Here is a 288358-nt window from a genome sequence, read left to right as displayed (position 1 = left end):
GCTGCCACTGTCACAGTCTGTTCCTTACACAGATACACACAAGTAAGCGACGAAACCCTACACCAGTATCTCTGAGTCAGGCTTGGCTACCAAACACCAGAGAGCATGCAGGGCTGTTGCAGGGCAGGGTAGGAGAGGAACAAATCCAAAGTGCAAGTTGGCAGACAGATCAAACGCACTGCCCTGAACCATGATACTCAATGTTGCATTCTACTTGTTAAAAATAAATGGAGGGAATGCAGATTGGAATGTAATGATAACATTAATCAGAACACTAAATATAGTGTCTTGGAGATATACAAACACATAAAACATACAGGAAATTTGAGTTTTTGTACTGAGAAAAAGGGCACTTTCTTCTCTGCCCAGAGCTGTGTGTTGTGTGCCCGACATGAAGGATTATAATATGTATAATACTACTTTTTAATACATTTTTTGTTTTTAATGAACAAGGTTTATGTTTGTAGAAAACTCAGAAGTAATAAAAAAAATAAAACTTGAGTGATAAAAAATTAAATATACCCAAAACACCAATCTTAGCTCTAAGCTCCTATTATATGTTGTAATAGTAGTAGTATTCAGGCTCTTGGCAAGATGTGGAATTCTGTCACCTTATTTGCTTTTGGATGGGTAAACATTCAGCTAGCAGTCAAACCGTTTTGTTTCAGTGAAATATGTTTGAAATTCAGTATTTATTATCCAAATATACTCAATTTTATACCCGAGTTTTCACACCTAGTCAAATGAATTTATTTTTTACAGGCCAAAAAGATCACTACTAAAGACCCTGTGAGTAGGAATTCTGTTTATTTCTTTTCAGAGCGGAGGATGTTCACCAACCTGAAGAGTACTTTTCCCTGCCCTCACATCTTATTACGACACCATTAAATTCAGATTGTGTCTCTTTTAGAAGTGCCAGGGGTAATGACCTTGCTGGGCCAAGACATATGCCCACTCTCGTTCTGTAATGAGGGGAGCTGGCAGGACGATCAAAGGCTTTCCACAGAGCCCTGATACTAAATGTTGCTGATGAGCTGTCCAAGGGGGGAGCTAACCGGTCATACCAAACAAGCAGAGAGTTCAGGCTGTGTCAGTCAGATCTGAAAGTGAGGCTGGAGTGTAGTTATTAAAAAAATAATAATAATAACAATCCCTTGATCGGAGGTGAACTTGATTGTTTTTTAATCCATGTAAAACTAGAGGTTGCTCTTTGTCACGTCTACATCAGCTCTTGCTGGCTGATGCATTATAGTGTCTGCAACGTTTACTGTTCCTACTGCTGATAATGATGCAGTCTGTAAGATGAAAATATACATATCAGACTTACAGGAAATGCCACAGCAAATCTTTTCTACCTTGAACTGAGTGAAATTGATCTGGCTGAAATGGAAAGGAGACACAACGCAAGGCTGAACCGCAAGAGTGCAAGAGGTGGCCGACCAAAGGAGGAGGGCAGGAATTAAGGAGAGGGGTTGAGAAGACTCAAAAACGTGTTTTAACCTGTTGGAATGACTTTGTCAGCAAACTGGCCTAATACCAAATACCACCTCCCACCTCCCCAACACACACATTCTTTCTTCATTTTTCCTGGATGTGCCCAATCGTAATTCAAATTCAGATTTATCATACCACAGAGCAGTTTCTTTGCCTCTGACATCTCAATCTTTCTCATCAGACTTTTAATTTTCTGTTTTATTTTTATTTATCGATGCATCTTAATATGTGTTTTTGTATTTTATTGCCTTCTTTTAACTGATCTACTTTGTTAAACTTCCCTATAATTAAAGTTGGATTGGATTGCATTAAACTAATTTGGGTCCAGAGAATGCAGCAGCACTTGAATCTTATTTATAAATAATATTGAGGGAGGCTTAAGTTTTAACATGTATTTGTCCAGCAATATGATGTGTTCACCAGCATCAGTTTTCAGCCCATGAAGTGACCTCCATTGCAGAAGTGTATTTTAAATGCAGTGAAACCCGTTCAGTCTTCTGCTTCTGGATGGATTTTTTTGGAGGTGCAATATCATATGAAAAGAGCACAGAGTATAATTAAAGCTAATCTGTTTTTCCACAGTCCTAACAAGATCTTTGGAGAGTGATTGACATTTCAGAGCACTCACTGCCTATTAAGCTGACACAAAGCTTGGCTACAGGGACGCTACAAAAACGAAAGGAAGCAGATAAATTAGCTTTTTTCCTCCAGGTGAGGAGAAGCTGATTTAGATCATTTGTGTTATTCTTTACAGAAGTCATTATCAGCTCTCAGTGACTGATGTGTATCTTTTGTGAAATTGACCATTTGTGTTCCCTGGAAAAGAACAGGTTTTAATTTTTGTTTAAAAAAAAAATGACACAGATAGCGCGCAATAAAACAGGACGCCCCACCTTCTGCGACTGCATGCTCAAAATCTCATCTTCTTTTTTCCCCCTTTTTGTGCCAATCTCCCTTCCCTGTCTGTCTGTGAAAAGACACGGGGGAGAGAGGCACTCCGATATGCTGGTAGACTCTCGCAAACAAAGGCTCTGCGCTATCACCGCTGTGTTGACGCCACAAGGTCCCGAGTTGTCAAAAGTATCTGACCTCCATCTCTGCGAGATTACAGAGCAGAACAAAAAAAAACTGGAGAAGAGAAAGAAGTAAAAACCGGATATAGATCAAATGCGTGTTCAAACAAACTCGGCTGGCGTCAGGCTCAGCATACAATAAAGAACAATGTCGCCTAGGCAACACTGGCAGCCTCCCAGTCAACCTTTTGGTGAGCATTTCCCATATCCCCTCAGTCTGCTGGTGTGATGAAATGATACTGTGTGAAATATTGAACCGCGTGCTGTGTGATCAATATTTATACAGTCATAATGTCAGAATGGCAACATGTATTCCATCTGAAGAACTACAAAGCTTATCAAATGCTGATAAATATTTAAAGCACATTGCATTTAGTCTTTGGTGAAAAAAAAGGAGTAGATAAATATTAAGTTGTTTATGAAAGTCTTTGTGCTTTAACTGTCTCCTTGACAAACAACCAGCTTCACCTGGTGCTCTATTTCTGAGCAGCAGCACCTTGTTTAGACCCTAAACAGCCCTGTGAGAGCACCAGAGAAATCAGCCAGGGACATCTGCACTGCAAGTTAAAAATCAGAGCATCGAGTAAGGAATGGGCACAAGTTCAACAAGCACTTGAGTTTTTCATTGGCTTTGTTTTATGTCTGTATTGTGTATTTCTTCTGAGGATAAAGACAATAAAGCGTGACTGATGAAAGACAGTCCAGACAGAGTGGTTCAGTAGATTTTTATGGCACTACTGACATGGGATGATAAAAAAAGAAAACACTTTTTCAAAGTATGCATGGTGCAAGATGTAATTAGCCCAGAATGGAAATACAAATATGGTATTGTAGCACATATACATATCTTTTAGCTTTACTTTTTTCAATAGATAAAATATAGTAAAATAACTTTTCATGGAAATAAAAAACACAAACACTGTGATTTTACTCTATAGAAATAGTTTTTAAAAAAATCTCTCACTTTTGGCACTTTACAGAATAGCGTTTCCAAACCTGTACCATAAAATCAATTTTTGTAATTATATTCAGACAGTTCAGGTTGGGTTGTGCATAATAAAGTATGCACTATACTCTGCTTGCAGTTGTCTGTCAGGCCCTCAGCAAAGCCTCTACAGAAAAAGGTAATGGCCTCACAGCCGGAGTCCTGATTGAGCCGCCGTGAGGGCTCTTAACAGAGTCGGCATGAGGAGCTGCCTGGGCGGCAGGAGTGTCTGAGCTCCAGCTCTTAGCTGTCAAAGGTCTGGGATCAAAAGTCCTGCTGGGTGCGCTGATGTCTGGCTGACCCAGGACACTCTGATCTGATGCAGAAATAGCAAGTGTGACTGTTGAAGAGCCATTTGAGTCCATTATTTCTGCTCGTTTTGAAGGGGATTTGACAGGAATAGCACATGACATGGCCTTGCCATCATTTCGGAGTCTTTGTATGGATGTCGAAGGAATGACCTCTGCTTGTTTTGTCTTCTCGCTGTCTTTCCATCCATTCTGCACCTCCTTCTCCTGCCTGCTTTGCTGGGAGCTCTGACATAACAAGAAGTCATTATAGTCATTTCCTGTGGAGTACCTGCTCTTCAGGGGTAAAAACTGATAAAGCTGGAAGTCACACTCATAAAAGGGCTTGTATCTGCACAGGGGCACATAGCTAGATTGCCCTTCAGTTGTGGGATCCTTGCTGGGTGGGCAGCAGTGGAGACCAGGGGAGATGGGCAAGGGGGGAGGGTGAAGCATAGGAAGGAGGGCCGAGGGGGGGAAAAGGTCGTTCTGCAGCTCCCTCTGTCTCAGTTCATGCTCCAGCATCACATTTTCCAGCTCTTTGTCTGCAAACGCTCGTCTCTTCCTCATCCGGGCGCTGATGGAGGGGCACATAAAGTGTGTTTGGTCACGTTGCGTCTGCTTCGACCAGCAAGGGGTGTCGTCCTCTGGAGGCACAGCAGGTTTGATCCCTGAACGTGGGAGCAAAGCCACATATTGCCATTACACATTTGTTTATGCAGTCAATTTATGGATAATGATATTGTTCCGACCAATTAATTGCTGTGTTTATGTCTGAGCACTTTGTTGTTTATTATTTTAATAATGCAGTTGGTTAGCCGCGTCACTGTTGCTTTACTGAGAGCGCAGGGAAGACAGAGAGGGCTATAAAGAAGACAAAGCCTCCAGCAAGTCTTGACTGCAAGCCAGCAGGTAATAATGCACACAGTGTATTACAATAATGGCCTGTTGTTATGAAATAGTGACGTCTCGATGATGGGGGGTTTGTTTGGATAAATGAAGTGTGTCTAGCCAAACTAAGAAGGAATACCCGTGGCACACTGACTACAAAAGGACCTGCAAATGCTAATGCAATTACACGTTTCTACACAGGGGCTGCAAATGTCACTGAGAAGGTCACTGTCACCATTTGGGGACAAATATACATTTATTTGGGGGAAAAAGCTGTTTCCCACAATGCCAGTTAGAGTTAAAATTGAGTTTCTACTGGTTAAAGCTGGAGGAAACCTACAGGGAAACTACGTCTGCACAATTTTATTTCTCTTCCAGCTTTGACAGGACGTTCAAAAGCTTTACCATGTCAGCACAGAGCAGGTGAATGATGATATGCTCCATGGAAAGCTTAATTTATGATGTTGCATGAACCTAAATATCATTAAATCAAAAGCAGAAGTTGTCTACACGTAAAGATTCATTCATGTACAGAACATGAAAAGCTGGGAATAAAGCAAGACGCGATAAAGGAGACGCTAATTAAACTTCACCCTGCAGGATGCTCTTGGCCACGATGCTCGACTCGGCCGCTCTGGTGTAACACTGATATGCCGTTCTGCGCAGTGGAGCTGCACACCTGACCCCCTTCTTGCCCTGAGAGAAACATATGAATGGGAATAAGACATTTGGACACAATTATCTTACAGTCAGACGTTCACAAGGTAATTAAAGGAAAATAGTACATGATGTAAGAGGCAAGGAGAATCTCTGGGATTAAAACTAAAGACAGAGAGAATTTGCCCTTTTAACTCCAGCATTACTGCTATTACTAGGATTGCTAACTATGTGGAATTGGTATGCTATTTTGCGCAAAGAAGCACTCAAGTACCCAGTTGTATCTATAGCTGCTATTTATAAAATCCATTATTATACCATATGTATATAATTAGTTTAAACTGATTTTTTTAAGGAGGATTTAGAATTTTGTCTGCAGTAATAAAATCAACATAATTTTCCCTATAAATGCCAAATTAGCAAAGTAAGGCACTCATTATTCTATGGGATTTTATTATTATTATCATTATATTACCTCATTTGCTTCTTTTCATTTCTGCACTTTTCTTTTTATTTGTGATATAACCCACTGAGCTGGTTTCTTATATTTCTTTTCTGTCATCCTAATGAGCACTTGACGCTCTCTCTTTAAAGCTCAAACCACTCATTCAAATTAGAAACAAAACAGGGCTTAAATGTTTCAAATTTGAGCATATAAATGCTGTTACATGAAAACAATGTAAGCATTTAAAATATAAAAGATATAGTTCTGCACGTTCATCGAGATTTTAAAAAGTTGTCCCTTGCTCGATATATAATTATTGTATCGAGTGAAAAAGTAAGCAGTAGTGCTATCTCTACAACACAGACTGTGAACTGTTTTTTTCTAAACGACTTAATAAAATGTATTATATGCCCCTTGTGTTTCTATAGAAACAGATACAGGGACGCTTATCCAAAGGTGATATTAAAACGTGTTGTCACCCTCACTGCCTCAGACTCATCCTCAGCTTTTCTAGTCCAGACGATCAGAACCAATTTTTGGGGAGCTTTCCTACTGATTTTGCCCTTTCATCAACCATACACTGTGCGTACTTGCTCCATAATAATCATCTACAGGATGCCATGGATACGTTTTTGTTTGTTTGTTTTATTTGTTTTTGGTTGCCCCCCCTATCTTTCTTCTTTCACTGACCTGCCCCTGTGCTCGTCTCACCTCCGCAGCCTGCTGCCGTCTGAGAGCGACCTGCGCCGCCATGACGCGCTGGCGCTCCACCACCAGCAGGCAGCAGGCACAGCGGCAGTCCCTCCAGCGGCAAAAGCGTTTGTGGCCTTTCAGACAAGAAACGACGCCGTGGTTTCGACAGCGGGCGCATTTTGGACTGCGAGTCATCTTGCGCGGCTTCATCTGGGGCTGCTGCTGCTGCTGTCCCTCCGGGAACAGAACCACTTTATTTTCTCCTCTATCCCTGGGACATCCGTCAGGCCTTGTCACATCAAAAACTTCTTCAGATTTTAGTTCCTCAAGTTTTACTGTGGTCTCCGGCTGCAGGCCTCCTCCCAGCTGAGCGGACATCTATGACTAATACTGAGGGAGTTCCGCTGCGAATCTGCTTTCCTGGTGCTTGACTGAGTTAACCTTTACGCAAATGGTTAAACAGGATTCTCGAGGCACAATACAATGCAGCTCAGTTTCAACAGGATGGTGTTTAAATAGAAATCTTCCAATATATATGTAACAATTCAATCAGGATAATTACACGTAAACAGAAACAGAACAGCTCCTTCCTAAACGAGCAAACAAAAAAGAGAGAGAGAAAAAAAACGAGGCCCCTGGTTTGGAGTGGCTGTGCGCAAAGCTTTACAGAAAACTCATTCCTACAGCACCAAGGCATGTGCCGAGGTGTCCTGCACCAACCCTACTGCTACTGCCGCATGACACTGTTTTCGGGGTGGAAACTTTACAGCCTACCGCCAGACGTTTGAAATGTTAAGCCTTTGCTCAGCTGCTCTCTGACGCCGTTTCCAAGAAGAAGCAGAGAGGAGACCGGGCCACAATGCCGAGCTCCTGGCGCGGGACTCATCCGCAAAGATTTCGGGGAAGCCCAATCTACAGCAAAAGCGTTTCCCTCTCCCTATAAACGCCTATACCTGCCCTGCCCTGCCCACCTTCCAAGCTGTTCTCATCTTTCAGGAGAGATTTTGGCAACTTGCCTGATCATCTTGAGCATCTTGCCGCTCGGCGCAAGATCTCAGTTTATGTCCGGAAAATATGTTTTTTAGCATAAATGTCCGACGCCTTTCATTAGTAAATTCTAACATATAGATGGGTTAGGTGGTGGATTTAATATAAAATATACAATAAGGTCACGTGCAGTTAGTGGTGCATGTGGAAGCTGTTATGTTTCACCAGACTTCTACAATATGGGCTAATTGCGCACGCGCCTCCGGGAGAGTAGGCTGAGAGAGTGAAACAAGAAGAATGACATTTTCATATTACCAAGGAGTCATCTTCATATTCACATTTATTCATAAAAATAATTCAATGATTTAATGGTTCTCTTGATGTTAGGCTCATTTACCATTTCTGACTCTAAATCAGAATAATCTAAAATTAAAAAAAATTTAATGCAAAAATATTCCCTCTCAGTAAGGGTTGAGTAAATGTGTAGATAAGTGTTTTAACATTGGTTTAACGAGGGGAAATTAATCTCATTGTCATATTTTTGAGAATTAATATGGTTTCGTATATTTTATTATGATGTCAACATCAGTAAATGCTGTTGCATTTGCCAATGAGTTGTCACGAATAGTGCATGATTTAAATGAAAGCTGGAGAGCCTCCTTCCTCTGATTTAGCGCTCAGTTTGAAAAGAGCTCCTTGTCTGCATGGGTACCACACACTCTGCTAAAATGCTATGAAAAGCCTGCTCCCTACTGGAGGCGCTCTGCAATTACACCCGGGGCAATTTTGGAATTTCTTGGTCATTTGACATCTTTGTTGTCTCTGCATCAGCTGACAATGACAATTTTTAAATTCTCTTAAAAATCTCTCTCTCTCTCAGATAGATAGATAGATAGATAGATAGATAGATAGATAGATAGATAGATAGATAGATAGATAGATAGATAGATAGATAGATAGATAGATAGATATTCAAAAATTCAAAATATAAGTAGATTTTTTTTTCCATGCCATGTCTTAGTCTCAGCGTTTCAGATGGGAAAGGGCCAGTCATCTTTGGTCTTGATTCTAGATTTAGACAAAGCCAGATGTGCTCAGTCAGGAGATTGTAGTTGTGAGCTCATAAAGGGCCAAAAGATCAGATGATAAAGCTACTGGTAAGAGCCACCTGAGCCCAACATAGGAAAATCAAATATTTAATAACAAAAATGTAGGACTGCAGCAGACATTGTGATGATCTAACATTTTGTCGTGTCAATAAGCAGCAATCTGGAGCTCAGCCACAGTGGACAAATGTGTTACAGTAAGTCATAAACATATTTTTCAGTCCATCAGCACCTTTTAAAAGACATGTTGTTCCCAAAATAGTGAAATATTTGACAATAATTGACATTTGACTATGCACAATACATCAATAAGCAATAAATCACTTTACATTTATTAAAAAACAAAAATATAAGATGTACATAAGTCACAACTTTTACCATGACACTCAAAATTGAGCTCAGGTGCATCCTGTTTCCAACGATCACTTGACACATGTTTTTACAATTTGACTGAAATCCACCTGTGATAAAATCAGTGTATTGGAGATGGTTTGGAAAGCCACACAGCTGTCTATATAAGTACCATAGCTGACAGTGCATGTCAGAGCCCAAACCAAGCCATAAAATCCAAGGAATGGGCCGCAGATTTCCAAGCTAGCATTGTATCAAGGCACAGATCTGGGGAAAGGCGCAGAAAAATATATGCAGTATTGTAAAGTTCCCAACAAATACAGTGACTGACCTCCATCATCTGTAAAAATGTTAGGAATCATTTGGACTTTTCCCCAGAGATGGTCAACCGACCATACTGAACAAACATGATAGAAGGGTGACCGAGAACATGATGGTCACTCTGACAGCTCCAACATTGTCTGGTGGAGAGGAGAACCTTCCAGCAGGACAACTGTTTCTGCAGCACTCGGCCAATCAGGCCTGTATGGTAGAGTGGGCAGACGGAAGCCACTCCTCAGCAAAAAGCACACGACATCCCACCTGGAGTTTGCCAAAAGGCACCTGAAGGACTCTCAGACCATAAGAAACGAAATTCTCTGGTGTGATGAAACAAAAATTGAACTCTTTGGCTTGAATGCCAAACATCACATCTCAAGGAAACAAGGCACCACACATCACCTGGCCAATACCATCCCTACAGTGAAGCATGGTGGTGGCAGCATCGTGCTGTGGGGATGTTTTTGGGAGCAGGAACTCAGAGACCAGTGAGGGCTGAGGGAAAGATGTATGTACAGAAACATCCTTGATGATAACCTGCTCCAGAGCATTCTGGAACTTGGGCTCTGGTAAAGGGTCATCTTCCAACAGGACAACAGCCCTAAGCACACAGCCCAGATAACAAAGGAGTGACTTTAAGACCACTCTGTGAATGTTCTTGAGTGGACCAGCCAGATTTGAATCTAACTGAAGATCTTTGGAAATGTCTGTGCATTGATGCTCCCTATCCAACCTGATGTAGCTCGAGAGGTTCTGCGTAGGAGAAATTGGCCAAAAATAGACGTGCCAAGCTTGTAGGGTGTCTACAACTGAGCTCAGTTTATAAATACTTGTGTAAATGTTATATTTCAGTTTTTTATTTTTAATAAATTTGCGAGAATTTCAAGCAATTTTTTCACTTTGTCATTATGGGCTTTTGTGTGAAAAGGGTTGAGGTAAAAAATGAATTGAATTCATTTCAGAATAAGGCCGTAAAATGATGCACTGTGCATCAAGTGATTATACACATCTATGTGAGATAAAAAGCATCAGCCATGGTGACCCCATGTGTATCAAAGAAAGCTCACAAAGAACAAAAGGAAGGTCATATCAAAGAAAGCTGGTCCCTAGAGGCCGCAGCACTCGGGGGAACTGCTGGTGTCCAAGTGGCTTTCAAAATACTGAAGTAGGTTTCTTCAAAAGGAAAATAAATGAAAACTGTGAAAACTGCATAAATGTTTCATGTGATGTGCCACTTAATTGATAAGTCTAAGAAAAAGATCAAGCAAATAAGATAAAATGTCAAAACAATACAGGGGAATACATTACAATAAGCCCTTTGGTTCTTCTGAATGTTGCACAAAATTCAGCAAGTATTCTTCTGATATATTCTTTTTTTCCCCTGACTTCACCATCATGTGAATACACATACTAGCTGCTACACCTTTGACAAGAATGACATATTTTACATATCTGAAAATGAAGGAATAACAAAAACAGCAGCAGTTATAGAACATCCCCCAAAAATGGGCAATTTTTTACATATTTGAAATGTTCGCTCTTACAGTGAGAGCAGCAGACCATATGAATCAGATGGACAACCATTTTTTTCAACTTAAGTCACTTTGCCAACCTACTTAAAAATAAATAAACAATGCTAGACTAATACACTCAGATAAATGTAGCTTCAGTGATTAAAGTACAAAACCATACTCTTAGACTGCAGAGGCAAAGCAAGAGAGACGTTTTCTCTAGGTACAGAAGTTAATCAGTGAACTGACAATGCATTTGAACAGCTACAATATGCTCAAAACTTTTCCATTTGTTTTGCAATTTTTGAGTAGCTGTCTAATGACCTCTTTTTAGTTTCTAAGATAGACAAGGGGTACTTCCCAAAGTCTGACCTGCACAGACCCAACCGCTCTGTGTCCTCCTCAGTCATGTTGGTTACTCTCATTGCTGCAGAAGCACTAAAATACTGTGAACTGAATAAACTGAGCTCATACTGCAATAACCTACTGGTGATATGGGCGATTACATTTTTTATTATCAAACTGTGTAAATTAGTGTAACTTATGGTTAAAATGCATCACAATAAGCTGAGGAATCACAGTGACTTTATTGGTCAGGCCTGGACCACAGAGATCCGCCCATAAAGTTTAATATAACATTTCAGCACAGAGATTTCTTTGAATAGAAATCTCTAAAAGCACCAAATGATGCATATGAGCATGGATCATACATAATATTTTAAATGTTTTGTGTTCAAAGCAGGAAGAGACTGTCTTCATGTATTGAATGAAACCAAATCTTGAGAGCAGAAGAAGAAGAAGGACGCTGCAACAACTTCTTTGAAATCTTAGTACCATATATCGAACTCACAAAATGTTATACTGTAGCACAAACCTTCTAATTTATTTCTTTTTTAAATTTTTTTCCATGGATAAAACACAACATTGCTACCTCTGCTACACAAAAGCTCTAAATTTTCTGGGAGATGAGAACAGACCAGAAATGGATAGATGGGTTAAAGGGCACAGTTGCTTGGTAGATAATTGGTGGGACATGCACGCTGTGGTACGGTATGTCCCTGGAAAACAGGTAAGTGCTCCCCTTATTAATATCATCAGCTCTGCTGCTGCCTGCAATGGAGTGCGCTTCTCAAAGCCCCTTGACTTTCAGAAAAATTGACTGTCATCAGCTGTGACATGGTGCTCTGGCATTCCAGTCACATGCCCTCCTCCTCCTCCATGCACTCTCTAAAGTGTCCTGCGGTTGTACTGAGAGTTGTGCTCTTCTGGTTCCATTTTCATAGCAGCAATGGAGTTTGACAGACTCCTTGGCTCCCACCATTCGACCTGCCAGCCTGTCCTCTCCCTCTATGACTGACACCCTCAATCAGCTTGTAGAGGGAATTCAAACGAAACGCGAAAGACAGACGACCTGTAAGTCGCTTTCAAGGACGAGAGGGCGGCTCCGACTTTAAATAACGTGCTGAAGTTTAAAGAAGGAAAATTTTAAAAACAGAGGAGTTTGGGAGGGAATGTGCATGCTCAAACAAAATCCTGAGCTGAATGTCAATTCACTTCAAAGAACAAAATAAAAAAAGACACTGGGCTATGTTTCACGGTGCCTTTACACAAAGGCTTTAGCTGTTTTATCCACCTGCTTCCAAAGAGCAGGAGACGCCTCAGCGGTTATCAGCAAAAGGCAGGGGCCATTAAGCCGACAGTTTTTTTCAAGGGAGGTTTAACCTGCACCTCAGAGAGTATTTGAGTTTGTCAAGCCTGTTAAGATGAAACAAACACCTGCTTAAATAAAAGTACTTCGAACGTCACCTTATTAGACACAATGAGGTCATTTAGAGACTTTTTTTTAATATTCAGTCCACGATAACAGGAGCATTTATTAACAAGAACCAGAATGAGAAGTTTCCCATGACAGCGCTGTTTAAATCACCTCCTTTAACCTGGCCCAAAGTGGTTTTTATTCAAGTCTTAAACTTTGGCAACAGATGAAAAGGATATAATCTATGCCTCGGGCTTTACTCTCTGCAAGAGCCGCCTGGCATGGCTGGCAAGACTGAGAAAGGATTAGATTTATTCCTTCCCTTCGAAAAGGTTGAACCGTGGTCAAGAAGCAGCATCACTCGGAAGCACAAACACCAAGATGAGTGATGGCTTGCCTTCATACTCACCTTCAGTCATATTATAGAACACTTCCAAAGGGTAGCATGGTGGTGTGGTGGTCAGCACTGTTGCCTCACAGCGAGAAGGTTGTGGGTTTGAATCCACCATCTGTGTGGAGTTTGCATGTTCTCTCCCCATTTGCGTGGGTTCTCTAGTGCCCTCCCCCAGTCCAAAGACATGCGGTTAGGTGAATTGGTGCTTATAAAAATGGCCCCCTAAGTGTGAATGATTCCTGGTGACCTGTCCAGGGTGTACCTCATGACCCTGAATTGGATAAGAGAAAAAGAATCGAGGTATTGATGGACTTAAAAAGCTATTTGAGGACTGATGGGCCAGTCTATGATGTTATGTCCACCCTATTTCTCTTATCAATAGATTAGTCAGGGGTGGGTAACTCTAGGCCTCGTGTCCTGCAGGTTTTAGATGTGTCCTTGATCCAATACAACTGATTCAAATGGCTAAATGATCACCTCAACATATCCTGAAGTTCTCCAGAGGCCTGGTAATGAATATGTGATTCAGGTGTGTTGACCCAGGGTGATCTAAAAACTGCAGGACACCAGCCCTTGAGGCCTGGAGTTGCCTGGAGGTTTAGGGGGTTTACAAAATGGAAACATCTGCAATTGTAAGTCATGATTATATCCAGGTGTCAAAAGGGCAAAAACATTGCAGCATCAGCACCAGTGACAGAACAGTGACAGTATCGGGCTTTATCTAAAGCACAGAGTGTACCTGACTTATATTTCTAGGGTATGCTGATATTTTTGCTCTGGTGTGGGCGAGAGAGATCTGAAGAGACACTGCGGATGGAGTCAGACAGTGGAGCAGAAAATCTATCTGGGCCAGAAATATTCAGATGTTTTAATGGGGGCACAATTGAGGTTCCATATATTTCATGCTTCTCTAAGTCAAGCCAGAGTGTGGTCACAGTTTACTGTTTAGCCCAGTCACACAAAGAAAATGAAGGAGAGAATGAAGAAGAAGACTTTCGGTTTAGGATGAGTCATGAATGTGGAAATAACAGAGCAGGGTTTTGGCTTCGCCCGTGCTTCCGTGGCTATAGCCGTGACCATGGCTGCGTTCGCCTCTCCATGATGTGATGCTTGATGACCTGAAGAAAATCCTCTAGGAGCCAGAAGTTGCCCCCTCATGGTCCATTTGAGCCGACACTATGTGCTGTTGGCTTCAACATCTCCATCTGCCCTTGAGTTTATCCTGCCCTTTATTCTATTCTTATTCCTCTTTTTTCCCCTCATTTTTTCTGTTTTTCCCCGTCACTTTCGATTCAAACTTTTCTTTCTGAAGCCTCCATATTGTATCTGTGAATACAATTACAGCAGCCCCGCTGTGTTTCAAAGAAAGTAGATGCTGGCAGACTATGAACAAAATGAAAGAAATGAAACAAACATGGAGTGTAATCTAAAAGTCGATATTTGCCCTCAGACAATTAGTTTTACAGCTTCACGTAAGCGCTAAATGTGTTTGCTTTTATTTGAAGAAGAACCATGAATTTGAAATTGATTAAATTGATTTACCATTTCATTTTATTCCCTGACTTTGTGTAGCAGAGATACGCTTCACCTTATGTCTTGACAGCACTGAAAAACTCTTCCTTCGTCAGCGATGTCACAGTGCAAAGCTGCCATCGTATTTTAGGCACTTGGTGGATTGCAGTGGCGCAGGTGTTGGATACAGTGCTCAAACCGAAGGTAAAAATGACACTAATGCTATGTGACAAGTTTGTCATGATCTCGTGAACACAAATGAAGACCAATGATGCTATTAGAGTGACGCTCAAACAAAATGGCCCAGAGGATAATGGGTTTTTTTTATGGAACTTCTACTGTCAACCCACCAACATTTCACTTAAGCTCGAATAAGTGAGATGCTGACCAATACCACAGCTATTAGTTGTCTGACTGAAAACACGAGTCGTTCGTTAATGGTGCATTGTTTCAGAACAACTTGGGCCGAAGGTCTGTGTCAGTGATCTGAGACTATATGTTTTAGTGCCAACTTGTCAGTCAGTCTCCTTTTGGTGATGTATAAGAACAGACTGCCAGACAGAACAGGTAGATCCAATCAAGCAGTTGCCATCCACTGAGAAAAACTGGAAAAGGATTCCTTTTCAGGAAGAACTGAAAGGAAAGACTAGGTGGCAGAGTGTAGTTCAGAGCATTCAGCCAGTGCACCTAAAACAGCAATTTTATTTATTTCATTTCAGCTCCTACTGCACATAGATACACACCTGCACACAGACAAACAGGAAAAACAAAGCAGGACTCTCGTCACAAGGGTAACCAGTCGCACCAGATGGCTGCCCTTCCAAAGACCCTGTTTCTTCCTGTTAAAAGGGAGTTTTTCCTTTCCGCTGTTGCCATGCACTTGCTAATAGGGTTCATTTTCTTGCTGGGGTTTAAAACGCCTTAAGGCGACTGTTGTTGTGATTTGGTGCTATGTTAGTTTCTAGCTATCGAGATGCTCGAGCTGTAGAGCAGCTGAGATGACTTTCCTCACACAAATAAAGCAGACTGTGGATGTTCAAGATCAAGGTGACCCAGTGTCATTGCACAAATTCAGAATCCTTGATCAGTGTGTGTTTCAGGCCAAGTCAATAGAAGACGGGTGACCCCTGACCTAGACAGCCTCTGTGTTATCTCTGTTCAATGAATTTAACCCCACTTCTCATCATGAACCTGAGGACTAAAAACGGAACATTTATAGTTCTTTGAAATGCTTTCTATTCCTGCACTGACTATTGATTTTGTTGCTTTCATGATCAGGTTAATGAGATCTTTTAAATAATGCTGACACAGCAGAGCACCATGTTCACACGGCCCCCTTTTTTCAATACATTTTTCTTCCTCCCAGCATTTTCTCACCTGTCCTTTCACCCACATCATTTTCTCCTTATAGACAACATCTGAGCATCCGTAGAGGAAGGTTGACGAAGAGCACTGTCGCCACACTCCCCTTACTTTTAGTTTTACTACAGTTTTACAACCTCGCCCATTGTCTTCCTGGCTGGCATGAGATTCAAAGGCACCTCTTACAGCCAAAGATGGGATACTAGAGTTGTGATATCAAGAGAACAAGAGGATCTCAAATTAGTCGCTTCTTTTTCTTCCGTTATCAGATTGGATGTGTTTCTGCTGGTTTATTGGCTCTTTTGTCTTTTAGCTTGTCTCAGGTATCTCCCTGAAAGCATGGCTTAATGAATGGCCTGCAATATCCCTTCAGACACAAAGCCAAACGCTCTCCATTGTCCAGCTATGAAAGTGTAATAAGCTTCTAGTTGAATAAGCTTTCAGTTAAGCAGCACTTCCTGCACCAAAATTCAGCATAAGCAAAAATTTATCTGAATGCATTTCAAATAATTGAAAATAACAACCAGTCTTTCATTCTTTTGGCTTACGTTGCACTTTTCCTGCAAGAGAAGCACCTCGGTAGTGGAAGAGAAAAAGATTTCCTGGACTCTAATAAATATATTACTCAAATTTATTGATGACAGGGTCTGAAAAACATAAAGCTGTATTTGACGGTTTAAAATAGCATGTGGCAAATCTCAACTCCTCTGTGCTCGTTATAAGTCGAGCTATTTGTAAGTCAGAAACTCCAAATTGTGCTTACAGTAGAGGTGATGAGGTCTCTGGCAGATTCAGCAGAGGCCTCCGACAGATGCTTTGCAATGCAAATCGCATCATTATGACAAAATGTGAGATAATTCTCGGATGCCTTTTGGCACCAGGGCGGCGTTTTAAATGGCTTCTAATGTTATTTTATTCCAGCAGGATGCAAAACTACACAAATACACGGAAACTAATAAAGACAATCACAGCTGTGCAGGGTACAAAAAAAATGAAAACATCAAAGCTCTGTGGTATCTCATGTTCCTGGAAGTGTCGTCTGATACCAATCAGACAGCATTAATTGACACATGGTTTTAAATTGCTTTTGACACGAAATAAAAAGACAGCAGGCAGCAGAAAGAGCACTTCTAATGACGAGCTCGGTCTTCACATTCATGCGTTTGATCATCATAGTTGCGTCGGAGGTAGACACAGGTTGAACTTCCCTCTGCAGCCTATGTTACACTTGGTATCTCCCCTGTCTGCTCCTTTAGGCTTGAAAACTAGATCGTCTTCCCGTGTCTGCTCTCCATTCAGCGCCTGTGACAGCAGGGGGAGAGCGTATAGGGAACAGTCGCTGGGGGTACATTATAGATGCTCTCACGCTTCACTGTTTCTTCCATTAAATCTACTCATGAATCAAATTAGCTTTCTTTCCTCGTCTGTCACTTCTTTTTCAAAGCCCACCAATATGCACTAAGGGCCCCCGTATCATGGTCCTGATAAACACTACAATGAAATAAATAAATTGGGTTTTACATAAATGGAATAAGTAACAGTAATAGTAACGTCTGCAAAGTGGTGGGGCCTAATCAGAATCTACTGCGGCTGCTGGGAAACTCATTAGCATAGAGAATATGCTTTTCCACTTTATTGCTTCCTAATTGTCGATTTCTCTGACTGGATGGTTGCCTCCCTCTTGATAATGATGCCATACCACCCTCCATATGGGAAGAAAGGCGAGAGGAGACACAGGAAGAAGGCTCAGAGGAAACGGACACTGTAAGCTGTTCTCTTACAGCCCACCCCCCACCACCTTTCCTCAGACAGTTGAAAAGCAGCGTATCCTGCACGGCTCTGTACTGTGGAAAAGAGAGGGACGGGAAAAAAATTGAATAAATATGATGCAAGACGCAGAAGCCTGGACATCACAGGTCGATACTTTGAAGTCGACAACAGACGAGACTCAACCAGAGCAGCTTGAATTCTTCCACCTTCAAAAGAAATGAAGTAATTAATATTTGATAGGTGTCAACTGAACCAAAACAACTCTGCGCACAGCGAATACAAAGGCAGAGACTGCGACTTTAATGCATCTTTTATACGTTTGAGAATAAAGATTGTCTTTACATTGTGCTTTGAGCCCCCATCTCTGTCAAAATATTTAGACCCCCTGTTAACCCTCTGAAGTCTACGTTGTGATTGGTGATGATCACAACCCTGGGCAATCAGAATGTGTCATTTTTGTTTTTATGAAATTCTTCTCTGTGGTAAAAAAAAAAAAAAAAATCAAAAAAATTCTAGTATCTTTCTATGTTTCTCCAAAACACAAAGTTAGGGTTACCTAACCTACCATGGCTTCTTAGACTGCTGAGAGTTAAAGTCAGTTAATTTTTTCATATTATCACTGAGCCTGTAAGCATATCATAATTGTATATGGGCTTTTGGAACTTCCACATCAGGGTGATTTTTATGTCTTTTTATGTCTAAAACATGTTCCAAGTCCATATTGTCCCTTTATGATTACTGACAATGATGTCTTGCGATGAACATCTGTAATTGTCAGGAGCTGTGGCCCAGCATTTTCAGTTTGTCTGTTTTGTTCTTATGTTATATTTTGATATAATGGTAGGTTCTAGGATTATTATTAGTTTGCCTTAAGTTTTAGTTTAGGTTATGTTTCACCCACTTCCTCTGTGTTAGTTGAATGCATTTCTTGTCTGTGTTCCATATTGTCAAGCTTGTGTTGTCATGTCTACATCTCAGTGTTTCCTGTTTTATTTTGAAAGTCTTGTGTTTCTATGTTAAATGTGCTTAGTTTTACTTTTCCCCTGTGGAGTCATTATGTTCATTCCAGTCAGCTGTTTCCCCATGTGTTTCCACTTCCCCCGATCACATCCTGTGTGTATTTAGTCTGGGTGTTTCATTCAGTCTTTGTCAGGTCATCTGTGTTTAGTGTTAGTCATAGTTATCATGAATAACAGCCATACAGATACGTGGCTGGTTTTCCAGCCATAATAAACGGCTCGGTTTTTGTTTGAACCTTTTGTCTCCTTCCATGTCCACACTTGGGTCCTCCTTTTCACTCTCACACAGTCAGTGGGAGACAGTAATGCACCCCTTTGCTTTCTTATAAAATCTATCCTATAAATCAAATCAAATCAAATCACTTTTATTGTCACATCACATGTGCAGGTACATTGGTACAGCACATGCGAGTGAAATTCTTGTGTGCGAGCTTCACAAGCAACAGAGTTGTGCAAAATACAATAATGTAAACAGGCAAAATATACGAATGGCTAAATCTGAAACTAATAAATATATATGTACAATATATAATAGTATATGCAAAAATAAATAAATAAATAAATACATTTCTGGATGTGTATACTAAATGTTTTTCTACGTGTGTGTGTGTGTGTGTGTGTGTGTGTGCGTGTGTGTATACACATATTTTACAAATTACAGTAAATAGAGTCAATAAATAAAATATATAAAAATATACAGAGTTGAGACATGTGCAAAACAGTGGCATTACTGTACAGTATGGAGTGCATAATGTTAAAGTTCCAGTAGTGAAGCTGAGGTGTCTATGACGTGTTCAGCAGTCTGATGGCCTGGTGGAAGAAGCTGTCTCTCAGTCTGCTGGTACGGGACCGGATGCTGCAGAACCTCCTTCCTGATGGAAGTAGTCTGAACAGTTTATGGCTGGGGTGACTGGAGTCCTTGATGATCCTCCCCGCTTTGCTTTCTTATAAAATCTATCCTATATGTATGTCTGTAAACTGTGTTGCTTCTAAGGTGGATGTACGGTGGCCCTGAGAGGCCTGCAACTTAAGGAAGCTGCAGGAACCAAACTTGCAGGGTCAACTTACAGGAACCAAAGCATGCTAGATAAGTGTGTTTTAATCTCATGATTCATATAATACTGATGACGGATTTTTAGGCTAATAGTCAGGCTAACACACTCTCATCTTTTCTTTCTTCACAAAACCGATAAATTCTCCACTTCTTTTAAGTGTCTGCCAGTGCAATTCTTAGCATATTTTGGTTCCACCAACTGATCCATCGAGTTATTGTCTCCCCAGAAACACTTCCCTTGTGCTTTTGGAAATCCGTTTTTTCCCATTTCCGTTGTGTTTTGTCTGCTTTTGCAGCGTTTTTCTTATTGCTAGTTTTTTCTTAAGTTGCAGTCCGTTTGGCCTCTCAGGGCCACCGTAGGGATGGCTTTGTAAAAGAAATTCTTAATGTCAAATAGTAGTAAAATAATAATAAGAATAGTAATAGCACTTAAAATAAATGATAATTCCCATGGCCCAAGGTCATAACCTAGTGCCTCCGTTTAATCATTGTTTCTATTTATATTTTCATTAATATCTTTATTTTCATTTATTTTTCCTACTTTCTTCTGTCAGTAGTGTTGTTGTGCTGTTGTTATTTATTTATCATGTAGACACATGATGTGCATAATCTGAAATACACAACACATTCATACATGTGTAACTCACAGTTTTAATATGGAAAAATGTACAAATATTTCATTATTGTTTGTGTCAGTGCACAAGAAGAATAAGAATGATAATAAAGCTGTGTAGAGAAAGCAGTTATACAAGCAGCAGTGATCAAATCTGGGCTGATAGTGAGGCCACATTCAAACAGGAAGCAGAGTGTTGGTTGCTTATCAGGAGAAAATACTACAGGAAGAACAGCAGTGGTGGAAAGTAAGTGCACAGATTTCTTTGCTCGATCTGACAACAAAGACCCCATGGGGAAGTGAACAAGTGTGTCTGCGATATTGTCGCCAAAACTGTCTTCACAAACCCAACTGTTTTAAAACCAAAACACGTCCCATCCTTCCAAAATGTGGTTGTTTTAACGATGCTAAGACACCGTAGAGTTGTGTGGATCCTGGACATCAGGCAGATTTATCAGTGGGCCGATATTATCAGCTGATAGTAACTTTATCCAAATCTATTTGTAAACACCCATAAATGAAAAGTTAAAAAGTAAAGAAGAGATGGAAGAAACAGCTTTCATCTTTGTTATGTGTTATTGTTGCATAGATTATCCACTGCAGGGCACTTAACTTACCTGTTGGGAACGCACATTTTTAGAGCGTCACAAACAACAACATCAGGCAACATGTAGAAGAGTTAATAAATCACTACATGCAAATATGTTATTTTCGTGTGTCTGAGAGGGAAAAAAAATCAGTTGCTATATCTGATTTTTAAAATCACCAAATATCATGATTGCTCTAATACAGGACATAGCCTGAAGCACTTGCTAAACTGGCACTGAGCCATTGCTTTTACTCCCTCCACTTCTACCCTCCTGTGAGCCACGGTGCATGCCTGGCTGTAAAAACCTTACCTTCGGTACTTGGCAGGGTGATGCGGTCCTTTGATGAATACTGATTAAAAAACTTCAAATGCTCTGTGAGTGTGAGATAATGTGGGATGACTGAGAATCCGGCAAATAAAGAAAAATGTAATTTCATCATGATTTCATAATATTTCAAGGAATTAAGGTGAGTTTATTGATCTTTCATGACTGTTCTGCTGCCTTAAAAGTGAGTACTTCAGCTAGAACTCGAGATCAAATGCTTCTCATCCGTTTTTGAAGCTCTATCTATATTCCAAACTTGTTCAACAGATAATTCATCAGCATTTCAGCTGTGTCTCAATCCCGGCTCGTGACATACGGATAAAAGAAAAAATGAATACATGAAGTACTTCTATATGTAGTTGAAGCATTTGCTCTCGGCATCTAATTTTTGCCTCAGCTGGTGCATCACAGCACCAAAGGACATCCTATGCGTATCTCAGAGACACAAGCAGCTTTGACAGAACTGCGGTATTTGATGCCCTGCGAGGGGAAATGCATTGAACACATTACAAACTTGTGCACATACACATTTCCCCACAAACTATTTCAACCTGGAGTGACAGATTTATCCCATACCTCTGTATTTAGATTGTAAAACAATTTGGTTTTGTTCTTCTATAAGATTTTACTGTTCATTTGATGTTGCCACCATTACTGCACATAGATATTATGGAAGATTTGATTAGAGACTGTCAACCAGTCATCAAACATCAAATTCCTGCAACTTGAACCTGCCCTCTGCTCTTCTCAGTGACGGGAAAGGTTGAATAGAATTCCCGGGCAAACAGTAATATATCGTCACACAAGAAATTTTGAGCCAGAACGGGAAACAAAAACAAACAACAGAAGACACAGGAGCACATGACCACAGTCCAAATAAAGTTCAGGGGGCCGACCCAGAGCCCACAGGCACAAGAGTTCACGGGTCACACGGTCGGGGGGCCGACCAGGTGGGTGGCACAGGTGACAGAGCTGGTCCGGAGGCCGGCCGTGCCCAAGGCAACGGCGGCGACGAAGGAGACGACGGAGCAGTTCAGGGGGCCGACCGCGCGGAAGGCAGCGGCGGCGGCGAAGGAGACGACGGAGCAGTTCAGGGGGCCGACCGCGCGGAAGGCTGGCGGCCCTCCAGTCTCAGGCGTGCTGGCCATGGCCTGGTGGGCACAGGACCAGTCGAGGCAGGACCAGACGAGGCAGGACCAGACGGTGGCGATGCGGGGGCCGGACCAGGCGGAGCACAGGCTGAGGCTGGACCAGACGAGGACGAAGACTCGGAGGCTGGACCAGACGAGGACGAAGACTCGGAGGCCGGACCAGACGAGGACGAAGACTCGGAGGCCGGACCAGACGAGGACGAAGACTCGGAGGCCGGACCAGACGAGGACGAAGACTCGGAGGCCGGACCAGACGAGGTTGCAGAGGCTGAGGCTGGACCAGGCGGAGCTGCAGAGGCTGAGGCTGGACCAGGCGGAGCTGCAGAGGCTGAGGCTGGACCAGGGGGAGCACAGGCTGAAGCCGAAGCTGGGCCAGGCGGAGCAGAAGCAGAAGCCAAAGCTGGACCAGAAGCAGAGGCTGAGACCGGACCAGGCGTAGCAGAAGCAGAGGCAGAGTCTGGCCCAGGCGTAGCAGAAGCACAGGCAGAGGCCGGCCCAGGCGTAGCAGAAGCACAGGCAGAGGCCGGCCCAGGCGTAACAGAAGCACAGGCAGAGGCTGGACCAGGCGTAGCAGAAGCACAGGCGGAAGCAGCCGGACCAGGCGATGACGAAGACTCGGATGCAGCCGGACCAGGCGACGACGAGGCGGTCGCAGGTGGCAGCTGGACAGGCTCCTCGGGCCCTCCAGCTGATGCGGCGTGAGGCTGAACGGGCCCCTCGGACCCTCCAGCGGAGACAGGAGGCTGAACGGGCCCCTCGGACCCTCCAGCTGACGAGGCGTGAGGCTGAACGGGCCCCTCGGACCCTCCAGCGGAGACAGGAGGCTGAACGGGCCCCTCGGACCCTCCAGCTGACGAGGCGTGAGGCTGAACGGGCCCCTCGGACCCTCCAGCGGAGACAGGAGGCTGAACGGGCCCCTCGGACCCTCCAGCTGACGAGGCGTGAGGCTGAACGGGCCCCTCGGACCCTCCAGCGGAGACAGGAGGCTGAACGGGCCCCTCGGACCCTCCAGCTGACGAGGCGTGAGGCTGGATGGGCCCCTCGGACCCTCCAGCGGAGACAGGTGGCTGAACGGGCCCCTCGGACCCTCCAGCGGAGACAGGAGGCTGAACGGGCCCCTCGGACCCTCCAGCGGAGACGAGGAGGTGCTGGCTGGGCTCACTGGAACCCCCAGCGGACGAGGTAGATGGCGGCACGGGAGCCGCGGAGTGCTGGATGAGCTCATCCGAGCTTCCAGCAGGAGCCGATGTAGAGCCAGAGAGAATTGGGACCCCGGGCTCAACGTTAAGCTGGCTAGAAAACTGCACTGCTACGGGGAACTGGGCCAAAGGTTCAGGTGCGAGCTGAGCTGCTGGACACACGGGGACCTGAGCTGCTGGACACACGGGGACCTGAGCTGCTGGACACACGGGGACCTGAGCTGCTGGACACACGGGGACCTGAGCTGCTAACGGTGGAGAAGTAAATGACTGCACAGGGGACTGAACTGATGTCTGTAGTAACGGTGGTGGTGAGAGTGGAGTAGGTGGTGGAGTTAATGACTTCACAGGGGAATGAACTAGAGGTAGTGACGGTTGTGGTGCTGGTGGTTGAGTGGGTGACTGTGCTAAAGGAGGCTGCACTTGGGACACTGGAGACTGCACTGGGGAAAGCAGGGCTGCAGGAGGCTGCACTGGGGACACTGGAGACTGCACTGGGGACACTGGAGACTGCACTGGGGACACTGGAGACTGCACTGGGGAAAGCAGAGCTGCAGGAGACTGCGCTAGAGACTGCAGTGATGGTTGTAGTGGAGGTGTGACGGGTGGAGGAGTGGCTGAAGTGGCTGCGGGTCGGGCGGCTAGTGGCTCAGCTACAGAGCATATTAACGGCAGGGCTATGGGTTGAATGTCTGACTGAGTAGCAGCCTGAATGGCTGGGTGTAGTGATGGTGGTGGTGGAAGGGAAACAGGTGGTAGTGTGGATGACGGAACTAAGGGCGACTGAGTGGCAGACCGAACTGATGACTGAAGCGATGGTAGAGGTGAAAATGGAGCGTGTGGTGGAGTTAATGGCTGTGCTAGCGGGGACACAGGAGACGCAGCTTGTAGCTGGGCAGCTAAGAGAGCTTCAGGAGGCTGGGCAGCTGATAAACTGTTCACATTACCGTCCGTAGCACAAAACACAGCCCCTGAACGAATAGTTCCACGGTTCGACACAAAAAAAGAGTCCTTACTCACCACAGCCGGCGATGTACAAGTCTGAATGTCCGGCTGTGGGGTGGCGCGCTGGCGGCGTGGTCGTCGTTTCTTTTTAGATGATGGCTCTGACGGGCCGAGCGGCTCCACATCCGGCCCTTCAGGCAGGTGGGCAGTAGCAGCTGGGGGATGAAAGTGGAGCTCATTTTGGATTAAATCCTGTTCGAGTGGGTGGAGCGCACTGAGTAGCCAGGGAAGACCAGAGATTAAACGCTGTAGTTTGGTTTCCACAGCACGGCGAAATTCCTTCCCCTCATGTTCGAGTGCTGCTGGGTCCATATCTGGTGACGTCGTACTGTCATGAATCGCTGTGCGGCAGGCGGGAGTTGGACCCAAAATGCAGGACTCACAGACTCGAGGGAATGAACTCAAAACACAGCTTTATTTGCCGGTAGAACAAACATACAAACTAAACTACACTGGGAAGCCACAAACTAAGAACTTACAGCTAGACACAGGGAGATCCACACACAGCATGAGGGACGACGTCACGCCGAACAGAGGGAGACGCAGACAGAAATACACAGAGGGTTAACGAGGAAAGTGGGAACACACGGGGAACACAGGTGACACTGATAATCATAACGAGACAGGGCGGGGTGAACTGAACATGACATGTACAGGCGTGAGAGTCACAAAGTAAACAGGAAGTGCACAGAGGTTCAGACAGGAGGAGAGAGAGCACGGGGAAAACACAGACATAACGGGCTGGGGAAACATGAAACAACCACAAAGGGAGACGAGGGCTCATAAATACACAGGGCACGCAGGGGGGGGAGAGAGAGCACGGGGAGAACTTAGACATAATGGGCAGGGGAAACATGGAATAAGACATAAGGAGAGACGAGGGCTCACAGATACACAGAGGGGCACACAGGGGGTAAAAGCCATGAAGGGAAAACACTTAGGGAACAACACAACAGGGCAACTCAGAAAACATGGCCTAAATAAGGAACAAAACACAAACATACAAGAAAACTAAGAACACTGGGCCAACATGGCCCAGGACCATGTCAGATACAAACGGTCTTCTGTTTACTCTTTGCTATTGGGCCCAGTATGTATATATAGTCCCCCCGCCTCTTGCCTTTTATTTTAGCCAATAAAGGCTCCTCCTTTGTGTATTTTCAACCTGCCTATGTGTACTGCATTTGGATCCTTCCCATCTCTCCACTGATGGCTATTAATTCCAGTAACAGGTTAAAAAAAAAAACTAACATACATTGTAAATCTGTAATACCATGATGTGAAACTGCTAATGTTCTTTGAGCAGTGAAATAATATTAATAGATTTGAAACCATCACTGGGTGTCAGTGTTAATATAAAGAGGATAAAAATAACAAAATATAATAAAAATAATACAACTTAAAGCTGATCAGTGCCTGAGTTGGGCCACTTGCTTGGGTAGAATGAAAATGATAAGAATGGAAAGAACTGCCCGTATTACGAAATAGGATTTGGGCCTATCCAGGTAACTTCAGAGGTGTCCCTGGGTTTTTCACTACTGCAAAGGTGTTTTGCTTCTTACAGAGGTACGTTCCCATCGTAATTTGTATTGCAGATCTAACCTGTTTCAGAGCAGATGTGAAGTACAAGGGTTAGGGTATGTTTGAGATTAGTGTTTACCAGGTAAAAAATCATCACTCACTGAAGAATATATTCTTTGGAAAATAGTGTCACCATTTCTGGAAGATGCCTTCGACCTAAGTGACCTAGTATGAGGGTTTAAATTTTCTCAGTAGTATCTAATGTCTTTGTTTATCCCTGATGAGCATCAGTTGTAACCAGATCCTTAGACAGTTTTATTCATTACCATTCTCTTGTTGGCAACAAACAGGTTTACAATAATTATACTGTTCTATAAACATTAATATATAACCAAAACCCAGGAAACCTATATTTACTTGCTGGTAACTACTGTACAGTGCCTTTCTACACAGCTGCTGTGTTGCATTCAGTATGTATTATGTGTTTAACCTCCTCATATATTTCCCACAGCATAGTTTTATCTCCCTTTATAAAACCAACTACCTGCTAGCAGCAGACTTATATGTGACTGCCACTGGTCATTGTTTCCAGTGATACCCCTTTTATGTAGAACACACTTATGCTGGGTGAATTTAGCAAGATGCTGATGTTAGGCTAAGTGAATATAATAATGCCAAGACGTGTAATGTATGTGAAAAATCTGTCAATTAAGATTTTTTGAGTGGCAGACTAAAACAGTCTGCCATTTGCAGCAAGCCTTTAATTCAGGCTAAGAACAAAATCCAAAATGTAAATCTTAGCAGACATCCAAAAACATCAGGAAGCAAGGGAAACCAGGAGATCATGGAAAGTAATACAAAGGATGGCAGAACAGCGGTGAGAATGAATCAGGGGATTCAGGGGAAGAAAGAAAACCAACCTTCAAAGTAAAACAGGGAACAGCCCAAAATTCACATTAAATATTAAGACAGGAAACGCTGGAGGACAAAGATATAAACACAGGAGACATCACAGAGGAAGAACCGACAAGGGAAGAACTGTGTACCCAAACACAAATACGACACAAATTCAATGTTGGAGCTATAGCTTAATACAAAACAAAAATTGGAAACTAAAATCTAAGTCAAAGGTTGTTCACTTGTTAGCTACTACATCTATTAAACTAAAGAACCTTCATATTAGATTTCCATCAGAAACATTAATCATGAAACATTAAACTAAGCTAATTAAATTAGTTTTCATGTTAGAAAATCCATCTTACAAATTACTATAAAAGACTACAAATTGTGATAAAAAAAAAAAACAATATGTTTTCTATTAAAATTTGTCTCCTGTTATGTACTTTGAATATAAAAATTACCTTGTTAATAGAAGTAGCTTTTTAAGAAAATAAATCTTTTGGATAAAAAAAGTTTGTCCTATTTTGAAATACAATTTGAAATAAAATTGCATTTGCTTGTTTTCAATCTGTGAAACAATAAGGCAATCTTAATTGGTACCCACATTTCAATGCAAGAATTAATACCTCAAATTATTAAAATGAACACAGGTAGCAAGTCAAAATTATCAAAACACTCTAAATTCAAAACTTGACAACAACAAAAGATGCTGCCTGATTTGTTCCTTTTTTTCCTGCCATTAACACAGCAACACTTCTATCACTGGAAGAAAAGGTGAGGATGTGAGGCAAACTGAAGAAACTGTGCTTATATGAGCATGTCTGGGGGAAAAGGTAGCGGGATACACAATAAATCATTTAAGTTACAGGGACATCCCTGACCCGGTCTACTTAACTACATGTTTACAATGACTAATTTTCCACTTCAGTGGCACTTCTTGTTCATCTTGGCAGCCTAACACATTCATATTCACACACAACCATACAGATACATATACAAAGTGCACACAGCCACAAATATATGCAATAATAAAAGTTTCATACAAATGTCACACATATTTGTTGAAAAAATCTGAATTAGTGCAGGAAGAAAGGAAAATGAGTCGTTTTCAAGAAAGCTATTATTTCAGTGCTGAGCGTGAGATTGCATCTGACTGTGATCTATGAGACAAAGTCCTGAGTCTTTTCCTTTGAGATGCGATATCCCACGGGACATTTATTACCAGTGTGCTGTCAGTCCTATATTACTTCAGTTGTTGCCTTTTGATTGTTCTAAAGCTTTTATATTTTCACACATATTCCATATATTCTTTTAGGATGAGCAGATCCATCACTTTGATGCCACCTACCACAGATTTTAAAAACAGTACTTTTGTCTACCTTTTGCTGGTGAAAGAACACATGAAACCATTGGTGAGTTGGGTTATAAGAGTAGTGGTTATAAGCAACAGTACAATAAAGCAGCAGAAATGGAGAAGAGCCAAAAGAAACCCAATAATGCTGAATAAACTGTTATAGAGTAATACTGCAAGCAGAGAAAGTAACAAACATTATTAAATTAACCTTTGCAGCCAACTTTCATCATCCAGGACCTGCCTGTGTACTCTCATCACATGAGGTTGGGCATTGTTGAGCACAAGGAGTTACCCAGAACCCACTGCACCAGAGTAGGGTCTGACAATGGGTCCTAGGATTTCATTCTAATACCTGATGCCGATGCCTAGCCTGTAGAGTTCTGCGTGTCACTCCATGGATATGCCTCCCAGACCATCACTGACCCACCTCCAAACCAGTCAGGCTGAACAATTTTACAGGCAACATAACATTCTCCACAGCTCCTCAGGGTAAACCTGCTCTCATCTATGGAAAGCACAGAGCACCAGTGCCAGACCTGCCACTTCTGCTACTCTATGGCAAATGTCAATCAGACTCCACGGTGTCAGGCAGTGAGCAGAGGGTCAACTGGCCCTCAGGCCACCCTCATGAAGTTTGTTTCTGATTTTTTTTTTTTTTTGGTCAGAGATATTCACACGAGTGGCCTACTGGAGGTCATTTTGTAGCTTTGACGGTGGGCATCTTGTTCCTCCTTGCACAAAGGTCCAGATATTGGTTATGATGGGTGAAGCATTTTCTACATCCCTGTCCAGCTCTCCTGGAGTAACTGCCGGTCTCCTGGAATCTCCTCCATGCTTCAAGACTGTACTGAGAGACACAGCAAACCTTCTAGTAATGGCACGTACTGATGTGGAGTTTATCTACCTATGCAACTTGTGCAACCTCTGTAGGGTATCGCCACAAGAAAGAAAAGACAAAGAGGGGAAAATGTCAGTGTTCTTAAGCAGTAAAAACCAATCCTGTTTTGGGGGTTGTCTCATTGTTGCCCCACTGGTAGACCTGCTGGTAACCTCATTAACACCAAAGCAATTGAAACTGATTGCCAACCCCTCTTCTAGTTAACTGGGCAAGTCAATATCCCAAAAGGTTAACTGATTTGATGCTGCACTGTAATAAAAAAAAAATATATATATATATATATATATATACACACACACACACAACACAAACAACAGCAACAGCCTCACTCTTCTTTAACCGTTTGACTGTGTTTACAAGTCAAAAAAATCTAATTTAACTGGGAAGGTTGAAGAAAAAAATCTCTAATAATGGCTCTCCCTTACACCCCCATCTCCCCACGCTGCCACCCAAGTCCATTTAGACTTGGATTGGTGCAGTCCACCCATCCCATCACAGTAAGCCATTGGTGGATGTCTAAATAAACATTTGTTATGGTCTGAGTGACAGTGATGTTGCAGGTTGGAGGTCACGAGGGAAGAATGAGGTGCCATTATTTGATCGACACAGAAGGAGCTACGGGGACAGATGCTTTTGTTGCAGTTGTCAGATCAAAAAATTAGCATAGGGCACATTTGCATCTGCAGTCGTCTGCCACAAATTTCGACGACATCTGAATTATAATTCAAAAGCATGCACACAGTCACATCGAGACGTGTTTAAGCACACTCACACATAACATGCCCAGAGTCAATTTGTTCACCCAGTTTGTTCATTTCCTCAGTTTCCTCCTTTCATCACTCTCTCTTACTGCCTTCTGCTGTGATGACAACCCAGAATAGGATGTGTATGAGTGTCTGTGCTGAGTGTGTGCATGTTTTGCCCAGTGTTTAGCCTGTGAAACAAGATATTAATAATGAAGTCTCCTCAGTCCAGCCTGACACCATTGTTATTAGCCCCCTCCTTGCAATTACCAGCCACAAATCACTGGGGTGTATACACTGCGATGCAAACTGACACACACACACACACGCATGATCATGCACGTACAAATGCAAAAAAAAGAAGAAAAAGGCATACAGACGCAAGAAGATTAGAATATTTCAAGCAAGGATTTTTGGATGGGAGCGTAATGGCTATTCACTGTAGTCAAATGTGACAACAAAAACTCAGCCACAGCTTTGGCCGTTGAGTGTCATCCCGTGCCGGCTGTGCCAGACTTTTAGGAAATTACGGTATGCAAATTTGATTCAGGAGGCATTTCCAGATGACTGACAGGCTGCCTAACTGGCAATTAGCATGTGTTGGTTTCTCATTGGCTGGAACGGTGTGACTGTCTGGTGACAAGTGGAATGGATATACCCTTCTGGCTGCAGGCATTTAATCACATCTCTGTATTTGTCTCTGTCTCTCTCTGTTTGTTTAATCCCTCCCCCTCTCTCTCCCCTTTTCACACTCTTAGTTATTAGAATTTTCAATTTTTTGTCACTTGTATGATTGAGATGCGGTGTTTCTAAATATGCGGCCAACAGCACTTGCCTATAATTTTCAATCTTATATGCATTCCCCAAATGGTGTCATCTGATTTCTGCTAAAAATCACCTACATCAAATCCTAAACAAAGGCTTTGATGTTGTTTAGGACATCATTAGATGTTTATTTTCTTAGACAGCAAAAAGCTCATCAAAACCCTCAAGACATTACAGTTTTTCTCAGTCGCTTTGGTGCGTTCCTCAGAACACCATTAACATTTGCACAGCAGTTAGTGCATTTCCCAAAACAATTAGTGCAAACTACAAAACCTAGTGGATAGCCTGCAAAAGCACGTCACATGCACAGAATTGATTATCCATACCTCAAAAGCAAGTATCCATGTCAATGAAACTGTCAGTGCCATCAAAATGAAAAGTCTTGACACCATCTTTATGAACAAGATAGTCAAATGGCATTGTCATGTTTCCACTATGACAGTTTATAATTTCAGTGTTTCCCATTGCAAAAACAATTGGTGACACCTGAAAATGCTGACGACAGCACTATGGCCTACCTGTACAGCCATCTGAAATGTGCAGTAAAGTCACTGTAGATGTTATGGGAGTCTTGGGAGTAACTGAGACACTGAATACGTACGTTTCACATTTCCATTGTGTAGAAGTGTTTGTAATCCTACAGAATTGTGCAAAAGAAAAATATGCTACAGTCACTTGTTCACTGTAGAATACATGTAAACATAAAATCACCCATTTGGTAGAGCTGTGCACTAATGTGAACAATAAACAGCACATGTAACAGTACAGTAAATCATTCTGGCACATCCAGACGTTCCTGTCTGTCTGGCCACATATTTTCATCTACATCACAACAGATGTTATCCCTCGCAATGCAGCGAGGAAAGTATCTCCTGGAGTGGCGAATCCATCCTCTGCAGGACCCTGCTGTGATGTCGTCACATGCTGCATCCATGGCTGCTAGCAGGGCCATTTGCTCATGTGGATGCCGGTCATAAACTTTCCACCTCCAGGCAGAGAAAAACTCCTCTATTGGATTAAGGAATGGGGAATATGGAGGGAGATATTCAACCAGAATTCTGTCATGTGCTGCAAACCACTCTCTGACCTGATGGGAGTGGTGAAAACGGACATTATCCCAGACAACAACATACTTGCTGAGTTGGCCTCCACCTCTCTCATTCTCAGGGACTAGGTCCCTGTAAAGAGTGTCTAAAAGTGTCAGGAGATGTTGGGTATTGTATGGACCAAGAAGGGGGATATGGGTGAGGACGCCGTTGTCTGAGATGGCTGCACACGGTAATATTCCCTCCGCGCTGACCAGGGACTTCAGTGGTTGCCCTCTGTCCAATGCAATTTCTTCCACGTCTTCTGCCTTTGGCCAGATTGAAACCTGCCTCATCAACATATATGAATGTGTGCAGTGTTTCCCTGGCTTCCAGCTCCAGTACACGCTTTAGAGAGAGACAGAAATGCAATGTCACAATATGCCTGTGTACAGTAACAAACAGTAATGCATGCATTTGGTAAAACACATTGTAGAGTATGTGCTGTGGAATTGCAAGTGTACTGCATGAAACTACGAAGTACTGTAAAACAGTTTGCAGTGCAGAACATAGAAGACCAGCTTTACCTGCACATACTGGTGACGGATCTCCTTCACCCTGTCACTGTTTCGTTCAAATGGCACTTTATACAATTGCTTCTGTCAATTGTTGAAATTGAAACAGATTCAATATTGCCAAATACCATGTAATTCTCTATGACAGCGCTTTGTATTTCTCTCAGCTTTATTGCATTGTTTGCAATGACCATTGCAGAAATGGCTTCTTCTTGCAGTAAACAAGTTGTTTGTCATTGGTTACAACTAAACTTTCACACGCCTCCTCATGAGTGACAGCTGTAATTCACCTGAGATCAATTGTTCAATTTCGGAGACATTTCCAGGAAAAATGATACAGAAAGGTATAGGATTTGCTTGACAGATGGCCAATATTTGGCATGTGATAACTAGTTCAACAATTTTGTGTGTGATGACTCAAGCAATGGATGTATGACTATTAGTTTTATTGGGAACGACTATTCAGCATCTATAGGTATGATTACTTTTGACTGACATGACATAAGCAAATGGAAATGTCAGAAAGCAGCAGGGAAATGTATGGAAGCAACTGGTTCATGTCCAAAATCATTTGCAGTTTGTTCAGAGAGAGGAGAAATTGCTACTATAATGTGCACAAATGACTGAGTGTTGTGGAGGTTGAACTAATAGTTATGAGAATTTCAATTCTGATCTGAGAAACGCACCAAAGCGACTGAGAAAAACTGTAAATGGGTATAGCCATCATAACCAGTAGCCAATGTACTGCAGCAAGGATGAGAGTGGTATGGTCTTGTTCCCAGTCCGGCACCCTGAGCTTTGAATAAGCTGGAGATAGGAAGTGGACATCTGATACTTAAAACAGGGTTTTCAGGGTTTGTTTTGTTTGTTTTGATCCAAAATTAAATTAAAGAAATTTTTATGACACACAGCATTTAACATCAGAGAGACAAGCCACACGATCTGAGACTGCACTTAGATTATTACCTGTCACTGGAACACATAGTGGCATGTCATCCACATAACTGTGGAAATTAACCCTGTATTTATGGATTATCCAACCCAACAGAAGCATATGGACATAGAATGAGAGAGAGGATGAGGACAATTTTCCCTTCACATCAGAACAGAATCTGTTAGATTGGCAGGAACAAAACTGGCAATCATAAGCTTTTGTAGCATACTGTATGCTTATATGGACAGATGATAAATTGCTATTACATGCAGATATCAGCATCCCAGTTCATTAGGTTAAACATAATGCTTGTGTATCATAGATAGATAGATAGATAGATAGATAGATAGATAGATAGATAGATAGATAGATAGATAGATAGATAGATAGATAGATAGATAGATAGATAGATAGATAGATAGATAGATAGATAGATAGATAGATAGATAGATTAGATTAGATTAGATTAGATTATTCACTGGAACATCAAATAAGTGCAGATGATTTAATTCCCTTTCGAAACAGTGAAGGGACAAATGAGAAAAGAGGAGGACACAACACGACCATAGGAAGATATGAAAAGGTGCTTAAAGACATCCAGATGCGTTTCTTTCTCAGCAGTGAAAGCAGATTGGAGGATTAGGCCTGCCTATGGAACACTGGATTTTATCAGTGCCATCTAACGAGTCACAATTTTAATGAGCAAACCAAATAATGTGCTTAGGGTTAGTAATCACTTATTCTTATGGCTGTACTTGCTGGTACAGTGTTGCTGTGAGCAAACATCTTAATGAAGGGAACAACAGTGTTCTCTGTTTCTGACAATGGAGCTATATCGCTATGGCCCCAGGTTAGATTGCAACGCACTGAATTTGATCGTTTCCAAGTGGAAAATACAAATTAACATAATTAGTAATAATCTGAGTTAAAGTCGCACTCATTATAAATGTAGCGCCTTTTATGTGTTTTAATGACATTAACCAGTGTATCTGACATGCACCCGCCGCCCCCATAACATAACCAAGGACACAGTAAACTTTTCATTATAGATACAGGCGTAATTGGAATGGGAAGTTTGCAGATGTGTTTAATGGATAATTTCATGGGCATATTAATGAAAAACTATAACTCTTAAAGAACCTTTTCTATTTGTGATGCTCTTTCATCTTGCGCCTGCATCATTTTTTTTCTTTCCCTTCTACCTCACGCTCTAACTCTCTAAACCAACACACTGTTACACAACCCTGCCGCGTATCGCTTTTGAAGAAGAAAATGTTTTAATTTTTGCTTTCCATCTGCCTCGTGGGGAATGGGGAGCATGAATTTCACACCAAAGTCTGTGTGCTTAAACTTCCACTTTTATTAAATACACTGGATCTCCTCAGGCGTTTCAGTCAAATCCCCCAATATTCAGAGCAAATGTTTGCGTTGATATGCAGTTCCAGCCGCAGTATACTCTAAATCTAAGCCTGCACCCTGTCATTTTATTTTATCATCATTGCAATGTAGAAGAAAAAACCCTAACACTATACCTCAGTGGAAATGGTTGTTATTGAGGGAAGTTAAATGTTTACTGGAGAGAAAGCAATGGCGGTACACATTACACTACATTCCACATATATATAACTATCATTGGCACTATTTTATTTGGCACAATTTTAAATTAAATACAGAAGTGCTTTCTGACCCAAACATTACATAATTGGTCACTTTTGATCAACAAGGCTTCAGATTCTCCCCCCTAAAGGAGTAAGTATGTAATCAGTTCTGTTTGCTTGTCTGTCTGTCTGTTTATTAGCAGTACAGCATCCACATTTTCAAATTTTGTGTGATGGTTGATACCAGTAATAGCTTGAGCTGAGTAAAGTCTGCTGAAAATCAATGAAAACTTTATATTACTCACAATTATTTATGGATTATGTTACAACTTCACAATAACATACTAGGTCTTGGGGGGCATGAGTAGCTAGTTTAGCTAAACATCTGACCTAGACCTTCACTGTTAGTGACAAGGTCAAAGTTGACTGTGGAAACAAAAGTTTTAAGAAACCATATCGAGTAACATAGCATATGAAAGGCTGTGACGATGTCACAATGATGTCATAAAGTTTAGCAAAATCACACACTGCATTAATGCATCTTAAAATCTCAAGTTTTTACGGCTTACAGAAGCCAAAGATTTCAGCTGATTCCTGTGGTGTAATTGCATTGTACAGTAGATGTTAATGCAGCCGGTCAGTGTAGTTAGGCTGATGGCAGCTAGAGGGCGAGACCGGTGTGTTTCTGTATAGAATGTTATGTTATGCGGGCAGAGCAAGAACAAGTAAATAAAGTGTGGTTATGAATCGTACAGTGAATAATTGAATAACACGACATGGTGTCAGAAGTCCTGTACTGATCCATATAACCTCGACTGAACGAACCTGTGTCTGGCGGAGCTCGCGGAATAACGAGGGGAGAATATGGCGGATGAGACTGCACAGAGAGCACCGGCGGGGCCGAGCGCGACATTCAGCATCCAGCCACCGGAATCCTTCGACTTTTCAAAACCGCAGGAGTGGTCCAAATGGATACGGAGGTTCGAGAGATTCCGTCTCGCCAGTAATTTGAACGTCAGCTCGGAGGAAAACCAAGTCAACACGTTGATTTACTGCATGGGAGATGAGGCGGACGATGTGCTTCGCGGTCTGAGTTTAACAGCGGAGCAAAGGACAACGTACGAGGGGGTACGTGATGGTTTCCAGTAGTAGTAGTATTTATTTATTGTCATTGTCAAGAACAATGAAATTGCGTTTGGGGCTTCCATACAACCCAAAAAAAGAAGAAAATAATAAATACCCCTTATCCCAAGTGTACATATTTAACCCAGTGTGACTCCAATGCAATAAGACAATCCTTAGCAATAATGTTCGTAGAAATTCAGACAAAGACCTGAGAAACATGACAGAAATACAACAATGCAACCCATTCAGTATTATTGTACTGTGAGATATGATATCAGATATGATAGTTATCTATTTAAGAAAGAGGGGGGGGGGGGGCAGGAGGGGGAAGAGAATAAAGATATGATGCACCAATGCAGACCAGTTCATTGCTATTAAGAAGTTGGATATGGTTATTGTCCGTGAGAGGGGGGCAGAGAGTTCAGGAGCCTCACAGCCTGTGGATACAGGCTGTTGGCCAGTCTGGATGTTCTGGCCTGTATAGACCTGTACCTTCTCCCTGAGGGCAGCAGATGGAAAAGGTGGCGCGCAGGGTGATGTTGGTCCCGCAGGATACTGTGCACCCTCCTCAGACAGCGAGTGGGGAAGATATTACTGATCTCTGGCAGACTTGTTCCAATAATTCTGCCAGCTTCTTTCACCACCCGCTGGAGTGCTTGCTGATCGGCCTTGGTGCAGCTGGGGAACCACACTAGAAATCCATACGTCAGAACGCTGCTGATGGCACAGTTGTAGAAGTTCAACATCAGAGATCTGGGAATGTGTGCGCTCCGCAGTCTCCTCAGGTAGTAGAGGCGCTGTTGGGCCTTCCGTGCAACTGAGGTGATATGGTTGCCCCAGGACAGGTCCTCGGTCACAGTTACCCCCAAGAATTTAAAACTGCTCACCCTCTCCACCGCCTCACTGCCAATGAAGAGAGGCAGATGGTTGTTATGACCCCTCTTCCGGAAATCTACAATGATCTCCTTGGTCTTTTTGGTGTTTAAGACCAAGTTATTGTCGTGGCACCATGACTCTAGTTGTTGCACCTCTGTCCTATAGTTTGTCTCATCATTGTTGGATATAAGTCCGAGCACTGTAGTGTCATCTGCAAACTTAACAATGAGATTGGACGCGCAGGAGGAAATACAGTCATGGGTGAAGAGAGTGTATAGCAGAGGGCTCAGAACACACCCCTGAGGGGCACCGGTGTTGACCACAAGGGTGGAAGAGGTGTTCTTACCCACTCTGACACTCTGTCTACGGTTAGTGAGGAAGTCCACAATCCAGTTGCACAGAGAGGAGTTAAGTCCCAGTTGGTGGAGTTTGGGACGGAGTTTGTATGGCCGGATGGTATTAAAAGCCGAGCTGTAGTCTACAAAGAGGAGCCGTGCATAGGTGTTCCTGTGTTCCAAGTGCTTCAGTAATGTGTGCAGCACTGTGGCGATCGCATCCTCGGTTGACCGGTTCTCCCTGTATGCAAACTGGTGCGAGTCCAGGGATGGTGGAAAAGCAGCTCTGATGTGTTTAATGACCAGTCTCTCCAGGCATTTGGCGGGAATGGGGGTGAGTGCCACAGGTCTGAAATCGTTCAGACATGTGACATTTGACTGTTTTGGGATGGGAACGATGGTTGCTGCTTTGAAACAGGATGGTACCAGTGAACAGGACAACGAGGTGTTATATATAGAGGTGAAGACGTCCGCCAGGTCCGCAGCACAGTCTTTTAGCACCCGGCCCAGCACTCCATCTGGCCCGGTCGCCTTCCTGGTGTTAATGCTCTGGAACACACGCCTCAGCTCATGAGTGCTCAGGACTGGAGCAGGATCGGTTGAGGGGAGAGGGGACAGGACAGGGTCGGTGTTCTCCCTGTCAAAACGGGCATAAAAGAAATTTAGATCCTCAGCCAGAGTAGAACTGTCGGCTGAGGGTGATGGTGTTCTTCTTTTGTAGTCCGTGATAGCCCTGATGCCCTCCCAGACCTGCCTTGGGTTTGTGTTGTTCTCAAACCTGGCCTCGATACGCCTCCTGTGCTGCTGCTTGGCAGTCTTGATGCCTCTTCTCAGGTTGGCCCTGGCAGCACTGTATGCCTCCTGGTCCCCGGATTTGAAAGCGTTGTTCCTTGTTCGAATAAGTTGTTGAACTCCGTGTGTCATCCAGGGTGGATTATTAGGGAACACACGGAATCGTTTCCAAGTTGTTACATTGTCCACACAGAAACAGATGTAGTCCAAGACAGTGGAGGTGTAACTATCCAATGCGACACGATTGTCAGTGTCCTGCACCTTGAATACATCCCAGTCTGTGCAGTGGAAACAGTCCTGAAGCATCGGAATAGCATCCTGCGGCCATGTTCTCACGGTTTTGGTTGTAATCCCAGTGCTCTTGATCTTTTGTGTGTATATTGGGTGTAGCAGAAGGGAGAGATGGTCTGACAGACCCAGGTGGGGATAAGCCTGGGCTCTGTACGCATTCGCCATGTTGGTGTACACCTGGTCCAACGTTCTATCTCCTCTGGTAGCACACTTCACATTACGGTGGAAATTGTGAAGTACAGATTTCAGGTCCGCGTGGTTAAAATCCCCAGCCGCAATAAAGACACTGTCCGGGTGTGCTACCAGGCTGTTATTGATGCTGCTGCTCAATTGTGCTAACGCTAGCTTAGCATTAGCATCTGGTGGAATGTAAACAGCGCAGATGTAAACGGCAGAAAATTCCCGAGGGAGATAGAATGGACGGCACTTTAACACCAACAGTTCTACCTCTGTACTGCACAGTCTTTCCGTTACCGTGACGTTTGTGCACCAAAAGTTGTTAATATAGATGCACAGCCCCCCGCCAGTCTTCTTACCCGAGTCCGCAGACCTGTCGGCTCGATAGGCGGTGCGGCCTGCTAGATCAATAGCCACATCGGGAATGGCGCTGTCCAGCCAGGTTTCAGTGAAAATCATGCACGAACAGTTATTAAAAGTCCGTCGAGTGGCGATCTGCAGTCGTATTTCATCCAGTTTGTAACGGATTGAACGGGCGTTGGAGAGGAATATGATCGGGAGTGGTGGTTTAAACGGACTAGTCTTTAGCCGTGCCCACAGGCCTCCCCGCCTGCCTCTCTTCTGCCTCCGCTCGCAACGTCTCCTCCTGCGGCTTGCTGTTGCGGGTAGCCCCGGGGGTTGCTTAACGATCTCCGGGGGGATGAGATACTCGGATGTTAGTTGAAGATCTCCATGGCTTAGTTGTAGTAGATCATCTCTGTTGTATTGAAGTAACCCCAGACTGTGTGAAATAATACACAGTACCACCAAAAGTGCAAAAGTGTAGGAGCTCCGGGCCGCTGCGTCTGTGCGCGCCGCCATCTTACAACAAGCGCTGTTCCAGGCTTTTTTCATTGTGAAGAAAAATGTGATCTATGAGCGCGCCAAATTCAATATGCGCCGACAGGGAGACAATGAGACAGTGGATGCTTTTGTGACAGCACTGTATGCGCTAGCAGAACATTGCAACTATGGAGTGCTACATGATGAGCTGATACGTGATAGGCTCGTTGTCGGTCTCACGGACAAACGGCTGTCAGAACGCATGCAGCTTGACCCAGATTTGACTTTGCAGAGGGCTATCAACATGGCGAGGCAAAGTGAAGAGGTAAAGCGACAACAATCCTCCTTGCGAGGTGACTCTAGAGGTGAGGCTAGCGATGCTAAGTCAGTAGACAGAGTGCATAAAATCAGTCGTAAGCCTGTTAGAACCAAACTGCTCCAGACTGATAGTCATCAAGCTAAAACACGTGGATTCCGAGAAGACGGCAGAAAAGGGCCAACCTGTCAGAAATGTGGTGGCGCTCCATCCCATTCAAAGCAGGATTGTCCAGCGAATGAAGTGAAATGCCATGCATGTGGAAAAAAAGGACATTACAGGCGTGTATGCAGGGCACCAAAAACAGTGCATGAGGTTGAAGAGGATGAACATGGTTTGTTCCTGGGCAGTGTTAAGTGTGAGGGTGAGCCGTGGACTGTCGACTTAAGCATAAACAACAAAAACGTGTCATTTAAAATTGATACAGGAGCCGATGTGACAGTCCTACCCCTTAAGGTGTTTAAGGAGCTCTACAGACACAACCACCCCCCCAGTCTCCATAGATCAACCAAGGCTCTGCTGGGTCCCGGGAGGAGTCGTTTGGATGTCGTTGGTGTCAGTGAGCTTGCACTGAGGAAGGGAGACAAAGAAATACTTGAGGATGTCTTTGTCATCAGACACCTGCACACTGCTTTGCTGGGGAGACCTGCTATTAGCAAGCTGGAGCTTGTGGCTCGTCTGGAGAGCATAACTATAGAGACGCTTAAAAAGTGCTACCCAAAGCTGTGCAGTGGTCTCGGTGAAGTACGTCAGCCGTACGACATCAAACTGAAACCTGGAGCTCAACCTTTTTCCTTGAAGACGCCACGGAGAATCCCGTTGCCTCTGATGGACAAAGTTAAGCAGGAGCTGGCCCGTATGGAAGAACTAGGGGTGATCAGCAGGATTGAGGAGCCAACTGATTGGTGCTCAGGCATGGTGGTGGTACCGAAGAAGACAGAAGATGTACGCATATGTGTCGACCTTACACACCTCAATGAGTCTGTGTGTCGAGAGAAGTACATACTGCCATCGGTGGAGGAAACATTGGGCAGATTGGCTGGTGCCAGCATATTCAGCAAGCTGGACGCTAACATGGGGTTTTGGCAGATACCTCTGACGGAAAACTCAGCCAAATACACCACTTTCATCACACCGTTTGGGCGTTATTACTTCAAGAGACTGCCCTTCGGGATTGCTTCAGCACCGGAACATTTCCAGAACAGGATGGTCACAGAGGTCACAGATGGTATGGAAGGGGTGGTTTGCCACATGGATGACGTGCTGGTCTGGGGCAGAACGCAGGAAGAGCATGACTCTCGCCTACACGCTGTGCTGGGCAGGATCCAAAAAGCTGGCATCACCCTAAACATTAACAAGTGCGTCATCGCGAAACAGCAGGTGACGTTTTTAGGGCATGTTCTCTCAGCCAGCAGTATCAGCCCTGACCCAAGCAAGACCCAGGCTGTGAGGGAGATGAAGGAGCCACAAAGTGTGAGTGAGTTAAGGAGCTTTCTGGGAATGGTTAACCAGCTTGGAAAGTTTATCCCACAGCTCGCAGAGAAGGACAAACCTCTAAGAGACTTACTGTCTAAGAAAAACTGCTGGAGATGGGACATTGACCAGGCTAGAGCATTTCAGAACCTGAAAGATGCGCTCACATCACCGCCAGTGTTGGCCATGTATGACCCAAGCCGTGACTGCAAGGTGTCAGCGGACGCATCATCGTATGGCTTAGGGGGTGTGCTGCTTCAAAGATGGGACGAGGAGTGGAGACCCGTTGCCTACGCGTCACGCTCCCTCACTGCAACAGAACAGAGATACGCTCAGGTTGAAAAGGAGGCTTTAGGTCTGACCTGGGCTTGTGAGCGGTTCCGCAACTTTCTTATTGGCAAACACTTTCAAATGGAGACAGACCATAAGCCGCTGCTAAGTCTGCTGGGGGCACAAACTCTGGATGCGCTCCCTCCCAGAATTCAACGCTTTAGGATGCGCCTCATGCGATATTCCTACTCGATTTCGCATGTACCAGGCAAACACCTGTGGACAGCTGACATGCTCTCACGATCTCCAGTGAAAGCAAAAGAAACACTTCAAGACAAGGAGTTGTTGGAGAGCACAAATATTTACGTGGACATGTTGATGGACAATCTGCCAGCTAGCAACAATTTCTTGGAGCAGCTGAGAGAAGAGCTGAAGAGGGACAGCGTATGTGCTCGCGTGATGCAGCTGTGCGAGGAAGGATGGCCCACACATTTCAACAGCGAACCAGCGCTAAGACTGTACTGGGCAGAACGGGCGTTCCTCACCGTACATGATGGTCTGCTAATCAAAGGGGACAGGTTGGTTATACCTGCAACTATGAGAAATTATGTGCTCACCAGACTGCACGAAGGTCACCAGGGAGTGGTTAAGTGCAGACAGCGAGCACGACAGTCGGTTTGGTGGCCAGGGCTAAGCCAGCAGATAAATGAGCTTGTCCTTAACTGTCGGACATGTTGCCAAGTGAGAGAAAACCACACAGAACCGCTGATGCCATCACAGTATCCGGGGCGGCCGTGGCAAAAGCTAGGAGCCGATTTGTTTATGCTGAGAGGGAAAACCTACCTTCTTGTCGTGGATTATGCCTCAAGATTTGTTGAGATTGCCCCTCTCACACCTTCAAGGTCAGAGGACGCGATCCATCATCTCAAAGGGATTTTTGCACGACATGGGATCCCCGAGCAGCTGGTAACAGATAATGGGCCACAGTTTTCAGGGGCAGCTTTTGAGACATTTGCAAAAGTGTATGGCTTCTGTCACATTACAAGCAGCCCGAAATATCCCCAAAGCAATGGCGAAGCCGAACGAGCAGTTAAGACTGTCAAGAATCTATTGCGGAAAGCTGTTGATCCACACTTGGCTCTGCTCGCTTACAGAGCCACCCCACTGCAGAATGGCTATAGTCCAGCCCAACTCTTGATGGGGAGACGGCTTCGCACCACAGTGCCAATACTGCCATCTCTGCTAGACCCCGCACTTCCTGATAGTGTGGTTGTCACCCGGAGGGAAAAGGAGAGGAGGACTAAAGAGGCACAGTCATATAACCTTCGTCATCGCGCACGCAGCCTCGACAGGCTCACTCCAGGCCAAGAAGTGTGGATAACAGACCAGAGAGCCAGCGGCACCGTTATTGGCAGCCACTCCACACCACGATCATATCTCGTGGAGGGACCTCGTGGGACAATTAGGCAGAATCGTCGGCATCTTGTTCCCATGAAACACTCTCCAGACCAAACTGAGAGCAATAATGGGGAGCCAGAATCTGCAGAAGCCGGGGAGCAGTGCTCCACGGACATGCCAGAGACAGTTTCTCCAGAGCTTCCATCTACACCCAGAACCAGATCCGGAAGAGTGGTTGTGAGACCAACCAGATTGGACTTATAATGGATAAGATGGAAAGGACTGTTTTATACAAGAATACCCCTCTTTCGTAGTATTGTTTGCACAATATGGGTAAAAGTGTAAAAGCTAAAAGGTTGTCATTTTCAAATATGCATGTTCAGAAGTTGGGAAATGCAGGGGGTGTGACAAGTTAGCATGTAAGAATTTGTATTACTTAACGGGTTAATTAGAGTTAAGATTTTCATTATATGGTATTCCTTACAGGTAAGCGCAGGACCAGACTTTCCAGCCACAGAGGCAGAATAACCCTCTAAGGTCTGGTGAGTCAATGGTAGTCTACCCATTGATTCTAGAAAGGGGAGATGTGGTGTAATTGCATTGTACAGTAGATGTTAATGCAGCCGGTCAGTGTAGTTAGGCTGATGGCAGCTAGAGGCCGAGACCGGTGTGTTTCTGTATAGAATGTTATGTTATGGGGGCAGAGCAAGAACAAGTAAATAAAGTGTGGTTATGAATCGTACAGTGGACCTGCGTATAATTGAATAACACGACAATTCCAGTCATATGAGTAATCAGAATAAAATGCACAATTTTCAGATGCAATGCTTCAGAGTCATAGGTCAAAGGTCAGGGTCACACAAATTAGAAAATACTGACATCAGAGTGTAATAAAAGCAGGTTGATGTCAGTATGTGGTATTAAAAACATCATTAAACATCACTAGTATAGCCCTTGCCTATTTGGGAGGAGTGCTCATGTTTTATACAACTACTCTGCAAAATCAGTCCTGTGTTGCAATAAATCAGATACAAGTCATCTGTCTGGTGCTGGATTAGCTCTGCTATGAACTATATTCGAATTTGCAAACACAAGACAAAGAATGAACATGAGTGAGCGAATGACACTGTGTCTGGCAAAGACAGAGAAACGCCGGATTGCGAGCTACATCAGCCAAAGATTCAGCTCATTTAGGACTTCTTGAGGTTGGAGATGGACCGGAGGCACTGGTGCATACATATCAGAGAGGGCAGTGCCAGAACAGATGGAGAAATAAAATGAGAAAATCAATTCTATCAGACAGTGGTGGTGATGGCCATGTCATTTTAAATAACTATCATATAGGGTGCTCTGCTCTCCGCCCTGAGCCTATTTTATTTCTAGTTAGTTATGTGTCCTACTCTTCTCCACATTGCTCTCTTACACACTCAAGGGAGATGGGAAACAAAACTTTTTTTAAAACTGATTCCTAATCATTTTCAATATATCTCAGCAAAGATCACTTCATTATCCCATTACCTATATCTCACCAGTTTACAATTTTTAGTGCCTCTACATGTTACGTCAATCCGCACTTAACAGAAAAGTATTACTGCTCCTCTTAGAAGTTTTGGCAGTAAGGTTTTCTTAATGGTAAAAATATACCGCTGCTCTTTTAGTTAGTCTGCTTTCCACTTGTTCAGCCTGACTTGCTGATGCCAGAGGAGCAACCGGGACAAAGATCTGTTTAAGATGCAAAAACAAATGTCACCCACACTTCAGAAAGAAGCACTGAGTGGCTAATTAAGAAAACATCTACTAATCTCTCATAGTGTTTGACAGATTAACACAGTGCACTGTTTGCTGTTTGACTGTGCATGTGCGCAACAACATGTTGTTCTATGACGGGATTTGACTGCATAGAGATGACTCAGTATGTCTTTGTTGCCGCTGTTATTCCCTGAATGACAAATACATCCTTTGTTACTGACACTGAATTTAATTTTATCATGTAGATGACGGATTATCACCTTTTTTTTAACACACATGCTACAGAAATGCTGCTGTAGCACATCTGTGCTGTACCAATTTCTTGGAAAAGAAAACATGAGAAAAAAATAACAGACAAAGAAATTGAAAAAAATATTTGTTCTCTCATGGTGTATAATACATATCTATCATAAATGTCTATTTTTATCCATTATGTATATAATGGATATTTTTAAAAAAAATGCATCCAAACACCTCTGATTGTGATGAAGGCTGTCAGTATTTTTCAAATTTGTCCGAATGTCCCCTCACAGTAAATCTGATCTCTTCCTGCTCAAACGCTATTGCATTTCTTATCCAGTGAACGGAGGGGAGTGGCATTTCTTATCGTCTTTAGACGGATCGAACCCCTGGAAGGCAAGAGTATGAAAGGTAGCGGGATTTAATTATACTTTGAAGATTGGTTTCTGCTATTGCCAGTTCTATTGGATTTAGAGAAATCTCAAAAGATATGTTTTTTGGGATTCTCAGAGTCCAAATCATGGTGATGAGGGCTGCTGTAAAATACTGTACATATTAGCAAGAAGCATAGTTTGAAGAAGTATACGTGCAATAGAGTTTGATCTGTTTCTTCTTTCTTGTCAAATATAATGTCAAATGTAAACATGCTGTTGTTATCACTTTATTACTCATTGCATCCTTTCATGATTTTTGATATGTTTCCTTCTTTTGATTGTTTTGTCAGAAAACTGTTGCCACTTTATAACATGCTTCCTTGCCTCTATCAACCCAAGTAATCACCTTTTGGCTTCTGGTTCAGTGCTTTAGAAATTAGAATTATGCCAGTTGTCTCTCTTGATTGGATGTTTGGTTTCCAAGTGCCTCATCATGCTTAGCACTTTAGCCAGCTCCTCCAAACAGATGACGCGATCGGACTGTTGCCTGAAGATCATAAGGCAGGTAGCTTTTACAGCACTACCCATTGAAAATGATGATAATACTAGGTTGTTGTTGTTTTTTATCAACTTATCTCATTTTCATAAGATAATAAATTGTGGCGAACAGGATAAAGAAAGTACAAATGAGATAAAATAAGGCATCCTTGAAAAAGAGTGGGAAACTAATTTAAGATGTATCGTCTCCATTTAATATCTAGCAGGGGTTTAAGGGAATATTACGCTGTAATGCACTCAGCCCAATATTATTTAATGAGCAGGTTTTATTAATGGAAAGAAAATCCTATGAAATTATGAAAACAGATAGACATAACACCAGCAAGTGTGGAAATCCCAGAATTTATAACAGCCATGTTTAAAGCTGGTAAGTGCATGAACTCTGGTGTAAAATGCTTGTGGTCCTTCATATTTATAGATGAAGCAGGTTTCTCATCCTGCTCGCTCCACAATCGAGAACAATTCTAACAAATGTGAAGGTTACAAAGATATTGGAGAAGGTGGCATAGCAGTTTTGATTGACTGATTTTACTTCTCACACACATAGGACAACACTGTTAAGCCACAAACACATATGTGGTTAAAGCAACAAAAGCAGAGACTAGAGCTATCAAATGAGAAAAAGAAACTAGAATTTAGGGGCTGATGGAGGAAGAAAATGTAAAGTCTAGAGAAACACCAGAAGACACTGGATGCATCATAGTGCTGTATGATCCCAGTGGAGTACTTCGCCCTCAGGCTTCTGTTTTACTTGTGGTTCCTATAGTATTTAAAAGTAGGACGAGAGGTATAGCCTTCAGCTTTTAGGCCATCTTCTGTGGAGCCAGCTCCAAGTTTGGATTCAGGAGACAGACACCTTCTCTTCTTTCAAGATTATACTTAAAATGCTCCTTTTTGACAAGGCTTATAGTTAGGGCTGGATCAGGTGACCCCAAATCCTCCCTAAGTTATGTTGCAATAGGTGTAGGCTGCTGGGGGCTTCCCATGATGCACTGAGAGTTTCTTTTTCACTCACCTTTTTAAACTCTCCATGTGTTTATACACAACTCTGATTTTTAATCATTAGTTATTATAAATCTCTGGCTCTCTTCCACGCCGTATCTCTTGTCCCATCACCCCCAACTGATCACAGCACATGGCTGCCCCTCCTTGATGCTGGTTCTGCCACAGGTTTCTTCCTGTTATAGGGATTTTTTCCTTCCCACTGTTGCCAAGTCCTTGTTCAAAGTGGGTCATTTGATTGTTGGGTTTTGTCTGTTTCCGTTGCATTATTGTGCGGTTTTTAACTTACAACATAATGCGGCTTGAGGCAATTTGACACAAAATAAATAAAACAGAATGAAAAATAAATAGTTGAGGTTAGACGCATTTCACACCACCTGTCTTCTCTTCAAATATTTTATGTGCATGTTTACAGAGACAATTAAGACACAGAAAGGCTGGAATTATGGTTTAAATAAAGGTTGGTGTTAAATGAAAAAAACAAAAAATATGATACCAGGATGATGAATGTGTGAATATAATTAGTTTCAAAGCTGTGTATGTTAAATTGGGGGTCATCTCATTCCTACTCATTTAAAGGTCAATCATTGACAAGTCCAGGCACTATGTCCTCTGTGATTGTCGCTCAGTTGTGACATAGAAACATCACAATCTTTACTCATTGCACCATACCTGCCCAGCAACATGTACGTGTTTGACTGAATTTTGTGTGTTTAAATGTGACTCTTTCTTCCACAAGCACTTGTATTTTGTTGTGAAGCCAACAGAGAAAACAGTAAAAACAGAAACAAACATGTATTACTTTTATTATTCTGCCAGCTGAAAGTGCACGCTGGCAAAGTCCCTGAACATTTTTGTGCAGCTTGTTTGAAACAAAGTGAAGGGGAGTCATGTTCCCAGCTGTACACAGAGACACCGGGGCATTTCATACATGTGAATGCACACAAACAAGCACGCTGCCGGGGACAACAAAGATGTGAGGAAAGACAAGGTCGTACCGCTAACCTCGGGCTCTTACTACATATGTCAGTCACACGTTTAAGCTGTCAAGATGAACACCATCATGTGTGTGTGTGTGTGTGTGTGTGTTTCCTGCCCACTTTACATTATATAAAATGTCTGCAAAAGAGATTTTGTTGTCAAATGATTTGTCAATGTGACCTCCACAATGTTTTGTGCTGCATAGAAATGTAATTATTAGGTTTCATACATATATTGTTAACATCTATGCCCTCATAAGTGCATTTCTTTGTGTCAGGGGAAAAACACACATGCTGCAAAAAAAGGCACACAAGCTCTGAGGTTGTCAGGGTCTGTCCTAAGGGTCATCAATATACATTTATTTGTGTACATGTTTAGGTGTGCATGAGCTTGTGTGGAGGTTTTTAATGGCCCCATGTGTGCATTATGTCTACTCTGCCAGAGAACTCAATTGATTTCCCTCTAGAAGACAGGAACCCGAGCTCTGCCTACAATAGCCACTAATGCTGCCAAAGTGATACTGATGGCAGTGCTTGAACAGCAGTTCCAAAACATTTAAGCGCCAAGACACTAGCTGGCTGAACAACAGCATATGAAACACGAGGCTGTGAAATCTTAACTGAAGGCTCAGAAAGCACAAAGTGTGGTGTGGCTTTGCTTTAAATCTTTTTTTTTTAGTTTGTTGAGGTCTCAAATGTCAATAAATATCAGTTCAGTCTAATTTTTTATTTTTATTTCTTACTTACTTCCTGGCATTTTTGCCATTAGAATACAGAAAAGGTGCGTGAGTAGGGAAAGTGGTTGTAGAGGTCATGCAGCAACAGAACAGGCTCATGATTATTTTTATAGATCTACTGGGTGGACAAATAGACCAAATGGGTGGTTACAACAAATGCCTCTTTTCCTTAGTACCTCCTCAGCCCGACTTGACTGTGCTCTACTCGGTTTCGGTCTTTCTCTATTACAAATGAGTACCACCTCAGCATGGTTCGGCTTGTTTTGGCAAGCATCTGAAAGGCCTATGACGTCAATTGTATGCGACAAAATGCAGATTGGTGATATACCTGCTGCTGAACTGTGAGCATCTGCACCTCTTTGCTGGAACACGGTGTTGGTTTGTGTGGAGCCATTTCCCTTGTTGCTGGGTTTCTAAAATGGCAGCGACATGTAGAATCACATTATAACCTTAAAATAGGTGTCTTGGCATATGGATCAACAGCTGATTTTTTTTTTTTCATTTGTATGGATGCTTATATTGTAGATACTTAGCCACGAGCATTATAGGCCAGAAGACCAGGGTAACAAGTTATGAAATAGGATATTACATTACTTTTTCATTGCATATCAAAACAAATTAGTTTTTCAATAAGAAACTTGTTACCATTGAAAAAAAAAAGATCTTGTTCCTTTTGTTGTACGAAAAGAAAAATATCCCAAATTTATTGACAGTGTTTTCTTCTATCTCTGACTCTTTTATGCTTTGTGGAATATATCAAATCCTATGATTTTGTCTGTGAGCATGTTAAAGTCAGCCAGTATGATGGCAGACAGGAAAGCTTTAACCCTGAACAAGTATTTGGAGTATTTTGCATGGTCCTGGGTCAGCAACAGTGAGCAACCACCTGGCCAGCGAGCCAGGTGACAAATAGCTGCCAGGTGGTCACTGACTAGTCTCTAGGCTAGTGCTTCTTGGGCATTAGCAGTTGATTTTACAGTGACAACCAACAACTTTGAGCAACCATTTCCAACCAATGAAGAATACTCATTTTTCGTAAGTCATGGTGGTTGCCAGGTTTGTCTCTAGGTGTCTTAAGCTGTGTCTACACTGGCAGCGATTTGCAGCAACATGGTGGCCAGAGACCATAGAACGTCAAGGAAGCAACTGCAAATGACTACACTCAAGACAACTACCGGTGGCGCAAAGATGGTGGGACCTGAGATAAACTTTTTCCAAATCCTGGGTGAGCGACTGAAGCAACTACCAATGAGAACATAAGATACCACTGACTGACATTGGATGGTTACCTAGACAACCAGAGCCTGGAAAATGGCAAACGACCAGCCGTTAGCTTAAAAGTAATGTGGGACAAATGAATCACTTTCAGAGCTTTAGGAAGACTTTGCCACAGCTCTTAAGCAGCAACTGGTGTGCTTCATTTGTATAAATGCAAATGTACTCAGCATTACTTGCTGTTCTCAGGAGGGAATGATGTGAGGGAAAAGATTGCTTTTTAATGGCACTAGTCTTGTAGTCTTATTTAAAAAATAACATTACACTGCTGGAGCACCTCTAACCTCTCACAGGTGCTTTCATTGATTCTAGCTAATTAGACTTCTAGGAGCCATGCTGCCAAATGAGGGAAGTGTGGTTAAATCAGAAAAAACAAGCCCAAACAAGCACACAGATGGATCAGATGCAGACAACCACAAAAACGAAACTACCGAGAAATAAAAATAATCTCAGACTGACAGTCAGTGCAGCACACCAAATTCCCAACAATGATCCTCACCACATCTACTGTGAAAATTGCCATTGGGTCTGCAATTTTCTGAATGTGTGGAGTTTATGCGCTGGAGAGCCTTTGATCTCACACTGGCACCATCATATTCTCTACCAAGCCAGCCTGTCTGTGTTACAGATGAATCCTTTCCTGTTGTATCTTTCATGATGAACTCCTTGTTGACTGTTCATGAGGACCCTCATTTAAAATCAACGTGATACTTCAAGGAAGGACTGCTCAGAGGCAGAGCTCACTGTCCCTCTTTGAAATGATAATAGGGCCATGTTGAATAACAGATGCAGGTGAAGTGGGAGGGACGGATGCAGGGACAGATGCCAAGAGACAGAAATATATGTGGATAGTGAGACAGATCAATGAAAAATAAGATGTATGGATTGACTTGAAAGGGGGTACACACATTTAAAGAGTGTTCATAAGAATGTTTGGAGGAAAGAAAGGAAAACTTGGTGAATGTGGTAAGGAAAGTAGTAACAAATATATAGCAGAGAACAAAGGCAAAGGATGAAAAGAGAAGTAATAATGGTTGGCTGGTTAGGTTGGGTGGTTTCTAGTACCCCCTCTCTCTTTTGTTTTTGGAGATAGTGGACGTGTGTGTACCCAAAAAATGGTAAATGGTAAATGGCCTGTATTTATATAGCGCTTTACTAGTCCCTAAGGACCCCAAAGCGCTTACATATCCAGTCATCCACCCATTCACACACACATTCACACACAAAACATAAAGGCTGGTTTCTTTTTTTGTTTTCATTTAATGCAGGAAAGTACATTCACTTTTTTTGAATAAAAAACAATTTTTAGACATGCAAATTCCAGCTTTTTTATCTAACAGCCTTGAGCTTCAGTCGTTGACTAAAAAATAAAAGCCTGACTGAGTGATTCATACAAACTTCTGTTTAGTTTTCATCAAATAAGTGATTGAAACTGAGGTTTGAAAAAAATTTTATCTCCATGAAATCATTATAGTTATTATATCCATCAGCCTTTGTAACTTTTCAGTCAAGACAGATATTGTAAAATTGCTTTTGCCGTGGCTTTAGTCGAGTAATTAAGCGCAATTGTAATCTGAATCACAGGGTAACATAAGACCACTTTTGTTGTTTAGGTATGAGGACTCCTAATGGTATTAGTGGCAGGTGTCATTGCGGGCGTATATGCAGGTCTATCCTCCCATTCCACAACATCCCAAAGGTAATCTATTGGCTTTAAATCTGGAGACTGTGGGTACAATGAACTCACTGTTATTTTCAAGCAACCAGTAGATTATTTGAGATTTCTTGTTGGAAGCATTTTAGTTGTAACAAGTGGTTATTTTAGTTACTGGCTCAAAGCACTCTAACCAGTCTGCTCTTACTAGTATCAGTAATCCCTTTTGACCCAGAGAATTGCCATTAACTGGAAATGTTTTTCTTTTTCAGACCATTCTCTGTAAATCCTACAGAGAGCCCTGCAGATCAGCAGTTTTTCAAGAGCAGCCTGCCTGGTACCAACCAAAATGAGAACTTCAAAATAACTTCACCTTTACACATCACCTTTATTCCCCACTCTGATGCTCACTTTGAACTTTAGCAGGTCATTTTAACAATGTCTTCATGACTAAATGCGCTGAGTTATGCATGTGACTGGCAATCCAATTAGATTTTTGTATTAAGAAGCAGTTGAACAGATTTACCTGCTAGATGGAGTGTGTGTGTTTTTAATGTGAGCATCTAGTTGGACAACTCATAATTCCCAATTCTTTTTATTCACTATGTCTTTTTAAGACTGAATTCCCCACACGGTTTAGACCTAATCTTAATAAAGATCATGTTATTTTCTCAAGTGTGCTGCCTTAAAACACAGGCTGAAACCAATAAAGTCTCTAAACAGTTTTCTTTAGCCACTAAAACTCCTTGGTTAGGTTTTGGAAAAGATTGTGGTTTAGATAAAACAAACCTCTTCACAATATTACCCCTGTGTGGCAGTGAAGACGGATCCGACCACATACTCGCACTTTTAAACACTTTTTATTCACGGTCGCTCTATCCAACAACTCACGGCAGCAGCTTTGCAGTTGTTTCCTACACACAACAACAACATTAACCTCAGGTCTGGCACTTTTAATATAGTGGAGGCGTTATGAGCTGATTGAGCTCTGGTGTGTCAGCCTCCCACGCAGCTGCGCCACGAACTGCTGCGCCCTGCCACACCCTGCTTATTAAAAGATTACAGATTAAATGTGCCCAGTGGATTTCAAAGTGAGACCAAGTGTCTATATGAGACGTTGGGAGAGAGAGATCCATCTCACATTTGCTATGACCCATGGCAACAGTGAGATGAGACAGGAGGCTGTCACAGTCGATCACGGCATCAAACCACGGGGACACATTTTGCATATCTAAAAATTCCTCTGCACCATATTTACATATCAGAGCCATTTTCTAGTTTTGTATTCCCTTGTGCAAATGCCAGGCAAAGTTTGCACTGGATTTCATTTCATGTCATACACAAAGACAAAGTGGAGATGGAATAAATGTATTTACACTAGGTTTATGAGTTACGTTTTAAGAATATTGTGACGCACGCTCTATAAAAACATTGCTGTTGGACTGAGAAGAACTTTTCATGTTATTTTCCAGATGTTACATGTTCTGCAGTCTGATCTGGATTATGAACAAGGTCACAAGTGTCTTGATGGGATCCGCAGCAAGTTGCCAACTCAGATGAGAGGCTTTGGTTGGAGTCGACAGCGGCACTACACAGGTTTATATTTATCTCCATGTGGGCACTTGTACATGCGGATATAGCTCTCTGTGCAGCACTCCAGCCTATCCTTCATGGGTTTGAGAGTTGTGCCTCGAGTTAACTAATATTAGAGCCTCCAAATGGACCATTTTCAACACTGACAAATGTTTATATTAACTCAGCTTGCAGCAGGAACACAACAAAGAAGCCAAATGTACGATAATATAGACAAGTGAGAAGCAGAGCATCTTACATTTGCGAGCCTACAATTAGCTAATCTTCAAGGCTATAGTTCATTAAGTTTCCCCACAAATCAGTTAATCTACTAAGCATTTTGTCACCATTTGCTGTGACAAACCAGTGAGTCTCTAATTCCAGAGCAGCAAACAGTTGTTAGGCAAAAATGCAGTGGGCTGAACTGTGACATCGTTTAACGATGAGATTTTATTTTATCTCTGTGAAGCAGGCACTCAGGCTCCATACATTACTTTCCCCCTACACACTCATGCCTGAATACCACTGCTGATTTGCATCAGCGGCATATTCCTTGCTACTCCGCATCCATTTTTACCTCGGTCCCCTCAACCTCTCTCGGCACTCGGAATAAAAAGGACTTTTTGCCCTCTAGATGTGTGTCAGCCCTCAGAATGTGTCTGTGCAATGCAATCTTAATTATATTGCATTAGCCGCCATATCACGCGGAAAGGCGTCTGAGTAAAAAAGGAGTCACTAAACACATTTGGCCTGTGGCTTCAGTCCTCTGGGTTTTCGAAGTCTTGCCCCTTGCATGACTGTGTCAGTGAGTCAGTGTAGGACTGCATGGAGTTGCGTGTGAGCAAGTGAGAGTAGATTAGTGTCTAGGTATAGTGTGTGTATGGAAGGGGGTGGGGGGTACGTTTCATTTTTTTCTTCTTTCTGATGCTGTATTTATGGATAACCAAAACATATGCAGACAGTGATATAAATGTATATTTCTTTGCTGAAGGGGCCAAAATATGCATTTGCATGCGTATGTATTTATCATTGTCAGCGTGCTGTGTGTTGGCCCATGATGTGTGCCATTTAATTCAAATTTCAAACTCATGCAGGCAGTAACATACAGATGTGTATCACCCAGAGGGTTCTGTCTCTCCCAATACTGTGCAACGGTGCAGCTCTGTGGTCTGTACACAGATGTAAACCGAGCAGGTCATCTGAAATTAATTTTCTTTCTGTCCTTTGAGATTATAGCCAGAATAAATAATGCTAACTGAGATGGCTTCTTTCAACATGTAATCCGTCTCCTGTTAAAATTGTTTTTTAGGCTGCTGTGTAATCTTTGAAAGGATTAAATTCGGTTTGAAAAAGAAGGGAAAAAAACAGCATTGATATCCTGCTACCTTCTTAACCAGACAGCCAACGGTATCTCTATTACGTAAAGCGAGACAGTGCGATGAGAGACAAATCCCTTCAAAGGAGCAATTCAGAACTACATGTTCCAACTTTCTTTTGACATCACAGTTTTATGTAGCTTTCTGGTATCTTAAAAGACGTACAGTCACAGTAGGTGACCTAACTAACTATGCTCTTGTAGTGCGTGTTAATTTGGTTTCCCTGTATGATAATGACCAATGCTGCTTCATGGCATGGACTCCATTAGGAACCTGAAGGTGTGCTCTGGTATCTGGCACCAAGATGTTAGCAACAGATCCTTTAAGTTCTGTTGTGAGGTGGGAACTCAATGGATCGGACTCGTTTGTGCAGCACATATTAGAGATGCTTGATCTGGGGAATTTGGAGGAAAAGTCAACACCTCAGACTTGTTTTTGCGCCCCTCGAACCATTCCTGAAGAATTTTTACCTCCTGTGGCAGGGCGCATTATCTTACTGAAAGAGACCACAGCCAACAGGGAATCACCTGTTGCCTACTGGTGGTGGTCAGAGGGCCCGGTGGCGCCAGTGTCCGGCAGCCTCGCCTCTGTCAGTGCGCCCCAGGGTGGCTGTGGCTACAATGTAGCTTGCCATCACCAGTGTGTGAATGTGTGTGTGAATGGGTGGATGACTGGTTGTGTAAAGTGCTTTGGGGTCCTTAGGGACTAGAAAAGCGCTATATAAATACAGGCCATTTATGAGACCGGACGACCATCTTCATCCTTCTGTGGTCCAGTTCTGATGTTCATGTCTCTATTGTTGGCGCTTTCAGTGGTGTACGAGGGTCAGCATGGGCACCCTGACTGGTCTGTGGCTATGTCGCTCCTTACACAACAAACTACAATGCACTGAGTATTCTCACACCTTTCTGTTAGAACCAGCAACTTTTTTGTCTGTTGGTTCGGATCACAAGGACCAGCCTTCGCTCCCCAAGTGGAGCCTTGGCTGCCTATGGCCCTGTCGCTTGGATCTCTTTTCCATAGATACTGATCACTGCAGACAAGGAACACCCCACAAGAGCTTCAGTTTTGGATATGCACCCAGTCCTCTAGCCATCACAATTTGGTCCTTGCCAAACTCCCTCAAATCTACAACAACTGATTGTTGTAACTCTCAGACAGATTGGCAAACGTTTGCAAATAATGGCCATGTCCTTTATAGAACAGACAGATTGCCAACATGTCAATGTGAGTCAGTCTGATAAGTGCAACTTATCTGCAACGCATTCTTTGGCAGTAGGAGATTTGACTGAAAGGGTTGTCAACTGGTTGTGTTCTAGTTTTATTCCTGTTTAAAACTATTTAATTGCTGTCCCAGTTAATATGAGTTTCATACAGACAGCAACAGATTTGCAACATATTTTCACCAATTTATTACAGTTAATTGCTGTATTATCACAAACAGATTGCATATAACTGCCAGCTTGACAGCAGACTGACTCTGTCCTATTAACATTTTATTTCCCTGTGTATGCAGACAAGTCACTTTGAATCACAGCAACTGATTGAAAGTGGTGGCAGACCCAATCCTTCGAAGGTTCGAAGGAACTGCTTAAAAAGTGAAGAAATCATTCATTGTACACAGTCGGAACAGTCCACTCAAAGGCCCTGGCTGAATAAAAGGTTTATTTGTACCTTCTTCTTATAATGCAACAGAGGTAAGTACTGCACTGCTGTGCCAAACCTTCAGGTTGTTCTGCAGTCCATTTCTTTAACCTCCTAGGACACTGTGTCCACATATGTGGACATCACATTTTGGGTTATTTAGACTAAAATACTCAATTTTGCTCTACATGGGCCTGATATCCACTTTCAAGGACATTATATTGCTTCTGTTCTATCAAACCTTTAAACAAATATCCTCATTTGTGGCTCTTATTTTTCTTAAAAACAAAAATAAGGTTAAAAAAAATCTGGTAATTCTTTGTTTTTTCATTCATCGGGCCCCAATATGCCCAGATGTCAAAGAGAAATTAAAAATGCATGTCGTGAAAGAGGTTAAAATAAAACATTAACAGTCAAAATGGTTCTTGTGTGTGAAAATGATGCTCCTGCATGTATATTCAAATTACACAGTTGCTTGTATGTAACTGGTGCTACTTGCTCAGAGGAGACATAATTTCCAAAAGAAGCAAATCTCAACAAACATGAACTGTAATAATGTTTTAATGAGACAGCAACAGTGGTCACAGGGTCATCTCCCCTGCAGACACAGTATATGAGTCTAGTCAGAAAATCAACTATAACGGCTTTAGTCTAATTTTGGCTCTATTCTGTATGAAAAAACTGACGCAGCAGAAGCAAAGGAACAATAAATATGCAGTACTTTCAGGGATCCCATGTAATAGTGCCTAATATTTGTGGTAAGAACAATGTCAATATCGATGATGTCACGACAGTGACATGAGAGAACAATGAACTATTAAATCCACTGTAAAGAAAGAATATCTGACAATCTTTCCTAAAGCATATACAAATTGCCTCAATAAAACACACAGACATGCACACCTGCGAGTAACAACATTAAGTAACCAACCAGAAAAACAATGACCTATTTTAAAAATGCTACAGTCTAGAAACAAGCTTTTAGTGTGTAGTAACTATAGTTTCAGCACAAAGTGACCCAGTCATGGCTTTTTCCACCAGCCAGCGCTCTTTTAGTGCCCAGGGAGAGATTTGTTGAAGATCAAAATGATGGCGTTTTCGGGCATTTTCAGCTGACAGTCACCTATTGTGACTTGCTGGACACATTCAAGCCAAAGGGAAGTATGAATCACTCATTCTGCACTCGGTTTTCCCTTCACTGCTTCATTCCCCCTGCAATGTGCTCAAAAATAAGTCTTAGTGCTTTGTGTTTGCACACAGAGCCAGTGAGCGATTTAAAGTTGAAACTGCATGCGTTTTCATTCACGAATGTTCCCTCATTAGTAGAAAGCCATGTACAGTTGTGAATGAACAGTCATAATATTCTGGCAGCTGTTTACTTGGGTTTCTGCAGTTTATGCTGATTAGCTTCTACTGAGAGACAGACAAAACACTCTGGAGGATGTCAATTAATGTTTTTTTCCCTACAACACAGACTCCTTAATTAAGCTCAGTCAGCCTCTTCAGCGTTGATTTACTGAAATGAGAATTAAGATTTAATTCCATGAATAGAAGACGCCAGTAAGTACTCCTCAGAAATCACTTGAGTTTCAACCTGCTTTTCTTCCTGTCAAGATAGACCTTTGATTAAAACCTCATTTTGGGATTTTCAAGAGCCCCGAGGAGAGAGGTGGGTTCAACTTCCACTAAGAAATTCAAAATATTGACTTTTGCATATGCTTAAAAGGATGTCTGGATTTGAAATTTTGGATGCAAGATATTGTTTTAATGCTTTGATGATTTTCATCTCAGCTAAAACTTGTAACCTTGCCAGAAGCAAGGTTATCATGCATTGTTAATGATTAGAACTAAGCATCTACACAACTAACAGCTAATTTGCAAATCTTGGTATGCTAATCAACTGAACTAAGATAGCTAACATGGAAAATATGTGCTAATCGGCTAATTAGCATCAGTTTTGGTGTTGGCGGTGTGAAAATGTTAGCATTTAACTCATGGTATCTATCTATCTATCTATCTATCTATCTATCTATCCATTCCCTCTCTCCATTCTACAAACATCTATCAATGAGAGGCATCAGTGTTCCCACATTACCTCAGGGTTGTCTCTGCACTAGCAGACTGATGGATGGAGAGAGCGTTTGTGCTGGCAGATGAGCGGAGGTCTAAGGTCTTCTTTATCTATCTATCTGCTGCTGTCATTCATTCATGTCAATCTTTTCAAACATTCTGTCATGGTCCTGGGCCAGCGACCTTGACACATTCTTTCTCTCTGTCTCCCTCCCTCTACTGCCTCCTCTCCCCTTCTGACTTGTACTGTTTCGTTATGATGTGGTAGGGGTTAGAAGGTGAGGGTGTACGTCCCCCTCCTTATAGCGTAGGCCTGCAGTCTTAGTATTCATTGATCTGGCTTTACAGTTGAAAAGCCAGTCCACCCATGGGTCTGTAATACTGACACCGAGGTGTGACATCAGGGATGAGAGACATGGTCAGCGTCTGCAACCTGATGGACTGTCTAAGTACTGACTTCCTAGATGTCTTCTGGGAGCTTAGTAAACACAGCACAGTTGTGTCAGTTAACAGTGGCAGTGTAGTTAACAGTGTAGGAATTTTTTACTAGTCTCTAATCTCATAAAATGACATGTTACTGTAGAACACTGGAACACAGAAAAGATCAGATGTTTAAACTGAAAAAACTCCCATTGATGGGAATATCCCAAATTCAAAATCTGATCATTTTGAATTTCAATTTGAGGCAACACATCTCAGAAATGTTGGGACATGGCCATGTTTACCACTCTAAACATTCCACGTCTGGAAACAGAGGCGATGAGTTGGTAGATTTTTTTGGGAGAGAAATGTTGTCCCATTCTTGCGTGATAGAGGATTCCAGTTGTTCAACAGTCCCGCATCTTTTTGTAGAAATGTTTTTGTTCCATGATGCTTAAAATGTTTTTAATTGGTGAAAGGTCTTTTACAAAAAAGCCCTGCTTTTGTGTTATATGCATGCAGTCGATCCATTGTCTTACTGCAATATACAAAGCCTCCCCTGAAAAAGATATTGCCTGATGGAAGCATATGTTGCTCTAAAACTTATTTTTCAACACTGATGATGCCTTTCCAGATGTGCAAGCTGCTGATTCCATAGACACTAATGAACCCCAAAAGAACCAGAGATGTTGGCTGAGTTCTGATAACAAGCGGGATGTTCTCTCTACTCTTTAAAAAGAATTTCAAATTTGGATTCATCTAACCACAGAACACGTTTCCACTTTGTTTCAGTCTGTTTTAAAAGAGCACTGGCACAGAGAGGTTCACATATGGCTTCTTCTTTACATGACTGAGCATTAAGCTGGATGGCACGGCAAACTGTGTTCACAGACAGTGATTTATGCAAGGGTATCTGAGCCCACTGAGTAATTTCCACAGCAGAATCATTATCGTGTTTTTAATTGATCATAGTCATTAAATATTGATTGTCCCTTGTGCACAGAGACTTTTTCAGATTCTCTCAGTCTGTTATTTTGTAATATAGATGGTGAGATATTGAATGTCTTCACAAGTTTATGTTAAGAAACGCCATTCTCAAAGCAGTTTTTGCAGACTGGTGAACCTCTGCCTATCTTTACTCCTGAGAAACTGCCTCTCTAAGATGCTATTAGGGAAGCATCATCTAAAGAATATAATATCATCAAGTTCAGTCATGTTACTAACCTGTTTCCAGTTAATCAAATTAGCTGTGAAATGTTTTTGCAACTATTTCTTTTAGGATCACTTATCCAAAACATACATTACTTTGCCTTGACCTTACGTCACTATTAGACTTTGGCATGAACACCTTCTTTAGTCTCAGCTAATTACTTTATTATTTTCACCTGGAAAGAGGACACTAAAATATTAAATGAATAATTGACCACAATTGACCAAAAACTGCACTGCATGTTTCCATGCAGTGCAGTTTTGTTTCCAGTGTTTCCAGTGCAAAATGAATGCTGTAACTGGTGCACAAACCACAGCATTTACTCCCATATGGGATTTTGGTGCTTTTTTTGTTTGCAGAGGCAGCTTTTTGTACAAAACCCTCACCGTGTCACAATCCTGCATCTCCCCGTGTCCTCTATAATAACTGTGTCAGTGCACTGGGGCATCTGTGTGTGTGAGCACACCTGTGCTTTCATGTGTCTGTCAGTGAGTCCCTGTGATTGTCACTGTGTCAGTACAGTTCTTTCTGTTCCTCTGTCTGACCAGCACCTTGTCCAATTACAGAGTCTTGCAGTGGCTTGTCTTCTTTAAGCTCCGTGTTCAGTTCCCCCAGGTGTGACATTTACTTCTGTCCCAGATCCACCTTTGTTGTCTCCTTTTCTTTAATCGTCACCAGGTCACACCTACTGTTCTTTTTTTTCTGTTTCCACTCACCTTCCCCTCTCTCCCAGGTATTATTCTAAATGTGTGCAGTACGTTTTTCAATATCATGTCCTCGATTTCCCTGCAAACACAATTCTGACATTGGTTTTGAAATATCTGCATTTCGACTTTTGCCCAGGATTACATAAGACTGATGTTGAACAACAGACTGTTGTAATGTGACTAACTGAACTCAAAGGAAATTCCTTCCTGTGTGACTGAATGCTATAAAAGTGTGTTTTCTGGACATGCTTATGATATTAGTGAACTGACTGAATTGTTTTCAGCTAAAGATCATAAAGTTGGCATTGCTTTTTCATGTGGAAGTTAACAGTTTTGTGCGACTGAACTGCACATGGAGGGGAGGAGGTTTTCATTCATTGGTCCCTAAATGCGATGAAGTCGTCCTGGACCCTTTGCAGAAAAACAGCCCCAAAGGATGATGTCGATGCCAAAGAGCAACTTCAAAGTTCTTTTTATGGTGTAGTGTGTTATCCATGGTGTTCTGGTGGACTGTGGTTCCAACTGCCTTCAGGTAATTAACAAGCTCCTCCCAGGGAGTTTGGGACTGATCCACCTTTCTCATGACCATCCTCATACCATGAGGCAAGATCTTGCTTTGAGCTTCAGGGCGACTGAGAATCACATCAACAGTCTTCTCACCAAGCCTCTTGCCGATACTCTTGTAGGCCATTTCACCCTTGTGCAGGTCTACAGTCTTGTAGCAGGGGGTCAAATAATTATTTCCCCCACAGTGTGTAGGTTTGTTTCTAATTACGATATCTTAATTTTACTCTTCACAGAGATTTAAGACATGGAATATTGTAGTGCCTCAACCTGTACTGCAAAATAAAGCAGGGTAGGATATGACATGGATGGATGGCCAGAGTGGGAAGGTAGGCCTGTGTATATGCGTGTGCAAAATTTATTTAGTCTGTACATGTGTGATGAAATATTTTCTGCATTTTCATCTTCAAATCAAACTCAAACTTTCAAGCTCTAATCTCCTTACATCCTTACGTGACCTCATGCTGTTTTAATGACTGAAACAGTTTTTCATATCTATGTCAACAAACCAAATCCGTCAAAATGAGCACCAAGTGTCAAAGCATCAAGGCCATCATCAGTTCAGAAAACGGATCTTTTCAGAAGGAATGTAAATCTGACATTTAAATGATGCAATTTTTCGGTAAGGCCTGAATGATTCCATTTCCTCGCAGCTCCTATTTTCTCATGAAGATTTGATATCATCAAAATTCATCACCTTTTGAGAAATTCCCCCCTGGCAGTTTCTCAGTCCATTTCTTTTTATCTTGCCATCACAAAGGCTGTGCAGAAACAAAGTAAAAAAGGGGAAGAAACGGGCTAATTTACGCTCCTCTATCTAGATTGTAGCAGTCAGGAAGAAGAAAGAATTCAGTCATTATAAGAAGATAACCTTTAGACTGAGCTGTTTGCTTGTAGAGTAATTGTTTCATTGAAAACTCATTTCCTTTCTGAAGCTTCTCTTTGGGTTTCAAAGTTCGAATCATTTTTCTTTGTCTTAATTTCTGTCCTCCTGTCTGTCTGCTTCTACTGCTTCCATTTATTCATCTCACAGTTTTTCCTCTTTTCCTTTCCCTTTCCCATAAATTTTCTCTTTCTCTGTCACATAGTCACACATTCCCTCTATCTACTCTTCAGGCATAATTGAGCATTTTCCAGCATTTTGGTCACAGTAATAATTACACATGTCGACTCACCTTTGTCTCCTTTCTCTCTTCCCTGGTAGTTTTTACTGGCAATCTCTGTCCTTTCTCTGTCTATTCTTAGTCCATCTCTCTTTCTTAGGGTTACAGCCTTTCCACCCCTCTGCTATATCTTCTGGTAAGGGCACACAGTACTGTCTCATACCTTCTCTGTCTTGCTTAATGAAGGTTTTGATGGAAGAGGAGGAATAATTGTTGGTGTCCTCTTTCAAATTATTTTACCCATTATGATGAAAGAAACATAACAATGCTAGATGTGCTTTACCCTGTCAAGGATACCTGAGAGGGGAATTTGCCAGTCCATGTGATTTGTGGACCTGAAGCAGAAGGAGATGGGGGGGGGGGGGGGGTTGTTTGTTTTCTTTTAGATCTATTGGGTCTATTTGGTTACAGTACAGCCATACAGTGGCTTGCAAAAGTATTCGGCCCCCTTGAAACTTTCCACATTTTGTCACATTACAGCCACAAACATGAATCAGTTTCATTGGAATTCCACATGAAAGACCAACACAAAGTGGTGCACACGTGAGAAGTGGAACGAAAATCATACATGATTCCAAACATTTTTTACAAATAAATAACTGCAAAGTGGGGTGTGCGTAATTATTCAGCCCCCTTTGGTCTGAGTGCAGTCAGTTGCCCATAGACGTTGCCTGATGAGTGCTAATGACTAAATAGCGTGCACCTGTGTGTAATCTAATGTCAGTACAAATACAGCTGCTCTGTGACGGCCTCAGAGGTTGTCTAAGAGAATATTGGGAGCAACAACACCATGAAGTCCAAAGAACACACCAGACAGGTCAAGGATAAAGTTATTGAGAAATTTAAAGCAGGCTTAGGCTACAAAAAGATTTCCCAAGCCTTGAACATCCCACGGAGCACTGTTCAAGCGATCATCCAGAAATGGAAGGAGTACGGCACAACTGTAAACCTACCAAGACAAGGCCGTCCACCTAAACTCACAGGCCGAACAAGGAGAGCGCTGATCAGAAATGCAGCCAAGAGGCCCATGGTGACTGTGGACGAGCTGCAGAGATCTACAGCTCAGGTGGGGGAGTCTGTCCACAGGACAACTATTAGTCGTGCGCTGCACAAAGTTGGCCTTTATGGAAGAGTGGCAAGAAGAAAGCCATTGTTAACAGAAAACCATAAGAAGTCCCGTTTGTAGTTTGCCACAAGCCATGTGGGGAACACAGCAAACATGTGGAAGAAGGTGCTCTGGTCAGATGAGACCAACATGGAACTTTTTGGCCAAAGTGCAAAACGCTGTGTGGCGGAAAACTAACACTGCACATCACTCTGAACACACCATCCCCACTGTCAAATATGGTGGTGGCAGCATCATGCTCTGGGGGTGCTTCTCTTCAGCAGGGACAGGGAAGCTGGTCAGAGTTGATGGGAAGATGGATGGAGCCAAATAGAGGGCAATCTTGGAAGAAAACCTCTTGGAGTCTGCAAAAGACTTGAGACTGGGGTGGAGGTTCACCTTCCAGCAGGACAACGACCCTAAACATAAAGCCAGGGCAACAATGGAATGGTTTAAAACAAAACATATCCATGTGTTAGAATGGCCCAGTCAAAGTCCACATTTAATATCTCAGTCCAATCAAGCATCTGTTGGACTAGCTGGACAAACAAGTCCATCTATGGAGGCCACATCTTGCATTTTACAGGACTTAAAGGATCTGTTGCTAGTATCTTGTTGCCAGATACCACAGCACACCTTCAGAGATTGAGTGGGGTCCATGCTTCAATGGGTCAGGCTGATTTGGTAGCAAAGGGGGACCAACACAATATTAAGCAGGTGATCATAAGTATTGTGTAAATTCTTTGGCTTTCGCTGTCAATATAATCAGTACTGTGACCCACTTTGAAAGAGAGGAAATATCCACTCATAATCATAAACAAAGTGACATGAAACTCAGTTTCAAGCTCATTCTACCAGAACAACTTCTATCACAACACCAAGGTATGAGGCCAAAATATTAGTAAAAATAGATTGAATCCAGTGTCACATTATTAAGCTCCGACTCCAGGGCTGTTGTTACAGTGGTGTTGGAGTGGGATTTGGGACTAGGAGAGGGCATGAGGCTAGATGCCTGGATCAGTGCCCTGGCTCAGTGCTAAATCCCATCACTCATCCTTATCAGCATGAAAGAGATGAGAACTGGTCTTTAGCCTCCAGCTCAGAAAACGACTGAGCAAAGTGAGAATTAAATGTTTAAACTGGAAATGAACTTTTAATGAACCAGTTCAATAAAAATGGTTTAACAGAGAGGCTGTGCTTGACAGAGGGGATATTGGTGGTATAGGAGTAATATTACAGTTTTATGCTAAAGGGGGGAATTTAAACACCAACTTGATCTCTGACTCCAATCCAAATTGCACACTTTTCCCTTTCCCACCGTCTGAGAGCTCTGAGCAGGCATCAACCTAAATGCTCAGTTTTTAAACAGATACCTACAGTTAAGGATATTTGCTGGTCATTTCTATATTCCTTTTCCCCCTTTGGCACCATTTGCTTCTGACTGGCTCTCATCTTTCTGTTTCTTTTTTCTGCATGTGTTCATATCTGTCTCATTAGCGGATGTGCCATGGTTGCCTATGGCAACTGAATGCCATCCCGTGACCTGTATCTCAGCAGTCCTCCATTCAACTAACAGCAGGAGGACCATCCCCTTCTTGCACCTGACACTCCTTTGCTAATTTGTTCCCTCTCCCCATGCCACTGCACCCTCCATCTTTTCCGTCCCACTTTTCCACTCCCCATCTATTTGCACCAATAAGAGCTGACCTTTCTTTTCCTAGAGCACTTTGAATCTTTACAGTTTTTAAAATTACAGGTACATCAGTTGTTGCCATATTCAGATAGTCAAAATAGTTTTTCTAGAACCCAAAACACAAGAATAGAAACAGGAAAACATCTGCAGCTTAAATTTAACAAAGTCCTCCAGTTGCAAACCCAGAACCTACATTTTGTGTTACACCTTCAGTAAATGAGAAGGGAGGGGGGAAAGACCTGAACTTGGGAGGCGTTCATGCAGCAGCAGCATGATGAAAATACCAAAGCAGGCCATGTAGTAGATCTGGAACTCTATCTGGGCCATATATCCGGTAAAGCAGCTTTATTTGGCTCTGTTCGGGCCAGCTGAGGCCAAAACAAAGTGTGACGGAGACAGATTAAATGCTGCAGATGATTGTAGAAATCCCATGGTGATATTCTCAGTGATTTCTCACCTGATATATCATTCAGATTTATTTTTTTTCTAGTCATCACTATAAGTTGGTGATCATTGTAAATACTGCTTATGAAAAGATTTTTTTCACCCAGCAGTCAAGTTTGTAAGCACATCCAGTGTATATATTGTATATTGTAGGGTTGTTTGTGTGGTGGATGCAGCTCAGGAGGTAGAGCAGGTCATCTACTAATCAGAAGATTGGTGGTTTGATCCCTGGCTGCTCTAGTCTGCATGCCAGATATCTTTGGCCAAGATACAACCCCGAATTTGAAACCACTTATGTAGGAGCACTGTGTAAGATTATTTATTTTTTACTTACTTGGTTAGTTGTCAGCTGTTGTGGCTGGACAAAATATTAGAGACACTCTTTAGTTAAAAAAAAAAGGTCAAAAGTTTTTTTTTTTAACTTCAACACAATACACCCTTAAAATGCAACATAAAATGAATTTGACGCAAATATGTTTGAAGTTGGAGCTCATTATTAGAAAGGCAGCGTTGCAGTGGATTACATCATAATTCAATGCTAGAAACCATCATTTCCATTTTTTCTTGTCATTCAGTGGAAATGTTCAGAGGTACAGCATGCACGATCACGGCCCGCGATAAGAAACTTTAGAAACTTTCTCCATGAATATGTTGCATGGAGTCTATTTTACCTATTCAGACATTTGTATCATTCTGTGGGTGACATTGCAGGAAAGATGCATTATCAGTCTACCTCCCCAAACCCTTCCAATCATCCAGCACGCATGCACACACATTTGGAGTTAACGCGGCTGATAGAACATTGCACCGCTTCAATCATTTGCATCATGCTCGGCAGAGATACACATGCACATGTTTCTGACACCTGCGCTGTATAAAAAGCATCGATTTTTTTTTTAGGTGACAGGGCTATTTATAGCTTGTATTTCTTTTTTCCTTAACAAGGCTGCTGGCTGCACGAGCCAAATATGACACATCTGCAGCAACTTTTGGTACTGCTGGCTTTGCGCACGATCATGCACATTGATCATTTGTAGGAAAACGTATGTTTTCTGCTGCTATTATTGCTGTGCAATTTTTTTCCCTAATATTCTGTGCAGGTTTGTACATGTATATGACTTGCTGCAGATTTCTCTAAGATTCTTGTACATTTAGGTTTATTTATTACTTGTGTTGTACAGTCCGATGGTGAAAGAATGCACAAAAAATTAATTCTATTGTGCACTAACTGGTGTATGTTCTGAATGACAAGAAAGTGGTTATTCTGTTCTATTCTACTATTGATCGCTAGAACGTTGTCTTTTTCTGTTGTCCTCTGGGATGACTTGTTGATGTCATGGTCCAGGGCTGGTCAGGTTTTTTCTCCCTCTCCAGTCTACTTGTTTCTCTCTAATCTCGGGTGGAGTTTTGGTCGGACCCAGCTTGCTCTCTGCGAGTCTGTTTCCCAGTCTTTAGCCGACACACCTGTTTGTCAAATGTTAATTCTGTTCTATATCTAAGGACCAGTTCAAAGCTATACTTCTTGCCAGATTGTCATTGGAGAGTGATGGTGATCAGACACCTGCACATCCTCCACCGCTTCCAGTTTAACTTCACACACTCATGCAATCGGGGTTCAGTATCTGGCCCAAGGACGCTTCAACACAATGATCAAACCTCTAACCTTCCAAGCAGTCAACAGCCCACTCGATCTCTTGAGCATCATTCATTCTGGATTCTGGAAAAGGGATCCAAGTAAGAACTCCCACCAGAATCCCAAAGCACTGTGCTCTGTGTCCTGCTGCAGAGTGAACTTTAAAAGTAAACGCGATTGGTTTTGACAGTTAAAACACCTTAGATCTATGGACCCAAGAAGTGTGCTACACATTTTCCCAACACTGGATACAGATTTAGAGGGAAAGACAATGCTTTAAGAAAAATCCGGTTTCCATGTATTAAAGCACCTCCATCTTGTTCTCTCTTTTCTGCTCACTTCTTCACAAACTCGTGCCTGTTTACTCAGAGAGCTCCAACCTACAGACAAAGCCTCTGTCAAGTGGGATTTAACAGTGACATGGGCAGAATTGGCTGGGACTGTGAGTGACATCATTTTAAAGCAGCCCCATGAAGAGGAGGGTTATGAAAGGAGCCGAGGGAGGACAAGGAGGAGCGTGATGTGTTACACTGCGTGTGTGTGCGTGTGCAAGAGGTGGAAAGAGGGAGAAGAAAGTGTTTATGCATGTTTACATGCCCCGCCGCGTATGATTTTTGTCTCACTTTCAGCATGAGATAAGCCTGACTGATGTCTTCACAGCTGTCTAACACGTTTGTAATGACGGTTGTTATTGAGGAGGGAGAAGTACAGAGCGACCGAGAGAGCAGACAAAGACCCCCAGCGTATTTCAGGATGTGCATGATGCAAAAAAAACAAAACAGTTAGTGTAGCTGTAATGTATTCATAACCTCGCTAAATTGTATTTCACTCACAGAATGAGCTTTCAAAGAAGCTCATCTGAGAGCGAGATCAACAGGTACCGCTCAGCCAGTCGTACATCAAAGCTCCCTGCAATGAATCTGTCTCTGTTCGGCCTCCATCTGTCACTTGCACTGCATCGCCCTGTCATTCCAGCGTGCTCTAAAATTTTCACAGCCTTTCCATTCATCTACAACATTTGGGCACATTAGAGCGCTAATGTTTTTAGTAAAGTGATTTTCCTTTCTTTTTCAGAAGCAGTAGATGAAATCCGGCATACTGGCTGATTGATTTATTGACTGATTAAATTAATGGATGATGGCTGAATGGATGCCTGGACAGATGGGCAGCGGAAGCAATAAAGGTCATGCAGGAGACATGCAGTACCTGGTTAAAAGTAAAGAGGATAAAGCCTTTAACATTTAAGGGAACTGTTATAAACGGGCCGAATACCACTGTGAAACACTGAGGTTAAAATGCAGCACATTTATAATGTCAACATACACTTTTAAGCAGTCTTTAATGGCAAAAAAAAAAGTGAAATTGCTTTAGAGGTAAAATAGTTGCCATGTGCAGCTCTCCTGCTGTTACAGTTGTTGCAAATAAAGAAACCCGCTACAGCGAACAAGAATCATGTCGTCTTTGCAAATGCAATTATTAATAAAGGACTTGTTTGTGAAGAGAAGCGTGAGCAGATAGCAGCTCCCTCACCTTGACATGCTTTGTGTGTTTTTGGATTCTCTGTGCTGTGCAAACACCATATGGTCAGGATTTTTTTCAAACCAGTCAGTCATCCTGGGAACTAATCTAATGAAACAAATAGCTCTGCGCTCATGTGGGCGGCTCTAGAGGAATATGCCTCTGACCAATTTTTTATTTTTTTTACTCTAGTCCATTAGGTTAAGAAATCGGGGCATATGGTGTTGCTTGTATTTTGCCAACATTGTCTTTGAGCTGGGAAAAAGGGGGAAAGTGAGTTAAATAGTTTTTCTTTAGAGGCACATGTGTGTTGTCGTTTTGTAGCCCGGAGCGATAACTCCCTGTGTGAAACCAACCAACCAACCCCTTCCTCTCAAAATGAAATTGTTAAGGCAGACATAAGCCAGCACGTGTGATTTGACGCTGTTAGTACCCAAAACAGCTGCTTCTGTTGCTAAAACAACGTAAGATAAACAGATTTGCTATTCATATTGTGTGTATTTTTAATCTGTAAAGCAGTAGCATGCTCAGATATGAAGGTTACAATTCCCAAAAGGAAACAATTTTTTTAAAAAGGCCTTAAAACATTTTTGGCTTCAGCGAACAAGTGGATGTTTGCTGCGTTCTTTTCCCACCAATCTCTATTCTTTAAGGTACTCAGCCTGGGTTTACAGGTTGACAAAGGCCCCTCCACAAAGCTCCACTTGACCTATTTTAATCGCCTCTTGTTGGGCATTGCCAGCATGCGGTGGTCTAAGCTGACCCCCCCCCCCCATCTTAGAGCGCAGGAGGGACTCAGCAGAAGAACAGACCAGATCCCTGTTCTCAGAGTATAAATCCTTACACTTAATCCCCCAGGGAGGTTGTTTGTGAGCAATATCACTCTTAAGAGTATAGCAACCCCCTAAACCACTTCCCTCCTCCTGCTGCGGAGAAAACCAAACGCAAGTGTGTCGCCAGCTCTGGAGCTATCTTCCTTTTCTATTTTCTGACTTTCTCAGCTTTTCTCTTTTCTTTTGTTTTTTCTTTTCCCATCGAACATACCTCACTCACTTATTAAATCACAAATACATGTGCCTGAGCGAAAGCGCACACAGCTTGCTATCAATCTACATCCACGTCTTTCCATGTAGCCTTTATGTCTGCCTCATTGCTCCCTCCTGGACCAAAACACACAGGCCCATAGGGAAACACAAGCACATGCAGCCACCTGCCAAATCCTGGTAAGTGGCATCACTCACTTTTATATGGCTCCTGAGTCAGCAGCTCGCTCTTTCACTCCGGCATGTGTTCAACCAGAGGCGGTCTGCGATTTCTTTTCTCCAGGCCAACTCGACATTAATCATTCTTATTCTCTCTCCCATTCTTCTCTCCTACGCCATCTAGAATTGATTCGATTTACTATTGCCAATTGTCATTTAGCCCAATTGTGAAATATAATATAAGATCTGAAAAGGTCACCTCTGTAGGTACAGTACAAATGCTGGAGGGTTCAGGTTATGTCTGTTTTTTGGCAGCCCTAAGCTTTGGTGATCAGTTTTTCTTTTAAGCTGGGGGAGGTTGCTTTGTACTGCTAAGAAAATATCAGATGTAGTCGTACAACTGATGGTTTCATACGGGTAACCTTATGAGAGGTAAAAATTAAATATTCAAACAGTAATTGCATGACATTGCATAAGACTGTGCTCCCGGACTTTCTTTGGTGTACTGACAGAACATGTACTATTACTTCTTTTGTTTATTGCTCTTCTACTATGTTGTTTACTGCTTGAACAGAAGGATTAGACCCGATCTCAATATTCTGTCTTCATCCCCTTGTTCTTAATTCCACTTAAATGCTCGTCTGAACACAAGCCAGGTCATCCCTATAGCCTACTTTCCATCTCACTTCATTAACAGTGCTGCAGCCCTTAAGTCAAATCCCCGCTGAATAGCAAATAATTGGGCATCCTCTGTGTTTTCATGGGTGAAGACGCATCGTGCTCTCATGCCGTCATGACTTCTGACCTCTGCTGCATTTTCCCCTCCTTTTGTCTTCTCACGCTGAAAAACAAAAACGCAATCATACCCAATGAAGGAGTCAACATTACAGTAACATAGTGCTGTGACAGTCCAGAGGATTTATTTACAGTAATGTGCTGTTCTTTGTGAATATTATTAACACCGCTGATGCTGATACCTTTTAGAGAAAAAGTAATGCCATAGAGGTTTTTTCTTTTTCAGTTTTGCTAGTTTTGAGCTCCACTGTGCTTCTCCAGTCTGCCCCTAGCACATCTACAAAAAATGCATTTTGCAACATGTCCCACTATATCTGATTTAGCAAATGGTCAATTACCAGAATGACAAAGTAGCCATAAAGTCATCATACAGTGATCCAGTTGCTCATGGACAGATCCCCTTCTGCCAGTACAAACACACATGGGGGAAGGTATACTTCATAAGTTTAAACTACATTTACAGCAGCTGTACAGCCAAGAACAGTGGTATAACAGTGTATAACATTCTGATATCTTCAGTCAGTATAGTGTTAAGTAGAAGTACAGAAGATTAATTTACATTATATTTTTCCCTAACCACACAAAAAAGGTAACAGCCCAGTTTCAGCACTGTTGCATTTAATGATTTTTCAGTTCAATTCAATTTTATTTATATAGCATCAAATCACAACAACAGTTGCCTCAAGGTGCTTATATTGTAAGGTAACGATAAACTTGTAGTCAAGACCACCTAAACCAAGACCAAGACAATACCAGAGGGTATCAAGACCAAGACACGACCAAGACCAAGACAGACCGAGTCAAGACAAGACAAAGTCGAGACGAGACCAAGACAAAAAAGTCTTTAAACTGCAGCCAGATGCTGCTTTGTTTATGGGTGTCAGGCATCTTTATGTGTTTTGCGATGCACTTGCACAGCCCTCCTCACCACTGTCTACTGTCTCACTTACTTACTAAAAGGACAGACGCATACTCCACTTGACTGTTGCGTCTCTCACCCTCTCTGTTTTTCACATAATGATATTATCCTATATCCTCGCATGTGATTGGCCACAATATGGAGGGATTGGAGCCAGGGCTGGACTGGGACAAAAAACCGGCCCAGGCATTTTGACTAGGGACCGGCCCACCAGATATTATAGGAAAAGCCATGAAGCCTTTGAATGAAAACAAACACTGTTGTGACAGTGGTGTATGCTGTCTTGTTGGTATATGTGTGATTTCTATACATTTTACATCAAATAGAAACTTTGGTTGTAAGATACAGATAATTCTTTATTAAAAGCTAGACATTTTAAATGAGAATAAGAAAGAAAAGTATTTGTCTGTGCCCCCACTTTTCCTGTTAATGCCCTACCTGGCCCCCTGGCAAAACTTTGTTAGACCCGCCCCTGCACAGTTACCAGCTGTCAGCTACTTAGAAAAGGATCCTGGTGTTATTTGTCTCTCAGAAACCGTTCAGTTCAGTTCCATCACCTGTTCAGCTCTGATGATTCAGTAAGGACATTTCCTGGTTTCATATTCATGTTTTCCTCTCACCACATATCCAAACTGATATCAGAACCAGCAGCTTTACGTCTGTGGCTCCAGCCAACATCAGCTGATACTAGAAAGTAATATTAAATAAATTCTACCAACAGCCTATCAAGCTTAAACGTGCTGCTGTTGTTTAGCGCGACATCCGCTGGTTTCCTCTTTCTGGCGCAAAGTTATAAACAAACAAGAGAGACGGGACTTGTGTCAGAAAAGCCAATCAGCTGATCATTGATCAGTTTCATGATTGAAGTAGCAACAGGAGAGGGAGGGGAGAGAAGAAGAGAAGAAGAGGCAGCTGTGCAGCGTAAAGACGCAGAATAAATCCAGCTTGTGTTTTTTTTTTCATTCTAGCTGAAGTCCGGGACAAACTGTGTTTCTTTTCAGCTCAATACGAAATGCGTAATATTTTCTTTGAATATGGATTCGTCTCATATTTGTATACTCTACTAACTAACCTTATGAATAAAATAAAGTTCACTATCAGTAACATCATAGCACCCACCCAGCTGTATAGAAACTCCGTCATGCTAGCTAGTACGCAGTATGAGTTATTGTAACTGACTGTAAAAAGTCAGTACAATGAAAATAAACTCCACCTAAACTTGGTTTATATCTGAACCAGATAGACTGCAGGTCATAACTTCTTACCGGAAGTTCAGTTCACCTGACACTCGGATCAGCGGCTGTCTCGGGCCTCTCCTCTTCCTGCCTCCCCTTTCCCTCATCCACCTGCTGGCCTCTGTGGAAGCTCCGCCATAGCCACCACCAAACAACTGAGTTATTTTTAACACGCCGATGTGTAAAAACGGCCTATACCATTATAAATTTTTTTTTTTTTAAAAACCCATCGGCCAATAAAAACGAAAAATCACCATCGGCCCACCAGGCAAATGCCCGGTATGCCCAATGGCCAGTCCAGCTATGATTGGAGCATAGATGAGCCACTGTGTGAGAGCTGAGCAGCTAAAGGAAATTAAGTGAGGAGCCGACTCTTCTGATTCACTACAAAGTACTCTCTAAGTAGGGCTCTTAGAGCTGATGCTTTTGCGCATGACACATTATCGAACATTACGTTGTGTGTCATGGATACTGTTGACTCCAAATCTCCCGACCAATGTTGATCTAAGACAGCAAGACCGAGACAGCGAGACCAAGACAAGACCAAGACCACATAAAAGACTGGTCTCGAGACATCCAACTGTATGTCTCCCCCCCCCAAATGAAAATGCACTTTGGCTACAGTGGGAAGGAAAAACTCCCCTTTAACAGGAAAAAACCTACAGCAGAACCAAGCTCAGGGATGGGCGGCCATCTGCAACTGGCTGGGGGTGAGGGAAGAAGACAAAGACATGCTGTGGAAGAGGGATTAATAATAACTAATGATTAAATGCAGAGTGGTGTGTAAACACATAGTGTGTGAAAAACGTAAGTGAAGAACAAGTTCAAGTTCAAATTTATTCATATAGCACTTTTAAAAACAACAGGTGTTGATCAAAGTACTGTACAATAAAATGGACAAGGCAGTAAACATAAAAGAAAAACAGAATAGTGTTTTAGAAGAGAATAAAATCATAAAAAGAATATAGCATGATTAATCAAAAGCCAGAGAATAAAAATGGGTCTTTAGATGAATTTTAAAAGTATCCAGTGTTTGGGAGGACCTGACATGCAAAGGCAATGTTTTCCAAAGTTTGGGGGCAGTCACAGCAAATGCCTGGTCTCCTCTGTGTTTCAATCTGGACCTATGGGCAACCAAAAGCATTTAGTCTGCAGACCTCAAGGATCTTGGGGGAGAATACCAGGTTGACATTAAGGATTTTTCATAATGTTAAGATGCATTAAAAATCTCAGTGTAAACTTCTTTTCCAAATAAAAGACTGAGGCAGCAAAGATGTAGGGATTAAAATTCCACAGCAGCATGTTTATTTGGATGGAAACACTTTCATCTGCGTACATGAAAATTAGACACAATGCATTAAGTAAATAACTGGAAATGACATTGGTGATTTGCATTTAGATGAGCAGATTTTCATCCTGTACTGATATTGTTATTATCAGCCATGTGGGGAAATAATAGCAGAGGTGAGAGAGAGCGCCGCCACTGCTGACGAAGCAAGGTTCACTGCGACATAAATAAGACCTCGTCCATTTATACACATCCCGCACAGTCACAGTCTCACACAGAGACTCCAAGAAAATAAATGGCTATTTATGAGGTGCTATTGTTAGTTAAATGGCAATGGTGAGGGAATGGGGGTTCATATGGGAATAGATGCTTGTAGCAAAAGAACAGAGTGCAGTAACTTATTATGAATTCTGATGTGTGCTGGCAATGTTGGAATTGATATATATATGCATGACTCTCTTTCAAGAAACATCTAAATCCTTAAATCCTTTTTCTAATATTTTTTTATGTTTATTAAGTAAATGATTATTATAAAAATGAGTTGGTTGGAATATTGGAGCTATTATTGGAGCCTTTTCAAAGAAAGAAAGAAAGAAACTAAGTGATAAGCAAGTGTCAAAGTCACATTAAGCACTTCTGTTGAGTAACAAACAGTACAGACAATTCACTCGTAGTGTAAATGTTTATGGCTGTCAAGGGAAATGTCTGCAGATTCTTTGCTTCAGTAAATCTTAAGTCATCTGACTCCTATCCTGCATTTCCTCTTCAGAAATCCTAATCATCTTGTTGTATCTCTAAGATTAAGAGTTTAAGTCCTATTAGACACTACACGGATGTACAACATGGATGTACAAATCAATATTTGGTAAGCCATCTCAGGCTGTGGGAATTTTTGACGGATCTGGCTTTCTCCTCTCCTCTCCTCTCCTCTCCTCTCCTCTCCTCTCCAGAAAGAGACCTGACCTTTCACCTCTGTCTGCCTAATGATCTGACCTCTCTTTTTACCTCTCTCTGCACCATCTCTTCAGCCCTCTCTCTGCTCTCCCATGGGACCTAGTAAGTGAGGAATCAGAGGGAAGAGGGCAGACTGGGTCTGCTCTTTCCGGATGCTTTGTCCTCCTTCACCTTCACCTCTGTCCCCCTTTCCTCTCTCCCACTCTCTTTTCTATCTGCCTTCTCTCTATCATTGACAAATCTGCTTTTTGCTTCCCTACATCTACCAAAGAGGCCAATCCGAATAAGCTGTGCCTCTCACTCTTTACACTAATGTGTAAGCTGGGACCCGCTGGAGCAGGTTATGTTGCGGGAATAATGATGGCAGTTGAGGGAGAGAACTAAACTAGTAACATAGAGGCTTCATATTTACATCCAATATTACTCAAGCCATTTCAAGCCACAAATTAAAAGTTAAAGAATCGCCATGCTTTTCCCTTTAATAACCAACCTATGTTTGCACCACGACTTGATTGGTCCTGATTAAATTGTCTGCGTCAAAGTCACAGCTCAGCCTGGGGGGTGGAGTAAACAGGCCTATTAGCTGTTAACAAAGCTTCTCAGATATGAAACCATGCCTGCATTCGGTGCTAAAGCCAGTGGGAGATTATCCAGACTGCAAATACATGGGCGACTGAGATGCCCTTTGTACCATACAACAGAGGGCATTTCATGGGCAGAGCGCTGATCCCCTTACTGGTGTGCAGCTGAGGCAATGTAATCCCAAATTATTTAACCAGATTACTAGAGCATGAGAAAAATTCTGCCTTTGAATTATGTATGTGCGGGGGGGGGGGTATGTAGCAGGATATGAGTTCCAGTGTCCGTGTGATTATGCCCCACTAAAGCCAGAAACATTCTGCAGTGGGAGATGGTCTGTGAATGATTTCAAAATGCAGGTGAAGGACGGGAGAGCACACAAATACAAATTTTCATTTCTGTCTACTTGTGTTGATGATAAATTAAAGTGCAGGTCTTCCAAACAGCTTGACATCTTGCATTAAACATATCTGAGATGCAATTATATATTAAACATGTCAACAGTGGCTGTAGTTGAAAGCCAAAACAAGCTTGGAGTAAGAATTTTATGTACTTGGCAAATACCAAGCTCTGAAACAAAGAACATCCTGGCAATTTTATTGAAAAACAGAGGTCATGCTGCCAGAAACATGAAGGCTTTTTGGCAGTGAGGTTCAATCAAACCCCACTTGTCTTTTAACCACTACAAGCTGTTTGGAAAGAAGTGCCACCAATAGGTTTGACCCAGATGAAGTTACCTGCCAAATGATTTTATTTTTCTACAAAATTTGCACTATCCGTTCATAAATCAACATCAGCTCTCAAGCAACAAAAGCAGGACAATTCTCCATCAAACAGCCGTGACACTGGTGTCTTCTCTCCTCTTTCCTGTGTCTACATATAGCTGTTAACTCTTCAGCATTAGATAGAAATGCTGGTTTTTGGCAGCTCCAGGTGTAGCCTAGCTCAGTGGATGCCCTTATCCCCGTGGCTCAGTACCAACTTTTGTGGAAGAAAGAATAAGGTCAGATGTCAGGGGATGAAAGGGTTGTGAATCCAAAACACAACTCAAGACCTGCAAATCAAGAGGCTTTCTAGATCAAGTGATGTGAACATGGTGTTTATTCCAGTCCACAGTCTGTATAATAAGATGTCCTGTCACTACATTAATGTCAAACTAAATACAGCATCATGCTCATTTCTGACAATTATCGCTCCCAGTAGAATGGGATAAAGCATTGTATGCATCTGATAAGTCACTTTAGCCTCATGATAGTGTGTTGCTTATTAGCGAGAGCCACGTGTCAGTTGAGCCTTCATAACAGGACTTGTGACGGTTATGTCCATTTTTAAAGACAATCTATTTTTTCCTCACCTATAAAAAAGGATTGATGGCAGGCTCCAGTTTTGAAAACAAAGTCAACGGGCCGATGTGAGCAGGCACTACCCTCGGTTTCTGATCAGTGGGCTGAAGGCCATCCCACCTGCTACAAACTGAAAGGCTGCATCTTTGACTGGTTGCCATTCTATCGCAGGGCCAGCACAGAGAGATACACAACCATTCGTGCTCACATTCACACCTACGGCCAATTTAGAATCACCAACGAGCACGTCTTTGGACTGTGGGAGGAAGTGGGAGTGTCCTGGAGAGAGCCCGCAGAGGCACAGGGAGAACATCCAAACTTCACATATAAAGGACCCAAATGGCCAAATAACACAAATTGCACAGTGGCAGTAATTTACAAAAATACTGAATGCCTTTTTAAAATGGTCTCTTTTTTTTTTTTAACTGTCTCTGGTGATGCACATCACTTTTAAACAGTGCTTTTCATTCCATTTTCAAATAGCATGGTTTAGAAATATAGATATTTAAATAGTAATAGTAATATTGACGTTGAGAAATTTGTAGAGGATAAAGGGAAAAACAGTGCTTTAAGTTTGATATCACTGAAAGAAGCTAGTTCTTGATTTCCTTTTTTTAAATCCAAGAAAATACATAGAAACAGCATCATAAATATGGATTCAAAAATCAATAATACATATCCTCTAACAGAGCACATTAAAGCAAGCTTCCTAACCTTTTCTGCTATATTGTCTGATGATGAAATGACGTCAAAATCTCATCTCTCGCCTCTCCGCCTGCAGCAGGCACCTGGCCAGCTATCGACCAGACCTCACTTGTGGTTTTTGGGTCACAAGCTGTGACAGGAAAGCAGATGACTCTCCTGTCCCATATCCAGTACTGTGCCACACACACACACACACACATGCAAGCACACACATTGATGCTCCGCGGGAAACACACAAGATTTGCTGACCACCGGATCTGTTGGCTTCCTCCGACAGCACTATCTGTCTCGTGCCAGAGAGTGGGCGCAGTGTAGAAAAGAGAAAAAGGGAAGAAAGAAAGGACAGAAAATGAAAGAAGAACGGTGGGAACGAAAAACAGAGGAAGAGAAAGCGAGCATGGTTAGAGTGAGCGCAGGCAAAGAGAGGCAGAGAGATGGGCAAAGAGACAGAGGAGGAAAGCAATCTTCTTAAAGGTCTGAAGGTCTGAGTCGGACTCACTCACCACCCTCTGGCAAAGATGAATGCACACGTTAGCTCCAGCTGTGTGTGCAGGGATGAAAGATGAACACGATTTCAGCATCGACCTCAAGGGGGGGTGAAGAAATCCGAAATTGTTAAATATAGTGTCGAAACATGACAGCATGATACTGCAGTGGAACTGCCCTGCTGCATGGTCTCACCTCAGACATTCAATGGCAGGCTGCTAGCATGCCCTCCGTATCGCACTCTCTCTTCATTAAGGTAGACCTGCTGCTGCCCGATGAAATCAACGACCTTCTCCACTTCAGCGGGTGAATGTGACTCGACGCAAAGGAATCTCATCACAATGTCTGAGAACCTCTTTCATTAATCAGCGTTTATCCCAGTTGAGCAGTTCAAAGAATTTAATTCATTTTTCTGAAAATGATGTCCAAGTTCCCACTGCACAGACATACCTGGAATCTCTGGGATCATTTTAAAGGCCTGCAGACGAAATAGCCAATACTCACCTTTAACTTTGTGTGGACTCTACTAACTTGAGAGAAAATATTATCTGCCTCTTTGAATTTGGGGGGATTTTGTGAAGAAGGCTTTTGGCAGCTACATCTGAAAAATGGCACTAATGAGAGTGGAGAGAATAACTCAAAACAGTAAAGCTATGAAACCAGCGAAAAGCTTTTGTAGAGTTGAATGAAACTACAGAGCTGAGTAATAATAATCTGCAGGTGTCACAGCGGAGCGAATGCACTCATTTGATCAATTGTTCATATAAAGAAAAAAAAAATCAACTAGGCTGCAGACTGTATCGTCAAATGCCAAGAATTATTATTAGCTTGAGCTCACTGTTGGCAATGCACAAAAAATACGATTTTAACCGATTCCAATGAGATACTACTGGCAGAAAGTTTTTTATGTACTTTTAGCCAATCTCAAAGCCTCTCCATCTAATGCAGCTGATTTTTCTTCCTGCAGATTGCTGCTCACTTGCAATAATTCATGAAGTTGGTTATTTTATGCATGTGACCTTTTAATTCGCTGATATTCACGTTCACCAGTACTGTGGGGCTATGCCACAGGTGCAGCAGACACGGTGTTATCCTCTGAGTTTCAAAATGGCATCACATGTACATGAAAAGTCAAACATGTGCAAAAAACTCAGAGGATCTAAAACCAGACACGCACAGTTTAAAAAAACCCAATTTGTATACTATAAGAGTTTAAGTTTTCTTGAGTTTCTCTAGCTGTTCTGGTATGTCTCCTGTAGCAATAACATATGCATTTGCTTTTGTGGTGTACTCTTTCCCCCGAGGAACAACAAACACCGCTAGCAGTTAATGTGAAAGTGATGCCAAACATCCACCCCCCCTTTTAACCATTTTCTGCACCTGTGCTAGCTTTTTAATGTTTCATTCACACTCTTTTTTTTATTGAATAATGTATAAGAGGCACGAGTTGTATTTTTTTCCTCCCCTTCTATTTATACAGTAGTTTTATTCATTATTCACGTGTTGCTTCATGGGTTAAAGTCATTTCATGCACATGAGCCATGCTGAACTGCAGAAAATCAAAACGGAACTCTTGCTGCATAGAACAGCAGTGCAGACCCAGCTGTTCCCTTTCAATGCACACACTTTTCATTCAGTTCAAGATTTAAGGTCACTTTTCTGGCTTTAAGTATCTCTACTGATATGACTCTACATACCCCAAACTTTGTTTTATTCTTAAACTATTCACTATGATTCTTCCAGACAGCTAAAAATCCACCAGCCTCATATTTCAACAAAACATATGACACATATCGCTTACAATTTTTTTAAATGAAAGCACGGCAGTTACTCAACTGTTTAACAAGCTTACTTTAGAAGATGAGGAACCAAAATAAACCTTGCTAAATGCACTGGAAAGCATTAAAAAACAGCTCCAGCTTGCGGCATTTGCCAGTGAATAAAACATTATTTGCCAGTGGTGTTCCCATTTATTAGCTAGCTTATATTGTTTCCCATAGCAACACAATGCATGAAAATTAGATGTATGTGGGAAAATTACACGAGGACTTCTAATGTTATCTTTTACATTTATCACTGGATTACAATGGCCATTTCGGATGCTGCTGACAAACTTTAAAAAGGACATTTACAGAGCAAAGACAACACGGCTTTATTTCACACCGTGTTGGAGAGAAGACTATATGAATACGTGGTGATTCCACTGAACATGCTTGCTTTCACATGAATTTTCATCTGGTGCTCACTCGAGTCCCGCCATGTGGTAGTACACTGAAAAGAAAAACTTGATGGAGAACAAAACAAATAATGAGTGCTGCTCAGTGAACATTTCATTGTGACCAGTTTCTGGCTTGTAGGAGCAGAATATGATTTGAGCACACGGGAGTCCTTATTCCTGAAAAAGGTCTCAGTTTCTCCAGTTATTTAGCCAAAGGTCAGTTTTTCAAGACAACCTCATGACTGTTTGGGACAACAGTGTGATTTACATTACCAATATGCCTTCTCATTTAGCTGTCAGGTACTTATTATGTTGTCAGCATGTTGCTCTGCACTGTGTATTCAGGTTGAGCCAAATTCTAGGAATAACAACTGATCCCCTCAATTATAAATGATATAAAGAGGTGAGGCTCTGCACAAAGTGAACATTTAAGGGGATTTGGAGAGCCAAAAATGGCCATGAGCAGCTATCAGCAACTGTGTGATTCAAGGTTGTCTTAAAAGAATATTATGGCATCTCTGGTAATAAACGTATTTGCCAAGCGTTACACTGGTTTCTGTATCTGTGAGTATACAACCCAATGCTATCATCTGTTTAAAGTCTTTGAACCACTGTCCATGTGCCCTCCATTTAGTTGTGACTATACAGACTTTTACACCACTAAGCTACAAGGCCGCCAACTGCTTATGTGTCCTTCAAGTGAAGTAGAAAGTAATAAATATAGTACTGTGCAAATGTTTTGAGTCACTCCTTTGTATTTTTGAAGAGGTTGCAACAGTTCTCTAAGCTTTCTGAAGGTCTTTCAACGTTTTTCTTTGGACATTATCTGCTTTTTCACTCATTTCTGGTCCAGTCCTTGTACCTGACCATTTTGAGATGTATGTTTTTTAAGACACTTTTTGTTTAAGCACTTTGTTACTAAGCGCCTGTTGCTAAAACATATACTTTTTCCCCCCCATTTTTGTTGGTGGCACCTATGAAAAATGCCAAGGATAACACAGTTTGACTGGTATAAAATAGTATTTTTGCACTTACAGAGTAAGTCCTAAAGAGCTACAGTGGGGCAAAAAAGTATTTAGTCAGCCACCGATTGTGCAAGTTCCCCCACCTAAAATGATGACAGAGGTCAGTAATTTGCACCAGAGGTACACTTCAACTGTGAGAGACAGAATGTGAAAAAAAAATCCATGAATCCACATGGTAGGATTTGTAAAGAATTTATTTGTAAATCAGGGTGGAAAATAAGTATTCGGTCAATAACAAAAATACAACTCAATACTTTGTAACATAACCTTTGTTGGCAATAACAGAGGTCAAACGTTTACTATAGGTCTTTACCAGGTTTGCACACACAGTAGCTGGTATTTTGGCCCATTCCTCCATGCAGATCTTCTCGAGAGCAGTGATGTTTTGGGGCTGTCGCCGAGCAACACGGACTTTCAACTCCCGCCACAGATTTTCTATGGGGTTGAGGTCTGGAGACTGGCTAGGCCACTCCAGGACTTTCAAATGCTTCTTACAGAGCCACTCCTTTGTTGCCCGGGCGGTGTGTTTTGGATCATTGTCATGTTGGAAGACCCAGCCTCGTTTCATCTTCAAAGTTCTCACTGATGGAAGGAGGTTTTGGCTCAAAATCTCACGATACATGGCCCCATTCATTCTGTCCTTAACACGGATCAGTCGTCCTGTCCCCTTGGCAGAAAAACAGCCCCATAGCATGATGTTTCCACCCACATGCTTCATAGTAGGTATGGTGTTCTTGGGATGCAACTCAGTATTCTTCGTCCTCCAAACACGACGAGTTGAGTTTATACCAAAAAGTTCTACTTTGGTTTCATCTGACCACATGACATTCTCCCAATCCTCTGCTGTATCATCCATGTGCTCTCTGGCAAACTTCAGACGGGCCTGGACATGCACTGGCTTCAGCAGCGGAACACGTCTGGCACTGCGGGATTTGATTCCCTGCCGTTGTAGTGTGTTACTGATGGTGACCTTTGTTACTTTGGTCCCAGCTCTCTGCAGGTCATTCACCAGGTCCCCCCGTGTGGTTCTGGGATCTTTGCTCACCGTTCTCATGATCATTTTGACCCCACGGGATGAGATCTTGCATGGAGCCCCAGATCGTGGGAGATTATCAGTGGTCTTGTATGTCTTCCATTTTTCTGATGATTGCTCCCACAGTTGATTTTTTCACACCAAGCTGCTTGCCTATTGTAGATTCACTCTTCCCAGTCTGGTGCAGGTCTACAATACTTTTCCTGGTGTCCTTCGAAAGCTCTTTGGTCTTGGCCATGGCGGAGTTTGGAGTCTGACTGTTTGAGGCTGTGGACAGGTGTCTTTTATACAGATGTTGAGTTCAAACAGGTGCCATTCATACAGGTAACGAGTGGGGGACAGAAAAGCGTCTTACAGAAGACGTTACAGGTCTGTGAGAGCCAGAGATTTTCCATGTTTGAGGTGACCAAATACTTATTTGCCACCCTGATTTACGAATAAATTCTTTACAAATCCTACCATGTGAATTCATGGATTTTTTTTTCCACATTCTGTCTCTCACAGTTGAAGTGTACCTCTGGTGCAAATTACTGACCTCTGTCATCATTTTAAGTGGGGGAACTTGCACAATCGGTGGCTGACTAAATACTTTTTTGCCCCACTGTATGTGACATGGTGTTTAGCATGTCCTTAAAGCATCTGACGAAATAGGACTAGTGAAGAACAAAAGACAACGAGTCCGGCCTAAAAAATAATGTGACCTCGGATCTGAAACTGATGTGAAACTTTCTTTGAGATGGATCTAACATTTTGGACTTGAACACTTAGAGAATAAACATTCATTCAAACTATTTCGACTGTGTGATGTATTTTTTTAGAACCTCAAACCCTGCGTAAATTGGCATAATGTTATAATCTCATAAACAGCAACTTCTGACAATAAGTGCTGAAAATAATTGACAGTAAGTGTGTGTTAGAGCCCTGACTTCAGTCAGGAGATGAGGTTTGAGGTGAGTAGGAAGAGGATATCAGTAAATGTGGACAAGTTACGAGTATTTTCTAGCCACATACATTAAACGTGATTAGGCAGAATTTCAACGTCCATCTCAGCCACTGTATTGAAGATGGTGTGACAACAGAGCGGCTTTCACAAACTGGCGCCCGCTTCTGTTTAATGGATTAAATTCTAAGTTCATGAGAACACATCAAGTGACTGGAAGACATAATTACACACTAAACAGTGAATATTTATGAGCACAACATCATTTTTTTCTGTTGAACAACATAAATAAAATGCCTTTTTGTACCTTTAAGGACATTATCATTTTACAGGGATTTATATAGTCACTGAGGAACGTTCTTTGTTTCCAGTTTTTGCGCAGCAGCCCTTAAACTCTTATATTCAGCCACCTTTGTATTTTCACCTGCTGATACACCAATGAAAAAACCGCTAGGTTAAGACCACAAAACTACCGGGTTAGGACTAGTGAAAAAAGACGGTCTGCATTACAGTACACACCCACTTCCAGAAAAAGTGAACCACGTTTTAGAGAACCTGTCTGGGGTTTCCGTTGTTTCACGGAGGTGGGCAACTTCCTCTTGCTTGTTACATTTCCTTAATTTTGGCTACATTTTTAAGCCTTTGACTAGCTTACCGGCAAATATATCATTCCAGCTAACTCAAGATGAGGAAGTCAGAACTATTTATTTAGCAGTTTACTTTCGGTTTGCTACTAAAATGCTCAATAGGAAATAAAAGAAAAATGACTGTGACTCAGCTCTTTCTGCAGATGTGTCTCCTCTGGCTAGCAGCCAACCACGTAGTTTTTTTTCCTACCTACTACTTTAACCGCAGGCACCACCACACGCTGAAACTATCCCGCCCATAAGCGTCACTGATTCAAATTGCAGCCGAGGCAGAGGGAGAGAAAGCAGCAAGCCGGGCTGAGCACACTCACACACTCCGAGCAGACAGGCTGGCAGAGCAGCACGGAGCGAGTCACTCGCTGGAGATTCTTCACACTGTCTTTTTTTTTTTTTTTTTTTTTTGGGGTGGGTGGGGAGGAAATTTTACTTACATGCGGACAACCGCGGAGCCCCCCAGGATCTAACGATGTGGACAGAGGTCGGAAAGCTCGTGCTATTACATCTGTTACTCCTGGACCTCCATTGCGCTAAAGGTAGGGGACTTGTTTCGAGGTATAGAGGGGTGAATTTGCATCGCAGCGCGGACACTGGCAACGCTTTCTCAGGGGATCTGGGTTGCCTGTTTGAAAAACAAAACAAAACAAACGAGTTGTCTGTCAGTGCGATCGGCGTCTTCTTAAGTGCCGAGATAATGTGCTGTGTGCATCGTGCGTACATACTTATGTCCGCATTTGGACTGCTATTAACGGCGGTAGGAGGTGACAATGCATGAAATAAAGGGCAGCACATGCTCTCTAGCTGATGCTGGACGATGGAAAAAGGCTGTCAGTGGTGATGTGGTCGCTGAGTGGAGATTGTAATGGTGTGCATTGGATGCATTCTTTGTAATTGGAGCTAACATTTTGAACAGATGAAATAGCCTGAAATTGGTCTGAATGTTTAAGTGCCAGCAGGAACTTCGGCAGCAACCTAAGTTAACCAAAGGTGGCATAGTGGTACATAAACAACAGCATGCCCATTACAGTCATGGTGGAAAAAGGGATAGTTGGCATTTAAAAAACACTTGAATTATTACTTGATTACAGCAGCAACATTATTAATTGGGGCAACTTTACTAATTTCCCACTTTCATTAGTAACAAATGAAAGTTTGTCAGTTAACCTCCCAAACTTGTTTGTAATTTGTTGCATTTTTGTTTCTCTGATTCACTCCTGTGAAATTCATAATGTGATCTCTAAATGAAATGAAAGTGACAGACAGTTTGTCTTTCTTTCTTTCTTTTTTTAAAAAATATTTCCCTCAAAACACAGGAACTCACACGCAGTCAGAGTGTGAGACCGGGCAGTTTCAATGCAAGAGCGGAGCGTGCGTCCCGATCGTGTGGAGATGTGATGGAGATGATGACTGCCCCGACAGCAGCGATGAGGAGAATTGTCGTAAGTAGCCCGTACAGAGTCTTTTGTGTTGGCTGACTAAACACAATAATTCCTTTGCTCGCTGCTTCCTGGAGTTTGAACCTGCCGTGACATATAGTTGCGTTCCTGCTTCCATAGGAGCAGGCGCCTTTGGATGAACTCTGGATTTTCAGCGGCAGGCTTCAGTGTCTAAATACTGCAGTCTGGAGTGCATGTCTTGTTTTTTTCCAGAACAAGACATGCACATGAATGGATAATGGTGGATGCTGTAGATAACCGATTAAATTCCAAATATAACTTTGGAATGAATGAAGTTATACTAAGAGTTGGCTCCTAATCATTTTGCTTGGGGCCCCTCTGGAATCTCCCATTCAGTTGTTCTACACAATAGAGCGCAGAAACTGTTGATCCTGGATCAAAGTCATATGGCCACAGGAATTTTTTTACTAAGCAAACCTCTGACATGAGCAGATTTTCTTTTTTTCAAAAGATGATTTCTTTTTTTAATTTTTCTCTGGCTGTGTGGAGATAATGTCAGTCTGGTTATCAGTTCTCAGCGTTTTACAGTCTCATAATTCATCTAGCATGGTTTCACAGATGGAGTCCTATGTGAAAGGGAGCGATAGCATTTCAGGGTTATGTTACATGACATCTAAATGCTGAGTAATGCCGGCTCTTCTGAAGTACTCGGGCTCTTTGATGGGGCTAACCACTAATTTTCTGCTTTTCTGGCCTTCGGTTATTGTATTAGTGTTATGTTAGGGAAGGGGAATGGGGGTTGGTAGCTTATGCTTCTGAACTGGATCCTATCAGGAAATTGCACTGACAACCAACTTTACTAATCATCGCTTATGAATTTGTCATGGTACTAATTGCTCGAATGGTTCCATTAGCGGCCAATTGATTCTTCACTGATGGCAGGGACCAGCACACCGAGCGCATGACTCCGTCCTCTGGCACGCCGGTTGCTGCTGATTGTCTCGAGAGTTTCATGCAGGAATGCCGTGACATTTACAGGCGCGTGTCGCTGACTGCGGAGACTGATTGGTATTATTGGACATTTAGTGGGCAATACTCGACGGTAGCTGAATTGGATTTTAATGAGCTCCGCTTCAGTCTAACAGGTTGGGTTTACTTTTTAATTGAGTATGGGTTGGGTTTTGTTTTTTTTAAAAAGCATTAGAATGGTACTTAAGCCACAAGGTGACAGAATGACCTTTCAACTGAGCTGCTCTGTATGCACCAGAAATGTGCTCCTGTAAGCTTCAGATGTGGGTTTGATTTCCTCCTGGGCTCCCTGTCACTCTCTTGATCTGTTCTCCTGCTCAGACTCTACCTTTTATCTACTTTTTCAAGCCCCTCTCACTGTGCCTTATATACTCTTCATCCCTTGCTTGCGCTCTCCCTTCCTAACAGCTTTATGCTCTATTCTTTGAGAGCTTCAGCCCTCAGCTTGTGCTGGAAGTGATTTTTTTTTTTTTTTTTTTTAAATAAAAAGCCACTCACTTCTCTCACTTCTGCACCCCCCCCCCCCCCCCCCCCAAGTCTCTTGTGGCCACTTTGGCAGTGTGAATGCCCCATCCCACCCAAAAAAAAAGAAAAGAAAAAAGGTTATGCCCGCCCAGCTTAACGCCCACAAAAAGCATCAGCTGACAGGTTGGAGATAAATCCAACAGTGTGACTCTGGCTGCCAGAGTGATGCTCGGTGGCTGGCAACGCACCAGCCCTTCGAACAGATGCCAGCACTGCCACTGCTGCCTCCCCACCCAGCATGAGCCCTATAGAGAGAGGGAGGTGGTGGTTGAAGGGGAGGAGGAGGGGCAGATATGATTGGGAGGAACAGGATGCTGTAGGGCAGCTATGATAAGGAAAATAGAAGCAAGTAATTTTGTAGAGTGGGGGGCAGCATGGAGAAGGTCTACAGCACAATTGTGGGAAGAATAAACCCAGCGAAGCCAAATAATAAACTTTTCTGTCACTTATGATGGTGGGATAGGCTAAACAGGGTACAGGCATCTTTTAACACACTTTTATTCACAAAGAACCCTTTTAGTGCTCTTTGGTAATTTAACATGATTTCTTTTATGGCAAATTAGCCAAAGAATACAAAAAAAATGATACTGTGTAAAATTGTGTGGACATGGGACTAGTTATTCTCAGTTTCCCTGCATGAGATTTAAACAGTTTATTATGGAGAACTTATCCCAAACATCAATGTTTCCTCGAGCTTGGAGGGTTATTGGCTAAGTCGATTGTATAATTTGGTTTCTGAACAAATTGGAAGCAGGAATTACTTAAATTTCATGTGTGCAACACTGAAGGAGGACACTGCATGAAAACCTACATGCGAACATGCGTTTGTCACATAGAGTTTAGGCAGTAGTTTGTATATAAATAAACCAGACATCATTCTTTTACACATGCCAAGGCCAGATATGACTGTCTGAGCATGTACTCCATTATCTGTATCCATCAGACGGTAGCCATATTATCCACACTCGCCCATAGACGGGTGTCCCACAGCAGGGATTACCCCTATAGTATCCTCCTCCTAGCAGCTTATTAGAATAAGTCTTGGTAGATTGGGTTGTCTTTTGTGTCCGTCTCCCTGTTCTTTCATTCTCTCTTTTCCTTCCTCCTCCTGCTCCTCCCCTCTCCTCTCCTTCATTCTCAACATGCCTCTTGGTAGATTCTGCTCTTGTTGCCCTGGGAGACGGGTAAAGTGGTGATGGAGGTGGTGGTGGTAGTTGGATTTTGTGCACGCGCTTTCTTTGTAGGGAACAGAACACTGCTGCACATGTGTGTGCATCAACTCTGTATCTCTGCTTGGCTCTGTGTGACCTATATTTCAGCTGTGGAACATACAGAATAAAGCCCTTATCGTTTTAACAGCGGATTTAAGTGGATTTAATCACGTCTAATCCCAAGTGCTACTGTACAATCATTCCACATCAGGACTCTGTGTTAGATTTCAATTGTTCTTCCTCTTTTGCATTACTGTAGATTCCTCTCTTCCAAACTGTCTTAATCACGTGGCACTGTGATGGTCTGTCAGTTACTTTGAAGTTAAGCCTAATATTAAAAGTTCACAGGTTTAAGGATTGACGATATTAATATTAGTACGTTTCTAATCAGCCACAAAATCAAGATTAGAACTTTTGAGAGTTACTTGTATGTGGATGGTACTATGAGATGCAGCACTGCAACAGGTTCGTACTACAGAGGTCGCTCAACTGGGGTGGCTGCAGCTCAGGAAGTAGAGCAGGTCATTTACTAAGGTTTTAAGTTTGGTTATTTGATTTGATTAGCCTATGTGCCAAACTATCCTTGGGCAAGATACTGAACCCCAAGTTCCTCTCCAATACCATCAGAGCATAAATGTGTGTGAATGTTAGGTAGGAAGCTCTGGGGTAGAAAAAAGTGCTTTTGTTATTGGGGGAATGTTGTATAAATAGCTTTGAGTGCTCAACTAAAGTAGAAAAGATGTGCTTTGACAGACATTAGAACAGGTTTTGGGTTTTAGTCCCAGTAAACTGTGTAGGAGATCAACCTCACTAACTTCTGATGCACACAAAGTCATTTTGTTCAGGAAGCAGGCCCAAAATATGACAGAAGCCACTCACATCAGAAAAGAAACCCCTAGTAGGCGTCCAATAGGGAAACAGTCCAAGCATTTAAAAACCCTCCTTTGCCTGGTTTTTCTAGAGTGGAAGTCACCCCCTCAGTCATTATTTTGGTATATCCACAGATATTCATTGTGCCATTTATAAATGTTATCTCCCCAACACTTCTTGCACTAATGGATCCCTGTATCATCACACTCACGCTGCTTCTGTACTTCACTTTTGGGACTTTGCATTCATGCATTTGGATTCATAGTTTAAAGCTTGTGGCTAACCTGCTTAAACCCATGTGAACCCAAAAAATATTTATTTGACTAAAGGATGTGGTTTCATGTTCTTAGTAAGTTCAGAGTTTCAGTGACTGTTCATTGGAGGAAATGTCTGCTGATCAACTAAAAAACAGCAAGTTTTGAGAAGTGATACAGGTGTGACTTATTCAACATCAAGCGATATGCAGGGGCATACTCACTGCTGATCTGAAAGCATTTTCTGCAGCCTTTACTAATGATTCACACGCTGCTGGAACACGTTCAGCCAGAGGATAGGCACTGATTCAAAATCGTAAACCACCAATGAACTCAGATGACCTAATGTTTCAGAACATTTACAAGCAGCGGCTGGAAGACAGAAGACATAAGGATGGAGGTAAAAAAAATTAGCAATCAGTGTGTGTGTGCGTGTGTGTGTGCGCGCGCGCGCTCGTGTGTCACAGCAAGACAATGAGTTTGAGCAGGTCAGAGAAGGGGAGCGTCTCCTCTGTGGTCTCAAAACAGCTTCCCATAGCGGAGACATCACAACACATTTCACGCTGCTTCTGTGGGTGTGTGTGGAATCAGCCTCTCTCTGTCTCACACACACAAACAGGCACACACACTCAGACACACATGACACTGTAATAAGAGACTGCAGAGAAACGCTTCAGGCATAAAAGGCATTGTACTGATAGGCTCACCAAAACACATTTGGTCACCTGCTGACCCAAACACACACATGAACGCACACACATGGCTTTCTCTCACAGCTGGGGTCAGACTTTTAATGGGAATATGAGTTTGCAGGCACCAGTAGCTTAATACATGACACACACACACACAGAGACACACACACACAGACTCTGCACTTGTCTAGGTTAAAACAGCAGAAATCCACCGATCTGATATCAGGGTTAACTCCACCACTGAACGTGTTTCTAGTCCAGCTTCAGGTCAACCACACACTACCACACATGGGGTGTGAGTGACACGTCACGTCATCTTTTAGTTTCCTGTGCTGGCACCGAGGACCTATAGCTGTGTGTGCATACGATTATGGAGTGTTGCACTAATCTTTAGAAAAGGAACCCCACTGCTGTGCGGTGTGACTATTGAGGCCCTGTGGAGCTCTCTAATTTTGTGTTTGTGAAACGGATAAGTATTGCATACTGAAGAAAAAGCTTGTCAGTAAAAAGATAAGGCTGTCCTTTAGAAACTGTTTATTTTTTGCTTTTACTGCAATTTGAGTCTCATGTATTTTTATTTTATTATAAAGTTGCACATTACTCCCTTTGTATTCTGCACTCAGACACCATGTATATGACTGTAATTTTTAACTGCCACTACAGACTGCAGATTAATGTCTTCAAATTCTATCAGTCTTGAAGCTAAACGGTGAGAATCTGTGAAGCTGCATTTCACAGTGATGGCAGTTCTGTGTAGCAGTTTTCAGAAGAAATGTATGAAATGTATTGATTGCCAGTATTTGTATCAATGAAAAAGGTAATTTATTCAGATCTAAAGTAAAGCAGTGTCCTTATCCACTATTGATATGAAAAACTGCCCCTATCTTGCTTTTTTTTAAAAACACATTAAAGGTTAAGAATTCTGCCTGGCTAATCCTAATACAAAAAAAATTTCTGTTAAGATTATAAATATGAAACTTAATCAGATGGACAGTTTCTCCCATGCAGCTTTGCTCACCTGACAGATGACAACCCCCAGAATTTGCCAGGGCGCCACCTTTGTCAGAGCCTGTATCATGTTCTACACTATAACAGTACCTGGCGTGTTGAATAAGTGTTGGGTGCAGTGGTGCAAAACAGCAGCAGGGTAATTTTAGCTGGGGTCAGTGCTGGCCTGAGGCGCTAACTCTGCCTTCTTTTTCTTTCACTCTGCCTGTGTGTCCATCTGTTGGTCTGCTCTTTCTTGCTCATTTGTGGACATTTTTTACACCTCGCTGCCTCCATCGTTTCCTGCACGTTAGGGCTCTGAGTGTATGAAATAATGACTTTGTATTGACATGAAGGAAATGTAGCCTACAAACACGCTTAAAAAAAAAAATAGTGTGTGTGTGTGTGTGTGTGTGTAATAAATTGAGACTTTACTGTCTGTCTGCAGTACTTACAATCCTATTAGTTAGTGTTATTATTAGTGTGAGACTACACCTTCATCGTTAGCTTTAGGACCTGATACCAGTCACACATGGCTGATCCCTGTGCTTAGTATAAGGTATTTACATATTTTGGAAATCCAAAATTGGTTCCTGCTCCTCTGCAAAGTGACTCTCTTGCAGTAGTTTGTGAGTTCTGGTGGTATCATTTAGGGCTGAACGATTATGGAAAATAATCTAATTGCGATTTTTTTGCCCCAATATTGCGATTGCGATGCGGTATGCGATTATTTTTTAAGGTCTTTGTCTTCTGTATTATTAAACAAAGACAAGCAATACATCATATAGTATGGCCAATACTATATTACATTAATTTTAAACTGTTCTTTCCTGGAAGACAGACCTCTGTTATGATGACATGAGGTGATGCATGAATTGATGACTGACATTTTTATTTAACTTCTTCAATCACAACAGTATATTTGAACATACACAATAGTTTATTTTTAGCTTACAAACATCTGAGCATAAAGTGCTGACAAGGAACCCTGGTGTAAACATTAAAATGAAAGTCAGTACAATGTGCAGATTGCAGAAATATACATAAACAAAATCAGTGGCTTTACCACACTCAGTTTTTCGACATCTGTGAACTACTAGACAGTCATTCAATTAAAAAATAATATTAAATAAATAAAACTAATAAATAAAAAATACACACATCTTACTGATCTCTGCAGTCAGTAACATTACACATAAAGTGCAAACATAATAGCAATTGTATAAACACACACACAAACACGCCTTTAAAATTTAAAGGCGTGAAATTGGACGGTCTAGTTCTGATTAGCGTCACCGCTGTCTCGGTGGAGTTTAATAAACTCGGCCGTCTGCTTCTTGCTATCTAAAATATAACCAGACACTGGTGTAAATTCTCGACTGTCTCATACTTCTGTTTAATAAGTTTTCTGTTTGACGTTTAGTCAGCTGTGTGAAAACCAAGGAGGAACCCACCCGGGGGATTAATAAAGTTTTATTTTATCTAATCTAATAACTTTAATCTCAGCCAAACCGATTTACTCACGAACAAACAAAACACTGAAAAAAGCCCAACAATAACATTTTTAGGTTGTCTAAGTGACTTATATATTACGTTTAACCCGAGCAGCGAAACTCCGCGGTGATCTGAAAATGATGTGCCGGGAGTTGTGCCGTTCTCGGCCGCATCAGTAACCCTCGAGCTCCCGGCTAGCTGTCGAGCTGGTGGGTAGCAGACGCCTCTGAAAACGTCGAAGCACTTTTGCAAATATGGGATATCTTGATAAACCGAGCAGATATTTGATGTTTACACAACTACTTTCTCGCCTGAAAATATGTTAAAAGTTTATTTTGTGACCCTGAAAGATTAGTATGAGTAATTTTAAAACTCAGTAGCGGCCGCCATTGCTGGAAACTGGAGTTTGGCTGGGCCGCGCTATGAATTCTGGGATATGGTAGTAATTTGGACAGCCTTCGGCGCGTCGCTGTGACGTAATCGGTCTACAAATGCGGCCTCAGGAGGATGCAGCCCATGAATTTGGACATGTCCAGAGTATAATCGCAGCCTTTGCGGTTAGAAAATTGCACTTGATCATGTCGCGATATTATCGCAAATGCGATATATCGTTCAGCCCTAGTATCATTACACTTATTTCATTGTGTTTACACTCTCCCTCTCCCTTGTGTCTGTTTTGTCAGAATTAGCTTGTGCCATTTCCGAAAGATTACCTGTTTTTGTTTGCCCGCTCGACTGCAAAGTCACATATTGTTCAAAGTCAAACCCCGATAACACTACAATCCTAATTCCCCACCGCTTGTGTGTGTGTGCGTGCTTATATTTAGCTATGCATTGACTGTGTTGTAGTTATTATGCGCTCCCCCCCCCAACCTAGCCATGTCTGACAGGGTATCATGACATTAATCCCCAACTCAGATTAAGCGAATATCTTCATGTGCTTCCAGTTTATTATTTACATTTGCTGTAATCCTGTTTTTCACCGTGTGCTCTCTTGCCTTGTACATGCAGTCAGGATAAGGCATATGCAATGACAACTAAGAATGCTGATGAATAAAACATGGCCGCTAATACCAGTCTGCTCAGCTGACACCAAGATAGGGCACTTAAGTGCAGCATGTCAAAAGTTTTCATCATAAGTTTTTACACAGAATTTAAGTAGTGGGGGGAAGAACTCTCTAACAATGCTCCTACTTTAATTTCTGACTTATGCTTCATGAGTACTTGTCAATGCTCTGTTGTTTAGCCCGTTCATGCTGTTGGCAAAAGGATGGTAAATGTTGTTTATATGCTAAAAATTAGCCTTTTTAGCTTATGCATATTTAATATTTCATGTGTAACTCCATCTATGTGGATATAAGCAAGATGTTATCATGAAATTCAAATGATAGAATGCTTTTACAAGATGTAATTGATTCATAAATGCTAAAATTTGGTTGCTAGGCAAAATAATGACATTGTAATATCTGATATAGATTAAAAACCCTTAGGGGCCTATGTTATACCTGTGCACAAAGTTTGGTCACCATACTCTTAATCGTCTAGGAAGAGTTGAGCGGACAAAGAGGTAACCGCACAGACAGACGATATTTCGTGTTTGGATTTTGCTCCATTGTGATGTTGTTTTTTTTTTTTTTTTCTTTCTTTTTGTTCCATCTTTTTCTGCGACTCAAGTGTCTGTTGTGTTTGATCGTTGAAACAGAAAGTTTAGTTTGATTAAAGTAGGAACTGTTGGTGACTCCAGTTTGATGAGTAAACCTGTGTATTTTTGCATAGTGTTGAAATGTAGGTTTTTGTTGTTTGTTTGTTGTGTTTTTTTTTTTTTTTTTGTCATCTGAGAAACTTGAGTTTCTGGCCCAGCACCTGCTGTAAGAAAGCAGATGGGTAAAGCCTTTGAAGATGTCGGGGGTAAAAAAAAGGCAAAACTCTCAGAAAGCCTCTGGTAAACCAACTTTACATCTCAGCATCATTAGCAAGAGGAAAACACCAACTGATACAGATGCTAAAATTCTTGAATAGTTGCACAAAGAAGTGTAAAAATGTTAGCTACTGTTTCCATGACACAAATTAAATTTTTATCCATGAAGTAGCTTGTGTTGCATCTAAATACCAAATCTACTGTATATGTATATTTCATCCAGGATGTAATTCCTCCTGTTTCAAGGTTCTAAGTCTTGTGGATGGCAAAATAATTGCCATGAACATTGTGGATAATTGATCAGTTGTTTGAATTATTCGCAATGAATGGAAAAAAACTATTAATCAGCTGGTTGGTGCTTGGTTTTCTACTTGTGCTTTTTGGGGGTTTCTCTTCCTTCTTTGTTTGTCATCTTCCCTCCATCTGTTTTGAATGAATCTGTTCATGTAGATTACACACAAACTCATACACACAACGCATCTTCTTCACACACACACACACCTCGCCAGCTCTTAAGCCTGTGAAACGGGTCTTTTACCTTGAGGGGATTTTGCTTGTCATGTGTCGCAGAATGATGGGGGTGAGGTGGTGGAGGGATAAGGCACTCTTTGATGATATACCCACTGCACAGTAATGCTGGTTATCAGGAGAAATTCTGTTGCAAAGCATAATCTTACATGCACGCAGAGGCTATGTTTTGGGGATACACACATTACTAATGTTTTACCTGCAGGATACTTCATTATCGCCTAGCGCTCACACTGTGTCAACATAAAGAGAGCGAGGGGAGATTAAAGGGTGAGGAAATGGGGAGGGAATCAACAGCAAGCACTGTTTTTTCTCCATTGATTAAGGAGAAAAAATTATTTATTTATTTTTTTAATTAAAGCACTTTTCTGATCTTCCGCTCAAAATCAGATTAAAAAGTACTTCCTATCGGAGTTACAATGTGGGGATTATTAGAAGTGTGTTTGAAGTAAAACATAAAAAGCGAATGCGCTGTAGTTGCTAGAGCGACATCAGGATACTCATGGGATGTATTGACATGCAGACTGTCCTTGGCTTTTTGGATTGTTCGCTGCTTTGCAAAGATTGTGACTTGTTGTTAAAAGATGCTGTTTTCAATGGAGGAGCCAAATCTTAAAGCAGATTGTAGTTTGGATCAGGTTTCCCTTTTTATTTGATTTCTTTCCCGCCATCAATGAAGTGTTTTAAGCAGTGACAGTTCTTTCTCTTCTTTTGCCGTGTCCCCTCCACCCCCACGTCCTATTGTGCATCATTGAAAATAATTCCTGAATGTTTGGAAGCAGGGTGATGCCTTCTGAATGGGCCCTGAGAGGCCCTCTGTCTCTCACACACACATTTTCACCTAAACTGTCCAATGCATTTAGTCCCAGGAACGTTGTTCAGGGTACTCAAAGGTTCCTTTTAGATGTTTGTCTGTGTTTAAACTGCAGAATGTATGCTAATGTAAATTTGTACATTTATGTATGTAGGGGGAAAACATTTTTCTTTATTAGAACTTTTTGGATAGTTCAGTGGAACTTCATTTACATCCTGGTTCCTGTTAGAATGATATTACCTGAAGTGCTTTAATACTGTGCCTTTATAATAATCCTCATATTAATCAAAATGCCATATAATCATATAGTGTAGTATTAAGTGGACACAGCCCTGAATAATAAAGGCCTTATAATAGGTGTCCTTCAGTTGTAGACACTCCCCCACATTTGCCTGCAGAACAGTAGATAACAGGGAACCATCTTCTAGTGGAAACTTACTGAATTGCTGTTGTTTAGACTAGAATAGGGTGCCCATCACCATTTTGAGATCCGTGGCAACATTTCATGCAGGACACATCTCCCTTCCAGAAGTAATTGTGTAAGAGAATAAAGTGTGAAATGGTCTACTGAGCAGTCTTGTCTTTCATTGGATGTGAAGTGTTGATATAATAATAATAATAATAATAATAATAATGGATTGGATTTATATAGCGCTTTTCAAGGCACCCAAAGCGCTTTACAATGCCACTATTCATGCACTCTCACATTCACACACTGGTGGAGGCAAGCTACGGTTGTAGCCACAGCTGCCCTGGGGCAGACTGACAGAAGCGAGGCTGCCATATCGCGCCATCGGCCCCTCTGGCCAACACCAGTAGGCAAGTAGGGTAAAGTGTCTTGCCCAAGGACACAACGACCAGGACAGAGAGCCCGGGGATCGAACCGGCGACCTTCCGGTTACAGATACGCTTCCCAACCCCCTGAGCCACGGTCGCCCCTAATATGTAACATTCCTCCACATGTTCAGAGATTCTGGGAAAAGCAAGACTGTTACTCTGTCCACTTCCTATTGGACAGAGTAACAGTGGATGTGTTATTGTCGTCTGCCTGCCTAGCGGCATGGAGAACCAACCTTCTGAATATGTGGATTTTCAAATTGATACCATTGGTGCATCTACTAAAAATCTCAGATGAGTTTAAATCTCGTAATCTTGACCTCAAAGTCAAGGTCAGAAGTCAAGTTTTTTGAAAATGTTGAAAACATGCTAAATTGAAAGATGTCCCCTAAGATTTAGAAATTTAAGCCATAAGTGTATGGCTTAAAAAGAGATGGAGGAAAAACATAATAAAACAAGTTGTTCGACTAACTTGGCGTTACCGACGGGAAGGTTGCAGAGTGCCCTGCAGCGGACAAGCTATATAATGTTGAGAATGGTCAAGTTTACCATCACGTTATGTTATTATGTTAGCATAACCGTGTTGACATGGTTGAAGGGTGTTTCTCCTGTATCTTATTTACTTTATCAACTGTTATAAATGCTAAAACTGATAAGATTGCAAATAGCTAATATTGGTCAGGCTCTCTAGGCTCCATACTAACCATATAAATCACTAAAAACAGTGTGCATTGAGAACTGTGTGTGGTTTAGAGTGGACCGTATGGTGCCTGCAGCATCTGCAGTGTTATTTTATATATCTGCTTTTCCAAACAGCTCTTTTTGTTCCCTTTAGCTTTTTGAAATCGGTGTCTACATTTACATAAGCATGTGTTTATGTATATTTTCCAGGATGGGATACAAAGTGAGTCCAGAAGCCTTTTTGCGTGTCAGCTCCTGTTGTTGTTGTTGTTGACAATTTTTGTTTGATTTGGACAGGTCTCTGAGGTTTAGCATAATTAAACGAAGCAGAAACATGATCAGCCAAAACATTTTTCAGGGATTTGTGGGAGGAAAACTGAAATTCCAGTTACTCACATACACCTACCCATCGAATTAACAGATGAAAATGGCCATAGTAGCATGACAGACCTGCATGTAGCGTATGCAAAAATCTGATCTGTACCTGTAGTCTCTCTGGTGTACACACTCATGTGCACACACAGTTTTGCATGAAGAGACTGAATACCATGAACTGCTGCTTTGCACAAGAGCGATTTTGCCTTTGTTTGGTTTCAAATTTTTAAATGTTGCTTGATGCCATCTATGTGGCCCCGGCTTGCTAATGTTGTGCTTTCGCTTGGAATATTGAATCTTACCTGACCCGTGGGTTTTAATTCTTTTGATGTGAGACATTTCTTTTTATGTTGTTGCATCACTTCAGAAAACCATTTACTTCGGGGAGTTTAAACGCCATTACCGATGAGCAGTTCACATTTATCTGCAAGCTTCTTCTCTGCTGTGTTCTGTCATTGCCTATGCCCTCCACTTCGTCACGTTATATGTGGCATCACAATTTCAACACTTCCATCTCGTCTTCCTATTGCTGCCTGTATTCAGAACTTTTTTCCCCTCCTCATTTTCTGTGAGGCTTATCCAACACCCCACAGCTTCTAGGCCCTTAATGCTGAATCCATATGCAACCCAACTTGTGAATTATTATTAAGAATGACCGAACTCCCACTAGCCAGTATCAGAAGATCTAGGATCGGCAGGAGCCCAAGGTATAAACACCAATAAGAAGAGACCACACCACAATATACTGTTCACAAATTTGTTATATTTGACACACAGCAGCTGCAACAATGTAATGAAAAAACAATAAAATAAAATACAAAATATTTCCCCCAAAATAACAAACTAAATAAAAGTGCGCGCATACAGCTTTCTCTGAGTCAATTATATGAGTGGATAATGTCTGATAACTGATGGATCGTTGGGGCCCGTTCAGTTTGTTTAATGTTTGTCCTACCACACTCCGATGAAGGAAGAAAGTTCGTAGTCCTGCAGGTATCTGAAGCTTCAATGGGGACGAAACTTTGGCTTCAATAAAACCTTGGCAAATCCTTTTCAATTTCGGGTTGGCTCGCCATCCAGTTAACTGGAACTGTAGAATCACTGCTCCTCGATGGGGCTTGCTTCAGACTGGGTCCGTCTGTCGAGTCATCCTTTTACCAGATAACAAAAAAAACCTGACCTATAAACAGGTCACAGGTCCATATAGTCACATTCACCGTTGTGAAACAGCCACACTTACTTAAAACATTCAAAAATGAACAATAAGTATTAGTGTAACTCTATATCTTAATTCAGCTAGCTCTGTTGTACAACAAAATTATATCACTGCAGCATCATATCCTCTTAGATGAGCTATAATTTTATCAACCTGACGGCTGACAATGTTCTCAAAAAAAACACAGCTTCTATAGTTAACACTGTAGCTGCAGTCAGCAACTCACAGTAGCTCACCAGACTTGTGCATTATAACCAACTCAAAGAACACAACTGAAAATCTGAGAATCGGCGTACAATTGGATTAACTTGTTAAACATAAAACTGATTAGCACCATTTCTTTTGTTTTTTTTCTTAAACGTAATATGATTGCAGTCACTAGCCATTTCACACACAGAACACAGTCAAATTCTGCTAGCGTGAGCGCTAGCAGTTAGCTTAGCGGCTAGCGGACTCGCCGTCCCGTTAAGTCTGCCCTTTTTATCCTTAACAAATTAGGTTTTCCCCACTTTTCGTACTCACCGTTGACAGGGTGAAACTCTGAACAACCAAAAACAACTGCAGCAGACTTGCTTTTAACTCCTAGCGATTCGACTTCGGGAACATTAGTTTCTCTGGCACATGGCATTATATGAACAGGAACGAAATGGCAACACAGGAAATCATGTGATCAAGGTCAACAGCAAGGGTCACTGGGAGCTCATTGCTGATTGGCCAAGTTAAATGACAACAGATAATCTTATTGGTCCACATCTTCCTTTAAACATAAAAGAAAAAAGAAATGACTAAATTCTTTACATTATACATGAAAAAAAAACTACTTTCCACTGCTCTTTTTTTCTAGCTGGGCTACAACCTCCCCCACTGAACTCATGCACGCCCCGTTGCATGGCAATGGTTGGGTAATTACTGTCTGATGGGTCTGGACAGGGCAATCTAATGGGTGATAACCCTCATCCAAAATGTCTGTAAAAGCCGTGGTTAAACCCTGGAACAGAGATTGCACCACCGCTATAAGTGGATGCCCAAGTTTCACATACTGAAGGCGTTTAGGCGGTTCTCGCTCCCTATTTGATCGTCTAGCAGAACCAGGTTGGTCTTGGCTTCCAATCAGTGTCTGGTCTACTGAGAGCTCTTCAGGAGATTCATCTGTTGGTGACTCATTTGACAATCCCATTTCAGTTCGACCTGCCGCCTCAACATCCGTAGACAGGTTTGGAGCAAGAGAAGATAACCCGGGATTCAAGTCATGACAATCACTTCCAGGTGCAATCCTTTCGGTCTCCATCTCTGCTGGTGGATTTTGGTCATCGCTCACGATTTCTGTGTCATGACAGTGACTCTCAGACACTGGAAGAGTTGCTGAATCTGGACTGTCAACAGGTAAGTTACATAACTGGTCAGTCTGTGGATTGCAGCTTGGATATCGAGCAGTAGAACCTTTAACTGAGGGACACAATTCTGGAAGTTGTGCATCTTCCCCAGAAGACACTGATAAATAAGGGTGCGTTTCTTTTTTTTTTTTTTTTTTTTTTTTTTTTTTTTTTTTTCTTTTTTTTAAATGACATCAGAAACAGCAGTATGCGACATTACGTGATGGCAGAGCTTCAGTTCATCCTTTGTCATTTTTTTTTTTTTTTTTTTTTTTTAATAAATAGGACAGGGGGAATGAATGAGAGAGAGAGGGGGAGAGAAAGAAAGAAAACCCAAGGGGAGAAGAGACGGTGAGAAGGGGGGGGAAGAGAGACAAAAAAAAAAAACAAAAAAAAACAAAAAAAAAAAACAAAAAACTCCTGGGTCACCTGTATGGAGAAAAAACAAACAAACAAACAAACAAACAGAGGAGACAGCAAACAACAAAGAGCAACATAATAATAGAGAAAACAAAGCACCATCACAATAAACTAGCTAGTCATAGATATCAGTATTTACTAAGTAATAAACGATATTGTGCAGCACGCAAGATAGACAGCGCACAGTGTGCTTTGAGGCAGCAGCCAAGAAAGCTTTAGTCCGCGTCTGTGAATACCCATGTGTGCATACCTGTGTGGATCAGCATGCTTGCATTCCAAAGGTTTCTCCATGTAATGATCTGCTAGGGAGTGTGGGGGGGCCACAGCCCCGTCCTCCAGGGTGTGAAGCGGGTATGGAGGAGATCAAAACTCCAGACATCCAGAGGCCCCCAGAACACAAGAGACCATGGAAGACCAACAGAGGGGCAGCCGCGCCACTGTTCCAGTAAGAGCTGAGGAGAGTCCCAGATGAGGGCTCACTCAGCAGCCGCGGAGCAGAAGCCAGGGGGGGTTGCAGTGACGCGCCCGTGAGCTCCGCCGGCCCCCAGCTGCGCCTGAGTGACCGAGCCCTAGGCCGAGAGGCCGGGGGCACCCCACCTCCAAAGGGGCCCAAGCGAGCCCCAGGCCCCAGGCCCCGACAAGCGGCCGCCAAGGAGTGAGCCGGTGTGTACCCGGACGCCCACCCCCAGACACAAAGAACCACCAACACACCGACACCTGAGGGAGTCCGCCACCGGCAGGGGAAGTGGTGGTGGGTGGAGATAGGCCTCCAAACCTTGGAGGGCCTGAGGTGTCCCCAGAGAGGTGGTGTCTGATACCCAACCTGACATATAGACACAGACATACAGGCACACACAGACACAAACATCCATTCCCACCCTCATGCTCTCATATGCACTCACTCCACACTCAACCAACGTGGAGACAGACATAAAGAGACGCTGTACACACAATCACACTCCCCAAGCGTACTCTACAAACCGGGTCTAGGTACCCTTGCCCCTGGAGGGGGGAATTGCACCCAGACCCAGGTGGTGTTACCCTTTTCCCTGCGGTGGGGAGAGGCAGACCACCCCGACTCCGCAGCAGCAGGGAGGCCCCACACCCCAGACCGCAGTCGGACGGCCAACTCCTCCTACTAGCCCTCCCGCTCCAGCAGGCCGCAGAGAATGGGGGTGGGAGAAGACTCCAAACCTCCCTCCACCCGCTCATTGTAGTGTTGATGCATATGTGTTCTAAGGTGCAATTAAAACCCAGGAGGGCATGGAGCTACCTGCCAAGGAGCAGCAGGTAAGCGCATAGTCCCTCCTGCTAACCCTCAATGACTAAGTGTATTTAAAATTGAGAGGTGGGCAACGACGTCGGGGGTGAGGTATACACCCTGATGGTGATTTGGACTCCGTGATTGTGCCCACCCCCAAGATCCTATATGTATGTGTAATGAGAGTGTGACTAATGTGAATGTCTAAGTTGTGGGATAAAATTGAGGCAGAGGCAGCCAGAAGGGGACGGGGGGGGTAGCCTCCTCTGCACCCTGGTGACATACCCCCACTCCAAGGCCCTGCATGTGTGGGTGGTTGTGGAGGAGCGGGAAGAGGGAGGCAGCTGGAGATGGGGAGGGAAGGGTGCGTTTCTTGATGAATGGTGACCGTAGGTATCTCAAAACTGGGGGCGTCTCTGAACCAGTAATTGGGGAAAATCTCATCCTCAGCCTCTGAGAATTGATCGGAGTCTGCAACTGGACTGAGACGTGTTGCTGGCCTGCGTCTTTGTGTCTGCCCTACAGGCTTGTCACTACTCTCGTTGGGGAGATAGCCACAAGGGAGTAATAGGTCCCTATGCAATGTCCGCAGTGGACCATCTTTCTTCTCAGGTCTCACAGTATACACTGGAAGGGATCCTGCTCTGCTTACGACTATGTAGATGGCTGCCTCCCACTTGTCTGCAATCTTGTTTTTTCCACGAATGCGGACATTTCTGACTAATACTCTGTCCCCTACCTCCAGATCTGAAATAGTCACACGCCTGTCAAATCTGGATTTATTCTTTTCTGCTATCTTGGCAGCATTTCCAGTAGCTACCTTGTAACTCTCTTGTAAGTGGGATTTCAGATTTTGCACGTACTGTGAGTGTGAAATCTGTTGCTCCTCTTTCACCGGCAGCCCAAAAGCCAAATCCACCGGCAGGCGAGGCTGGCGACCGAACATAAGCTCGTACGGTGCAAATCCAGTCACCTCATTCCTGGTGCAATTATAAGCATGAACAAGGGGCTTCACAAAATCACGCCAGTGAGACTTGTCTTTGTTTTGAAGAGTGCCTAGCATGTCCAGCAATGTGCGATTGAACCGCTCCACTGGATTTCCTCTGGGATGGTAGGGAGTAGTTCTAACCTTCTGTATGCCAGCCATCTGACAGAGCTCTTTTATTGTGCGAGACTCAAAATCAGGTCCCTGATCACTGTGCAACTTTTCTGGGAACCCGTAATGCACAATAAAATTGTCCCATAGGCACTTAGCTACTGTGCGAGCCTTTTGATTGCATGTTGGTATAGCAATTGCATACTTAGTAAAGTGATCAGTGATCACAAGGATGTCTTTAGCTCCACTTTTGTCTGGTTCGAGAGAGAGGAAGTCCATACAAACCAGTTCCAGTGGCCTTGTGGTACTGATGTTGACTAACGGTGCAGCTCTGTCAGGCAACGCCTTTCTGCGCACACATCTACCACAGGTCTTTATTTTCCTCTCTACATCCAAGGCCATTCTGGGCCAATAGAATCTGGCCCTAACGAGATCTAATGTGCGCTCAATGCCCATATGACCTATATGGTCATGCAGACTGCTCAAAACAGTCTCTCTGAGCTCTGGGGGCAGTACTAGCTGGTGAGATACCCGAGACCCGAGCTGGCGTCTCCGGTATAAGATGCCATTTATAAGCTGAAACCGACCAACCTCTCGAAGTAGGAGTGGAAGATCTGGAAGTTCACCCCTTAAAGTAGGCGGTGGGCTTACCCCATGCTCAAGTTGGGATATGACATGCCTTAGACATTGGTCAGCTCTCTGTTTATCCATCAACTCAGCCTCAGTCAGTTGAGGAATAACAGGCAATCCTCCAAACTCATCTTCTTGTCCATAGCAGTCAGGCACAGCATCAGAGGACATAGCAAGAGTTTCAACAAGAGTAACACAGCCATCCAAACTCGGATTAACAGAGCTGGCGCTATACACTGACTGTCTTTCACAAATGGCTTTCACAACCGCTTGGTTGGCTTCCTCGAGATTTTCAAGATCAGCGAGATGACCCTGAGTGAACTGGAAAATGCGCTCCCTCTCTTTCTGGGATTTCAGATCATCCACAAGAGCTCCGTGGGGTCTACGGGATAACCCATCCGCATCCCAGTTTTGCTTCCCAGGACGATACAGCAGCTTGAATGTGAACGTAGACAAAGCTGCGAGCCATCTGTAGCTCGTTGCATCAAGTTTTGCAGTCGTCAATATGTACGTCAAGGGATTGCTATCAGTGACAACAGTAAAGTGATTCCCATATAGGTAGTCACTAAACTTTTCTGTTACTGACCACTTAAGCGCCAAAAACTCTAATTTGTGCGCTGGGTATCGAGACTCGCTATGCGACAGCCCTCTGCTTGCATAGGCTATGACACGTAACTGCCCTTCCTGCTCCTGGTACAAGACAGCACCAAGGCCTGTAGTGCTAGCATCAGTGTGGAGCACATAAGGCTTTTGAGGGTCAGCGAACCCTAGGACAGGGGCAGTTGTCAGCTTTTCAATAACTGACTCAAATGCCTGCTGGCAAGCTGATGTCCAACGGTTCCCAAACGGCTCTTTGGGATGGTGATAATGCTCTTGGCTGTCTCTTGATCTACCCCTTTTGGTTGATTGAGGATAGCCTTGAGTCAGATCATTGAGGGGCTTCACAATGCTGGAATAGTCTTTTACGAACCTTCGATAATAGCCAGCGAACCCAAGAAAAGATCGCAATTCCCTGAGGGTCTGAGGAACTGGCCAAGTACGAAGGGCAGAGATTTTCTCTGGATCTGTCTCAACTCCATTTCTGGACACTATGTGTCCCAGGTACCGCACTGAGGTCTGGAAAAACACACACTTTTCAGGTGATAACTTTAATCCAAACTCTCTCAACCGAGTGAGCACCTCCAACAACCTTGTTTCATGTTCTTCCAGGGTCTTTGAGAACACTATCAAGTCGTCGAGGAAAACTAGCACCTCTTTCAAATGCATATCCCCCATGCACTTCTCCATTAATCTTTGGAATGTGCTTGGCGCATTTGTCAGGCCTTGCGGCATGCGGTTAAATTCCCAGAAGCCCAAAGGGCAGACAAAGGCCGTCTTGGGTTTATCCACTTCATCTACCTCGATTTGATAATATCCAGACTTTAGGTCAAGCACAGAAAACCACTGGGAACCAGAGAGAGCCGCGAAGGTGTCTTCAAGCTTAGGAAGCGTGTAAGCATCCTTTATTGTCTGAAGGTTGAGTTTTCTGTAGTCTATGCACAACCGGACCTGGCCATTCTTTTTACGGACTACCACAATGGGCGAAGAGAAGGGAGACTCGGACTCTCTGATTACACCTGTATCAAGAAGCTCTTGAATGTGCCTACGGACAGCCTCAATGTCTTGAGGGTGTAGCGGACGAGCACGGTGTTTGAAAGGAGCCTCGTCTGAGAGCTTGATGTGGTGAGTCACCTTGTCGGTTCTTCCAAAGTCCAAGTCATGTTGCGCAAATACATCTGGCATGTTGTTAAGGAGTCGTGTGATACGACCCTTCCACTCGGGAGGGATTGGGGACTCTCCAAAGTTGAAGTTACAATTGGCCTCTTGAGTGAGATCTGCCTTTTGCAAGTTAACCACACTCTGCTCCTTTGACAAAATACATTGGTAAGCGCTAATGTCAGCAATTTGACATTTAGCAGGAATGACAATGTCATGTTCAGATTGGTTGGTAATCACAACTGGAAGCCTAAAGGGTCGTTGTTTGGACAGGTCAACCAGACAAGTGTTCACTAGCAGACCACCAGGTAGAGAGGAACTGGAAGGCTGCTCAACAACAACTGATTGTTCATGCTGAAGACCGCTGGCAGTAGAGACACCCTCCAAAACCACTGTGGCCCCTGCTGGGACAACCTGAGAGATTCTGCCCTTCAGTTTTACAACACCATGGTGACTGACGTTAGACTGATTGTGTCTGAGTTCAAGCACCTTAATGACCGCTTTGTAGCCGTGAGGAAATGTCTTGGCATCTCCTGGATTAGCTTTGCAATAAATGTCATACAACACATCAAGTGTATTTGTCCCTATGAGTAAGTAGGACCCTGAGGTAGCTCGAACGTCAGGAACTATGAGAGCTAATGTGGGCACCTCAATAGACATACCAAGAAATTCTTTTGGAAAAGTGACAGTAGTTTCAATGTAGCCCAAATAAGGTACAGCCTGTCCATTCGCCCCTTCAACCTCCAAGAGGTCATAGAGAGGCTTGATGTCCTGCACTGACATGTGTTGTTCATAAAAGGATTGGGGGATAGTAGTCACTTGCGAGCCGGTATCTAGCAGACAACTAAATGTTTTACCTTCAATTATCACTTCAGCAGTGCTCCTGGTACCAATCAGACCCTTTGGAAGCCTGAAGGATTGCTTTTCACTACTGGAGTGCTCTAGATCCACACACTTGCCTGCTTTGCTGACAATCTTTACGTCTGTGGGACGCTGCGCATGTTCTTCAGCCTCTGTCTGTCCCACAACAGAGACTGGATCTAGTTTAAAGGTGAACTGGAGTCGCTGGGACAACTTTGACTTTCCCACGCGTGCTGCCTCCTCTCCAACTGCTTCTTCTTTTCAATAACTAGTGCAGAATTTGCAGGGTTTGTACAAGAAGTGGCAATATGCCCATCTTCCCCACAGTGAAAACAATACCAAGGCCTGGGCCTGCCTGTCTGTTTTACTCCGGCTAATCGATGCACTTCTTGATGTGTGTTGTCCATTTTCGATTTACAGGTTGTCTTTTTAACCGGTTTCTTGTTGGCACGCTCACTTAGCTTTTCCTGTGATGCAAATGAGGCTAGCTGACTCTGCAAGCTAGCTATCTGCTTTTGAAGTTCCTCAATAGCTTTCGGACCACACTGTGGGCTTTCTCTTACGCCTGCACAAACACAGGAACTCTGAGCATGGACAGATACTCGTTTTGATGAACCAATGTGCTTTTTCATCCTATCAACCTTTGCAGCTTGTCTATCTTCTTCGGTACGCAACATTAGCAAGAGCTCTGAAAATGACGGTGGACAGTTTTTCTTGTGTTCAAGTTGCAGACTGGAGAGCAATCCACTATCCCAACACCCCCTACAAAACTGCTTGAGGAGATGTTTGTCTACATCATCAGGTGGAATACCCCCCCTTTTTACTGCTAAATTTAGTGCTAGCTGTAAACGATGGAGGAAAGCTGATGGTTTCTCGCCTGGGTCCTGAAGGGTATTCATGAACTGAGCAAAAAGCTCCTCACCATCCTCTACAGCGCCGAAGGCTGAATCGAGCAACTGCAGATAGGCTACTGGGGGTGCGCTGGGACTCAAGCACTTCACCACATCAACTGCAGGTGGAAGCAAATTCTCTAAAATCTTCCTGGACACCTGCAGATGGGTCATACTGGGGTCACTTAAAAGCAGCTCAATGTGTGAGCGCCAAGTCTCATAGTCTGTCTCATTGTTAGGCCTGGGAGTTTTCCCTGAGAAGGAACGGATGCGCATTGAAGAATGGATCTGTGATCCCATGTCATCCTTCCTTAAAATATGCTCAACAACGACCTTCTGAACTTCAGGGGGATTTACATCACTAATCACTATTGAAGGCTTCTGTACACGCAAGGGTGGAACTGGAGTTGAGACACCTTGGTCACTGCTTACCCTTGAGGGACCTGAAAGCAACTGGGGCTGTGGTATTGGTGTCTCATCAACAATGCTATCATGTAAGACAGAAGGTGCCTCATCTGTATTCTCAGTTGTCTCACAGATTTGTGATATCATCTCTTTCAATACTTCCTCATAGGTTTTGCCACTGAGCTTAGCCAAGCCCTTTAATTCAGCCAAGTATGACTTCGTGACACCTTCACCCACCTTAGCAGTGTAAACGCTTGCCAAGGCCCTCACACAGTAAGAGACATTTGGTTCACCCTCTGCAACATACTTGTATGGCATAAGAGGCTCTAAAGCTTCTACAGCTGAGCCACTTGAGTACTCAACAATCAGGTTTTGATGAAACTCTGAGGTAGCATCATCCACTGGCAAAAGGGTTTTAACACCACCATACTTTTTCAAAAACTCTAAAACTTCTTCATCTTTCTCTGATTTCGTGATCCCACTCACAATAACTGCATTGGGGATTTTTACACCTGAGCGCTGGACAAAATCCATGTCAGACACAATTTCTCATTACTGATGTTTAAAAATTCTTAGGCTCCTGGCTGGCTCGCCACTTATGCAACCCAACTTGTGAATTATTATTAAGAATGACCGAACTCCCACTAGCCAGTATCAGAAGATCTAGGATCGGCAGGAGCCCAAGGTATAAACACCAATAAGAAGAGACCACACCACAATATACTGTTCACAAATTTGTTATATTTGACACACAGCAGCTGCAACAATGTAATGAAAAAACAATAAAATAAAATACAAAATATTTCCCCCAAAATAACAAACTAAATAAAAGTGCGCGCATACAGCTTTCTCTGAGTCAATTATATGAGTGGATAATGTCTGATAACTGATGGATCGTTGGGGCCCGTTCAGTTTGTTTAATGTTTGTCCTACCACACTCCGATGAAGGAAGAAAGTTCGTAGTCCTGCAGGTATCTGAAGCTTCAATGGGGACGAAACTTTGGCTTCAATAAAACCTTGGCAAATCCTTTTCAATTTCGGGTTGGCTCGCCATCCAGTTAACTGGAACTGTAGAATCACTGCTCCTCGATGGGGCTTGCTTCAGACTGGGTCCGTCTGTCGAGTCATCCTTTTACCAGATAACAAAAAAAACCTGACCTATAAACAGGTCACAGGTCCATATAGTCACATTCACCGTTGTGAAACAGCCACACTTACTTAAAACATTCAAAAATGAACAATAAGTATTAGTGTAACTCTATATCTTAATTCAGCTAGCTCTGTTGTACAACAAAATTATATCACTGCAGCATCATATCCTCTTAGATGAGCTATAATTTTATCAACCTGACGGCTGACAATGTTCTCAAAAAAAACACAGCTTCTATAGTTAACACTGTAGCTGCAGTCAGCAACTCACAGTAGCTCACCAGACTTGTGCATTATAACCAACTCAAAGAACACAACTGAAAATCTGAGAATCGGCGTACAATTGGATTAACTTGTTAAACATAAAACTGATTAGCACCATTTCTTTTGTTTTTTTTCTTAAACGTAATATGATTGCAGTCACTAGCCATTTCACACACAGAACACAGTCAAATTCTGCTAGCGTGAGCGCTAGCAGTTAGCTTAGCGGCTAGCGGACTCGCCGTCCCGTTAAGTCTGCCCTTTTTATCCTTAACAAATTAGGTTTTCCCCACTTTTCGTACTCACCGTTGACAGGGTGAAACTCTGAACAACCAAAAACAACTGCAGCAGACTTGCTTTTAACTCCTAGCGATTCGACTTCGGGAACATTAGTTTCTCTGGCACATGGCATTATATGAACAGGAACGAAATGGCAACACAGGAAATCATGTGATCAAGGTCAACAGCAAGGGTCACTGGGAGCTCATTGCTGATTGGCCAAGTTAAATGACAACAGATAATCTTATTGGTCCACATCTTCCTTTAAACATAAAAGAAAAAAGAAATGACTAAATTCTTTACATTATACATGGAAAAAAAAACTACTTTCCACTGCTCTTTTTTTCTAGCTGGGCTACACATACATCTGTTTTTACTGTATTTTCTCAAATAATAGAACTGTGGGAACACACAATACTTTTAGATGAGTTGGAACGTAAAGATTATGCGGTAGTATGATTAGCTGTTCTCGGAGAGGATTAATAGTGAAGCCCTGGCCGTCACACCATAAATGCCGAGTCTGTTTAGCAAGAAATGCTTGGGGAGGAGGAGGGGGGACTCCCCAACTGCCATGGCCCATCTGCAAGTTTTCATGCCTTGTTGCCCATGAATTTACACTTTGCAGTGCCTGCTGCGCTCAGGTGCAACCACCACTAAATCCCACAGCCATATTTAAGAAGCCAACATTTAATCCCCACAAGTAAACATCCAAAAGAAGTCTTCCAAGATAAATTCCCAGTTCCTTCTTAAAGTAAAAGGCCAGGGGAAGATTGGAGGCTGGAAGTACGAAGTGTTCGAAGTACTTTTCAGCAGACTTAGAAAGAAAAACCTGACACTCCGATTCCCAAAGCCAAAAAATAAAGCATTTTGAGCATGGAAACCTTACTTACTTTTTATTGTTATAGTTTTAATGTTTCGGGGGGGGGGGTTGTTTTTGTTTTTATATTTGCCTTCCCAGCTTTGGAAACTGTTCCAGACAATAAATTATTAAAACTCAGAGTAAAATTTAATTAAAAAACAAACAAAGCAAAAAATAAAGCCTTTATACAAGTCTGAGTTGCAAACCCAAATTTCCAGAACAAATGTGTATATTAGAAAGATATCTTCTGGAAATATTGTCATCACATAACAACACATGTGCAAAGCAGACCTTCTATAACACACACACATGCATCTATCTCACTCAGCATGGAGTGACCCAGTTGTGACAGACCACAGGCAGTAGTTAAACATAATTGGCCCGCAGTGTTGTTACAGTGATGTTTTTTTTTCCTCCATGTAATGGTTTTATTCCACCTCTTTAGGCCCAGACAAGACCACTTGGTCCCGTTTCTTGTGTGTTGATGTGTTCATAAGTGATCATAGAGGTTAATTAAACCCTGACACTCTTTGGATGAAACACCTTTTGGTGTGTACCTGTACTTTGTAGTTTGAATTTAACCTTCATTGCACTATTGAATGATGGACACTGCTGGTTAGCCAGCAGTTATATGTGTAGAGTATGTAGTATTATTAACATAATCCTAGACTGTTAACCAGATTTTTTTTTGGTAAAGGCTGTATAGTTGATGGGCATTCAAAGCTGGGCATTTGTTTGTTACTACTGAGGCTTCTTGGACATCTGTTTCTCTCACCTGGAAGATCCTGCGATAAATGGAAGTAACAAATTATTGCATCAGCATCCATATTCTGCTGTGGTAAGTTAAATGAAATTAATGCCCCTTTTGAAGTTGTTCAAAAGCAATTTTTTTTTTTTTTCCCAGCATCTCCTTACTTTCTATTGAGCATCACTCCTGTCTTTGGACTTAACTGTGCAGGAGTTCAAATCTCATGGTAATCGCTGAATAATCAGCCATATATTGCTATTTCCCTTTCAGTTGTGCGAGTCATGGAGTGATATAAAGAGGCAGTCTCAAGTTGCCGTCTATAATTAAGACTGCTTCACAGCTTCCCTGATTAATTCTATTCATTCCTGTCGTCTGCTTAAAGTCTGCAATATTGAAATGTCTTAATGAAATATTAAAATTGGCCAGACATCATTTACTTCAACGTGCATTTATTAGACGCCACGGTTTTTTGGCTTTTTAGGAGACATTGGGCCTCATTCACTAATTAAGTGCATTCAAACTTTTCTTACTTCTTAATAATTTGTTGATGAGGCACATTTGTTGTGTTTGTTAGTCAAACAGGAACGAAGCGCTATTTGCTATTGGAATTGCACAGTGCCACCATTTCTCCACATAGCTAATATTGTTATTAGACAAACATCCATAAGTGGGATGTTCACAAGTAATGAGGCTGAAAGTGGTAAAAGATGTGCCTTTGCACTTTCTTAGACAGCTGGCTCTTTGTTCTTGCATTGACACGGTTCTATATTTGTTTACAAATTTCAGATCACAGATTCATTCAGAAAGCGTTGCGAGGAGGGGTTCAAGCAAGGATTTGTTTGCAAAGTACATTTCTTGCGCGAGTGTATTTGTGCATGTGAGCGTGTCTGTTTTATAAACTTCAAAGAGTAACGGCATGCTTTCAGCTCAACACGCTCAAGATGGTTCGATCAATTTCTAATCGAACCGTTCACACCTTGCACCTGATAGAGTCCAGAGGGAAGACGGACAGCTTGCACGCACATTATTTCCTATACACTGAAGAAGTGTTTAAAAGAAGTATAATAGTAGGACACATCAATATGTTTGTAGATCATTGATGGTCTTACTACACTCAAAAAAATAAGTCATTGGATGAACTCAATTGGACTGATGGCAGGTTTTCCACGTAATACATCTATTTTGGTCCAACCTAATCTACATACATCATGACAATTCAATTAAATTGAGTCAGTAGAACACAATTTCGTAAATACTGCTAAAATGAAAAAAAGTACATTAAAATGATGTGAAAGGTTTTGGTTGGTCCAACTCAATACAATGTCATTCACTTGAGCTAGATTTTCATTGCATTGAAATCATTATTTTGAGTTCAACTAAATCATAATTTTCATTACCAGAAAACTAATTTAATTATTAAAATAATGACAAAATGAATTTGTTTTTACAACTCAGGTTTATTCACTTGAATTAAAAGCAGAAACAGAATATTTTGTAAATAAACATACATGTCACATGGTCAAATCAACCTTAACAAAAATCAAAGTGCTCACAAAAAAGTGCTGACGTACATTTGTAATGAATGTCAAATCTGAATAGCACACGCCTCTGTACTACTAGGCAATACTGAAAACAAACTGGAATCTGTAAAATCAGATTTCACTTCAGAATCATTGTATATATTTATAGTGACACTTGCAAATTCACAATGATAACCTAAACATTGCAATTCACACCATAGTATGGCAGTCACTGAAGATTTGAAACAACCCAACAATACATAAATACACACACATATACATACATACATACATACACACACATACACACATACATACATACATACATACATACATATGTGTGTGTGTGTGTGTGTGTGTGTGTGTGTGTGTATGTATGTATGTATGTGTATGTGTGTATGTGTGTATGTGTATATGTCAACATTTTTCTATTACCTTTGCAAATCCCAAAAGCAATCAAAAAGAAAATGGTGGTTACAACCATGAAACTTTTTCTGAGCTAAATCCCCAGTCTTTTCATCCATCTATAGTAGTACAGATTAAAGGTCACACCACTCACAACATAACAGCAGAAAAAAATAGACAACTTCCATTTGGCCAAAAAAAAGAAAGGAAAAAAAGGTCACAGTTTGAACAAAAGATATAAAAAGGCCAAAATCAACTTTTGTGCTGGGTCTTGTTTGCCTAAGCAAACATCTTCATTTTCATTTGCTGCATCTTTGTACTGAGCCTTTGTCCATCCAGATTCATCAAAATCTTCTGACAGAACTCAAAAGTGTACTTGTGGTCATTTGGATAGCTCAGATCAAGTGCATAAATCAGTCCAAAGAGGACGATGAATGCCATGATGACACTACCGAGGTTGTTCATAACTGTAGTACCTTCAATGACAACTCCAACATCCTCTGGCTCCTGAATCCCTTCTCTTCTGATGGTGTAAATACAGTGACAGTTGCTGCAGTGGACCTCAACCGTTCATCCTCAGTGGAGGAGGTCTGAAAAACAGGTTGTTTCAGGTTTAAGGGCTCTGTCACTTGGAAGGGGACATATTATGCAAAACTCAGCTTTTGTATCCTTTTGTGCTGAAACATAGGTCTCTACCGCCTCTATAAACACTCCAAACATAAATAAAACCTGTCAATCTGTTTCCTATCAATAGTTTGGGTTCAGGTATTATGTACCTCCCTTTGGGAGGGGCTTGATATAGAGCAGGAGCTCCTCCAGTGTCTATCAGTGTGTGTGTGTGTGTGGGGGGGGGGGGGGGCTGGGTCAATTTCCCTTATTTCATCACAATTGGGAACCTTTTGAAACAGCTTGTTTTATGCACATTATTCCTGAAACCAGGGGATTGCTGTAATGGCAGTGACACTAGTTAGTGTCTTGATGCAATCTGCTGTGTTCCTTATAATGAAGACTTTTTACTAATTGGCATAATAAACTGAACTCCACTGGAGTGTTTACTTTCTGAAGTGCCTTGAGATGACTGTTGTTGTGATATACCGCTATATAAATAAACTGAATTGAAACACTGACAGAAAATGGATGAATGTTTTGTCCACATTTACTGTGTTTATAGAGGCAGTAGATACCTACATGGCAGCACCAAAAGAATGAACAATTGAATTTTTGCTGAAACTATCCCCTTAAAAAGTGCTCTCCAGTGCAAGTTTCAACAATGACTATTAAGAATAATACATATTTCACAATTATATTGTCTCTTTTGAATATATGAGGATTTTGTGTGCGATGAACCTAACTCAAATTGAATCTAGAAAAGAAGGTGTGATAAGCGTACCAGATACTCCTTGAACAGTAGGTCTGGATCTTCATTAAAGTAGATCACCAGGCTTTTAAGAGTATGCTCCCTCTTTATGTCGATGTCATCATACTAATGCAAGGGTGGAAAAAAAAGGGTGAAAAAAATGGAATTGATTGATTGCATTTAATTGATGGGTTTATCATTAGTACCGACCAAACTACTGATCGCCATGATATCCTTGATCTTTTGGCCCTTTGCTCCTTTGCTCCCCTGAAAATTTTGCATCAGCTTGTCTGTTAAATTGTCCAGCTGAGCCAAGAACTTCGCCTGCAGGGGTTTTGTAGTGATCTGCAGGAACTCTGCATTCACCTGGAAATAAAACATACACAAATATAATAAACTAGAAGTTTAAATACAGACTGCTGAATCAACACACTGAAAGTTGCTAAACATTTGAACCATCAGTGAAGTTTGTCAAGACCTAAACTGTTTTTAGCTGAGTTTAGGAATATATCGCCACCTGTTGCTTTGGCATGTTCCTAGCAGCGTTTTCCTTCATTTTTGCGTTTACCTGTGGACGGGATTATTTTTTAAAACGAAAACGGAAAATCTCCGTTTTCAAAAATACCTGTGTAAGTGTGGACGTAGCCGAAATCTTTTATAATAATAAATAGGTTTGAACGTCATGGGAGTGCGCATTGTGCTGCCTGCAGTTACTCTTCCGGCCACATGGTTCGCTTTTGGTCGCACCCTCAGTAAACTATGTAGTGCTTTTAAAGACACCTCAAAACGATACTTTCTACTAGAAAATGGCATATAATAATAAACACAGAATACCATATTTTTAGATTATAAAAAGGAAACAGTAAGAAAGAAGTTAGCTATAGGACATCATCTTTCATTGAGCACAATGGCTAGCTGCTAATAAGCTAGCACACGCTCCGGCTTAAAAGTTGGCAGCTACACAATTTCTCCTCTAAAACAAGGCACTTTTGAAAAGACCTGGCTATATTGTCAAAAAAAAAAAAATAGTATTCAAGCAGAGAAGAGAATGGTAGCACCACCAAAAGTTCAAAAAACAACTGTTACAAGCTTCTATGATAAATAGCATTATAGATTTAGCTGATAAAGAAATACACAATTGGATATATGGAAAAATAATATGTTACCTTACCTGAAGGTGTAGTTTTATCCAAAAAGTACAGAGAGGCCAAGAGCAGCTGGATTCATTTAGGTGATCCTGAAAGAGCGCAAAATTTTCAAAGAAGGCGGACCGTTGTGTAACTCAGTAACTTTGTGTTCTTGTGACAAAGACTGCTTTGAGAGAAAATAATTTAGGTTCACCACACGAATAATAATTGCAGTAACGCTGGAGTGCTACATTTGCGTTGAATGAGATTAAAAATAATGTTTAAGCTTAAAGAGGGGCTTGAATTGATTTCTTTGAGTTTACAAATACTTAAGTGCAAAAATGTACTCCTCCTACCCCCAGTGCCCCAACAAACTCATTCATTTTGTGTTCAGAATCAGCCTCTGCTGGTTTTGAATAATTTTAGGTTTACACAAAGAAAATCAAATTAATTTGGTATTTTTTAATTGCATTTGTGAACAACTAACATAATTTGCATGTGTTCTTTGAAAGGAGGACCTGAATCTGTTTTTTGAGTGTAGTGTATATGTGCAATCAAACAAAGAGTATTTTTATGGTTTCATTTCAGCTCAAGTGCTACACTGCATTTATCATCAAATACGTTATGATTTCAGATGCCTTCTTAGTGTTGCTTTTTTGAAAACAAAATACAATCTTTAAAATGAAAGATAAAATACTAACAGTAAGCAAAAAAGCCAGTGAGCTATAGTAGGGCTGCTCGATTATGGCAAAAATGATAATCACGATTATTTTCACTGAAATTGAGATCTCGATCATTTGACGATATTTATTTAACCCTTTAGGACCTACTATAGAACCAAGTCTGCCAGAGCTTATATTAATTTTTTTTACATGTTGTAGTGCCATTTGTGGGAACATTTCAAGTTGCTATTCATCAATACAACTGTTATAGCCCATATTTTAATAATATGTATGAATTAAGTCCATAGTAACTACATTAATTGCAAAAAAAGTGCAATAAACTACAAAAAAATTGAAAATCGTTTTTGTTTTTTTGTTTTTTACATATATTTCTACTTGGAGAAATGTAAGAGGTTTAGGTTAAAAGTTTAATTACAAAAAAGTTGCAAAAAATAGTTTACAACAACAGGAAATTTAGTTTGAGTGTCTTCATAGTTTTATTTTGGAGATACAGCAATTTTTATATACTGCAGGAAAAACAAAAAAACAATCCTATGATGCAAATTTGCAAAGAAAACAGCAGGTGCATCAAAATAAAATATTTCCAACAGTGCAATTCCAGTTCTAAGCATCCCAGAAACTATTCAGAAAAGTCAAACATGACTTATAAAAGCACCAGTATAGGCTTTTAACACCTACAAGTAAAAAACTACATTTTCCGCGAAAATGACGTCACTTCCGGTTTTGGGCAGGAAATGGCGGACATGCAAACTATCTGTTTCAATGTGGGAAGTGTTACGAACAGCTGATCGGATCGTCAAAGCCTGTTTGTGGAATATTATGTTTTTGTTCCTGCAAGCGCTTTTTATGCAATTTTTGCAAAGCTATATGTGGAAGGAAACAGTGACCGAGGACAAGCTGATAGCATCAGATGTAAGTACAACTCCTCTGGTTTCATATGCAAAAAAAATTATTGCGCTAGCTTACGTGGTTCAGGTTCTACAGGGATTTAAAAATAGTTACACAAAACGGAGCTTGCTGCCCTGACCGGTGTTCCAGATCAACTGGCGTTTAGATCAACTGGCGTTGGTCGAACAGATGTGTGTCAGTCTTGCGTTTCAGGAGCTGCTACCGACAAACCAGCAAAAAAACGCCAAATGTGTCATCTGTGACATTTGTGAGGTTGTCTCAAACACACTCCGTCAGTCTTGATGCTGTTGAACAACAAAATGCTTAAAAATGTGGCGAGTTTACCTGGTGATATCCTCATGCGCGACGCGATCGCGAAAACAGCAAACAAGTAACACCACGCCGTTGTTGTTCACAGGACACAAAGAGTAAACGATCGGGAGACTCTTGTCGTCGTTATCGTTCCCCTTGCACGGTTTATTCCTCCGAATTCAGCGTTTTTGCTTCACAACTACAGCGTGCTGTTTACTTTGTGCACTAACATGGAGTCGAGTCAACCAGCGCCACCTCTGGCCAAGTGCCACAGCCTACAGCCAGATCAACCTGTGACACACATCTGCACCACGTTTGAATTCGTGTCATGCACATTTGTACCTTTCAATTGTGTCTGTTTGTGCGTCATGCAAATAAACCTTTGGAAAGAATGAAATGATATCATGTATTTATTATCAGCCTACATTTGTACAAAATTCCAAATTATATACACAAAGTCATAGAAATCACCACTCCAATTGGTCATCATGATTTTGATATTCTCTTTTTCCATAACAATGAAATACGCCTTGGACAAATATGACACATCAATATTTCATTAGTGTTGTAACATCACATGTCGCTAGCATAGTCTGTCTGTGTCTTTTCCCTGAAAATGAATATTTCCAGCCAATATAGGCAATTCATCAACATGGCTGGAGTTATATACAGTCTGTATAAGTGTGGTTAATCTAATGAACATTTGTAAGGAGACGGCAGTTACTGTGAATTCACAGCAGTTACAGTGATTAGTAATAAACAGCCAGTGAGAGTGAGTGGATATGACTGTTCCCACCACTAACACATGACCATAGGCTTCTACTAGATTAACTTGTGACACATCTGCACCTGCTGCTATGATCACAGTGAGTAGAGGCTGAGTGGCTGCACTTACCCCTGGTACATCCAAATCTGCCCACAAACATGTTGAAAGATGCAATGCCAGCAATGTGGATTGTCAACACTAAAAACAATCAGTAAGCAAAGACAACAGGGATCACTTTTTTCTGTTTATTTAGCACCCACAACATTTGTAGTCGCCTTCTGCACAAGGGAAGTCCACACACACCGTGTGGTACCACTTTCCACAGAAGGTGCAATCTGCAAGATTGAATGAGATTGTCAGAGTCATTGTCTGGCTGTTTATTACTAATCACCTGCTGTACATTCACAGTAACTGCCATCTCCTTACAAATGTTTATTAGATTGACCACACTTATGCAGACTGTATATCACAACCAACTCTAACATGTTTGTTTGCAGAGGGCAGACACAGGCAGACTACGCTAACGACATGTGATGTTACAACACTGGTGAAATATTAGTGTGTTCACGACATTTTTCGTATGGGCAAAAGTATTGATATCAGGATGGTGATTCTTATGTGTATGTCATTTGGCATTTTGTACAAATGTAGGCTGATAATAAATACATGATATCATTTCATTCATTTCAAAGGTTTATTTGCATGACGCACAAACAGACACAATTGAAAGGTACAAATGTGCATGACACGAATTCAAACGTGGTGCAGATGTGTGTCACAGGTTGATCTGGCTGTAGGCTGTGGCACTTGGCCAGAGGTGGCGCTGGTTGACTCGACTCCATGTTAGTGCACAAAGTAAACAGCACGCTGTAGTTGTGAAGCAAAAACGCTGAATTCGGAGAAATAAACCGTGCGAGGGGAACGATAACGACGACAAGAGTCTCCCGATCGTTTACTCTTTGTGTCCTGTGAACAACAACGGCGTGGTGTTACTTGTTTGCTGTTTTCGCGATCGCGTCGCGCATGAGGATATCACCAGGTGAACTCGCCACATTTTTAAGCATTTTGTTGTTCAACAGCATCAAGACTGACGGAGTGTGTTTGAGACAACCTCACAAATGTCACAGATGACACATTTGGCGTTTTTTTGCTGGTTTGTCGGTAGCAGCTCCTGAAACGCAAGTCTGCCACACATCTGTTCGACCAACGCCAGTTGATCTAAACGCCAGTTGATCTGGAACACCGGCTTAACAATAACAATGTATTGAATAATGACTTTAAAAAATAATATAAAATAGTGTGCAAATACTGATAACAGTGCAAATGTTTGCAATATAAGAAATAAATGAAAAATGTAAACATCCATGTTTAGTGAACTTTGCAGTGTTGCTCTGTGGTGCAGCTACGACACCATAGCAAAGTTTACAAACTATGTCTACTTGATCCACGTCTGACTCCACGAACCCATAATGTTTCCACACCACCGAAGGTTTTTCTTTTTTTTTTTTTTTTGGTTTTTTTTTTCTAACCTCTCTTTTCAACCAACGGCAGACAGTCACTCTCCTCTCCAAATAACTTCTGCTTAACTTTCCGAGCTTCCCTCGGGTCCTCTTAATTGTTGTGACGAGTGTTCGAAATGCAGAGAGGTGCGCTCGATTTGCCACACGGAGCAGCGCGAGAGTAAAGCATGAGGGAGGGGCTAATAATCGGCTCAGTCATTTTTAATGATCGTTGAAAGCCCAGATCGTAATCGTGATTAAAATTTCGATTAATTGAGCTGCCCTAAGCTATAGTGGTGCCCAGGGCGTTCATATTTTGGTTGAAAATATACTTAAATGATTGATTCATAATCAAAATCATTGTCAAAGTATTCTGTAAAGTTATGTTGTGTATGTGTGTTTTTATATGTGAGCAATTTATCATCATTTAGCAGAGGAAAAACTAAAAGTTGCCCAAAATATTTGGCATAATTGGATGTGTCATACAAAAAAATGATCTTAGGTCAGTAACCAAAGTTGCAACATGCATTTATCAGTAATTTGACTGAATCAGATGTGGGCTGTTGTAGTCACTATGGTACATCTACAGCTAGAAGTTTAAATAATGGGTGAGATCTAAAATATGTCAGTGCTGAAAGCAGTGGTCACAAATCACATGGTGTGTGTGTGTGTGTGTGTGTGTGTGTGCAAGGTGTGTGTTTTATAATGAAAGTTTAACTCTGTGTGGTTGACCTTAATTTATCATATTAGTACCATGTCTCTAGAGTCTATGTAGATGTGTTTAAAGTTAGCAACTCGCGGCTAATTGATTTCAGTGAATGGCATGTTTATACTTCAGTTAGTGAATTACACCAAAAGGCAAATGTATGCATGTTTTTGTCTGTGTGTGTGTGTGTGTGTGTGTGTGTGTCTGTGTGTGAGAGAGAGAGCAGCAATCTGTAAAGTCTGTTTTTTAATGAGATCAATGCTTTCCTTCCCACATCCCCAGATGGTCAGAGTGCTAGAAGGTGTGTGTACGTATGTGCGTGTCAGAGTGTGTGGGTGAAAAGGGAAGGGGCTGCAGGGACCTTGGGCAGATAAATCTTTAATCATGTGCTTGCTCTCATGTTTGATTTAATTGGTCCCTTAAATCCATAAAAGGATCGAGGCATAATAGTTTACTAGCAAGTTGTCTGTGTGTGTGCATGTTTGTTTGTGTGTCTTGGTGCTTAAAGTAGCACTAGAGATATGATTATATTTAAAAACAAACCAACCAAAATATCTCAGAGACACTGTTTTCAAAAACACAGTTATAACATGCCTTTATTCTCATGCCTTGGTCATGTTTAATCTAGTGACTGAAGACTGAACATACTTTATTTGCTGTAGATATATACTCACAATATTTTACTCACAATACAAAATTATTGTGATTTTTAACATTTTGCCATATGCTGAGCATTACTGTAACACATGTGATTTCTCACCCTTTTTATGGTAAATGACGTCTCCAGAGGTAAAATTTGTCAAAAAATGCCAACACTGGCACTAAAACCTGCCATAAATGGAGGTTTTAGCTTAGTTACATAAGTAAATCTATTTGCTTGCTCTGAATTATTGCATTATTTTTCATATGAGTCAATTTAATGTAAGTCTGCTCAACTAACATCATCTCAGGATGGGGATGACACGAGTTTGTAGTATTTCCAGAGTATTTAAATTTGTTTAATAAAATATTGATATTTGGTGTTCGTGCATAGGCACAATATCACAAGCAAAATATTGCGATACTCTGCTGTATCAACTTTTTCCCTCCGACCCCTAGTAACATAAAGGAGAGCTAATTTAAACCTGTTAATGTTTGTATTGACTTTGCACAGACTATATGCACCTGTATGTAGCTTTTGGAAAAAGAGAGATACAAGACTTTCCTCAAGAAGTCTCTCCCTCACTCTCTTTCCTTTTCCTCAGTTTTAAACCCTTCACTGTTTTCTCCCTCTGTCCCTGATGCAAGCCTTTTAATCAACAGGAAGAGCTGTGCAGAGGGGGTAAAGCTGTTCATGTGTGCAAGTGCTGTGATTGCGTTGTTTCTTTTGGGGCAAGGAAAGCGACAAACAGATGTCTGTATAGGTTTGACTAAATGTGCGCGTGTGTGTGTGCACGCGGTTGTCTGTATGCATCTTTGCATGTGTGGTTTATCTTGTTTTTTGCAACATATTCAACCACTTTCCTTAAAATCCTTTAAATGTTTGTGCAATGATATAAATAAATACACTGAGTGATTAAACTGATAAAAGGGGCTCCTTGCCTTTCTCAGTAATCACAATCTAGGTGTTTGTGTCTGTGTCTCACGATCCATCTTTCTATGCAGTGTGGGAGGAAAGAAAAAAGAAAAAATAGATGTATGAATTGCAGCCAAGCTTGCTTCTTAAGTTTTAATTTTCCAGCACAGATGTTCACGCTCACCACAAGGGAGTCAGCAGGAGGAGCTGCAAGGGAATTTTAAAGAAGCGTGAAATGGCATTTTGAGAGCTTCATGCTTCTGATATTTGACTATTTTGAACCAAATGAACGAAGGAGGCCGTTCTCCTTTGGACAACCATCGGTCGTCTGTGAAAACTTCTATCACTACAGTTTTTGCAGCAAGCAGTGTGTGACATTTGCATGCAGCAAGCACTCTGTCCCATTTTATGTAGCTCTGAATTTACATGTTTTACGAGTAAGATTTCAATATTCTTGTTTTGTTTGCTCATCAGCTCTGTGTTGGGCAGAGGTCTTGAGTCATCACTAGTTCAGTAGGTTCTCTAGGTTGTTTTTTTTTTTTGAAGGTCTTTAAACGGTTTTCTTTGGACATTTTTCACCCATTTTCATGGAAATTAATGTTTTTTGGTAAGCCACTTAAGACTTATGAATCATTCAAGTGTAAAAAAAAGCCGCTTACTCAAGGGAAAAGGATGAATTATGCCAAATTACATAAGTGGGCCTAATATCAGTGGCAGCAGGTCTCGTGGAGTGATGAATCCAAATTTGACATTTTCACTTCCTTCCTACGTCAAGATGTATACAAAGGAGGAGAGAGGTACAGCACTAAGTGTCTGCAGCCATCTGTAAAGCACGGTGGAGGCTCTGTCATGGTTTGGAGCAGACTTCAAACCAGTGGTGTTGGGGATCTTGGGAAAATTGAAGGAATCTTTCACACAGGAGAGTGGCGTCATCTGGAAATCACCTGACTGGCACCAGCTTCATTTTTCAGCAAAAGTTAATCTCTTCTAGGTTGGAGACCCACCTCCAGTAAAGTTTTCATTATTTTCATAACCTTGGTGGCAGAGGGAGTAATAAAAATGCTGTGCACACAGTGACAGTGTGTATATCTCTATGAGCCTTTTCATACCGTAGGATCCTTTGTAACTTTGCATTTCTGTGTGTGCGCGCCTGCTTCCTACTGTTAGTGTCACCGTGATGAAGAGACTATGGATTGGTGTGTCGGATAATGAGTCTCTCTCTCTGTGTGTGCCTGCATATGCTTCCGAAATGTCCTGGTGATGAAGAGTTTTGCACCTCCTGTGTGTGCGTTTGTGTGTCTATAATGGAGAGCACATTACAGAGTGTGTTCCCAGAGATGGTCATTAACTTTGAAGGATTGTAAAGCCAGTGACCCCAGCTGGAAATGGAGGAGCCTGACCATTCCCCGTTTCCCCCTATAGACCCCAGACTTCTCTACTAATTGATTAAGCCAAGCATCGATGGGGGCAGCAGATACACACGAGTACACTGCACAGAAAGACCAACACAAACGCAAAAACCCACAGCACGCTGATTTAGGAAGCTTTCCACAATGAGGCTTCAAGGTCAGAAAATAAAGATCTAATATAGAAGCAGTGCGCGCGCACACACACACACACACACACACACACACACACACATTCCTAGAAACAAAACTCTGCTGAAACACTTATATTGACAAACCGTCATCTTTCCCTCAGACTTGACAGTGAGATCAGTAACCAACTTCCTCCATGAGCAATGGTTGCATTTTGAAGTGAGCAAATTGTGTTTTGCAGTGGACAAAAACCATAAATTAACTGAATTTTTTTTTTTCTCAGCTCCATAAGCAGAGCACATGCATGCAGGGCAGGGAACACCAGGAATAATAGTATAAAGATGTCCGGGACTCGTGGGGGTGACTTCGAGTCGAAGAAGGTAATCTGTTTTCTCCAAATTAGCCCAACTAACCGAGGAAGCGTAGTAATGAGAAAATGATTGTATTTTCTTTTGCTCTATGGCTAGGGAAGATCTGTCTGTCCCCATCCCTCTTTTTCTTTTCTTTTTTTTTTTTTTCAGGAGGGTTGATCTCTTAACTTAAAGTTTCAGGAATTCAACTGCAAGGCTTATCAGATCTGGTGTGCAGCAGCATAAATTTTAAATGCAAATGGCTGATTTTAAGATTAACTACAGGCTTTGGGGGATGAGTGATGGGAGTGTGTACACGGTCTTCTGAAACGTTATTTACCAAATGATATTATGAAAACTATAAATGGGGGAAAATGATCGTCTTTGGCCCAAGTTTGAATTTTACTGATGGATACTTCTGTAAAGTGCAGGAAAGTTCTTCTGTTAATTGCTTTCATTTGAATTGTGAAATAGAATTACTGACACACATGAACTTGTGCGAACAGGGTGGCTTGGAGGGAAGAGATCATGTGTGTGTCATGTGTGTGTGTCCTGTTGTTCTCCCAGTGTGAGCGCACCTGCTGCTTTGGAAAAAGGATGGATCCACGAAGCGGATGAACGCTGTTTCCATGGACTGACTCAGCTGTGTGTGTCTGCCTTTGTGTGCGTGCGTGTGTGTGTGCGTGCGTGTCTCTAGGCTCAAGGCTAAGGGAGTGGGAGAGCGGGCGAGGAACAGATCAATTTCCTTTTTATTGTGGCAGAGCGGAGACTTGAGATGCATGGCCTCCTGTGACCCAGATTCATTCCTCTTTTCTCCTCTGCTCCTCCTCACTGGCAAAGTGGCGTAACATCAGATGGAGGGAGAGACAGAAAAGGACAGATGAAAGAGAATGGGTGGAAGAGGAAGGCAAAGGAGACGGTGTTGGATCTTTGCTGATAAGGGGGGAAAAAAAAGAGTGAGAAGCAGAGAAGAATGGAAATACGAGGCTTATTGTGAGGGCATTTTATGAATTACACCTGAGTGCTCATGAGAGCCCTTTGTGCATATAAAGAATATATCAGGATGGAGAGTCTGAGATACTTCCATTCCTTTGTTTGTGTACTGTAAGTTGGACTAATTCCAAAGTGAGTGACAAAAGAAATATAGCTGAAGTTTGTTGTAAAGTGATGGAGACAGAACTGCATCACCCAGGAGAAAGGGTATTTAACAAACATGCTGCCGTTATGTAATATGCTAATTATAATTACAAACATCCTCTAGCTGCTTTGCTTCCTCCCTTGTTGCTTCTGAGAGTAGGCTGCAGGCACACATGCTCCAGGTACCAGCGCTCCACTACCTGCTATGGTCACTTTTGTTTATTCAGATCTTCTTTGTCATAAAGGGTTCTGGGGACAGAGTGAGATTTTCCAAGGTGTTTGAGGGGTTTTTTTTTTTGGGGGGGGGGGGTTGTTTCTTTGTTTTTTGGTTTTTTTTTTAACTCCAAGAAAAAGACTTTGATTTGGCCTGCTGGGTGATTCGCAGCAGGTGGAAAAAATAGTCATCAGCAATTTTATTTTATTTTTATTTTTTTACCGAAATTCCGACTTGCTTACTGGCCTTGAAATTGTCATTGTGAGCAGATTAATGTGGTAAATGTTTAATATTTTATTTCTGTGGAACTAAATCTGTGGTCTGTATCCCTTGTGTAAAAGAACGCCTCCAGAGCCTGATGGTATTGACAGTTTGACAGGAAGTAAACATTATTGGTGCATCCTTTAGCCAAGCTGCTATGCTAGCTAGCTGTATTCTCCTTTCAGCTGGTCGATGTAGTTTTTCAGATGTATTTGTGTTTTGTTTTTTCTTTGTGGGCTTTGAGTGCATAAGGTGATAGATTTACAGACAGTTTCTAAAACTTAACTCACAGCTGAACTCTTCCGATGGATTAAAAAAAAAAGTTGTTTTTGGGCTCAACTGTCACAGTAATTGTGATAACACTATATGGCTACCTCACAGTTGTAGGCAGCATTTTTTTATACATCAGACTTGGTTTGAGCAGCCACAGAGCAACATTTCTTCACTGACTTTCCGACAGTTGGACAAAGGCAAACTGCCTTCTAGCAGAAATGCAGAAACGTCACAGACGAGGGTGTCCGTTTGCCCTGCCCTTACCTTCTGGCTGCCATCTGTTTCCCTCCTTCGTGATTTACAATTCAATTTATAATTTACATGAATTGCTAATTCTGCAATTTATACGTCTGACAGTTGCATTGTTAGAAGCCTCATTTACCAAAGTATTTTACACAATATTAAAACCTAATTCTTGCACAGGCTTTTGGTCCAAAGCCTTGGCTCGCCTTGGCCTCATTTGGCTCACTTTGGTCCTCTAACACACTGACAGATCCCGCCAATGCACAGATCTTAAGTCTGTCCAGTTCAACAGGAGTTGTGCACGCACACACACACACACACACACACACACACACACACACACACACACACACACACACATAGCCCCCCACCCCAATCCAAAAATTCTTGGGAGGTGTGAAGGTTACTGCATCCAAAAGTGACTTACTGCTACTGTGAGTGGGGGGGCCCATCTGTCACATGGAGAACACACAGAGCAACATGGACGTACACACGGTGTTATGCTGAGGTAGGGGAAATGGCTGACTATCCCCTGTGCGAGTGGGAGTGTTTATGCAGTGAAGCAATGCAAGGTCATAGCGTGTGGCCGAGCCTCCAGCTTTGTCTGAATGTAGGAAAAAGTAGCATAATGGCTGTCATCATATACAATATATAGAGGTGTATTTCAGTCTGCATATCTAAGCAGCTTCTCTTTTTTTTTGTGCACAAACCAAAAGGCCAGTGCACACCTTTGTGCAAGCAGATTGTATCTGCTCCTCGTTGGCTTTGTGGTTTGGCTGGAATTGTCTTGCACAGTGGACAATTTTTCACTGCGCACTAGGATTTGTCTTAAATACATATAGATCTTTAGGTTTGCCAATTAGGCTCCTCACATGTAACAAACTGTGTAAGTGGTGAGTGAGTACACTGCAAAAGATGGTAATCTCTTAAGATATTAAAATTACAAGCAACCCCAGTGCTCATTTCGGCACCATCCTCATACCCACACGCACACATGCACGCGCGCACACTAAAACTAGCAGACCATGTAGCTTATTATTAAATACCCAGTGACCTCCACCTAAACAGACCTAAATCTGAATTATAGTGCTGATTAGAAAACACTCATCCTTCACTGTGTGTATGTCACCTCATTAAATGAGGAGAGATCCCAGTCAGCTTCTCTTATTATCTCTGAGGCGTCATGCACGTGCTCCTGTGGAATATTGGGTAATGAAATGTCATGATACTCTGAGGCTGTGGTCAACCAAATTGTACCTACTCTTTAACCAACTTAGTGTTTTAAGCCTAAATGCACATTAAGAACCTAGTATTTGCAGGACGTTGAAGCACAGCAATCTTGTTATTTCACACTGAATTGATAGTATGATGAAGCACAGTTAATGAGCATGCATGTGCACGTATTCAAATGGCATTGGTGGGATGATGATAAGGTCAATGGTCACTGGTCCTGAGCTATAATAAACAATTTCCATCATGATGTAATTTTTCAATTTTTCATTTTGCATGCACTTGGATGCCTTTTTGGAAACATTAGGCCCAAATATATTGATGTCGTGGGCTTTGTATGGCCAACCTTCCACATTGACCTACACCCTTGGACTTTCACTACAAAATTCACTGCACGACTTCACTGTTCATACGATATTATCAGTAAAAGGTTCAGAGGGTTTTAAATGAATTACTGGTGTTCTTGCTATTCTTGGTCTTTTTGATTTCCTCTAAATTGAGGGTAGAGTATCTTGTCCAATAAAAACCATATGAAACCACAAGAGATCTGTCTGTGTGCTTTTGCTAGTGGCTAATGAATGAAGGTAAAAACAGCACTCAAGTGCTGGCAGTCACAAATTTTTAATTCTGTCTTTGAGTTTTATAAGTGTTTCTGACATGAAGACACGCACACACCTTTCTGTGTCTGTTAACGGTGTGAGGCTCACCACTGAGTCACCCTCTTCACCGACACCTTCACATTTTTGCAATTCATGCTCACCCACCAGTTATCATCACCCATCTGCCTTCCTCTCCTACGCCTTGCATCTTGTTATGGCTCAAGTTGGCAGCGGGTAGACACTCATTCGAGCTGTGCTGGTGCTACATGTGGGCAGAGTTCAGGCCTGCAGGTCATTAAATGGTGACGGTGTCCGTCATGCTCTTCACAAGAGGGATATATTGACTCCAGTACTTCACACTTGATTTTTATAGCAGTCAAAGAGTAGTTGGCACTGTGAAAACACAATTTCAAAAAACGAATCGACTGCAACTTTAAAACCATGGATACAGGAAGTGAATTACTTTTATTTTCTTGTTACACTGCAATGTACTGTTGAAAAATTCACGCCTGGGGCAGTGGCCTGGCCTCCAAATTCCCCCAACCACAATTAGTTTTCTGCAGGATGCACTAAAAGGAGCCAACTCCTCAAGACCCCGCCCCAAAACCCACAGGACACACAGGATCACAATCCTGGTGGGTGGTTGTGCTGTCAGCTGACTTTGGGAAGACTGGTGTTCAAGAAGGCTATATCTTTATAACATTTTGGTACTTTTGCATCTTATTTCTTTCACAATAATAAATACAGATAGATTCTTGAGGGTTGGCTGCACAATACAGAGTATTCCTGTTTGCCTAACTGTGTCCCACATTGAGGCAGGACTCCCTGTCTGCCTGCCCTGCTCGTCCTCCCCGCGTTATCTCCCCTCCGTTTCTCCCTTTCTTCCTCTTCCTCATCTGATTTGGTTTTCATTAAGTCTTAATCTATGTTGGGGCTCCAGTGCTCATTGTGTAGGATCGATGTGTCGCTCGTCTCCTTCCCGGTCGGACCCTTATCAGCCCAGACAAACCACAAGGCCCCTAATCAAGGCTGCCCTTCTTTCCATGCTAATTCAACAGCAGCTAGAGCCGATTGGAATTCGGCTCATTGTTTGCCATCCAACTCAATAAAGCACTTGCACCTCGGGGAGGAAAAGGTGTGTCGGGTAGCTTCACTCATATTGCTAACAAGACTTTACTTAAGATGACTCAGGGGAAAAAACTGTTTCTCCCACTGTGATGAAATCTGATGGGCACAAATTCAACAGTGAAAATGTCGAGGCGTACCCAGCAGGTGCCTAAGGTATCCTTGAGATGCTTTAACCAGTGTTTAAATATGATAACTGTTTGTGTTAGAAAGAGTTGTATGATTCATTCGTTTGTGGAAACTTTAAGCTCTTTGCTCTAATCTGTATCCAGGTTCACAGATTTGTGTGGTTGGTATGAAATGTTGCCTTCAGTTGCAATTAGGAGTGCATTTCAAAGCTGATCGCTATTGAATATATTCAAGTGTTAAAAAAGCCTGGCTTTCTTAACACTTTTCTTAAGAGTTTCCTGAGATTTGTAATTAAGGCGAGCAAAGATGCCTTTTGATAATGATGTTGGAAATGTAACTAGTTCTCAGTAGATTAAAGCCAACCGTACTCAGTAGGGGCTTGAGGAGCATCTGAAAGAAAATCTAAAAATGGACAAATGAAGCCGATAACCAGCCCACACCCACACCCACCTACCTGCATCTAAGCAACTGCTTAGCTGACACTGAAAACCATCAGTGCTTTTAAACTGATTATTTTATTTAAGAAAAACAAGTTTGCCGCTCTCTTCTCTCAATAGGAACAAAAATCTATTTGACTTTTTGATAATGTTGCCAATTATTCATCAAAAAAATTAGTGTGACTAGATCATCGAATTATTTGTTATGAATAATTTACGTAATGACGAAGCACTTGAAGTGTCTCTTGTTTTTGCGTGAATCAGCAGGAAGTACTCGTCATGTGTAGCTCTGGGTAACATAAATGCCTTGGTGTTACTTGAGGACGGATACAAAAGAAAATATCTATAGACTGGACAAGGTAATGGAGCATAGTCGATAGTAAGTGTATAGAGGTTATGGCAGCGTGAAGGGAGAACAAATCTGAACCTTTTGCAAATGAGGGTCATTTGAAAGGAATCTGAATTTCCAACCCCAGCTGTGGTTGTTCTTTGGTTGAATATTTGAATGTCATGTGCATGGTGTTTTTACTTGTCAAGCTTTTGCTGGTGAAGTTTGTTTTCAAATTCAAAAATCAATATATGACTTTTTTTTTTGGTCGGTTTTTTGTTTTTTTTCCCAGATGCTTAAAGAGTTGTTGATATGCTTCCTTAGCCCACCCTAGCTCAAAAAAGATTTAATTTTAAACCTACACTTTATCATTTTCTGTTTCTTGAACATGATGGAGTAGCTGACAAATAAAGGGGCATATCCTGACATCCGAAAATCTTGAACCAAGTAATATTTATCCAAATGGCTTATACAATTAATGAGCAAATGTATAAAACTAACCATATGTTTCAGTGATAGACTGGTGTTGGGTATTTTTTGTGTTCACACATATTGTATATTGTGACAGAGTTACAGATTGACTCAGCGGTGCTTTGTGCAAGGTCTCAGCACGCAGCTTATGGAACCACTTAAATAGTAGTGAATTGAATGAGGCACAAAAGGCTGCGTGAGTCATTTTGCCCTGGACTCGTATCAAACGCGCATCAATCTGTCCATTAAAATTTATATGCACAACGTGTTTCCTGCACTGTGCAATAGGAGTACAGCACTGTGCAGCTCAGTCACTGACAAACAGCTGAACTTTTCAGTGTAGTAATAATAGCAGGCTTTACGATGAAGATTAATGGACATGTGTTGTGTTAATGGTGATTGTTAATCTTCACCTCACCACCCCATCCGCGGCACATACACACGCGTTCTGGCTTTTCATTGATCCCCACTGTGTTTAATCACGGGGTATCATTCTGCAGAGATTAGGACACTCGCGCACACTAATCGTGGGGTGTCAGATGGTCTACGTGGGGTCTCCTTCTCCATCTCTGTCACTCGCTGATCCTCGGATGTCAGTCAGTGATGATCTGTGAATGATTTTAGAAGAGATTAGATGGGAACTAGCAAAACACTTTGAAGATAATGACGTTATAAGAAGCTGTGTGGGGCGGAGGATCGGCTCCTTTCTGACAAATCTTTCAAGTTTAGTGTAGTGCTTTCAACGTGAGTATTAAAAGTGAGGTTGAATCTCAGTGCTTTATGTTCCTTTTCACTTCCTCTGCTCCTGGTATCACATCCATTTCTTGCTCTGTAACTTTTGATTATGCCCCTCAACAAGTTAATCCACTCTCCCCTCCAATTATACCGTCTGACTTTACCGCTCAGCAAGTTTTTGTCCTGTAACCTGAAGGTCAGAAAAATCAGCACTGTTTTTCCTCTCGTTTTGCTGCTGTACACCCTTCTTTAACTGCTTAATTGCAGTAGTTGATAATTTATGATGCTTCCTTTTATAGGTGCCCCTACAGGGCTCAGCAGAAAGGTTAGACGTGCCTCAGAGAGTGAGCTCCTCAGCGTGCTATCCCAGGAAACTGTGGTGTGATGATGGATTTTAAAACTGAACTGTGCATATATTTCTTTGTGTGTATTATTTCAACAATAATGGAAAAGAGAAATAGAACATCAGCAGTCTTAAGTCCTTTACAGATTTAACGCTGTGACTATTTCGTGGTTTAAAACTATTTTTTGTACTTGCCTATTCCTAACACAGTCGATTAATTTGATCTAAATAAACAGATCTGACCAATCAGACCACAGCATTTGTTCACAGGGGCACAAATAGCGCGCCAGTACTGAATACACAAGTAGTAAAATGAAACTGTATATACCTCAGACACACAGCTAAATGCTGTTCTGGGTCAGTCGTGTCTCTGAAAGGATTTCCCTGCCTCCTCAGATGTGGTCCCAACTCTAACAGCAGGAGCTCAACTTGCCCTGCTGACAATCCTGACATATGTACGAAAGCGGCCGAGATACAGCTTCAACTCCTGGATCAGATCAAGAAAGTCTCCCTGCTGCTGCTGCCGTCTCGTGAAACTTTTTGATAAACCCAGAATCTTTTGTTTCTTCCTTTTCTTGTTTAGAAACATCAGCTCATGATTGCCTGATGTCGACTACATTTTTTTGTGGCAGTGCATTTTTTTAAAAGATAATCTCTTTGCAAAATGGCAACGCTTTCAGCGTGTCTGTATACGTTACACGATGCGTTTCCATCCAAAAACATCAGAATTTCATGTTTTATCGCAGCGCGCTCGGTGTATAATGGCCTCTACAACCTTCTGCTGTACAAATAGATGTCTTGTGATTTTTTTCCAAGTTCATCATTTGAGCGTACATATCTTTGATCTTGCATTATCTGCATGCCTTTGTATTATTATTTTTATAGAAATATTATTGGGGAAATCTTTCATCTAATAGCAATTATGCAATGAACTGCTGAACACAGGCTTGACTGTGGCCAACGCTTTTTTTTCTCCTACTCTTTGCTATATAATTTATACACCAGGACTCCTTTTAATGCTGATTCCTGTGAAACTGCCGTCCTCCACAAAAGGATGGGGTCACTTGAACAGGCTGTACTGAATTGCTAAAATATATTATATAAACATGTTTTAATATATTTTTTTGTAAGTTTTGTCAATAACATTTTGCTTAGATTTGTGCGACTAAAATTGAATCCCATGAATCTTCTTTCAAATCTTACACCTGCATGGTCTCTAGTGCTGACTCCTGCAGAACCAGTTTGTTTTCCTCCTCTGCTGTTCAGTGGAGGTGATCAGTCAAGGTCATAGTGTGAGCTCCTATACTTCTCCTGCATGGATAAACACCCAAGCCCTCTGTGTTTGGCTCATATTTGTCCCCAGCCTCTTGAAAATCCAATTATTCTTATCCTTGATGAATGGATGGAGGATTCAGGGCCTGGGGATCCACCCCACATTCAGATTTAGTAACTTAATAACTCCACATCCATGCATAACACTTCTCTCATTCCAGAACAGCACCACCGAAACATAAATATTGTTCAATTTCGCTGTGCCTTATTGCAACATTTTAATGAATAAATATATGCGCTAATCAGATATTTTTCATTATGTAGGAAGCTGTCAAAAGTCGCTCTCTGGATGTTTTTCCTTTGCCCTTGCTCCCCTTTTCATATTAAAAAGCTGTTGTGTTCCAGTGAAACCAAATGGCCAGTTTTTATAAACCTCCCACGTTTGTTTTAGCTTTCCTGTGTTACTGGAAGATTATTGGGGAAAATGTGAATAATAATGAAGTGAGAATTTCTCCTTTGTGAATGGGGAAAACTGAGGCCAGCTGCTAAAATGTCAGCATAAGAAACGGGGAGAAAGACAGCAGACAGGCGTACAGTATTGCACACAGGTGGTGATATACACAGAGGCCCCTATAGGCAAACCACTTCTGTGTATGCTCAGAAGCTGCTGATAATACTGCTAGGACAGGTTGGAGGAGGAATTGCAAATAAAAGTGTGTGTTTGATGGAGACGGAGAGAGATGGAGCTCCGTGTCGAGTGAAAATGTCAGCCATCCTTGTGTAGCTTGTTGTTGAACCACAATTCAACATCGTGGCGAGAGAGAGAGAGAGAAAGGAGAAGTGTTCCTCTCTTAAGCTTTTCAGTTTCCCACTTTTCCTCTTCTTCTTGGGTCAAGGCTTTTATGACTCTTTAAGCTTTAATACTTCAGATGGCTGCAGAGAGAGAAGAAAAAGCAAACGTGACTTCATTTCATAATGCAGAATGGCTAAAGGTAAACAGAAGTTTGTTGCGATGACAAACCAAATTTTTTCCAAACCTGAGGAAATATGCAGTTGCATATTTGAATATTAATATCAGTATAAAAATGTAACTCTGTCAAAGCTGTACTCTGATCAACATCTTCTGCTGCCTCAAAACGAATTGTAATCCACTTTTAATGTATCATCTACTGTTAACTGCATGTGTTGGACAATTAGATGGACCAAGAGCTAAACAAGGGAACACCTGGCCCTGCCTTACCACGCAAGTTCAGTTACCCAGATGAGTCAAAATCCTGCTTCATAATACAGTGAATCCAGAAATCTTTCAGTTACCTGGAATCGCTTATCCAGACAAATGTTTATCAACGCGCTAAGTTAACATGGTTTCCCCTGCGTGTTCACATGGAAGGGATGGTGTTGGCAGCATTTGACCAATCAAAAAACAGCATTTCATGGGTCGTGACTTTTCTTCCCCAGAAAATGATCCCTATGAGTGCCACCTACTCCAGAAACCTTATCAAATGGTGATTAAAAATCTATAAAGAAAATAAAAAAATAAGTCAGAGCGGTAAAATAGAAATTTTAATTCCAGTTGATTATTTTATCACTGAATGCGCTTTCGATGCTGCTGGTTATTTCTGTGGTGATGAGTGCACGTTGGAGCTCTGAAACTTACAAATGGATACATTTGACATTTAATGTTACTGACACACCTTCAGTCAGTGATTTTTAAGTAAGCAGCACAGAAAACCCTTGATTAGCCCAAAAGTTACCTGATTAAGCCAGTATCCTGCTTCGTAGTACAAGTCCCTTGTAAACAAATACTGGAAACTAAATGAATAACCAGGCACAAACACAAAGACAGGAAGTCATACCAACAGAAGTACACAAGGTGACTGCAAAACACAAAGGAGTTGCTCATACAAAATTACAACAGAAGGCAAAATTGAAGCAAAAACAGAACACGACAGAAAACCCCGTATGTAAAAGTCGTAGATGAGCAACGAGTGGAACAGATTGAGGCGTCGGGCTTCTACTAATGGCACATGACTCGGTAAAACATGTCCCTGTGATTTCTTACAGCTAGTTCATGAATAAACAATCTCTAACATGACACATAGTTGCTGGAACATTATAATCTCCATGCCACTGAGACAAACATAAGAAATATACTTAGGACTATTCAAACTGCACAATCTGGGTAAAGGCAAGCTGTGTTTTTTTTTTTTTTTTTTCTTTTCTTTCACACTTGTGTGAATTATAACAAAACATCTCTTCATGATTCTTTTGAATCTAAAACCATTTTTCACAATGATTCTGATTGATATTTACCAAAGCCGGGAAAAATAGGAAAAGCCATAAACAAGTTAGCCACTAAAAGCTTGCCAATTCAAATAATGTTCATTTTCTAAAATGATTATTGACCCTTGTATCAAGAGAAAATTTAATCTGTTTTAATTACCACTCGATTTTATGAGTTAAGTACTGGTTTTAAACCTAGCTTTTCGTAAGCACACACTGTTAACAGCTGCCTGTCAGTAAGAATAAAGTTAGTTACTGTTTATTTCTTTTTTCTTTTTAGTCTTCAGATTAATTACTAATAGTTTGGATTTTTGTTTCTTCATGGTGTAACTGTAGACCTGCGATGACTGATGTGTTCCATCTCTCTTTATATCACTATCAGTTTAATTAATGTGGCAGCCACAGACTGAATGAATGGAAAGGTCATAGCCAGGACTCAAACGCAAGATATTACATATCCATCTAATCTGTACTCTGCTCCCTGACTGGGAATTATGTTCATGTGATACACTTGTCCCAGTGTAACCCAGAGTCTGTATAGACAGAATAAGTTAGAGGACCACTGCCTTGTTATTTAGTGTCTATTTAGCTCCTCAGGCAGTGCTTTTAAAAAATAAATGTTATTTTGACGGTGCAATTATATTGCAAGTGTTTGCATCAGACTGCTGAATTAAACGGTTGTGCAAGTCCAAAATGTGGTCCAGGTGCAGACCAGCACATGTGAGCTTGCGTTTGTGAAAGCGGTGGGTTGCTAAATCTCAGTGCACTGATCCATAGAAACAAAACCACAGGACCCGCTTGTGCCACCTTCACACGGCTAAACTCAGTCTGTATCACTCTCCCTGATGGGTTCTGCTGTACGGTACATCTGAAGTTAGTGTTGTAGAACGTAATCTTCCAAACATAACTGGAAACAGGATTGTTTGCCACTCGAGACAGATTAAGACGCAAGGTTTGAGCCCAGGCGCCCCACCCCCACCTCCGGCAGGGTCGGTGAAACCAAATGCAACTTTTCCTTAGTAATGCTTTAAACATGGCTCTCACACACTTTGCTTATACTCAGTTTTATAACTCGCTGATAATGCCCTCTTTCCCTCCATCTCATTTCGATTGTACCGGCCAAATGACCTCTGTTAAGAATATTGATTTGAATGGGAATGCCTGTTCAAGCCTTTCTAAATCTGTGCGCTCGCCATCCGTGGAAGAAAAAAACATGCTGTTCTGTCGCTCGCTGGGAAAATGTCATTACACCAGCTGTCTCAGGCCCGATGCCCACCGCAGCCACTCGACTGGCTGCTGAAACTCACAGAAACACACAGAAAATGACATAACGCTGCATCGTCGGAGGATTCCTAATAAGATGTTATGCTGATATTCCCATCTATAGTAAGTGCAGCCATAATGACAAATAATATATAATAATGTAATAATATATTCTTATATTTCAGTTTCAGTTGGGGAACTCTGCATCTGCTGCTGGTAGATAGAGATGTCTGGCCTACCACAAGCTACCACATCTGCTTAATATGACTAATGGATTAGATTAAGCTGGGGTGATATGCATGTACTGCATGCATGTCTGCTGGGATGGGACGGGGTGGAGCCGAGTGAGAGATTGTGTTTGTAAGCATTTTATTTCCCCAGAGTGTGTGTGTGTGTGTGTGTGTGTGTGTGTGTGCATGCGTGCGTGTAAAAGGGGGTCTGTATGCATGCATGTGCAATAAATCTGCATTAATTAGATGTGAGAGAGGGGGGGGAAAAATTCAGCAACCCAGAATTTTTGGCAGAATTTTGACGCGTGCAACGTCAATGTCGAAAATTGTTCAAGAGATTCAGGGCATCTTTTAACAATGATATTAATCTCTTTGTATGTACTACTTTATTACAAGGCCTAAAAAAACAGAATACATAAACTGTGTAAGCGTTCTCTGTAAGGGATTTTGTCTGACTAAGTATGAGTGTGAATAGGATGAGTAGGATGTTACGCTGGCTTTATATGAAATTGTGGTGCGGTATTTTGGCTGTGTGGTCTGCCACGTCAAGCTCTGTGTTTTTGGGGATGATGAATTTCACTGTAAAGAAACACTCCTGCAGTAATAATCAGTAGAACCAAATTTGATTCATTTCAGGAAGCAGCATAACAGCATTTTTGGGTAAAATGTACTTTGTTCGGCCTGAAGACCTGACCTGACGAGAAGATCGATCAACAGTCTCTAAGCTCTTGACAGAGTCGTCCATGTTTACCCTGTAGGCCCCACTTCAAACCCATTTCCTATGACAGCAAACAAGCTTATAAAAACTTAATAGTTTAATTAAAGTTAAATGTGAGCAGTGCAGTTTCCATCTACTAACCCTAGGGCTCGTTTCAATCTGATGATGCCTGATGTTCTCATGTGCTGTCTAGATTTCAAAATCAGTTTTCACTTAAGTTGAGTTTCATAAGAGGCCATTGTACAGCCGAGCGTAACAGATAACACGGGGAGAAATGGAGTAGACGGGAGCATAATGGACCGTGAACCAGACTTAAAATCACAACATTATGAGCAGAAGTATTATAAACCCATCTGGAGCGCAGTACCTCCCTTCATACCTTCTCTTTTTTTTTTCTTTTTTTTTTCCCTCGAGGCAAAGACTCCTCAGGCAATTTAGACATGACGGCATCGACAGTCCTCAGAAACTGGAGGTCAGAACAGTGAGGAAGGCTTTATGCATGACAGTCTTTGTTAGCCACTGTTACAGTAGGTGTGTGTGTGTGTGTGTGTGTATCAGAGAGTTGGAGAAAGTGAAAGAGAGGATGCCCTGGAGTTGTGACTTGCTGTGGGGCTCATCTCTTCTCTTCCTCCTTCCCTCCATCACTTCATCCTCCTCCTCGTCATTGCCTGTGGTGTTTCTCTGTCACTCTCTGTTAGTTAATCAATGTTGTGTGATATAAAAAAATCACTATATTTGAAAGAATAATTGTGCTTTATTAAAGCGGGGGGAGGTGAGGAGGCAACGTGTATCTTTTGCAGCATTAGACAAAAAAAAATCTATACTAATCTTTCGGCATTTTGTAATTCAAGCAGCCTGAGAGGGAACAAGACTCCTGCACATCCTCTGGGCTCTCGCTTTGTCTAGATTTCTGCCAACTTCTGTGATCAGCTTTGGGGTTTTTAGCCATACTTTCTATCAGTAATACCAACATTACACTCAGCAAGTTAAGTGCGTCAAATCACACTGGCATGTCCTGATATGTCCTGATACCAACAATCCAATGTTGATGCCTACTCCAGCAAGTGGAAGGGTTGTGGTTTTAAAGCTTTCTCTATGTCATGTGAACAGTAGCATGGCTGTTTGGCGAACACAAGCAGTCATATAACAAGTACCCAAGTATACCTTAAAGCTAGCCGAAGATTTTACAGGAAAAGAATCTCAGTGGGATCGTCACTATAGTATTTCTATAACTTTATCTTCTCTGATACCGATCAGTCTGTCAGCAATGACCCGATACTAGTGATCTTGTTTTTAAAAATTGGAAATATGTTTAAAATTCATAGAAGGAATTTTTTTGGAACATGCTGTGATCTTTATTCAGCAGGATAAGAAACAGTTTCTTTCCACCGATAAAGAAAGTGTAGTTACTGTAATACAGGGGGTGGCTGTAGCTCAGGAGGTACAGTCATCTACTGATCAGAAGGTTGGTGGTTCGATCCCTGGCTCCTCCAGTCTGCATGCCAGGTATCCTTGGGCAAGATACTTACCCCAAGTTCATCCATGCATCCATCAGAGTATGAATGTTAGCAAGCACTAAAAAACTTAGAATAAAGTGCTTGTGTGATTGGGTGAATGTGGCAAAGTTCTTCGAGTACTCTGGGAGATTGGAAAAGTGCTATATAGGAATGAGCCATCCATTTTCAGCCACTCATTCAGGGCAAACTGGTAATATACTATAAAATAGATCTAGGGACAGGCTTTTGGGTCATAGACTCTATTTTTAGTTTCCTTTTCTACTTTGGGCATAGTCTCAGGTCTGTTGATGAATGAGGTTTGCAAAGATACTGGTTCCAGGCAAGGAAAGCGGTAAATGTGGCGAAGAAAAGTCAGATTGCATTTCCCGAAATGCAATCTCGAAACCACTGGCTATCATCTGGGGACAATTTGGTTTTCTAGCAATTGATCTGCAGATGTAAATAATGACATCTGCTAGCTGCACCACAAGCACTGAAATATTGATCACTGTCCCCAAAAGCTAAGGTAGCAAGCAACTGATGAGCTCGGATATGGCTGTGATGGTGTTAAAACCTTTTCAGGTCCAGCCATGATTGGTGACTTTCCACATTTTTTTGGAAGGCAATACAGCCTTTGGGAATTCTTAATAACTAAAGTCTTTAAAACATCCACTGCTGGCTATAGACTGTGACTGTCACTTTCTGCTTTACTCCAGGTAAGTGTTTTATATATAGACTATGTAAACAGTAATGTTTAATTTCAAGTTATTTCCCCCCAAAATGAGCCAACATACACCAAAATTACTTTTCTAGGCTAACATTTTGTGTTGGGCACAATGTGGATCAAAACAGTAGAAGGTGATGGATAATTATCAGATAATGATTTGTTATGGATAAAATTCTATATCTCTTGAGCAAGAGCAATCAAAATACCTGAAAGCAGTTCAGTAAATACTCTTCTGAAATGTCATGCAATAATGTTGCATACATTTGTGCGCTCTGAGTACTGAGAATTCAACTCTGAGGATGACATTCTGGCAGAATAGATAATAATTTAACTGTCTGCATTTCTAAACAAAAAGCTTGCTCTAATTGCAGCATGTGCAGCATTCAGTTAAAATCTTATGCTTGCTAATAGCTTTCAAGGCACATAAAGAAATGTTGGTCCAAGCGTCACCCTCCCCTCGTAGAGATTCCTCTACTCTTTGCTCCAATTACCCGAGTGCGGTCCGCCATAATGACTTGTCGCCATTTGTGTAGAGAGGAGGGGAGGGTGTATGAGAACAAGAAGTGTTGGAGAGAGAAAGCATGAAAGGGTGATGAGGTGTAAATGATCTCCATCCCACTGCTGTGCTGCTTGTTTCCCCATCCTATCTCGATTTTCATACCGCTTACGTGCCTGCAGTCTCGGTGGTGGTGGTGAGGGGGTTTTCATTCGCTGCTTGAGCCCACATTTGCTTCTTGAGATGCAACACATCCACAGACTTTGCATTAGTTGAATCTCAGGAGTTGACACCTCTCCTTCCTAGGATCTAATGTGAAAGCTCACCTCCTACCACTGTCGTTACCCTCGCGTGATCCTGTTTTTCCTTTCTGCCCTTCTAGGCTTTGGGGTGGACTTTGGACCTCGCTCTAGTCTTCACCCTTGCTTTTCTTTTCCTTACTTTGCCCCTGTTGTCTGCTTTGCCTTAGACAGGATCACACAGAGTTAGAAAACCACCTGTCTTTTTTCACCTGCTGCCATAGATTTATTTGGAGGGTTTGAACAGAAGCAGGAACCACTCCACTGCATTCCCACTGAAAGAAAAGCGATGATTTATGCTTTTAGATGTGTTTATATCTCATAAGAAATGTTTCATCATGTGGTTTATTTATGAAAGTGGTGCCTATCTCTTTTTATGTCAAATGTGTATGAAATCACCATACGAGATATGGATATGCCATGCTAGACTTGTACATAGGGGAAACTGGAAGTTTATTTTCCTCATATGGCTTAAGTCTTTGATATAACACCACACCACAATGTTAATGACCCACTCTGGACCCACTTATAGCCATAATTTAACTCCTTGTCTCCTGTGGATTACTACCATTTGTTGGCTAAAGTGCTCCTTTGTTCAGCAGCAGTTAATTATGAAAAGGGGATCAATTGAATTATTCGGCTCCCCTCAGCAGGGAAAGTAAAGGCATACCTCTTATTGTCAAGTCTGACCAAAAGCTTTACAAAGAAATTCTGTTCTTGCAGAGTATTGCAGTTTTCCTTTACCAACATTACCACTTATTTTTTTCCCTGTCCTGAAAATCATTATATGTTGTTGTGCATTGTGTTATATTGCCTGGGGAATGATTCACAGGAGGGAGATTACAAAATAGGGTAATCATAATCCTGACATTTATTTGCAGTTGAGTTTTACACAAACGATTGCATCTCGATAACATGTTTTCTTTATCAGCCACCAGCACTGTAAAACTCAATTTTCCTTCTGGGCAATACTTTCTTTGTCCAAAAAGGTCTATAGCCTCAAAGCACAGAGAACTCTCTAGAATATAGACTTTGAACAGCTCCCTCTGTAGCAGCAGAAGCCATTATACAACTGTTTTCACAGGGCAAACACTTCCCATGACTTGTACACTGATGGTAATGTGTCATTTAGATTTAAAGTGTCAGATGTTGAATATGAAATGCATACGTGCCCAGAGTTTCCAAAGGCATTGAAGGATAATTCCCTGGAGTACTCTGTCGCTGTACCGCTGTAAAGTAAATCTTTCTTTTTGTCAACTTATTTGTTTTGGCCCCCAACCAACCAAACATGGTTCTGCACGAGGTTACTTCCTGTTAAAAGGGTGTTTTTCTTTCCCACTGTTGCCAAGTGCTTGCACGATGCTATGTGTCAGGCAGGGGATGGTTTAAGACACTCACTGAAAGATGCACTTTATATATCAATCCAATGTTTCTTGTGTCACGTTTAATAAACACACCTTGTGCCTTTCCTATTAGGAGGAATATATTGCAGATACATAATTTCTGTAAAGAGAAATTGTTTTCCCAAGTTGGCATCTTCCTTTCCACTGGCAGTCTGTGAACATGAATGTGTTTATAGATGTAACAAGAGTGTTTCAGGCCCCTTAATAGCTCCTGTTATTGGGTGCCTGAACATTACCACCTTGGAGGAATAGCTCTTTGGAAACCCGTTAAAGAGAGCTGTCACTCCAAGATGGAGCCTGACGAGATGTCGCTATAATAATGATGAACGATGCACCTAAACTGGCCTTTTGGTCTCTATTAAAGCACACACCCGGCAGCGTCCATATACTTACACATGAGTTGTCACTTAGTCCCTGCTATCTAATGCGATGATATTCAGGGTGTCAGTCTGTGCTCATCCATGCATGGATTCATTTATTTGGAGGGGGACTGTGTTAAAATATTAGCATATATTTCTGACTTAAATAAAAACTTCTCTCCCAGAACAACTTACACTGAGGAACATTTATTTGTATTCTGTCCTCATAATCAATATCCAAGTAATAAGGATGGATTAATTGCTTATTCATCACCTAACACCCGGTCCCTAATCCCATCCCTGATTATCATAACAGGCATTATCATGGGTGGCTCAGTGTTGCCACACGAGATGCTGGATCCTCACAGTTGAACTGTTGAGCTGCTGTGGTGTTTGAGTTTTGCATGTACTTTCCCATTTTCCTCATGCATGAGTATCAGGTTTTTTTGGCCATTTACATGTTTGTTTCCTGGTCTTGTTTCCTCATTAAATCGAGCTTCCTTCCCTATATGTGCCATGAAATACTCCAGCTTAGAAGCACAAAGTATAAGGTTTAGTCAAAAATAGATCCTGATGTTCTGTCAAGCAATAGAAACGTTCGGGTTCTATGCAAAGGTAGTTCGTAGAAGAAGTCTTATTTCCCTGTAGCTTGACTGGGTGCAGTCAGGATACTTACTAGACGGGTGGAAAAAATAAAGTGATTTGAATGAATTGAACGTCAAAGGTTCTCAACTATGTTACCCAAATATGTCATTAGAGCAACTGAATACATACATGCATAAATAACAAAGCTGAATCTGTAGTTGTATAGCAGGCTGTGTATTACAGTGCTGTGATGCCTGGAGGTTTAATGTGCAGGCTTACCCATCGGGGTTTTTTCCTTTGCTTTCCGTTCCTGATGTAAGTGCAACTGACCCTTGACAGTAAAAACCCGAGGCTGTCTTTGCTCATCTAAATGTGGCACATCTGTAATTTACTGCTTACAGCTCGACAATGTAGACCTGTGACTGTCACAGCCTTTTCTGCTTGATTGGCAGTCGATGAAATTATCATTTCTCCTTCCATCCACCTACACCTCTACCTCATCCCCCTTTCTGACAAGAATGCTGACTCATGATTTTCATACATCATTCCCCCCCCCCCCCCCCCCCCCCCCAGCTTTCTGCATTTTCATCACCGTGGATGTGCTGGCGTCTTCCTCCTCCTCCGCTCAAAACGCTTCCATTCCAGTGTTTGTTTCTTCTGCACTGACTGTGCCGCATGATCCTGTCATGTGTTGTTTCTTAAGAAGACTTTTTAGGAACAGGCTTTCATCTGCTTCTACAAGAAATTCTTCCGAGTTGACGGCTTTTCCCAGGCCTTTAGGGATCTGTACACAGTGCAAGAGCAGCTGAAGTGGTGGGCAGTCCTGCTGTTCTATGGGCAGGCCACAATGACTTTGGCATGCAGGACAATCAAGGACTCCTTTCTTTTTTTTTTTTTTTTTTTTTTCTTGAATGTCTTTCTTGCTCTCTAGTTACATTCAGTCACTCTTTTTTTTTTTTTTCTCCTTTCCTCTTCCTTTTGCCGCCTCCTCCTATTTTCCCCCTCCCTTTTTATCTGGGAACAGAGGCTTATGAAGGCACTGACCCCAATACCAGTTTGCTGAGGATGAAGAGTTGAATGAAAGCAAATGAAACACAAAGACCTCCCTTACTCAGCTGAAGCCACACACGCACTAGAACACAGGATGAACTTTCAGACAGTTTTACATCTTCCACACACTGAAGTTCTCTTTTAAAGGCCAATGTCTGTCTGGGGCTTTTTACTTACAGATTTTTATATGAGAACACATGTCATTATCATTGATATACTGGCTTATGTGTGTGTGTGTGTGTGTGTGTGTGTGTGTGTGTGTGTGTGTGTGTGTGGGGGGGGGGGGGGGTGGTTATGTATATGACTGATTGCTCCTTTTTTGCACAGCAGGTTTGCTTTAAAGGAGTTTTAAAAACCTGTAACAATCTGGTTGTATGGTGCAAATCATTTTAAGATAACTTCACCTTCATCTTTCCTTGAAAAATCTGCAATAATCAAGATCCTTTGTAGAAGAATTATGCTACGTGATCAGACTCACAGATTTACATGAACTCGTGATGGCATGACTGGTTGTGCCCAGAGTGGAAACAAAGTCTTTTCAACTTGACACAAAAGTGTAACTTCCAGATGTCTTCTTCCTGACTTTGTTTCAATTTTATTTTACTTTATTGCATCTTTAATTGACTTTACTCATTATCCTGACAAAGCTGAAGAAATCACCATAGAGGGTACAAAAGATACCAAGATATTCCCAGGCCAGCCGAGACATGCAACCTCTCCAGCATGTCCTCCTTCTAGTAGTACATACCTAGAACATCTTACCCAGAAGGTGACCACCTCACCTGACTCCTTTCGATGTGGAGGTGTAGCAGCACCTCCCAAACGGCCAAACTCCTTACCCCATCTGTAATTGAGAGGACCTCTACCCTTCTGAGAAAGCTCATTTCCGCTGCTTGTAACCACAATCTTATTCTTTCACCTTCAAAATATAATAATAGTAGCCCTAACAAAAAGGTCAGGCCTAGATGAAGAGTCACAGCGTTTTTCCATGACGATGTCTGGGCAGCAGCTCCATCTGGTGGCAGTTGGCTGCTACGAAACAAGGCTATTTAGGCTAGCACTGCTAACGAAGGCTACACTTACTAGGGCTTTGACCTTACAACATATCGTGCCTTGAGGTGACAGCTGTGATTTGACTTTATATATAATAAAATTTAACTTTAACAAATCTGAAGTTAGCAAACCAATCTGCCACTGTGTCATTCATGAAGAGGTTTAAAATAGAGTGCTTATTAAATAATGTGATTAAATGTTTCAAATAGCTCTTAGAAGACACGTGCAGTGTGTGGATAGATGGTATTTGTTGTCGTTCATTAGACTGTGCTCAATTCGGACTGTTTTCTTAGTGCTTTTTAACTTTCAAATTGGTCTGATTTTGATTCTCTTATTTAAACCAGTAAATTAGTTGCTCAGGGATATCTCTGTGGACTGTCCTGACACTTGGTAAAATTCCATTCTAAAAGTCTAGTGGGATAATTGGCATTGACCACAGCACAGGTCGTGCCTGAGAGCACAGAGTCACAAAATGCTGTTAAACTTCTTCACTCAAGGGAAAGAGGAACATTATTTGATCCCAGGTGGTTGTTGCCTCCACAGCTACTAATTAACCCCCTCCAACACTGAAACAATGATAGCCTTGCTAAGGCTATTGCCAATCTTCGTCCAATATGTTGTTTTTCTGCAAAAAGAAAAATTTGAGCATCATTGTAATTGTTCCACAACCAGTCATGCATTTGCCTAGTTTATGTGTAAAAATGTGGTTAACTTATTTGTTTATCTGTATGACTCCTCAAAAAGCAGACTCGTCAGATGGTCCACCTGTACTTGTACGAACAGTCACCTAGACCTCACAGTCCCACATTGTGGCTTTAATCTCACTCCCACTTGCACAATTTGAGGATGAGTGTAGGTGGTGGTGGTGGTGTGATTCCTTAAAAAGATCAAAGTAGCTAAAGCAAAATCTGAGAACAAAGAAAGGAGTGTTATTCTCAATTTGCCTGAAAAGGAGAGGCTTTAGCTGCGTAGCCCTTGTACCCTTCAACTTTGTACTTGGAAGAGTGTTTAAACACCATCTTATTTTTAGTGATGGAGAAAAGGCAGGGGGAAAAAAAGGAAAATTGGTTGCAAGATCTTAAAGGAAGTAATTGGATAAAATATTCCATATATGGGATTTAGCTTGTTTAAAATGACCCTTGTTCTTGTTCGTATTATTTGTAATGTGCAGAATGTGTGCTCTGTCTTTCACATATACATACATGCACACACAAACTGTGAGCCGTGGTAATGAAATGCTTGGCTGTCAGAAAGGCTTAAACCTGTTTCAGATGGTTTCCTTTTATTTGCCTTTTTAATAAAAACGGGATTACTGCATCCCAGCCACAGTGTGGAGTTATGATATAGAGGCATGGCACTGACAGTTACATATGGGGCTGAGCTCTGTGGGACAAGCCTCAAGAACAGGAGAAAATCTCCTCACTATTGATTTGTCTGGTTGGAATCGGTTTTGAAGGGCCTCCCTTCTGTTAGTGACTTTATTTTCTGTAAGCAAAAATGCTTTTAGCATTGAGATTAAGACAAATGGCTTAATATGAGTGTTTAATGGTTATATCCAACCAAAACCAGACCCGTTACAGTGTGTGTTACTGCTCGACAAGAAGGTCATTTTCTGTAAACGCTATGTACGGTAGGAAGAAGCATTTTCAGTTTGTGAATAAATGATCTGTCCGTTCTATTTTTAGATGCACATGAAGCATGATTGGAAAAGGATTTGTTGCCCTCTACTGCATTTCTTTTAAGCTAATTTTCTTTAGAAGATTTGTGAATACAGGTATAAGTATGCATATCTAAATTGAGTAGACGGGAAGGACATTTACCTTCCAACTGATTGCATTTTACGTATGTGGCTAGAGACCGGCCCCGTGTTTCGTATGGAACATTATACCTGTGTTTTTTGTTTTTGTTTTTTCTGGAGGAGGAGTCAGCTTCACCAAAGAAGTGAAAATGTGAAGAAAAAGGCATAACACCACAAGAATCTTGATAAAATCTCATCTTCTTTCTCCTCACCTCAATCCTAATATCTTGAACAGAAGTTAGGACTCTAACGAAACATGATTACTCATTCACAATATTATTGCAATTACTTATTATCAGCAGATTAGACATGCGACCTTCCCGTCTCTGGACAGCTCACGAGCTAGCTAGACAAAGCAACAGCTGGTTATAAGATAAGATTAGGCAACCTGATGTTAGGCTCAAGTGTCCTCAAAATCATACTTGGCCTTTAATAAACAGTTTGATTACATTCTCAGGTTTTATGAGAATTTATTCACTAAATGTCAAAGTCCAACAATATTAGATCCACTTCAAAGACGGTTTCATTAACACTGGGTAACAGCAGCTAACGGAGGCTAACAGCGGCAAAAATGGCGTCACTTATTGTTAGAAAGGTTCAGCATGTCCTCAACAGCTCACCGGGGTATGGGTGTCATCAGTCAGAAGAGCTTCACAACGTTATTAACTCATAATGTACTCCATAAAGTTAGCCTGCTCCAGAGTAAATAGACAAGCTCGCATATCAACAGGTGTTGCATGTACGCAAGAATAATTTTTATTACGTGTCACTGGACTGACAGCCTACCCGGATAGTGAAAGACCTTGCGATGGAACTGGTCTGGAGTCACTTTTTTCTATCTGCAGATGAACAGTGAGTTATTGAGGTGACTCAGTAATAAAACTAGTTATCTAGTGGTGATATTTAACACCCTGTAACTTTAAAAAATGTGGCCACATTTTAAGAAAAACAAAACAACTTCTTAAGATTGTCAAAATCAGCTTTCTTGTGCTCAGTGTCATTTCATGCCTCTAAAAATAAAAGGCCACTGCAACTCATCATGTATATGCATTATTCATTTCTACTGTACACAGCAGTTATGAAAGTCATTGTAATACCAACTCCAGGTAAATGCATTATTGATGATATTTAATGATGTTGAATTAGCATATGGAAAAGACTCGTGCCGTGCCTTGAGCGCTCTCCCTTGCATTCCAGTGGACTGTTTTTGCCAGGCGACCCCGTGTTGTAATGAGGAATGTGTTTATGCAGTCTCATTTCCACTAGAGTGAAGTGCCCTTAGGCAGAGGCAGAGCACTAAGAACATTTTCACTTGCATATGGAGGGACTGTGTGTATTGTTTGAGTTCATCTTTATCTTTTTTTTGCTTTAAGATTATTTTTGGAAGAATACTGGACAAATTTGCATTAAAATTACTACTGCGGATGAGACAGTACATGCATTGCATGTATGCAAGAATAATATTTATTACGTGTTATGACATCATGATTATTGCGTATTGTAGCATCACTGACCGTGATATCGGACAATGTATTGCAGTAACACTCAGATTCTAACCCACTGACATGAGATGCTGCACTTGGCTTTTGTTTCATCCTAGATTATGTTTCCTGTGAGCATTCAACCTTGCATTTATAAACCAGTTTTTTTTTTTTCTTTTTTCTTGATGAATACTGATTTACATCATTTATTTGTGCTACAGTGAGATTTTTTTTCTCTTTTCCACACCCTGGTGAGGTTATTCTTGTCCTCCAATGCTGCCACGGCTCACTGTTATTAGCTGTAATCTTGCTGTAGGGATCAAAGAAGAGATCAGAAGCAATCCTTGTTTGCCCCCCCCCACCCCCCCACCCCGCCCGGCCCCCTTCCCTCTATTGTGATGAAGGAACTGAGATGTTTAGGTTGTACAGTACAAATCTGGCAGAACGGAAATGAGGAGACGTTATCACCTACCTATCTTGATACAATACAAATTGCTTTTGCAAGGATACCTGCAATATACCATGGCTCTCTTCCCTTTCACCCTCCTATGAGCCCCTCCCTTTTTGTAGTGCATCTCTCTTTCTCTTTTCTCTCCTCTCTCCCCCACATCCAGCCCCCACCCCCCACATCTCGTGTGAGACATCCATAAACACGGGGCACATATCGCTGTCACTTCTCATTTATCAGGCTCATTCGTTTCACTGCAACATAACATCGTCTTCATTCATGTGTTCATTTCTACCTGGAACAGATACTGCTCTTTTTTCTTTTCTTTTTTTTTTTTTTTTTTAGACTTGATTGTTGAAACGTTGCCACATTAACGCTGTAAATGAGGTGAGAGGGATAGCTAGCAGTTTGTATGGCTAAATAGCCTGAATCAAGCTAACAAAGGGGGTAGAATGAGAAATGCTTTGTGTAACATTTTGAATACAGGGTAGAACAGCCTGCACCAAAGTTGGGGAAAAAAGATGAGCTAAACTGTAGAGCAGAAAAAAAAAAATCCCAGGGTGCTTTCAGTCAGACATTTCTGTGATTAAACCATCACAATGAGGACATCTTGTTCAATACATGTGGACGCCTCTTGTTTGACTTCTGTTTATAAATACTCACATCAACTCCTTAAATTAGCTTTTAGATAGATCTGTTTGAATGATGCTGACAATTTTTTTTTTAAAAATTGCATTTTCAGTCTGTACTACAACTAAAGACTTACCGCTCTCCTCCTCCTCCCACTGGTATTCTTTTTTTTTTTTTTTACATCTACAAACTGCAGCTACTGTATGACCTTGTTGATGAAAAACTGCACCACTTCATAACTAAAAAAAAATCCCAACAACCCCCAAAAAAGCAAAACAGCAGCATATTACCCTTTCAAAGTGTTGAATTAAAATCTGTGTTCATTGATTTCTGGCCGTTGGGGAGGTGTAAAGAACCCTCTTACATTATCTCCTTGTGACGCTACTGTCATGCACGAGGCTTCTTTTATACACATTATTGTAAACACAGAACAATGTTGGAGATTTTGTGTGTGTGTGTCTGTGTCCATGAAGTCATTACACCTCCACCTGGCTCTTTAGCTGCTAATGCGTCACAGTGCTTACCATCTGGTCGTTAAGTTTTTTTCTGCTTGCCTTTTATTGCGGGGAAGGCAGAGCGCGCCGAAGAAATGAGCTGAGGTGACCTGCTTACCCTGGTGAAATTTTTCTGTCGGTTAGTCACTTCGGACGGATGCCTCTCATTCTGCACGACGACTTGATGTATTCTTTGTGTAAATGTGTTTTATTAAAACAGATGGGTGTGTAAGGGGCAGGTATCTTTCTGCACACACACAAACAAGGAAACGACTAGGTGAGAAGGGCTTTGTGATGACTGGAGGTAAAGACACACACACAAACGCACACAAACGTATACGTACACAGACACTGATAGCTGCAGACAGGCACCACAATGCCAAGGCAAGGTCACAGCAGGTCACTGTCCCGCCGTTAGCCTCTCAAGCACGCTGAGTTCAAAGGCTTCTCTCACTGTCTCTTTCGTTGGCTGTCTTCCGACTGTACCACTTTATGCCGGAGACGTAAACAAAACAAAAAAAAGTTTTGAATATTACAAAATTGTGTTTCATAATAGTCTCAGATGAAGTGGTGACTAAGTGCTGACCAGCAGCTCTTGCTGGTGGTGACGAAGCTCTAAATGTCCCGATCCGCGCGGTCAAAAATAAGGCTAGTGTAAGCTCCTCTGTAGGAATTCATTCCAGGTTGGTCCAGGTGTGTATTTATTAAAAGAGGGATGATGGTGGCTATGACTCCAACTAGTCCCGAGGGACCTAGTGGCCTAGTAACAGCTGCCTACGCGCACACGCTTAAGCATCCGAACACTGTCATGGTGAAAAGGTGGGGGGGAAAAAATCACCTTTTCTTAAACTGGTGTATCACACGGCTGTTCTGACCTTGTTCTGGGTTGCTACGAGTTACAGGCATGTGTCAGAACACCGGCTTTGTCTGTGCAGCCTTGACAAGCGTCCTTGTATTCTTGTGTGGTTTTGGCACGTGTGATATGTTAGCTGTCCAGAATCTCAGAAATCAGTCATTTCCACCTCCCTCGAAAATCCCCTTCAAACCAAAACCTACAGCCCCATTCAGAGCGCTGTCGGGCTGGAGAACCATCTAAACACCACATTACGGGAAATAATGGAGGAATTATCCTATAATGTACTTTGTCACAGGAATGGAAGGGGGATTTGCATTACACATGTAATCTCCTCACCTCAGAAATAATTGGACTTCCACCTTGAGATCATCCCATCAGAGATGTTGGAAGATTACCATTCACTCTAGACAAAGATGGGAAGCAAATGAGGGATTGTAAGGAACACTGGGAATCTTTTTAGTTTTACAAGGCCTGCTGATGGACAGAGAAATAAGTCCTTGGCTACAAAGAAAAGCTGCAGAAATGTCGGGTTTAAGCTAGTATTATGTGTGAAATTCATGAAAATATTATCTGCTTTTTATAGTAAAGTTGAAAAAATAAGTGTTTGGGAAATGAAAAGAGGATGTTTGTGATGTTTGCTGTTTAAAAATAGGCCATGAAGTTAAAGAAGTTCAAAGTTTCTGCTGAACTTCTTATTGTTTTGCAAAGACAGCAAGTTTATTGTGGAATCATTTCTCAAGCACTCTAGACTTTCAAGTCCAGTGATTGTGCACAAGTGTAAAAGGAGTGAAACATCTTCCTTTTGACTGATCAGAAATTGCCAGTTGATTCCCTCGGCGCCCTGAGCAGAAGCAGAGAGAGGCACCTTTGGACATCTTTTAAAAGAATCCTTTAAAGCTTTATTTACTCCTTTTGCTGAGTGGTTCGGGCAGTTTGAAGAACAGTTTTTTGAAATCTTTGGTGGATTTTGTTTTTCTTGATCCAAGTGAAGTGTAATATTTAGATGTAATTCAACTAAAATCCAAGTACTTTAATATTTTAATTTTCAAAAAGTGTTACCATGTCCACTGACAGATCTGCATGTGCAGTTATGTCTGCCAAGTAGTCCATGTTCAGTAATTAATGAGACGTTGCAGACTCTAATGCACATTAGAAGGACATAAAATATCTTTGATCTGCATTTGATTGTGGTGCTTGTGTACAAGAGCGGTCAAAGCTGCCTTTGAGATCAGCAGCTATCTCTGTAGCCTTGATGTGGATCGTCATCAGAAAAGAGACTGCTGCATATTCAGCGGTATGAAATAGGAATGGCACAGCAGTGGCCCACGGGAAAGAAAAAGAAAAAGGTTGGAGGTTAATACATATCCCCAGACACATACATATATAGTACATAGGGAGGAGAAGCTGTTATGGTGGGCTGCTATCCATCCCCTGCCCCAGTACTGGCAAGAACTGAAGTTAACGCACGCTCACATGAACACACACCCGAACAAAATGTGTGCTCTCTAATAACCTCCCTCTTTGTAAATCTGCTCACACACAGATTGGACTCCTGAGTCTGGTTCCTGGCTTTAGTCACTGTGAAAATTGAAGCCTTCAGGATTCCCATTGTAACAGGCCAAAATTACTTGGACACCAGCTGGGCGTGTGCATGCATATATACATGTTTATGTGATCCTTGTGTGTCTGTGTGTGCGCGTGCAATATGTCGCAGTAGAATTGTAGGCATAGGAGACTACCGGTATTCTGCTGGTTTCCATATATGGACGTTTTTGCCCCGCGTTCTTCGTACACAAATAATCTGTGTGCAAATGGTAAACGGCTCCAAGTGTGCTTCTGCTTTCTGTTTTAGAAAGCAGAAAAAGGACGCTACCTCATATCATTTCGATGTGAATTTTCCCTGCCCAACACATGGCAAAGATACGTGACATAAATAGGATGGGTTTCAGCCATTGATTTCATGAATACCTAGGCAATCTAGTTTATTGCCAAGTAGCAAGTTTATTTCTGAGCACCGGTTCCCCACTGGTCTGCTCACATTAATCTCAGTCCACAGGCGAACAAAATGCACAGAGGTACCAAGCAACAAGTAAGGGTAGCTATTAAATCACCCCAGAGGAAGGGCATTACCGCAGAGTACTGCTGGAGCGTTCTAGTGCCTGAACAGGTTAAGGCACATACTGTGTGCTCATTATAGCCTGGATTTAAATGATAATGAGTTCACTCGATCGACTCAAGGTTTCTATCAAAAGAGACCAGCGTTACTTTTTGGAAAAAAAAAAAAGCTGAAATGGTGGACTAATTCTTGAATGTGGGTTGTATGTTTGCAGAGCACTACACCTTAATTCTAGGGTCTTAGGGATGTTGTGCCTTTAAATGAAAGACATAATAAAATATTTGAAAGTAAACTTTATTGGCTGATGTACATATTTTAATGTAGGCTAGCTATTAACCCATAAATTGCTTAAGGGCGTTTCACACCATTGGTTTGTTTACCCTGGTCTGAGTGTGTCGACATGTGGCTGTTTCCCATGGGTTTATTTTTTCACACACAGGAAAATCCAAGTAAACTCCAGGCAAACCAGAATGTGGTCTGTACCACGTGACAATATTCAGTCCACTTATTTGCCAGATCTGTCTGGGGCAGGGCAACAAAAATAAAGCCAGGAAGAAGGTGTTGTGTTCTAGACTGCTGGAGAACACGGAGAATTTACTTTCATTTCACGGCCAGCTGCTAGCCCGTACAGACTTTTGCACATCTATAGCACCTTGCTGCATACAGAATACAAAGCAAATATGAAAGTTCCACATGAAACTTTCATATTTAGGTTTTAGGGTGGTTTCACACAGCACTGTTTAGTCAGTTTAAAGTCATTTTCCACCTTTGACCTCTTGTTATTCAGTTTGGCACTATGTACATGTGTATAAGGGCAGTTTTTGAGACACGGGGGCTTCTTGATCTTGGGAGGGGGGGGGGGGGGACGAAAATCCAGGTTTTCTTACTATAAAATGCCTTTTTTATCAGTTGATTTGAAGGACCCATTGGACATGATTGCTGGAGCGTAAATGCATGCGGTCTGCAAAGTATTTGATCTGGATGGCAACAACTGTAGATTCAGAGGAAATGCATTTTTAACACAGCTATTATTGGTACCTGCCCAGCAGCTCTGAGGTGAAGCAATGTCTGCTCAGCCGCTTTGATTCGATTGTGATGGTGACGGTTTTCATGGAAAAGAAGGCTGGTGTTTGCCTCTTGAATCAATAAGCCATTAGCAACCAAAGAAGCAGATGTTGTCAATGTTTGTCCTTGAGGCATCACACTCACCTCAGCTGTTAGGTTTTCATTTTGTTAACTCTCTCACCTCTTGTGTGGATGTGTCCTGGACCCAGACAGGTTGAACTTGGCGCTAGAGCCTCCTTAGAGCTTTGTTCAGGTTGTGCCTTCGCTGATGTGGCTTTGCAAACATGTCAGTGAGTCGTGAAATGAGATTTCTCTGCTAACATTGATGGACCGAGAAGGAATGCCACATCTGAGTCGGACTGAATGCCCCACTGCTTTTCCCCTTTGCCTGCTCACAGCACAGGCATGTCTAACCATCACTAAGACGGATCGATAGAGCTGAGCTCTGTAAGCTGCCTGCTGCCAATACAGGGAATACTGTATGCTGTAATGGGATGGGGATATTAAGCAGTTAAAGAGGATGGTTTTAGCTAAGCAGTAGCAAGATGTGATTAGCGTATTTGGGGAAAAAAAAGGATTGGTTTGCATAAGTTTTTTAACACGAGAGTCTTTGATCTCCTTAAGGGGCTGCCAGGCAGAATAAAACACAGGAGGCCGTATCTCTCCCTCCTGTATTGTTTTGGGAGCTAAGAGTTCACAAGATTTCTGCTGATCTGACATTGCAGCCCGGATATTGAGTTCCATTGTTTTCACACTGTGTGATTGATCTCTTTGTGCATTGTGAAATACTCAATGGCTATGCACTCCTTAGTGGTTAGGTGGCTTTTCTTATGCTTCCCATAGTAGGGTGTGGGAACTAGCTAACTGTGGCTCTAAATATGACATAATACTAAATTTAATCTAGTAAAACAATATGGCACACAGACTTAACTATTCCCTCTACTTCAGAGTTGACATTCACTGTAGATCCTTTGCCTTCTCTACCTGCAGCTTGGCTGGATGCCTCGTTTTTGCAGGCCACATAGACATTCATCACAGTCGCTGCATAGCGCAAGCCTCTGGAAATTATGTTTCCGAGTGATGAAAAACCAACTGTGAAAAGCCTATAATAATCGTAGGGACAACCCTACCATTAATCTGATCCATCCAGAGCTTCTTCTGACAGGTCAGATGTTCACATGCTGAGCGTCAATGCATGGCACATGTAAATAGAATTATTTTCTCTGTTCAGTGAGTCTCAGGCAGTCATTTGCGGTATTTATTGCACACGCATACGTGAAAAACATGATTTATGGGGCATCACCAAGTGTTTTTTTTTTTTCTTCTTTCGCACAGTGTTATAAGCAGAAATGCGCAGCGATGAAGGGAGTTTTGTTTGACGTTCGGCATTGAATCAGCTATAAATGATTCTGTTGGATCCCTGTGTGAAACAGTAAAAACACTGTTTTGCCAAGGGTAGAAATTCTTTTGAAGCTACATCTCAATCAACGGAATATCACATCAGAGCATCACCAAAGATCTTTGAACAAATCAAGCTCACCTTACTTTTCTTTTTTAGAGGAGGATGAAAGTATATCTTTTTTCTTTTATTTCTGATAATTTAGCAGTGTTGCCCATATACTCATATATTTGCCAAAGGGCATGTTTTGACATCAAAGGGCCAGCTGTCAGCCTTGAAGGGTTTATAGTGATGGCAGATGACTGTGAATTGAATGACTTCCAAGACTTGATCAAAGATCGAGTGTAACATTTGGAGACTGTTTGCCACTTTCCTGACTATCCAAGGTCTATAAAGGCCACGCAGTCTGCTTGTTAGAGAGCAGTCTTCTTTAAACAGCAAAAGCATCGATTCTTTTCTTCAATCAAAATAAGAATCCAGTAGTTTGATATACACTTTTAATTTGTGCTGGGCTCGGTGTGTATCTGTTGAGCTTTTTGTTTCATTTAAATAGATAATGGTTCAAAAAAAAAAACAACAGAAGTGTGCTCCCATTCAAATACATCCAGCTCCTCAAGGTGTTTACATTTCAGCAGGGCTGATACCGTCTTGGCTGCTGTAGAGGTCGGTGTACTCGCTGTCAGGGTGGTGCCAGGGACTTCCTGTTGCTTCTGCATAATAGAGGGCTGTAGCATGCCAAGCTATGCAGCGCTGTTGCCTCTAACCTGGGCTCCCAGTATTTTGCCTGAGGATGATTGTCCATGGTGAATTGGTCTTTATGTAATTAACAGTAGCTCTGGAGCTTTTTGGAGAGGTTGACTCATTAAGGGCTCACATGGGCTTTATGAATTGGCCTTTCAGGAGGATGGCACTGGCCAGACAGGCCCTGATTAAACTTGCTTTCATTTGTCAGAGATTGTGAAATTTGCACCCGCTTAGAGTGTTCTCAATTAAATGGCCATTATCAGTTTTAATTTACCTCAGAAATTAACTTTAGGTGCTCTACTGTATATACTATGAGTCCTGAAGAAACCCAGACTGTGTAGTACTGCCAGTAATGGTCTGAGTAAGTGTGTGTAGTAGAGTAATCTTTGGTGAAGTCTTCAATCTGGTAGTCCAGTAAAGAGCTTCCTAATATAATAGTTAATGTTGGGGTAAAAAGGTTTTTTTAATGCAACACATGCTCTTGTCTAGATCCTAACAAAGTAGTTTTTTCTGCCTAAACTGATTTTAAATAGAAAGTGAAGTTCCATTTTAAATTGTAAGTCCAAAACACTTGCTCAAGGCCCACAGCTGAGAGGTATCTGATTTATGCCACAGCCACATCTGCTACCTCTTTTTTTTTTTTTTTTTTTTTTTTTTTGGATTGTTAGATACTTTTTTGAACTGATAAAATCAGTTGATAATAGCAATCCATTATACAGAGGACTAATTAAAATTTGCCCCAAACAAGCCTTAGATCTAGAAACTAGTGTCTCAGAGGACTTTTAAAGATTTCCACCAGGTGTTTCAAAGTCACAACTGATCTATGCTTGCAGATTTGATTTTCCTCATTTTAAAATTGATGATGATGCCTCGCGTTACTTTGCATTCATCTGACAGACTGCTTTGCCTGAAGCAGCTTATGACAAATGCATTTAAACTTCATAGGATTAAATACGAAACATCAAAAATGCAAAGTGGAAAGAAACAAACAATGAAGTGCTTCAAAGTACAAGCGCTCAGAAGTGAGCACTTGTAGAAGAAAATTATTTGCATGGAAACACTGTTTCCTTATGGTAAAGTGGCACTGCTGTTTTTCTGAAATCACTCCAGACCTCTGATTAATACTCATAATAAAGCAATATTCTGTAATAAGATAACATGCATTCAAGAAGCAAAGCAGTACATTTTCTAAGAGACTGCTATACTGAACAGAGCTGTAACCTGAATTAACCCCAATTTACCTGTGGTTTTTTTTTTTTTTTTTCTTCTGTGCTGAACGGCTCAAATTCATTGATGTTGAAGGTGGTTAGAGCTCTTTGTAGTGAGGCTGAAGGAGTGGACCAATATTACACACAAAAGGTATAGTAATAATGAAATATTTATGGATACACATCAAACCCGTTCAGCAATTAGTAAGTCAGTGGGATCCACAGAATATGAGATTCTGGATGGACATAGAAGAATTTAGTTTCCCTTTTGAGCCAAAAAAAGAAACAAATCTTCTTTATAAAAACTTGTTACAGACAAATGCAATCAGCTGGATCTTTCCTTAACGTTGTTTCTACATATGAAATTTGAAAACTTTTAACTGATTTAAATTGGAGCCATCTAGAGTGGTCCAATGTGGGAAAAAATTGGTAGTGATATAAAATTCATTACATGCTGTCATAAAGATGATGTTCTATACCCCAGCTGACAGGGGTTTGACAGCAGTTTAAACTCAGTAATTTTTAGTGGCCTTGGACGGAAACAACCCCAACCAGCTTCAGTTGACTCGCAGTGTTAAAGCTATCATCTTTGATTTGAACCAATGTAGATGAAGACAGTTCCTCCTTTTGTTGCAATGTGTCAATGTCAGTTTAACGCAGCAAGTCTGGCCTTCTGCAATACTGGTGACAGATAAAGGGTTAGGGGTATCGACTAAAAGCAGGACTGCATGCATTGCATCCGAAGTTTGCAGGTGACATTTGATTGGTCTCCATTTAGACCAATCTATACACTCTCTCGCCTCGATTCCTTTTTAATCTTAAAGTTTAAATCAATTTTCCACTTGTGTTTTATATCTGCGGCACGAAGTGTTTATCTCTCGAGTGTTTGACGAGACGTTGGTAATATTTGTCTTTGCCTCTCAGCTTTTGTGTACTGTGTATTTTGTTTGTGTACAGTATGGGCAGATACTTCTTCAGCTGCCTCGGGCATTCGCATTCCACCGTCTCTGTTTGCCCCTCGATCGATTTAATTGCACAAATATATTTACAAAGCAAAACAAGCTATTCGAGCAGCTATACCGAAACATCCGACCAGCTCAGCTGGCTACCCTGGATTCCTCCACGAGTTATATATACAGACTAGATTATGTATATTTGAACAGCAGCGTCGGCGAAAGCCTAATCCAAAATAAATTCTGAAAGGATTAAAACAAAAAGTGTATCAAAATGCTCTCTGGAATCTGGAAACAAATGAATTCATTGACTTACTGTAGCTCTTTTTTTTCCTCGTCTCTACTGCGATTCTTCTTGCCCATTTCTCGGGATAAACTACTCTCCCTATTCTCAATCAGGAGTAATGAGACCATCTGTCTCACAGTGCTGCATAGGAACAGAGCTTATCTCTGTGTTTGCCATTAGAGGTGCTTATTGCCCCAAGAACAGCCAGCTATCATTAGTACACTATCATTAATACTTGTCGCACAGCTATACAAAGTTTTGGTGACTGCCACTCTGCTCTTTACATTGTGAGGGAGGGTAAATCAAAAGGTGGCCCGGCCACTTTGCTTGCATGAAGGCTCTCAATAATTGATATCAAGCAGACGCTTTCACCGCAATGTCTAAATTGATGTTCATGTGTGATCTGCTTCTGACTTGTCCTCGTCTCTTCTTGCTTTTTCGATTTCGTCCTCTTAACTGTCGTTTCACAACAGTCTCCCGCCCTTTTAGTGGTTGAGGTCAGGACAAATGCATGGATGAAGAGTTTCATTGTCTTCTCCTCCTGCTGTGCAAATTGCCCTGTTGCTGTTCACATCTGATCTGCAGGTAACTGGATAATGCCTTAACCAAGGAGACTTCTCTTGAGGGGAAAAAATCGTTTTGTTCCACAAACTTGTTTTGTGCAGAGGTTTATACACCTTTAGATATTTAGAAATTTCTGAGTAGTCTGGAAAAGCAGCTTTTGTTCGGCGTCTGCAGTTAATGTTCCTTCATGGCCCGTCCAGCGATTGAAGCCACATTCCTCACGCCTTGTTTGTGCTAGCCTGCCAAAGAGTTGTTGGGGGTGGAGGTGGTGTATGTGTGGATGTCTAGTCTAAATGATGGGGAGGAGGCATTTATAGAAGTCTAGGGTCCATGTTGGAGACAGAAAGGGGGACAGCATTAATCTAAGAGTTCAAGCCTATAGTTGTCACCCTCGTGTGGGCTCGGAAGGCCCTGACACTGACTTTAGGGCCTTTAGTTTGAACTATAGATACCTTGTGTTTTGGCAGAGAGAAAGCGAAACGTTTAAAGTTCAAACTGTCAACTTTTTTTCTTTTTTTTAAATTCCCAATCTGCCTTTTATGCCTTTTCTTTTTTCCATTCCTCTAATGGCACATGCTGTTCTCTCACTCGGTTTTTCACATCTCTTCTCTTACAGAGGACTTTTTCACACATGCAGCCTTTTCTGTGTTTCATAGCAAGCATTCTGTTTAGATGCCATGTTTGAATAAGCTGCCTCGACGCGCAAGCAAATCAGCTTTGGCAGGCTGACAGCTTGATATGTAACGCTGATGGGGGGGACGACAAACAAAAAACAGATGAAATATGACATTGGCAGCTTCAACGCATGGGGCCAATTTCTGAGCAACACAACATTGTTTTACTGAAAGAGCCAGCTTTTTTTTAAAAGACTGAAAGTGACATTTTAAAAAGCCACAAAAATGTAAATAAAGTTGGAAGCTGTGTATAAAGTGTAGCCTCAAATTTACAATGTGAATAAAAGAGTCATGTTTCCCTACCAACACAGATTTGTTTTTGTGCATAGGAATGTCGTACAGTACAGGACTCCTATATAGAGTTTAACCGGAGTACTCAAAAATCTTATTTGTTATTGGAAGGCAAATAAAACAGATGGAGCGATATTGATATTTCGTGATTGAGAAATATATATTTTTTCTGTACTATTCAGATACATGAAACAAGCAGATTTTCTTAACATTTGATATGTGTGCTTGGATCAGATAGTTGTTGTGTTTGCAGGACTTGTTCCCAACAAGAATGTTGCAGAGTGCCCTCTGGTGAGCAAACTGTGCAACATCAACATTTTTTTTTACATTGTCGAAGGGTGTTTCTCTCATCTTTTAAATAAATGCCTACAGATCGGCAAATGGGGAGAATCAGCTTCCTAATAAATCAGTTGGGCTCAACTCTCATCCAAACTTGGCATTGCACTTACTTATTTCTTACTGTCAAGTTAGGTAAAGAACAGACACACCCACTCTATAATACACATACAGAAATGATTGGATTTATTATTAAGTTTCAATTTCATTCCATTTGGGTCATTATTAATTAAATAAAATTCACTTTCACTCCCATTTTTCGTATAATTTCTTCATTGACTAAAAGATTTTCCACTTCAGGAGAGCATAAATGTGTCAGTTCGGGAGCAATTTAATCAGATTTGTTGTTTATATCTAACCATTATGATTTGGTGTAATTTGCACAGTGGTGCTGTTAGAGATGTGTAAGTTCTGATGGGGAGAATAAAAAACAGTTGTGGTTGCGTCAGAGTCATAAAGTGAAAGAAAAAGGCAAAGAACACCTCTAGAGTGTCGGCAACGGATTATTTATCTTTCACTTAAATCAGAATTCCATTTCTGGTTTCCTTCACCGGGTTTGGACGCTCCCTCTAGCCCTTTACGCCTCCCAGTAATGCAATTAGGGTCTATAAGCTTTTCCCAGGAATAAAGGCACTGAAAGACGGATTGTTCCATGCTTCACTGAAGTTGGGCAAATCTGTGTGTTTGCAAAGATGGATTGATAGAGGGGTGGAGCTACAGAAGGTAATAACATTGTATCCCTGCTCCATGCCATTCAACTGTTTCCCACTAACAGACATGGAGAAAGGCTTGGAGTTGTATTCGCCCCAATCGAGCGCGCGCATGCACAAACACACGCGCACGGGATGGAAGCAGTCATTTCTCTCCCTTTGTTACCTCCATTCCCAATGAAATTCTATTGTGTCACCATAGTGTCGGCGTGACTTTTTGAACAAAACTTGAACCATTCAAGCTTTTCTCTCCCAGCCATTTCAAAGCGGCCATTGCTGCCAGTGCAGCAGATTACTTGTTACTTATCTAAGCAAAAAAAGAAAAGCAAAAACACATTAAGCATGTTAAGCATGTTTGTTGCAGATCGGCAGTGTGCTGTTTGCTCATGTTTTACCCTAAGCTGAGTATTCCACTGCATTTTGTGGTAATTGAACATGAATCAGTAGGGAGAGGGGTTTACAGATAGCGTCAGATGCCTCATCTCATGCATTCATATTTTACCTTTACACAATCTTCTCGCTGTAGCTTGCTCACGAAATTAAGAGAATCATTTGATGCCTTTTCACATTCAAGTGCTACAGGCAAATTACCGTTTCAGATCTTAATTGTGCATTTATTACCACCTGTAGTGCCTGCTCTATTTGTTTTTTTTACGTTTTAGGTTTTATGATTAAAACAGATTCCCTGTATTTCATTTAGTGTCATAGCATCTATACAGAGAGATGTAAACACTGGCACCTAAGCAATATAATTTCTGTATAACACTATATATTTTCCAACTGTATATCTCACCTAAAGCAAACTAGATTACAGCCACAATTTTCATCATCCTCTGCCTTGTTTCCATACATTATGAGGGAAAAAAATAAAGCAAGATGCAGCTTATGCCTTAAAGATCATAAATTAATGCGGTTAAGAGGTTGTTAGAAGATGCATTAAAAAACCTCTGCACAATGAGTTTTTGATTAGGAATGCAATCGAGTTTTCCTCCTTTCTGTCACTGTTGCATGCCCTGCCCCAGTTTTGTCACTTTGCCAGCATTGTTGGCTGTTTTGTACGTTCAGCAGTGGCGTGGGCAGTGCCTAAGCTGTATTGTGGCGCGATTGAGACGATAATTGGCTTTTCACTGAAGCAGTTTTATGCTGATGCAATTGAACCGCTGTGTGGCGGAAAGGTTAGGGCGATATTAGGCCCCATACAAATGAGAACAGGACAATACACACTGAGGCAGATGTCAAAGCCAATCTCTTCTTTTGGCCTAACCAGAGGGAATGTGTGTCTGTGCGGCTCAGAGGTTTGTGTACTCTGCTGAGAGAGTTGGATCTTCTTTTACGTGGAACAAATGAAAAAGTCAGAGGGTGTTAAGTGTATTGCAGCTGCATACAGATAAAAATAAATAAATAAAAGCAGCTTGATTGCACACTTCTGACCACTTGCATTTGCTGGCAGGCACAGAAGCAAATGTTACATGCACATACCCAAAGGGGCTGAATAAACAGATACGTCTACAAAAACTGTGATTGATGAAGCTAAAGTACTGATCTCTAAGTTGCTCCACCCTCCTTTGTGTTTTATTGCTTTTTCCTGATTTCTCACTGCTGAAAGGGTTTTTGTATTCTCTGGACAATCAGGTGGATTTGTTTTAAAGTTCATCTTTGAAATTAAAAAAAGCAATTTGAGGAAAAAAGTAACTACTTAGAGGAAAAAAACCGAACTGAATGTGAAACTTTTAATCTAATAACACATTTTACGTAATAAAATAATAAATGGTTATTGATTTACATATCATCTTCCACACAAGTCTTTATAGAAGACTCGTGATTGCCTACAAACTGATGCATGGGTTTCCAATTTGACTAAGGGTGACATTTTTGTGTGAACCCACCATTATATTGCCTGTATATCAAAAGTGGGAAGTACTGCACTTAAGAGGATTTTCAAGTACTTTTCTTTTATTTCCTGCATTTTTTCCACAGATATCTCTAATTTATACTTTATACTGATTTGAACTTCAGTGGAAGGAACAACAAAGCCTTATAGACAATCCTATTGGGGGGGGGTTCATCATTGTTTCTTATCACACATGACACACATGAACGAGACACAAACATGTAATTTATAGATCCTTTATTGCACTTTACTCAGGGGTTAAAGTGCGCCACAATGATCTGGAACGGTGTTCAAGGTGTAGATGTCAGTAAATTGTTGCCGTGGGATGTCCGGTCAGCTTAGTACAAAATCAGCAGGTAGAATTGTCCTTCAAAGAGCTAATTTTTTTGAAAGAGTACATTTCAGAGGCTGTACTTTTTCACTGTCACTTGAGTAAAGAAGCTGAATCAGTGCTTCAGTGTTTTTTTAACACAAGCATATCTATTTCTATTTAAGTCGCAAATGTGTACTCTTTGCCACCTCTCCTGTATTTCATTTCGCCGAGGTTGTATGGTTCAACTGAAGTATCTCCATGACAACAAAGTGGACTCGAAGCACGGTGCAAGACGATACTGAGAATCAACCTTGTGAATTTGTTCCTTTTTGTTTTCAGTCAATAACTTTGATTTCTCTTTGACACAGTCGATAAATCAAGGATTTAGGAAGGAAAGGACACTAAAAGGTGAACTAAAAAGTACTATACGGTTGTTCAGTACTGCAAACAAACAAAATGGGAATGTTGCACATTCGCACATGACCGATATCCCCACTTGTGTCATTAGTGATGTTATTTTTTCTTCTCTTTAATAATTCAAACCATTCTCTCCCGTCTTTGCCGCCTCCTAGCTCCTTTGTGTATGATTGTATGTTGCTATGCTCAGCTATCTGCAAGTGAGCTATGTCGCTATGGCCAGTCTCTGACTGCCTTTGGCCGTAGTGAGGGAAATCAACTGTGGCAGAGCTGTAAATTATTCCTCTGGAGGGCTAAAGGGGCCTGAACCCACTCTCGCTTCCGTTCGCTATACCTTTATCAGAGTTCAGTCGGTTCCTATGGGCTCCTTATCCGTCAGGGCTGAAAGGCCCCAGCCAAGCAATATCAATGACACGGACCACAAAAAGAGGTTGTTTAGTGTGCCGTGTGTGTGTGAGAGAGAGAAGATGGACAGAAGGATAGAAAAACAGTGAGAGAGGATGGGGGAGGAGAGATATCCTGGTGGGATCGTGGAGCTATTATGTGTTAAGTCTAATTAACGGTGTTGGAGTGGCAGCGATGAGAAGAATCAGAATCATTTAATTCCCACAATGAAATCAAACGTTTTGTTTTTGTGTCTTTTTCTTTGAAATATATCTGTCTTTTCAAAATGTTAACAACTCTATCATTATATATTTGATGGCATTTTATGCTCGCGGTGTTTCTTTGGATTGAAGGAATCAAAAATCAAGACGCGCTGCATTTAAACTCGAGGCTTCAGTGAGTGAATTCAACACTATAACTCAGACATTAATCTCAGAGGTTAGAGTCGGACGTTTGTTAAGACATTTATTAATAGTCAGAAAGAAAAAAAACAAAGTGTTTAAGAATTTGAAATGATTCATTAATTCATGACAAATAAAGGGGGGAAAGAAGGTGTCACCTTGATCAGTCTGTGATTATTCAGGAATCCTAATGTTTCAGCTTGCAAGGACTCCAGCGTCTGCATTTCTTTTCTTTTTTGGCAGCACTTTTTTTTTTTTTTTTTCATGGCTGCACACGCTTTGTTCCTCTTGTCACAACACTGTCCTTTTATCCGACATGTTCAGATGCCGTGGTCTTTTGGGGAAAATGGGTACTCGAGGCACACGCTGACTCGATATTCTGTACCTTAAACTAATTTCTGCTCGCCAAAACCATTTGCAAAGATCTTTAAAGACACCTTAAAGATGACGAAGGCTTTTTCCTTTGCTTAAGACTGTGCTGCATTGTAAATGCGATCTTTAAAGCTTTGTTTACATGGTAGACAAGCCTCTGCTGTCTCGTCCCCCTCACCCTCACTCCTTCGCTGCCTGAAAGAGGACTTCCTTGCATTCTGATCGTGGGACTGTCTGTTCTTACAGACTCTAAAGAATACTAATCAGAAGGGCCTTCTCCGCCTCTAAAGCAAACTCTATTCATTCGGCGATGGTAGAAAATAACAGGGGATGTATAGTAAATGGCTGTTCTTATAGTTGCTTTTATTTATTTTTTTAAGTCCCGAGAGCCACACGCACAACACTACTAATACTTAATGCTACAGCACCTCTTTTGTTACGTACACGGTTTGGTGCCTTACCGGTGAACCTAGTGCTCTTTAAAACTGGATTGCATGGAATTTAATCATCACAGCCTTTCTTTTCCTGTGTTGCCTATTCAAAATCGGTGGAAACGCTGGGGAAGACGAGTATTAGCAGTATAATGATTGTGCAGATTGTTCTGTCAATGTCAAGAGTGTGGCTGAGTTTGGTTTACCTTTTGTGTAAGCCTAAAGAGAGAGGGAGACCAAATAACTGCACAAAAAGAGAGAAAACTGTGACTGGGAAACTTGAAATTTGACATTATGCGCTATTTATATCTATGTAATGATCCAAAGCATACAGCGGAGTGGCTCAATATCACTGGTATTGGTGTCATATCAATGCTGGCACTATGTGATCAATACTTTGTTTCTAGCCACTAAGTTCAGTATGTAGCTCAATAAATTGTGTTCAATTAAAAATGATTTACTTTGGAAAAAGAAAAAAATACCACAAAACGTGAAAAATGTCTGAACCGTTTTGTGTAGACTGTCACGTCTATTTTATTTATATCCTGTAACACAGGTAAACAACAGAAGGTGACACAAAATGCTTTAGAGAGAGGTACAGTTGCATTTCAGGTCTCCAAAAAAAGATTCTAAAAATGGAGGTTTAAGACGCATGAAAAGCTGAAATGTGTATTTTATTGTGTTAACTAATTATTGTGGAAAATAAAAAGCACAGTGAGACATTAAAGTATGTACAATATTTGCACGTTTATAATGATTCATCTTATAATTCATGACAAAACGCTCTCCCCCTCACATAAGCTGTCGTTATAAGTTAAAAGTATCTCAAATCAATACCAAAATACCAATACGGTATTGATTTCAGATCGATTTGGAGTATCGCACAGAACTAGGATACAAAGGAAGAAAACAACGTGAAGAACCTTCGTGTTAATTCTGTGCTGTTTTTCTTTTATAATGGTTAAAGCTTTTTCATGATCAGCCTCAGTATTTACCAAAGTACATCAGGAAATTCGCAGGTTGGCTTCTGCATTCTTTTGTTTAAAGTGTTGCTTAATTACAGGCAAAACTCAAGCTGTGCCCGTTTGATTGAAAAAGGTCCATTAGTTACACACGTGTGAGCTTCTAAGAACCTAAGAGCTCTATGCGCCTAGCTTCCGAGCCTCCATTTGTCCACTCTTTTGTCCATTTCTAAAATATCCCCTCAGTCAAACTCCCACTATAATATCTTAGAGTACCTGATTCATGTTAGTGACCTGGACTATACTGCATACCAATCTGTCATATATTCAACATAAGCATTTTTAAGATTTTGAAATAAAGAGCCTTTATTTAAAATCGACATAAATTTGTAGCGTAAGGATACTTTTATTCTGCGCACTTTCTCCTTCACCACTGACGGAAACCATGTGTAAAGCTTAGATCAGCTTACCGGCTAGCCGTGGATTTGGGTGGTCATACGGGTTCAACCCCCACCCCCCAAGTGCCTGGCACAAGCTGTACAGAGCGCACACATACTGACACAAACACACACAAAGGAATTAGAAAACATCATTGCCATCCAGGGATTCTTTCCAAAAATGCTAATGTGGCGTATTTGACCTGTTTGCTCAGCCTACATTTTTTAAAGGCATTCAGACTTCAACAGAATATTGGAAGACAGTTCTGCATTAGGTTAAAGCGCTGCTGTTATCACATTAAGCCAGGAGTTGAGGTCATCTTCCCCTTAGCTGGCGGCAAAAAGAGAGGAGAAGATGAGGGGGAAAAAGAGAATAAGGAGTGACGGAGGAGACTATCCTGAAATATTAAAGGCACCTTCTTGGACATATATATATGCACATGTAGCGATGAAACTGCCTTTTCTCTTTGTCTGCTTTTCCCACACAGACACACGTTTCTCCCTTACCTGTAGGTGCCTCTGGGTGAGGCTGATCAGGGTCTAAATACCCCTCCGGCAGGGATGTCTTTGATGGCTGTTGCCCAGCCTAATTTGAAGCAGGGCTCATCGTAAGCCTCCCATTGGGATACTGGATCAAAACACAGCCAGTGGAAAGCAAGCTGGGCCTGGAGGGGTGTGTGTCTGTGTGTCTATGAGAGTTTTATTGTTGATGCCCAGTGCGTGTGTGTAAATGTGACTGTGTAGTGAGTGTGCGAGTGCATGTGTGTACTCACCTGGCTGTTCGTCTAAGAACTGCCAGTTACAAACACTGAAAGAGGACAGAGGACTGAGGGGGCGTTACTGACAGTTCTAGCCAAGGAGCCAGCATTTTCATTTTGTTCGCTGGAAACGGAGTGTGAAACTTTGATGAAGAGCAATTTACATCTCTGGATGGCTGTGAAGAGGTCTGCTTTGTTCGGGGCCACCGAAAAAGCCGGGGCCCGCGCACTGCTGGCTCCAAAAAATCTGCCCAACGGCACCCACCCTCTGCCCTTCACCATCAGCCCTCCTGGCACCGCTTTCCTGCCACTTCGGCCAGTGGCTATTCTAGTATTGTGTTGTGTGGCCAAGAGCACCTGCTGGGAGTCTGTTCATCGTCCTTCCATGGGATTTTTTTTTTTTTTTCAAAGTGATCCAAGGGCACCCCCACAACCTCTGCACATGACTGAAATCAGACAGAGAGGTGGAGGTACAGATGCAAATTTGCATTCATGTGAGACTAAGGTAGTTGTGTTACGCTGACTGCACAATCAGTCTTCTAACCCATGTGCGTAAATAGGGAAAGTGGGTAAAAGGCTAAAAGTAAACCTCCCTTTCTTTAGTTCAAAGGTACATAATGCATCCCACTTTAAATTTTGCATAATCTCTGAAGAGCAAATGAAAGAGCGGTTCCCCACTGTCCCGTTTATTAAAACTGAACAAATAGTCCCCTGTGCCCGTCTCGAAACAGAAGAACGGTTAATGAAGGGGGATGGTGTGAGAGACAGTGGAACAGGAGTGAAGACGGGGTGGTTTGGGATTTGTGTGTGTGTGTGTGCGCGTGGTAATGGGGCTGAGAGGCGAGCGTTTGGGTTGTATTTGTATTCCAGTGGCCCAGGGTATCCGTGGATACACCTAGGTGACTGGGAAGCATGCAGAAGGAGGAAGTGGGAGAGCAGTTATTTCTCCAACGTGCCTCTGATACCCACGATGATTAAAAAGAGCCACACAGTGTGAGGTAACTTTAGGTCATTCCTTTGGAAAACATGCTCATCTGTGGCCACATCCTCACTTATTTATTTCATGTGACCGTGACTGATTGCAGATGATTTTGTGAGTAGGACAAAAAAGGAAGGTGTCGGGACACGGTTACTGTCTCCAAAGCACCAGCAAACCACTGTTTAAGTAGCAATTGAGTACAGAGGCACAGTTGGTACTATATTTGCTGAACCATGATATTGCCAATTTTAACAGAATATTGAGATGAATATGCAGGGGAAAAAAAAAACGTTACCCATTGCAAAATGATTTGAAAGAACTTTTGTTTGACACCTTTTTCATGCAGTGATTGAATACATGCAGTATATGAAATACTGAACGTGATACTCATTAAACAAGAAGTGTGGAACCAAGGTTTGAGGAATTTGTCTGGTTGCCTTGTATTAAACTCAAAATTACAGCAAAATTACTGGAGCTGCTCAGCCATAGAAACCCATGCAGTGACGAAGCTCCCAGAGCAGTTTTTGAGCTGTTATTAATGCCAGAAGACGTTTTGAACTTATTGAATCAGCGGAGCGTTGGTGTCTCCAAACCTCCCTCTGTAACTTTGTGTGGTCTACCACTTCATGTCTGAGTTGTAATAACACAGTAATAACACTTACAGTTGATTGTGGAATATCTAGAAAGGAAGAACTCTTGAAAACTGTTTTGTTGCAATGGTGGCACCAAATACAACACCACGCTGTGAATCAGTGAGCTCTTTAGGACCGCTCATTCTTTCATACTGTAAGGTGGTTGACTTCATACACCTGTGGGTGTGGGACTGAAACAGCACAAAGTCAAAGATTAAAAGGTGTGCCTCAATACTTTTGCCTGTATAGTAGATGTATGTAAAAAGAGACGTCAGTTTTTGCCATTTTGGGAAATTTAAGCAGTTGATTGTCATTCGCTGGCTGCAATTCACAGCAGTTGCAAAGCACTTCCAAGTCACTGTAACAATAAACAAGCCAAAAAACAACCGTTGAATAGCAGAAAGCAAGAAGACTGTATAAGATAACTGAAATAAAACTTGAATGAATATATTATGTAAAATCATTTAACATAATTGTAACAGTAATGCTGCTCTGCAGTTGAAACAAACTTTAATAGATATGTCAGTGGGCTACATAGACTGGAGGATTTGGGCTTAAGTTCAGTGTAAGCCTCATCTGATTGTGGGCCAGTTAAGCAGTACTTTGTCAGCAGAGTAGCTGAGGGAGGGTTTTCTGGCCAATTAAAACACGTCCCATGTTGTTTAAGATTATCAAAAAATCCCAGTGTCTTAGTGTGTTCCCAGCTTTAAAAGCGAACTCGGATGAGGTCACCTCTTAACCGACTTAAATGAAAATTTAGTCACAGTGATCAGTTGTCGTCATTACGAAATGTCAACACGGCTCCCGGCAGCTCCTCCATTTAAAGTTGAGATGTCACGAGATTACACCAGACAGACGAGCTCATTTGGTCGGCTTACGGAGCGGGATGATTCATAAGCTGCAACAAAGGCTGTGCCAAATGGTTCCCACCGCATGCTTTTCTTTTCTTCCCCTCCTAATGTTCCCAAATCAAGAAGCTTTGAGGGGGCCAACAAAAAGAGCTTAGCCATTGTGCAGTTTCATTCATGCAGCTGATGATGATGGGACATGTAGGCCTTAAAGGGATTAGCGTAGAATACATGCTTACTTTAAGTTTTTTAACTTGCTCGAGACAGTCTCGGCTAGAGCTGGGCGATATATCGAGTTTTTAAAACATATCGATATATTTTTATACGAGATATAAGATGTGACAATATCCTTTATATCGATATAGTCTATGTTACGTTATAATTATAGTTGTGGAGCCGCAAGTTTTCCTCTCTTTCGTCCACTTTTGTCTCTACGCAACGTTACTCCGCCTCGCCTTCACTGAAGACAACTCCCCCTCCTACCCCATCGCTTCACGTGCAGGCAGCGACAAGACGGACACGGCAAATCTCCGTTAACGAGTTACTGCGCATCGCCCCATGCGTGGGGCTGGACGGCGTCAACGTGCTAACGAGCTAAACATGCTAACGAGCTAACCGCGCTAACGAGCTAACAGCGCTAACCCTAAAATCCTTTCATTCTCTCAAAAGTTGATAGCGCGCCTTATGTATGAATTCTGGTTGTGCTTGATGGCCGCGAACCGATTTTATGTGGTACACGGCGTTCAGCAATCTGTCAAAAATGTTTGAGTACGACTTTCGTAAGCTACGGAGCTGCACCGCTTGATAGATTGTCGGCGCATTACGGCTACCGAGGAGCTTCGCGGAGTGATACGTACTGTGCATCAACGTAATATTACCGTATTGTGTGTGTATAAGGACCATAAATGGCACCTGTAAGAGACGTGGTTATGAAGTGGATTTCAAACTCCAGGCTGTCAGTCACACAGTAAAACTTGGGAACAGAGCAGCTGTGAAATCTGTCTGTCTTTGTTATTACGCTCAGCGTCTTTTAGTTTACATTTTGACTGCACAATTGTGAGCTCTTTGTTTAGCACAAAAACAACCTTGTTTTCTTTTATTTATGGAGCATTATTATTTAATGAATGCTCATAATTTAATTTTGAGTAATTTTTCATGTACATCTGTGCTGTATGTTAATAAAAGTGCCTGTGTGACATCTGGGACACAGCTTTGACTAAGAACTCTCTTTTTGTTCTTACTTTATGGCTTAAAAAAAAAATCGAGATATATATCTTATATCGCCATCCAGCTAAAAAATATCGAGATATGAATTTTGGGTCATATCGCCCAGCCCTAGTCTCGGCACTCTAAAGAGGAAGTTAGCGAGTCATGGCACTGACCGAGCTTCCTTTGGCCGCTGTGTGGACAAGTCTCCTCATTAGCTTGAAATTCCTTACTATAAGCAAGTTGTAGGTATGTGTATTAAAGGAGGAAAAACAAACCTAAAAGTGAATTTTAAAATTAAAATGGCAGTAGCTATGACAGGAAATAGAAATGGATGTGACGCTCGTGGAGTGTTGAACAAACTGCAATGATGGCTATAAACTGACCCTTAAAACTGGTAGGCAACAAACTTTGTGCAGTTTAGATCAGCCCCCACAGCAGCGGGCAGGTAGGGTGGGTGGTGATGGTGTAGTTTAACCTCCTAAGACCCAAACTCTTTCATGGTATGCATTTTTAATTTCTCTTTGCTATTTGGGCTGATTGTGACCTGATGAATGTAAAGCAAAGAATTATCTTTTTACTTGATTATGCTCTACAGGGGCCTGATATCCACATATGAGGACATTCGTTTTAAATTTCGATAGAACAGTGGCGGCATAATATAATAAGTGGATATCAGGCCCTTGTAGAGCAAAATTTAGTATTGTGTTCTAGACGAGCCAAAATGTGATGTCCACACATGTGGATGCCAGGTCCTGGGAGGGTAAGCAGAGGGTTCTTACCCGGGAACATTTTAAATGTGCTAACTGTGCTCAGCTATAGTGGCGATTCTGGGTTCCTTCGGTTTAATGAGAGTAATTAAGGACATACAGTTGTAGACACACAGACATCGTTCATTGTGAAATATTTCACATGCAGGTGTTTCGTCGCATCTCGCAGGACATCCCTGCAGCTGATCTGCATTTTACAAAATCATTTATTTTTCTAATCAGCGATCACAAACAGAGCAGACAAAGGAGAAAAGACAACTGGCTGTTTGCCAAAGGGGAAAAAAAAAATAAATGTAGGGGGTGGGGGCGGAGGAAGGAGGGGAAGGGTGGAGAAGAAGGGCATAAGTAATGCAAAACGAATAAGTGTGGCGAGAAAGACAAAGGATGGGAGGCTGTGTACAGTGGTTTTGTTTTGCTGAGAGCGCAGCACAACATGGAGGCGGGTCAGCGTGTCACAGACGCACACGACAACAAAACAATCGCCGTCCTCCATCGCTCTGCAGGTTGACGCTCTGCTCTTCCAGCTTCTTTTTTGAACCATAAATAGATAGGAATGCAGATAATGTATGGTGCTGTACAAACAGATGCACACATGCTGCAATTCCTGTTGACCTTTTTATGAGTTTTTTTTCCCCTCCAAAAAGCGGCCATTTGTAATTGAAATGAATTCTTCTTGCTTGTCGTCGTCAGCAGCAGCAGCAGCAGGAGGAGGAGGAATTCGTCCCTCTCCTTTGTCTGTGGACGCTCAGTAGGCTTTATTGGAATCCCCCCTCCGTCGTAACCCTCCTCCTCCCTGGCCACTCCCTCTGGCGAGTGCTGATTTTTGATAATAAGCCCAGCAGTAATTTGTCATGTGGCCCGACCAGCAGCGCGCGGCATGTGAGCGGTTTGGGACTTGAATGGCAATGGTTGGAAGTGCAGGGCCGCGAGAGGGAAATTACGAGGCTCACAGCGAGCGTCGATTCATAGAGCCAGCGGGGACATTGTTTGTTGGTACAAGGCTTTTCTTTTTCGTTTTTGGGGATCGGGCTGCTGAAACCTCACCCGTTCCTGCTTGTCAGTCAGTCGCTCGCTCGAAGAGTAATTACAGGAGAGCTTTTATCAATTTTTATTTTGCCACTCGACTGTGGCTGTCACACACGTGGCAGTTTGGCTTTTAAATTTGGGGTTTCCACTATTTTGCAATTGAAAATTTAATTGCTATAAGTCATCAAGGTTATTCATTATTTAGCAATTATGCATCGATAAAGAGAGCTGATGAATATTTGACTATTCAGCACGTCAGCGGGCAGATATAGGCTTAAAACGCAGAGGTCGGAGTTTACTGCTCTTCCTGTTGGGTTGTGCAAATATAAGCAGTATAGGAGTGCGCATAAAGAGCAAACACTATTGTGTATTGTGTGTGACTATGTGTGTGTTTGCTTGACAAACTAGGGTTTCATATAGCACTGTACATCCCATCCTCCCCCCATGCATCACAACAGTTTTATGGCCCCAGTGGGGAATTTACACTATACGTCTGAGTGAACAAGTGAGTAGGCGCGTGTGTGTGTGTGTGTGTGTGTGTGTGTGTGTGTGTGTGTTTGCATGTATGTGCGCATGTGTTCTGACCTCTGGAGTCCGGCTGGAAGCTGGCGTGATTGAAACTGTTTCTTGACTAACACAGCAGGACAGATCTTCCCTTTGAAAATACAATATTTGAGTTTTTGAGGGGGGGGAAATAAAAAGTTGTATTTGCAATGGCATCTTCATAGTTTCACATTATGATACAGTGTGTTGAATATGGATCCTTCATGAATGCAAAGCCTTATGGGGTTTTATATTGACTCGATGGCACTGTCTCAACAATTGATCGCCTGATATTCTGATGAGATTGGCGTGTGGAGGTAGAGGGGAGGAAGTGTGTGCAAGCATGTGTGTCTGTGCGTGTGCATGAATGCTAGTATGTATGCGAGTAACGGGGTCGGTATCAGTGCCTGTGTTTAATAAATCAATGCAGGTCAAGTCTGAGAGCTCGATGTCACCGATATAGAGGTAGTTGAGAATACAGGAGCAGCGAGGTTGCTCTATGCATATGTCATTTCTAATGAGCGGTTTAGAACACAAAGATATGACCTCATAGTCTCCTGACTTCTTGGAAAAGAGTACCGTCTCTCTCTACACACACACACACACACACACACACACACACACACACACACACACAATGTTTACTCACACCTGTTAAAGGCCTCTGCTCACACACACTTTTCGCGACCTCTTCTGCTTCCTCGTGCTCGACAGATCTGGTGATGATGCGCTGCTCACGCCTCTCATCCCGCATAATGGTTTGAAGGACTAGCGGGGCATCGTGGCGTAAACAAAACAAAAACAAGCGCGGCCTCGTTTGTTTCTCACCGTGCGCTCCCACAGTGGCCCCTTTTGTGATCCTACTTAATTAGCAGTCTCTGAACATAAAACAGTGCGGCGCACAAAGCCACCGCTCTCAGGTCGCTCATACAAGATGCTCCACTCACCGGCACAACGACAAAAACACTTGGATTTGTTCGTCTCAAAGAGGAAGCAAAAAAGTCTTTTGGACATATGACCCCCCCAAAAAAAGAAAAAAAGAAAAAAAAGGATGAGGTTTGGAGAGGAGGGGGAAAGGTTAGAAAAACACGACAGTATGTGCGTAGAGAAGCACAGCATAAAGCAGGCCGATACTTTTCCTGTAATGTCATCCCATCAGATCTTGCGTCTTTAATTCTTTTCTTTTTTTTCCCATTTTCTTTTTGTTGTCTTGCTTCATGCCCTTCACTTCTAAGCTGCTTTGCAGAGCTGTAATGCCCCACTTATGTAAGGGAAGGGGGGGGGGGGCTAGGATGTGACAGAATTTGGGAGGTCTCGGGTTTTGGCATAAGGCTGGTGTTCTGGGAGTTAAATCCCAGGGTCTGAGAACAACACAGAGCCACAATGACAAAAACAACATAAAACACAGATATTTTTTATTTCCTTCTCTTTAGCCAGATGGAGAAAATACAGACCAGATGATTGGTAATTGTCAAAGCTGGGGCATTAAAGCTGTAATGCTGTAAAAGTGTGTGTGATGTCTACCATTTTAAGCACACAATACTGGATAATATCAGAGTAAGGACCCTCAGTTTCAGATCGAGTGTAGTGTATTCTTTTTGTGTCCTCAAATTTTTATCGAAACAAAAAATGTTACAAAGAGCTCAATGTTATGTTGCCCCAGTGACTAATATATTGCTTTAAAGTTAGGAGATGATCTAATGGAAAGTAAAGCTTTTTCCTAATTCAAGTGACCCTGACCTTTGACCTATGACCTTGAAGCCTTCCATATTAAAAGGATGTATTTTATTATCTTTACCCATATGATTGTAGCAGAATGGGCTGAAATCTTTGGCTTTTATAAGCCATAGTGTGTCCTGTAGTGTGTGATTTTTGCCAAACTTTAAGGCATCGTTGTGCTGCTGTAGTGCATTGTATTGGAAAAAATGTAAACATTTGTTGTACAGTTTTGTGGTTAACGGTGTCTACAATCACACAAAATTTAAAAAGTGATATGTTGAAAACTATGGACACTAGACTGCTAACAAACAAAGGAACTGATTACATAGTCCCTCTATTTGGGGGAGAGTAAAAGTTGAGCTAGACATCTTGGGGCTGGAGTGGCCACTAGCATCATTTTAGCATGATTTAAGACTAAAGTGGACCACACACCTGTATGCATATTAACACACTTATTGGCTCAGGCACGCATTAGCGTTAGCCAAGGTCAAGTAGCAGGGAGACGGGAGAAAACGTGATAAAGTTGCTGCTTTTTTCTAGATGGGAGACACAGGCTTGTGTTGTGCATACAAAGAGGAAGGATTACTCTGTTAGATCAAATAAAGTGGACGCATAAAACCAGTCAGTAAGAGAATTCTTATAATTGGTTTCTTGAGTTTAAAGACCTGTTTATATGCAACATTTTCACTCAATGTCAAACGGGTGGAAAAACAGAAACCGGACTTTAGTAGTAATTTGATAGCATTAATATTTGCTCAATGCCAAAAACACAACTTTAATTGTGCTTGTCAATGTAAGCAAAGAGACCGCTACTAGACAAAGAGGATCCTTGAAGTGTGTGCGTGTGTGAGAGTGTGTTTCCTGTGGCGATGCTTTGTGCATTTGTTCACACTAAGGTAATTCTGCTTTCACACTGCCTTAAAACTAAATAGTAAAAGTTGCGTCATTATTCCGCACCACAGCCTCTCTTCATGAGCTCCTCTTAATGCTAATCCTCGTCACAGCAAAGCGATTCTCATAAAAGACTCTTCATATTTCTCTGGAAGCTTTGAACAGAGAGAATGCGGTCCAAGCTTTTGTCTTAAGGCTGTACCTGTGTACTTATTTTAAGTAGAGGTATAAACAGATTCATGGGCACACACGCTCATGCAGACAAACACCGATGAGAGATTAACCTCCGGGAAGCAGTTGAATATGAGGGGAAACTGCACTGGCGTTTCTTCTATAATGCGCCTTAGCTTTCCTGACATTATTGCTTCCTATTTTGGAATTGGTCCTTGAACATATCCTATATGATGCTTGTGACACTAATATATATTTATAGTGTAATTTCTAGGCTACATTACAAGCAGCGGCAGAGGTATTCAACTAAAATATGATGTCCAGTTAAAAAAAAAACAAAGAAAACCTCACACAATATGCACTACATCTTGAATTTGTATCAGTGTCTGTATATAGTCAACAGCTGGCTGTCAAATAAAACAAAGAAAGTACAATTCAGCAGTAATTCAACAATGTTTATTATACATTTAAATAATAAAATCTAAAAAGTAAAATAAAAAATAGAGCTTTTGAAAATGGTGTAGTTTGAGTTTCTCCTCTTCTTGTTTTTCCTCAGCTACATTTGACGTGTAAAGTTACAATGCAAACAACTGTGTGTCCTGTGTACATACTTGGACTACCGTAAAGACAAAGGAAAAGGCAGCCCAGGTTAAAATAACCTTACCGTAAATATCAGAAAAGTTGTGCAGGGTAAAATAGAAACTATCTGTTAAAATCTCATAAGAGGTCTGGGTAGTTAGGTGTGCCTCTTTCTTTTTTCATTTCATTTTAAAAATATGTTCACCTACATATATAAACCTGTTTTACAGAGAAGCAGCTAGGTGTTGCATATGATGAAGATAACGGCGCATGCATGCACCTCAGGTCACTGGGAAATGCTCTCCAACTGTCCGCTGCTGCAGCGGTCTCTTTCATCTTTACCACGCTCAACTTCAGAGGCTTTCTTAATACCACACAGTGCAAGTGTCACCCAGGTACCCTGCCCAACTCTTCTCACCTCTGGTGTTCTGCATTATTTATTCTCTTGTTTTTGTACCCCCCCAAAAAAATAAATAAATCCAGAGCCAACGTCTTGCCCTATAGGCCCGACTCTCCTGTGTCCAGAGAGGGAGATCAAAAACAAGCTTCTTTCAACTGGTAGGTGGTATTTGATGTGGTGAGAGGAGCAATAATATATGGCGTATTTGATCTGGCCAGCTGTCTGAGTTGCAAGTCCATGAGTTCTCTTCACATCTCTGGCCTTTGTAGTGCGTGCATCAGTCTCATGGCCATGTACACACACACATGCACACATGCAAGCGCACTTCCTTAGATTATTGGCCTTGCCTTTAGGCTTTAGAGTGTTACACTCGCAGCATTTTTGGTAACGGTGATGATTGCTGCAAATTGTGGCTGCTGTTTGAAACTAGAGTTAATGTGGTTTAGCATTGATATACTTTTTCAATACTTCAATTTTGCAGTTATACCTAAAGGTGTTGCTTCCAGTTGAGTTTCCTTTTTAGTTTTTAATAAGTAGGATAATTTAAAAATGGTTGTCATTTTATCCTGGTATTTTCGCCGCTACATCTCTGTCTGCAGCTTAGGGAAGCTTGATAGGCCTTTAATCTCCTCAAAAGACCAACATTTTTCTGCTTTACTCCATTGCCGTCTTTGTTTCTTGCTCACACACTCACATATATTTCTTTGAGTAATGTGCGCTCCCTTACGTTTGTGGTTTTCACCTCCGCTCACTGATTTAGAGCCTCTCTCGCTCTCCTGACATGCTCCGTTCTTTAGCTCTTTAGCCGATCACAACAATGTAGAGGACCATCCATTTCCTCTCCTCTTTCTCCCACACTTCATCTCGCTCCTCTTGCTCCTTTTGTCTCTAATTTTTTTTCCTCCCTTCTGTCCTTTTACAAGAGGGTTTGTACTCTACTGCGTAGTACATAGGTTGTGCTTTAAGATTATCTCTGGGACAGCCAGGGATTAAAAAAAAGAAAGGGAAAAAAAACGGGGGCGGGCAGAAACTTTCCTATTGTAGAATTTTAAGTTAAGAAAATGAATAATGTGGCAAGTAAATACAGTGAGCAAGAAATTAACTCCAACTAACAGGTTGCGGGGGAAGCGAGTTAATTTTCATAGGCTAATCATCAGTTTACACAGCCGTTCTTTGTTCGACGTTTCCCAGGATTTTTCTTTTACACTGCTGCGATGACTGCACAAGCTGCTTCAAACACTTAGTGGTGAAGTTCTGTGTCTACGTCTGTCACACATTTCTTGTCGGTTTAGTTATTCAAATGAGCTTTTGTGTAACATGCAAATTATCTGCACACAGTTTGAGCTGAGTCTCTGTAATAGAATGACTGATGATGCAACATGGTTACCCTGGTATTTAGTCTGGCCTTCCTCGCTAGAAGAACAGACTGAGTGGGTTTGGTAAATTCTTACTGGGATATTTTAAACCGAATTTGTCTCAACATCAAATGTAATTTATTTATTTATTTGTTCACATAATTAAGCACTAGCTTAAATATCAGGTCCAGCTAAATAAAAGCAGGATTTGGAGAAAGCTCAGGCACAAGGTGCAGGGCAAAGACTGTGTTGTGTGACTTTATGCATAAAAAAGAGATCAAAAGAGATTACCTGCAGGAACTTCTTTCTGGAAAATTTTCCCAACGACGGTTCTCTGAATGAGCTGCTTAATGTGTGATGAAATACTGTGCACTCCACACAAATAGCCTTGGAGGAAAGGAAAAGTGTAGCTAAGCCAGTAGAAACCCATGTTAGGCTGATGCTGAGCCCTAAAACCAATGAAAGGTCCCTCCATGAGTGCACTGCTATACCGATATTGACCCTGGTACTGGAGATACCTAATGATTCACTAATATCAGTTAATTTACTGCAACTCGCAGGGCCAATCCAGATGGTTGCTACTTTCAAACACATTATTATCCCAACTTTATGAAATAACCATAGGCATCAGCGTAAAAAAAAAAAAGGACATATCTGACTCTAAACAATGAAGCCAGTTCTTCGTATCATTCTTTAAAATAATCTGCAGGATTAATAGTCATGATATAGATGTCCATTGGAAATAGTGCAGTTGCTTGCTTGGTCCATTTGTAATGTGTAGGGAAGTCAACAGAACCGATGCTTGTAATACGCTGGAAGAACTGTACACGGCACAACAGAAATTAGATGTGGAAGATTGTGACAAGGGTTAGGGAGACCGGCATCCAGATCGTTTTAAAGAATTAAAGGTGAATGAGTTTCAATTAAATGTATCTAAAGTATCTTATTTTATCGTGAAATGCAAGTTGCAGGTTTTTTGAGACAGCTGGCACTGCCACTGCAAAACCAGCTATGTCCCATAGGTTAATTTATTTGTTTGTCTAAAGTTGTACAAATGCTTATGCTAGCATGTACTGTAATAAGGTTATAGCTTGTAGGTTACTTGGCAACCGTCCTTCATATTTTCGTTTGTGTCCTATCAACAAAATATCAAGTTAACAATTTAAATACACAATCATTTTAAATAAAAAAACAAAACAAATTCATGATAATAAAAAATTCTACTGATATTGTTGCCAACTACAAATTTCTGCTATCATGACATTGGTATCTTTCTAATCATGAGCACGTGTTCATGAGGGAGAATTTAAAAAAAAAAAAAAAAAAGCTTCATTTATAGCAATAAAAAAATAGTAACGTGAAAATTGCTTCACATTTTTAAAGACTGAAGCTTTAACTTTAAGGACTACCGAATGGCAAAGCAGTGTAGAAGTCCAAAGCTAGTTTATTCAGGGTGCTTAAAACCCGATTCAAAACTGTCACTACCTCTAATTAAAGGATGGAAAGTTATCTCACCACAGCGCTGTTGTCTGTTTCATGCCATTGTTGCCATTGCAAATCAACATTTCAGGGATGGAGTCAACAGGTCCTTATTAGAGGTGACACAGCTATGCCTCTGTTGTAGCTGCTGGATGTTTAATTTACATTCTGCTGTCCCTCTTTGTGTTTGTGTGTGTGTAATGGAGTCTGTTATTTGAATTACTTCAAGGCAGGAGCTGACCTTTACCTTTTCTCAGGGCAAACTATAGTGTCTCAAACCATGTTGTCAGGAGTATATGGAGAGGAATCCGTTGTATGTGCTTTGTATGGACAGAATGTAGACTGTATGAATGTCGATAGGGCAGCTTAGTCACTCATTGATCATGGAGGTCTCCAGAGTGTGCCGTTAGTTGAATGCCATAGCTTGTGCAGTAGCTGCATCCTTGAGCACTTTTTCTGGTACCATGTACATTGGGGCGTCCAAGTAATTTAAGTTATGGGACACATGTACCCAGGTTAAATGTGGATGAGGCCAGCCCAGTAAAATCAGAAACACCTTTTTTCTTTTTCTCCACAAAAAAAGGAAATGGTTAGCCTGAGAGGTCTTAAGAAACATACATGTGTTTTCTGAAATATGTCTCAATTAATTGGCATTCATTTACTAGTCTACTGTCATTATGAAGAAACTCTAGTTTCTTTATAAGATCACTGCCCTAACCGCCTTACTTCAGTGTGGAAATTGCACATTCATTCACCATTGCTCTCTTAAATGTGGGAACCAAAATAACAAGGGAAGGGGTTGTTGGAGTCTTTACTGCTCAACAATTTCAAAATCCTGTATTGGTTGGGCTCTAACAGTATTAATGTAAGGCCTCCTAATACTGATCATTCAAGTGTGACCGTTCAATGTTAATAGGTTTTTACTTCACACCATACATTTTTGGGGGATCTCAGAGGATTAAAAAGTTGTTCCCAAAAGCAGTATGTTGATACAACATAGAACATCCTTGATGTATTTATAGTTTTTTAATTAAATCCTATTATGTGTGAGTTATTGGTGTGTTTTTGTTTTTGACAGTAAACTAAAATCAGATTTTTGACATCTAGGATGAGGGTTTGTTGGTAGGTATGCATGGGTATATTTGCATAATATGTCTGTAGTAGTTTTCCACTGCACATTATTCACTCTCTCAAAATAACCTTATCATAAGGCAGGTTTAGGCTGTTCCATATGGATGGCATCTGTATATGACAGGTCTTGGCGCATCAGAATGTAAATGTAAGCAGCAGTTTGTGTGTGTATCAGCAACTCTTAGGAGGATGTGTAGATGTTTTCCTAGCTGGTTCTAAAATAATATATGCATGCTTTTACAGCTATTAAGCTCCTTCCATAGTCATTAACTAAAGGAGTTCTACTGTGTGTAATGGAAGAAGTGAAATTCAAAAGTCTTTTTGATGTGTAGTGGTATTTTTTTATTCTTAGTGTCAGTTTTTGAGCCTGTTGCTGAAAACTGAGTTTTTAATTTGAATTTTTATTTTGTTACAGTTTTCTGACTGTTCTGCCGTAGACCTGTGCGTGTGAAATTTTATTTAGAACCTTAAATGTCAAGATGAATGGTATTGTCTAGTTACGATATATTTTATTGAAGTTTCTATGTTTTCACAACCCCTTTCTGAAGATTAGTTGCTGACTTTCTTCCCCCAGAACAATTAAAATGTCCAGTATTCTCTACAAAACACATTTCTTTGTGGGGGGGGGGTTAAAAAAAAAAAACCTGTATCCAGTGTAAACCGGGATGTGTAAGAGTGCTATCATTGAAAATGATTTCTGCCCAGCAAAACAAGAAGGAAGGCATCAGGGAAATTATATTTTCATTTTCATACTTAAGATAAGAAGAAAATTAGTTAACTGATACTTAAGTTTTACAAAAACTCTTGTATTATATGTTGTAAACAAGGGTTGTTTTGTCGATCTGAAATAGCGTAATGTTCATGTGAAAACCTACAAAGCTAAAATTAAAGTACATTAATACTAATTTTGTCTTATTCAAGCTTGCATGAAACAAACTGTCAGTTTGGTAGAGTTGGTGCTAGCTAAACTGGTTAGTTTAAACTTCTAATGATCAACTATGTTGGTTCAGAGCAGACACGGCGTTCATGGTCAGTTTGAAGTTGCATCACGGCATCAGTTTAAAGTGATGAAGCTCACTCGTTGAATTCTACCTTTTCTACTAGCTTCTTGTGTGGATCAGGACACGGGGATACAGCTTGTGAAACATCTACTCATATCTTGATGAATTCAGTCTGCTAAACCCAAAGATCAATGAATATCTGAGTAGTATCGCAGCCTAATGAAAACTAATTTACTTATAAGTTATTATTTTTTCTGTGCTGCGCTGCTACATCCAATCCTAGGGTTTCATCATCTGTCAAATCCCACTTTAACTCCTGCTTGTAAGTCTTTCACCTGAACCAATATTTATCTTTATCCGAATTAGGCAGTCTTATGCTGAAAATGACTGTGTTGTGCTATGAGCACAGATGTATTGTGAAGATGAAGGAATATTCTGGTGTATACACTGTGGCCGGTGTTTTATCAGGCTGTAGGTGGAGATGGAGGGAAAGACAAAAACAAGGAGGGTAAAGTGGAAGAGGTGGTATTTATGTTAACATGCTGGTTGGAAGGAAAAGGATTTATGTGGTCTGTTGTGAAGAGTGATGCCATTGCACAAGACCCCACCTCAACAGCCTGTATCCCTCTTGTCTTTTCTTTCTCTGCCCCTATAGTCTCTCCTCTCTTCTCTTTCTCTTTCTATTTACTTTTGTCTCTGGCTCTGACTAGTCTGGAATCCCAAGAGATATGCTCTTTTTCATTTATTCTATGCCTACACCTTCTTCAATCTATTGCACAACATGTCCCTAAACTCCCTTTTTTCTATACTTGGTATGAATGCTGTACAGGTGAGCGTGCGAGCAAATGGTTGTCTGACTTTTCTTCAATTTGCCATACATTATCATGTCATTTAAGTAATTGTACGTACACATTTAGAATGCATTAGTCCCCACTAATGCTCTTTTCCATAGTGTGTGCTTCTTTATTATAGCTTTCCTTTGGGCTTTCAGTTGTTACTCTGCTTTTGTTGATACCATAGAGACACACACACACACACACACACACACACACACACACACACACACACACACACACACACACACACCAAACCCTTTCTCCTAATAATATGGTGTCCAAACAACTAAATTGTGGCCTCAGTTGTGTTCACAATTTTGACAAAATCCTGATTTGCTATATACAGTGGGGCAAAAAAGTATTTAGTCAGCCACCGATTGTGCAAGTTCCCCCACTTAAAATGATGACAGAGGTCAGTAATTTGCACCAGAGCTACACTTCAACTGTGAGAGACAGAATGTGAAAAAAAAATCCATGAATTCACATGGTAGGATTTGTAAAGAATTTATTCGTAAATCAGGGTGGAAAATAAGTATTTGGTCACCTCAAACAAGGAAAATCTCTGGCTCTCACAGACCTGTAACGTCTTCTGTAAGAAGCTTTTCTGTCCCCCACGCGTTACCTGTATGAATGGCACCTGTTTGAACTCATCATCTGTATAAAAGACACCTGTCCACAGCCTCAAACAGTCAGACTCCAAACTCTGCCATGGCCAAGACCAAAGAGCTTTCGAAGGACACCAGGAAAAGTATTGTAGACCTGCACCAGACTGGGAAGAGTGAATCTACAATAGGCAAGCAGCTTGGTGTGAAAAAAATCAACTGTGGGAGCAATCATCAGAAAATGGAAGACATACAAGACCACTGATAATCTCCCTCGATCTGGGGCTCCACGCAAGATCTCATCCCGTGGGGTCAAAATGATCATGAGAACGGTGAGCAAAGATCCCAGAACCACACGGGGGGACCTGGTGAATGACCTGCAGAGAGCTGGGACCAAAGTAACAAAGGTCACCATCAGTAACACACTACAACGGCAGGGAATCAAATCCCGCAGTGCCAGACGTGTTCCGCTGCTGAAGCCAGTGCATGTCCAGGCCCGTCTGAAGTTTGCCAGAGAGCACATGGATGATACAGCAGAGTATTGGGAGAATGTCATGTGGTCAGATGAAACCAAAGTAGAACTTTTTGGTATAAACTCAACTCGTCGTGTTTGGAGGAAGAAGAATACTGAGTTGCATCCCAAGAACACCATACCTACTGTGAAGCATGGGGGTGGAAACATCATGCTATGGGGCTGTTTTTCTGCCAAGGGGACAGGACGACTGATCCGTGTTAAGGACAGAATGAATGGGGCCACGTATCGTGAGATTTTGAGCCAAAACCTCCTTCCATCAGTGAGAACTTTGAAGATGAAACGAGGCTGGGTCTTCCAACATGACAATGATCCAAAACACACCGCCCGGGCAACAAAGGAGTGGCTCCGTAAGAAGCATTTGAAAGTCCTGGAGTGGCCTAGCCAGTCTCCAGACCTCAACCCCATAGAAAATCTGTGGCGGGAGTTGAAAGTCCGTGTTGCTCGGCGACAGCCCCAAAACATCACTGCTCTCGAGAAGATCTGCATGGAGGAATGGACCAAAATACCAGCTACTGTGTGTGCAAACCTGGTAAAGACCTATAGTAAACGTTTGACCTCTGTTATTGCCAACAAAGGTTATGTTACAAAGTATTGAGTTGTATTTTTGTTATTGACCAAATACTTATTTTCCACCCTGATTTACGAATAAATTCTTTACAAATCCTACCATGTGGATTCATGGATATTTTTTTTTTCACATTCTGTCTCTCACAGTTGAAGTGTAGCTCTGGTGCAAATTACTGACCTCTGTCATCATTTTAGGTGGGGGAACTTGCACAATCGGTGGCTGACTAAATACTTTTTTGCCCCACTGTATCTCGTTCCATTAAGGTTAAACTAAGCTATTGGTGTTTGTTTTTTGCTCTACCGCATTTAACCCCCCATTTTCTTTTTAAACTTTTGCTAGTTTTCTTTAGTCAGCTAGGATTCAGTTAGACTACTGTATGTCCACACAGTATTCATATCTAACCTGTGTTCCCAGCAGATCAGGTATGTGGTGCATATGAAAAAAATGCACTTGTCAGAATAAAATCACGCTGACCTACACACCACCAAACGCACAGTGCTGTTCACACTCGCACACTTTCTTGCCATTTGTCAACCCCCTCCACCTCCTTCCCCCAATATATTTCATCATGGTGAGCCAAGGCATCGCTAACATGCCAGGCGAGTGCTTTCTCTTGTTCACTGGCTCTCACTGTCAGGGAGAGATTTTTTTTTTTTTTTTTTTTACCTTTTCCCGTGACAGACCCAAGTGCTTCAATTTTCCATTTGCTTGGAGAAAGTGACTGCACAAAACCTTTGGACTCCGTAAGCTATCACTGCTACACAGAGCCAGCGTTAGCCTGGAAGGTGGATCATGCGGTGGTTAAAAATGGAGAAAAACCTCTGACCCCCACAGCACATGTAGTATATCCAACACATCCTTACAGAAAGAGGCCTGGTTAAGCTGCCGGTGCTTTTCTCATTCATTCAACCTGAAACACTGTTATTTATTTGAATTTGAAAGAAATAAAACCCATCTCACATTGGATCACCAGACTCATTTTCCTGACCCACTAAGTCTGCCTCAAAGAAGACGCACAAACAAAGGGTACCTAATCAAACGACCCTCATTCCCTCTCGTGTTCTGATACAAGTTGCACTTGAACACACCTTTGATGCTCTGACTGCCTAAGTAGAAACATTGCCTGCTGTAGGTTAAATTAAAATTGGACTGGAAAGTTGGTGCTCAGAATTGCTCTCAACTAAAGTTCAATTTTAATTACCTTGTTGACTTGTTAAGTGAAAACATTTGACATGTTTTCTTGGTGCGTACTTCTACATCACATCTTTCCTAAAGTATTGTTTTTTTTTCCCCTTTTTTTAGCTTTAATCAGATATTGTTTGCTGTGCTTAAGAGACTATGTCCAAATAAATATCAATTATATTGTCTAATAGTGGTATCGGATCTGCCGGGTGACTGGGGCTTTCTGTGTAGAGTTTGTTCTCTGCAGATATTCGGTCTTCCTCCCACAGTCCAAAGACTTGATTGTTTGGTTAACTGCTTATTCAGACTTTGCTGTAGGTATGAATGGTTGTCTCCCTCTTAGCCCTGTGTTATACTGGTAACCTGTCCAGAGTGTACCCTGTCTCTTGCCTGCAACCCTGAATTGGATAAGCAGTTAAGAAAATGGATGGTTCAATCATTCACTGTGGTGATGACTATCAGAGTATCAGCAGACACAATGCTTTCTTGAGGCCATATGATAATGTTGAATGTTTCTCTTCTCTACACAGCGAAGAAGACGTGCGCAGCCACAGACTTCACCTGTAAGAATGGACAGTGTCTTCCTGCTAGGTGGCGCTGTGACGGAGAAGTAGAGTGCGCAGACGGTTCAGATGAAGCCGATTCAATCTGCAGTAAGTAGCAGCACAGCCACACTGACTGGGCAAAACTGTGAGCAAAGTCAGTTTTGTCAGCACACACACACACACACACACACACACACACACACACACACACACACACACACACACACACACTTCCCTGAGCATAAAATACTCCCAAGGTCACTCATTTTCAGTGTGTCATATTTTGCTGCACGCCGCCGTGCTAACCTTCTGTTTCTCGCACATTGCCTCAGAAAATAGCTTTTAGTGGCTTTTTTGTTGTCTGCTTCAGCAGCAGACTCAGAACCTTTGTACAAGGTTTGATCAAGGCCCTCGATGGCAGAAGAGTGGACAAGATGTCTGCTGAGCATCCTCAAAGGGAGAATTAGAAATAATTACTGAGCCCTAAATTCATCTCGTTCTCATTAAGTAGCTCATGACACGAGAGAAAATTTCTCTAAATTACATATTCAGTCACGCAGTGCATTTTAGAAACTTTTTTTTCCCATCTTGTCCAAGTTCACATATTATCACTTTAACCCTAATGGAAACTGTAAAGCTGTTTGATAGTTACGGTGCATTGCAGCTAATGTAGTTATATTTTACACAGACAAATGCAATGTAAGGTTTTATTAGTGTTCCTGTAATTATTAAAATGACTGCAGTTGAATTTGAGTCTGTTCTGGAAATGCAGCAGCTCATAAACAATGAAATACATTATTCTGTACTTCTCTCCTTAATACATGTTATATTATTTCAAAGGTTTTTTAACTGTTAACCATAAGCTGTCCATGTCAACATTTTTGTTTCTCACTTCAAATTAGTGATGCCATAATGTTGCAAAACATGCTTATAATACACATAATAATAAACATAATGAGAAATGTTCCTCTGCACAAATTAGTACATCTCAAAAGTTTGAATATTGTCAATTTTTAAAAAAGTAATACGTTTCTTTGAATTAAAAAATGTAAACTATCATCAGTTCTCCATTCATCATATTCATCATATATATCAATATAGCCAAAATAACAGATTCCTGAAAATCAGTAATCAAGTGTCTCAAATGATCTAATTTGGGTTTGCATAAACAGCTATTCATACAACGTAAATACAGAGTATCACTCAGTTTAGTTCAGTACATGTGACCTCAATCATGGACAAGACTGTTAACTTGAAACTTGTTCAAATGACGTGTGGGGTAAACCATAGAAGTTAATTCCAGAAAGGCTGGTTGTTCACAAAGTGCTGTATTGAAACATATCAATGGAAATTTGACTAGAAGGGAAAAGCATGGTAGGAAAAATCCTGAGAGTAAATGTCTGAAAACATTGATTCCAAAACTTAGGGAGCTTCATGAGTACTGGGGCTGGGCTCAGTATATCTAAAGCTAGATGTCGTCAAGATAGTAGTGGGAATGCTTGTGCCAAATCATATTGTCCGGAACAACAACACTAATCCGGGCATGTCTGAGAACAACACAGTGTGCTTCAATTTCACACCTAAAAAGAGAGTTACTTCAGCAACCTCCAACAAGCCACAGTACTTTACATAGTGTATGTGTTAGTGTGGTGGAAACAGAAGCTCACTGAAGCTCAAGTGTTTAAAGACTTTACTTTTTGTTTTTGGATGGGAGGCTAATGGCCTGTGGTAAAATTGGTAGACGTTAAAGTACTTCTTTGATATAAGAGGCTTTTACTATATATAGCTTTAAACTTTATGAATACTTTTCTTTTTCTTGTTTGTTAACTACATGTTCAAGCTGTTTAAGATAAGATAACCTTTATTAGTCCCACGTGTGGGAAATTTGTTGTTTATAACACAGACCAGGAGTCCTCAAAGATTGAGTCTTGGAGTTGTCAGTAACTTTCAATAAATCTGTGGGGGAAAAAATAAACTTGAGAAATATTTGTATCAAATTATTATAGTAAGCGTGCTCTAAGATAGTTTTGGAAGAAAAGAGCATAAGGGGTGTAGTCAACATGAAAGCATGATGGCTTTCAGTTTTGACGTAGATGAATTATCTGTTTATTAGTAGCGATCACTGGCATTTTACAGAAATTCATCTTAGCTAGTGGTGCCTTGACTTCCCACTTCCTTCTTTTTCAAAAAGGCTAACACCTATTTGCAGTTTTTTTTAAAAGATGATTTTCAAAGAGGTGATCAAAGGACTCTTTGAAGATCCTTAAAGTAATAAGTATGATTGGGATAGGCCAAGGACATGTGTGTGGGTGCGTGCATTCATGCACGTGCCTATGAGTGATCCAAGTGCACGCACTGGCATAAGCATGTGAATAAAACTAGCGTCGATGCTCTTATTTAGTATTCATCACGAGGTGAATCGGTAGGTCATTTCATCAGATTAGTGGACTTGTGGTTAAGTCTCATTACATCCAATCAAGGTCAGACACTGTCAGAGCTTCTGTAACTTTCCCAGCCATTGATCCTCATGGCTGTGTGTGTCCAGATGAGTTTATGTGCAAGTAATAGAACGTCTAAGTTTGCTGTATACGCTTTCTTGCAAACATCAGAATAGTATTAACATTTTTCTGGAAACGTTAATGTGTGTTTCTGACTAATCTAGTTTTCTTTTAGTGCTTGACTACACAAGCAACCATATTTCATACTAGGGCTGGGCCATATCATACCGTTCACGGTAATACCGGTTTAATGTTGGGCAACGATAGAAAAAGGAAATATCGCGATAGAATATGGGTAAAACGCGCATGCGCAGTGCCTTTGTTTTCATACGCATGGCGGCGAAAGCAGATCATTAAATAAAACGGATGAACCAGAATTGGTTTGTAAAAATGCTGCAACTTCAGTGGTGTGGAACTGGTTTAGCTTTCTTCCGTTAGATACACAACAAAGCACTATTTTTGGTAGCACATGCTAGCAGGCCGTCGTTATTACTGTGTTTTTTGGAAAATACGGCACACTTAAAATCAATCCTTTGATTTTTCTGAAAATCGCCAGTGCCCCTTATAATCCCGTGTGCCTTATGTATGAATTCTGGTTGCGTTTACTGACCTGGAAACGATTTTATGTCGTACACGGCGCTGGAAAATCTGTCAAATGTTTTAGTACGACTTTGTTAAGCTACAAAGCCGCACCGCTTGATGGATTGTTGGAGCATCACGGCTGTTGTAGGCAAGAGCCTCGCGGAGTGATGCGTACTGTGCTTCAACATAATATTACCGTATTGTGTGTGTATAACCTCTTTTTAAGTTTTGTGGATATTATACATGGTTATGCTGAGGATATGTCGGCCAATTCCCACTGGAAATGCTTTTTGGTTAAACTGTCAGCAAGGAATTTGCATTTGCACTGTTAAATTTTTATATAACTTTAATGCACATAAAAAACATCAACGTATTTTCATTTAAACAAGCAGCTGTTTTGGGGTTTTTTGCACCAATAAAGTTGTGGAGTTGTAAAGTATTTTGTCTAGTGTCAATTATATCGTCAGTTATATCGTTATCGCAAATTTTCAAATGTATATCGTGATAAATATTTTTGGTCATATCGCCCTACTCTATTTCATACATGAATCTACTTCACGTACTGTTTTGAAGATAGTCTTGGAGAAAAGCATTTAATATGACAATTAAAAAAAATCTCGAAAAGATCTACCATTAATTGAGTGATACAGTCTATAGAAACAAGATCTTCCTTCACTAAGATCTTCCTTTTTTTTCTGTCTCTCACTCAGAACACTTGTCTTTGTCCTAAAGTATAGACTGAATATACCCCCCTTTCTTACAGCCTTCTACCGCCTTGTGTCACATTCTTTACTTTGTCCTTGTGATTTCTTCTGGGCAGTTTGTCTCCCACTTTCTGATCTGAGTTCAGTTTAAGTAATGCCTTTGATAGAATTGATTGCCCCAGGAGGGAATCGATGAGCTGATCCCCGAGACTTCAGGTCGCCTGCTGATTAACTATGGACCTCCGATGACGCCTCTGAAACCACACACGCACACTCTCACACTCTCTCTCCACACACACGCACGCACACACACACACACACACACACACACACACACACACACACACACACACACACACACACACACACACACACAGGCAGGCCTCTCTGTAGCTGTCTGTAATTATACGTCTGAAAATGAACCTGGGCCTGGAGGGGATTCTGGAGAAAATGTTCAATCAGACGAGTGCTGGTTGATGCATGAAAGAGTGTGCACAGTGTTCTGCACTGAACGTTTTCTCCAGAGAAACCAGAGAAAACCTACACAGGCATACGGAGGACACGCCAGGTCCAAGCAAATTCAAACAGAGACCGTGCTAACCATTTATTACCGTGCACACATTTTTGTTTAATAGCTGCATCATAAATTGTGATTGAAGTATCATAAATTCACATTGCTCAACAGCAACATTTATTTAAAGTAACATCAAACATCAAACTACAACATATATATTTGAATCAGTTGCTTTCCACTTAAAGCGCTTGAAAAGTTTAATCAAAGTGGCACTTTAACAAAAACACCTTTTTAATAATTAGTTATGCAAATTGGTGTAACAAACTAAGCTAAATACTTCAGTGTTTAAGAACCATGTTTAAATACATTTCTAAATATAAATTAGTTTTACATGCATTTTTGCTGCAAACGTTGCTGCACTTTGTAGTCCACACAAGAAATGAAGGAGGTCACAATACCAGAAATCAAGTAGTACCAATACCAGTTGATTTACATGATTCTCGATGATCATCCTACATACTGAAACATAAAGTTTAGTAAAAAGTGTTTTTAATTTATTTTCTTAAATATGTTCATATTATATTTTGCTCACAAGGCACAAACTAAAAGAAGGAAAAACTCCCTTTTAACAGGATGGAACCTCCTGCAGAAACAGGCTCAGGGAAGGACAGTCACCTGCTGCAACCAGCTGGTGGTGAGGAAGAAATCAAGCAGAACAGATGTAGAATAACACATGAAGGCAATAAAATAAAAGTAATGATTTTCTGTTTTAATAGTTTTATTTTAAGTTGTTTTACTCAATTATTATTATTAATATTATTATTATGAGTCTGATGTAAGTATAACAGAAAAACTCTTGAGGTAATTAGCCTTGAAATACTAGATAAATACCTTAAGCATCTTTATTGCATTTTGGCACCATGTTAGGGTTCCTGCATCAACTGCAGTTACCAGTTTAGAAAAATAGACTCATTATGCACTACAGTCATGTGAAAATGACCAGACAGATGACCTCTCTTTTAAATTTTCATAATGTTCCATGCTACTGGGAACCCAGTCCATTTACTAGACATCAAAGCCCTGAATTTCTGGGGTCTAGACATTACAGCATCCATTTACTGAGTGGCATCAACAAGATCCTGCAGTTTGACAATCAGGGCTGATTAAAGGAGCTGTGTAGTGTCTCTCAAGTATTATTTAAAACCCCATCTGTATGTGCATTCTGTCTCTGCTGGTGCATATCTATAGTTCTGGGATGAAAGTGAGGACTCCTCACCGTTTAAGTGTCCCCATGTAGATAAGTTACCAAACACGAGACACTCTGCACCCCTTATTTAACTGCATATGGAGCAACGTCTAACCTTTCCAGTGGCCCCGTCAGTCCAAGTGATGCTTGAAAACTTTGTATAAAAAGCAAAAAACTGTTCAAGAGTGCTTAGGCTTTGTGTGTTTTGGAAGTTGTGGAGGATATTTTATATTCATAGTACAAAAGACTTATTATCAGTAGAAGTAGTCTAAGTCTACTCAGGCATTTTTCACACTCGGAGGCATGATGATAAAGAGTGTTCTGAAAAGCCTCTTATTGTGAAGCATAATGAGAGAAAATTAGACAAACAGAAACGAGAATTGTGATAACTTTATAAGTCGAGTCATCTCAAATCATCATTCATGATAGGATAGGATAAACACAGCGGGATAAAACCGAGAAAGCAACAGTCTTATTATTCCCTTTAGCTCTTTGATATGATAAGAAAGCAATTATTCCTTAATTTACTCAGAAGAAACTATAAAGGATTTGGCAGCATTTGTTTCTTTGCTTCAAATACAACTCCATTCCAGGGCCTTGAACTCGGGATATTTTCCCTAAAATTCTTCTTTTAATACTACAAGATTACAATATTGAGTTCCAATGTGTCATTAAAGGCCATGAATATAGGGTCACACTTTGAAAACTGTGTCTCTGTTTAGTCCTTTTTTTATATTTATAATCTCATTAGATCATTTTTTTATCAACTTACCCAACCCCACCGGGCTTTAAAAGTGCCATGATTTCATTCCATCTGATGAAACTCATACATCTAAAGACACAAACTGTCAAAGCAGAGTCTCTCATCACAGCAGGACGTCTTTCCCAATTTCTAGTAGCGATGATTTATAGCGCTTATATCCAGTCGCCACTCTTCAGATTCTTTTTTTTTTTTTTTTTTTTTGACCTGGTAATTATGGCACGTCTGAGGAAACAACTTTAGCAAAAAATATTGAAATTGTCGGGCAAGGCAGATGGAGGACGGGTGCTATTTTTCTTACTCTAATAGATATTTAGTTGGCTAAAGTTGCAATGCTTTTATATTAAAGAGGAAGTTTAGAGTCTTTATCGGTCATGATGAAGAGCTGATCATAATATCTCAGTGATATTAAGTCAAGATGAAGACATTGAGAATTTTGAATTCAAAACTGACACTCACAATGTCTCAGGTGAAAATACAATAAGTGTCATCTAATGTTTAACTATACAGCATTGCCCTAATTGCCAGCTTCTCCTATTCGGTCATCGTCTCTGTCCTCTCTGTCATCAGTTTCACCTCCTTCTGTGTCATGAGGTAGGCTTTGCCTTGTCTCTGTGTGCTGAGACAATAGGCAGGTTAGCGTATTATAGCGAGGAGGCAGGCGGTTGTGCGAGTTAATTATTTTGGAACGTGGAAGGGAAGGATCCAGTCAGTTGCACTGTCGGACAGCTTCACTTTCATGCTTGAGGCGGCGGCAGCACCTGCCATAATTTCCCAGGTGGCCTCTCCCTCTCTTTTATCCAACTCTCTCTACCTGTCTGCCTTCCTTGTTCTTTCAGTCTGGGAGAAAGCAAGTGACCTGTCATTAAAGGACACACTAACAACATGCAAATTTAAGAACTGTGCAAAAGAAAATCAAAAGCTGCTATATGATTATGAACACTGGAAATATATGAGTGAATGTTAGGTCACCTAGCTACTTCAGAGACGATGAAGTCTAGTGTCTTGCTGCATGTTCTTTTAGTTGCTATGAGCTCAATGTCATTCACAGACTGCAACATGCAAAAAATTAAATGCCACCAAAGTTCACCACTTTCTTTTTGCCTATCGCTGTGTTTATTGTGATTGAATCTACAACCCACCATTATGTAACCACAGAAGACTAACATGAGTTTTGTGACTCTATTGTACCACACTTCAGGTCTGAATAACACATTTATCAGTAAAAATGAGATTCATCCTCCAAAGAACCAAGCAAAGAAGAATCTTTTTTTTGTAGAAAGGCTATCCAAACACATGAGATATCAGTGGAAAGCCCAGGATGTCCTTTATTTAGTTCGTCAGGACTTAGTAGGGTAGCTCAAATAAGTCACAAGATATAGACAAAAAACAAATATCACTTAAAGAGGATATCATTGAATCGGCTGCTTCTCAGGAGGATATATGCATAACCCAAGGATGAGCTTACAAAATTGAGCACTCCCCATGTCATGTCTATACAGTAATAGCGTTTTTCCACTGGTACCTACTCAGGTCGGCTCGGGACGGTATGACAACGCTTTTAGGGTTTTCCATTAGGTTGTAGTACCTGGTACTAGGTACCTACTTGGCCGTGGTTCCAAGCAATCGGAGGGGAGCTCCTTCACGAAAAATGAAAACCGCCATTTTTTTTTTTTTTTAACTTGGTCTGTGGCTTTTGGTCAGACTCGGGACACACGGTGCTGTTTTTATCCAGCCATGTTCTTCGTTGCCGAGCAGCTGGTATACCATCGCCTCGACGTCCTCCTTTGTTGTGATGTATATATGTTGCATACCAATGACGTCACAGAACGTTCAACCGTGTTGCTATAATGACCCCACACACATTAGGTGATCCGAGTCGAGTCACGTCAAGCCAATCTAGGTAGGTACTAGTGGAAAAGGGCTTTAAGCTGACTTATTCCATGGGGCGGGGTTTATGAAAGAGGGACTCTATGCAGTTCTGTGAGAAATCAAGCACACCCATTGATTCAGTAGCTTCTAGAACCACCTGATTTTACATTTAGAATCAGTCTTTACATTGTTCACGTTCTTTAAAGCGTTGCTTAATTCATTGAGGTTTGCGGGAATTCGTTTACGCAGAGCTCTGAGATCTTTCCACAGCATTCCAGCTGGGTTGAGGTTTGGACTTCGGACCATTGCAACACCTTGATTGTTTTCTTTTTTCAGCCATTCTGTTATAGATTGGCTGCTGTGTTTGAGATTATTGTGCTGTTGCATGACCCAATTTGTGGCCAGTCTTTAGGATTTCAGGGAGGTGGCCTCACATTTGACTCTTGAATACTTTGGTATACAGAGGAGTTCATGATAGGTTTGCATGTAGGAAGTGATAATAGTGATTTTTTTTTTTTTTTTAAAGATGAGTTTCATATAGATATTTAAATGCATCTAATTTTGATTTGTCAAAAATGTCTACAGTGGAAAAATTTGTGATAGGAGCTAGAAGAAGAACAGCAAATAAAGAGAAGCTGCCGTCTCCATGACCAAAGCATGCATAACACAAGTAATCTTAAAGCTGATACAGCATAACTTAACTGGTGTTTTGTGACTTAAATAGCTGTGTGGTAACAGTATAACGTGAGCGTGTGGACATAACAATTTGCCGACATGGCAGAAGCGCGACTGGATATAAAGCTTGCCTTTTTTTGCATTTGATAATTACAGTAATAAAGTGTGATTCATGCAGATGTTCTTTGGGGATGATACCCGCAGAGCTGTCGTTTTCAAACATTCTCCGTGGGGTTCCATTTTCTCGTTGTGACTCAAATTAATTATCCAGGAAATTATTTATTTATTTCTCTTGTTTTTAAGACCACAAAAATTGGTTAAATTTATAATTCGACCGAACCCGTTTTCCATTGCCTAGATTTAGAGTGTGTGCGTGTGCGTGTGTGTGTGTGTGTGTGTGGGCGCGTGCGAGAGGCAGTTTCACAGAGCCAGAAATATTTTTCTTTCAAAATTCCACAGAGAAGTCTTTAGAAGTAATTTTACCTGCCTTTGTTTCTCTTTATAGATCTGTTTTTGTGCATTGCCCTTGCATTTCAATAAAGTGCCTCGGAGGAAATGAGCTCAGTTTCCCCATCAAGTTCAGCGCGACGCTCTGCATCCCTCAATAGAGTCCTGACTGCCTTTTTTCCCTCGTTTGCCTTCCTTTTTGTGTACCTCCCTTTCCTGCATTCTGTCATCAGCTGAGAGATGTGGCACTAGCCACTGGCAATATTTTTAATTCCCAATGCGTCGTCTACTAAACAACAATTTAGAGGGCCCCGTTGGAAGAAAGTGGCAATTTCCTATGAAAGCGCTGGTGTTGCGCTGTATTTCTTCCCCCCCATGGCACTGCCAGACACATAGGTCTAGACTGTGCTAATGGTTCCACATTTAACAACCGTGTTCTCCTGCTCCTTAGAGTTAGGGGAAAAATAGAGAGAGGGAGCACGAGGGAGAGAGAGCAATTTTCAGTGGAAACTTTCAGCGTCACCTACGAGAAATACATGTGAGCTAAACCCGCAGGAGAAATCTACCCGCCCTTATTCACATTTTCATTTGCAGAAAAAAATTAAATAGTTCGGCTGGGAATTTAAGAGGTTTGCACAGAACTGAGTGCAAGACTTTTGAATTCTATTAGGCATGTTGTCACTCACTGTTACATGCTTTCAAACACACAGCTCAAAAATTCACATCTAGAGAAACTTTGTTGCCATGGTTGTATATAGCTGCAGTGACACTGGTTCGCATCCTGATGGCGGGGGCCGCTGTTGGTTATCTATCCCCATAGGCTTTTCAGATCTTACTTTGGACTTGTGGCTGTTTTATAGGTGTGCAACGATTGTTTTTGTCTGCTTCCACTTGTCTTTGCACTAGGATGATGTCGGCGTAAATGTGCAGTCATATTCGTTGTGTTCCCACTCTCGTTAAAATGACTTTAACACCATAATGCCGCAAATCTCCGTTAACGAGTTACCGCGGATCGCCCCGTGCGTGGGGCTGGACGGCGTCAACACGTTAACAAGCTAACTGCGTTAACGCACTAGTTCCCATCAATTGAGCGTTGCGTGGCACATCGGACATACTGTTTTACTTTTGTCCATGACGCGCTTACCATCAGGGTCATACGTCACATGAAAACCAAAATAGTTCCAAACGCCAGATCTGAATGAGGGTGGGGGAGGCTCAGTTTGGTAGCGTTGAGGCAGTTGCCATGTTGCAACGAGCTTAGCTTCTGTCTTGCTAGCTTGCGCTGCGCTCAGTGGATCTGCACTCGACAGTGCAGCCTAGGCGGAGTAGTCGAACGCAGATCCACTGAGCGCTCAACACAGACAGCATCGTCAGAAGAAAAGTTGATAAAATAAATTAAAAATTTTGTATTGTTTGATACATATGCGTACCAAACCGAAAGCACTGTATCGAACGTTAAATATCAATACGAGTATGGTTGCACCCCTACTGTTTTGTTATTGTCATAGGTTCACAGTTTTGTTTTGTTGTTCTCACTGCATGACCTCCCAGCCCCCCTTGTTTTCCTGTATTATTGGAATCCCGCTTCTTTCTCCTTTCTCTGCACCTGCTCTCTCTGATCAGTTTTTTTCCCCCCTCTTCTTTCCCTTGACTTTGATCTTTCTCTCTCCAACATTCTCCCTCCACTCCTTACATCAGGGCTGCAATAATTGGAGATCAACGTTCCAATGAAAGGCACTAATCAACACTAACCTTCATTTACAATGTAATCTGATATTAACTGCATACGCCCTTTCCCTAAATTGGATTTCACATCTGAAGGACAATGGCCGGTGGAGTTGGCGATACATACTTAGCTGGGCTGGCTTTTCCCACTGCTTCCAAACTCTACGTCATTTACATTCCGCACCAAAGGGTCAACCAACTCAACCAAACTTGAGTTGATAGGTAAACAAAATTTGTGAAAGGAGACATCTGTTATGTTGGATCCATCCAAACATTTAACGTTTAATTGTTACTAGCTACTAGCAGTACCCCGGAACACCGCTTGAAACTTGCATGAAATCATAGACTGTATAAAACATGGTTGTAGCTTACAGGTTAGAAAAATGAAGCCAATATTGAAGTGCCTTTAACTTGGTTTCTATCCAAAGACCACAAAATGGCAATAGCTGTCGTTACAAAGAGACGTCCGGAAAATAACTTTATTTCTTGAACTCTGTAAGCACTTTTCTGCTGTTTATGGCCTCGGTCTTTGATTTGGGGCCAAAAAAGAAAAAAATAAGTATTTTGTAAATCTTGACCATACTATGTCTGAAAATAGGGGATTATATAATTATGGAATGAAACATAGTCATACTCATTACTCCCCATCGCATCTATTTTTTGGTAACCCAGATGGCAATGGCGTATACGCTCATGTAAAGCTTCAAAATACGGGTCAATTCCTGTGTACTCCTATGCTAAAATCTCCAGTTTATGGTCTCACTTAGTTAAGGACGTTAAATTGTGAAATTAGATGACCTTAGTAAAAATTCTAACGTGACGCTCTTGTTTGATTTCTAAATCGAGCTCCGTTGTCTTTCCATTGTCATTTTTGCCAAATACAATTCCCCATTGCCATGAAATATTATGCTCCAGTTCTCAATGTGCAGTGTTCTTCATGCTCAAGCATTCACACATACATGGAAAGATATATAAAGGTAACCAAAGATGTACTCAGTCATGCATTAACAAATATGTGTAACAGTCCATATATTTAGAGCACATGCAACCCCTTTTTAATTCTGCCTGTTGTACATGCCTAGGCACACTTAATCTGTCTACAAAATAATCCATGTGAGCTATTCGTGCCCGATAAAGTATGATTTTCTTCTGTGAGTAATGCAGTGCTTTGTAGGCTAATTCAACACCACGAACAAAGCTAACTGTCACTGAACCTGAAGTAAGATTTACATGTCATTTGAATCCTTCAATTCTTTTGCTGATCTTGTCTGTCAAATTTGCACAAATGTGAGTAAATATGCAGGACAAATTCTGTATATTTACTAAATTTCTGTATGATGCGAAAGGGGGGAGAAAAAAAAACTGACCGCAAGGATATAATGCATGCACTGATTCATCCATCCACCCATACTTTTCCATTTCAGGGTTGGGGGGGGGAGCTGGAGCCTAGCCTACCATAGACACATGACACACCATGGACAGGTTGCCAGCCTTTTCATCATAGATTGATCTAAAGTCTATGAAATGCCAGACAAATAGTGAAAAAATGCTGTCACAACTTCCCAGAGCTCAAGCTGACTTATTCAAATATCTTGTCCAAAACAAAAGTCCAAAACCTAATAATATTTAGTTAAAAGTGACATATGAGACAGAAAACCACATTTGGGATGTGCAGCCAAAGAATATCTCACTTTTCCCCCACCTTTTTTTTTCAATAAGCTATCTTCCTGTCAATCATGCAGTTAATGAACTGACTAATTGTTTTGCCTCTAATAACCACATTAAATATCACTGCTCAGACCTGAGCAGGTACTAGCTGAAAGCTTTAGTCAATGGTTACGAAACAAAGATAAATGGTACCTGCAGTTCAAAGTGTCTGCCCCTTGGAGGCACCTTACGCGCCACTAATGAAAGCATTGGGCGCCTCAGGGAGGACAAAAAAGACTGCTGCTTGGAATGAGGTTAATGAGTGTCCACACGATGACACGACCCACTACAAACGATCAAACCATTAGATTTAAAAAGTCCTTACACGCCGAATAATTGGCTGATCCCTACATCCCAGGTCTTGAATGAATCATTGATCATCTGCGAGGTCTCGCCTTCCCGTCCTTTGTCGACTGCCGCTCTTCTCCTCTCACTAAGGTTACAGCTTTAAAACAAAAGTAATTATTCCATACTGCGTCATGGACTGCTTCTCCAATTCGATTCTACATTAAGATGTAATTCGGCTTGAAACGCAGCGTGGAGTGGAATTTTACATTTGTGATTGGGTCTTAATGTGCAGGTCGATCAATTCGTAGAGTGTTATCTTGTAAAAATGTTTCCAGCGTAAATGAGTGAGTGGCCAAAGATTTATTTATTTATTTCTTATCTGTGTAAATTTGGCCCTGCACTCACAAGAAGCCCCATTCCGATCCAATTCCAGCTCGATGCCTTTCTCTTTCTTTCTAGTAGCTTCCTCTAATTGCCTCGATTCCAGTTTGTCCTTGTATTGATGTTCTCCAATGTTGTGACCAATATCTGACCGCTTTCTCCCACCTTACATCCCACCTCCCTTCTTTTCGCCCTTATTTCTTGTCTTGTATACTTGAAGATAAATATAAAGACATTAGGCAGAGACATTTAAGTGTTTGTGGTGTGGCGTGTACTTAATGGTCTTAAAATACATGGATAAAATTTAATATGACCTTTAAATATACAGACCAAGCTTTCCAGTAAGGTGCAGTACCTCACTGTGTATTGATTCAAGACATGCTTCGGCCCAGATTTTATACCACACAGAGTAGCCAAGCAGTAAAGGTTTACTGTTCTCAAGCAGGCAGTCGCCAATTTATGATGCCACCTCACGGCTGAAACTTGAGTTTAATGATTCAGTTTCACAGACGATCAACTGTTATGGACTCCCTCCTGCTGGACTCAATTGATGATCTGTCAAACACATGCAAGAAATATGTTTATTTTCTCTTTTTTCACAGCTCTGATGAACATAGGTACCAGAAGGAACTACAAACTATGTTGTGTCCTCTAAAGTTAAAAAAGACCAGGAAAAATAAAGTGACACAATAAAAAGCAAGTGGCTACAAAGAACTTAATGCCTTTCATATGGTACACAGTTTTGTTTTGTTTTTTGCTTTGTACTGCTTGCTTGCTGACTCAATTGACATTCAAAGCATTGCAGAGTATCTGGGCATTCATAATATGCCACCAATGTAGTGAGACATGTCATGTTTCTTCTGTGTTTTTTGCATAAAAAGACATTAAAACGGGGTACCTCATCAATCAATGCTGTGCCGTCTGCGGTGTACCTTAAAGCATTTTAAATTCATGCAGGTACAATGCTTCGTGTCGATACAGGGTAAATCATCTACAAGCCTCCGTTCCTCCTCATTTATCATGTGCCATATTACCACATACTCTCCCAAGTGGCTTTTGTTTTGACGTTGTGTCTCATTGTGATGGACAGTGACTTAAGGACTGCTTCTATTACCTGGCCTCACACACGCAACTCGTAATAAATAATTATCTTAGCATTAGCCTACGGGGCTTGGGGACTTCTACATCAATCAACTACGAGGCTCGCCTCGATGCTAAGCATGGAGCTGTATAGTGGACGTGGTGCCGCGCCACAATGCTCCAATCCCTCCCTCCTTGTGAAGGGAAATTAAAAAGGTAGTTCATCAAAAGTTCATTAGCATACAGCTCCTTGCTCCGTCCACCCCTATACCCTCCTCATAATAGACACTTAGACGGGCCATGTGAGGAGAATAACAAGTGTGTACTACTTCTGGTTGTGGACGTGTTTGAATTAAAAGACTGCATCGTGTTCTGTGTGCCAAATGAGTTTTCTGACCCCAGGATGAGCAAAAACCTATTTCATATCCAGAATGTACAAAATACTAAACCAACACATTAAAAATGATTAAAGCCATTTTTCCCTTAAAATATACAGTGGATTTATGTAGTTAAAATAAAGTTGACACTGAATGCATTTCTTCCAATCATCAAAATCCCAGTCTATCCTAATAAGTCAAACATTCATTGAATATTTTCTCATGTGATAATATGCTTCCTACCAATAAATTCACAAAGCTAGAGCTGCTGTGTAAATATTTTTTTTCCTCCTGGAGCCAGCTATCTCGTCCTAGTTCACTTTCACACTGCAGCGCAAGCTTCTATTAATGCAATCTGCACAGGAGGCCACAGAGGTCACTCATAAATTTAGTTTGGCTTGCAGCATTTCGCTACTGCATCCCTTCACAGGCTGTATTGCTAACACTAAGCAGTGAATTTTTAACTTATTCTACGCACACAAGACTGTTAAGGAATTTAACTGGGTACATTGGTTTTCCCTCATCATAATTTCCTGTGTTTTCTCATAGTACCTGCTATTCTCTAATAGCACTGCCATATTAATGAAATCAGGCTCATGCTCTCAAAGTAAAATTACCCCTTACCCGGAGTCGGCCTGTGAATAAATGTATAAATGGGGTTACGGTGTGAATAGAGAGGCTCAAGGCTGAATCTGTTGAGCCTCGCGTGCTTTGTTTGTGTCACAGAAATGAAAGTTGAGGGAAAGGCTCTGACCTGGTCATCCAGCCAATTTGCACTTGTTTGTTTCCTTTACACTGATGTATCCTGTTATATTCACTAAGAGTACATGCTTGTTTCCCAACCCGTTTTTACACTTATTCGATAATGCCTACACCCACCAGGGAGCTGCTGTATTGAGCCCTCAGTGTCTTACTGCTCATCACCAAGCAGCTCCACTGGAGCATGGCTAGTATCAGTGCCTCGCCTATTATTTGCTCTAAGCCTTGGCAATAAGCAAAGGTAACTGGGAGCTAACGGCCAAGTGTTTATATCTGTGCCACAGCAGTTTCACAGCTCTTGAAATATTCATTCAGTACAAAGGTGAATTCACTTACATGCCTTTGACTGGCAGCTGAGGCGATGATTCACAGCTGTTTTGGTGTACATGCGGTCTCCACAAACACTGCATTTGTAGTTTAGAGTTACGTGCGTCTTTATTTGCATTAGGATGCTTTTATGGACTTGTGTACATCTTTTTCCTGAGAAGGTGGGAGCAGGAGTCAGATATTGCACTCTGCATGTAACACGATCAGAGTCTGCAGTATCTCTCCCTCAGGAAGTCCTGCAGTTCTCTTTAGTGCCTGCTTTACCACTTTTGTCCACCTTGTCAGCATTTAGTGAGAGAAGGAACAAGGAGAGATAGACAGAGGGCAAATTTGCTCTCAGCACCAATTTTTGAAAGACTGGGGAAAGCAACTTTAACTGTGACTTCATTATCAACACCATCTGGGCTGGTAAAGGAAAAAACAAAAATACACCCTAGATTAAAAAATACATGATACGATGTTTGTTTTCCTTTTGATTACATGCTGATCAGATTGTTCCACGCTCGTGTTTCCATGTCCTTTAGTTGACGCAATCTGAGATGCAGACTTGATAGAGCAGGCATGTTTTTGTTTTTCTTATTTTGGCCTGTACAGGCACGGCGACCGATGTTGATCATGCCAATTGCTCCATGTGCTACCCGCTTCAGCTTGGTCCACACAAACTCCTGTTGCTTCCGCATGCAGCGTAAAAACAGATTTCTTAGCTTGCACAACCCAATTTTGTCTGGGAATGGGCTGCACAGTAACTGAGGCAGCAAATAGAGAGACCTTATGTAGAAGCTATTGGTGGGGATGAAACTGTTATTATGGTCTATCAAATTCTAATAGAGAGCAGAAGAATTGACTTTTTAATAGTTATAGGTTACTGTTTGATTGTACATCAGCAGGAATCGTACTTCTTTGTATTTATGGAAAATGATTACCCTTGGGGTGAGAATCCTCTAATTCGTTTTGTCATAATCAGTGTTAGCTCTTTTTTTTTTTTTTTCCCCTTGCTCATCTGTATTCAGCCTCGTGATTGGCAGTTTATCCGTGAGTCGACCATTCTGGCTCTCAGGGGCCAGAAATGGTCAGTCAGACAAATTACATCCTTTTAACCCAACTGTCAGTCAGACACTTGGTGGACTGAAGCCCTTAGGTGATGTTTCCATGTTAGGCTTTGTATGAAACTGACGAAGTCTCCCACAGTAGTATTACACTGCCACACACACACACACACTAATATACACACACACTCTCTTAGAAAAGCCAGATAATGTGGAGGCCAGGAACACTATTGTCTGTATAGTACCAGATCTCTGAGGCCCACATTTAGATTGCTGAGACAATTCACATATTAAGACACCTCCACATAACCCACATCACATTCACACCTTCACATCATCCAGAAGAGCTGCGTTCTTTGCATCAAAGGCACAAGAACATGGGCACGTGCACTCACCCGCACGCGCTCTTATTGTACACGCAGACCGTTCAGTCCCTTTTGGCAGTAATAGCTACACTGCGCTGATATGGCGCTTACTCGTTGGGTCTTTTAAAGCGGATTTGCAGGAGGCTTTTTATTTCTTTAAAGGGAAGGAGAAACCTCATTTAGGGGATGACGGTTTGAAAAGATGCTCGCGCAAGAGCTCGATATTCAGTGAGAGGAAGAAAGATGGAGGTGAGAGGAAAGTGGTCACCCAAAAGATCCAGCCCGGCACCAGGGCCCAAGTCTAACCTTAAACCCAGTTTTAGAGAAGACTGAAAATTCAAGTGGATGACTTCAAAGGTGATCACATCAACCAAAAGTGCACAGCTGGAGAGGATTCTTGCAGTCGCTCTTGGCTAAACTAGTCCCAACGTCCCACCACCAGGGGCAGTGTTTGAATATCAGAGTGTTGTTTAAAAAAAATCAAAACAAGGAGGAGGAATGTGAGAAGAATAAAATGGAGAGTGAAGCCGGAATGGGCGAATCCCATAGGTACTATTGATCTGCGGCTGCAACAAACATAGGCTTGTTGCCAGCGAGCATGCTGGTGGTCAGATGTGTGTAATTGATGGAGTTGAGTTTGACACAGTGCTGTAATGTAATCTGGGGCTCGAGTCTCTGTGGCGTTAGAGTGGGAGTGAGAGACATTAAAGAGAGAGGTGAGGGGAAAATGAGGCAGGGTGAGGGTGTATAGTGGGTTGCCGGAAAAAGGCACAGGGATTTGCTGCAGGGACTGTGGGCTGTGTAAATTTGATGTATTAGAACGGAGTGTTTCCCTCCTCCTCCCTCTAGCAACCTCATGGGTTACACACGCAGGAACAATGGCCTTGACTACTGTAATAGGCTTTTATCTAGAGGGACTACTTTCTCAGTCACACACAGTGTGTAAAGGAGTGTGTTTCACTGTCTGCGATGTGCAGCTTTCCACTTCTTTTGCTTTCTCTGATTTACACTCAAAATAACAACCAATATAGTATTCTATACACCAAGTGTCCTTTTTCACAGCAGTTTGTTGCGATATGTGTCCGAGTTTAAGCTAAGAGGTGAATTAGGCGCATTTTGGAAAGATGTTGAGTAGCTCCATTTATAAATAATTTGGAAATGAGCTGTGGGGTCTTGACTTGGGCTTTTTAACATTTATATTGGCACATTGTTATCTAGCTCTTAAGGCTAAATATTCATGGAAAAATGAGCCCTGGTTGAAACAGTTGTTCACACACAGACTTGGGCACTTTTTTCTTGTTTGGCTTCCTTCTGTTTCTTTCTTTGTTTGTTTGTCTACATTGTTTTTCCCCCAGCTCTGTGTCTTGTGTGACAGTGTTCCCACTCCTTTGTTCCACTGTAGCTGTGTCTCTAATTTAATTGCAGACCTTTTGAAGAGGGATCGATTTGAGAGAGAAGATAACTAAGTTATCAAACTGCTTCATTGACTGGCTCTCTTTTCTCTCTCCATCTTTTTGCCTCCTTCCCTTTCTTGTCCCATCTTACTCTCCCTGACTTCATTCTCTCCCCCCTTTTTACGCCAATTTTCTTCCACTCATTCCTCTTCTTCCCATCCCCCACCCTCCGCCTTTTCTCCTTTGCTGTCTTTCACCCTTGCCCTGCAACCACAGGCCGACAGACCTGTCCTCCAGAGAAGTTTGATTGCGGAGGGGCTGCCAGCAAATGTGTTTCATTGTCATGGCGATGCGACGGAGAGAGGGACTGCGAGAACGGGGCAGATGAGGAGCAGTGCGCCGCGGGTAAGTTTGTGGTGGAAATGGTGAAGGAAGAAGCACATAGTTAAACACGCGGCACACTTTTCATGTTACAGTGCAGTCAGTCTGTTGTATTCCAGTTGGGAATAATGTAACGTGTAACCCCAATTCCATAAAAGTGGGGACACTGTGTAAAACATAAATATAAACTGAATGCAGTTATTTTACTTATAATAGAACACATCAAATGCACCATTCTAAGAAAAATATTGTCTCTTTTTGACTTTGATGTCTCAAAAAAGTTGGGGCAGGGCCGTGGTTTCCACTGTGTAGCATCTGCTGTTCTTTTAACAACTGTCTGTAAACATCTGGGAACTGAGGAGAGCAGCTGCTGGACTGGTGGAAGAAAATGACTGTCTCTATCTTGTCTCATATAAGATTCTGGCTGCTCAACAGTCCTGAATCTTTCTTGTGATGTTTTTCTTTTTGCAATGCTCCCAATGTTTTCAGTCGGTGAAAGTCTGGACTACACTTAGGCCAGTGGAGCATCCAGATGTTGCAATAGACACAGGATGCAGTTTAGTATAGTGTCATGACATCATCTTGATGGAAACATATGTTGCTCTAAAACCTGTGTGTATACCTGTATTCATGGTTCCTTTCCAGATGTGTAATCTGCCAAAACTGTAGGGCTGATAACAAGCCCGACTGTCCCTCTCCTCTTTAGTCCAGATTGTGCGGCGTCCATCTTTTAGCCATCTTTAGTCATTTTACCATAGTTCATTTTAATTGAGATGTTACTTAGCAAAGATGGCAGCATTTATGCATGCTTTCATCTCATGCTTGCATCTTCTTTGTCTGATAGAGCTTTAACCTGCATTTGTGAATGGCACTGAGTCCATGCACTTTCCATGACAGAATCATGTCTGTTGTTAACGCAGTGCTAGAGATCACAGGCATCCAATATTGACTTTCAGCCTTTATATTATAAAGCGTAAATGATAAGATACCCAAAGTCTTTGAAATTTTATGTTGAGGAACATTATTCTGAAATCGTTCCACAATTTGTAAATGCACTTTTTTTTGCAGATTGTTGAACCTCTGCCCATCGTCACTTCAAAGCATCCTAACGCTTTTGGAATTGACTGCTAAATTTCTTGTCATCTACTTTACAGTCATGATGGAAATCAAGCCCAAGTCTGTCTCTTCAGAAAGCACACACTTGTTTGATCAGCAATGCCCTCACATGTTTTTAGTAATTACGCATACATTGACTGCTGTCACACTTTGTAGCATACATCCTCCCAGCTGATATCAAAGCTGTAGGAAAAAGGGGTATTGATTTTCATCAGCATAAACATCTGGCCTGCAGCATTATTGATTTTAAACCTGAAACAAACACATGCACCCACAGCATATTTTTTTGAAGAATATAGATTGCATGTACAGTTTGCCCTTTATGTTCTGAATTTCTCTAATATCTCTAATATAATGTTGGTGCCTTTGTCCAAATGAAAAATGGCTTTTTTACTGTCACAGTCATTATGTTTTAATGGAGACAAAGTGGGGTCATTTTAGACCAGTTTTTGTATGCAGGGGCCTAAAGCAGAGAGAGTATGTACCAAGTGTCCTCACTAGGAAACTACAAGATTATCTGCGTGATGCATTTCAGATTATTCCCATAATGCTGGCATTGTCCTTCAGAAACTTTGACATTCATATATTCTCATGCTGAAGATGAGGCGCAAAGATGTGCAGACTCCCCAATTTGGCAGTCAACAAAACTCTACAAATGCCTCCTCATGTATTATTATTAATACAGTGTTGCTGTTAGCTGTAACATGCTGCCTTCAAACCATGGATATTGTCTCACCACATAAGTCACGGGGGCATCTGCACACTGCGAGTGCATCACATGCCTCTTCATCACAGTTAAAAGTATCGGTTTGCAGCTATTGTTTGCTTCCACAGAGGGATCCTGTGGTTTGCACCAGCATGAATCTCTTTCTCCTTAAAGTCTCTTCTGCGAACTCTCCTCTTTGATTTCTTTGTGTTCTGTGCGCATCTTCGTTTTTGTTCAGTGTAATTCACGTTAATTGCCATCCACAAAAAAATCGATATAGCATAGTATAGTGATACTTTGCATGCCGATATTTTATTGATATAGAGACCCAAATATTGATGCTTTATTACATAAATTCAAGTACTCTGTGAATTTTGTGAACAAGAGGGACTGCAGGGTCGCCTTATAGCAAGTGTGAATTTAAATGTGAATTCTTGTCTTTATCACACTTAACTGTTGTTTTATGAGAAACAGATTGCATCATAAGGTGATAAACTCAGATTTGTTATTGCACAGCATATTGCAAAATGTTAAAAATCGTAACAATATCGCATCATGAGTGAAGTATTGTGAAAATACCATATTGTGGGCCGTCTGCTGATTCCCACCTCTCTATTGTCTATATGGAGAAAAAAAAGCTTTCACACATCAGCTGCGTGCTAATCCAGAATTTTCTTAGTGTAAAACACATGAAATCTGGAATTTGTTACAATTTTTCCACATTTTAGAAGTTGTGATAACTGTTTGGGGTTTGTTTGTTTTTCTCATGGTTAGCAGGATGTCCTAACTCATCTTCTTTCCCACACCTTCCTTCTAGTCTTTTCTGTGTTTGTCCCAGTTCATCTGTTTTTATTTTGTGTGTGCGCTTTAGGTTGACGGTAGCACACGGAGATCTCTATAGGGCGTCTATGACCATGACCTAATGAAAACAGCAGGCACTGTTGATTTAGTCATGTAACCCAAGCTGCACTGTTCACATACCGTCTGTATCTCGTGTATAAGTTTTCTTCCCATGCTTACTTAGCACCTGTAATTTTCCATTGTATTTCTGTGTATTGATAGTCTTCCATTGCCTTTCATCTGCCTGGCCTGGCCAACTCTTCATCACCTTTTTCAGTAGAAAATAAAGTGGTTAATGCGCCTGTGGGGGAAAAAAAAAAAAAAGAAATTCATAGGGCCCTTGATGGTAATTGATTTACTGTCTGAAGTGGTTTGATTATATAGGTGGGTGTTATAGGCGTTCTGCTGCAGAGATCAGCCTTTGATGAATATTAAAAAGTTGACCGGACATTTAGAGATCACACATTAAAGCTGACTTAAAGCCCAACAGCACAATGGATCCATTAACGCTAGTCTTTATTTTCATGAAAACTTAACTCTTTTTCCAAAACACAAAATTTCACAAAACCATTCAGAGTATCTGAAATTCAAATTTCATATCCATCAGTTAAACACAGAGTGCAGATATCGCCTTATTACAGATGCAGATAACAAATTCAATAAGTGGAGGAACACAAATTAAGAACATTACAGCGTTTAAAAGCACCACCTTGCAGTTTTACACCTCCACCAGCCTCTGAAGGTACAGTTTACTTGCAGGTCTGCCGAGATTTGACATTTTATTTTTATTTTTTTAATAGAAAATGTCAGCTCTTCATCATATTATGTGGGAAGTCACAAAAGAGGATTCATTGTTGGTTAAAGTATTAAAAGAGCTGTAGTCACAAAGACTCCTCAGCTTACTCTGTCACTTTAGTCACAGTGTGGTAGTAGCAGCAAAACAGGTACTGTTTCTACATTCTGAGTCTGTGTGCATCATCGTGGGAATGCATGTTCCTGAATACACCTCCTCTACAAACACTCCTTTCCATTAATCTGAGGACATGTGATCATATCGGTTTCATGTCTAAATAAGCACTCTCATTACTTTGTCATGAAATCTGTGATGGAAATATTTGCAGGTCATATCTAGCAATACTCATGTGTCACTTTCAGTGTGGCACAAGATTGAAGTTTGCATTTGCCCCTATAACACACACGCACACATACAAATACCCTTGTGTGTTTATGGGGCAAGTCATATAACATCTCTGAAGAGGGTTTCTGTCTGAGTAGACTTTACAGAACATATATATTATATAATATAATGTTACCGTAGCTTAATGCTTCTGTAGTCCATGCAGGGGTCGAAGTGGGATTTGGCAGGTGGGAGAACCCTAAGATGGAGCGTAGTAGTGTAATGTGGGGAAAAGTATCGCTTAGAAATGCTTCACACAGTAACTTGTTTTGTGAGCGACAGAAGGGATTTCTTTGTGTGCAGGCTGTGACCAGCACTGCTTCTCAGAAAATCACTGCTCTTGGGAGATTTAGTCAGTTAAATTCAGTAAGATATAAGCAAATGACTCGATAGCTGATTTTTCTAAACCTAATAAAGCTTGTATGAAATGTAGAATTGAGCAAGTGAATTTAATTTGATGTTAACTAACTTTAACCATGAACACCACAGCCGCTCTACAGCAGTGCAACATCACTGTAATGTTCACAACAAACTAACCAGTTTAGACTAGACTAAACTGCACAGTAGTTTCATGAAAACTGGGAATAAAACAAAATTGGTATACTCACAGTTTGTTGATTTAAAAACTCTAAAATGAATTAGGACATTACATATAAGATTTAAATTTCATCTGCAGAGCAGTTATATTAAAATGATCTCTCATCTGCCCTCTCTCTTTCTTACATCTTTTTCCATCATGCATTTAGGTTTTTTTCCCTCCCTGGGAAATGCACTAACTGTTCATTCATGTAGCAGACACATTTTGTGAAAGATTTCACAGAAACAGTTTGTGTGTTTGATGTTTGTGGAGCTACATTTAAAATTACCAACCACAAAAAAAAGAAAAGAAGAAGTACTAGTCCATTTCTGTGCACTCTTCGTTTGTAGCGCTGGCTAGATGCTATTAAGTACAGTGAACTTTATTTACATCTGCACCTTGAATGCACACAGGTATGAGAGGGGGGAAAGCGATGCGTTGTTGGTGTCATTATTTACCTATTACTAAGCGAGTATCTCAATACTGTCACTGGTGCTGCAGCACAAGAAAAAATATAAAAGTATATGCATGTGTCAGCCCACCTCCTTCTCGTCCTTTAAACAGATAAAGATAAAACATTTGCAAAGACTAATGAGACCAGCACTCCCTTTGGGTATCTGGTAACCTAATTTTTTCCCGCTCTTCCATTTGTTGTTCTTGGAAAAATAATCTTTAATTGATGTACCAGACACAGCTGGAACATCAAATGAGTGTTTGCCACACAAACAATGAAGTTCAGTTACGTGATAAACATTTGGAAGCAGAATAACGGACCAATAGCCCTGCCTGACTTTCTTACAATGTTATGCTTGTGGGAGCGTACTCATCAAGATCTTTGGTAAAACTATAGAAATGGCTGCACAGAGAGAGAGAGCGCTATACCACCCACAAACACAAATTAGTTCATCGATGGTGTGTCTGAAAACATAGTTCCTTTTTGAAATCTGTTACTTTCATCCATCCCCTATTAGGGCTGTTCGATATAACGATATATATCGGATGACGATATAAAAACGTCTATCATTTCATTTTACGCAATCGTTTGTTTCGTGATGTCGTAAAATAAACCGTTTACGGTAATATTTTTTCATCGTTTTGATGGTCACTGTAGTGGCTATATTTATTTCTTAAAGTTCTCTCTTTCTCTTATATTCAATATAACCAGACTACAGACAAATAAACATTTGTTTTTATGCGTTGTCGTTAGCAACAACGACGGTAAAACCATCGTGTGTCCGCTTGTTTATGTTCCACATAAACCTTTCACAATAAAGCTCAAGATCCTGTTGAGACTTCAAAATAAACTAAATCACGTGTAAGATGCAGAGTGTTTACGGATGAGAAGCAAAAAAGAGCCGCCAGGTGCTAAAAAATAAACCTTAGACTCAAGCGTTAGAACAGGCTTTTCCCCGCAGCACGCCGTGTGATAAATACTCACGCCATTACAACCTATGTTTAAAAATGTATCGTTTCATGCATCGGTTAAAACACTCGACTCCAGCTACATGACGCGCAGCTGGAAACACTTAACGCAACAGAATTTACAGAAAATGTTACATTTTTGTGATTTATATCGTTATCAGACGATAGATGTCTTATATCGGGATATGAGATTTTGGTCATATCACACAGCCCTATCCCCTATCCTTACTGCTGCCGTCACCACCTCCTGCACCTTTGATCTCCCATCTCTCTTTCCCGCCCTCCGTCAGCAGCTACAGTTGTACAGCTAATGTTAATTTGGGCCGCTAATTGAGCATATCCAAATGTTGAATAAAACATGGGTCCAGGAAGAGAGGATATCTGTTACATTAAGAGGAGGCCTCTGAAGAAAGTTTATAAGCCTTTAATTTATGTTAATGTGAAATTGCATGTGTTTAGGCACACATCTGCTGCAAGCTATGTGTTTGCATGCTTCATAGTGTGCAGATGCTAAAACGTTTTGGGGGTTTTTCAACACTGATAGAGTATTTTCAAGATGGATGAACTCCCTTTTTTCCAATTTCTGTTTTATTAGGTGAAGAATTCAACCAACAAATGCCAGAAAAGTGTCCTTTGCTACCTCAACTTATAATTTTAATACATTGAGCTGTTCTCTAGAGCTCTAGATACAAGGGGCTCATTCCGACCTAACAATAACATGATTCATATACCATGTGTAGTCAACAATATCCAAATGAAAACAGAATTATGAATAACATATGATATTTATGCTAATAGAGGCAGTTCAATCTTACACACTGGTCCTAATTTCCTCGTACAACAATAAACTGACATGTTGAATTCTTCAACATATCAGTTGAGTGACTGAATGTGCTTCTGTCGTTTCTACCTGGAGAAAGTAGAAAGTCGATTTTTGTAAAAGATCTTTTTTTAAATCCATCTTGCTTGACACATCCTCTTCCTCTCTGTTACTTTCTTCTAAGTGTACTAACCCTTCTGTAGAAGCAGCACAACTGTATCACAGTGAGCCAGGCTACTTTATCTTTACAGCAATAAAAATGCTGCATTCATGCTAATGTATGTATTCAAACAAACAAACAAACAAAAAGATTACAGTTACATAGCTCCAACATAAGCCTTTTCATACAGACACCCTAACCCACACCTAGTCTATTGGGAATGATAAGCTTGTCCAGTTGGGCCTGTCACACTCTTATTCTTGATTGTTCTGTATTTTTGTCATTTAAAATTGTCAAGGAGCAAGTCTATGTAGAAGTAGGCTATCCTGATTAGTCTTATTTCATGTACCTCAAAGACATTGTGTGCTTGCTTATAACAAGGATTTCTTGTTCAAGTTTCATCAAAACCTATCTCAAATCATCGAAATGTGCAGAGGAGGTCAGGATAGAGGTACAGTGAGTGCCTCTAGCCATCTGTAAAACACGGTGGATGCTCTGTCATGGTTTTGGGCTTCATTTTAGCCAGGGATGTTGGCGCTCTTGTCAAATTTGATGGAATTGTGACAGCAGGAAAGTACCATTAGGTTTTGATCCACCAGTGCTTTATGGAAATGTCCAATTGGCAACATCTTTATTTTTTAGTATAACAATGATCCCGAAGGCAATGCCAATGCAATAAAAATCATAACTGGATAAGAACACAATGAAACACTGTCAGTCATTGACTGGCCTCCCCAGAGACCTCAACATTGTTGAAGGAGTGTGGGATCATCTTGACAGAGAGGACCAAAAAAGGCAGCCATCATCCAAGAAAGAGCTTTATATGTCCTTCATGTAGGCTTAATTGTTCCTGAAGACTACTTAAAGAAAGCTTCGCAAAGAGATTTGTTGAAGAATAAAGGTGGTCATACCAATTGTTTTTAAAATTCAAGCTTAATAGAATTGTACAAACCCAGTCCTTTCCCTTGTGATGGAATTCCATGTATGTTTGCACACATTTCAGTAAATTAGTGCAGTTATTTCCCATTTTCCTTGGGAAAACATGGTCCTGAACATGTTTTTGTCTTTTGGCCATTTGAGGAAATCTGCATTTGCTTTATTTTTGAACCTTAAAGTTTTCCACTTAAACATAGCATTACCACATCTTTGGTGTTTTTAGTTCTCCTCTTCACACTCTAATGTGATGGTTTTATAGTCTCCAGTCAGTGAAGGCATCTCTATCTATGCCCAGTGCATATGCCTCTTTTTGTCTTTGCTTTAGTTTCATCTCTCTGCAGTGCTAATACTCGCTCCAGATATTTCCAGCAGACTGTTTCTCTGTGTGTTGTTCCCCTCTCTGTCCTCATCTGCAGAAAGGGAGAAAGACAGTAGTGTGAAAGCTCCCGCAGGCCCCGAGGACCTGTTGCTCTTTTCACATCAGCCAGTGCTGCTGCGTTACATTACAGCAAGTTGCTGCCGAATGGATGCCCAGGGATATGTTAGATGGTGTTTTATAGCAGGGCAGAGAGGAGCCGAGCAGAGGGAGAGATTATTGTGTACTGTAGATGTGTGTTTTTCTGATGGAAAATAAAAAGAAGCAAGTGGGGGGGAAAAGTTGCACATCTTAATAAACACGTTTATCAGAAAGCTCAGGTGCTTTCTGCACAGAGTAAGTATCCTAATGAAAAACACAGATAAAAACTACACAAATGAAAACATATTCCTGCACATCCCCTTTTCCTATGCATCTACACACATGCAATATGTAGCTTCTTTATTATAGGAAGCTATAGAAGAAAACATGGACTCCATTATTTGATAACAGATCAAAGAAGACGAAGAAGAGTGCACTGACATTAAAAAAAAAGTCTAGTCGTCGTAATGCATTTTTCCCTCTTTAATCTTGCTTCATCCACATTTACACTACAAGAGGTGGCTGCATAGATACAGAGTGTTAGCAGTTGTCTCAGAGTTTCTTCCCATTATGTTCTCCTTCATTTATAATCCTTTGACTGCTCTCACTGTGCGCGTAGGTGTAATGTAATGGAGCGCCAGCACACAAACAGGCTCACTAGGCACCCAGAGGCGGTTGCACTTCAGTTTCGAGCAGACTGTTTTCTTCCATTGATGGTTTTAAGAACATTACTCAATTCCTCTTTCACCCCCCAACTCCAGCCAAGCACACACACACACACACACACCCTCTCAGTATTACTTGGAGATGACAGTGAAGCCTGTTTGTCTGAAAATCGATCAAGGTGCAAACACCGCTTAGCTCGAGTCAGATCTAGGATCTTTTCACTTTACTGCTTTTCCTGCCCAGCGAGCTCTAGACAGCTGAAGGACCCACCACACTTTCCAGGCAAGCAAATGTTTTCAAAGCCCTATTGCTATTTTTATTTTTAACTTAATGATTTATTTGTCACCTAAATGGCTGCTGCTAACGCAGTGGTCAGTAATTTGCTAATACATAATCACATTATGTGATTGTCTTGCTCTACTAAAAGCCATTAGCAAAGAATTTAAAGCAACAATGAGCCACATTCAAATTATTAAAGCAGTTATGACTTAATAGTTTTTGTCAGACTAAAACCAGGCACTAAGTAAAGTCAATGGTTGTCATGTGAGCAGGTATGAGGTGAACAGAGTGGACTTGGCAAACTAAACTCTTAACTACAGACTTTTTTAATGGGGGGGGGAAAAAGCAAAAAATCCCCAAAAAAACAACTCTGCAATAACAGGGCATACTATGAATTGACTAACTGACAACAAGCTAACTTGACATTTAGAAAACGTCACCGTCAATGACAGAGTATGTGTCAACAAATAGAGAGCGATGCAGACAACATATACACAAGAGGGTGATTAAGGGAAGTGGACACACCTGGGGAACACAGCTGAAGAGAATCATAACTAACGAGACAAGGGTAGCTGACAGGGGATGTCTTTAAATCACCCCGTAGTTCTTCAGCTTGAGACACCTGAGTTAGAAAACACAAACACTGCAGTTGTCTTTCACTCGCGAGGGCAGTCATGGTAAATGGTAAATTGCCTGTATTTATATAGCGCTTTACTAGTCCCTAAGGACCCCAAAGCGCTTTACATATCCAGTCATCCACCCATTCACACACACATTCACACACTGGTGATGGCAGCTACATTGACAGAGGCGAGGCTGCTGGACACTGGCGCCACCGGGCCCTCTGACCACCACCAGTAGGCAACGGGTGAAGTGTCTTGCCCAAGGACACAACGACCGAGACTGTCAAAGCCGGGGCTCGAACAGGCAACCTTCCGATTACAAGGCGAACGCCCAACTCTTGAGCCACGATCGCCCGTCATGGACGCACGACCTGCGTCTCATCACTGTCCGCGTGCTTTATTTATACTTTTCTGTGTGTGTGTGTGTGTGTGTGTGTGTGTGTGTGTGTGTACAGGTTCCCCTTTTTCTAAATCTGTATGTTCTTACAGAAAGAGGTAGCTGTTAGTTGTTTATCACTCAAAAGTACATGTCAAAAGTCACGTAGACATTTGCTTAGTGATCAATAAGAGAATACATTTCATGTAGCTGATCACACTATATACAATTTTCTTCTGACATTCCCTCCTGTTTATCACAAAATGAAATGTACATGTTATCAGTAAGTAACTACTTGTCTTTCACATTATTAGTTACTACATCATTAGTTGCACTTCATCTTCATCTTACAAATAGGAAAAGAAGTCTTCATGATCTTCATCGGTTTCGGTACATCTGTGAAATTACAGCTTTTAAACAAGGAATAACACAAGTAAAGAAAAATAAAATAAAACCAGGAAAACTCCAACGCCGATCAACAGTCTCTTTAGAATCTGAAGCCATGTTTAAAGAATGTACATTATCTGGCATGTAGGTGCAGCGTGTGGTGTTGAATAAGACACACAATCCTCCTTTCTCAGCCAGGATCATGTCCAGTGCTACACAATGTTGCATTACAGCAATTCTGAGAGCGTCTAAAACTGAACATCACACAGACGAGAGAGGAGACAATAAAACAAGAAGTAACACACACAGACACTCAGATTCAGAGACGTGACCTCAAAACTGGGACTCGGGGCAAGGCCACTATGACACGACATACTGGGGATATCCAAACATATTCACGGAGACAGAGCCCAGAGAGACCGGACACTAAGAAGGAATAATCAAAGGTACACAAACGTGGGGACATTGATGACAGGACACAGAGACAGACTGGGCACGAAGGGAAACAAACATAAACAAACCAGAAATCAAGACTTATAAATAACAAACTAGGAGGCATTGGAAAATAACATTCATGAGCTAGAACATAAACTATCAACCAATAACAAGTCCAGAACCACAACTCTAAATACTGGGTCAAAGACCCAGCACCATGACAGTCATATAATTCAAGTCATCCAAAATTGTAATTTGGTCATTGTGCTGTCATGTCAAGCACCACAATTAATGACCAGCCTATAATAAATTCAATCTTCTGACAATAATAATACAATTATTTTCGGACAGGCAAGCAGACGGGCATGGCTATGTGGCTTACACACTATGTAGCTGAGAGAAGGAATAATTTACGACACCAACTCTCTGCCATCTATAATCCAGTTTTGAGATCCCTTCCCAGACGCCTTAACGCCCACTCACATCCTGGGCCATCTGATCTCAGGAATTCGCATGATAAGGTGGGACCAGGTTTCACAATGAACTCACCCGAAACTGATTGGGACCCACACCCAGTTTCACACCTTGGCTCAGGCGATTAGAGGATCATCAGGGGTCCTTTTGTCCCTCTGTGGGGGGATACTCCCACTAGGTTTATATCTGGGACTCTCCACCATTTGACCTTAAAACTGAAGAAGCTTCTTGGATGAGAGGTGAAACGTCTTCAAGTAACTTAAAGAAGTCCAGACGCTTTTCTTTGCAAGCTCCTTTGACGACAGTGATAAGAGTTAACACTGAGGAAGAGAAGGGAGTAACGGGCATGTCAGTTTTAACGTTCAGTGGCTGAAATCTTACATGCCCAGAGTGCTCTTTGTGCAAATGGACGTCTATGTGTACTGTATATCTAGACCACCGGGACATTCATCATACAGGAGCTGTATACAGACATACACACACATTTTCAGTCTGCAGTGATTGCTTGTGAGGCTGTTAATATTCAGTTCTAAGCTGCTGTCAGATGGCATAATGATTGAGCTGTTGAAATATCCTGTTCTATTCAGTATACCGGCCGTGTTGGGCTGCGTTTGTGTTCAGTGTGTGTGTGCACAGTCCCTATAGTCCCAGCTCATCATGAAGGTGGTTAAGAGAAGTCTTTCCCTAGAGTATGCTAATCAGGTTGCTTAGAGACTTTCAGAGTCTCAATAAGTTTTGTGCCATTTTTCTCTTCGTCTAAGCTGCCATTTCAGTCGGATTCCTCAGGCTCAGCTGCCACGCTGCATCAAGGCTTTATTCTCACTGGCTTTTCACACTTAGTTTGACATGTTTTTACTCTGAGCAACGACAGTCTAACCCCAGGTGATTGAAAGCTTTGAAAGGCAGAGCAAGGAAGCCAAAATTGGAATGCTTACATTTATTTTGTGATTTTAAAAAAATCGATTGCATTTGTTGCTTCACTGTATTAAATGGTATAGAACTGATTTTGATACGAATTGATCAGATTGTGTTTTAATTAGACTCATTTGTGTTTGTTGTCAACATGAAGGCCACTGTCAGCTTCCTTATTCCACAGTAGTGCAATTTTTAACCAGGTCTTCCCATTAAAACCTGACCTGCCCAGAGGGTCAGTCAATGAGCTCATCAATAGCTTCAATGCTAACATGTTAAATGTAATGGACACTATTGCTCCCATTAAGGTGAAGGTTATCTCTGGAAGGAAAAAGTCTCCATGGAGAAACTCCACACTGGTGAAAAATGAAAAAAGAGAGTGTAGGAAAGCTGAGCGCAGATGGAGAAAAACAAACCTCCAGGTTCATTATGACATCTATAAAGAGAAACTTCACAATTATAATTTACAACTGAGGAATGCAAGGAGGTCCTACTTCTCTGACATCATCACTAAAAACAGCCATAATGCTCGGGTCTTATTTTCTACAGTTGACAGGCTAACAAACCCTCCTGTGTCAGTGGCAGCTGAACTTCATTCAACCATGGCCTGCAATGACTTTGCCAAATTCTTCACTGAAAAAATCCAAAAAATTAGACAAGCAATTGGTACATCAACAGCAGATCCAGGATATGTACTGTGTCCACCAAAAAACTGTTTAAACACCATGAAACAGTTTCAACCTATTAACAGCAAAGACCTGGAGGACATCTTAGGTCAACTGAACTCCTCCTCCTGCTGTTTAGATGTCCTGCCAACAAGTTTTTTCAAAAAGGTCTCAAAGACTTTAGAGTCAGACCTGTTACAGATCGTCAACTTTTCTTTATTATCAGGTGTGTTTCCAGAATCACTAAAAACTGCTGTAATCAAACCTATACTGAAAAAGGACAATCTTGACAAGACACAAATGAACAACTACAGGCCGATCTCAAATCTCCCGTTTTTAAGTAAGATCATTGAAAAAGCAGTTTCTCAACAGCTCAGTTACTTCTTAAAACAGAATAATTGCTACGATGCCTTCCAGTCAGGTTTTAGACAGAACCACAGCACTGAAACCGCTCTGACCAAAGTGTTTAATGACATATGTCTGAATACAGACAGTGGAAAAATGTCAGTCCTAGTTTTACTGGATCTCAGTGCAGCATTTGATACAGTTGACCACAACATATTACTCAAACGACTGGAGAACTGGACAGGTCTTTCAGGAACTGTACTAAACTGGTTCAAAACATACTTAGAAAACAGGAAATACTTTGTATCAATAGGTAACTTCACATCTGAGCAGACAAGTATCACATGTGGAGTTCCCCAAGGTTCCATCTTGGGACCCCTTCTGTTTAACATCTACATGCTCCCACTGGCACAGATTATAAACAACAACAAAATAAACTATCACAGCTATGCAGATGACACACAAATATATATCACAATGTCACCAGGAGACCGAGGCCCTGTACAGGCTCTTGGTAAATGCATTGAGGAAATCAATGACTGGTTGTGCCACAATTTTCTCCAGCTAAACAAAAACAAAACTGAGGTAATAGTCTTTGGCGCCAAAGAAAAACGATTACAGGTCACCAGAGAACTTCAATCTATACATCTAAAAACCACAAACCAGGCGAGAAATTTGGGTGTAGTGATGAATGCAGACCTAAACTTAGAAAAACACATTAAGACAATAACAAAGTCAGCTTACTATCACCTCAAGAATATATCAAGGATAAAAGATCTGATGTCTCAACAGGACCTGGAAAAACTAGTCCATGCATTCATCTTTAGTAGGCTTGATTACTGTAACAGCATCTTTACAGGTCTACCTAAAAAATCAGTCAGACAACTACAGCTCATTCAGAACTCTGCTGCTCGAGTCCTCACTAAGACCAAAAAAGTGGACCACATCAGTCCAGCTCTGAGGTCCTTACACTGGCTGCCTGTCCGTCAGAGGATAGACTTTAAAGTTCTGATGCTGGCCTATAAAGCTCTGAATGGTTTAGGACCAAAATACATCAATGACCTCCTGACCCAGTATGAACCATCCAGATCCCTCAGGTCATCTGGATCCGGTCTTTTATCAGTTCCCAGAGTCAGAACCAGACACGGAGAAGCTGCATTCAGCTTTTATGCTCCTTATATCTGGAACAAACTCCCAGAAAGCCTCAGATCAGCTGAAACACTCAGTTTATTTAAATCCAGGTTGAAGACTCACCTGTTCTCAGCTGCATTTGAATAAAGCACCAAATCCACACTTTAAGCTTAAATTTCAAAACTTACATTTAACTACTGATTTTATCTACTGTTCTGATTTTATCTGTTTTGATTTTATATACTGTTGTTTGTTTGTTTGTTTGTTAATTAGTTAGTTAGTTTATTTGCTTGTTTTAATCAATTTTAAATCATGCTTTTTATTTGTTCTTGTTTCTAATGTCTCCGTAAAGCACTTTGAATCACCTTGTTGTTGAATTGTGCTATACAAATAAACTTGCCTTGCCTTGCCTTATTCACCACAGCAGGTAGCTCCGCATGTTTGATTTGGTGGATTATTACACCACCTGGTTTTGGGTCTCCTCGTGGAACTTAGTCTGACTACACTACAGAACCTCTGTGTTTGTTTTCAATATAGCTGTATTTAAACATGTAACATTTTTGTCCAATTACTGGAGAAATCTTAAGCTGAAAGGAAAACTTTTTAATTAAAGTGTACCATCAAGTCAATTCCTGGAATATTGATCTGGTCAGTCAAGTAGAATTGGGAGGTTGTTAATTCAGCTATTTTGGTGTTAATGAAATTAACAACAGATGCACCAGAGGGGCAACAATGAGACACACTAGGTGGAGGCTAATAGCAGCTTTCCCTCCTCATCTTTTCAGACTGTTTTTTCGCTAGTAGGGTCAATGCTACTACTGATACCCTACAGAGGTTGCACAGGTAGTTCAACTCCTCCAGCATGGGACATCAATACTTGTCAGTGCCAGGTTTGCTATGTCAAACTCAAACTTGGTAAGGTTTTCAATTTAGCAATTGGGATGCACTTCATACTGTCCAGGAGCTCAGTGATATCCTGGTCCAGATCGGGGAGGAGATGCCCCAGGACACCATCAGCATTTTATGATAGTTTTGAATACTTGGACATAACGAACTTCAGTTAGCTTAACAGCAATTATATAGTACCTAACGGCAGGAGCTAGTAAACATATCTGTATCTAGGAAACATACAAATAGTCAGCAGTTTATTATTATTTTGGTTTATTAATTAGCTCTTTCCCTCACATTGAGCGGTGCAGAATGTAAAATACTTATGTTCAATTTTGATTGCATTAAACTATTACATGAGAAGCAACTGAAAAGCACTCTTATGATTCTTTCCCCCATTTCCAGGGGTGTAACATTTACACTCTAGACTTAAAGTGCTGAACATTTATGCAAACTTCTGCAACCACTGTGCGAAGAACTTTCTGAAGAATATTTGATTTCTGTTGGAGAAAGATGAGTCAAAAATTTAGAATACATTTTGGTCTATAATATATCATTCCATGATTTCTTTTTTTAACTCCAATTACTTAATTTGTACTATGCTTTCATTTCAAAGTGCAAGGAGACATTAAACTGCGTAATTTAAAATTATGATCAAAAGCTGCCTCTCCCTCTGTCTACTTCTCAGTGTTTAGATTCAGAGTGGCATCAGGTTAACGTTTCAAAACGCCAGTGACACGCAGCCATGTTGTTGCAGGGCGATGCTGGGAAGTCGACGCCTCTGGCTTGTTCTTTCTCTGACAGTTTGCTGTTTTAATGATTCCAAGGGTAATGTTCCCTGACACACAGCAAATGGTACATTAGGTACCTGTTCTCAGAAATGTTCTCACACAATGTTTGAAGATATTTCTTGAATGCTTTTAAGTTGTGGAGAGCAAGAAAACTGTGAAATTCGTGAATTTTCTTATTGGTGGGCCAAACCCCCCCCCCCCCCCAAAAAAAAACAGAGGTCATGTAATTCCACACTGATTTTAACTTTTAATACTGTACTTTCTCCTGAGCTCCAGTAAAAGTAGGTCAGATATGTCAGTGAGAGATGGAGGGAGAGCTCTTTTGCTCTCTCTTGGTGTCATTTGTACAAATATGGTAAGTATAGTGTGCGATGCATTACCATCACTCCTCTGCGGTCCCTTTATTATAAAGCACCGTTTCTTTGAAAAGGGCATTTGCTTTTTTTTTTCCTGAGTATATGACATTTGCCTTTGTTTTGGTGAGGGGGATTCCTGCTTTTGCAGGTTAGGTTTTCAGCAGTGACTGTAGGCAAAGTGACAGTTCATGCAACATCGGTCCAAAGTCCAAAGCAGAGATTACATTTTGGACCTATCAAAATGCTTTTCTGATGTTGGATAAGAATGCCTTTGTTTTAGTTTCATCTGCACTTTCTAACTTTTTAATAAATATTGAATAATTAAGCCAAAAAAAAAAATCCTGCTGTTTGAGGTTTTTTGTTTGTTTTTTTTTGCTCCCCTAGCATCAATCCTCATGAATATAGATGGCAGTTTGTTTACAATTACCCTCGTGTATCTGATGGTACAAGGTATGCTTGAATTGACACGGATGTGTTTTTTTTATTGACGCTCTCGTGTGAAAGATAAGCCATACATATTGATATTCCATAGAGAAGATGATCATGTTGCTTGTCTTCTATACGGCCCATTAAGTCTGCTCAGTGTTAAAATGCTTTCAGGTGTTGCTGTTTTCTTCTTTTTTTGTTCCAGCAGAGCTGCAGTTTAGTTAAATGCAGCATTTTACACATCACTGCGAAGTAAATATTTTATCTCCATTTCTGGTTGTTAGGAGCTGATCTGTGATCTTCAGCTTGCTTTACTGCTAGTGCACCTGGTGAACTGAAGTGATCAGACAAATGTACGTATGTGGACAAGATCGTGTGTATGTGTGCGTGCACGTATGTGCATACACACCGCGGCTCAGTGCCTGACATGTTAGACCACAGTCTGATTGGATTCCTCGCTCCAGAAACATTAAACTCACTGACTCGTGGACAAAAGCTGAGAGGTGTGTGTGTGTGTGTGTGTGTGTGTGTGTGTGTGTGTGTGTGTGTGTGTGTGTGTGTGTGTGTGTGTGTGTGTGTGTGCGCCCAATATTTTTTTTGGGCTCCTTTATTGTCCATTTGTATATTTGTGGCTGTTTGTGTTTTATTAAAGATTCTTTATCTTTTAATCTCTGCGTGTGCGTGTATGCATAGCTGTTTGCTATGTTCTGCTCCATGCTGAAAGAGAGTTCAGTTGTCCTTTAGATCAAGGTCAACGAGCTGTGCCCTATCTTATTGGTTCATCTATTAGCTGTTAACTGGTGGGTCTATGGATGGATGGAGTAAAAGCTTTGACCCCATGTTAAGCACAGTCACCTACAGGGGAAAGTAACCGTCAAGATGGAATTGAGTACAGCTTACTGATTACCTTTTTAAAATTGTAATTGGTCCACTAATCTGTTGGATGGGTGTGTTTAATTAACAGTCAGGAGTCTTAACTCTTTCAGACTACAACATCCAATATTTCTATTCTCAGATCTATCAGTGTATCCATTTCTAAGGGTTCGTTTAAGCCTGAATGAATGCAGAGGCCACCAACAGTAATCAACCAAAGACCAAAGTGATTTTGGGAATTTATCAAGTTTTAAAACTGACAGCAATCTATAGTTTTCATCTGATGTCCGAGCTACCGGGACACACCCACCTGGTGGGCAAAAACAGTACTGAGGTCTTCTGCTCTGCTATCGGGTACAATAATCACCGGGTACACTAATCTTTGAGATTATGGCACCAACATGTGAGCACGCCTCTCCTAACCCTGCCTCCCAGTCCCTGCTTCTCCGCAGAAACCCAGACTGTCTGTGTCGGCTCATTTCAGCTGTAGATCAGCTTTTTGTAATGACACAATTTATGTGACAAATTAATTAGAATACCAAAATTTTTCTGGTGTTACATTGTAAAACTCATTGCAAAATGTCTCTTCATATCTTCACTTTTCTCCCATTGATAGATTATCTAAGTAGTCTTGGCCCAACACAGGTAAACAAAACAACACTTTTGTCCTGCAGTAATACCAACGTCCAGCGTCGGACGTCAGGATGGAGTAACGTGTTTTGCCTGCTAGGTTAGTAAGTTAATCACTACCATTTTTTTTGTTTTTGAAAATTTCCTTCATGCAAAGAACACCAAAGCAAAACACTTCAAAAGGGTTGTTTAGAGCAACTCGTCAATGTTCCGTTGTGAATGTAGGATGCCTCGATATCTTATCATGTACTTCCAGCCTCGGTGGATGATGTTGAGATGAAAGCTCTGTGCAGGTCATACCGTCCTTCTTCCTTAATTATTATTATTCAAACTCGTCAGAGAAAGGCCGGCCAAAAGGTTCGAACTTTTAGTCTTGCTGTTATTGACAGCACTAATCACTGCATCACGCTGACACGGGCAAATATGGCTTTTCAGCATCAGCAAATTGTGTTAATTATAAGTGCAATAACTTTAAATTGTCATTCACAGAGTGGGCAGTCAGTGATGCAAAAAATAACAGTCTAAAGATCTCTGTAGGGTGTTCTTAGAGCTGGTTATGTGAAGCCAGAAGAAACAGAGATAGAACTGGGGTTATCTGAGACAAACCTGCTACTTTCTACTTCAGTAGTTTTGGTCATATTAGGCGACATTTTCACTTACAATTCCTGTGACCTAAGAGGCAAAAGAAAATGGCTTTGCAAGAGTCTAATTTTATAAGCTAATTTGTTTGAAGTGCTTTTAAGAACGCCTGTGTTTGAATACTTTAATTCCCTCTTTGGAAAGAACTGTGCACCTATTTAAAGGTTTGAAAGATGAAATTCTTTTTCTGTGTTAACTGGTGTGGTTTAAAAAAAGGAAAAGGGACAAAAATGGTTTTAATGTTACGCAGTGTCAATTTGGATCATTTGTGCTCTACCAATGTGGAATCCAAATATGACGTTATTGAATTTATGCGACTGATCATATCTATATACTCATTACATATGACCAACCCTGCCTAATGTACTGTTGGTCCTTCACATATTGACAGGGCTCCAAACTCCCTGAGGACAGGACTCCTTTGAAAATAACAGATTCATGGTTTATCACTTTTTTGAGGTGTGAGACACAAGAATGTCAGAGTCACTTGGGTGGCTGACTGTGAGAATAGGCTGTTTATTTTCTATATTTAATTTCCAGTTTATATCCCAGGCCCTGATATGCAGCAGTGCTGCCAGATAGTTATTGCTGCTTGTGTCGTACGGTACTGTGCAGAAGTCTTGAGCCACCTCCTAATAGTTTCCCTCCAAAGGTGCCATCACTCAAATAGCTATTGGCTAAAAACCTGGCACATTAGGGCATGGTGTGCAGTGCATCCTTAAAGACTTTGAGCAGATGAACAGTATTTGAATGTAATGTCTGACAGAAATGGGAAGAAATCTAGCAAACACCTGACACGTGACCTAAGAAATGCATCCCGCCAAACTACTGTTCAAGAAGTCGTTAATAAGGATCAAAACAAGAATAAAAGAAGTAGTAGTAGTATTTTTGGTTCAAATCAAATCTTTCCCCAGTAACTTTACTGTATAAAGAGCTAACATCGCCAAAATGTCAGGAGTAGTTAGTTACTACAAGAAGTGTTTGTGAACTAAAAATCAAGAATGTGGGATACTGTTTGTCCGTGATTTGGAGAGCCCAGCGCTGCTCCCAACACAGGGAAAACCAATTCTGCGGGGGAGACCTACCTCGGCACTTGTGCAGATGAAGCCAAAGGGAAGATATGCTTCACCATATTTTCTAGTCTTTGGCTTAGAATGAAGTTGGTTTGGAAACATATTTGGCGATGCTTCATCTCCTGCTTTGCGTTTGTGTGGAAGCCCCGTCAAAAACCTGTCAATTATGCCAACAGCGTCCAAGCATCCTTTTTTTTCTCTTTCTTTTCATACCACGCCCCCCCTGCAATGGCTCTGCCCCACACTTTGGGAGCCTCTGATTTAAGCAATGTTTGATCATCTCGACAGAGAACAGAACAAACGGTAGCCAACTTCCACAGAGAAGCTTTGAATGTCCTTCAAGAAGCCTGGAGAACTGTTCCTGAAGGCTAATTAAAGAATTACAAGTAAAATTTACCCAAGAAAGTTCAGGTCGTGTTGAAGAATAAAGGTGGTCAAAAACCAAATGTTGATTTTCAAACTTTTTACAATTGTAGCATAAAAGGTGTTTAATCTAACTAGAAACACATAATCGTCCTCGGGGATCTAGCAAAAATCTGTTTGAAATGTTCATAAAGAAAGTGTGTCTCGCTGTTGATGCAGAAAGTTTGAAAACAGTCCGTTTGTAACTTTATGCATCTTGCGCAACCGTACTTTCTGCTGGGGTACTGCTGATGTTGTTTTTGTGCTCATGTTAATTACTTAGATCTGAGTGGGGATGATTAGCATGCTAGTAGTAATAGCTAACAGGGAATCCGATAGCCTATTATCATAATGAGTCCCTTTGGCGTACTGTGTGGGTTGGTAAAAAAAAAAGAGAGAGAGAAAATGAAGAAGTTATGCCGGTCGCCCAGAGAGGAGCGTTGCATCAGTGAAGTGGTTTGTTTTGATTTTTCCCCCCCTTTTTTTGAGGAGATTATATGATTCAAATTGATTTGTCCACCCTGTCTGGAATTTGATAATGCCACAGCTGAAAGGAAACATAAGCACAGTAATATAAAACAACACCAACAGAACAACCACATCCACACTGAAATACAACACATTAAAAGCTGAAATGGCATCATACTTTTCGTCGCAGGTCTTTAGTTACCAGCCTGGAAAAAATCTAAATGCAGACATGGACATGAATATTCATTCCTGACAGGTGTTTCTGTCCAAACATTCACACACATGTATAAACACACACACAGTCTAGGAGTGACATTTCTACAGCTGTGCTCATCATACAGCCATCCATATACGCTGGACTTCTGCTGCCCTCGACCTCGTCCCATACATGGTCAGCAGCATCTTTATATGTTGAAAGTATTTGGAGTCTCTTGAGGTGGTGTTTACGTTTTTTAAATATTTCATCATTTATACTTTTTCTACAGGGCAAGTTTATGTTTTCTTCCTGGTTCTTTATCCCTTCGCTTTGTTCTTGTACCTGCCGCATTTTGTCTTGTCAGACTTTCAAGGAAGCTGTGCTGGTATTCTTCAGCGCCACGCAACTGTCGACAGTTTGATCAATCTTTCCTTTTGATTCTTGCCAATCACTAAAAGCTCCAGGGCTAAAAAGGAAACTGTGGAACGACTCTCTTCTTGTTAACTCTAAATTTTAACATTAACATTACTACCATCTGTTGAGAAGGCGTAAAAAGACATATTGGTGTGCATATTCCCACCTCTGATTGGGTTTGATTAAATGCAGAGATAAGTTGAACTATAGCCGTCCTTTAACTCGTATTTCCCCTGATCTACTCCCACTCTGAATGGATGTTTCTTAATGACTTGAAAAATGGCTATTTACTAAAGATATTCTGTAATTATTAGACTGATATTAATTTGCTAAATATTACAGGTTATAATAATCAATGAGAATTAAATAAAATACATATACAATTATAATTTAATGTACTTTTCCTCCTGCAGATGGCAAGGCCTGCCCCTCCAAAGACTTCCAGTGTCGTAACGGGAAATGTGTGGCACCGATCTTTGTGTGTGACGGAGACGACGACTGCGGGGACGCCAGCGATGAGGAGAAATGTTCGGCTCCCACCTGTGGGCAGCATGAATTCCGCTGCAACGACTCGGAGTGCATCCCTGCCCTGTGGAGCTGTGACGGCGACCCCGACTGCAAGGACAAGTCAGACGAGTCCATGGAGCGCTGCAGCCGGAGGACGGAGCCCCAGAAACCCCGCTGTCTGGTGAGCGAGTTCCAGTGCGGGAGCGGCGAGTGTGTCCATTTGAACTGGAAGTGTGACGGCGACCCCGACTGCAAGGATAAATCAGATGAAGCAAACTGTCGTAAGTCAGCTTTTTTCTTTTTGCCACCATGTGCTCCCCCTGTGCCGTTCGCTTTATTGTTGTTCAAAGCAATTAGAAAACATAGGAACGAGTCACACCACTGGCATGCTCCTTAATCAAAACATCTTTTTTAATTATCTTTGATTATTCCATAACAACGGGCACAATTCAACTCTGATCAGTCTGAGGAGAGTGGTAGTGAAGTAACTGATCAGCCTAAAGAATCCAGTTTTATTAATTTTAGAAATTAGGATGAATGGTTTGTATTAGTACTTTTGGATATTGTGTCATTTATCTTTACTTGAAGCTAATGCCAACTATCGCCTTTAATGAAAGTTACGGATGGATACCAAAAAGTAATCAGTTGTTTTGTAGAGCAGCAGCTTAAATGTACTGGAGGACTATGCTTTGAAGACCGGCTCTGCTCTGAACAAAGACTGTGTGACAAATGTGTCACCAAATGACTAAAGGAAGATCAATTCTAATTTTATCGTGACGATCCACAAATGTGTTGCCATGCAACCATGTGACCTGTGCAAGAAGAGACAAACCCATCTGAGCCTGTGTAAGGTGAAGGTCCTTCATCAAGCGTGACCCCCATGTGGTCTCCTCTTCACATGCCCACACACCACTTAGAGAGATGACAGCAACTTCACACATAAGACATGATACAAGCACAGTGCGCAGCCGCACGCGCAGCCAGGTGCAAGCTCTAACACACACATGCACCCACAATAATAAGGTGTTAGTACAAAAAATAAAGCAGAAATCACAGAGTACATGTTGTTTCAGTGTTTAGATCACGGCTTGCCCTTTATCACAGTACACACCCTCCTTATCCTTAAATTAATGGCTGCTGCACTCCAGACAGAATTACATGGGTCTGTGGAGTCGTCTTTTATGAGATTGGAATAATTATGTAGGTAAGCACTACACTACTACTAACCCTTCATGTCTCCACAGCGGAGTATAATCATGACTTGTCTCAGCCATAAATGTAAATAAAAGTCAAACATGGACGATGATATGTCATGTATTGGTTTGAGAACTATGACCTTGATATTGGTGTTTCAATCAGACCCACTTTAGTCTCTTTGACTGGACCTGAGCATGTTTTAATGAGAGCTTTGACTTGATTAGCTAATGCTAACACCGGCTTTGTTTGGAAGTTCAATGCATTATTCACTGAGTTATTAACTGCTAGCTTGGAGAATTGGAAGCTGAAAATAAAATTCACTAAACATGTAAACAGAACAGCCGACAGCTTAGAGTATATTTTATTAAAACAGACTATTTTCCTAAAATAATTAACGTAAATATCCTTGCTACCAACTGATATCTTTTCCAAAACATTTCAAACTGTTTGCTAACTGCCTAAAAAACATTTAAAAATAGACCAAAAATCTCTCTATTAACCAAAAAAAAAAAAGGGAATCTGTCCTGGGTGTACCCTGCATCTCACCCCGTGATAGCTGGGATAGGCTGAAGCCCCCACAGCGACCGTGATAAGGTTAAGCAGAAGAGAATGGAGGGATGGCAATTTAAACGAGAACATAGAAGACAGCTTAGCACCGTTTCAGTGTAAATGAGGATTGTGACAATAACTGCATACTATACCTCCAGTTTGTTCTTTCCTCGTTCGCCTCGTTTCCATCAGGCTCTGCTCATTCCCACACACGCGCTCCTTACGTATCATTTGCCATCTTATTCGAAACATCTGTCTCAATAACCTCGAGCTTCTTCGCGGACACACCGAGACAAGCGACTGTGAGCAGAGTGACAGAAGGTTAATGGAAATGAGAAACGGTCACATCGTATCGCAACTTTCCTTCTTTCCGTCCTGTCAACGTTTCCGCAGATGGCAATCCATTATTATAACTATTCATCCCGGGGATTTATCATTATTAGCTGAGCTAACATCCCAATAATTTGGATGAAGGAATCGGCACATTTTGCGATGGTCCAGGCTTTAGCATGAACATCTGTTTGTCTTTATTTTATTTATTTTTTGTCTGAGTGTTTCAAAGTATGTTTCAGCTTCCCCTTTTCCTGGCATTCACATGTCCTGCTGCAAGCTTGCATTTAATTTTGCTCATTTAATAATGCCTCTGTGAGCCCGAAAACCCAAATGTGCCCAAACCGTTGTGTGTGGCTGTGTTAATACCATATTTCCTGATGCGAAGATTGTCTGCCGTGTGTTTTTTATCGGCTCCACAGTCATTGATCATGTCTGCCTCTGCTCCGTTGGCGGAGCCAGTCCAAAACACAACACATGAATAATTAAATAGCCAGTTAAAAAGACAAATGAGTTAAATAAACCGTCCCTCCACGTTAGAGCAAGCACAAATGTCTATATGCACATTTACATGCACACACCTTCTCAATAGGTCACTAGATGTGGGTTTGCTTCAGATGCTGGATGAATACATGAATGCTTTTCTTTTCGGCATAGCAGTTTATGAGGATTTATGCCCTATCAAGAGGTGCGTATGATAGATTAGAGCTGAATACTGGAATGCAATTTGAGAGGAAAAGGGCTGAATTTGACTTTGTGAACAATTTAAAATGCTCTGAATTTTCATTGTGGAACTTTATCATTGTCTTTTCGTGGATTAGACTAATGGGAATACTCAACTAATTCTTAACTCTGTGTGTTTTGTGTTCCTCAGCACTGCTTACGTGCAGACCTGATGAGTTCCAGTGTGGCGATGGCTCCTGTATTCACGGCACCAAGCAGTGTAATAAAGTTCACGACTGTCCGGACTACAGTGATGAAGCAGGTTGTGTCAACGGTAAGCGTCTCGCGAGTACGGAAAAGGAGGACGGCCATGAAACAAGCAAACATCCCGATTATTATTAGAAGAACATATTGTTCTATTTTGTTTTCCTCCCAATAATGTTGGCTTTTCTTCTAAATGCAGAGTCAAAATTCCAGATTTTATTTAAAGTTTCAGTTTATGTTTTCAGGACTTCTGCTTCTCGCTTCTGCCTCCTTTCTTTAACTTCATTTACTCAAAAAAAAAAAGTGGCCAATTACAACTTTAATACTTTGAACTAGCTTCACAGGAGCTATAACGAAGAGTAGCACAGTTGGCCTCTCTGGTGAGTTCGGCCCCATGAGAAACTTTAATCAGAAAAATGTCCACCAAAAGATAGGCTTAGAGGCATGGGAGGATAAGAGGCTGTGAATCTCCACTGCCTTAAATCTCCCCTGTGTTCCCTCCACTTAAATCTCCTGAGTGGTCGAAGACGGAGGTGATGATTCAAAGAATTGCAAAGAAGCTACAGCGATATTTTTATTTACTGTAACAACTCAGCTGCGTATAACTTGCACAGAACAGATATGTAGCAGCTGAGTTGCTTCGTGCATTTAATAGGCACTGGATGTCACATCTGCTACTCTTCTACATTTTATTTAGCTTCTACTTTCAAGAGAGTTAAAGGGCCTCTTTGATGGGAGCTCAGCTGCCTCTGGCTCATCTGTAGTTCAAACCGTATAATGCATATGTTATCCATGAAGCCTTTCTCTTTTTTTGAGCTTGTGTTTACTATTAGTTACCATACATATGATATGTCTTTCTCAGTAAGCTTCCCTAATTAGAATAGCGACAAACATTTGTTAACCTCCACTTAACTCCCTGTAGCCTGTCTTATTTATAGAACTAAGCAATTTAATGATCAAGCTTTGCCTAAAGCTTCTCACTGAGAGTCAAAAGAGTCAACCTTTGGGCTAATTATCTCCACAGACCACAAGAAACATCGACAGCATTGCTTTGCTGACATTTACTGTATCTGCATTAGAATCTTGTACTCTACAAAATCTGACGCGCCAGAGGCTTTCATCACAGTAGGGTTGAATTATTGTGTTGCCAAACACTAATTTGGTGCTCAATGTGATTAAAACACTTGCTAAGAGTCTAGGCTTTTAAGTCATCTGATGTCTTCACTACAGTTACAAAATGCGACGGGCCCAAAAAGTTCCGCTGTAAGAACGGGGAGTGTATCGACAGCAGCAAGGTGTGCGATAACGTGAAAGACTGCAAGGACTGGTCAGATGAACCTGTGGAGTGTGGTAAGATTCTTCGTGTTTCTTTACACACACACACATTAATGTGAGAACATTAGCTTGTTCAAATGTGGGTGGTCACTCTTCTCTATGTAAAGGAGATTCATTTGATCAAGGCTGAGTAAATCAGGATATTTCTCAACTACCTTGTTATGATGAAAGACCCAAACGACTCTGCCCTCCGGTGCGATCTTAGCCGAGAGAGCGTGACACGACTACGTTACCCATAACGTAGATTATCCACAGAGATTATCCAAACAGCACAGATAATTACTGCTTCCTCAGCTTTGGTCACACATTTGACACCACAAGCAGTGCAGTTCATCCGCAATCAGATGTAAGCGGCTGAGAAAAGTATACTTATTAATAGAATCGTATCAAATTAATGAAACAAAGGGAATTGAAGCCTGAGATTTTACTTTATGTACACGTTAAAGTGTCTGAGGTTATTAAGAGACGCTGCACTTGACCCATAGCCTCTCTGAATTGGAGTGGGCTGGCATCTGTTGTGTCAGTATAAAATTATATGTGTGCGCACTGCCTTTGCATCCTCCTCTAACCTCACAGCTGATGGATATATTCAATTCGATTTTATTTTTACGGCGCAAAATCACAGCAACAGTCAAGGCTTTATATTGTAAGGTAGACCCTACAAATAATACATACAGATAAAAACCCAACAGTCATATGACCCCTTACGAGCAAGCACTTTGGCGACAGTGGGAAGGAAAACTGGAAGAAACCTCCGGCAGAACCTGGCTCAGGGAGGGGCGGCCATCTGCCGCGACCGGTTGGGGTGAGAGAAGAATCTGCCATGATTCCCATGATAAGAATTAAATATGATGATCTGTGAACTGGAAGTTAGCACACATCACAGCCAAGAAGATGGCGCTGAGTTAAGCCGAGCCTACACAGTAATATCACTTATTAGCAGTAATATAGCTTTATCTTATTTGTGAATGACATTGCCGGATTATTTTTGGTATTTAGTAAAACTCTGAATCTTACTCACTCATTCTGTGTATATGTGTGTCTATGTACATCGATCCACAAATTGATCCATAAATCGATGTGTATAGACACAGAAATATAAGAATTTTACTCCAACATTGCTGCAGACATCATCTCATACAGTTCAGTGTCTGTCTGGCGCTAGAATTAAGATGTTAGAAAGAGTTTATTGGTATCTGAAAAGAACCTCCTGCCAGCCACCTGCATGTTTTACCCATGCTATAGTCATTATAGTTTATGTGATTTTCAAAGATTTTAACTAAACCTCAGTACAAACTATACAACATTACAAGAGAATAGAAATATGGATATGAGTGTCCACATACTTTGTTTTTTGTTTTCTAGTGCTTCTGCTACAACCTGCTTAAACTGCTTTAAGCAGGTTTTCATGTTTTTGCCTTATTTTAGTTTAAAATAAGGCTGATTCTCAGTTGCTGTTCCGTTCTACTATAAATTACCAGTCTAATTTTGATTAAATGCAAATCTGTGAAAGTCCATACTACTCTTTTCCTCTTCCTGTGAGTCTCCCTTAATGTCTTGCTGCCTCTCTTTTTCTATCTCTAGTAGTGTCTTAGTCTCACAGCAGTACCTGTAGCCTTGAAGCTTAAATCTTTAATGTAAACCGGTAATGAAGTACCAGCTTTAGCTTTCTGCAGAGATCCCTCTTCACTCCCTGGAGGGTAGTTGAAAGAAAAAAAGGGATAAATGGAGGCACAGAAACTGATACAAAAGGGAAAGGAAGGATGACTCAGTCCAATATGTTCTGTTAAAAGGAAAAAATGGAGAGAATTGGATTAGAGGATGAAGGAGAGCACGTGCTTGTGTTACAATAGGCAATATAGTGCAGTAGCACCTGGGATAAGCAAAGGTTCCTGTTGGAAAATGGATCCGTTCCAGGAACTACTAGCTAAGACTACCGGTAGTAGAGCACACAAGAATCACACACAAACTTGAATTGTTGATGTATACAGACAGGACAAAAATATCTTTACTGGCAGGATGATTTAAACTGTCCATACAGACCAACCTGTGGGATTGTCTTCCTGTCCATCTTGTTCTTGTGTTGCCAAAGTTATTCTGTCTAAAAACCTGCTGGAATTTATTGGAACAATACTCAACTCTTTGTTTTATTTTTCACTGTTTCCTCTCTGCCATCCCTGCCCTTTCCTCTGCTGCCACTCTGTCTCTGCAGGCCTGAATGAGTGTGCAGACAACAACGGTGGCTGCTCCCACATCTGCAAGGACCAGAGAATTGGTTATGAGTGTGACTGCCCCTCTGGCTACAAACTCCTGGATAAAAAGACGTGTGGAGGTAAAGAGAAAAAAAAGTGCAGCAGAGCTCCTCATACCTTGGTCCAGAGAAGCACGACCAAAGGGCAGTGACATTAATCAGCTGAACTTTATCTGTGCTATTCTGTGGTTGTTTTGTTCGAGGGTACTTTTAACTATGGCCATTTTCAGGTCCAAGGAAAACATTAACATGATTCATTAAACACTGCTGTTTAAGATTAGTTGCATTTGCTTTACCCGGTTGAGACAAAAATCTAGTATGATAACTAACTTAAATGCAAAAAATGGGGTTAGCACTCTGGAGTAAACTGCCTCATCTAAAGCTTGTCTTTTATGCATGTTGCAAGTTATTAATTGCATGCAGACATTCTGGATTTGGGAGCATGAATAAGTTATTTTAACAACCAGTCTCCTTAGCGAGGTTGCCAGGTCCAGAATGTAAGATGAGGCATTTGTAAAATGTTGGGATGCTGATGATCAGAAAGTGTTCCACCATAAAAAACAGATAAATGATGTACAGAAGAACAAAACAACAAAACATCAGTTCACAAAAACTGCTACTCCCTATTCAGTACTAATTACATTTTCACTGATTACCTAATGGGTCCGCCCACCCATTGTTATAGCCCTAGCAGGACCTCCTCCTGAAATCGTTCTTGTTTGGATGTGTCCTGCCATATCTCCTGCCTTTGGTGCCACCGTTTTTGTACGGCTGACTCCCATCAGCAATTAAGAATGCTTAAATCCAGAGAAAATTGAGCTCTAGGGCCAGAGAGAGCTTTGTTGGGTTGTTGCTGGTGAGCTGTGAGTATGGTGGTCTATTGCTCCTACTCTGTGGAGAGGAGTGTGTTTTGGTACTAACCCCCTTTGACTTATTTTTAGTTTAGTGATGATCACCTGAGTTTTGTTGTTTTCTTTCTTCAAAAGGTAATAGTGGCTGGTCTGTCTCTTTTAGTTTAGTTATTAATAGAAACATTAATAAAATCTGTTAATGTAATCATTTTGCCTCTCTGCCTCCTTTTTTCAACCCGGACACCTTTGTTACTTTCCCTCAACCACTGGACCTTTTTAGGGGACCAAGAGGGGGCTTGTCCGGGATCGCTGAAAATGGGAGTTTTGGAATTGTTAGCATTTGGTTTCTGATTATTTTGCTTGTAAATGGCTTGTGAAATGATGCGGAAACAAAGTTCAGCTCTAGAAACCGAGAATCAGTTCAACTTACTGCTAGCTATGTGACTCAAGCTCTCATTACAGTTGTACAGGGACCAGATAGCCCTTAACAAAGGGGCTAATACCACATACTCCAGAAGCAGCCCCTGCGGACACAGCAAGCAATGCCATTGAATGCCCTCTCTAAGTTAATAAGACAATAGTTGAGCAAAATCCCACGTCCCCTTAAATATGCTTAATGGGATGCAGAGCTTGTCCCGTGTTCCACAACCAGGACAAAAGCTGCATTGTTTCTCCTTAAGTTAGGGGCCGACTACTGAATGGACTCTCCTCTCCAGTATCCCAGCACAGACCATCCTAGGTAGGCTGAGAAAATCGGATCCCCCTGAAGTTGTAACATACCCTCTGGTGCCCTTTCTTGAAGAGGGGAACCACCATCCTAGAGGGCAGTCTAGAGGCACTCTCCCCAAGTTCTATCCAATTTTGCAGAGGTATGTCAGTTGAAACAGTTCAGAACATCCAGAGGCTTACAAACTCGAGTCCAGTCTCATCCACCCTGGGGACCTTCCACCATGGAGTTGTTTAACTACTTCAGTGATCTTGCCTCCAGTATTGGGAGGTTCATCCCCTTTGTCCCCAGATTCTGGTTACGCTGACCTTGGAGGACCTTGACCTGTAGCTTTAAATATGACCCTGAATGCGTTCAGAAATGTCAGATTTTCCATTTTTCCTAATTTATTTGGTTTAAGCTGTTTCCATATACAAACGTGTTTAACATCATTTCTATTATCCAGTTAAAACAGTGTTAGTCTGTTTCTCAAAAATATTAGTGTTACAACATTCAAATTTCTCAACAAAAGATCTCTCTTTTTTTTTTGAAGTGAGGATCCTGCTGAGAAAGGTTGTTAACAGGCTAGAAACAGAAAATATTAGCTCTTTTATGTCTCAGTCTCCAGACAAATAGGACTGTGTGTGTCTTGATCTTTATGTCTTTGTGCCATGTTTCTCTCTGCAGACATAGACGAATGTGAGAACCCAGATGCCTGCAGTCAGATCTGCATCAACTACAAAGGGGATTACAAGTGTGAGTGCTATGAAGGTTATGAGATGGACCCTGCCTCTAAGACCTGCAAAGCCGTAGGTAGGGCATTTATCACACACACATTTTTGGAAGTGAATACACACACTGTCATTGATGGAAGCTCCCACCAAAATACAGTCGCACATACATATGAGGAATCACACATAGAAACCAACTCTCACATATTCAGCAACGGCGCTCCGACTCTAGCGCCGACTACCCAGTCACGTCCTACGCAGTTCTCACACAGTGGCACTCCGTGAAAGGAGAGTATTGCTTTGTGTGCAGTTCTTGCACAGCAATCTGTGCAAAGATAAATATTTGCCATCTTTTTTCTGCAGCTCTCACTAATGAAAGTTTGCAGCCAGCTGCTTTTGCTCTCCCCAGAGTGTTAAGGGAAGGGTGTTATTTGGGGAAAAGGTCTGCCCACTCAATGCAGGACACAGGCAGGGTCTCTACCCATTGTTGGCTACAGCAAATACACTGAACAGCAGTTTGAATGAAAATAAAATCTTGTCCTCTAAGCTGCACTTGGCAAGTTTGCAACTGAAAAGAAGTCTTCCTTAATGCTATTCAAAACACAACTGTACATGAGCCCATTAGGTATACATGAGACTTGTTTGAAAGCACAATTTGGGTTCTTCTAATCAGTTCGCACAGTTTTCAGTCTGTTAGAGCTGACCTTAAAGATAACAATCCTGTGGTTACCAAGCCTTTAAGTACCTGCAGATAATGTTTCTATATATTTTACTTTAAGAAGTACAGGAAACAGACGGTCTAGAACAGGGGTAGGCAACTCCAGGCCTCAAGTGCTGTTGTCCTGCACTTTAGATATCACCCTGGGTCAGCACACCTGAATTAAATGGTTAGTTCATAACCAGGCCTCTGGAGAACTTCAAGACATGTTGAGGAGGTCATTTAGCAATTTGAATCAGCTGTAATTGACTAAGGACACATCTAGTCCTGCAGGACACCGTTACTCAAGGCCTGGAGTTGCCGACCCCTGGTCTAGAATGTGTTAACAGTGCATGCTTTCAAGTTTTTAACCTTATTAGCATGTCCCTACGATGTGTTGTTTCTGTGTTCGAAGACATATCGGTGAAATAAGCAGGCAACACAGTAGGTGACTAGCCTGACTGAACAAACCAGAACAACATGTTGCCTATGTTGCCACTGTAAAGTTCACTTTTCTTCTTCTTCCTATTTTCCAAAATCAGTTAACAGCTCAAACACGGATGGCTGAGGCATGGCCGAATTAGTCCAATATTGCAACTTATTTAGAGTAGAGACACAGAAGCAGACGTGGGTGGCTAGTATGCATCTCTTATATATGCATGAATATTCAAAGAAGTGAACATGCAAAGTTGCATCTGTACGGTGGCCCTGAGAGTCAAACGGACTACAACTTAAGAAAACACCAGCAGTAAGAAAAACGTTGCAAAAGCACACAAAACACAACGGAAATAGGAAAAAACACAAGGGAAGTGTTTCTGGGGAGACAATAACCCGACGGACCAGTTGCAGGAACCAAAATATGCTAAGAACTGCGCTGGGAGACAGAATTGGAGGATCTATTGGTTTTGTGAGGAAAGAAAAGATGAGAGGTAAGTGTGTTAGTCTAACTATTAGCCTAATAATCCGTCATCAGTATTATATGAATCATGATAAAACACGCCTACCATGTTTTGGGTTCCTGCAACTGGTCCGTCGGGGTATTGTCTCCCCAGAAACACTTCCCAATACTGGAGGCAAGATCACAGAAACACTTCTCTTGTGCGTTTGGAAATCAGCTTTTTCCTATTTCTGTTTTCATGTTTCCTATTTCTGTTGTGTTTTGTGTGCCTTTGCAGCGTTTTTCTTATTGCTGGTGTTTTCTTAAGTTGCAGTCTGTTTTGCCTCTCAGGGCCACCGTACATCTGAGCCATATGAAGACATTAAGGGATTGCCTTTACAAAAAAACAAACAAACTTCTAAATATGCAATTTTAGTTTTCAATTTTAACTTTTACGGATAGGTACCTGCTATCTTGCTACATGTGCTAACGATTTAAAATATGTATACATTATATTTCTAGGCTAGAAATTACCTCATGTTCTGGTGATGTTAATTCCTTTCTACTCTCTATTTACATACATTGAGAATGGAACTTTTAACTGATTGACTTACACAGCAAATTACTTTTCGGCGAGAGAGAAAGGAGTGTTATTAGTAATTACGGTCTGAGGTTAAGTCATTACAGGGTAAACTGGTCTGATAATGAGTGCTTAAAGCAGAAAACAGACCTTCACTTCTAACCTAAGTGGCATAAAAAACAGCATTGATTGCTTTGTGTCTCTGTGTGGGAATCTTTATTACTGTTAGGTAGACCAAACATCCTTATTGGAGGCCAGGCCATTTATAAGATGGCAGCATGGAGAAGCAGAAGAGAAATGAGATAGATACTTACGCGGTATATGACTTATTTCTCTGCTCGTGTATACATACTGTTCATCATTACATAGCATAGCCAAAGGAGACAAAAAAAGAAGTCTGAAATGTGACTGGATGGATTCCTGTTTAAGTTGAGGATTGTTTATTCAGAGGAACAAATCGGGTTGGGACCATAAGTACAGGGATGCCTGTTTTGTGAAGCTGAGGTAATTTGGATTTAATGAAGCTGCATTTTGCTTATGAACTCATTTCTAGACTCGCACGTGCGCAGCAACAGAAATCACCGTACATGTACACAGCGCATAAGTAGTTATTTTGAGGAGTCACGTCATGATTTCTACACAAATGCAATTCCCCTGCGACTGACTGGTTAGGAGGAATGTCACGTTCTGCGATGAGATAGGAAACGAACCCGGTGCCAATATCATATGCACATATTGAAGTTCAGAAGCTGTCATACTCATATCATCTGAAGGTTATTAAAGTTGCATATAAGTCCATTTTTAGATATGCTGTTGCTGTGAGTTGAGTCTGTGTAGGTAATTGTGAAAACGCTACGATGTGTTTGGTGTACAGTAACTGCGTTTCATTTATAATCCTAGAATGCGCTTTCTGTCTCTGCAGATTCATTTCAGAGTAATACACAAGTGTTACACCAGCAGTGCTAATTCAAAGTAACATCTCAGGCTGGAGTCATGATGTGACTTCTTTTCTCAGCTCTGTGTGTGTGAGCATTATATGGCAGAATCCAGGAAATTGACCAGATAGTCTCGTTTTTAGCTAATGGCAGCAAAGCAGGATGTACACACTGACGGGGTGAACCATACATGCGTGCATACTTGCAAATTAGGCCAGTCATGGCAGACGGCTGTCCCTCCCTGGTTCTGCCGGAGCTATAAATAAAACTGAATTGAATTTGATATTTTATCCTCCGGAGTTTGTCACTTGTTCACTACAATTAGCAAATCTAAGTTGTAACAATAAAATTAACTTCGTACTAATTAACACAGGCTTATTGGCTGTATTAAAAAAAACCCTATTTAAAATACTTCAATTAAAGTCTGTGAAATTAAAAGAAATATAAATGAATACAATGGCGAAGGGTGTAACAGCTGTGGGACTACATAACAGGTACACTCGATAAATGCACGACAGGCTGCGGCAGTGATGCAGAGGAAAGTTACAAACTGCCTTTGGTCCAAAGTGTTGTGTTATTTTTCTGTTCTCTTGTTTCGTTCACTTGTGTCTCGTCATCTCTCTCATCTGTAGTGTACTGCAGGCTTCACCTCAGAGCTGAGAACAATTTGTACCTTTCTTGACAGTTTGATTACACACTTCTCAGAAAGGTTTTAAAGGACTGGACAAATTCTTTTTCCCCCCCATTGTCAGAAGATTTTGCCACAGGACCAAAAATGTTGCTGAATAATGTCAAAACTCATCAAAAGTTGTGTCTTGTCTTCAATTATGATGTTATTTAGCATTTAATTCTGTTTGTCTGGAAAGAAACTGGTCAAATTAAACCAGAATTAAGGTTCAAATTTACACATCTTTATTCTCCTACTTTAACTGATCTATTAAGCACATCAGTGTTCTCATCATGAAAGTCCAGGCACCGACAATTTTTTATATATAAAATATAAATAAAATATAAAATATAAGCACATGTGGCCTTTAACCACAAGAATAACGAAGTGTTATGTAAGCGGCTTTGTGTTAACGAATGACAGGAAAGTTGAATGACTTTTGACACAGCTGTCGATGGGAAGTTCATTTCTGTTCTCCGCTGTCGCATCTGTTCGTCATTATGTAGCACGGTTTGTAAGTCTTAACAACAAGTCTTAACAAGCACTTCTGACCTTGACGTGCGTGCATTTTTCCAGACATACCATCATCCTATTTACCTCCTCTAGTGCTGGCCAGTTCACAAAAGCTGCAGCTAAACATCGCTGTCAGCCTGCAGAATTTCTCACCATTATTTCTGACCTTTCTGTCTGTCTTTTTTTGGGGGGGATTTCTTTTTTTATTTACCTCTTACTTTGTGAAGCTCACAACATAAACACCTGGAAATCAGTGCTCCTGCAGCATCTAACAGTGTTTCCCAGGCTGCACTTATCCTTTTGCAGCTTTATCTTAATTGGCTGATGGGGCAGAGCAGCCCTAAACGAGCACTGCAGATTAAAATATATTTACGGAACCATGTTGCTGTTCAGATAGCTGACTGTAGCTTTGCAGTATCTTGTAGAAGAGATAATCTTGCACTTTTTGATGACATCTGTAGTGCTGGGGCCTTTTGGAAAACAGTGACTCAGCTTCTTTTTTTCTTTTTTTAAAAAATAAACTTCAGAAGGACATATTGCTGTGACAACACCGATGAGGGATAAGAGATATTGTCGTGAAAAAGTGAGTCTGTGGGGATTGATGAAAGACATGTCGGAGTTATCCATGTCCTCATTATACAGGCTTCAAAATGTTCTTACTTTTCTCTCTCTTTTTCCCACTTTCCCATGTTTTCACTTGTTTTGTTGATGGCTTTTTCCTTCGTCCTTCCTTAATTACATCCTCTTAATGATCTTTTCTCCCTGACTTTACCTGCATTTGTCAGATTTACTTGCGCTTGCCTGTTCCTTTGTCTCTCTCTCGCTTTCTCGCTCACTCGCCCTCTCAGCAGGGGAAATTGATGATTACAAACCCAGTAGTAAGAGAAAAATGATTGGATCCTAGCAGTAGTAGAACTGTAATATTTTCTCCTTGTGCAGTGGCCTGTAATAAACCAGGGCTGAGGAAACCTGTCAAAGCACGGTTGAGTCTGTGTGAAAGTAGGAGTTTGTGCTGTCTGTGCACGCTCGAACGTTGCTTCCGGCCGGCTTTGTCTTGTTTGAATGCTGTTTTGATTTTTGTGGACAGTGGAGAATAAAGATGACGTGACAGCTAGGACAGAGAACAAACGTGAAAAAACGTGCTGGAAAATGTAATGGGAGTGGCAATCCAGGACACACCAGTGCTGCTAAATTAAAAGAAACATTGATGTCTTATTAGCTGCACTGTAGTGAGAGTCCAGGACTACATTTCTTGTATTTTAGGTTGAAAGTGCTTGATGACAAAAATATAGATGTCACAGCAACTCCCATGCTCACAAACTAAGGTATCTCTGTGTGCTAGAGTTGACCTTGTCACCTACCTAGAATTATTCAAATGCTTGAGCCATCCTCACCTTCAGTCAGCTGAAGTGTGTCCGCTACCAAGTAACTAAGTGCCAGTGAACGCCACATCCTGAATGCCCCTGAAAAAGAGAACCCAGCAATGCACTGTTGTACTTAAAATAGACTGTGGCATGGCTCTTGTTGGGTCACTTCACTAACAAGAGTAATGTAACTTTTTCCAACAGTAGGACACCACACTTGCATCTTTATTCCAAAACAATAGTCTTTAAAAAGGGGTGTGTGTTTTCCACGTGGACTGAATCATACCACATACATCATTTTCCCTGTTGTGCATAATTGTGTGAAAAACTCACTCAATAATATGATGTTGTTCTAAAATCTGTGTGTAGATGGGAAACATTATTTTAAAGGGGTTGTTTGGATACATAATTTATGTTCACATCATCAAAAATACATGCTTTAAAGACCTAAATAGTACAAATGCAAAGTACAGTTGGCTTACATTATGTTCCCTTTTGGGAATAAGGCTAAACACTCAGCACTACCCACGGTATCTTTGTACACAACAGTATGTAGGTTATTAGACTGGTGAAGAATAGCAAAGGGAAACACTAGAACAGCCTATTTTGTATGTGTGTTAACAAAATGTCACAATGTTCCCAGGAATGGGCGTCCCAATAAATTCCTCTTAAGGTCAGGCCATGCAATGCCCAGAGAAATTGCTTAAAACCCCAAGAGCTACATCTCAGACTTTAAAAAACCCTATTAGGGTGTTAAATGTCAAAGTTCATGACAGTTCATGATGCCACAAAAAGATTGAACAAGTGTGGCGATAGCCTCTTCTCTTAAGAAAGACAGCGGCAAACACACCTTAGCTTTACAGAGTTCATCTGAGGAAACCACAAGACTTCTGGAACCATGTCCTGTGGACAGATGAGAACAAAGTGGAAATGTTTGGCCATAATGCACAGCCCCACGTTTGGCAAAAACCAAACACGACATAATCAACACAAACACTTCATACCAACTGTCAAGCACGATGCTGTATACCAAAGTATTTTAGAATCAAATATGAGGCCATCTGACTGACAGCTAAAGCTTTACCCAAATTCAGTCATGCTACAAGACAATGATGTCAAACACAGCAGCAAATCTATAACAGAATGAAAAAGAAAAGAATGAAGGTGTTGCAAAGGTCCAATTAAGGTCATCCAGACCTACACCCGAGTTATGCATCATCCTGCCAAAACTCAATGAACTGAACCAACGTTGTGAACAGTCAACCAAAGTTCTTCAGTAGCTTCAAGTTATTGCGAAGGTGATTCTACAAGCTACTGAATCATGAAGAGTACTTAGTTTCTCAGAGGACTGCATAGAGTCCTATCAGAACTTCGGCTTTCGTGTGATTGTGTAGATTTGAAAACTGTGGAGCAACGACTGCAAAGGCTCTGTCACCTCTTTGCTTGAGGCATGACCTTGAGACATGTACAGTAAGAGGCCTTCACCAGTGGGTCTGTGAGACTGGGAAATATTGGTGAATATAAATGAATAAGACTGGTAATACAAGCTAGGGGCCGCCCATTAAGAGCCTTGATCAAACAACCATAAACTGAATTCTAAAATGAGGCACGATGCCAATGCAGAGAGGCCAGGACTGGAGTGATGTGCTCATACTTTCGGTTCTAGTCAGCAGTCTAGCTGCAAATGCCTATAACAGTACAGATTCACAAGTTCAGCTTTCACGTACAGGTATTTTGCAAGGGTAACAAACATTTCCCTGTGACATACCAAGAGCAAAAGCAGTACAAACGGCCCATATTTGGTAGGTTCCTAATTTAGAGTCACAGCAGTGGGTTACAGGGCAGATGAGCTGTTCTGTATAACTTCTCTGTCCAGTGGTTTCATTGATGGTAACATAAACATCTTTCCTTTTCCAACAGGAAAGAGTCCGTACCTGCTGTTCACTAACCGTCATGAAATCCGTCGTATTCACCTGCTGAAGAGTGAGTACACACAAGTGGTCCCTACACTGAAGAATGCCGTGGCCCTGGATGTGGACGTGTCCACCAACAAGATGTTCTGGTGTGATCTGTATCATCAGAAAATATACAGGTACACACACATACAGCACGCACACACAATGACAAGTTATATTTATTTTTTAAATTATTTATTTAACCCTATCAGGTACTGCTACACAGAACTGAAAACGCACTAGATTTTGCTGGATCATTCTGTTTAATCGACAGAAAAATGATCTATAATTGTATATTTCAGTGTAATTATTGAAATGCTGTAAATGATGTGTATATATTCTGTCTATAAAGGCAGAGGAAGCCCATATAAAACGATGAAAGCCACTGTATAGACGCAGGACCTTAAAGTTAGATAACTCACTTTTGTCATTCTTCAGCCAACATGTTCATTATCTTTCTCCTCTATCCATCCATCTTGTGTGCTTCAACCTGTCACACCTTCTGGTAGTGAGTCAGCCGCACCTGTTTGTCCTTCACACACACTGTGTGAGTCTGTGTGTGTGCACATATCATAGCTTTGCACATACATTTGTGTGTGTGTTTGTGTCACCCTGATGGCTGACAGGTTGTGGGAGGGGCTTTCTATCATCTCAGCTGAGCCATATGCTCTCACTAATTTCACTGCCTCAATAATCGCTGCCATTATTCATCTCCATACACACACATTCACACGCAGACATTTTCCCACACAAACTTGGTAACACAGTCAAGGGCTTGTGACAGGGAACGGACAAATGAACTCATTTTTCACAGCGAAGTCTATTTTTCGATGCCGTAAATAAACTCACATATCAAAAGTTGCTTTAAGTAGCAAACAGCAAGGGAAGTTATACAGCTTAATCTACTTGGCGTTGTCCTTGATGGTGTTTTCTTTTCTCTAATCTTTCAAAGCAAAATCTTCTGCACTTGCACCCTAGTGCATAGCATCAGAATCAAGTTTTCCTGCTGTTTAGAATATCTGCTCTTTTTGACATTACCATATGTTTTCTTTTCTCCTGTAACGCCACAGTAGAATATATGTAAGCAAATTGTCCAAGTTGCCTTGGTGACAGATCTTAACCCCAGGTAGAGATGAAATTAGAAATCGGAGCTTATTAGGTTGGACTACTATCAGTAAATTGTGGGGTTTTTTTTATTTATTTTGTTTTGTTCCCTGATAAGGTGATATACGAAATAGTTAGGCTTATTAAAGTCTGCACTACTCATTCACCCTCAATGTGATAATGTGGTTTTCCAGACTAATTCATAGTGATTAGCATGCCACGGGTCGATGACTTGTTACCTTCTCCCAATGATGGAGATGTCTGTTGCAAACAATGGTTCAACCAATTAAACATGCAATCTGCTCAGTGGACTTGGACTCATCTGTCTCTGTCTTATTCTTCACTGTGCCCGAAGCCTCTGTTCAGCCCACCAACCTGTTCAACCTAAGTCTATGTGAAGATTTTCTAACTCAAATTAAGGACATAGTGAAATTAGAGTGAGTAAAAGAATATAAAGTGGATATAAAACATCTTCATAGCACTGTCAAAATATCTGGATTTGTGATGTTGAGAAAATATGACCCCAAGAAAAATGACTTCAGAACTTTGTCCATTTTTAATGTGACATGCATAAATTAAAAGCCATGGTCCAGAAAGAGCTTATAAAGCGTTAACGAGATCTCATGATTTAAAGGTATCAGTCAGGAGAAGGGTACACAAGAATGTCCAAGCTGTAAAATATACCATAAAATACATTGTGTTTTACTCAAAATGGATGGAAATATGAGCAGTTCCAATACTGATACCAATTTGGCACAAAAACTTAAAGCAGCTGCTAGATGAAAATGATGAGGAATTTCACCCTTTAGCACAACAATGACCCAAATCATCCAATTCTACAAAAGAATGTCTTCACCTGATGATTAAAGTTTTGGAAAGACTTAAACCTGAATCCAAATCAAAACCTGTTGGGTGACCTGACGATGATTTGTGGTACTTTTGCAAAGAAGACTGTTAAGTATTGCCAAATCAAGAGACTCAGTGCTGTGGCAAACTCCTAGCCAAAAAGACTGAACGGTGTAGTAAAATCAAAAGAGGTATTTAACAGTATTTTAGTCTAAGGCTGCGCACATTTGTGCAGCCAGGTAATAGTAAGTTTTTCAGTGATTGTCCCCCACCCAAATAGAATTGAAGAGTGACTGTGAATTGTGCAGGTTAAACTTTAAAGGTGGAAATGATTTTCTTAAATCGTTTACCTTGATCTCATTTTCTTCATTTTTATACATCATGAAAACCTGACGTGTTGAATTTTTATATCTGCTGTGTTCGTAAAAAATTAAATATTGGAGAAATTGAACAAGAGATTAAACCGAAAACATGTTTTAGTGGAACTCGCGATTACTCAGTATCAAAGAACAGAATGTAATGCAAAAGAAAACTGTTTCAAATTGAATTTGTGTCAAATGTAATTTTTGTTCTGGCATTTTCAGTAGAGTTCAGTAGCTGCATGCTGCATCAATAACACGATGGGTTTCCTTCATGTCCACAATGCTTGAGCCGTTTTACCCTCGAGGGTGAAACAGTGTGGCGTTGGATCCATGTTGCAAACCCTGAGGCACTCTTGAGAACCCATAGATTATCTATCACACTCACACAATAACATCCCACACTCACCTGACTGTAAAGATGATGACATTTGGGTTGACAAAATGTAACAGTGAGCATCTCCAAGCTCTGACTACCAGTCAACCTTCTTCTTTAGTTAAGATGCACCTCCCGTCTCCTCTTACTCCTGTAGGCGTTGCTAAAATGTGAAGGCACTGTGCAACTTGGGACATTGCTTGTCCCAACCTTTTATCAAGCATTTTTTCTTCCATCTCGCTCTTGCATTCATATATTGTCGAGGCAGTAATCTATTAAGTTTTAACATTTTTCACCAGTAAAGGAAATGTCAGTGGGGAATGGGGATAGAAGAGTTGACAGAGTAAGTGGACGGAGGAGGAAAATCAAAGAAACTGAAGACAAGAAAGGGACACTCGGTTAAAGGGGAGATATAGGCATGTGGTGCTGATAGAAAAAGACAGACTCATTCTCCCTGGGAGGCTGTGTTTGGTGTGAAGGCTGAAGTTGTTATAAAGGTGTCAGGATTGGGTGCCCCTCACACCTGAATAGAGTGAAGAATCTATGTTCCCAACAAGATATCTAAGCCACTCACAATCAAGTCATTCCTCCCAAGGAAAGGAAGCCAGACGGTAGTAAATCCATCGTGCCAGCACCTCTGTGATGGATTAGGCTTTTATAATTTCCAGATTACTTACTGATACATTTCCTTTCCATCCGCCCACCAGCGCTTACATCAACAAGGCCAGTGACTCATCACAGCAGGTGACGCTCATCGATTCGCTCCACTCCCCGGAGGGCCTTGCTGTCGACTGGGTCCACAAGAACATCTACTGGACGGACTCAGGCAATAAGAGCATATCTGTCGCTACGGGAGATGGCAGGAAAAGGAAAATGCTCATAACCACCGAGCTGAACGAGCCACGAGCCATCGCTGTGGATCCGCACCAAGGGTGAGTTGGGTTAGTTTTAGGGTAAAAGGATTTTGAAAAGATGCACAAAGGAGCAAAAGATTGCAAAGGAGTTGAGCAAAAAGGCAGGAAGGAGGGAGGGCGAGTAAGAGGTCCTACTGTCATTGTGTGTGTGTCTGTAAAAGCCAGTGTTGTTATAGTAGAAAGAGATTGGGTGTAGAAGTTGGCCTAAAGTCAGTAAAGGCTATTTGTAGCACTGAGCCCATCTGTTAGATTAAGCACTTTAACAGTTTTCTTGAGATGGGATGTAACACTTTGTCTTCCCTTTCTAACTCTTTCCATTTGTCTCGGGTGCCTTGAGCTCCCCAAAGACGTCTTTTCACAGCTCTACAAAGCTAGACTAGCATGAAATGCATGCAAATGAAGCCACGATTTCAGTTTTATCATGGACACACATATTCAGATAAGGTCCAAGTTTCCAGTACCTGCTGTTTTGCACAGTGCTTTCCCTTTTATGTTTTCAATGCCTGTCTTACTAATAATACAGTCATTTTGCAAAGAAAATGAGAGAAGATGTCTGTGGAACATCGTGTGACGGAGTACAGTTGATTTTGTCAGTTAAGAGTTTTTCAGAACAATTGACATTGCATATTAACCTCTCTTCACTGGTCCTAGCAAAGTTACTCCTTTCATTTCTGACACTGAACTGGCCGTGCCTTAATGATACAACATGTATATAAAGATGAACAATGGCATCTCTCACTGGTTTTGGACTGTATTTGGGTGATAAGCTGTATGTTAAGTTATCAGCTAATGCTAGCTAGACACACAGATAAGCTGCTAGTTATTAAGTAACAGACAAATAAAATACTAGCTTTCACTCACCAAAAGTAGAGCACACAGGAAGCCATATTATTTGTTAGATGATTGTATTAAAAGTTCAAAAGGTCACAAACACAGAAACAAAAAGGTCCAGTTCAATGACTTGAAGTAGCGGAAGTTGAAGCCTTGCCGCGAGTTGGTGCTACAACCGCCTGCATTCAAGCGTCACGCTCCACAGCACTAATAATTCACAACTTTAAGTATTAATACTTTAAGCCCCTATAAAGGGATGAAATGTAAAGATGTCACAAAGGTGGAAAATTACTTTTTATACCAAGCTAGAAACTTTTTTCACCCCTGCTCTAAAGCTAGGCACTCAGCCACAGATAGCCACACATTGGTTTCTGAAGTGCCATATTGTATTGAAGCTTTTGCCATCACCAGCTTGGTTGGCAAAAAACCCGAGTTGACAAGAAGTCAAGTGTGAAACCGCACAATCATTGGCTAATGACTTCTGATGGACAGCTATTAGCCATCAAGTGTGCGGTTTTTATATCATTTTGTAACATGGTTACAAAATATTTCAGTTGATATTTTATTCAGTATGACCCAAAACAAATGAGTAAAATCAGAAAGCCATTTCTCGTAGCCTTCTGTAAGACTTCAGGTCTCTTTTACAACCACAGCTATCACCATCTGGTGGCCCTCAGAGAGAATGCAGGCAGGTCACGTTGGCTTGATTTCTCAGCCTCCGAGGTTGCTGCTTCAATTTAATCTAACTTGTGTATCTTCCCGCAGGTTTATGTACTGGTCAGACTGGGGAGGTCAGGCCAAAATTGAGAAGGCTGGGATGAATGGAGTGGATAGACAAATTTTGGTGTCTGAACACATTGAATGGCCCAATGGAATAACTCTAGGTAAGGAAAAAAACATGTAGCTTTGAACATTCAAAGCCCACGGAAGAAGGATGAAAAGCTAGAAGATGATGCCCAGATAGAAAAAATCAATCAGCTCTGACAGCAGTTTTGTTAAAAAAAAAAAAAAAGGTTATTATGCTGACATTGCTTTTAGAGAGAGAGAGAAAAAAGTGTCTCGAGTGAATTCAACACAAAGAAAAAAAACAACACATGGAGGAAAGCCAGAGAGAGACAAACAGCACAAGTTGAGAGAAGAAAATAGTCTATGGGTGCTGAAACCCAAGTAGCTCTTATTGTTATATACCTCAGTTTGTGTCTGGCTCTCATCAATCAAGCCAGTGAGTATGAGGCTCCGAATTAATAAGCCAGACGCTCTGTGCTGTCGATACCTCCCCTCATCCCTTTCAACTCCCTCCGAAGCACCAGCCAATTCCTCTCAGCTGCCCTTGCCTGAGGAGAAATAGAAGCACACAGTCGCCACACTCTGTGGAATTGAGGTGTCGCCGCATCTGTATGAAAACAAATTATTTTTTGGAATAAGGCGAATGAGAGGTTTGGCGCCAGGCGGCTGTGGGAGAAAGGGTGAATTGTGTTCCCCTGGTCATTGATTTCATAGAGACCACCGAACAGTGCAGGTGATTGAGTCAGGAGAGGTGAATGGGGACCGAGAATCGTGTTAATTCTCTTCCCCCTTCAGTTTACTTTGGTGCTTTTATTGGATGCTTTTTTTTCATATACTTCCAGTGTTTTACCAATTTCGAATTGCTTATTGCACACAAAAGCTTAATTCTTTATTAATTACTAATTAAATTCTTGCTTTCTGTTTTTTAAATGTTTTTCTTAAAAGCATAATCTTAGAGTCTGGTGAAAAAAAGAGTAATACAGGGATTATTTCCTTTGCTGTTTAAATTCAATGTGGTGTTTCGATTTCAAAGTAAACACCACAACACTTTGCCGCTCGTAGCAAGGACACAACAATGATTTGGGCCTAATATAAATAATATAGCAGTGGCTGAAATGTGGAGTTATTTGAGATTTGCGAAACAGCAAAGTTTGTCTTTAAAATAGGTCCAGCAAGACTAATGAATCTGTTCAAGGGCATATATATTTTCTCCAGCAAAGAAGTCAAGCGGCAATATTACAATCACATCTGTGTTTTCTTAGTACGGGGCTGAGGTCGTCATGTCAAAGAAGATTGATTGTGTAGCTACTGGGCCATTACATCCATATACCCCTCACCCTGGGCCGTTTCACTCTGAGTGACCTCTCTCTCTCTCCATTCACCTTCTCCCCTACCCCCTCTTGATTTTGTTCTCTCTCGCTCTCCCCCTTCCCTGCATGTTCTCAGACTTGTCCAACAGACGACTTTACTGGGTGGACTCCAAGCTGCACCTGCTGTCCAGCGTGGATTTCAATGGTGACAACCGCAAAGTGCTGCTCTCCTCGCATCACCACCTGGGCCATCCCTTTGCCCTCACTGTCTTTGAGGTATAGCAGTTGAGAATTGAGATTCAAATGCAAAGAATCAGACCAGGCGGTAATGCCAGAGCTCTGGTCTGGTGCATACAGCTGTTTCTGTAATATGCATTTTTGAAAGTGTGCAGTGTTTTGTTTCGTTTCCAACCTTTTGGGCAAATTTTAGTTTATGCTAATGTAATAATTCATCATTAGACTATATCATCATACAGGGATATAGTTTCTGCTCTAGCTGTATACCTATTGAAATATATGCTGAACAGTTTATTAGGTACACCTTGCCACTAAGGGTTGGAGCTGGAAACATTCCTACGATTTTGGTCCATATTGGCATGAAGGCATCAAACAGTTAGATGTGAATCTTTTGTGCTACCACATCCCAAAGGTCCTTTTTTGGTCTGGTGACCGTGGAAGCCATTTTTGTATGGCGAACTCCCTGTCATTTTCAAGAAACCAGTTTGAGATTATTTGAGTGGCATGGTATGGAGAATTATGCTGCTGGAAGCAGCCATCAGAAGATGAGTACACTGTGGTCGTAAAGGGATGGATATGGTCACCAACAATACTCATAAGTTAGTAGAGGGTAGGGACCAACGAATGCCAAGAACTTTCCCCTGCACTATTTCATCACCACCAGACTGAACTGTTGATATAAGGCGGGATGGATTCTTGCTTTCATTTTATTTATGCCAAATTCTGACTTTACAATCCGAATGTAGCAGCAGAAACTAAGACTCATCAGATCGGGGATCATTATTCTAATCTTGTGTTGTCCAGTTTTGGTGAGCCTGTGTACGCTGTAGCCTCAGTTTCCTGTTCTTAGCTGACAGTAAAATATGTTCATGCGTAGGGTTTCTGTCTTGGTTAATGTCCTTGGTTAGATTAAATTTCTCAGTGTATGTCTTATATAATTTTGGTTTAGGGTTGGGTTTAATTTGAAATCAGTTTGCTTAAAGTTTCTTAAATAAATGTGAAGAATGCAGAACTCTTTTTAAGTATATATGGACATACACAGCACGCTTTTTCTTTATTTCCTAATAGAGTTAGTGGGAGGCTTTACCTGGAAGGTAAACAAGATCCAGAAGTTCTTATTTCACTCCCAAAATAAATAAACACACACACACACACCAAAGGGGTCTCAGATCAGTTATCGCTGCCTTGTAAGTGACAATCATATCTTGTCTGTTGATTCCCAACATGGTTGCGTATTTCTAGACTTGCAGTGAGCAAAATTTTAGCAGTGGGTTTTTAAGTATACTGTTTTGATGCCATTTATTACTATGCTTGTTCATCGTCATAAATGGAGGACTGACACACATTTTCAAAGTGTACTAGCGGTAAAAGACGTGCGAGAACTAGAGGGGGAGAGATGAGTCAGTGCAGGGACATGGCTGACTGACTGAAAAGAAATGGAGATGTTATAGAAGTATAGAAGCAGGATAAATCCAGAGAAGGAATTGTTGTTTGTTTGCTGACGAGTGTAGAGTCACAATAGAGTGCATCAATCAATAAAACTAATTTGGGTGTATTTATTGAGGTGGGAGGGAATCGGTACGTTAGGGCCCATCAAGCATAGATGATGGTGTGGAAGGTGGAAAACAACTGGAGGAGGGAGGAGAGAGCAAGGATGAAGGTGGGGAAAGTGGTAGGTGAAAATGTGATCAGTAAGTAGTGTTTGCTCCATTCCCCTCTTTGCTGCACACACTGTGTGTGATGATGGGAAAGCAAAGGGAAGAAGGGACATCCATCATGCCCAGCTGAGAGCGCGTGAGTGTGTGCGCGTCTGTGTGTTTGCGTGCAAAAGAGAGAAAGAAAACCGATGTTTCGAGCAGCAGTGAAAGTTCACCCCAGGAGATTAATAGCTCTCGGCTCTTCTGGTCTTTCTTCTGCTCTGGTTATGATATAGACCAAATTAAAAACCTTTAGCAGCACAGGAGGATGTCACGGTGCCTACAGACCGATAATGGGAAGTTTGTTACTTTTAGAATTGCATCGTTCAAATTTTGAACTAAAACACTGAACGTTTTTGATCATTCTGGCTTTAAGGAAATGCTCTAACAAGTAAGGCACCAGCTGTGATACTTCATAAAGATAGGATAGGATAAAAGAGCTACTGTTCTAGGCTACTGAACAGAAACAGAAACACGCTTGCAGCATCAGTAAGGAGGGACAGGATGGGGCATACTCCCAATAACAGAAGGCACAGTGCCCGTCCTGCAGATGTGATACAAGGTAAGCCTGCAGCATAGACCTGACCAGGACAAGCACACTTACTGCACAGTGCAGAAAATATGGAGTGCAGTGTACTGATATGCACTGATATAATTCATTTTAATGGAGAGAGACAGAATAAAGTCCTATAGAAAAGTTCCCAAGAAGCCTAAAGACTTTAGAGAGTTTCTGGCCAAAATCCCTCCTGAGATGTGTGCAAACCAACTCCATGAAACAACAAGACAGGAACTAAGTCATGTTTTGCTTGGGGATCAAATACTCAATTACATACTAATCAGTTTAGAACTTTTATGTGATGTGTTTTTTCTGTATTTTTGGTTGATGTTACGTCGCTCTCTTTAAAATGAATCTACCATTTGTAGCCATTTGTAGATGGATAGCAAAGGCAAGTCTATACCCAAGTTTACACTGAATGAACAGACTCCTAGTGTGAAGATGCTTTGCAGGGACAACATTTTCTCCAGCCGAAACATAGCAATTTCAAACACAAGTTTTTATAGAATGAAAAAAGTGAAAGCTGTGGCCTGTGTGTCCTGCCTCAAATTCAGCAGAACAGTTGGAGTATTTTAAGGTGGACTGTGGAGCAAGAAAAACAACACCTCCAGCAAAGAGCACCTGCAAAGAATCATCTGTGTCGAGAATGGCAGAACACATTTCCACAGAGTCACTCATGCAAAATATTTAAAACTGGTGTCATCCATGCCCAGGAAGTTTGAGTTTTATTAAACGTAAAAGAAGAGAGAGTAAAAAATATTACAGCATGCACGAGTTGCACAGTGTTGCTGTGGTAGGACTGTCGCCTCGCTTTAGTTGGTCTTGGGTTTAAATCTAGGCTGAGGCCTTTCTGTGTGGAATTTGCACGATCTACCTGTGGCTGTGTCGATTCCCTCCACATACTCCAGCTTCCTCCCACAGTTCACAGTCATGTATGGGGTTGGGTGAAGCTTAGGTTGGTGATTTTAATTGGTTGTAGGTGTGAATGTGAGCACGAATGGTTCTCTGCCCATAGTGTCTGTCCCTGAGTGGAAGAAAGTGGACTGGTGAATCAAATATTGGAGCCATGCTAACAAAGAGTGCACTTACTTGTGTTGCAGCTGATTCTTAAATAGTATAAATTAAGCAAACGTTAGTTTAACTCTTCCTATTCTTTAGTTAAAAACAAAGTAACTGTAAAATGTTCACATTTAGCTCATACACTGTTCGGTAAGTTTCAGTTAAGACAAATCCACAATAATAAGACCTGGGGGATCACATGTAAAACTTTGTGAAAACTGTAGAAACTTATTGTGAGCGGGAATTGTTGTGGGGACTGTGTAACCCCAAATCAGTCATCCTCACATGTTTTCTCGCATGCAGAGAAAATGTTTCTGACATTTAGCCACATTTGATTATGCACAAGCATAACAAAAACCACAAGCCCACAGCTCTTAAGCATCCATTTCTTTCACATGCACATCCATATAGCTGCTCTTCTGAGCATGTGAGATATGAGTTGTCAACTCATGTGCGGCGTACGGTTTATTCCAGCTCCTCATATTCCTGAGCGATACAGTGAACGCTACAAGTCATTACACTCGAGTGTGTCATCTGCAGACTTCGTTTTGATGCTGATGAGCGAACGGGTTTTCTCAGCACTGCAGAGAAAGATGCGGGGCCTCTGTATCAAACCCTGAACAGACACACGCATGTAAACTCTACCAGTTAGTGCCGACCGCCTGCCTACATGCCAAGCCCCGAGGAGATGTAGATCGCAGAAGCTTGCAGAGAGTAATGTTGTCTCTTTTTCAGCTCTTGACAGGAAGGAGATAGAAGAGAAGTAGTGGTTGAAAGAAATAAAAACTGGAGTAATATGTAAAGATTTAAATTTTAAAGGCTCTATGTGAAAACAGGGGCAGTCAAATGACATGTGATCAAAGCTTTATTTTCTAAAAACCTGACAAAGACGTCCGTCAGGCCCTCTCTGTCCACATCTACAGCCCAAATAAGAAAACTAGTCAGCTCACATAACTAGAGACACGTTGTAACGTGCACATGAGAAAAAATTCTCTTTTGCAGCTTATTGGAGATTAAATGATTTACCGAAAAAGCCCCCACATTATTTTTTCAGAACTTGGCTAATTATGCCAAAGAATGCAGATCAAACCCATAAAAAAAAAAATCAAATCAAATCCTCAACAGGCGAGTGGGTTGGCTTTGTTTGAGCTTTCATTTGTAGTTTTCATGCATAACATCCAGGTATCCAGTAGGCACCTGAAGCTCATCAGACAGATGTGTCAGACAGCCCCGACGCATATTCTTCTGGGATAGAATCGCAGCAAAATCATAAAGGGCTGCTTTCCCTCGACTCAAAAATGGCTCCATATAAATTTAGACGTGCTCTCACTCCCCCCGAGTTGCAGCTCCATCTGATGTGACGTGGCGCCATGTGTTCATGGGAGCAAGTCTGCGTGCGCTTTGTGTATAACTTCTGGCCTATCCTTCAAAACATAAAAGATGTACCTTGATCCTACAATTGAAGAGCACTGCCCTTCTCAGGTTTTGTGCTGCTGTTTGAAGCTTCAAGGTCACAAGCGGCGCGCGGAAAGATTGACAGTGGAGAAAGTAAAAAGGGGAAAACAATGTCAGAGACTGACTGCTGAGGTGGAAATCAAGACAGAGAGCGAGAGAAGCAAAAAGAAGAGATGGAATAATAGATTTGAGTAGTGTTTTATCAGCGTGGCTGATATTTGTCTTTCATTGTTTCAGAACTACTGTCATATGAGTAAAGGTTATCAGAACCTAAGTGAGGGAGAGATTGAGTGATAGAGAGCTCACTGAAAGATGGGGGGGGAAGGTGAGAGAGAGGTCAAGTCCACTGATAATACGGCACAAAAAGCATGGATGGCTGCTGTGACTAAGCCCCACACACGGACACACACGGACACACACATACCCGCACACCATACAAGTCTTGCAGGTCTTTGCCTTTAAAAAGATGATAAAAATACATCCTCCCTGTAACGACGAAAAAACCTGCAGACACTCTTCCTGATTGGTCTCTCCGTCTCACACTCACCTCCTAAATTGTCTCTTCATTGTTTTATCGAGCTTTCCATGATATCAGCCTGTCTGTGTTTTCTCGTGCAGTCATTTGCTGCATTTTTCTGTTTTTTCTTAATTGATGTGTGCTTGCAAAGACAAAGCCGTCTGGGGTTGCTGTGGAAACCAAGTGCCGTGAGCACTTGTGCGGTTATATCGTGTAGTATCATTAAAGAGAATAATGAGCAGGTGTGAAAGAGCGGAAGGGAAATTGAGAAGGAAGCTGAGCTAGGACTACAAAGACACCGTACGCTCCGCCAAAGCAGTCACTACCTTCTGCTTTGGCACAAAGCTTAAACAGAGAGTCAAAGGTACAGACGTTTTTCCAATAAAACACCGGGGCTGTTTTTTTCTTATCAAGCATGCAACTTCCTTACAGACTTAAAACGGTGTTTTTACTGTTTTTTGTTGTTTTTTTTAAGTAAACACTGCTCCCCTTTTCACCCACCGAGCACAGAGTAGGTGGCTTATTTTAACTAAACCGTCTCCAAGAGATGCCACGCCTCCTCTGTGTCCTTGTATTTGTTAAGTAGCTGTTATAATTAGGGTGGTTAAAAATAGAAATTAGCAAAGAGTGCCACCTGGGCTTTCTTCTCTGGCAAATTGGAGTAATGTGACTGTGTTTTTAAGTTTATTTGGGGCTGATTATTTTTACCAGAGAAGAGAGAGACTGGCTATAATTTTAAATACCTGGAGTGCTGGAGGGTAAAGATGGTAGAATGGGGGCTAAATGGCATGTTTTGGGGGGGGTTATTGCATTTTTGAAAAATTAACCAGTTACCTTGGATATAAAACACCTCTCTATTCAAGTAAACCACAACACATCCTCAAATGTAATCGTAAATTTAATCAAATAGCCATTGTTGGGATGAGGACATTTCTTTGCAGCAGACTGGCTTTTTTTCTTCCTTTTTTTTTTTTTTTTTTAAATTAACGGTGACTACAATGAATATCAGTGCACAGCTTCTAAGCAGAGACAAATGGTGTTTATGAAAAGCCATTTATTCTAAAGTTGTATGCAGATTATGCTCATTTGCAGCATGTTTGCTCCATACTTGAGGTCTCACGGTTCTGAATTACAGAATCACTGGACTCTGAAAATGATTAGGAACAACAGCTTTATAAAACCCTAGAATGACGCCCTCTTTAGAGAAAACATTTTTGTAAGTGTTCTGTTACTGAAATATGAAATATATCTCGTCATCACTGCCATTTGATTAGGAAAGTGTCCGATCTCAAGTGGTACAGCGCAAGCAGTTCTGGATCTGCAACATGCATGTGGCTTTATAACATTATCTGTGGCATTAGCTGAGATATCTTTCATTTATTCTTCTTTTTTTTTTAATAGGTTGATCGTTAATCATCAAGGCTGGTTTAGGGCTTTTTATTTATTTGTGTATTTCTCAAGCTGACTTTGCTTTATTTTAACCCAGGATCGCGTGTATTGGACAGACTTGGAAGATGAAGCGATATACAGCGCCAACCGACTGACGGGACACGATGTGGCCAAGGTCGCAGAGGACCTTAACAACCCCCTGGACCTGGTGGTGTTTCATGAACAGAGGCAGCCCAAGGGTAAGAAGAAGAAACGCATAGAAGCTTAGCACAGGTGATCTAAGTGGGGCTGTCCCAGATGACCTCAAATAAGTCAAAATGTCTGTTTCGTTTTCAGTCTGTCATACTGCCCAGTCTCTGTCTAGGTGCTGTTTGCCACTCGTAAGCGTGCAGGATCTTGTTCGGTATAATGAGCAGGATTTTGGGGCGTATGTGCACACAGGATACACAAAATCTAACCTCCTTCCTGAGTACAAAGCATTGCATTATCAGCACATAGACACGAGGATCCACTTAGTGAAACGGTCTGAAACAATAAACAGATAATCTGATGAGTGTGATTAGACCGGTGGATGTGACGGGCACGTCAAAACGATGTGTTTGTCTTTTTTTTTTTTGCACTCTCGATGTGTGTGACTGCACGCACGCGTGTGTGCCTGTCAACACCTCTGCTTGTGAATACCTGGGTGTGTTTGACACTGCGTGCCAGAAATGTGTTTGTGCGAGTGTTTTCATGCTTTGTTTTCTCTCCTCACTCACTGAGCGCTCAGAAGCAATCTTGTCTGTGCGCCAGCAGGCAGCTAATTGCATTCCCTCATTAATAAATCAAGAGTCCTGGTCAAAAAAAGAAGTCACAGAATTGGAAAATGTTTTCTCCCAAATGCCAACAAAAGCAAGACAAAACACTGCAAGGCTAAGTGAAGGTGCACCGAGTAGCCCCCCCAAGCACACGAGTAGCATTGATAAGCAAAGTATTTGATAAAATGTGACCTCGACTGCAACGCTTGGTGAGTTCAGACTCCTCTCTGCCCTGTCTTTTACCGATTTATCTTTGTTTCTCTTACATTTTTGTATCATTTCTTATTTGTTAGTGTACTGCACCTAAGGAAAACCCCAGTGAGGAATATTATCTGTAAGTGTGGTTTGGTACAGTACTGTGCGTCTCCACATATTTCGAGGCGCTCAGATGTCTTTCATGTTTATCGACACACTTCCTTAAAAGAGGCTTTCGTCCGATCCTTCCCAAGTTGTGTCTGTTTTATTATTAATTTTTTGTGCGCTCAGTGGGTCTTTGAAGCCTAGGTTCACTCTTCTTAGTTGGAGACCAAAGAGAGGCAGTGCAGGAGGAGAAAGTGACGCTTTTATGGCTTAAAACCAACATAATTTTGTTGTTGTTATCATCTCGGTCCTTCTTTTTTCCTTCTTCATCCTCATCCTCATCATTTTCGTTCACTTTTCTCTTGCCTCCCTCTCTCTCCTCCTCTGTTTTCTTCTTTCCTTCCTACACTCTTCCTTAACCTTTTTTTCCCATCCTCCCCAGTTTGATGACTCCTTCCCAAACCTTTTACCACATTTGGAGCTTTGAGAACTTAGACAGCTGTTCTCATTACATAGTCATTATGCTGAGATACTGTACGTCAAGTATAAATGTATTCCCAGCTTATTAAAATCTCACTCTGTGTAGCAAGTGATATTGCTGTTTTTCCTGACAGCTGATGGCGTGCTGCTCTCCAAAGCTACATAAGAAATCAGGAAAGATTGCGACCTGACCTAATTCTCGCGCTTCCCCACATGACACAAAACTGCAGTGTTTTTCCATGAGTCTGCAACTGTGCTTAAGAAACTACATGTAAATTTTTTATTTGGGTTACAGAGATTAAAAGCAGTTGAGACTCTCCTGCATTCACCTACGCATCTCTAAAGTCAGCAAGAGGAAGTGTGTGGAATAAAGATTAGATTCCTAAATCTAGCATCAAACTAGTTAATAGTTTGATGGCAGCAGAAACTTTTTACTGATGAGATACCGGCGCCTACGTGTCAAATTTGATGCTGGTTTTTCTTTTTCTTAGGTTCATCCAGTTTTTCATGTGTTTTTTTCTGCAGATTGATGAACCTCAGCATCTGCGAGATGATATAATATAACATGATTATCCCCAGTCGTGTTACTGACATGTTTCCAGTTAACATAATTAGTTGCAAAATGTTTCTCCAGCTGGTTCTTTTTCATTAGCACTTACTTTTGCAGCCTTTTCTTACCCGTGTCCCAACTTTTTTTAAGACTAGTTATTGCCATCAAATTCAAAGTGGCCTTATTTTTTTGTTACAATTGTACATTCTGTAATTTTAAACCTTTGATATATTTTCTTTGTTCTAATTTTAATAAAATTTGGGCTGTTGAGATTTGGGCTTTGTGCAAGTTTTTTTTTCCTTTTCCAGTACAGCTCGTTAATAAAACATTTGGGGTTTTATTGTTTTCCAAGAGATAAATGTGTTGCCAAAAGTCTTTTTTAATATTTTTACATTTCTGCCTGTGTTCCCAAAGGTCCTGATACCTGTAATATGGGCACACTGCCTAATGGTGGCTGCGAGTACCTCTGCCTGAAGGCGCCTCAGATCACAGACCACTCCCCCAAGTACACCTGCGCCTGTCCTGACGGCATGGAGCTAGGACCAGACATGAGACGCTGCGCGATCAGTAAGTCTACATTCCACAGGCACACCTGAATGAATGATTCGTGTGGATAAATGTCACATGAGATTCACGCTGCTAGGATCACAGTGAAATTCAGGAGCATTGTTGCCATTCTCAGGGGTCGTTGGCTAACAGTGATCAGTCCAATAGTAAGGCCTGAATTTTCTCCGGTTCCTAAATTCTTTTACGAGCACAAAGAATCCAGGCTAACTTCTCAGCTACTCCATCAGTACAACATAGAACAGCAGTGGTGCACAGCAAGGCTGCAAGAACGAAGCACACAAGTCATTCTATGTATAAGTAAAATTATTTGGAATGAGCTTGTTTCTAAGTCAAACTTAACCTGACAGAAATATTTTGGAAAGACCTGAAGTTCATTTGAATAAACCCACAAACATGCAAGCCGTGTAATACTGGATTAAATTACCAAGAACATTTTTGTCTCATTTATTTATTTGAGTTATGTTCGTCTGTGTGACTAGTGTTAAAGTCTGATCATCTTTTAGGTCATATTTAAGCACAAATATTTAAAATTCTAAATATAAAGCGTTTCTATTTATACTGTTTCTATTTGTCATAATACTTTGGATACTCCAAATACAGTATTTTTCAATGTCTGCAATTTAACAGTACAATGTTTACAAAGCTAAAAGTGCCCTGGATCCTTCAGAGAATCTGAACCTTAAGTGTTGTGTAAAACTATCTTGGGAACTAGGTCAGGGACTCTTCCCTGCACTTCTAACCTACCTCGCTGACCTTATTTCATCAGTCAGCTTGTCCCCCTGCCCTTATAGAGTCACTACATTTGTAACGTTGCTATTTTTACTAGGCCTACACCTAATGTCTATATAGGTGAGCTAGGAGGAGCTGACACAGAGAAACGGGGGGAAAGAGACGATGAAGATGTATTGAGGCAATAATTCAAAGAATCCCTGTGAGAGAGGCTGGGAGTAGGTGCAGGGGCAGTGAGTGCATTTGTACCAAAGCTTTTTGGATTCTTACTGTAACACAAACATTTCTGGTGGAAAAACTCACTGGTTTAATTGTGACTGTATTGGATCAAAATTTCAGTTTTACAACCACAAAGAAACGCATATCACTTATATTAAAAATAATGTTTAGAAAACACAAACCCGAATGTTATATCAGCAGCAGTGTGTGCACTGGGATTTGTGTAAATCTGATACACCAAAAAAAAAAAAAAAACAGTGATCAGAGGAAGAGCCTGGGGTGACATGTGGTGTAATTTAGCTTCAGCTAAAATCCCTGACTTGAATACTTCTTTTAGTACATGTAGTACACTATGAACCAAACGTACTGGTGTAGTACATCTGCTTTAACAACGTAGTGTTTTCTCAGATCATTTCTTGTGATGTGATATGATGTTTGCAACAACTGACTGCAACGCTTGCACTAAATTCTGCTTATTATGCGCTTGTGCAACTTATCCATCTGGCAACTTGTTACTTATGAATGTGTGAATGCACTTTAGCACAGTATGTACATAGAAATATCACAGTACCTGTCACGGTACCTATGTGGTGCTGTACAGGACTTTAAAGTGTCACACTTCTGATTAGCAGTAACACAGGTGTTATACCGGACTGCTGTGGTGCAGCTGAAAGCTGAAACGTGAAGCTTTTCATTTACTGATCCATTTATGTCTCAATCCAAACCTGTGGTGTGATGTAAGATCTACAGACTTCAGTTCAAAGCCTATAAATAAATAATTATGAGATTATGGTCATGAAATCTGAGTAAGATCATGAATACAAGCACCTAAAATGAATTTCCTCTATAAGGTGGTTGGGCTCAGCTTTAGAGATGAGACACTGAGGAGCTTGGACTTCTGGAGGGACCTTAGAGTAGAGCCGCTGCTCCTGCGTATCAAACACACCAGCTGAGCATCTATTTTGGATGCCTCATGGATGCCTCCTTTTGGAGGTTTTGCAGGCGCGCTCCTGGTAGGAGACCCCATGGTAGACCCAGAACCCTCAGAAGAGATTATAGATCTCATCTTATAAGACAATGGAGGCATTGCTGTTGACTGCAGTTGTATGCTGAATATTGATGCAGAGCTTACAAGTGGAAATGGCTGCAACAGCTGAGCAGTCTGGAGAGAAATCTCAAATCCTACTGGTTGTTTTTCTGTTGCGCAGTTCGACCCCGAGCAACCACGACATCTGCCTCCACCGCAACCACAACTTCCACGACGACCACCACAACAAGCACAACAACAACAACTCCCACAACCGTTGCCACGACCACAATGCCCTCTACCACCACCACCACCACCACCACCTCTGCTACTACCACATTACCACCCACAGCCAAGACTACAACACCAGCCCCTCCTCAGACCACCAGGAGCGGCAGAATCACAGAGCACCCTCGGACTCCCGCCGCTACCAGTACAGAGACGACCAGTTTGAGCAGCACTAGTCAGAAGTCCACGTCCACACACACCCCCTTATTGGCTGCCGTGGCTCCCAACAGCATTCAGAAAGAGAGCAATGCCAACCTCTCCCACAGAGGTAAGTGACATGATGACAGGAATGTGGATGTGTGTAAAGCGAGTGTTTTCTTCTGCTCTGCTACCATCACTGCTGTTACCACCATCATTAAATCAGCAGGAAGCTAAAAACCAATACTTTTATCCCTCCTTTCTCTAGCTTCTCCTCCCCTCCACTTTTCCCTCTGATCATTTGCTTTACTGGCCCTACGACCTCCTCCTCTATTCCTTTTCTCATCTGCTCACACACCCGTCCGAACGCTTCACAGGCCTGCACTATGTCTCGGTCTGCTTACTGTTGATCCCTCGCGACCAGCGTCTTAACAGAAGTGTCAGAGCTAAGAAATGACAGTCCCCTCCATTCTCGCATAAAACTACTCATCACTCATCCTCACTTTCTGACAGCCTCTCTCTTACTCTCTTTGTCTTTATCTCTGTCTTGGTCTCTCCCTCTGTACCTCTCTCCCCTTCTCTCTTTAGCTCTCGCTCGCTCTCTTTCTATAACTGGCAGTGTTCTTCATTCTCGCGCCAATCACGCTTCACTGGCTCGCAAGAAAAATACCACTTTGCAGCCCAGACAAACAGTGACAGCAGACTAACAGCCGTAACAATGGTTTACAAAGCCACGCTAAGAATTAAATTGTACTTGGAAGCGGACGAGAATCCTTGATAGCGCCACGCAGCAAAATTGATGAAGCCACCAAATTGTGAGATCAGTATTTTTCAGCAGTTGTTTTGAAAGTCTTCTTAGCTTTTTTACTGCATGGCAATATTAAATTGAGACAGTCAAACTGCCGAGGCAGCTTTTTATTTTGTCTTTCGTTTCTAAGAAAATGAAAAAGGTTCCCTTTTTAATACTGACTCTTTAGATGAATATATATTTATGTCAGATAATGGGCCTGTGCACTATTTAAATGCCCTAAAAGAAAGATTAACACTAAAACACTTATCATAATACTTGTATATCTTTATGTCATTCTAACAAGTAATTTAGAGGAGAGAAAAAAAGAATTAAAAGAGCAGGTGTTGAGGATGAAAAAAAGCTGTACAGATGGAGAGAAACAGGGAAAGATGATGAAAGTTTTAAGTGGGAGTTGGAGGACAGGGAAATGAATGAGAAACGGAGCAAGAAGTAAAACGAAGGAATGTTAAATGAAAAAAACAAAAACGTGCAGTGTGAGACAGTAAAGCCACAGAGAACGAAGAGTGAACAGAGAGCGAAAAAGAACATGACAGTCCAGCACTTTAACGGGGAGGATGGGAGTTGTAGATGACACACTGTTGGGAGGAAAGGCGGCATTTACATGGATATGAAACGACGGGATGGAAAAAGAGGCGGGAGAGAAAGTGATTTTCTGGGAATTAAAGAGGTTGCCTGCTGTATTACTTTAGGGGTCGCGGTACTTCAGAGTTACTAAGAGGCGAGAGGCACGTTTCTTCCGGTCTCTGAAGTTGTCAGCCCTCCTCAGCACACCACAAGTGCTCCAGATGAGAGGTGGAGCAGACACAGATGAGAAAAATGGGGCATGAACAAGACGAGTCTCCAAACCCACGGGCCATGTGTTATAATTTTCAACTCGGTGCACACTGTCAAGTTTGCCGGCATCAGCTGTTACACGCTGCTGGGGGGAGGGAGGGAGGGCATGGTGGGGCGAGGGAGAACCAGGAGTCTGATTGGGGAGGGCAAAGATTAAACACAGCTGGTAACCAATGTTTTCTTTTGATATCGGTAGTAATTTTGCACATCTTTCAGCGACATTAAAGAAAATTAATTTCAAGATTTTGGGGAAAAAAACAAAAAAAACAGACGTGTGACAGATATGAAAGAGTCTGTAGAAGCCATGATGCTGCCCGTAACATCGTCAGCATGACAGGTTTGGTGGCGGGTTAGTAATGGTCTGGGGGGCACAGACCTCTACAGGCTAGGCAATGGCACCCTGACTACTATTAGCTCCCAGGATGAAATCCTTGGAGCCAATGTCAGACCCTACACTGGTGCACTTGTTCCTGGGTTCCTTCTGGTGTGCGTCAATGCCTGACCTCATGTGATAAAAGTGTGCAGGCAGTTCCAAATCCACTAAAAGACCTCTGGGATGTTATGTTTTGGTTCATCCGATCCTGTATGGTCACACCTCAGACTGTCCAGGAGTTCAGTGAAGCCCTGGTTCAGATCTCCCAGGACGCCATCCGTCGTCCTGTTACGAGTGTGCCCCATCTTGGTCAGGGATGTGTACAAGCACATACCATTTTGAGATGCTGCAATGAAATTTCCACAAAACAGCAATAGCATGCTGCATCATTTTTCACTTTGATTTTCAGGGTCTCTTTGAATTCAGCCGTCTGTGGGTTGATCATTTTCATTTCGATGTGGCATCTTCTCATTCCTAACACATTACCCAGTCCATATCAGTACAGATATTGATCTGATGTGTTTTTAAATTATATTTTTGAGCAGTATATTTACGATATACTGTTTTATTAATCATTGTTAATGGTACTGGATATAGCATTCTAACCCTGACAGTTATATTTAAATAATAAGTGGCAGTAAACGTTTTGATATTAAAATCCCTCCAGTAAGAATGACCCTCATGAAATTGAGACTTTTGTCCCCTTTTCTTCTTCTTCTCCCTTTCTCAGTGCCCTCCCTTTCCAGAACAGCCTTCTTCCAGAGCAGTTTCTTTAATGAGATTCAGTTAATCTGCCTTTTTGAGTCTTACTGTTGGACCCACTGGACGTCACTCACACTTAAGAAAAGCCAAAATTCGCTTCTGCTGACTCAGAACTCGCTGTCTGAAGTCGCTTCACCTTTTGTGGCTCTCGTGTGTGCGCACGTGTGTGCATTTATTTGCATTTCATTCACTATATGATTTAATTTATGAAGAATAATGTGCGCCTGCATTGTCTGTCACATCCATCACATGCCATCTGTCTCTTTTTGCCAGCCATAGAACTGGAACAGTCACTTTGTCGAATGAGCCAATCAGTATGCAGGGCCAGCACTGTGCTCTCTTGTGTTAATCTTCCTTACCAGACTTCATTATAGCCATCTGATCACACTTTTGGCTAACAGCTAGCCTGCTGCTAATACGAGGGTTGGGAGCGAGATTAATGTCAAAAGCTCCCCCGCCGACCTGTTGGGGTGAGAGCTGAAGGGGAGTAAGGATGCAAAGCATGTCCAGAATAAATGTCTTCTGCATTGCATTGTGACACAGTTTTGAAACGTCTCGTAGAAAAAGAATGGAGTAATGCGAGATCATGTGCTCGTTGCTTATATTCATACAAATTCTGATGCATTGGTTTCTGGAAACGCATTTGTTCCTTCGTGTATTAAAAGGCATCTCACTGCATTTTTATGCCATCCCTGTGTGATTCATTGGCTTTTTCATTTACACATGCTGCTGGGGAAGACAAAGTCAGCAGTCCAAACTGAAATCAGATGGATTCTCTGCCCTTATATTATGCAAATATCCTTTTCCAGCCTTTCTTTTGATGTTCCCGTGTTGAAATCTCTCTTGCTCTCTAGGAGGGCACTTGGTGGGGTTTGAAGCAAAACTTTTTCTTGGTTTGATTCTCTTTTTTTCTTGTCTTCCATCTTTCTGTTCATCTCAGCTGCGAGTGATCACTACCTCATAGGTAACAACATCACAGTAGCTGTTCTGGGGATAGTCATTCCTATCGGTGAGTACTGTTGACTCCCTCACTGTGTTGTCTTTGCTTTCTGCTTGCCTGCCTCTCCCTCCTCGCTCCTTCAAGTCTGCTTAACTGCATGTTGCGTGCGTTTTGTTGTTAATGTGAGTATGAGGTTAAGTGTTTGTGTGCGTGTGCCTGGGTTTTAGGATGTTTGCGTTTCCACCTGGCTGATTAAATCTAAAACATTCTCATTAAAATAATAACAATTCAACACATTATATCTGGTTCAATAGTGAGATTCAGGCATAAAATTGTATCGCATCTATTGAAAAAATGTACTGAGGTATGGTATTATCCAGCAACATCCTCGTGGCCTATGGCTAGAAAAAGCCATTACATGGAAGTGAGCCCCTCTGTCAGTAAACGGCCAGGCTGCTGTAATATGCACATTATGTCATTATTAATGACATTTGAGCAAATGTGAAATTCAATTCAGGTTTTGTCATCACACGACCAGCTGTTAGTACATTTTGCTCATGTTCACCGCTCTGATCAGATCGTATCAATCAGGCCAATGTTCTGACCTATTTCTGTGACCGAGCGGACTAAGAGTGGGTTATACCGCTTTACGGGAGACGAGGGGAGAGAAAAGTGGATTAATGCCATGAAATTGTGTTTTTGGCCTGGAGCAGGAAGCTAATGACCTCAGACATAATGCTGTTGTCTGTTTAGGCAATAAAGAGAAAACCATCAAGCTGCCTCTACAAAGGCAGAAAAAGGCAATTGTAGTTCTTTCAATCAAACCGGCTTAGAAAAGTTAATCTACTCTATTAGCTCCGATTAAAATGAAAATCGAATTTTATGGAAATATTTCATACTTTCATGCCCAACGTGACTGGGAAATCAGCTGAATGTGCAAATGGCCTTATAGTGGCAGCATATGCCACTAATTGAGATCTCTTTCATCCCTAATATTAACAAGTTTGATAATTCAGGGGAGCGCTAAAAGATTGTAAAGCTATTTTTTTTCTCTTTCCAGTCTCTATAGTTGAAATATCAGCTCATTAAAATAACCCTGGAGACTATTAACCCTTTCCGCTTTATCCTTTTTTTGTCCTTCTCCCATTTATTGCCACCACAAATCTTTTTTTTTTTAGCAGCTTTGAAACATTAATGTTGGAGGTCCACACGGGCTGGATTTCTGCACCCCAGCTCTCCGCTCATACCCAGCAATGCACCACACCCACCCACAGCTCCGTAAGGGGAAGCAGCCCAGCAATGATTATCAGTTTTAGCCAAAGACAGGCTGTTTTGCCACTCGCTCATTGGAGATAAATTTTCTAAATGAGAGGAAAGCTGATGGGTTTTTTGTTTTTTTTCCCTTTAAACCATTGAGCATTTAGAGAAGAACAAAGGAGGAGCTGGGGTTTCCAACCCAGCCACGAAGGAATCTCAAGTGTCTATCTAATAAAGTCGCAATTAGACAGGCGTACTGTAGCGTAGGAAAACACATCTATGAATGCAGGCACACATATCCAAACCTCCTTGACTTACCTCTGATTTGGGTGTTTGCGCTTTCATTATACAAAAACTCTAAAGCATGCACTGTACACACACACACAGGTCCTTGCAGGGCAGTTATGCTGATATGGTAATGAAAGAGGAGAGACGGCGCTTATCTCAAATCCTCCAAATCCCAACCCTTTCCCCGTCTTCTCTCCTCCTCTTACCCTCTTCTTATTCTCCTCCCATAACCCCATCCGGACACTCCAGATATTAATTTTTCGGTGCAATAAAATACAAAATTATAAATCATTGCCCAAAATTCTGTTTTTTGAGCAATGCGCACCAGGATTATATGCTGATGACAATTAAGCAACCTTGTGGGGCTTTTATTCAAAAACAAGGTCATAATCAGTGTCTTCAGGGCTTGAATGGTTACAGATTTAATATAAAATGCCAGTTTGGTTCAGTGTGCCCACGTGTGTGTGTGTGTGTGTTGGAATGATGTTTATGTGCATGTGTACCATGCAGACATTTATGTTGCATATTGTGTGTTTTTGATCGTTTCGTGACACTGAGGGGGGGATATAATGCAATGAATGATTAGTTCCTCTTTGAAGGCTCATTGTTTCTCTAATAAATGCTTAGATTTTTTAAAATGCAGATACAGAAGACATACGGGGGATGAAACATAAAAAGCTCAGCCCACTAAATTTATAGAAACAGATGCATAAAGTGCCACCAGTTTTTCTAACAGTTTCAGAAAAGTGGACTGCTTCCCCTTCAGGTTCATCTCCTTGTGCACCTCTGGACGTTTTCCAGAAGGCAAATATTTCCATGTTTTTTTTTTGTTGTTTGTTTTGTTTTGTTTTTAAAATTTTTGAGAAGCTGTTATGCAAACAATATTTCAAAAACCAAAACTGAAAAATAATGAGCCTTCAGGTGAACAGTGCAACGTGTGTTTGTGCGTGAGTGCTTAAAGCGCCGCTCTGTGTCCCCCGGGCTGTGTTAACGCTCCCGCCGTGTGTTGTTGTTGTGTGTGTGTTAAACACATGCAGTCCCTATCCTTGCCACAGTGGTCATCGGATTGCTCTGCACCGGTGGATACCTGGTCTGGCGCAACTGGCGGCGCAAGAACACCAAGAGCATGAACTTCGACAACCCAGTGTACCGCAAAACCACAGAGGATGACGACGACGAAATCCACATCGGGCGTCAGAGCGAGTCCATCGGTCACGTCTACCCAGCAGTGAGTGGCAGCCACAGTCAGCCATTCATAGCGCTTCCTCTAGGGGGCGGCGTCACAGACAACAACTCTCACTGGTATTCGGGGGCGCCGATGCTCTCGAACGCTAAGTGAGAGGTACTGCGGAGGAAAGGAAGAGGTGTGAAATATTTGGAAAATGGGAGTTGGCACGAGGGTTTGGAAAAGCCCGTTTTCTTGTACATGTCAGCCTGGTGGAAAGAAAGAACAGGCTCGCACACGTTCACATATCATTTTATTTCTTTATGTTTTTGAAGTAATTACCGAACACACCTGTCACGCGTACACGTAAACCCTCGACACACATTTCGTTCACCTTCAGCGACCATATTCATGCGATACATCCCTGCTGCCGACCCGCCATCCCATTTATTTGTGCATCGTGTTAGTGTTTTTGGTTGTTGAAGTGAGTGATCCCCATTTCCTGACAAAACCCTTGTGCACAGGCAAAGCATTATTCCTTTGCTTCAGAAAGGTTCAGCAGCCAAGAAATCATGATTAGTGCAGATGAGATGCAAAAAAAGAGAGGTGAAAGAGGAGTCGCTCTATAGCCACTGCTCACAAATAAATTGGACATGTAGAGTAGATAGTTGCGTCATAGCATTGAACTAATGCGATTTTGTTTTGAGGTCACACAAAATTTGAAAAAAGGAGCACAAATCAGGATGAAGGACTCTCTCGAAATACAATTTATCTTGCAGAAACCATAAATCTCAGCAACGCAATTTCAGGATTACCCTGATGACTTCCCATTGATGTATATGCAGTTTTAAAAGTCACTGGAAGCGGCATTTTCTACAAACCCTGGATACAGTGGCAGCTGCAACACGTAGCAGTAAAGTAAAATGCCCTTAAATCCAGACTGTGCGTCATTAGAAGTTTATGACATTTACCGAATATGCTTCTTGTTTTGGGTGTCAGAGAGCAAGCGGCGAAGGGCAGCCAAAAAGCATAAAGGAGGGAGGGCGAGACGGGAGTCTAGCGCTTTGATCTGTTGGCATGGTAACACAGATTTCTTTGTGTCACCCCGGAGAGAAAGAAGGCAAAGAATTCTGGGTATCACTGGCATGATGACAGGCGGGAAGCACGCTCAGACAGACACTGAAACAGGTGCACGACTGAGTCGTGCACCTGTCGAAGTAACAACCTACCCTCGCGGAACGAGAGAGGGGGCTTTACTCCTTCTCTCTCGTTTTCCCAGTTTTATTACAAACATTTGTACAAATCTTATGTATTGCCTTTTATCTCTTTAGTGGTTTTCTTCCTCTTCTTTTCTCGTCCTAACTTTTTCTTGCCCTTTGTCTCAGTGTGGCAGCTCGGGCAGCCAGAGAAATCAGGCTTGCATTATGTGGGCCAGACTTTCGCAACCGTAGGCAGGCAGCCTGCATTCCTCGCTACGAGCAGCCAGGGAAGGAGGGGACAAACAACACGTTGGGGGGGGCTGAATTGGAAAGAAACGAAGACGAAGGTTGGGGAGAGGAGGCAGAATAGTGAGAGGGCATCACATAACAAAGCTGCCATTTTTCTTCTGGGTTCCACCTAGACTGGAATCTTGTCTCCCTTTCTCCTCTTTTTCCACTGAGCTTCTCTATTTTCATTCCCCGCTGTTCTATCTCACTTCCTTCTCCTTAACCAGCCTGTTGTGGTAACGGTCTTTTTATCTGCTGTTTGCAGCGCGTGGCACTCAGTCTGGAGGATGATGGCTATCCCTGAGGGAGGAGGGGGATGCAGCCTGCACCCCTGCGCTCCCATACTGGCCCCCTCCTCTCACCACAGCCTCTAGACCACTACAATGAGGCCAGTACAACGCAGAGGAGAAAAGAAAAGGAGACCTCATTTTGCCTCCCTGTTTTTAAAGAGCAGGGATGACATGTACACCTGTTAAAGCCCACCTCCATCTCCTACTGTCTCCACTGGAGTAACACTACTACCATTATTAGCTACTACTACTACTATTAGTTTAGTAGCCTCTGCTCCACTCCTCTCTTCTCTCTGCCTCTTGTTAGCACCAGTGCTACTCAAAATGCTGCTTGATGATGATATTGTCCATACTAACCTCATTCAGCTGTCTCAGTGCACTTTGTAAATAAAAGGATTTCTGGCTGCCGTGCAAGCAGGAGAAGGCGGCGTGCATCATTTTAAATTCCTCGTGCTTTCACTGTATTTATTTCTGTTGCGTTTGCTGTTGTAAATATGTGACCAGCACCTCTCAGTGCACAGCACGAAAGACAAGTTTGGAAGGATGGTGCAGTACAGTGGCAAGCAAGGACGCTGTATTTCTTCATTGTCATGTAAAGAGACCTTTTTGAAGGGGTTTGTTGCAGGGGGGTGTCATCCTTTTTCACACCTAGTCCCTCAAATTTGCCCTTTCACTTACTGTAAAGCTAAATATAGCCAAGGAGAGGAAAACTGATGAGGTCGTCGTACATTTAGAGGTGATTTTGGGGATAAAGGAGACTTTTTTCTTTCTTTTTTTTTTCCCTTTGCAATTGGAGGGTTTGTGCTACCAGAGGGTAGTGCCTCAAGGCTGAAAGCAGCAGGGTAGAAAAGGCAAAGGATTATGGGTAATCCCCTGGCCTCTGCCATCAGAGGTGTACATACAGTCAATAATGAACTTGGGATTGTTTTCCTGTTTGCACTGAGTAGCAAGAATCCCACATGTGTTTCTGAGTCTTCATTTGCATCTGCCAGCGTCAATATTCTAGCAGCGAGAACATATTCTTTTGAATTGATGCAGGGAATTGGATGTTAAATAGTTGTTTAGTGATCGGATTTAAAAACATGTAAGTGCATGCTGCACTTGCTGTATGGGAATCCTGGAGGAAATGAAGAGTGAGATGACAAGCTCATCACAGCAAGAAAACACAGAGGTGTTTGACTTTGAGTGACCCCTTAAACATCAGTCCCAGCTGGAGTTTTTTGTTTGTTTGTTTTTTGGGATGAGGTGGGGTGGGGGGCTACCTTTACTCCCCCTTTTTAACAATGCAGCTGTGTGTTTTCTGGATGTGATGCTGTATTTCTTATGTCTTGTCACCGTCTCTGTGCGGTGCGCAGATGAGTAACACACCGAGGCCGACTGAGCTGAGCGCTGATTTGAAAAATGGGACCTGATCTTCCTTGGCTTGCTTCGAACCAGCTTCCAGCCTATTGAATCAGTTGCGATTCATGCCAATGAATATTGTAATAATTGCTCATCTTGTGCTGGAATAGGGAATCACTAGAATAGCAGAACTGTTACAAGTAGTCGAGGCAAATTGCCAGTGTTCTTATTCAGGACATCGTTTAGTGTCCTAATTGAAAATTTGACAGTTTTAAGCACAGTTAAAACACATTATATACTCTGTAAGGCAGTTTTGGATGGTCTAAACTATAAATACATGAAACACTCGTCTTCCATTCTTGCCTAATGAATCTGATCAATGCTGCATGTAAGATCCTACATATTGGACTAGTAAATCCAATATGACTAAATAACACACACACACACACAAGTTCCCAATGCAAATGTTAAAGTCTTCCATCCTAGACTCAGTACGGTCTCAGATTATGTATTCATGCAACAGTTGATTAATGACGGTTATTATTCATGGATTTCACTATTTCTTGGAAGGCTTAGCTTCAGCGTAGAAGCTCAGATAACCACGAGGGAGGAACAGAAAGGCAAGGAAAACAAAGATGAAAGGTGGTGTAGGGCTTGACTGCCAGAATTTATACGCCGCCATATGTGAGCAGGTTTGTACTTGGAAGATGAACGGTGGGTCGTTTGTTTTCCCGGATTTCTGCCAGTGTTGGCATCGCCGTATTCTGACAGTCGCTCCTCTCGCCTCCCTCGAAAGGATGGCACTCTCTCCTCTCAGTTTATGAAGCACAGTTGTGTGAACTGTGTGTGACAAATAGCAAGCTAGACAGGTAAATCGTAGTCCTCTCCAGCAGCGCGCTCCCCCTACATCCATCTAACGGAGGAGGATCGAGCGCAAGGGGGAGGCCATCTCCCTTCATCTTCACCTTGTACAGATGAAGAAAAATGTAATGCACTGCACAGTGGGGAAGATTGGGACTCCACTCAGCATGACGTTAGACTGGTTTGTTAGTTTCCACCAGTGACTGCTTTTTAGGCCTTTAAGAATTGACATATATTGAACAGATTTGACTAAACACTGAAAACAATGATGTAGATTAGCCACTGCAGTTTTCATGCGTATAGGATCCAGTTCCCAAAGGAGAGATTAGGTAGTGATGGAAAAATCTGGATGTAAGCTATCTTTGTGAATTTAAGATTAAATAAATCACAGCTCCCTGAGCTGAGTCAGCTCTGCGTGCCAACACTTTCCTTCATGTCCATGTTTGCTTCAGGTCTAATCGAGTTCCATGCTGGAGGTGGGGGGTGCAGGTAGGAGAATAAATTGCTTATTTATTGAGGTGTAGGAAACTTATTATGGCTACAGTGTGAAGACAGATTGGCTGGTCCACTGTGTGGTCACCTCAAGAACATTCGTCTATTCTGAAGGACATTGAAAGAAGTCCGGAACAGTTCTTTGTCTGTAACTATTCAAGGTAGTAATTGTAGTGGCAATGGAGGGCTTACTGTGACCATAGGCTCTCTAGACATCTGCTTCACTGTTGTTCCATATTTACAAGACTATTAAGGGACTAACCACTGGTGTGATGTCGGCTATAACAGCTTTTTTCCTCTAGGTCAGATAAGCTTAGAGTGCACTGGGTCACTATTTGTTTTTTAGTTCAGTATTGATCTAGTAATCGCTGCTTTAGAGAACAAAGTGCAACATTATAAACGATACTGTGAGTTCTTTAACAATTAATGGGGAAATATACTGCACTAAAATGAACTTTTTCCTTGTAGACTGTGTTTACTGAATTGAAAATGTTGATGTACGTCTAAAAATGTCTTGCTAGTAAACTTGAAATCTTTGAGAAAAATGAGTTCATTAAATGAGTTGGTCTTGGCATTGTTGTGTTGTATGGATTTCTGAGTTACTGGAACTCACTACCTTTTGTTGAAGGAAGAAAACAGGGTACATTTGTTCTGGTGAAGTGAACGCTTTGCTATTTTACTTTTAACACAGAATCAATGCTGTCACCTAGAAATGACATTTATATGGTACTTAATACTAAAATGTTATCTGAAAGGCCGATTTTATTGGTTGATGTTGCATAGTTTGTCCACTAGAGGGCGCGTCGCAACTTCCCTGTTGGCGGTAATGCCACACACGCAACAAGCAGCAGATCCAAACAACATCAGGCCGTGTGTAAATGAGTAAACAACTACATATCAGCTGATATGAGTTTATCAAATTTAAATCAGCAATTTTGACTATTGGTTTTAAGAATTAAGAATTCTATATCGTTCAGACGCTTGTAGATGCTAGGTTGTTTTGTCTTTTTGTTTTGTTTGTCTTTGAAGGAGAATACATTATGGTTATATACTAGAATTGGCAATCAGATGTTCAAGGTGAACAGATGGCATACAAAACAACAGAAGAGCTATTTTCCTTTCTGTTTTAGAGCTTTTAGTTGACTGCTGCTCAAACAGCTCTCACCTACAGTCCAAATAGAAACCAGAGCTAATATTTACATATATCATATCAGAACTATATAAAAGGACTAATATGGTCCCTTTATATGTATAGACGCCTACAGCTACTACATATAAAATGTGTTGCTAGAGACTGTGTTTTGCTTCAGTGTAGTTTCTAGGTGACAGGATTGAAATGAATATAAGTTGTTATTTTATGTAGAATGCATACTGTTTACACCAGCAAAAGCATATGTATAGGCATATTTATAATATTTAACTCCTTGATATTTAACTCTATTTAACTCGTTCACTGATTGAGAAAACAAATATTCAGAACAATCCCAATGGACATCTTAAGTGCATAAACTGTGCAAATTGTTACTAAATCGAGGGAGGAAGTTGTTGCTTGTTATCAGCGTAAATAGTAAATACTAACAGTCCTGATAACCCCGATACAGTCTTCCTGATCTGTGCTCTCCATTTTATCGTACTGTTGCTTGTCTTTTCCTTTTCTGAGCGGAGACCTTACGTTGCTTTAACCACAATGCTCTTCTCACATCGCTCCACCGCTTCATCTCCTCGAGCACTGTATCAAATGTAATTCCAACTGTGAGTTTTAAAGTGTTTCTTTGGCTGTCGCACTGTTGAATTTTAGCTTCGAGGGCAAAGTCCACGCTGTTGTTTCTGTGCACTCTCATTCGCTTGCAACCCTCTCATCTTCATCTCACCCATGAACATCTTTCCTTTGGCAAGGGCTCTCAGTCTTTGGGTAGACAGGCACACAGTGGAAGAATTAAAGAAAAAGAAAACACTGGAGGAAATAACCTGAAACAACAACAAAAATAATAAGGAAGTCCCCAGAGATAGAAAGAAAAATGTGAACCAGCAAACCGGTGAACAATCACACTCAGCTTGGAGAAGCGGCCTCCCCCTTGAGCTACAGTTTTGGACTGTGGAAGGAACCCTCAGTGACTCTACTTGGATGGCACTTAGCTTTTGTTGACCCAGTGACTTTCCTCGATACACTGACTCCTCTTTTTGTTATGTGGGGAGGTTTTTTTTGGACTGTGTAAGTGAGTTGTAGTTGTTGCTCTCCTCCTTTCTCTGTCTCTCCCTCTCTATCTCCTCACCAGACTATTTCTAGTTTCATGTGTAATCTACTTGATGTTTGATTACTTGAAGGGGCAGCGTTCAGTTGCCTAGATTTTTCGAGCACTCTGTGTAAAATGAAGGCTTTCGGGAAAGAAGGTGATCTTTGTGTAAATCTTTTCATGGCTCGGGATGATGATGATGATGATATGTACAGGGGGAATGTTTTGATACGTTTTTATGGTCCTTCCACAGTCAAACAAGATGAAGAAATTGAAATAAAATCTAAGGCTCCAGATTTTTTTTTTTTTGCAAAACTGTCCACCTACATTTTCTCAGAAATCTTGCTGATATGTCTTTGTCTGCAAGGAAAGATAAAAAAGAAAAAGAAAAGGAAAAAAAAACATTCGGGCCTCTAACCATTCCTCAGCCATAAGACAGGCATTTTTTCTTTATGCTGTTTGTTGCACAAAACTTTTCAAAAAGCCTTCTGCACTGTGTAAAGAAATAACGTTCTTTGTAAGGGAGGAAATAAAAGTGTGGTGGGGTTGGGGCTCAAGGGGGGTGTCCAGTGAGTGGTACAGTCCAGTGGTTTTGAATCCTGACTTGTAAATAATACGTTTTCATACTGCAGAAATCTTTTGATAATGTTTTAAATGTATCTGTAAAAACAACAACAGCGGCAAAAAAACGGAGAAAAAAGATGTACATAAACTTCTGGGGTAAAAGGAGTGTAGACGATATATGAATTTATTTGTACACACGAGCACTGGATTTCTTTACTACTTGATTGTAACTAAAATTTAATAATCTGCCAAAGTGTTCCTGTATTACTTTCACTTCCATTTGTTCGTTTCTGTTTTACTCTCCTGCTTTTTAACAGCAATGCGGATTTTTAGAGTTTCCACTGTATTTAATTCTGTTTAAATTTAATTCGTCTTTTGTTAGTTTGGTTTTTTTTTGGGGGGGGGGGTATTTTGGGGTTTTTTAAAGTGGGGATGGGGGGGGGGAGGAGGAGGAATCATTTTAATTTATTGGTGCCTTGTTTTGTGCTCCTGTACACTTCTACTCTGTTTTTCTGTCTTCTGTGTCTGTTTGAGGGAGGGAGGGGGTGGGGGGGGCTGGGTGGTTAACTGGGGCGGGTTGTTGAGGGGGGGGGGGAGTGTTGACAACTTAGCAACTTCTGTACTTACATTGAATATCTGTACTGTATGCCAAAATGGTCTCACTCACGTTTCTATGAAATCAAGCTGTTGATAAATATCTCTATATATTGATATATTAAATTTATAAAAACTGTCCAACCCTTTAGTGTGAATACTGTTTTCATTTGTATTTGTTTCTTCGTTTCTTTGTCTTTCTGTATGGGCTGACAACTTGTGCAGGCTGTGAAAGCTACTGTAGGTTGCAGCATAATGTATTAATCAAATTTATTACTCTCACTCTTCTTTGCAACTTTTCCTAACACTAGTTTCATCCATCCATCCATTCGCTTCCGCTTATCCTTTTCAGGATCGCGGGGGGCGCTGGAGCTTATCCCAGCTGTCATAGGGCGAGAGGCGGAGTACTCCCTGGACAGGTCGCCGGTCTGTCGCAGGGCTAACACACAGAGACAGGCAACCATTCGCACTCACATTCACTCATTCAAAAGTAAATGTCTTAAAACATCTTGACTCTAGGATTAGAAAACTTTACTGAGGATTAATGTGCAGCTCCAAAAAGTAAATAAAGGAACACTTAGAAACACATCGGATCATGCTGGATGTCTATACTGACGTGAACTGCGTAATGTGTTAGGAATCAAAGGATGCCACATGGTTTAATGGCATCCCAGGTGATTCTTTTTTGGTTTTTGTGGGTTTTTTGGCCCTCACATGCTTGTATGCATGCCTGACAATGCTGGTGTCCTGGAGGATCTCCTCCCAGATCGTGACCAGGGTATCGCCAACCTCTTGGATAGTCCGCAGTGCAACCTGGCAATGTTGGATGGATCGAAACATCCCAGTCAGTGGTATTAATACCCTTCCTGCAGTAACTGCATGCATGCTCTCGCCACACGGGGACAGGTATTGTTGTACAGGAGGAATCAACTGGAACAGAGTAGTGTTTGAATAGTACAGGGCGTCAGTGGTAGACCTGACAATTCTGCACAGGGCCTCCTAAAACTTTTTTTTTTCACACCAGTGACCTGCTGGAGGTCATTTTGTCACACTAGTAGTGCTCATTTTGTTCCTCCTTGAACAAAGGTCCAAATACCGCTCCTGCTAAGGGGTTAAGGATCTTCTGAAGCCTGTTCCAGCTCTCCTAGAGTAACTGTCTGTCTCCTGGAATCTCCTCCATGCTCTTGAGACTATGTTGGGAGTCGGACTACGTGTGCAACCTCAGCAGGGTTCAGATATTGCCTCATCCTCCCAACAGAGACAGTGACCATAGCCAAATGCAAAACTTGTGAAAAAACAGCCAGAAACAATGATTAGGGACAAAATCTCAGTGACCTCCACCTGTAAAACAATTCCTGTTTTGGGGGTTGTCTCATTGTTGCCCCTCTAGTGCACCTGTTTTTAATTTCAATAACAACAAAGCAACTGAAACAAATTTTAAAATGACCCTGTGGTTTTAGGACAATAAATCATCTTTCTGCAAAAACAGCACTTGCCAGAAAATTTAAGTGCTTATAATCAAAGATGTTTTTCTAACCACCAGGTATAGTAGGACTGCGAGAGTATATAGACAGACACTACAGTGAATTCACATACACAGGTCATTTGGATGTACTCTGTTGATTATACAGTACGGGTGTAGTAAAGAAGTTACAGCTTTGAGTCATGGCAGAACTCCCCAACCCGCCCACCCAAAATGTGTTTCTGGCTCCTGCCAGCTTGTTCAGGAAAACTGAGTAGTGAGGTTATTTTTAACTGTGCTAAGTAACATTTATTCTTCATTCACATAAAGAGTGTACAGTGTACACCAGGAGTTGTATAAGTCAAAGACAGAAATTTGGTCGACTGAATTGAATAAAATTGAATGCAATTCTGAGCTAAATAAGCAGATTCTTTAGAAAGGTTTTACATCAGTGTCCTCAGGGTGTGCTTTTATGACTTCTATTAAATTTTATTGTCCAGAACAGAAAATAATGCGCTGTGATCAACGATTATGTGCAGACCTTTATGGTCAAAACATGTTGTCTCAAACTGAGCCAAAAGCAATGAGACGTTTTGTGTTTTTGGCGTTTTCTTTTAGGGCATTGAGTTCACTCAGTGCAGATGCTTTGCATTTGATATATTTACTTTGAAAACTCATTTGAGAAATGAATTCCATGCTCTTTCACTTCACTTCTTTTGTTGTCTAACCAGCACTCCCATCAGGATGTGGACCTGCCATGCCTTTGATATCAAAGACCACTTCACTTCCAGCATAGGTATGAGTTAGTGATTAATTCAATATCATTTATACAGCACCAAATCACAACAACAGTCGCCTCAAGGCGCTTTATATTGTAAGGTAGACCCTACAATAATACATACAGAGAAAACCCCAACAATCATATGACCCCCTATGAGCAAGCACTTTGGCGACAGTGGGAAGGAAAAACTCCCTTTTAATAGGAAGAAACCTCCAGCAGAACCAGGCTCAGGGAGGGGCGGGGCCATCTGCTGTGACCTGATGGGGTGAGAGAAGGAAGACAGGATAAAGACATGCTGTGGAAGAGAGACAGAGATTCATAACAAGTATGCTTCAATGCAGAGTGGTCTGTTAACACATAGTGAGTGAGAAAGGTGAATGAAGAAGAAACACTCAGTGCATCATGGGAATCCCCCCGGCAGTCTACACCTATTGCAGCATAACTAAGAGAGGATTCAGTCTCCTGATCCAGCACTATATGCTTTAGCAAAAAGGAATGTTTAGAGATAAATAGTATTGCCTATGGCCACCTAAAATAAAACGAAATGAAATAAGCTTGAAAGAAGGGGTTTTGTGTGTCCTAAAGGGTGTTAAAACCTCCAAACATCTTTTTTCTCCTTTCTTTTCTATGTGCTAAAATATATATGATACATGGACACTGGAGATACTTGCTCTTTGTCCATGTTGTCGGGCTCACAGAGAAAAGAAAAAGACAAGTTTTTCTAAAGGTTAGCAGGAATGATCGGGTAAAATGGACTTGACTGTGTAATGGGGGGAAGGAAAGGAGATAGGGGACTTTTCTAGTCTATGGAGACATTTGTGGAGTGACATTTCACTCGGAGTTTGATGGATGAGCCAGCAAAAAGAGTTGGCACTATTTGGCCTAAGAGTTGTTCCGGCGTTGCTGTTGCTCTTCATTGAGGATTCAACCTGTGTTTGAAATGTGTGTTTTAAATCAGCTCTTGGCCTCGAGAAGACTTTGATTTAAAAACAAGTGTCCTTGGCATAACATTAGTCAGGATTGTTGACCGCCACCTTGAAAACCACAACATGCTGAGACTTTCCATGGCTAGATATCAATATGGCAGGAAACAGTAACATTATGACTTTCCTGCTTTCCCTTCTTTGGGTTTTGTGATTACTCCCCTTGCTGGAGTGGGCGCTGTCTTAGCTTCTCATTAGTTTATCTCAAAATTCTCACACTCTTAAATAAAGAGAGAAGAGGCCACGCAAAACTGATCCAGGAACACAAACAGGATTTTTCCATTGATCTTTTTGTTACTAATGCACCTGGTGTCTCTAAGGCCTTTATTTTATTATATAAAATTCCAGAGGCGCATTGCTAAGATAAAACAATCATTACACAGCTAAAGCTTTCTGTGGTCCCCTGGGGATTGGCGCTGATTCCAGTAAGGGCCAGAAAGTGGGAAGAAGCCTCAAACAATTAGCCAGTCTGTCACAAATTGACACATTAATGCATGTGGGAAATTTAAACCTTTTATATTCATCCACCTAAAAGCAGTCCGTCTACTTTCATGGTGGAAAGAGGTAGAAAATCCAGATTTTTCAACACTATCCACACTACTAAAGAACATATTAATTTTCTCTGTTTGACCTGCTAGAATCCCTCGAGCAGTCGACTTTCACAGCGCTGTGGTGGCAATCCAGCCTCACTCCACACCTGCAAGCTACCGCTCTCATTTTCCCTCTCTCTCTCTTCAACTATTTCCCTCTCCTCTGCTAAATGGAGCTCATGTCGGACTCTATTAGCTACCATTCGGAGTTAGTAGGGCATCCAGGTGTCTGAGTGCAAAAATCTCCTCTCTCCACCTGTCACTTAAAATGAATAAAATATTTGGGGTGCCTGGAGTGACACCTGTACTTATGAAAATGAAGTAGCACAGCTGACCTCAATGTCTAACCTCCCTCGCTCTCTCTGGAAAACTGTTTTGTCTGAAATTTTGGCAAAATTTTAGGTACAGATTTCCTGAAGTATCTTTTCAAACTGAATTCTTTAACATCAAATCATTATGTAGTTGTGCTAGTACTCTGTGTGCCTGCACAGTACATTTAAAATGAAACAATGACGATATTTTTTAAATGTTCCACCTTAATTTCATTGCTAACTGGTGAGGAATTACAGCCATGTTTCCACACTGAGGACAGTTCAGTCAAAAGATGCTTTTATGAACGGGAGTGCCCCACTTAGTGACTGTTTATGAATTATTGCAGACAAATACACTGAATCTGATTGTGGAGTCAATTCCAGATTTGAAACTGCAGCTGTTAAACCATATGAGGCAGTCAAAGGACCTGTTAATGTAAATGACAAAGATATACTGCAAAAACAAAACATCAGAGAGACAGTGGAAACATTTGGAGTGTCTGAATGAGCACATACGCGACAAAATGAAACGCACACCTTGGCATAAAGACCTAGACATCCATGGAAGATGCAAAGAAATCCTTTTTCTCTCCAGCAGTTAGTCATAGCATTATCTATATCTGCAATGAAGAGAAGACTCAGTGAAGAAGTGCAAATAAAGAGGGTTCACAACAACAACAAGTCTTCAAAGGCTTCACGAATTAAAATCCCAGAAACATCTTTAAAACCCTGGACCTGCTTTCTTTGGACAGACAAAACAACCTGTATAAGTATGACAGCAAGAAAAAGCATGTTTATGAGCTTAAGTTAGCCATTATTTCTTTAGGCAGGCTGTATGCTTTGCTGCCCCTACTGGCACTCTGCTAATGTCTGACCCCAAAAGGTACCCTGTGCATACTTTGGCTAAGGTTTTGACTCAACAGCAGCATCTGGCACAGATGGCAGGAACACAACAAGACCCAGGCTGCTAATCTGATTGCCTCTTTCCAACCAAAGACCAACTAATCTGCTCTTTTATTTTCAGATCACACACTTGGAAACATAGTGACACACTGCTGGATCTGTGTGCTTACATTTCACTAGTAACTCTCTTTTGATTATTCTACGTTACTGCCTGCTCTTGCTCAGCTCCCTTATTTCTTCTCCTCTAATTATCATCCTGTCTTCCATTGTTTCTGCCACTGAGAAGCAGGTTTATGGTGCTCCTGCGTGAGAATAATTTCACAGGATTAACAATTGAAGTGTTTCACAGCCATCGCATTAAAACTTAATTGTAAAGAATCATGCTTTTCAGCCCTTTCAATTTGCTTCAGTTTATCCCCTCATATCCTTCCCCATGCTTTCCCTCTTGCACCGTCTTTCACCCTGGTCTCTCTTGGTCCATTTCATTTTACCTCCATCAGCGTTTTTGCTGCTTCCTACTTTCCCGCCGTGGCATCATTTGTTGCAGTGGTAAGGTGTTTCTGCTTTGGGAAGCTTGCTTTTAATATGCCACATCTGGCCTCATAAAGTTGTTGCGATGAAGTCTGTCTCTGTTTAAAAATGCAGTGAACACACAGCCGCCCCTCTGCCACTGTCTCCCTCCTCCCTCTGCCTCATGGATGACAGTTTCTATTATCTCCCGGACAATAAGTTGCACAGATTAGCCATGCGGGCAGACAGGGGAGCGGGGATATGGCATAGCACGTGTGTGCATTTGTGTGTGTGTTTTTTGTGATTGTATTTGTGGATTTCTGATTAACCGCTTGTGCAGCTCTCAGTATTTGTCTTTTCCATCTCTGTGTTCATGGATGTCCTCCCAGCTGGATGTGTACATGTGTCTCTCTGTCTAACTACATGCAAGTATGTGTGTTTCTGTCTGAGTGTGAATGTGAGTGTGCGTGTGTGTGTGTGTGTGTGTGTGTGTGTGTGTGTGTGAGAGAGAGAGAAGAGAGAGCTACTGTGCCTGCAGTGGGACACGCGAGAGGAGGAGTTGATGGGCTAAGTGCCATTACCAGATAATTACAGCTAAAAGTCTCTAACGAGGACGGCTCATCATTATGGTGCTGGCAGACAGAGAGGCCACAAAAAACATCTGCAATTCAGATTAGGAGCACTTGCATGTTCGCTTTATGTGTGTGCATTCACTATGTGCCTCCCTTGTTGTTCCTCTCTTCCTCTTGTCCTGTCCATGCGACAGATTCACATTTGAAATTTAAAAAAGAAAGGAAAAAAAACAGCCTCTTAGAGAGCATTTGCATGTGTGAGGGTGCACACACACACAAATATGAACATTGTACATCAGTTTAATTGGCTGGTAAGGGGCCTCTGTGTGAGTTGAGTTTGAGGGCATCCTTACTCTACACAGCGATGTCTGTAATGGGCTCACTCTTCACTCTCTGTGAGGGGCTTATCCTCCTCCTAAATGTGATCTGTGGTGCACACCCGCAGTCAGCAGCAGGAACAAGCGCATGTGTAAGATGGGGGTACATAAAAAGAACAAAGCTAATATTTTACCCTTTTGTCCTACAGATATTATATTTTGCATAATTGTGAAAAATTAATCTAATTATTATTTTTTGCCTGCTGGGAAAGGCGAGGAGGTTCAGATCCTGATAACAAAGGTTTTTCTCTTAAGCCTTATCTTTGCAATCCACAGACCTCTAAATAGTTGCTGATGATTGTTTTTATTCATTATCCTTTATTATCCTTTATTACTACTCCAGTGGTTCACAAACTGTGGTACGCGTACCACTGGTGGTACTTGGGCTCCTTCTAGTGGTACGCGGGAAGTCTCCAGATTAAATAATATACCATGTTCTGACTGAGGGAACTTTTTTTTTTATGAAAAATTAAAATGTACAGCTCTGCTATCACTTCCAACATAAATTAAGACGGAAAACTAAACAGCAGTGACGTTTGTAGGGTTACTGGAGTTGGGCTAGCTGGTATATAATGATGTGCAATGTGGTGCCTAGCTACACAGCTATGTTAGCATAACATAAACACAGTGAAGCTGGAGGATGAACACTAACTTTTCCACTCAGTAAACGTTAACGTGAGGGTTCCCAAGGCTTAGGGATAAATGCAATCGCAGGATGCTGTAAACGGACCAAACTTCAGTCAGGAGAACAACTGAGATCCATCCACAATATGAGGTTAGTCATTAACTTACTGCTGCATGGGCTGGGCTGTAGTTACATCGTAATGTTTGAAAAACTGAGTTTTAAAATGAAAAGTGGTAATAAAAACCGAGAGAGGGTGACAGTGATCAATGCCTTTTTTATTTTCTTGTTTAGATTAACTAGAACAAGATACAAAGCATTAAAAAAACACAACAGCCTTAATAAACACAGAGTAGTTTGTTCATACGTCACCACTTAAAGACCAGATTTCCCACCTGCTGTGAATGTTTTAGTGCAGTACAATTGTTATTATTATAACTTGTCACATCCTGTTTATGACAGTTAAAATAGATAACATTTATATAAGAAATAAAATTGCCTCATATAAACTATATGTTGTTAAACAGGCCTATACTACTGTACTTTAATGTCGGTCATAAGGGTGGTACATTAAGAGCCATATATTTTATGAGGTGGTACTCGTCGTGAAAAGTTTGAGAACCACTGATCTAATCTTTAGCAGGTGTTAAAATATGGACATATGGCACAATGCAGTATGTCCCCTAGAGATAGGGTGATGAGTTCAGTCATTCAATGGCGGCTTAGATTAGAGCCACTGCTCCTCCACATCAAAAGAAGCCACTTGAGGTAGTTTGGGCTTCTGAGTAGGATGCCTCCTAGGCACCTCCTGGGTGAGATGTTCTGGGCATGTCCCACCAGGAGGAGGCTCCAGGGCAGACCTAGGACATGCTGGAGAGATTACGTCGCTCCGTTAGCCTGGGGAAAGGAAGGTCTGGACTTCTCTGCTTAGGCTGCTAGTCTAAGACCAGGCCCCAGACAACCAGAAGAGGATGGATGGACGGATTGATGTATGGGGACGGGATTAAGGGTGATGTTATGGTTATGCTAGGGTTAGGGTTAGAATAAGTCAGCAGGAAATGAAACTAAATTAATATAATGTTCTTTAAAATCGTGGACTATTGTGCGTATATTTGTGCACACGGGCAAAAGATGTTTGTGTAAAATGATTGCAAGCGGAACAACTCAAACACAACAGTACATCATCCACTACAGCTAAAAGCTTCATCACTCCCCGCCTCTCTGTTTGTAAAACAGCCATTTGTCTCCTGTAAAAACCAATCTCCAGCCTGATGTAATCAAATCAACCCAACTAAGTATTTTTATTGATGTGATTTTTTTTTCATGTGTCAATTGTTGGTATGATAAGAAAACTAATAGCAATAGATTTGATGTAATTTTTACACTAGCATATAATAGTCGGTCCAGCTCAGCTTTATTCACTTGCTGTCTCATTGTTTGTTTGCTGCAGCTGTATTTGGGTGAATGTGAACGGTAAAGAAGATGAAATAAAGAGCTTTTAGGGTTTGAAAGTCAGTCTTTAATTTATTATGCTTTGTAGCTGCCTTGTTTTAATGTCAACATTAAGCCATCGAAGGGAAATGCACTTTAAATGAGTTTATCACTTGTTTGATTTTCATTTCTTTTAATATCCATGAAACCGACACTTTAAAAGAGCACACTGCTTCCTCCATTAGTACAAATTAGATCATTTTCTGTACTGTGCCCTCACTTGTAATATAGAGTGATTATAATAGCTGTATTTTTCATAAAAATGTTTTGCCTAGAGTGACTTGATAATCTAACGAATCAATAAGGGAGAACATTTACAGCATTAATGGAATCAAAGACGAGGGAAAACCGAGTCTACAGTAATCGCAGGCAACAGCGCGAACAAAGGAATTTTTATTTTTTTTTAAGAAAAGAAGAATACAATGCTGATTGATAGGTGTTTTCACACAGGCGTTGCCCCTGAGGAAATCAAGTGGTTAACATGGCTTATCATCAAGGTTATCCGATGATTGGCACTCCTAATTGTTCATTATGTTTGCTTCCACAAGTGGAAGAAAAGAACTCTGCTCTTCAGAGGAGACTGATTGCTGTGGAATATCCTGAAGCATTTGACATTTTGTCCCATCAAAATCATCAGCTGATCTTACTCTGACGGATGCACAGGATTAATATCAGAAATTTGTGTTGCCTGTTATAAACAGCGCATCTACTGCACTGTTGCTGTGCTGTAATAATGCTGCAGCTGAAGTTCCGATGTGAATATTAGTTTTAACAGTCATGGCTATTCCTTTATTTATTTCTAGACTCTATTAAAGTAGCTTTGCATCATTCACTTTGTTACGTCCCCACATGAAAGCTAGGCGAAGAGGGTGGGGGACAGTAACAGTTGGATCCGGGTGAAACAAAAAGAACACCAGGCAGAGGTAGTTAACACAAAATATATCTTTATTATAATCAATTAACTCAACAATCATATAAATAGTAACAACAAAAGGAGACAGCACCGCTGCTTTAATGATAAATCAGACAGGTCAACCCAAAGAGATAGTGACCACTTCGACAAAAGAAAACAACAAGGCTTCAACGGAAAAAGACAGCAACGCTGCTAGTAACAATACCCAGGCAGGCCAAACAAACTAATGGAGGCCGCCGTCACTTAAGGGAAAACACCACTCAGCTAAGAACTACTCACAAAGAGCCACACACAGTGGGGCTGGTCACACACAGCAGACCTTTTCCATACCTAAACCAATATCACACACTGCCCAGCACAAAAGAACTCCACCAGAAGCCTCTCCCACACCTCCACACTGCTCTTCTCCAGCTTATATCACCTCTGAGGGTAATTGGTGGTAAACGAGGGCAGATGAGCAGCAGGTGTGTCCTAAAGGAGAAGGCAGGGGCAGAGAGAGACAAGGGGAGGGGCAAGAAAGAAGGAGGAGGAGAGGGAGAAGACAACACCACGCCCACACACTCCCACAGCCTCACAGGATGTAACACACAGTTAAAACATATTCATTATTTAGCTTCTTCAAATCATTTGTGAAGCCCCTGATGTTGTCCACTGTCTAAAACCATCCAACATTTTCCTCTGATTGGCTGCACCTCACAAACATAAGGTGTGGGCAGCAGGTAGTAATAATACTATGCTAACACTAAAACTGCAAGGGAAATATGACGTAATTTTCAATCATGAAGGTCATAAGAAAGCTAACTAATTCAGACATCGAACACCAAATTAATTAATTAATTAAAAAAGCCAATCATATTTTTGAAAAATGAGATGCAAATTATCTTTAAGAGATCAATAAGAAAAACTGTTTGTGGCTGAGCGATGAAACACTGGGAAATGAACGTCTCAGCTTGCTCTTCTTCGTCCTGTGTGAGTGTACTGTGGGGTTATACCGCCATCTGCTGGCCACTGCTTTTATTTCACAGTCCAACGCTGTTGGTGCTGAGCCCCTACATTCGAAAAACAGACGGGAATATGAGCACATTGTGTTTCGGGAAAAAGGGGGAAAAAATAAGAATGGGTGTACCACTAAAATATGCATATCTTAAAAATCCTATTTTAAAGTTTTTATGCACTGTTCAATTATTATTTTTAAATCACGAACAGATACATATTTTAGTTAAATAGCAACCAAAGTGTTGGAGCTGTTTTCTCAGTTGATTGAAAATATTTTTTCAGCCCATAAAAAGTTAAATGGGTTGAAAAACCAAACCATGGGAAGAGCAAATAGGTAAGTCATCTAGACCAGATGATTATAGATTATCTTCATAATTGCCTGTGTCTCTTTCTGGGAGTAGCTGCAGCACACCTGAGCAGGCCAGGCGCAATATATAGCATTCAGCCATGGCTGAATACTGATATGCTGACAACTGTTTATACTATTTGGGTTTCTTTATTTTATTTTATTTAAATGCAGCCTGTGTGTCATCTCCCTCTTTATATCACATACAGCTGTGTTGTGATGATACAAAATACAATATTATATAATATACAATATTAAAAGTAAATACTTGTCACGGTTTGGCAGGGCAAACTGTGGGGGTGTAGCACCTGGAGTCCCAGGCTTCTACCGTTCTACCTTTAAAAGCCGGAGAGCAGTCAAATGCTGGAAGTGGAAGATATGTATATTAGGTTGTTACCTAGGAATTCTGGAGGGAGGGGAGTGGGGGTGTGTGATTGAGGGGGTGGGGGAGCTGCTAAAAGCTGTGAACTTCCCTTCTGTGTTTCATCTTGATGCATTCTCAATCATCCAGGGAAATAAATCTCCAAAAGTCACCAACTTGGAGTGTTTCAGTTTGCCAATCAACACACATGGGTGTATTTCCTTTGTTGCTGAGATTTATTGATAAAAACAGTACAAAAAACCAACCATTTGTACACATATTTACAAATAATAATAAAAAGCGAGTGAGTACATTACAACATTTTCAGCAATCACTCACAATCCTGGCATCCATCACATCCACGCCACACTTTGTTTTGTTGTAAAGGGTGACAGTGTTTGGCTTCCTTTTGGTAGTGTTATCAGTCTGAACCACGCTGTGCATGCTGCTTGACCTTCCCATTGCTCACAATTTGAATTTGTTCACACTGCAGATGAGGAGACTACTTCTCCACCGAAAAAGAGAGCTTGTTTGGGGACTGAGACAGCGAAAGATGGCACAGTGCGGCGTGAAGAACAGGTGGGGACCTGTCAGCACATGCGAGTGAAATTCTTGTGTGCGAGCCCCACAAGCAACAGAGATGTGCAAACACAACAACACAAACGAGCAAAATACAAGAATGGCCAACCTGAAACTAATAAATATATGTACAATATATAATAGTGTATGCATTTCTGGATGTGTATACTAAATATTTTCCTACGTGTGTGTGTGTGTGTATACACATTTTTACAAATTAAATAGTAAAAAAATAAAATAAAATAATAATAATAATAATAATAATAATAATAAAATATATAAAATATACAGAGTTGAATATGTGCAAAACAAGTGGCATTTATATACAGTGGCGTTTGCAGGGTTACTGAAGTTGGACTACCTGGTATATAATGTTGTGCTACGTGATTGCTAGCGACACAGGTTTGTTAGCATAACATTAGCACAGTGAA

General features: G+C 41.3%; 3 protein-coding genes and 1 long non-coding RNA gene across 7 annotated transcripts; 1 reads left to right on the top strand and 3 right to left on the bottom strand.

Moving 5' to 3' along the window:
- Positions 1–3324: 3324 nt before the first annotated feature.
- On the bottom strand, positions 3325–7489 carry dmrt2b (doublesex and mab-3 related transcription factor 2b). Its single transcript, XM_085251693.1, has 3 exons — positions 6544–7489; positions 5324–5426; positions 3325–4510 (listed from the first exon to the last, which is right to left on the bottom strand). The coding sequence occupies exons 1-3, from the start codon at positions 6901–6903 to the stop codon at positions 3660–3662; spliced, it is 1314 nt and encodes a 437-aa protein (XP_085107819.1). The 5' UTR covers positions 6904–7489; the 3' UTR covers positions 3325–3659.
- A 14834-nt stretch (positions 7490–22323) lies between these two features.
- On the bottom strand, positions 22324–24859 carry LOC146555018 (uncharacterized). The gene is made up of 3 exons (XM_085252807.1): positions 24068–24859; positions 23120–23980; positions 22324–22473 (listed from the first exon to the last, which is right to left on the bottom strand). The coding sequence occupies exons 1-3, from the start codon at positions 24857–24859 to the stop codon at positions 22324–22326; spliced, it is 1803 nt and encodes a 600-aa protein (XP_085108933.1).
- Positions 24860–84046: 59187 nt separating this feature from the next.
- Positions 84047–275493, top strand: lrp8 (low density lipoprotein receptor-related protein 8, apolipoprotein e receptor). Of its 3 annotated transcripts, XM_085250987.1 has the most exons (19): positions 84049–84385; positions 85163–85288; positions 185532–185654; positions 204570–204698; positions 226748–227122; positions 229792–229914; positions 231075–231194; positions 233392–233511; positions 235675–235800; positions 243272–243443; positions 246699–246923; positions 248502–248620; positions 249969–250108; positions 256840–256981; positions 259284–259436; positions 261593–261967; positions 265558–265626; positions 268140–268330; positions 270020–275493. In XM_085250987.1, exons 1-19 carry the CDS (start codon positions 84319–84321, stop codon positions 270056–270058), a joined length of 2934 nt encoding a protein of 977 aa, XP_085107113.1. In that variant the 5' UTR covers positions 84049–84318; the 3' UTR covers positions 270059–275493. The 3 variants fall into 3 exon arrangements, with proteins under 3 accessions (XP_085107112.1, XP_085107111.1, XP_085107113.1); XM_085250986.1 differs by having other exon boundaries at positions 84047–84385; positions 268158–275493; XM_085250985.1 differs by having other exon boundaries at positions 84047–84385; positions 268140–275493.
- On the bottom strand, positions 112583–115607 carry LOC146555017 (uncharacterized). 2 transcript variants are annotated; one of them, XR_014889111.1, is made up of 4 exons: positions 115118–115607; positions 114157–114312; positions 113980–114072; positions 112583–113179 (listed from the first exon to the last, which is right to left on the bottom strand). It is a non-coding gene; the product is annotated as an uncharacterized LOC146555017 (long non-coding RNA). The 2 variants fall into 2 exon arrangements; XR_014889110.1 differs by having other exon boundaries at positions 114157–115607.
- Positions 275494–288358: the final 12865 nt, after the last annotated feature.

The sequence above is a fragment of the Mchenga conophoros genome, linkage group LG17 (genome assembly GCF_057382185.1).
Source record: "Mchenga conophoros isolate Kocher_MC1m ecotype Shallow Benthic linkage group LG17, M_conophoros_male_GT1.1, whole genome shotgun sequence".
In the NCBI taxonomy this organism is placed as follows: domain Eukaryota; kingdom Metazoa; phylum Chordata; class Actinopteri; order Cichliformes; family Cichlidae; genus Mchenga; species Mchenga conophoros.
Note: the sequence above shows the minus strand (reverse complement) of the source record. Positions and strands in the feature narration are given on the sequence as shown.

What these genes read in the sequence shown, in the direction of transcription:
- dmrt2b (XM_085251693.1), bottom strand. Translation starts at nt 6,903, where the DNA reads ATGTCCGCTCAGCTGGGAGGAGGCCTGCAGCCGGAGACCACAGTAAAA. An exon ending in GACGGCAGCAGGCTGCGGAG is followed by an intron (nt 5,427 to 6,543) that starts GTGAGACGAGCA and finishes TGTTTCTCTCAG; the next exon opens with GGCAAGAAGGGGGTCAGGTG. An exon ending in GGCCAAGAGCATCCTGCAGG is followed by an intron (nt 4,511 to 5,323) that starts GTGAAGTTTAAT and finishes TCCCACGTTCAG; the next exon opens with GGATCAAACCTGCTGTGCCT.
- LOC146555018 (XM_085252807.1), bottom strand. Translation starts at nt 24,859, where the DNA reads ATGGACCCAGCAGCACTCGAACATGAGGGGAAGGAATTTCGCCGTGCT. An exon ending in TTTCCCCAGTGCAGTCTCCA is followed by an intron (nt 23,981 to 24,067) that starts GTGTCCCCAGTG and finishes TCCCCAGTGCAG; the next exon opens with TCTCCAGTGTCCCAAGTGCA. An exon ending in GGCCCGTTCAGCCTCACGCC is followed by an intron (nt 22,474 to 23,119) that starts TCGTCAGCTGGA and finishes CGTCCTCGTCTG; the next exon opens with GTCCAGCCTCCGAGTCTTCG.
- lrp8 (XM_085250985.1), top strand. Translation starts at nt 84,319, where the DNA reads ATGTGGACAGAGGTCGGAAAGCTCGTGCTATTACATCTGTTACTCCTG. An exon ending in TGAAGCAGGTTGTGTCAACG is followed by an intron (nt 229,915 to 231,074) that starts GTAAGCGTCTCG and finishes TCTTCACTACAG; the next exon opens with TTACAAAATGCGACGGGCCC. An exon ending in TAAGACCTGCAAAGCCGTAG is followed by an intron (nt 235,801 to 243,271) that starts GTAGGGCATTTA and finishes CTTTTCCAACAG; the next exon opens with GAAAGAGTCCGTACCTGCTG.